The following is a 252500-nucleotide window of genomic DNA, read 5'->3' on the forward strand; positions in this document are numbered from 1 at the left end:
CACGTATTTTTTTCTGACGATACTAATTGCAGATCATTGATGATCCATACTGTTGTTTGGATTACAGCAGCTGGTCTACTGGTGGTTTCTTTCTTCATAAAAACAAACAAAGAAGAAAATAAAAGATTGTATTGTTATGGATTAAAACAAATCTAGTCATTAGTGGTGTTAATGATGTATAATAAGCTGCTCAGAGTTAGTGTCAACAGCTCATAATTCATCTCTAACATTGATTTACGTTGTTGCAAAAACATCTTTAAACAACTATAATGAATCAAGTTGTTTCTCACCAACACTACATTTCACGAGTGTTACATAAGAACACATCATAACAACAGATTTAGTGTTCACAATTTCTACACGTCTGTGCAACGTGAATGTAATCGTCTGTGAGATGTCTTTGTAGACGAGCGCGTTACATGTTGGTTCATCAGTGACGGGGAATTGAACCTCTAACCCCGACAGTGTTAGTGCCTCGTTGACCAGAATGAAGAATATTTGTCTCTTTTTATCAGAAGAGGCTGAACATATTGAGAAGAACTGGAGGAGGTATACAACGATACACACCGTCTGTGCAGCCCAGATATGTTTCTGGCCACACAAATCATCCGTCTTATCTCCCCCCCCCCCCGGGTAGAGAACACAGATCTAACAAACAAAAGAAAAAGAGGATATCTCCATGCAGACTGGAGGAGCTTCCTCTGCAGTAGTAATCCTCCCCGAGGGCAGCGAGGGATGAACCAAACTCCACAGCAGTCAGCTGTTCATTTCAGCCACAGATGTGCGTGAACGACACCACGACCGGGGCAGCGGCTCGGGCCGTAATCAAAAGTTTTCGTTGTACGCCGTTAGCGCGAAATGTGCCGAGGTCACGCTGTGGAGGGTGAGGACGAAACGGCTGGAAGAACAAGCCTTCAACTTCCTGATTAGCCACAAAACGCAACAGAGAGAGAGAGAGAAACAAGGACGCCGTATCACCGTTGAAACACATCCAACATGCAGCAGCGTCGCCCAGATGTGTCGGTCACCAGGATGAGGGAAGAAGCCACCCAATGGGTGTTTTTACAGCGCGAAAGCCTTTACACACCTTTTATTGTGAAAGGTGAGAGCGGAAGGACTGGATCTGGTCTGTGCTACTAGGAGTCATACAGTTTACACAGAGTAGAATCAATGAGGTCTGGAGTCAGCGGTTCTGCCGTCGGTACTTTCTTAGTTCTGGAGTGAGACGTCCTCTCTCTGTCTCCCTGTCTCTGTGTCTCTTTGTCCCTTTGTCTCTGTGTCTCTTTGTCCCTTTGTCTCTGTGTGTCTCTTTGTATCTTTGTCTCTTTGTCTCAGTACAGCGTGAGACTCGCATCACGACCCTTTATCGTTGCTCCATGAAGCTGAGCCAATATGTTCAGCAGCTCTGCCAGTTTTTAGGAGACCACAAAGACACAGTCCAGGTCCTCCTGCCACAGATGCTGTTACTACGAGTCTCATGATGTCTGATTAGTGATTTTAGTTCAAACTAACTTCATCACGAGGATTTGTTTATCGTAAATGGCATGTTTTATTCACCAAATGACCACATTTCGTGGTCGTCCGATTGGATTTTTTATTATCAATGTGGATAAAAGTAACAAAAGTAATAAAAGTATTCTTGCTGTGCAGTTATTTTATTCTTCAATACACCTTATGATAAATCCATCATTCAGGTCCTAGTTACAGGAGAGTCCAGATGTTTTAACGAAGAGAAGAAACTAAATGATGTCGTACGTTTGTGTGCCGATAGCAGCAGATAGTTTTTGGGGAGGTGAAGCTCTGCCATACTGACACAGTGAGGTTTGTGACTGCAGGCCCCACGGCGAGCCATCAGATGATTAGACGACAGAATCAACAGCTCTGTAATTACTGCGTCAGAGGAGATGACAACTTAATAATGTTATGTAAATGCACAAAAAGGTATTCTGGTATTAAAAACGTACCTCACAGCGACGAAGAACACTTCAGATAAAATGAAAGGAGAAGTCCGCGGAGCAGAGAGGGAGAGGCGACCCGACCCTGGTCGGAGCTGGCCGAGGCCACGCTGCGATTGGCCGGTCCGTGTTTGAGGGGCGGGACTTAGCAAAGGGTCAGTTGCTTTGCTTCCATATGAAGTATTTTAAGTCGCAGTCATCAAATACCGACTACGGTTCTTTATTCTGACTTTTTCCAGCAACGTCAAGACCTCAGGAACAACAACGCCTGGATATATATAGAGTGACAGGTCGCTAACGGAGTCGACAACAACAACAACAACAAAGGTGCAAATATGGTCGCAAAGCAAAAAAACTAAATACCAAAACTAGAGGCCGAAACGCAGACAAGAGAGAGACAGACGCTGCCTCTCGGTAAACACAAACTCAACATCTGCATACGCTTTTGTCTTTCCCTCGATGCGTTGGGAAGCAGAAAGAAAACACCTCCACCACAACCACTTCCTGTTCTACACCACACCCACTTCCTGTTCTACGCCACAGCCACTTCCTGTTCTACACCACACCACAGCCACTTCCTGTTCTACGCCACAGCCACTTCCTGTTCTACACCACACCACAGCCACTTCCTGTTCCACACCACAGCCACTTCCTGTTCCACACCACAGCCACTTCCTGTTCCACACCACGGCCACTTCCTGTTCCACACCACAGCCACTTCCTGTTCCACGCCACAGCCACTTCCTATTCTACGCCACAGCAACTTCCTGTTCTACGCCACAGCCACTTCCTGTACTACACCACAGCCACTTCCTGTTCTACGCCACAGCCACTTCCTGTTCCACACCACAGCCACTTCTTGTTCTACGCCACAGCCACTTCCTGTTCTGCTCAAAGTGTGATACGGTCCTACACTATCTAACTCCAGGTGCACGTTGTCTGCACACGAAGCATCGTTCACGTTTCTACATGAATGTATAATCCGTCAGCCAGGTGAGTTTTCAGTAAAAAATAAAACCCTGATTGTGCATCGAGCAGCCAGCGTGGCGGAGAGGAGGAATAACCAGGTGGCTCAATGCCCGCCCCCCCACCCCCACCTTCATAAAACCATCCAGCAGGAGGTGGCCGGGTCAGGCATTGAGTGATCGGTCCCGCAGAGAGCAGGAGGCAGCGCTGGACTTTTTAACTCTCAGGAGAGAGGAGGCAGGAGGGAGGAGAGATGAGGAAGGAGGGAGGAGGCTAGAGGAGTGAGCTCACCTTTACAGTCTGGATCCTTGTAGACCAGCTGCTCTAATCAAACAAAGTGATCTGTATCTGTTAATAAGGATCATCAATGATCGGCATTTAGTATCAGCAGCAAAAACACGTGATCATTGATCTCTAAAAGTTATAGTCGCTCCTTTTTTTCTTTTGTTCTGATCCGACCTGTGAGTTTTATGATCCGTTGCATGTCTAGTTATCACTCAGCGTATACACGTGTGTGTGTGTGTGTGTGTGTGTGTGTGTGTGTGTGTGTGTGTGTGTAGCCTTCAGTCAGTCGACTACAAGACGACTTTCCTTCTACTTCTATGAGATCACGCTGATCACACGGCACGGCTGTCACCATCGACCTTTATTACGTCGATGAACGTCACAACCATAAAGCAACCATATGGTCAGCTGAGCTATCCGTCTGTCTGTCTGTCTGTCTGTCTCTCAGTCCGTCTGTCTCTCTCTCTGTGTGAGTCCGTCTCTCCGTCTCTCTGTCTGTCTGTCTCTCTGTCCGTTCGCCTCTCTGTCTCCGTCTGTCTCTCTGTCCGTCTTTCCATCTCTCTGTCTGTCTCTCTGTCTGTCCGTCCGTCTCTCCGTCTGTCTGCCTGTCTGTCTGTCTCTCTGTCCGTCCGGTCCGTCTCACTCCTCGCCACGTGTTCACTGTGATGAGTTTCGTTGTTTGCCAACTAAAAATGGGTAGAAGAAGAAGAAGAAGAAGAAGAAGAAGAGATTTCACGTTGCTCAGGCGTTGCTGGACGCAAATCATTGTCAAAAAGCAGTAAAACATTAGATTAAAATCGTGACTCTTAACAGTGATTCATTCTATCGCCTCACTGCCCTTCAGCAGCAGTCCCCCTCAAGATATGAAGTAGTGCGTGACCCGGCGCTGATCGATTAGTGCAGCGTGGACGCACGATGTCGCCGATCAATCACCTGCTGAGCTGTAATCCGGTGCCGACGCACACGCTCCGACGAGTGTTGGGTGAGTCACCTCGTGCTGTAAATGCGTGTCCTTTTACCGCGCGGCGTAGCGCTACTGCTCACACTCACCGAGGCTTAATAATAAAACTTTTTATTACACTTCATGAAAATGCTGTCATTCACCCTCATTGTTCTCTTCTTCTGGAGGCGCTCCTGTTATAAAGTAAGAGCTTTTATAAAGGATCATTGGGCCGCTTTAAAGACACAGATGGAGCTCATTTCAGTTAAGTACACAAATAAATGTCTCGCAGTATTAGTACACGTCAGCACTGACTGCGTCTTTAAGACTTCTACTTGTTAAGGATTTCATTCGTCCAAAGACCCCCCCCCCCCCCCCCCCCCCGAGTCTCATCTTTCATAATTTTGGCCTTATAATACAACAACAGAGCCATTTCGGCAATCGCCATCTTGGTTTTAAAATGCAACCAGTGAACAGGAAGTGACCACATTTAGTGTCCGGATAGAAAACACGGCACTCGGTGGAGAAACCTAGTGTGTGACGTTTCACCGGAGAGACGCTACGAGCTACAAGTCATGAGGTGATTCCAGTTCTCCGTGTTCAGAACACCAGTGACCACGGTAACCGGCGACTCTCTCGGCCGAACGCGTCGGCGGTTGCTCGTGGTGACGACGGCTGTTGAAAACACCAACAGAACATGTAGGAGTCTTCGGAATCTATTATAAAAACAGACTCGTCTGTGTTCATTATCTTAACCGGCCATTGACGCAAGAAACCACTGAATGTCACCAGTTAACACGGTCACTGGTTAAACTGAAACACCCGCTGCGTCTGAATTCTGTGGAACCGGAGTCCGCTGCTGGAATAAGAAACATGCAAACAACCAGACATTTTGATGCCGTTAACGGTGTGAATTCAATGTTTAAAAAGGGGCTCACTCGTCTGCAAGGCTGGGCAAGGCTGGGCAACACACACACACACACACACACACACACACACACACACACACACACACACACACACACACACACACACACACACACACACACACACACACACATTTGTGTTGACGTTGCACTGACGATATCACACCATATAAAATTTTTGGTGCAATTACAAATTACCTTGGCGGATGTGAGGCGTTCTTGTATGAGATAGTTTCAAGTCGCATAAATTATAGTGATGTTTAACAAGTCGTAAACTCAGAATTACGGTAAGTTACCGTAAAAAAAAAAAAAAAATCCACTTTTGCTGCTGGTCTAGACTAACTCATGCTATTAAGAACATACGAGTCGTTTTCTTTATACTGTAACAGGTAGACATCCTGACCCACACTCCAGACCAGCTGGTGGCGGTGATGCACCAATTCAACCCCCAACAAACCTCCAAGAAGAAGAAGAAGAAGAAGAAGAAAATGAAGAAGAAGAAAACTGCAGCGAGTCCAAAATGAACTCTTTTACAAAATCGGTCAACTTTGGTTTAAAGTTGCATTGCTTCTCTGCAGTGGTACACAGGATATATATAACATAATTATATACTTTCTATATAGAATAGGCTCCATTGGTACATTGGTAACGTGCAGGGCGTTATTTCATCATATTTAAACTTACCCTCGGACCTCTGGTGGCGTGTTTTGGGTTCAAAGTGGAGCAACTAAACGCAACGAATAAAGCAACGTCGGTGTGTTATTGCGTGTGAGCCGAACGTCAAAAGGGAAAGTAGAGATGTGTAAAATGTATAAAAACATACTCTGCATGTACGCATGCGTGTGGCAATACGTGCATACATCTAAAACGCGGAGTTTTTAGATCGAGTCTGGGCCTTAAGTTGACACTAAACTCAGCTCCTACAAACTCATTAACTAACGTTCAGTAAAACGAACCACTGTGCCGTCTGGTTGTGTGGACGTAAACACGACGTTACGTGCAAGAAACGAGACAGAAACACTCACTGCTGCTGCTGCTGCTGCTTCCTTTTCCCTCGCTCCGGTTTCAAATTGACAAGGGTTGCTGCGGATACTGCGCATGCGTGTTGCGAACCGGATATCACGGCTTCTATTTATAGCAACACTCAACAATAAACACAGATAATAATAATAATAATAATAATAATAATAATAATAATAATAATAATAATAATAGAAAACACAATGTAGCCGGGGAAAATAAGATAAGTACATGAAAATAAAAATATAAAATTAAAGTTGTATAAATAATTACATTAAATCCTTATGATATAGCCCACATTTAAAACATGTTTTAATTAAAGTTATGTTTAATGAGTGAAACAACTTAAACATTGTTTCTTTTAATAATAAAATGATGAATCTCAAGTTTCCACGGTTTATTCACAATTTATTCCAACATGCTTCTAGTGTTCACTCTTCAACTAATTCTTCTAACAATCATTTTCAATCTACCTGAGAATTATGCACCATTACTCCTCTCAGGAGCTCCGCTTTAACCCGACTCGTCAAGCTCCATGTGTCCCTTAAAGATACGCAACATGTTGGGGGATTAATTGGCAGCCATGGAATAAAATATTCATAACTATGTTTTCAACAGTGGATCATTTCTACAGCATGTATTTAGTATTTAGTTGGTTGCAATCTGGAAAACACCACAAGATGCCACTCAATCTCACACACTGGGCCTTTAGACATCAAATAACTTTGTAATTCCTTTCTGCTCTTTGACTTAATGTTTAAACTTCCGATGCGGAAGTGTCTTAAAAGTTAATGTTCAGAGTTTATGCAGGGGATGCTTTAGGGGGCGGGGGCTACACAGTGATTGACAGGTCTCTACCAGAGACGTATACGGCGTCTCTACGTCACTCCTCCTCAGTCCAGATATAGTCGCTTCCTGTTCATCCCGGCCATCTTGGATTACGGTTGTAATCCAAGATGGCCGAACTCAAGGCGTCAAAGCAGCCGTCCACCAACCAATGGGTGACGTCACCATGACTACGTCCGCTTCTCAGCGGTTTAAAGCTTGCTAACTTGTCCGGATGATCGGGGCAAAAAAAACGTAACATCTGTTGCCAACAAGCGCTCGCGTATTTTTGATGAGGTCGGCTGTAAAAAGCGTCTTTAGTCGTACCAGAGGTGGCGCTTAAAAAAAACCCACCAGATTTTAGTAGATGACACGTCAGATGAGCGGCGAAATGAATCGTCCTCTGCTGAGCGTCGATATCCAGAGTGAGTCTGTCAAATTATTATTGAGATAAATCTCCGTGGAAACATCTGTATCAATCAGAATCATCGCGCTCCGGGGCAGAAACAACAACTTCCCTCTCATCAAAAGCGGGCCGCCCGTCATATCCATGTTATGTTATACAGATGGAAACCTCAGACGCGTTTACAACCAGATTACTTGACTGTTTAATTAAATTGAATAATGCCAAACGCTCACCGAGCCCCGTGATGGAGAGGCATAATTCTGCCGCTGCATTAGCAGGAGGCTCATTACTCAGCGCTAATGACTTTTCTCCAGCGGAGAGACACGCGAGCGGGCCCGAGGTTCTGTTCCTGCTTTATGTTTTCTAATCAACCGTCCCGCTCCGTGAAGAATATCACCGATAAACCACATGCGTGAAGCCGTCTTTCACGATGGAAAACAACAACTTCCATATTGTTCTATTTGGCCCCGGTTGCTGCGTGGGGAAGAGGAGGAGGAAGAGGAGGAGGAGGAGGAGGAAGGGGAGGTCATCAGCTGGATCGTGCGGCTGCATTCAGGTAGGAGGTGTGATCCCAAATGTGCACCAGACAAAAGCTGCACATCCGCCACAGATTCGAGATCCACTGGAAGTGTTTTGCGGTGTGTGTTGTCGCTGAGTTTTTAGGGTTGTGCATGTTACATTATGTGTGAGTTGCTCTCGCATCAATTTCAAACGTAAGCTTTGCTTTCCCGTCTGACCCAGAACACGTACATACATTTACACACCAATATATATACACTTGAAACTTTAATAACAGACTTGTTTTTAAACATACTCTTAATTCTTTCGTTTGTTTATCACATTGTGTTGTACCACACAGCAAAATGTATTTTACTTTGACATTGTATTTGTTATTTTCGTTAAATTACGACTGCTATTTGCGGCCCTTTGCCGTCATTCTACACACACGTCATGTACAGCGAATCTTAAGGCATGAAAACACACACGCTTCATTTAAATAAAACCACCAACGACAAACCGTGAAAGAACATCAAGTGAAGCACATGACCACACGAATCAAGTTGTCACCATGACATCATGCGATTTAATGTCGGCATGAAAAAAATCTCCACCGGCTCCACCTAAAGTTACTTTTCGTATGTTTTGATTTGAACCAGGCGGCAACCTCCGGTTCTGCCGAGAGAAGCCGATGCTTCACGTGTTCAACGTCTCCTCCAAAGTTACTGTCAGACTGATATCTGCAGCTGTTGCGTTCCAGAAGTTAAACTTTGTTTAAACTTTGTTTATCACACCCGGAACAATTGGCCTTGGGAACGCTGACTCGCCGCAATGCTCTCACTTTTGAGTGTTCCTTAAACTTAGTCTACATTGACAACAATGGATTTGAGGGGGAAAACAATAAGGGATGAGTATGGCCCCTAATGTTGAATTACATTTCATCTAATCTAATCTAGTGGAGTCTATTCTTTAGTCTAATCTGATCTAGTCTATTCTACTATAATATAATCTAGTCTAATATGATCTAATCCAGTCTATTCTATTATTTAGTCTAATCTACTTTAATTATACTTGTCTAGTATAATGTTAGTCTATTATATTCTTTAATCTACTCTACTTCTAATCTAGTCTATTCAAACTTTTTGTCTAATCTAATCTAGCCCTATCTAATCTTTAGTCCAACCAAATCTAATCTATTCAAATCATTAGTCCAATATAATCTAGTCTAATCTTAAATTTAATCTAATATATAGTCTAATCTAGTCTGTTCGAATTTTTCATCTAATTTATTGTAGTCTATTCTATTGTTTAGTCTAATCTAATCTAGTCTATTCAAATCTTTAGCCTAATATAATCTAGTCTAGTCTAATCTTAAATCTAATCTAATATATAGTCTTTTCTAATCTTTAGTCTAATCTAGACTGTTTTGATTTTTAATGTAATTCACTGTAGTGTAATCTATTCTTTAGTCTAATCTAATCTAGTCTACTCTAATCTTTAGTATAATATAGTCAATTCAAGCTTTTAATCTAATCTAATGTAGTCTTTCCCATTCTTTATTCTACTTGAATCGAGTCACTTCTCTTCTACTCTCTTGCCTGAACTAAACTACAGCATACAGAGCCTCTACTGCCAACTCCCATAAATAATCCCATGAAAACTACCAGGAGGATGTGTCGGCGTCGCCCAGCAGCAACACAAACGACACAGAAATATGCCCAGAAATCCCGACGCCAACCTCCCAGCAGCCTCTGTGGCCATGAGGAAGAGGAGGAGGAAGAGGAGGAGGAGGAGGAGGAGGATGAGCTCCATCCTCCCTGCCAGGCCGAGGCCAGTTCCCCGAGGTGTGGCGGTGTTATACGACCTGTGATCCAGACAACCTGAGCCCCTCTGCGCTCACAGCTGTTCGTTAAGCTGTTCATTAAACCGACAGCAGCTCGTCTGCTCCGGGTTCACGGACCGGAGGATTCATCCTGTGTTCCTCTTCTTCTCTTGTTTATATTTGCAGGATACATACAGAGTCTTAAATCACATTGTTATATATTAGCGTGATCATTTAAGATGGCAACTCGTGGGACAAAGTCCTTCTGATCCCGATGATGTCAAACAAGAGACTACAGCAATACTTCCAGTTTCTGCATGAGTCATTTGTCGAAAACTTTTGGCAATTTATTGACGTCTGTAAACTTTTCAGCGTGAACATTCCTGCGTCGATGTCTCGGTCCTGACCTTCGTTCTTCGTTGTTGTGCCGTGATCGGGCTCCTTCACATCATCGTTGATCAAGGAAATGATCCACGGACGAACCGCCTCTCTCTTATCCGCCCGGGGCAATTAACTCCGTAAAAAATGGGGATTTAAAATTTTTACTGTTAACTCGTTTATTAATTCTGCTATCAATCACCTCCAAGCTGCAGCTTCTCCGGATCCATCCCGCTGATGGATGGCAGTCGTGACTGAGGACTAAACTCTTTGAGGAAAGTTTAGAACCAGGTTTCTTTTTGTTTTTTTTTGTTAAAATGGGGCGAAAAGTTTTACCTCGACTGTCACTGGGGCTGATTTTAGGCAAAGGTAACTAAGAATACTTACTGAAGTACTGTTATTTTGAGGAACTAGTACATAACTTGAATATTTCCATTTGTTAAAAGTACTAAATATATATATATATATATATATATATATATATATATATATATTTAAACATTAAAGAAATAAACAGTACACCAATAAATATAGTCCTATAGTGTAACATAGACTATTCTGAAATGGACCATTCTGCATAATAAATACTTTTACTTCTGTTACTGTAAGTATATTTTGATGTCAATACAGCACTTTTACTTGAACAATATTTAGAATGGACTTTACAAGTACTCCTTCCTTCACTGGTGCTCGACAATATGTGTTTTAATTCTCAAAAGTCTCTTCTTGAGCTTGAAGCTGGTCCTCATAGTGTATTTATTAAGTTTATGTGTTTGTTGTTTTGTTGTCTGGAGACCTCAGGGAAGAGTTCTGCAGAGTGAAGCCAAAGCTTCATGTGTTAAAGCTGCATTCTCTCTAGTGTCCACCAGGGGGCGACTCCTCTGGTTGTATAGAAGTCTAGTCTAAAATGACTCTACTTCTCTCTTGATTTATTCCCTCAGTAAACATTGTAAACATGAGTTTATGGTCTCAATCTCTAGTTTACAGTCTTCTTCAATACAGCATGATGTTCATTTAGTACATTATGCTCCATTTAGAGTCAAACAGACCATAAAGAGGGGATGATTTAGGGGCGGGGCTACACGCTGATTGACAGGTCTCTACGTCACTCCTCCTCAGTCCAGATATGGTCACTTCCTGTTCACTGGTTGCAAAAAAGTCAAGATGGTGACGGCCCAAATCTACTTCAAAACATCAGTCCACAAACCAACGGGTGATGTTCCAGCGACCGCGTCCACTTGTTGTCCACAGTCTGTGGTTGTAAGTCAAGAATCTGGTTTCTAGAGTTCTATCTATTCAAGGCAGAGGAAGAGAAGAGTTGTACTGCTGCCTACTGCCTGGTTTTGGGTGAAGGAAGGTGCCCAAGACTTCTGTCACGCTGCCATCTAATGCATTTCACCACTGCACGAAATCGAGCACATATAGCGCGCTACTCTTTGATGCTACCGGACAGACTCCGAGCTCAGCAGAGCTTCTCGAGGTAATAACGTTTTACAGCTCGCCGGTGACCATTAACACTCCCAGCCGGTTCTCCTGTGGCTTCTCGCTCGGTGTCGACACCTCGTCCTCAGAGAGTCATTATTCTGAGCGACGGGCCGGCTGAAGTGCCTCGGGACGAAAAAAAACGAGCGCCCTCTTTCACGAGCCGAGACGCCGGACCAGAGGCACGGATATAACTAGACGGCGGAGACGGGTACATTACGGAGCCGGTTCTGGAGTGTGAGTGGGTGGGTGTGTGACGGCGGCGGAGTGTCGTGTCGAGGCCTCCCGACAGACAGAGACGGTGAGTTAAAAGTCTCTGAGTCTCCAGAGTGTCCGCCAATTGGACGCCGCGGTCTTCAGTTCTAACGCTCCGTTAAACAGAGTTCACGCTGCTGCTCGAATACAAATGACTTCACCGAGTCGAGACATTTTGTTCGGTTCGTTGTCACTCTTTGTCTCAAGGTTAGTGAACGCATCACGTCAGCTCAGAGTATAAATGCTTTGTGGTGTACTGTTATCATCGATGCAGTCGACCAGGAAGTAGTCTTTGTTTATTCCACTTCTTCTTTGTCGTCATTTCCCACAATGCAACTCAACCGCTGGCAGTTCAGTTGTACATTTGGGGTAGTTTCAGGACATCAACAGGTAAATGGACTTATGTAGCAGAAATGTTGAAATAACTCTCTATTGTTGACTCTACTGTTTCAATAGCAACAACAAACAAGTGTTGTGGACGGTGTGTGTGTTGGCTAACAGCTAACAGAACTACCAGTACACACACACACACACACACACACACACACACTGCTGAGTACACCGCTGCTATGAGGGCCGACAGCTTGGTGAGTCTAATTTTTGTTTTTGGTCAACATTGTATGACGTGTTTGAGTAAATATCATTCATTCATTCATTGCTGCGTGTTTGTGAGTTTGAAGGAAGTGTGTTTTATGACGCCTTACTGCCAATTGGTGTCTAGAGGGGGGGGGGGTTAGTTAGTATGTACTCAATCAAACTCTACAGACATGGTCGTTGCAGACACACCTTGCAGAGATCCACACATTTCTAGTTACAGGATTGTTTCTGTGGCGTTCGTTGTCCTTTAATACGCTTTAAGAAGCAGGAAGTAAACAACTGTCCCGATGGGTCAATTCTCTAAAAAACACCTGCTGCCTCTACCAGAACCCAGAGCTGGGTTCTGGTAACGAAGAGATGCTGAGGTCGCGATTCAAAATCCCTCATAGTCACTGACCGTTGTTTTAATGTAGGAAAAAAGTTGCGTGTTACATCTTAAATGCACGAAATAGCAGTTAACTAATAAGCTCTCAGTTTATTCGGGAGCTGCAGCTGAGTTTAGTGTTTCTCATATGTGGAGACAGACGGGGTGGGGGGTGGGGGGGGTTTGTTTGGGCAGCTCCATCATCAGCACCATTACAAAAAGCTGCAATATTTGTTTAGCTGTTAATTAAAGTTGTGTGTGTGTGTGTGTGTGTGTGTGTGTGTGTGTGTGTGTGAGACAGGGTCGCTCCTCTCCGTCTGATAACGCTCTGATGAGATGCGTTGTTTGTTCCAACGCTCTTATTGGGTTTCATGTGAAAGATGAAAGCCGTTCACCTCGTGTATGGATCTCGGTTATCAGACTCGGAGCAGCGGGGCTCCGCTACCAGAGAAGAACGGCTCGTTATTGGAATTGTTCTGGTGCGAACATTTGATTAAAGATGCCGCGCGTTCTGCTCTGCTGCCCACTAACTTACATTTACAAAGTGGTTGAGTTTAATGGATCCTGAAGGACGGCGTCGCACCAGTTAGATTTAAATAACCTCAGATGCTCATTAGTCAATAACTGGAATTCAACAAATTTGTCATCGTGAAATATTCTGCAATTACGGCAGTGCTGCTGCACGCGCAAAAGTTCCACCGGAGTGAGAGAAGCTGATCTTCTTCTCCTGAGATGTTTACGCGCTTTGACATCTATGGACGGAGATGGAAAACGTTCCACGAAACACACCAGTCAGTGTTTTAAGACGCTTCCGCACAGGCTCCACTTTACAGAACCAGAGGTCGCCGCTTGTTCCCAATTCGTACGGCCTTCGTCTTCTGAACATTATTACGTTGTTTTTGAACATTTTCTAAAATGACTGAAGCTGTTGTTTATTTTTGAAGGAAAGTCTCACATTCATGTTGTAAATCTGGGGGACCAACAAACACAACGTTGCCCACAGTCACGGTGCAGAAAGAGCTCCTGAATGTCCCCACAACCTCAGATTAGAGCTCCTGAATGTTCCCACAACCTCAGATTAGAGCTCCTGAATGTCCCCACAACCTCAGATTAGAGCTCCTGAATGTCTCCACAACCTCAGATTAGAGCTCCTGAATGTCCCCACAACCTCAGATGAGTATCTACAAACACAAATAGAACCTGATGTGGGTCATGCCAATTCACGCCACATCCAGAATAAAATCTCTATAATAATTCAGATCCCCAAAATCCTTGAAAATGTTCCCTCAATTGATTTAGTGGTTTTCACCTCAGTTGAAGGTTTCAGGGCTCCTCTGTGGATTCAGAGAACATCTGTCGAGCTTCGATTTGCTGTTTTACCTCCTTGCGGAACTAAACCACATTCCAGTTAAATATTAGTTCGTTGTAAAAACAAACTTACTAAAGGTAAGATGTCCTCGAGCCTGCAGAGGTAATCTTCAGGAGACATTTTATCAGCTCCGTGCAGACGTTGGTGTTTGTTTTGATGCCTTTTTACGTGCTCATTTACCCTTTTACTCTACGCTCCACGAGTCCACCGTAAACTCACATTCTCTGCGATGACCCGGTCTCGTCTGCATTAATATTTCACGTCGCCTAAAAACTTAAAATGGGAGCGAGGCGTGCTGATCGTGAATTGCGAGTTAAATAATTGATGCTGTTGGAATCTGATGCGCCGCAGAGCTTCAGTGGAGCTTCTCCACTGGAGGACATTTACATCCGCTTACCCGGTGATCTACATTTCCCATCAGGACTGGAACGCCTGCCAAACCCTTCCCCAAACAGAGAGAGAGAGAACCTTATTGTTCAAGTGCTGCAGATACGTGTCTGACTGTTGTTTTCTGTTTGTGCAGCAGTGAAAGATGATTTCAGTAATCTGTGGATGGATAGAGCCAGGCTAACTGTTTCCCTCCGCTTTCAGTCTTTATGCTAAGCTAGGCTAACCACGTCCAGCTCGGAACTTCAGGAGAAACTCAAGAAATGAATAATCCAAAGGGAGCTGCATTACATAGCCTCTTATCAACAAACCTTGAACTATTCCACATTTTTTATACATTATGGGTATTATTCAACTTTTTAATAAATACTAATTAGACGCTATCCCACTTTTCAACATCCAGCATTCACACAATAGCGTTCTCTCAATTGATTCAGTTCTTCATATAGATCTGGTATGAAGATTGTGATCAATGCTGTTCTATGTGTTTTCAAAGATTTGGGCTTAATGGCAGAAAATAAACAGAATAAGGTCAGAGTTTAACCACTGTTGAAGCTTCTGAACGGCGTCTCACCATCAGGCCTTTTTGATATAACGCTATAGAAGCTACACAAGCTAAAACCTCCCAGTTAACCCTGTTCATCTTGTTCTAACATGGATTTAGGCGACTCAGGTTCCATGCTTTGCTCTCTGCACTCGCATGTTTTCCGTCTGTAAAGTCACCGGTGAAGCTCCAGAGGTGGGCTTTTCTTTAACGTATCGGCGGGAAGCTGCTGTTTTACCTCCAGCGGGGCAGAAAATGTGAAACGCTTCGGGGAGTTTCAACAGGCTCTACACACGAGATTCAAAACTCCTAAAGTGCTTTCATCACTCCGGGGGCAAACAGGATTTCACAGCTTTCTGCAGAGAATCCTGACGCCCGGGACTGAAAATGGCTTTCTGCTACGAAACATAGGGACGATAATGGTGCACCTACTTTACTACTAATGACAGTCCTGATTTAAAACGGTCGGCTGATATAGAAGCTCTGTGTATGAAGTTAATAATTGACTGATTTGACTGGATTCAGAGTACATTTTCCAATCATGTTGATCCTCCAAAGTTGCAGCCGGTTTACTATTTAGAAGTGCATTTAAATGATATATTATATACTACATGTCAGCCCAGTATCACGGCAGCTCGTGAAATAGACACCAAATGCAATCTATTGGCTTCCTGTACAGAGACAAACATTGTCTGTTTTATTTGTGTCGCTCAGGATGAAAATAATGCAAATGGAAAGTCAAGTAGGACTGTTTGTGGTTAAGCTGCCTAAACCTAACTAGTTATTTTAATTCCAACCATGATGTTTTTCCTTTACCTAACTAAGTGGTTAAGTTGCCTTAACCTGTTAAAACTGTAGGTTTAGTTGCCTAAACCTAACTGTTGGTGGTTTAGCTGCCTAAACCTAACTGTTGGTGGTTTAGTTGTCTAAAACTAACTGTTGGTGGTTTAGTTGTCTAAACCTAACTGTTGGTGGTTCAGCTGCCTAAACCTAACTGTTGGTAATGTTTTGTTATTTTAAGCTCAACCATGATTTTTTTATCTTAACCTAAGTAGTTTAGTTGCCTAAACATGACATTCGTTTTTAACGTAATGCCATCCCCCCAAGAGAAAAACAAAGAGACAATTCGTGTCCCCGTAGGAAACCAATAGATTGCCTGTTGTGACTATTTCACGAACTGCCGTGAGACGGTGTTGAATATTTAATGGAGAAGCTGGACTTAACTACCTGAGGTTGAATGTAACAAAGTACTTTTACTCCCAGCACTTATAGGCTACTTTACTTGAGCATTTCTTTTCCCTTTACTCTCCTCTACATGTCAGCCTCATCCTCCATCGGGTCACACCAACAAGCACAGATTTTAATTAGTACACTAATTTCTGACAGAAATCTGTTCTCCATCTGACCTAGTTACATTTTTGGTTTGCAAGAACTTTGATATGAATACGACTGCCTGGGGTTGTCTTTACTTGGCCTGTTATTATATTAAATATTGCTACATGGAGACCTCCAGCAGCTGGTGCTTCTTCCAGCAGGGCCTCAATATTTCTCAACAGCTCCCAGAGCCAGAGCAACGTCACGGCCACGAGGGCAAATCAGGTTCATGTACTCAGCAGTCAGTCCTTTTTTATTCCCGTCACCAGTCTGACAAGAACAAGCAACTGAGACGAACGGAAGAAGATCGACTGACAGACCAAAAGCGACACTCACTTACAAAATGAGATCCTCTTGTTCTCCGTCTCTCGGCTGACTGGCAGTTCCTCGAGTACCAAAACAGGGAGAAGCTTCTTTACGCGGATAAAAAGACTCAAATATGTCCCGTTTTTTGCCACGTTTAAATCTGATTTAGGAACTCTGCTGTTGTTTCCATTCATCCACTGGTGCTCTTTTGTTCCTAACTGAAATTTGGAGCAATTATAAACTCATGACTGTGTTGCAAATGCATCTGAATTTCTCTTCTAATTATTGGTTTTAATTTAATTCTGTAATTTTTAGACCGTTTCCCACTTATTTTAAAAACATATTCATAGACATTCAACTGTCATTGAAATATTTCACATCTTTCATACATCATTGCTCTTATTGAACTTTTAAGCTTTTTTTCCAGCATATTCACGCCACAATTTTTTTCAGCAGCTGTTCTTTGAGAATATCTCCCTAATTTTTGCTTTTTATTGTATTTAAAAAAAAAATGTTGTTTGAAAGCTGCTCCACAAACAGATCTGCCTTGTCTTACCTTCCACTACCTCGACGAGGATCTGCACCGCTGGTGTCATTTGCTTCTGCAAACATACTGTATATCCACACAGCTACACGCTACACGAGGCGCTCACTCACGCGTACGGAATGAGACGGCGGGTCATCGCGATGCACGACGTGTTCAGCATATTAACGTGGGTTTTCTTCTGAACCGGACTGAAGAACACTAGAGGAGGTGGACTTAGTTTGCACCTCTGAACAGAAACACGAACAGACACACTGATGAGTACACATCTTTGACACTCGTGCACCACATAAACACACATAAACACACACACACACACACACACACACACACACACACACACACACGCCTACACACTCTGAGCCACCCACAGACAATTACAGTATAATTACAGAGCTCATTATTCGTCTCTGCAGGAGATTCAGATGGTTTCTTTGTTCGAGGAACGTTTTTAAATCAGCAGCTGGAACGGAAGAAAGAAAAACAACCCTATTTTCATCACTGATTAAAATAAGCTGCATGTACATCAGAAGCAAACGAAATCCACGAGGTGGAAGGGCAGATATGAGATAAATGTTAGATCTTCTTTTTCTTCTTCTTACGTCAGGCGTTAAGAAACCCGGTCAGGTTTCTGACCACCTGGCGAGCCATGTTTTTATGAGTGGGTCCCTGTTCTGTGTCGAGAGGACACGTGCGCTCGCACAAAACATGCTGTCGGTGTGACATTCATGCTGTCACGACTCGGGCGTCGCAGGATTGGACCCAACTGAAGAGGAAGCAGCAGGATACGACGTTGACGTAAATAATGATGATTATGGAGCAAGGAGAGGAGGTACACTAAGAGAGAGAAAACAAGGTTTGAGATTTAAGGTTAAGGAACACACATTGGCTTCACCTTGTAAGGTTAAATCAGCCGAAAAACATCCGATACTGTACCGGACTCTCCATCCATCCATCCATCTATTATCTTATCCGGGGGCGAGTCGCAGCAGCAGCAGCAGCCTCTGCAGGGTTCTCCAGACGTCCTCGTCCCAGCAGGACATAATTCACTGTAATCTGTGGTTCAACACAAGCAGTTATGTCCCGCTTTCTCTTCACAGCGACAGTTGGGCACAGTCAGAGTGTTTCTAGTGTTAGAAGTAGTTTGTCTCCATTTTCCTGTGACTTCTACAATCTTTTTATGTATTTATCTTCATAAAAAAACCACAGAAATGTGTGCATCTTTCAGGACTTCCATATAATAACAACATTACTTTAGGAGCAATGAAATTCATTATATATTATGCACTTCATTTTTTTTGTGTGCATAATATATAATTTTGCAATTATTTTGCGCTTTTTTCTTGTAAATTTACAACTTTAATCTCGTTTTTATCCCCGCTCCATAATTATTATTAGTTTCTTTTTAATATATAGACTGGCCATAACGCAGCGTTGTATCAAGACGAGTTGAATGATTTATAGTAGATATTAAGTTACAGTCCAAATGAAGCGGTCGGTCATTCAGGCGGCCGACGGGTAAATCCAAAGACTGGTAACTGGGAAAGAAGCCAGCAGAAACACGGCACGTTGTAAAAAGTAGACAACAGAAACACGGGCTGGAAACGCTTGATAACAAAAGAACAAATGAGGAACCCGGGAGAAGAGAGCACAAAGAGTAATCACACGAGGGGGGAGATAACGAGCGACAGGTGAAAACAATCGGGGCGGGGCAGACGACCACACAGGTGGGAACACACACGAAGGCAGGAAGTGACTAGACTGCAGTGACAATAAAGGTGAGTGCCGAAATAAAACAGGAAACGTGAATGAATGAATGATATATCAACAAAAATATATATATACACAGCATATATACATATATATATATATATATATATATATACATACACATATACACATATATATATATATATATATATATATATTTAAATTTGTGCACTTGAATTTTGCTACATCATAGCAATTTAAATCCTCAAATTCATCATTTCGTTGCAGAATCAATGTGCAATGAAATTAATGGCACTTTTATTTTAATAAAAAAAACTCTTCTGTCCCTTTAATAAACTTTTATTCAGCTCCTAAAAAAAAACAAATGACAGAAATAGAATTGTAATGTTATGAATTGTTAAATGGCGAGGAATAAACCAGACTTTGGAACCTCCTCACGTCGCTCGTTCTGTGGATGTTATTAACTTGTTTGCATTAAGTTCAGCAGCAATGAAGTGGAAGTCCTCGTCCTGTTTGTCCATTTAGAGCCTCGGTGTCCTTGAGCAGCTTCCACCGTCCTCTCTTCTCTGTGAAACACAACAATTTCCTTCTTGTCAGTCGCAGGCGGCATAACTATTTTGACACTCCAAATTGAATTTCCAGCTTTTGTCTGGCTCTGAGGGTTTTTGTTTTTTTTCTTCAACTGAAGACTTATTGAAGTGTCACTGAGCGGCGCCGCTGCCCATTTATTTTTCCATTATTCCTGCTGATAAATATTTTGATGTCTTTGTTTTGTTGTGGCAGTTTGAAAGTCATCGAAAGAGAAGCAAACGCTCGGCCGAACACTTCACATCTTGTTTTAGCAACTGCAGTTTAAATCAGAGTTGACCAATTACAGCACAGATGACACTCATAGCTCACAGCTAAGCTAATGATCACTTCTAGTCAATTTACACATACATCCTCTTAATGTGTTAGTTCCTCTGATCTCCACTAAATGCTGCTACAGAAAACACGACATGTAATTGAAATGAAGGGGAAATCCCCAAACTTCTCCGGATGAAATATGTTTGCAGGAGTTCAGCAGTAAATTAATTCTCCTCTTTTGATGTGAGTTTGAGAGGAGAGTTTCTGAATAAATAAATAAATGTTTAAAGAACCTGAAAAGACATGAACACACCTTTAACTCACCTTAATTTTGTCATGAGTTGTCTTCCATTACATTTTGTTGACTGGTTTGTTCGATTGTTGGCCGGCTGGTTGGTTGGTTGGTTGATTGGTTCTTTGGTTTATTGGATGGTTGATTGATGGGTTGGTTGGTTAGTTGGTTGGAATGTTTGTTGATTTGTTGGTTGGGCTGTTGATTGGTTCTTTGGTTTGTTAGTTGGCTCGCTGGTTAGCCAGAGGGCGGAGCTGCGAAAAAGTAAAATTATTACCAATAATAAGTGCATAATAAAGTATGTATTAATCTTAATAGAACAACCAAAAAGCTTGGTTAAGGTTTAACGATGACAAAATAGGTAAGCTAGTAATGTTTTTAAACAATTACAATAAATCATAAGGCTTTTATTAACATGTTTAAGCAATCTGTAAACTGATAACAAGTTTCTTACAAGTGCTTATAACGATCTGATAATCTATCAATAAACATGTTTATGAAGCTATCGTTAAAACTTATACAGTCTTATTAGAACATAATAATGTTAATATGTATCTTATGAGGATTTAAAATGGATTGCCGTATATTACAAGGACCTTAATGTAACGTGTTAATGTTAGATAACGCGTTACATTAAGGTGGTCAGACGTTTGGTCAGACGTTTACCAAACCACCTGCATGAAATCAGAAACATGTTCCTGAATGTGCAGCTGGATAAACCTTCAAACTTATAACTTTCGAATCCTAAATCATCAACAGTTGTGTGTAATTCCCTCCGGTGAGCGTTCAGCGTTGTGATTTGCGGTTCCGTTACAGCCGCTGACGGTTGTCAGGAGATCAGATGAAGGCCGAGAGCTTCAAGAGGAGGATTTCCTCCCGAGCTGCCGCTGCATGTGAAACAACTGTATTTACAAAAAGGTGGTGCATTTGATGTTCTATGTGCACAGACAAGACGATGGGGTTCAGCCGCTCCGTCTCAGCGTGAAGCGACGTCTGAAGACAACATGTCGGATGACAGCGGGAGACGACTGATGAGTAACAGCCGAGCTAAAGGCTCCCGCGCCGCTCCGCGCTTCATCTGCGGCGACAGATTCAGGGCGGCGACATCGCAGCGCATTCGCAATCTGCAACAGCGAGACACAACAACAATAACCGCACGTGTTGTAGCGGGATTGAAGAGTTCAGGTTGCCAGCTGGAATACGTGTACAGGAGGTCACGCCGGTGACGCTGAGCAAAGACGGCAATGACTTTAAAGTTGCTGTGTTGTGGAAAAGACTTTGCACGATCGTGTCTTTGCTCTTCGTTCTTGAGGATTCATTTTACATTTTTCTTTGCCCTCTTTGATAGTAAACTGAGTTTTTTAAGATTTCTGAGAGAACGTTTCGGGACTCAGGAGTTCTTGGGGGGGGTGAGAAACATACACAACATACGCCAAAAAATGGTGTATGTTGAGAGGGAGCATCAGTTCCTTAGATGAAGGACTATTACGTTCTTCTTGAAGTCTCCTGCGACGGCAGAATTACAACTCCTGATGTCAAAGTGAAGCACAGGAGCCAGACATCCAACATTGTTACAGAACAACAACGATGGAGGAGGGCGGGCTGGACCTGAGAGCGCTGTTCATTTCCTGTTTCCTTCCGACAGACAACGATGGCATGCACAGTCGTTCCCTTACCTTATGACCTTAATATACTCTATTGTTTTCTTATATTAAATAGGTTTATGTATGGTACATCGACACAGAGCCATCGTAGTTAACTTGACACTTGTTTTCATTTTCACTTCCCTAAAATAAAGACGGTTAAAGTTTGTACGCGGACGTCCTTCACACCGTTTGTCCTTTTATCTCCTTTTGTGGAACGCTTTGAAACAATACCTTCTCGCTTCTTCTCACTGTTCTCCTGCTCTCAGCTCTCTATTTGCATCTCAAGTCATTGACTTTTCAGAGTTGCAAATTGAGTATATTTAGCAGCTCAAACCCAATACAGGCCCGCGTACCGAGCAACCCATTGAGGCGGCAGCGAGTCGTCTCAATGGGACTCCCGTGATCCTCTGCTGGATTCCTGCACAATCACAACAGCATTTCTTTTGTTGAATCCGTTTAGGTGTTTTGTCATCACAGTTATCTGTCCACAGCATGTGCTCCCGTCTCCTTCTGAATGCCATTACGCCGAAAAAACATTCATCCGCCGTCAAACGGTACACCTGTAGGCCCCCCCCCGACGCACTCCACTGACTCTCTCCTATTCCCGCTGTGCCCATTTACATTTCCTCTTCTGCATCAGCTGTTGCTGCGGAGGGAAAAACAAGCTGCTGGAAGGCCTGCAGCCCGGAGTTATTCGAATGTTTCTTCTGGCGGAAAAAATCAAAAACACGCAGGATCACTGCGGAGGAATGCTGAACGGTGAAACAAGCGGCACGCCGTGACATCCTCGCTGCGGCCGTCAAGCAGTCGAGTTGATCCATCGCTGAGCCTGAGGAGCGTATCCAAAGTATTTCAGTCATCCTGTCGTCCTTTCTCTTTATTTACTGAATAACAGCCTCGTAACACTAACCTGGATCTGTAAGTTACATATCATGAAGTTTAAATATATGTAATTATCATCACTGTCAAATACAAATTCATAGACCTTAACTTAAAGCAACCTGTTACATTAAATTATCAGTAGGATAACTAAATGATATGCTTATTATACATATTCCAAGCAAAAACACTTTAAAAACAAAAATAAAATAATTCAAATTAATAATTTTTTTTTTGCTTTTTTTTGGTATTTTGGTCAGACGCATATGCAACGCTGAGTACTGTGTAATATGTGTGGTATTAGTTATAAATGTATGTTGGTACATAGAGGGGATAAGAAGCGCTACATGGAGGTACTTAGGACCCAGGGGAATGTAGGTGAGGGAAACAGGAAGAGACGGAAGAGACTCTACACAAACAGCTGTTCACCGCTTGCTGCCCAGTGTTACGGTTTAACCAATGTGTCTGTTGTTGTCATAGTTACGGCAACTGTTGCAAATTGTTGCATTCGGCTGCAGGTCTCCAGTTAACAGGGTCCCTGGTTAAACCGTAACACCGGTTCTTGTGTTAAAAATGTCCGCTTAATAATAAAAAAAGAAAACTGCGTTAACGCGCGATAAGATAATTGTCGCCGTTAATTAATGAATGTGTTAACGCAAAAATAACGCATTCATTTGCACAGCACGAGTAAAAACACAACACCCCATTTTAGCTTGAACATGGCCCTTTAAGAAAACTGCAGTTCCTGTAACGACCACTTGAGGCAATCCCCATAGACCTCCATGTTAAAATGCCAAGTTTACGGCCTGGTACCAAAAAAAAACAACGGTTTATTTAGTCTATGCTTAATAACATGTGTCAGATTTCTGATGATGTGTAACGACCCAGAAACCGAGAGAATGAAGATGAAGGGTTGTCTTTAACTTATAAGACATGTTGTTAAACAAACGAGCAGAAGACGAGACACAAAGAAAGGCAGACGTAACCAGACAGGATGTGACAAGAAACAGATGGAAATGGGCTGGTCTATATATATATATATATATATAGCAGTATATATATATATATATATATATATATATATATAGCAGTATATATATATATATATATATATATATATACTGCTAGTTTAATGAGGGAAGTGGTAACAGGTGAGCAGGTGTGTGGGGCAGACGGGTGACGGGGAATGACGTGAACAGGGGCTCCTGCAGGTCAGCAGTGAGTGGCAGGGCCTGAAATGACAGCAGTGTGAGGTTTGCAGTGAAACGAGCAGACTGGGAGAAAATAACGACGTGAATCAAGCTGCTGTTTTGACAGTTATGCAAATATTAGGATTTCAGCACATCGAGACGATCGCTCTAATCCTCCAGTCCGGAGTCATGAAACCACGACGCAACAAATCAAAAGTAGAAAACACGATTGACATGTTTGTTTCATGTATTGAGAGCGTAGACTGTATATGAGAAGTGGACGTTAGTCATCGGACCGTTTTCAAGCCCTTTGAGTTTGACGATTTTGCCGTCGTCATCTTGGCTTTTTTTAAATAGATGAACAGGAAGTGACCGTATCTGGACTGAGGAGGAGCGATGTAGAGACCTGTCAATCACCGTGCAGCCCCGCCCCTAAAACATCCCCTATATACAACCAGAGGAGTCGCCCCCTGATGGACACTAGAGAGAATGCAGCTTTAAAACACGACTTCTATACAATCGGACTTCTTTTTGCAATCGCGTTGGCTTCACTCGGCAGATCCGAAGGGTTGCCGCCTGATTGACAGGAAGGTTCCCGTTTCATTTTCGCCAAAAATATCTTACTATTTCAAATTGGGTGACGTGGCCCTTTAAATAGACTAGGCGGCTGTGAAGTATTCAAAACTAAAATAACTGTGACGTCCCAAAAACTACAAATATTAATATCCATCCATCCTCCGTTTATCTCTGTTAGAAGCCCGGCAGTGAGGGAACTATCTATGGAGATTGCATAACGGCGTGCAGCGCAGCACAAGACTCAATCTAAATTCACCTCTTCTTTTTTTTTTTCAAGTTTCAGGAAGAGTTTGACCTCAGAGGAACAAATTACCTCCATTTTTTTTTATTTTTTTTTATCTGCAGGATCTCTGGAAGACTCGGAGAAAAGCCTCGGCTCGGCTCCCTCAGAGTCCAAATCAATAACGGCAATGATGTGGAAAAGAAATGAAGGCGCCTTGTCCTTGTTCTGTTACGAGGAAGGTTATCTTAATCAGAGACTGACCGGAGCCTAGGCGTCCGTGGCGAGGCTGAGTTCAGATAAACGTGAGGCGTGATCTCTTGTCATGTTCATCTTCCTCTTCCTCTTCATCCTCTTCTGTCATTATCAGTGGGGAGAAAAACTAAACTTTTGTCATCTGATCTCGCCAGAACGCATCAACCGTCAAGTCTGTACGCTCTGAGATCGGCTCTCGCTCCCATCGGGATCCGATCGGCCGGACCGCATGCCGAGGCAACCCGGCTCACGTTGGGTTCAGATCTCAGTGAGATGAGGACAGCATGTGGACACAATCAGGACACAGTATCTAAACGTAGGTCTCCATCATCCTCCTATATGGGAGTTCCTCTACGGAGAATTGCGAAAAGTTAATAGGAAATTAAATGTGTTCATCACCATTCTGCAGACGATCTTTTGATCTTTTTTTAAATATGTCCGATCCCTATCTGCTCAGGCGATCTGACACACACACCAGCAGACGCAGCAGATCCGATGCACCCGATCGCAAAAGTCAAACTGAAAAAATGAGTAGTCTGACCACGTAAAAAAAGCAAGAATAGCATATTGTGATAAGATATCAGGGAAATAAACTTTTAGTTTGACATCTTGCGATGGGATCACACAAGCCGCGGCACCAGATTGGATCCCTTCCCCACTTCCTTCCCCCCCCGGCGCCCTCGCACGAACCACGGCCATCTTCAAACTCGGCCTTCACTTTATTCACAACTAAACACCTGCAAAGTTTCGTGACTGCATCTTGCAGGGTTGTGACAGACAGACAGACAGACAGACAGACATACACATGTGGTCATCAAAACCTGCCGCTATGGTAGTTCTCGCTGCAGGGCTGTTAGAATAGTATTGTTTTCACCTTGTCAATCTGTGTGTGTATGTGTGTATGTGTGTGTATGTGTATGTGTGTGTGTGTGTGTGTGTAATGGCAAAATATGGTCCAGGAGATACCTGTCAACCAAGTTACCAGAATTTTTTTTGTCATTGTATGTTTTTGCAAACAAAGGGATAAGTTGGATGCCGATGTGTCTGAACCAAAAATAAATTTCATAAATATGTTTTGTGTTAGAATTGTATTACGCTTGCAGAAACGCACGACACAAGGTTAAAGTTGTGAAATGATTGGGATAACAGCGCAACGTGAACATTGCAACGTAACTGTGCATTGTAACTGCACAACTTAACAGGGCAACATAAGAGCTCAACGTAACGGCACAAATTAACAGGGCAACGCAACAGTACAATGTAACAGGGCAACATAACAGGGCAATGTAACAGCGCAACGCAACAGTGCAAAGTAGCGCAATGTAACAGCGCAACGTAACAGGGAAACGCAACAGTGCAATGTAACAGTGCAATGTAACAGCGCAACGTGACAGTGCAACGTGACAGTGCAACATGACCGCGCAACGTGACAAGCGCAACATGACAGCGCAACATAACAGTGTAACATGACAATGTAACGTGACAGCGCAACATAACAGTGCAACGTGACAACGCAACGCAACAGCGCAACATGACAGCGCAATGCGACAGCGCAACGCAACAGCGCAACATAACAGCGCAACGTGACAACGCAACAGCGCAACATGACAGCGCAACATGACTTAATAAATAACTAATGCCCTTTCATGGACTTTCTTACGTAACCTATTTCACACAGGACATGAACAACAGTCGCCTGGGTGAAAGTCCTGTGTTTGTTCGTTAGTCTTAGGACAGAGAAACAAAAAGGAGGGAACCCTCTCCCAGAATGCAACAGCGGAAAAAAAACAACAAATGGAAATGACAGAATAGACAATCCGGATGAATTATAGATTGTAAATATTTGTGAAGTATGGATCCAGTGATCACAAAAAGCCAAGGTGCATTGTTTTCCTGTGAAGTCACATTCATTCCGTCCCGTTGGTAACTGGTTTCTCGACAGTTTGAGCCTCATTTGCTGAAATGACTTCGTACCCTGAGCTCAGACTCTGCAGCGTCTGCAGCAGCGAGCTCCTGATAATCACATCTGCAGACAGATGGCCGGGTGGCAAGGAAGATAAATAAATGAATGAATGAAAAAAAAACACTAAACCCACAGCTATTAGCGCTGACGTCGTCCTTGGTTCCTGAGCCGGTTTCCGACTCCCACAATCCTCGGGGTGTCTTTCTGAATAAACACGACGCCTCTGAGCAACGCCTTAATGAAGAAAAAAGTCTGCGCTTTCTTTCGCTGCCAAAGTTAACAGTAAATAATGCACCGCGTGCGTGACAGGGCGACATGTGGATCGTTAATTTCAGAGCATCCAGGATGGGTCATCTGCGCCTGCAGGGGCCCCCGGGGGGGCCACCACTAATTATAGCCTCTGCCCAGGAGGGGGATGATGAAGAGGAGACTGCTGGAGGGAGGGAGGGAGGGAGAGAGAGAGAGAGAGAGAGAGAGAGAGAGAGAGAGAAAGAGAGAGAGTGTTTATGTGTGTCGGGCTGATTGTGTCTCTGTGTTTGTGTGTGTTCAGCACCTGTGTGTATTTTTAGTTCCACTTTATTTGAGGTGTGAAGCAAATATGAATCAAAGTCCCAACTCATTCCACACAGACTCATAAAGGACGTGGACGTTGTCAACGTGACGCCACCCGTTGGTTTGTGGATTAGTTTTCTGAATCCTTGACTTTGTAATTTTGCGAGTATCCTAAAACTTGCATTCTCTCTAGTGTCCACCAGGGGGCGACTCCTCTGGTTGTATAGAAGTCTAGTCTAAAATGACTCTACTTCTCTCTTGATGTATTCCCTCAGTAAACATTGTAAACTCTGTATTTGTAAGGTCGCTGCAGTTACCAGAGCTTTATACGGCGTCTCTACGTCACTTCTGTTCATTGGTTGCAAAAAACCAAGATGGCGACGGCCGTAATCCAAGATGGCGACGGTGAAATCGCCAAACTCAAGTCTTCAAAACATCAGTCCACCGTAACCACGTTTACGTCTATGATTTGAATATCACTGTGGAATTGTAAACAAATTATCGGAAATTGTTACGCTAAACAACAATAAGTTATTTGACGGAAAATAAACATTTATACGTTAAACAACATGGCACCAAAAGGTTACTCTATTTTAGAGCTCCTAAATTTCTGAACTGAGTGCTTCTAGGGAACTCATGAGCTCTCGTGAATTTCGAACCCTGGATGCCCATTGTTACGTTTTCTCGTTCTGCCGCCCCCCCAAACGGCCAAAAGCAATCAGATAATTCAGCTTTAAAAGACAGTTCTAACAACTGTAATCCAGAGAACGAGTTCCGCTGATGCTCTCCATGTCGTCCTGGACCTTCGTGCTTAATATCTGCTGCTGATGAAAAGCTCTGCTGCACCGAGACTTAAAGCCAGTCCATTTAATCCAACAGACTCCTCAGGGGAACGGCCTGATGTGTTTCTGCTGTCGAACAGTAAACACCCGTCTGCAGAAACACTGTACCGCCTGCGGGGCTAATGTATGAGTTTGCAATTTTCCGAAAAGTCAATTTGTTAAAACCGTCTTTCATTGTACGGTTTATAAATAGTCATCGCGGACGTCTGTGAGACGCAAACAGCAGATTTCGTTATGCTAATCGTCCATCTGATTTACATGTTAATACCGCACAAGAATCACGGCGAACGATCTGAGACCGGCCCATCTGAATATGAATACAGTCAATCTGCAAAAGTCAAACACCTGGAATGCCGTGAGCGAGCGCACACACGCCTCTTTGTGTACGGAGGCATTGTGCTCAGATAATGTCAGGCACAATGTGTTTCATGAAGAAAGGGGGGGGGGGGGGGGAATAAAATGGTTTCATTTGGGGAAGCTGATGGCGATAAACAGAAGAGTGTAGTTTGGGAGCATTTGTATAGTTCCTGGACACTTACATACTCGCGCAGTTTCATCACAGATGGCATTTTGAGTTCACGTTAAAAAAAAAAAAAAATGGTGTTTTCGGTCCACAGTTGGCTCAGCTCATAAATCAAGAGGGTGGAAATGAAAACTCAGCTCTTTGGGATTCACCTTTCAGACTTTATACCTCTGAAATCCTCAGTCCAGGCCGATTAAGTTAAAGGGACAATAGATAGAACCACAAAAACCTGATAATGAACACCTGTAAGGTCATGATGCCGCGTATACAGCCAACGGTCACTTGTCAAAGAAAGAAATGAAGACCGTTAGTTTATATTTTCATGTGTTTTGCAAAAATTTTCACAAGCCATTTCTTCCGTTTTACTGGTAACACTGAGGGTTTGCTAATACCTGGAACAATCATCACCATCAAGAGTAATCCACAATGGAAACATCGTCCACTGCTCCAGTAAATAGGACGGACCATGAACACGACTCGGCAATCGGAGATATTTGTAGTCCGCTGAGCTCATAGAATATTTTAATCTCTAGTTTCAGTTGTTGCATTCTCTCTAGTGTCCACCAGGGGGCGACTCCTCTGGTTGTATAGAAGTCTAGTCTAAAATGACTCTACTTCTCTCTTGATGTATTACCTCAGTAAACATTGCAAACTCTGTATTTGTAAGGTCGCTGCAGTTACCAGAGCGTCTACACGGCGTCTCTACGTCACTTCTGTTCATTGGTTGCAAAAAACCAAGATGGCGACGGCCGTAATCCAAGATGGCGACGGTCTCAATCTCTAGTTTCAAGTCTTCTTCAATACAGCATGATGTTCATTTAGTACATTATGCTCCATTTAGAGTCAAACAGACCATAAAGCAAACCAAAAGGGTGACGTCACGATGACCTCGTCCACCTCTTCGATGCGGTCGATGGTCTGGACCGACATGTTCTGATGTATATTTGTCTCACTTTAGAGGTGTTTCTGTATCATCTTGTCTCAGGTGTTCTCTGATTGGTCGTTACAGTCCGTGGATGAAGCTCACAGATGTGACGCCCGACGATGACGAAGGTCCTTTGACCTGAAACGTTGTGTCTCTCACAAACTCCTCTTCCTCCCACACACACACACACACACACACACACACACACACACACACACACACACACACACACACACACACACACACACACACACACACACACACACACACACTCGTCCCTTGCATGAGCATCAGACACAACACATTTATGATGTGCATAAAAAAAACCCTCTCTCTCTCTCTCTCTCGCTCTCTCACTTTTTATATACCGCATCTATAAATACTACATGAATACAAAATGCATGAGCTGTACATCGGTTCAGCCTCCTCTGAACCCCGACCGCTAAATGTGTCGCCGCTGCACAGAGAACACCTGGGACCCAAACCCACCTGCAGCCAATTAAAAAAAGAAGCTGTGACTCCCCTCCAACACACACACACACACACACACACACACACACACACACACACACACACACACACACACACACACACACAATAATCGTTCTGTTGGTGCGTCAGAATCCATCATGGCTGCCCCGTCGGCTGTGGAATCAGCTGACGATGTGACGGGAATTCGGCTACTGTTGAAAAAAAAAGAAAGAAGCAGAATCGATATTTATATTCTTAAATATGAAAAGATGATGAAGCAGCAGAACGTGCGTTACAATAAATATTGATTACTTAAGACGACCTGCTTCCATCAGCAGTCCTGGAAACCCTTCCGCTGGTTTCCGAAGCCCATGTTCTCCAACCAGGGTCTTCATGTTCACTCAAGTACTGCAGTGAAAGAGGTCCAGACAACATGCTGTTGTAATGATGATTACACTCTACACAGCCAACAGCTACGCTAACACCAGAGCAGATTGCAGGTGGCTGGAGTCCTGCTGTCCGTGGTGACTCATATATATATATATAAATAAATACATATATTAATATATATATATATTTATATATATATATATATATATATATATATATATGGGGCCAGTACTGTCCTTCCATTCTTTCAGCTGTGAATAAAAGATAAGCGGCAGATTTTTGTGTTGCTCCTTCCCCTAGTAAGATTCAAACTAAACCAGTTCACATCATTTCAGGCCATTGATATTATCATTAATATTAATATAAAAAAAGCCCCAAAAGGCTAAACCTGCTATAGTTACTATAGTTGAATAATTATTGAATAATTAATTTTAAATTCTTCTGAAAAATGTTTGTTCTGTAGAAATCAAAAGAGATGATTTTAAACACTTTTGAATCATGTTTTATTATTTGTTCACACATAACAAACGGTTAAGGTTGAACAGTTCACTGATTATCTAACAAGTAGGACTTGAACATCGTTAACTCATATTTCATGATGCGTCGCCGTCATATCTACTCGTTGACAGATGTGTTCACACACACACACACACACACACACACACACACACACACACACACACACACACACACACAGAGAAGGGAACAGGACGTGTTCTACTGATGTTCTTTCTTTTAACACTTTGAATCCAGCAGACAGAACAAATCCAAAGAAAGAAAATACGTCCCTGCTCTCCAGAGTGTCGAGCTGCAAACAGACGTCATTAAATATTGATGTTAATTTGACTGAAGGGCAGATTCATGCGGTGCAGCTCTGAACTCTGTGACTAACTCCTAACGTTTCAGTGTTAAACCAACAAGCACTTCTTTGGTGATTCCTAACTGTCTGAAGCCCGTTTGAATCGATCCTCGCCCTCCTCTTCCTCCTCCTCTTCCTCCTCCTCCTCCTCCTCCTCCTCCACACATGCAGATTCGTTAAAACAATGTAAACTCTCGGGGAGTAATTGGCCCCGGGGCCACCTGCAGCGGCCGGATGAAAGCGCTTAGTAATGAGAAAAAGGCCGACAGAGCGTCTGTCAAAGAACCAATTAAGCTGACGGTGCAGGATTTCCTGCCGGTGTCAGAGCGGTTTGCCGGAGATGAGATGCAGAGAGGAGGAGGAGGAAGAAGAAGAAGAAGCTGAAACCTGCCGGAGTCATCGTCATCCGTCAGGGAGGAGACGCCGACTGCACTGTTCTTATTAAGTTCTCTTTGTGAAGGAAGTATTAACATGTTTTACTTCAGTAGAAATACTCCAGTAGAGTGTTCTTTAAACCACCAGTAAAACTACACCGATGACCACAGCCAGAAGCCGTAAAGACTCCCATCATTGTTAGATTCTCATCTTTCCAACAGTCCTTGAAGATGTTATGTGGGACAAACTCTTCTATAAGCAAAAGCAATCGAAACGAAGCTTAACATTGTGATATTTCATCACAAATGTGATTCTACACGTCTCATTTGAAATTTTGCCCCAAAACTAAAACCCATTTGCTTTAATCCAATTCTGTCAAAAACATAAAATTCTGGGCTTCTCAACGCAACTCTGAAGCCATGATTGACTTGGCTGAGACCAACAGTCGTGGGATAATAATTCTGTGAAACTTGGACTTAACTGCAAGCTGCTGAACACAGCAGAGAGTGGTAGTTAACATGTAAATAGTAGCGTGTCGTATACGTAGCGTGGAGCCTCCTTCCACCTGTAAACATGTTGTATGTCGTTGGTTTGCTGAACACGTAACTTCAGTCCTTCAGTAACGACACTCCTGCGGTTATCTCAACCCAGAGGACGGTCGATTCCTAAAACCAACGCAGTCGTTCTGTCGCCTGAACTTCTTTAAGCTGTTTCCTGTGAAGACGTAAGTTTATTTTGAAAAGATCGTATTTATTCGGCGAGCGGGAAATTTTGGACTTTCGTAGGAGAACGCAGGAGAAATGATGTCGTAGGAGCCTTTACATGAGGTCGATCAGCTACGTCAGAACCGGAGAGTAGTTCTGCAAGAAGAGCAAAGAACCACACAGAAGGATGGTTCATCCAATGTCCTTTTTTTTTTTAAAGTGCACGCTCTTTTCCAAACCGTTGTCATGCGAGTGAAGCGACAGAAACATGGAAGTCACTTCCTCCGCATTAAACTGACAAATTGAATCTCAAAATGTCAGCCTCTAAACCCCCGAGATGTGTAATTATGAAGCATAAACTCTCCCATGGTTTCAGTAAAAGAACACAATATAAATCTGTTTTAGTGCTCTCCATGGTCCCAGATGATGTGTTCTATCACTAAACTATTACCAAACTAAGCGTTGCACGCGTGCAAACATTTCTCTACGAGGTTTTAATAAAGTGACAAACCCTCGCGACTTCACGACAGCTCTGATCTGTAAATCCTTAAACCAGCCGATCGAACAACTCCGTTTGTGTTCTTGAAAACACATTAAACGCGTTAACTACTTTATAAATCAATTCAGACGCAGTTTGCAGGACATCTCGTTCTTTTCATTTCAGCTCATCAACCAAACAAACAGAACGGACGCTGAGCTCTCATATTGCAATTCCCAAAAATATGCTTTGTTTACTTTAAGTTGTGTCTTAGAACCTTTTTTTTTTGCCGTCTTTCGTTCGGCTTTGCACTGATGAGCGTTGAGGGTGGACAGTGTGCCACATACACTTCATATTGTTTTTCACAGAAACAAAGGAAAAGACCTCCGCGTGTGCATTGACAATAACAACAACAGTCTTTAAAAGTGATCACATGTTTACCGGGTTAGAATTGCCGTCTTGTTTCCCGCCTCTTCAGATCAGTAATGTTTCCATCCTTCTTTATTCAAATTGGTATTTTTTTGGACACCTCAGTGAGCTGAATTTAATTTTCTGTTTGTTGATTGTTTTGGCAGCGTCCACCCTTTGGAGCCGATCACTTCCTGGCAGTCACTTCATAAACACGGCCGGTGTCTCCTGCCAACCTGCTCGGCTGATTCCTTCCTCTGCGGGAACAGACTCGGACCCGTCTGTCCCTTTTCTGTCTCAGCCCTCGCTGTGGACGGGAAGAGCTCACGGTCATTGCTACTGGACGCGTCGCTAAGGCCTTCTGACACACTCATTTCTTTTTTAATATGAAACCAGCTGCTGAAGGAAGCATCGGCTCGTGCGTTTTTGTGTATGATTTGGGTGTTATCTGACTCCTGCAGAAGGAAACAGATCATCTGCAGGTGAGTGTGAGAGTCAGTTTGTGGTTTAATACGTTTATGGAAAATTGTTGTAAACCAGGCGGCAACCTCCGGTTCTGAAAAGTCTAATTGTGGAGGTTGGTTTATGTCTTTTTGACACCTTCAGTCTGTGGGCATGTCTCTGGGTTACACTCGTCGTCTTTTTGATTCCTCACAGCTCATTTAGTTTGCTCGCCCTCTGGTGTTTCACAGAATAATGCAGCTCTTGGATTATAAACGCCTCCGTTCGTACTCGTCTGCGGCGGCTACGGCAAGCGCAGGTATAAACGAAGCTCAAAGCGGCTGATCACACCCTGAGACAAAAGGAAAATGGATGATACGCTCGCTCGTTGGCTAAAGCCGTAGCCGACATCAAACCATCGCGACATGAGATATGACTCCGCCCCCCTTCCCTCTCACTCCGTAGCTCTCTTACAGCTCAAAACGCTAACTAGCTAGCTAGCTAGCTAGCTAGCTGAACCACATGTACCGGCATCAAAACAGGAAGTCAGAGGTAAAGCAGTAAAGCCCACCTGTTGCCTGATTTGATTGGCTGCCTGGGCCAAATGTGACATAGATGTGTCTTAAAGCTGCATTCTCTCTAGTGTCCACCAGGGGGCGACTCCTCTGGTTGTATAGAAGTCTAGTCTAAAATGACTCTACTTCTCTCTTGATTTATTCCCTCAGTAAACATTGTAAACATGAGTTTATGGTCTCAATCTCTAGTTTACAGTCTTCTTCAATACAGCATAATGTTCATTTAGTACATTATGGTCCATTTAGAGTCAAACAGACCATAAAGCAGGGGATGCTTTAGGGGGCGGGGCTACACAGTGATTGACAGGTCGCTGCCACGGTCTGGGAGTTGCTTTGAGTCAGTTTGGGCCTTCAGGGGTCACCACCACGTTAGTTCCATTTCACTGAACAAACCCATTACGTGACCTGAACAAACCTCAAAACCACTTTTTAAAAGACGAAAAGTTTGTGCTCCACGTCTTGTGTTCCAGTTTTCAAACTCTTGCCATTAAACAACGTTTTTTTTGTCAGCAGCATGTCGGTCACAAAGTAATACAATGGGGGTAAATCAGTAAATGTAGTTCTGTTACGTACCTTAGCAGAAGACACACGGCGTGCACACCATCACAAAACCCCCAGACACACCGAACAGTTGTCGGATAAACAGAAGTATAAGTACACAGGCTGAGATATATAAATACAAACTCTTACCCCAAGGCTGTTAAAGCGTTAAACAGCTGAAGCCCGAGGACAGCAAACACCTGATCAAACAGAAAGAAACAAAAACAAAAAAATCAAAAACCGGTGGAGGAATTCAGATGAAGTCGTTTCATCTTCGGCGTGTATTTCAGTGTGAAGATGAAGCTTCTTTTCTGTCGGGGTTGGCTGCGAGAGCGAGAAATTGAGAGTGCCGTCGGGGGAAATAAAAGCAGGATGCCCGCAAGGCTTCACCACTCAGACTCTACCTGTCCTCCTCCTCCTCCTCTTCTTCTTCTCCACCAGGAGATGCAGATATATTCATTACATGCATGGGGAGTTCTCTCTGGCATCTCGTATCGATCCGGTCGCTCCTGTTCCACGGCACGTATTGATCCCATCGACTGGCTTTTTTCCTCCTTCTTTTTCTTTTGGTTGAAGACGATGTAACGAGGCACACGCTGAGTTTCCTGCCTAGACTCAGGTTTGTATCGTGTTAAAAAGGACAAATGTAGTCCGGATGGAGTTCATGATCATTTCTCTGCAGCTTCATCACAATGGGATGTGCAGTATTTACAAGTTAAGCGGTGGAAGGAGGTACTCGGATCTTCGATTGGCTCATTGTCATTCCCCTTGCTGCGCTTATTTGTGTATTTACTTTCATGTCACGATGCCGGACGAATCACGGTGGAGCGGGCGAATTCAAAAGGTCTGCCACGCTTTAATGAAGCATCTGGTAAAGGTGGCGCTGATTTTAAAACCTTTATATACCTGCTGGGTGGCTTCACCTATAATGATGTGTCATTATTAGAGGATTTGTATTTGTTAGTTGCAGGTAACGAGGATCTCATGGATATCTAGAACCACACATACCTGGTGTCAAGTCACTCTGAAGAATCAACAGCAAACCACTTCCTGTTTTCACCGAGACTGGAAAATCAAGAAGTCACCGAAATCCCCAACCGCTCATCACAAAACAACAGCGACGTACATCTTTGTTCTTATGTTCTCTCATCCAAGCTGTTCCCCCGTCAAACAGAACCAAGCATGGCGCCGGCTTCAGAAACATTCCTTTATTATAAATAGATCATTTGTATAAAAAAAAAAAAACGGGCATGCTTCAATTCAACCATGGGCATTTAGACATTTCACAACCAAAAGCTACCGTTCAGTTAGCCGACAAACAGCGACGGACTCGTCTCGTGATGCAGGTCGACGGACGGACGACATGAGACAAGATTCAGAAATTTTCACGACCACAATTTTTTTTTTTTTTTTTTTTTTTTTCAAACGCACAATTAGAACAACAACAAGTAAGGTTGGTCCCCAAAATTACATTTTTTTTCCCGGCTTATTTTCATAATTTTTTTTTTTTAATCTTTCAGGTTACCATTCTCCGGCTTTCTCGCGGACTCTCTGATTGTTCAGCTGTGATCCTTTCGGGTTTCTGGCGCCGTTCAGGCCCGTTCCCTGCTGTCTGTAAACATAAAAACACCACAGATGCGTTGGTTCAGTTCGTTCAGATCCGCCGGATTGTTCAGAGCACCTCGCGGTGACGTCCGACAAGAAATCTGCTCCTTTAAATGTCTCGGGATGTCCTCGTGTTCGAAGGAGTCGTTTCTTCACATGGCGTGGTTGGTGTAGCTGACGTAGGTGGTTTTTGTTGGCGGCACTGAGGAGAGAAAAGGAAACAGCAGGTTGGTAAAGTGACACCTTACTTTCGTTAACAACACTCATCTCAGGGCAGCTCCTGAAATAGTCACAAAATGCAATCTATTGGTTTCATGCACAGCGACACAAATTGTCTTTTTTTCATGCCATTCAGGGACGACATTACGTTACAAAACGAAGGTTTACTTAGTTAGGTCTCGGAAAAACATCATAGTTGGGCTAAAAGTAACTATTAAACTAAGGTTTAAGCAACGAAACCACGTTGTTAGGTTTGGAAAAATTGTCACAAACATTGGGTTTAGAACAATTGCCTCAAATGTTAGGTTTTGGCAACAAAATCACGTTGTTAGGTTTCGAAAAATTGCCACGAAAATTGGGTATAGTAGATATATATATATATATATATATATAGATATATATATATATATCTATATATATATATATAGATATATATTACTAAAACTGTAAAGTTTGGAGGATGGAGGTCAAGGAAACGTCAGAAAGAGTTTGATGTATATTCTGGCAATCATGAATATTCCCACTAAATGTACAGGTAATCTAACCAGCAAATAAGCCTCACAAGAGTTTTCGTCTCATGTAGTTTGACTAGTCTTCCTCCTTGACTTCCTCGCCTCACGCTGCAGGATGAAAGAGGTTCATCTCTTGTGTGAGGTTGAGCTGCCGCTTGTTAGATTAAGCAGATCAGCTCAGTCGGCGCGTCTCTGATGAGTAAACAATCCGACGTCTCCCACTTTTTCTGCTGATGGACCGAAAAAAGGCGGCTTTGAAGTGTAACTCCGAGCTGTAAACAATTTCATCAGATCTGGTCTCAGGTGACGTCTAAACAAACTCCGAGTCAACTTCCTGTTAAATCCTCATTAGAGAGGCTGCACTCTGACTTCACCTCCTCGTGGTCGACTTCACTGAGAAGTCGACAGACTTCTTCTTACGGCACCTTTAATCATTAACGGTATTCACCCTAAACTTTTCCTTGTTCATCAGTATGTGCCGCCTGATTGCAAATAGCTTCCCACATGAAGGTAAATCCACTTGTTCGCCATAGTCAGATAGGAGGAACCATGTGCATCCAGTACAGAAATGCATTATATGACCAAAGCTACACCACCGTTTTAAAACTTAATCTCCTGACACAACCGCTTGATGTCTGGGAAGACAACTCTATATGTTTGAATGGTCTCTCATGCTTTTAGATCGTACGAAGTCATGCATCGCCACCTTAACGCGGTGGAGAGGTTCGTGGGGAAGTCCCCCAATGAGCCGTGGTACCAGGGGCCAAAGCTCCTGGTAGGGTCTCCCACGGCAAAGTGGTCCCAGGGAAGGTGCCAGACCAATGACCCTAAATGAACCCGGTACGAGTTGAATAGCACCTCGCCGAGAAAAGGGAAACAGGGGCCCCCCCTAACGGAGCCAGACCTGGGAGAGGAGCTCGCCGGCGAACGTCTGGCGGCCGGGCCTGGACGCAGCCCGAAGAATCTACATAGAGCCGTTGCCCTTAGCGCCCACCACTTGCAGTGATTGGCGTTTGGGTTGGGGGCATTGGTAGCCATGCAGCAGACAAAATGAAAAACGCACGATATTAAATTTTTAAGAAGCCCTTCGGCCCACTCACCGCTGGCCTCCACGCCCTCGCACAGCTCCGTCTTCACCTCGCCGTTGGGCCGCTCGGCCGCCAGATGCGACAGCTTGCTGGTCATGGTGGCGGCGGTGACGATGGCCTTGAAGCTGCGCTTGCGTTTGGGCACGTTCTGCTCGGGGTGGAGGATGATGATGTAGACCTTCGGCATGTAGAGCATGCCCAGAGAGACGGAGGCGCTGAGGCTGAGGGACACGGTCAGCGTGGCCGTCTGGATGTACATCTGAGGAGGAAACGCAGAGGAGGTGGTTACCAAGAGACGCCGATGAGCAGGAAGCCGTCCTGAGAAAGCTACTGTTTACTTCCTGTTCACGGTGATGTCGGAGAAACCACCAAACTCCACCTATTTCATGTGTTCACTTAACAAATACAACATCTGAACACACAGACTAAATCTTCTCTTAAATAACTTCAAATAACAAATTATGTTCCTGAAACAAAAATTGCTTAAAGCTTCTCTTGTGGACCTTTTGTCTGTTTTTTTTGGCGATAGTTTCACACTTTTCTGCGGAGCAACAGTTGGTGGTGGAAGCAATGCGTCAACAAATGCAAGACAGAAGAAGACTGCAAGCGTTCAGACTGGGAGAAAAAAGAACAAGTTGTCTTTGCTGATGATTTCTGAGGAAGGAGATGCATTCAAGACATTTGTTGGACAGGATGCACGGAACGTTAACAGAACTGTTCGTAAGAAAACTAAAAAACACCCCAAAGTACAAATATCGGCCTCCATAAATTGCTAAAAACCTAAAGATTTCAAAAACACATTGTTCACTAAAACATTCTCCTGACTTAATAAGTGATGAGGAAGAACGTGAGATGCAGATGAAAGCTCTGGAAAGAGCCAATAAGTAGGCCATGAGTTAAAGTCTGACACCTGAGCTGCAAACAAATATATTTGCTCCACTAAAATAAAGTTTGTTTATTTCACTGCCTCTAAATATGAAAATGCGTTTTTCATATTTTTAAAGCATTAAATACAAATATATCACGTTGAGATGAGATCCAGTGATGGAGGAAGTACTCAGATCTTTGACTTAAGTATTATTACCAAAGTGCAAAAATACTCAAGTAAAAAAGTTTGGCATTTAAAATATTACTTAAAGAAGCAAAAATAAAGATACTCGTGCCGCAGAATGGCCCATTTTAGAGTCATACAGATGTTTAGTTGATCATAATTATGTGTGAAACACTTTGACGTTGCAGCTGGTGAAGGCGGAGCTCATTTAAATGACTTCATAAACTGCTACGGAGCTTAAATATGGAAATATTTATTAGCGGATTTATAATTTGTCTTTGCAAAGTAACTAGTAACTAAAAGACAGTGGAGTAAACCTCTGAGATGTATTGGGGTAGAAGTAGAAAGTAGCAAAAAAGTTGAGTACAAGTACCTCAAGATAGTACTTGAGTAAGTGTTCCTGAGTACAGACTAGCTGACGGCCTGAACTCAGCATAACTCCATAAGTTTCCATTAAAACGAACAGATGGTCGACTGCCCGGTTCATTTAATGGAGTCAATCCAGTGACTCGTGTTTGCGGCTGATAATTTCTCGCCTCCTCTCGCAGATACTTTGGCGACACGACCGGCCGACGTGTACAGCGGGGGAAGTCAGAGTGGTTAATGTGTCGGTAGGTGGGTGGGGGGGGGGGGCTGCAGCTTTCACTTCGCTGTTCGGGAGAGATTACGCACTTTGAGCAATTGCAAGACTTATTAATATGAAACGTCTGCAGGAAGTGATAAGTTTCTCTGACGGGAGCTTCACGGCGAGTCACAAAAATTGCAAAGTGGAAATAATGAGTGATTAAAAAAAAACTGTCTCAGGTTTAAAGAAGTGTTTTCAGCAGAGCGGAGAGATGAAACGTACTTCTTATAAACAAGGACAACAGGAGAACACGGTCTGCCTCTGGGCCTGGTTTAAAGGTCACATATGCTCATTTTCAGGTTCAGACTACTCGGACATGTTTGCATGCTTTACAAGTTAAAAAAAACACGTTATTTTTCTCATACTTTCTGTTTGAATATACCTGTAATAAAAAAAAACGCTCAGTTTTTAGCGCCTGTCTCTTTAAGGACCGCTCTCGTAAAAAGCCCAGTCTGCTCTGATTGGTCATTGTTTTTTCCGGTCCTTCCAAGAACCCAGGAAGAGCAAACTTTACATAGTGGACAAACGGTGGAATTACAATTTCCGGGTCCGTCAAGTGACGCCATGGGGCCCAAAAAAAACGTTTTCCCTGAATTGGGAGGTGGATCTTTCAGACAGGAGACTTTAATTCATTTGTCACCTAACTTGCATACTTCAGTAACAGCACTAACGAAGTTATTTTAACCCAAACGACAATCTTTTCCTCAACCTAACTAAGTAGTTTAGTTGCCTAAACCTAACTAAGTTGTGTCCTGTGAAGACGGAACTTTATTTTGAAGAGACTCTACGCGTGTAACAAGCTGGAATTGACACCTGTTGCAGGACTTCTGAAGAAAAACGAGAAGCTTTTAAAGCATTCAAACAGTGATAATGAAGGCGTTTCACCTCCTCTCGCCCCGTTAACTGGGCTCTGTGTGATGGTTCTCAGTGGTGGACCGGTTCACCGGTGGAGCTCCATCACGTTGGAGCAGCTGGACCATCATTAACTCCTAATAGTCTTCGTCTTCAGACAGCAGCGACGACAACAACAGAGTAGAGAAGCGCCAGGACGCTCTCTCTCTCTCTTCCCCATCTCAGCTTGACAGATGACCCTGAACGCATCATTAGGCTCGGCGCTGCGTTCATGAGCCAGTGCGAGACTATTGATCCTCCGTGTTGTTGTTCTTTGCCTTCAGTGTAACGATGAGTATTTACCGGCAGAAGCAGGTATTTAGAGACCCGGTACACAGTCAGAACTATTTACTTTATGTACATGTACTCAAGTACTGTACTTAAAGACTTGTACTTTACATTTTATGTTACATAATACCTTAACTACACTTCATTTTGGTACTTTTTTTGCTGAGAACGTAAAAATATGAAAGCTCGGCTGAAAGCCAGTAGTTTGGTTTGTCCGTTCTGGGCTCCCGTAGAAACATGGCGGACTGAAGAGGACCTGTTCACTGTGTAGATCTGAAGGGTTCATTCTGAGCTCATGAAAACCAGTTTCAGCTGATTGTACCCCAATGAATACATAGTTATGAATCGATCCAACACGCTGGCCCTTTAAGAGAGCATTTCTACTCTGTGGTCTTGCTACTTTTACTGCAGTAAACCTTCTGTAGTATGTGGTTATTATTAATTACATTATTTAAATTCTCTCATTTAACGTGAGAAGGTATCCCACAAAATAAATAATCACAAAAATAAATATATTATACTATATTATTGATGTTTGTATGGAAACACAAAGTCAATAATTAATAAATATGAATTTCACGTCAGTAATATTCAATAAAATGATCCAAAATCGTGACATAGCTGCATCAGACACACACACACACACACACACACACACACACACACACACAAGCACCTACACACACACGCCTACACACACACACACACACACATACACACACACACCTACACACACACGCCTACAAACACACAAGCACCTACACACACACACACACACACACACACACACACACACACACACCATGCCGAGCTCAACCAGGCAGCATAAACCTGTTTCCAGCATCTCTCACACACACACACCTGTGCACACCGCTCCCAACACACAACAACAGCAACGCCGGTGCTGTTGATGCTGCTCAAGAGAATCGCCTGCGTCGCTACGGCAACCACCTCACAATTATTTTATTTTTAAATAATAAAAAATGTGGAGGTCCGGGTTAATGACCCCGGTGTCAAACTGTCAGCGGGGAATCCTCGGTGGGGCTCTGCTCGACTCACCAGGAAGGAAAGGGAAACGTTAGGCGACAGATGGCGAGTCTTGCTCCCCCCCCCCCCCCCCCACCCCCCCCCCCGAGAGCCCAAAACAACGATTCCAGCGATGCATCAAGGATTCATTATAAAAATGTATGACAGACAGCGAAGCATGAACCCATTTGTGGGCCTGAGAGAGGGAGAAAAAACTAGCTGTGAAATGATTTATGTGGCCTCTCCGACACAAGCTGTTGTCACAAAACCAACCGACACGAAACAGCAAGAAGGTCACAGCAGGCTGATGAACAAGAGCTGGGGGGGGGGGCGGCTCACGGACAACCGGCCCGTATCACAGAGGCACATGTAGGGACGTCCCTCGACCGGCTGCTTTTGCCCCTCCCCCGATCCCGATCCTTTTATATCACCAGGGTGTCCTCTTCAGCACCCCTGACGTAGATTCCTGGGAGCCGGTCGAACCTGCGAGCTTTAATTGCTGTGGACAGAGATCCAGTCTCTCGAGATCTGACCAATCACAGCCGTGTATCTAATGTGGCGACGTGTTTGAGACGATGACCGGTAAGAGGAGGACCGTCAAAGATAATAAAAGCCGATCAAAGAAGGTTTTCCCTTTCCTATATCTCCGTAGAGAGAAAGTAAAATCAACCTCATCTCCGTCGTCTGTTTATTTGTCCGTTTGCTCACAAGCGGCAATCTCCGGTTCTGCCGAATTCTGTCGATGCGGAACTGTCTTAAAGCTGCATTCTCTCTAGTGTCCACCAGGGGGCGACTCCTCTGGTCGTATAGAAGTCTAGTCTAAAATGACTCTACTTCTCTCTTGATTTATTCCCTCAGTAAACATTGTAAACATGAGTTTATGGTCTCAATTTCTAGTTTACAGTCTTCTTCAATACAGCATGATGTTCATTTAGTACATTATGGAACATTTAGAGTCAAACAGACCATAAAGCAGGGGATGATTTAGGGGGCGGGGCTACACGCTGATTGACAGGTCTCTACCAGAGACGTATACGGCGTCTCTACTATTGGATCATTTGCCGTGAACTTTGATAATAACTTTGGTGACGAGCAATACGTTGGTTTTACGACCAAATACCTGCAAAACGTCCCCATCAGCCTCAGCTGTCTGTGTTTACGGTGCTCCACATGTTTATTTAGCTCGTATAATATTTAAAGTCTTTGCTGTGGTGTTAGTGGTGGATTCTTTTTGGGCAAAAAATCTGCATGGAATAATAATAATGAGTATGCAGGGTGTGTAGTAAAGTAAACACTGCATATGTATGTTGATACTTCACCGTCGGGAATCAGTAAGCGGAACCGAAATGCATTTTAATAAATTTCCCCAAACAGCAAAGATAGTTCCAAGAAAGTTATTTCTCAATTTTCAAAGTTTGTTTCAAACCTACTGAGCAAACATGGGCAACAAAGAGCTGCATTATTATTATTATGTCATTTTAGAGGGAATGTTTTCTAAAATGATGAACACAGCAGCTAGAATATTTCCTTTCTGATGCAATAGTGCAGCTTTAGAAAGAAAAAGTCTGAGTCATCAAACTTTAAATCTCCTTAACGTGGACGTTTAAGGTGGGAATGAAGGCTCTGCAGGTTAATGGGAGGACTGAATCCTGCGGCTGTGTCTGTGACCTGGACGAATGACTTCCTGCCCGATCAAAGCGGAGCCGGTTTAAAGCTCAGGACTGTGGAAGTCTGATCTGAGAGCAGCTGAGGTCTGAGAGAAACCGCAGCAGCAGATCTTTAAACTGAGCGTCAGCAGCAGCAGGACGAAAGAGACGCGACAGGGTCATAAAACACGAGCGTATTCAGCAGAATTAGTTTGTTTTCTACCAGTTTGGAAGAAATCCACTGATAAACTAACCAAAACCAACGCACAAGCGGAGATAACTTTCTGCATTGGCATTTCTGAAATCCAACACACAGAACGTGCTGTACTTCAGCGAAACCTCCAGTGCCGACAAATCCAATTAAATATAAGAAAAGGAATCTGGATGTTTCTGCAGCTTGAATGTCACTCGTCTGTCATTTGCCGGAGTGAAGCTTAAAAAGTGCAAAAATGACTTTTATCAGGGGAAGAAATGGACATTCGTTGGAAAACAAAAGCATGAATCGCTCTATTCAAATGTGTTTCAGATATTTACCAGTGCAGAATGTTTTTTCTGTCTCACAATAATAACCCGATGCTTCGTTGGCTTCCCACTCTCAAACACGGAAAATTGCTTTAGAGTGGAAACGTCGAAAAAGTGTTGGTGCTGCCGGATTGCTTTCTGCATTTAGTTTTCCATATTTCCTCCATTTGTTCCCCCCATGGACTGTGTATTAGAAGTGGACATAGTCGCCGTGATGTCACCCATTGGTTTTTTTGTACATCGCCATCTTGGCTTTTAGCCCCGCCCCCTAAAGCATCCCCTGCTTTCTGGTCTGTTTGACTCTAAATGGAGCATAATGTACTAAATGAACATCATGCTGTATTGAAGAAGACTGTAAACTAGAGATTGAGACCATAAACTCATGTTTACAATGTTTACTGAGGGAATAAATCAAGAGAGAAGTAGAGTCATTTTAGACTAGACTTCTATACAACCAGAGGAGTCGCCCCCTGGTGGACACTAGAGAGAATGCAGCTTTAACACATGAAGCTTTGGCTTTTGCAGTAACGGAGGTTGACGCCTGGTTCCACCCTCCGTCATTTACACTACTGGGGATAATAACTGCAAATAACTCACATTGAGACTCTTTGGTACCGATAGCTACCGGCGGGAAAACAAAAGCATTATTTTCTTTCAGTTGGTGGAGCAATGGTTAACGGACTTCCTGCGCGCCTTCATTTCTACCGGCCGATCGTTCCCTCTGGAGTCATTATTCCAGCCTTTACACTCTGCAATTAACATTTACTTCAGAATGATAAGTTAAAGCACAAAAGCCCGTCTATTGCCACTTTAATTGCGATGCACGACCAAGCTGGAGGTGCTGCTACTAGACACTGTCACGTATACGCTAACACACGCTATACACTATGGAAACATCACTTTATATTCATTCATACAACATCATGCTACTAATACTGCTCATACACATGCTATTACTATGTACGCTCTCACATACCAATGCATATTTATAATTTTTCTTTACGAGCGTTACTTACAGCTGCACTATATAAAAAAAATTAAAAAAAATGACTGTAATGTAATATTCTATGCTTCTGTAACTTCTGCATACGTTCATGCTGCAGTGTATTCATTACGCACTACTGTCTTTTATCCGATAGTACTTACTGTCTACAATATGTATTATCCATATTACCACAAGACATGTGTGTACATTACTCTGCACTTTACTGCTTTTTACTTTTGCAAAAATATGAAAAAGTGTAGAATATGTTTGTTTTTTTTCAAATGTTGCAATGCACGTTGCCTAAATGAATGGAATGAAACTTAATGTTAACCTTAATGTTGATATGACACACTGATTGACGAGTCAATTTAAAAATGGCAATTCATATTTAAAAGGTTGCTTAGCCCAAATAAATGAGAATAAATGTGTTTTAAGACTTTAATTTTATGTAAAACAGCTGTAATCGAGTTCAAATGATTGATTCTACATGATGATGATGATGATAAGAAGATGGTTAAATACAGCAACTCTTCATTGACCACGGTAGGAATTCAACTCACAACCCTGGTAGCGTTTGGCCCAGAGAGATTGTATGATTTATATTTCCTGCTAAATATCAGAACTGCAGAAGTTTCCATTTTTGGGGACATTAGGATTCATATCTCTCTGTCTCTCTCTCTCTCTCTGCTGTAAACTAGTAACAACTTCCCTTCATTTGGCCCGGAGCGATCTTTTCCCCCTCACACACACACACACACACACACACACACACACACACACACACACACACACACACACACACACAACAACAACAAAAACACATCCCTTAAACGACAGCAATGGATGGCGGGTAATAACACTGTGGTTGGTATTGACTTTCTCTCCACAAGTCTGAGGCTCATGAGGAAGATAAGCAGCGGAGCAAAGCTAATCGCTGCCAACACACTGTTTTTTTGGTGTTGCTGTAGGAGAAGCAGAATACATTAGTGAGGCGTCAACAGCAGGTTATCACGGTGTCGGGTGTCAGGGTCGACCGCTGTTTAGGGTTGAGACCTGTGGAGGTAAACAGTCATTACAGCTGCTTGTTTCTGTTACTTTGAAGGAAATGTTGCTTGTTTCGTTAGTCGACATTTGAGAGACGCTTATGGAAGCGGATATCTCGAAAACAGATGAAGACTTGAGCCTTCGCTAATCCCCACGCCCCCTGCTGCTACTCCGTGGAGCCCACACTGTCACTAACTGCACTCCTTGAAGAAATATCCGATTTTTGAAAAAAACTAAACGAAAAGTGGATTTCAGAAATAAGCCAACAGAAGGGTCTACAGTCTACAGGAGTTTAAAGGATAAATCCAGGACGTCAAACTGATTCATCAGTGCAAACAGGTTAAAAAGATAAAGTATCACCGATACACGACGAGCTCCAAATCCACTAAACTGGCCTGAACGTGAAGAACATCTGGAACCACTGATACGGATAGTGGTCGGACCCCTGGACGGGGGCTGGCTGATGCTACGCTATGATTGGTCAGTCTGCGTTCGAGGGGCGGGACTTAGTGAAGGGTCAGTTAGCTACGCGAGTAGTTTCCCACTGCTCCTGCAGTCTGCGTGCTAAGCTAGGCTAACCATGACCCTCAAGGATCAAACTGATATCCTCCTGAAACATTCGAGCCAAGAGGGTTTACCAAAATGCTGGAAATGTTCCTTTGAAGGTAAATCTAAAGTTTCTATTCAACTTGGGAAGGGTCTCCATAAATACGTTGCTATGAAATGGCTTTTGGTGGCTTTTCCTCTCGTGCCACCATGAAGTTGATGTGTGTGGTTTAGAGAGAAATAACTTGACCACTATTGGATGGATTGCTATGGAATTTGGTACCAACATTTACTGTTTACTGTTTCTGGGACCATTGAGAGCCGAGGGAGAAGAGTACTATAGACAAGTTATATTGTCTTTGGGTCAACTATTCCTTTCACTAACAAGGCCCACGCCAATAACAGTATGAGTTTCAAGGTTTATTGCATGATGGAATAAATTTGATTTCGGAAGATGAAGGGGTAGAGGGATGAAGGGATGTAGGGTAGGGGTAGAGGGTTAATGGATGTAGGGTAGGGGTCGAGGAATGAGGGGTAGGAGTCGAGGGATGAAGGGATGGGATAGAAGGACGAAGGGATGCAGGGTAGGGGTCAAGGGACGAAGGGTAGGAGTCGAGGGATGTAGGGTAGGGGTCGAGGAATGAAGGGATGTAGGGTAGAGGTCGAGGGATCAGGGGATGTAGGGTAGAGGAAGTGAACGGGTTCATTGGGCTTAAATACTTGCGCACAAGAAATGAGCCGTGTTCTGGGCGTGGTCCTTGTTCCTGAACTAAGTTTGTGAAACAAAATTTAAAACCATTTTAGAGTCCAGACCAGCACAGATGTTATGTTTCAAATTAATCAAAGTGATGAACTGCACAAAAATAGTCCATTTGTTTTATTTTGGGCGGATCACCTCCAAAATTGGAGTGATCGGGGCTTCACTGAGATGGTGCATTGAGTTTCCAGATTAAGTTTTGAGTCAGCACTCTGATCCACATTCACTACAGGACTCCAATTCCTCGGACAATTCCCCTTAAAGGAACAGTTCAACATTTTGGGTCAGATGTTTCCTGTCAGAGGTCCACAACACTGTTGGCCTAGCTTAGCACAAAGACTGGAAGCAGGGGGAAACAGCTAGCAATAGCTCCATCAAATGATAAAACAAATATACTTTCTAACTCCAAATCAGTTTAATTGACATCTCTGTGGTCTCTACACGTCATCTAGTGTGGTTTGTAAAATATGGAGATGTAAATCAAAGAGGAGAGAATCGTATTTTTTTTGTTCTGGCATCGTGAAGTAGCTGTAGATGCTGATAATGACACTAATAATAGCAGCATTAGCATATTGATATGATAAAGTAGCTCATCAGCTGAGGTCAGAGGAGTCGGATTCCCGGGAGGAGCCGATGTGGGTGGAAGCTGCATGCTAATCGTCTCTGGGATCCTCCGGCTGAATATCAAAGCCTGGTTCATTATGTATGGAGGGAGCGCGAGTCTCTCCCAGCGGACCCTGACTCTTCTCCGTCTACCTTCCCCGTGCATGCAAACGCCTCCCCGGGCAGCCGGTGCTGCGTTCAGGAACCCAGCCCCCTCTTGAAGTGCTTATTAGTGATTCTGTGGCTTCTCCATGTCGGTCCCAGCTGTGGCCGGCACACAGCCGGCGTGCTGCTGCTACTGTAAATGTCAGCCAGTGAGCCTCCTGCTCCAGATCCACAGGCTGACCTTAAAAGATCAGCTGATCAGTTTCAGGTCCACCACATTTGCGATGGAGTCTAATTATAACCATTTATTTTCGTAAGGGGCATGGCTTTTTTTTTTCAGATCTACTTTAATTTATTCAATTCATTTCTGATGAAAAAGCCCAATATCACAAATCACAAATGTGCCTCAGAGGGAAATCTGAGCAGTCGACATCCTCTGACCCAGGACCCTCGAAAATCCCCCCCCCTCCCCCAAGAAGTTCAGTAGAAGTCATGTGTACAACATGAACAACATAATACAATTACAACATAGTCAATCAATATGACAGAAATGATGCATATAATGAGAGTAGCACCAATCCGTTCCATATGTGGAGATCATATATATATATATATATATATATATATATATATATCTGTAGATATATATATATATATATATATATATATATATATATATATATCTGGCTGCGTGTTGACTGACCATTAGCTGTATCTGAATTTGCATAATCATGACTCAACCTCAACTTCATGCAAATGAGGTCTGTCCATCACAAGCATAGCCTGTATATCTATGTAGTTGTTGGGACGTCACACATTGGTTTGTGGACTGCCGTTATAAAACCTCAAGTTCAACAATTTGGCCGTCGCCATCTTGGATTTTTTCATCCAGTGAACAGGAAGTGACCCTATTCGGAATGTTGAGGAGTGACGTAGAGACGCCGTATACGTCTACCTGTCACTCACCGTGTAGCCCCGCCCCTAAAGCATCCCCTGCTTTATGGTCTGTTTGACTCTAAATGGACCATAATGTACTAAATGAACATCATGCTGTATTGAAGAAGACTGTAAACTAGAGATTGAGACCATAAACTCATGTTTACAATGTTTACTGAGGGAATAAATCAAGAGAGAAGTAGAGTCATTTTAGACTAGACTTCTATACAACCAGAGGAGTCGCCCCCTGGTGGACACTAGAGAGAATGCAGCTTTAACACATGAAGCTGTGGCTTCACTTGGCAGAACTGGAGGTTGCCGTTTGTTCACTGTCGCGGCAGCAGGCTCTTGAAATTCAGATAAACAATGGAACGAGGCACCACTGATGAAATACGCATCACTATTCCGTCACTGCGCTGGCTATTTCTCGCCTAAAATGTTTTCAGAAACATATTTTACTGAAAGCGTTGAGCTGCTGAAAACAGTCGAGCCAAAACCAAAGCACGTCCGCTCGAGCTGCCGCACTTTTGTCGGCCAAATTTGGTGCACCTCCGCTTTTAGTTTTCCACAGCCCAGTTCTGGATTCGATCCAAAATGCGCAGACCTCTATTTTATGGTCAGAGACGAATTGTGTATTTAACCGCCACGTGGAAAAAGACAATAAAACAACGTCGGCATTCAGTGTGTTGCCGATGTAATTTGTGTGCTCTGGTGATTTCAGACCGCACAGTGAATATCTGACCGCACACTGAATTTCTCACTTCACAAATAAGACGGTCAGCTTGATGAATAACGTGGTGAGAGTCTGACAGCGTGCGACAGACGAGTGCGCGATGAGTTAATTATGCCGTCATCTTCATCAACCCCCGAAAGGCCCCGCGGTCACCCAAGTACAGGCGCCAGAAAACTTCAAGTACAAATGAGGATCTGCGGCGGGGGGATCAATACACGCTCTGTTTCAGAGAGTATTAATAAGACGTTTTAAAGGAGACATTCATTAAGTCACCACTCGACGTGACAAAGAGGCTTACAGCAGTAATGGGACGCTTACATATATTAACAGACGCCTCACCACAAAACACGTCATGGAAACGGTTGCAGATGCATCCGTCGCAATGCAACGAATGTTAAAATTACTCCTCGTTTTGTACAAAAAACAGCAACATTTGTCAATTTATACTCATACGCATAACGCCTTTTCAAAATAAACTTCCGTCTTCACAGGAAACTAGTAAGGTTTTAGGCAACAACACTACTTACTTAGGTTTAGGAAAAGATTGTGGAATAATGATAATAAAACAATATTAATAATAATAATAACAATAATAACTTAACTTTTTTATACAAGAGATGAAGCTCAAAGTGCTTTACTATATTAAAAATAAAAATGCAACAGATGAAAGCAAAGGCAAACAGACAATAACAAAAGACAGAAAATAAATACTTTAATGATAAGCCAAATTAAATAGATAGTTTTTAAGATGTTAAAATGTTAACCTATGTCTCTTATATGTCTTGGTAGGGTATTACATAATTTTGGAGCAAAAAATAAGATGCATTTTGTCAAATCTGGGCACAGAGCAAGAGAAACGATGACGACAATGATGATGATGATGATGATGATGATGATGAAACTCCGGGAAAATATTTTTCCCACACAAGTGAATATTTATGTAGTTAAACTCTGTTGATGTTTGAATAAATCTGGAGTCTGGCAGAGAGACGAAGAGTTCTGGACGCTGAGAAGAAGAATGTTTCTGAATAAATCAACGGAGTCTAAACAATTTGGAACTACTCAGAGAGTTTGTTTCCCAAGAGGCAGAACAAGAAGATGGACATGTAGCCAAGGACAGGACATGTCCTCAAGTACAAATCTGGGCTATTTGTACTTTACTTGAGTATTTTCCTTTCCTTTAGAATAAGCAAACTATTTTGATAATCGTCTGTAATGACTAGGATATTTTGTTCCACCTTCTCAAATGTGTAATAAAAGATTCTCGTAAAAATTTCAAATATTTTTGTATGTTTCTGCATTGAGTACATTTACGTTTTTTTTATAGTGTGGTATTAGTACTTTTACTTCAGTAAAACATTTGAGTACTTCCTCCACCACTTTAGAAACGACTTACCCGTTTACCACCTCGCATTCATATTTGATTTCACCCGGATTCTACAAAAAAAAGAAGCAAAAGAACTGCCAGCGTGTTTCAATTATTGTGTGTTTCTTCTTTACTCTTTTGGTTCTGAGCTTTGAAGATGACGAACTGAACCTGGCTGAGACTCTGAGCAGCTCCAGAGTTACAGCGACTGATAAAGGCCAAACTGGAGAGTCGATCAACAGCGCTGATCCCTCACCAAACAAACACTCTGACCTCTGACCTCCTGAACGCAGTCTTGTTTCCTGACTGTTGACATTCGGCTTTGAGACTTCAAGTCTTACGTTTGATTTCTACTTCACGAGGACATCCAGACCTCAACAACTCTGTTTGTGATAAAGAACCGGGTCATGTGCTGCTGAAGTCCATACAGGAGACAGATTGAGACCCAGATCAGATAGAGGAGGTTTACCAGGTGGGTAAACATGGAGATGCACCACAGACCCCCACTGACACTTCAACTCCTTTTAGTGTAGAATCGTTGCTCCATTCACAACTTCCAATTCAACTTCCTACTTCAGCTCTTTACTTCCATTTGAACCGCCATTTACAGACGTTCTTTTATTCTTCTATTAAAACACAGATGTGTTCAGAAGGTGATGAAGGTGCATACCAAAATAAAATAAAGAAATGCGGGTTCTTACGCTTCATTCAAGACAGTGAAAGACTGACATTTCAGCTCTTTAACCTTCGAGTGTAAACTCATGCAGCTCTTACTCTTTAACTACAACATCAACTTCAGTCAGCAAACGCACTCCAACACTCTTCAACTTTGCTTTAAGCTCTTTTTAAGCTCTTCGAGTTTTCTGATATGTTCCTCTTCAGCGATCAAGGTGTTTTAAAATCATCTCGTATCCAAACAAAAATAAAGAGTTTCTGGTTAATTTCACCAAATCAATCAACTCAGACGTAAATGGAAGCACAGACTTGGATTTCAACTTGAAGTGTTTACCAGACGTGCAGGTGTTTTATCGATTTACCTGTTGTGATTATATGAAACCCGTCACATTATTCATGTGTTTCTCCAGCAGACGGGACGCTTTGAGCTGCTGCAGCAGGCTGATAAAGAGCCCGAACAGCAAGACGACAACAGTGTTCATTGAATAATGAATAAGAAGGCCTGAGGTGTTGTGTTTATTTCAAACAGTCTGTCTCTTGAGTGATTAGAGAAAAAAGAAAGTTTTATTTTGGCTGCAGCTTTTCCTACAGAAGAAGAGGATTCTGTCTGCAGACTTTTCTGCACTCTGAAGCTAAGATGTGACACCTCGTCTCTGTTCGGGGGGGACGGTGATGTAATCTTCATGCGAGCGTGTCTGAACATTCAGTCTGAACCTGCTGCGTCAGCCATTTCTGTGGGTAAAAATAACCCAAGGTAGAACTGAAACCTAAGGTCTTATCAGATCAGGGGTATCAGAAGGAACCTGGACACTGTAGTTACTCAGTTGTTCTTAAGACTGTGTGACAAAATAACAGAAAGCTCAAGCTCAAAGTCCCCTTACTGGCTTTTTTTTTGGGGGGGGGGGGTTCAACACCCACCTGCTTCCTCTTTATCAGCGAATGTAAGTGGCTCAGGGGTCTCATGGGACCAAAGTACGGGACTGCAGTCACACGTTAACGGGATGTGGGTTGGCGATTGTTAACAGAAGGCGTGTGTGGTGTCAGATCTTGCTTTCTTTCATCTTTAACGAGGGTCATTTGTGCTGAACGCAAAGTAATGGTCCTGCTGGACTCAAAGTGATTGGATTGAGATCATTTTTTTTTGGTCGAAAATGAAATTTCAAGCACTACTTTTAAGTCTGTATGGACAAGAAGTCCTATAGCTGCTCACAATCATGACAAGTTTGAACATTTGTATGTCTCGACATGCGACAGAACCGACTCCATCTCGTCTGTGCAACATTTCAATTTCACTACATCTAATAGATATGTCACAAAAAGACAAAAATGTTAACCGCATGTTGATTCCACACTGTCAAATATCTGACTGTTCGTTTACAGCAAATTACTGTGTTATTATTTTATTGACTATTGTAAATTATAGTCAAATGACAGTTATATACTGTGACTTCACAGTCAGTTATGGCATCAAATTACTGTGATATAGCATTATGTTGCCGCAGTATTACGGCATTGAACTGTGATTTTACAGTAAAATACCTATCAGATTATTACAGCAGTGTACTGTGGTAGAGTTATATATATATATATATACACTATATATAGTACAGTATTGTGAATTATCACAGTTAAAGCCTGTGAAGATGATCGTGCAATTAATTGCGAAACATTACGGTTAAATCTCGTGAAATTCCAGGGAATCATTTACAGTGCATAAAAGGAAAAGTCAGGGGATCACCAAAGTGAGTACAATGCTTCCTCTGAGCTCCACAAACGTCGTTCAATTTCCTATCAATCTATTGAATGAGTGTTAATAAATATTTCAGTCTGGAGCAAAAGGTGGAGCTCCCAACTGACTGACCTGCACACGGCCTTTGGCTTTCATATTTCAACAGTTAATTTGTCACTTTTTTAAGGATTTTTAAGGGATGACTTTGTGTAACTTTGGGTAGACTTTTGAAGATCTGTCCAAAACACTTCAGGTGAGCTTCAAAGTGCCATGTTGCTTCTTTACTGATTGAAAATCAGATGTGATTAGGGTCACTCGTGTCCTGGTTTATGTCTACAACAACAAATCATTAGCAACTGAACTGTAGCAGCGAGGAAAAAAAGGCCGATAAACTCGGTTTAGAGGAAATGACAGTGAATCGCTCCACCTGTCCTCCTGATCTCCCCACAGACGCGATAATGAGCAAAATCCTCCATCTGGCATCTCGCTCACAGCACACTCAACCCAAAAAAACCCTCAACCCACAGTCGTCTGACGGTGCTAAATTTAATTCTGCTCTAATTAGTTTTGTGCGCCGAGGCTGCGGAGCAGACTGGACTGTGCCTGTGGTGATCAGAAACTAATCAATGATCAATCAGCCAGTCAGAACGGAGCACTAGCTCCGGTTTGTGACGACACCAAACAAACCTCTTTATTTAAAATGTGCAGAGAGAGAGAGTTTATGATGAGCAGACAATATTCAGCCACTTCTTAGTGACGTTAGTTTCCATATTTGGAATGCGGAGGAGTGACGTAGTGATATGCTTCTGGTAGCGGCAGCGACCTGTCAATTACAGTAAGCCCCGCCCCTAAAGCATCCAGCATGGGTCATTTTCTCATAGACTTCTATACAACTACACTTCTTTTTGAAACCGAAATGGTAAAAGTGGTTTTCTGACGAGTGAACCTATCACTCCTAATAATCACTTGATTGTAGTGGATAGAAACAAGCAGTCATTCACATTTAGCGAGCAAATTTTCCCAAAATCTTGGTTAAAACGTGCATTACTGGAAACCTATTAACTAGCTCTACCCTGCAATGAAAGACCAATCTTCATTTCTTTTTTGTGTCTTCTACAAAGATCACGGTGCTTACGTTTTAAGACCTTTATACCTTAGCTTCCAGTCTGTTATAGCGTGATATAGTAGCCATCAAGTGCATGTTTTAAAGTGATATGGTCTTAAAATGAGTCAGCTAAAGTTTAGGACCAACTCGTGAAACTAATGTTAATGTTCTCGCTAGCTCGAGCTGAATAACTCTGCCAGAAACACTTCAAAATCAACGGCCCCCTGGAGACAAAGAGAAGCTGCTTTTGTCTTCTTATATCTGAAATAAGACAGGTTTTGTCTGCTCAAAAAAATTCTCAAGTTTGATGCCTTTAGCCCAATTAGTAACAGTAATGCCCCAGTGTTTTCTGTTACTTCTGCATGTCAGGATTAATCGCTTGTCGTGTGATATTTGAAAAACACATTGGGAGTTAAAGTTTTCACAAAAATTCACCCCCTCAAAAAACCCTGTGTCAGACAGAGAACATACAGTATGTGAGTGAGTACATGTTGGTGCTGCTGACGGCGTGTTTTTCCATTTATAATCTCTGCTGAAGGGCTCGAACATTACATAAAACATGACATGTACATCATTTATCAGAGAAGCACACTCACCCGCTCAGCCGACTGCGCCGTGCCGAAGAAGATGGGGATGAAGGCGAGCCAGATGATGCAGGTCGTGTACATAGTAAATCCAATGGGTTTGGCCTCGTTGAAGGTCTCTGGCACGCCACGCGTCTTGATGGCATAAACAGTGCATGTGACCATCAAGAGGATGCTGTATCCCAGCGAGCAGATGAGCGACAGGTCGGAGATGTCACACTTGAGGACGCCGCGCGCGTTCCCGGGATCCTGCGTGCGCTGCTCGCCGTAGTCCACGAAGGTGTGCGGCGGGTCGGCGGCGAACCACACGAGGACGCCCAGCAGCTGGACCGAGATGAGCGAGAAGGTGATAACCAGCTGGGAGGCCGGTGAGATGAAGCGCGGCGCCGTCACCGCCGTCTTGCCCTGCTCGAAGATGCGGTGGATGCGGTTGGTCTTGGTGAGCAGCGCGGCGTAGCTGAAGCACATGCCGAGGCCCAGGAATATTCGGCGGAAGGAGCAGACGACCACGTCGGGAGCTGCGATCATGGGGAAGGTGATGATGTAGCACAGGAAGATGCCCGTCAACAGCACGTAGCTCATTTCCCGCCCTGAGGCACGAACGATGGGGGTGTCGTTGTAGCGCACGAAGGTGACAATGACAAAGGTGGTGGCGATGATTCCCAGGATGGAGATGAAGACGGGCAACAGCGCCCACGGCGAGTGCCACTCCAGCTTGATGATGGGGATGGCCTGGCAGCTGGTGCGGTTCTGGTCGGGTCTCTTCTCGTAGGAGCAGAGCTCGCAGGTGAACTCGCTGGCCTGGAAGTGGTATCCCTCGCAGCGCTCGCAGTGCCAGCAGCACGGGACGCCCTTCACCACCTTCTTCCTCTCGCCGGTCCGGCAGGGCAGGCTGCACACCGAGGCCGGCAGCGAGGAGTTGCCGGTGGTCCACTGCAGGGTCTCCATCTGAAGGGGGAGGGAGGAGGAACCAGGATGGTCAACATTTATCTTCTAACAGATAAGCTGACCAAACGGCTCAGCAACATCAGAATTAATCACATCTTAGTTGAACCCATAGACACTAGAGAGAATGCAGGTTTAAGATTATTTTTGCCGCCTGGATTAACCACTTTTCTAAATCAAGCTAGATCCAACTGCAAGTAAAAATGGCAACAATGCTGAAACTTAACTCAACAAATGGTTAAAAAGACTGCAAAGACTTTCAAACACGGAGGAGGATTGAAACGCTGTTAATCTGGTCAGTGGACAGACTGTGCACCCAGGTGTCCACATGAAGACAATAATGGACTCCCACACAGACCCAATGTGGATTCATAATGTGAAAAATATTGCAGAAGTTAACAAAGTTAAAGAAAGCCGGTTCAGCAAACGTCTTTCATTGCGACCCTCTCAACAAAAACTCCACTTCGCAACATCCAGAGAAAAGTCATCATGTTTTGTAACAAAGCATCTTTAGGTTATCTAATTAATAGGAGGATATTCGCATCAATCAGAAGATAAGTCAAGTCCGACTTATAAACACTTTGATTGGCGGTTCAATCCCCGGATCCTTCAGTCCATGTCGATGTGTCCTTGTGCAAGACATTGAACCCCAAATTGCTCCCACAGGCAGCACCTATGGTGTGATTGGTTAGTCAGTCCTGATGGTCAAGCTGGCAACCGTGCATGGTAGCCCCTGCTGTCAGTGTATGAATGGATGTGAATGGCATGTAGTGTTAAAGCGCTTTGAGTGGTCCGAAGACTAGAAAGGCGCTTTATTAGTAATCCATTTACTATTTACCATATTCATCTTGCATAGAATTGGCATTACGACCATCTACATTAACAGGCTGCTAAAATCAAGCCTCATGTGCCAGACGGTTTGTTACAAAGAACCATCTGAGAAGCCGTCGTTGGAAGCTCTTTCAATTCATACTTCAAACTCTTAACAAAATCAGTCAGGGGAAGATCAAAAACACCTTTTCCATCAAGAAAAGCCTTTAATACTCCCCAGTTCTGATACATCTGATGGTATCGGCAGGATCTATGGCAACGTCGTTGATTGGTACGACCGCATCACTTGACAAAGATGGATTTCGTGAGAATCCGGCTGCCGTGCAAGGTTCGTTAAAAATGATCACCACTTCAATGACGACTTGTGCACCTCTGGTTGACAGATCGAATAGAGCATTGAGATCATTTGGTCCTTACATCCAGATGCAGCTGATTGGTCCAGTGTCCGATGACTTTGTACTCTGCCGTCGACCTGTTGTTGATCTGATACTGGAAGATGTCGTAGCGTCCGGGAGCGTCGCCGTTCTCGTTGAAGGTGACGGGAGTCCCTGCACTTCCTGTAGAAACACAAAGACAAGAACAGAGTCCTGGCTCAGACGTAGTTGACAGACAAGTTATTTCGGCGTCTCTGTTCGCTGGGACGGCAATGTCACACAATGTTGTTGTAATCGTGTGATCAGGCTCGTGAGCATTAGTTTCTTGATGCTAGACTGCTCGTCATCTGCTCTTACATTTGTCTGAGATCACTCGTTGACAAATGTAAGTTACTGATTGGCTCTTGGTCATGTCACTCAAAGTGCTCCTTCTACAGTTTCAGGAAAACGTGAGATGCAAGACAAACAGGTATCCTATACCAATGGAGGTTGGGGATGAAATGTGCCAATGTGTGGCGATTGTTTGGACATTCTGAAGTAGAATTCATTCCAGTCCTGAATTAACCTGAAGATTAATTTGAGATGCAGCATTGTGCGTCAAGTTTTGGAGTAAAAAAAAATGGAAAAAATGAATGAATGAACATTACGTTAAGAACATTATGATGGAAGTATATGATGCTCATTCTCATGCTGCCAACCCTTCTATTGTCAAACAACCTAAGAAAGCCAGACACCCTATGAATGCCGTCAACATGAGGACAGGTGAAGAATCAAACCTCCAACTCTTGAGATTAATAGCCGACCTGCTCTGCCATGTAATTAACCCTTGCTTGATTTTTCTCATCATGAATCTGTTCTTATAACCATTAATCCAAACTGACCACAGTCACCGCTCAGGACTCTAAGAGATGAGGCCGGTGTTGGTTCTGTTGTCGTCTGTTTTGTCTTTTTAAAGCAGTCAGCTGTTATTTTTCTGCAGGTTTGAGTCATCTCATCACCTCGTCACCAGAGCAACCGCACAAACGTCTTGTTGCAATATTGTCTAAATCATCCCTGCCAAGTTAAAGTCTCATGTTGTCTAACACTGTTCACACTACGCCTGCAGATTATTACTATTTTAATCATCTGAAACTTCAGACCGACTCAAAGGTTCTGCTTTCCATTGTAATTTCTCCTGAGCAGTGATGTAAACACATACTGTGTTCAATAATAATATTCTGAGCTTTTATACAATTATATTATCCTGTGAAGTGATTTTATCACGTCTTCATTGCTTTTAATGATGCATTACGCTTTTAAATTGTTTAATTCATGAGTCTACAAGTGATAACAAACATTTTAATTCTTTACAGATTTTGATCGATGCATGCATGCATGCATGGATTTTGAAGATTGTTGACATGAATTCACATGGACTTTGTGTGATCATTTTAGTTTAATGTATGAATTGATGAGCTCAGCTCAGAATATGAGAGGAAAATTAACTCCCCTCTTAGTATTTGATAAAAGAATCTGTAATGGTTAAACTACTTTGGGGCAAATTCACAAAAGAAATGATTGTGGATGATTACGTTCTCTTATTTCAAGTGTTTTTAAGAAACTTTATATATGTGTTTGGATTATTTAATACCTGCCACGATCCCACGGCAGCAGAAACTATAAGCGTTTCTCCCCTTAAGGAGAACCACAGCAGCGTAACTTCATTGATTCGATCAATCTCTCGTGTATTTTTTCTCATGTATTTTCAAAAAACTGACGTGTAGAGGAGCTTAATTCATTTATTTTTCATGGCGCAGCTGTCATCGCGTCCCAAAATAGTCGACACCCTTTACTAATGTGCTACAGTTTCCACCGACTCTCAGAATACGCTCATCATCTCACTGATACTGCATCTGGCGTTTAGCGCTGATCTTTGTGATTTGGATTTTCACACAGAAAGGGTCCAATTTAATGTCTGCATATTATTTTATTTATACGTACAAGTAGCACAGGAGCACCACGACACCGTTTGCTTTGCAAGATTTTTTTTTTGCAACGTAAATATTTATGTTTTTCTTTTCATTTTTTGTATTATTCATAACAGAAATAAATGAATTCAGGTTTTCTTTTAAATAAAAGATGAAAATAATGAGCCTCAGTGAGACTGAGAGTCTAAAATGTACGTTTCATGCCAATCTAGATCTGATTTTTCTTTAGACAAGTTTTAGAAAACACAAAAACATCAAAAAATATAAAATTTTGCAAAAACCTGTTTTCATATTAAATCAGATTGAAGCTGCAGAAACCCTGTAACTCACCTGAACCAAACTGTTTAAATAACTTTTGCAGAGACACATACGTGCTCTGAACATTTCACACATACATCAAAAACCTTAAAGAGGTCTAAGATCGCAAATTTGGTGAGCTCAAAGAAGCAAAGTAACAAAAGCGTAGTACAGTACATCCAAGAAGCATTTACAACGGCTTGAAATCCGATTGTTTGAGCCCTCATTCTTCTTCAGAGGGAACCTGAAGATTAGAGATTGTGATTGATGGAGAAGATTGAGATGCAGCTCAGCGGCGTGCGTCAAGTCGTTCAAGTCATAAATCAGATATAATAATTGATTAATTAGGGCTTAGAACCTCGTGATGGATGTTTACGATGGTCTTTCTCACGCTCCGTTAAGTCTCATAAGCCGTTGCAGCAATTTTTGGGTCGATGCCATTTGTATCACAGATACGGTGCTAAATTTAACCGGTTTTTTTTACCACGAGAGAATTGACAAAAATTAATATGAAATACCTCCAAATCACCACAAAAAGACACGAGGACCTTGGGGAAGACTATAGAAAAAACTAAAAAAACTATAGAAAACTTTTGACATTTTGAGATTGATGCCAAAGTTAAACAATCGGTCTCACTGTGAGAAATGGCTGAGATGGGGACTGCACACTAGTGGACTCAGTGGATCCACGAGAGTCTCAGCTTTCCAAGTTATGCAACTCCAAGACCGTTTAGGGACCCTAGTGTGCAGGAATTTTTAAATATACCATTTTAAGAAGAGGCAAATATAACAGTATGCAAAAAAAACCTGCATGGGATTAACATAAAGTGAAAGTGAAGAGTCTGCTGCAGCATTTTAAAGACGGATCCTGCAGGTCTCAGGGTTTTGGAGCTGGTTTGAAACGCATTATATGATCCGTGTGTTGTCTGTTTCTTCATTCAGACGTGTTTTCACTTGTTTCACACTGCAAAGAACACAGATGTTCAACTTAATCCTCCTAAACTTGATGTTTTGTTTTCAGATTCAGCCTTGTGTTTTTCATTTTTCTTCCAGCTGCTGTTGTTTCACGGTATTGTGTTGCTCTTGCACAGTAGCGCTGCGCTCCTCCCCTGCGGGGCGAATTCAAACACCGAGGACGGCAGAGTCTCAAACTGCAAGCGGATTAGTTATTGGGAGTCGTTGAAGCCGAGAGGAAGAGAAGCAGATTGAAGCTAAAGAGCCGAACAACAACAACTAAAAGGAAACTGATTTATAATGAAGTGAGTGGGCGCCGGTTTGATTCCTTCCTGCCCTGATTTAGTTCTTTAACACGAATGAAAGCATCACAAATCACGTAAGCGTGGCGATGAGTCACCAAAACTCGCCTCAGGATGGTGAACTGCCCCCCCCCCCCCCCCCCATCCATCCATCCTCAACACCACCTCGTCCTCTCAATTCCCCCCACTTCACTTCCCTTCATTTCACTCCAGAGAATCTGTGTTGATGCAAAATGAACGTCCTCGCTCGACATCATTTCCACACACGGTGATCATGCAGTGACACAAACAAACAAGTCTGTTGTGTAGCATAAACTAGAACTAAAGCTGGTTGTCTACAGTTTACATTAATGTCGGTCCAAAATGTCATCATTTCATCTTATTAGTTATTTGTGTGAAATTGTCATATTTGGCTTATCAATTCTTGAGTTATTTTGAAAAATGTGTTTTGTGAGGTCAAAGTGACCGGTTCACCTCGACCTCCTTCTTAAGCGCAGTCTGCCGCTCTTTACACTTCCTGGTTTACCATTAGGTAGATTTCATACGAATTGATTTTGTGGGACACAGCGTTTTTGTAGAGCTACTAACCAGGCGGCAATCTACTGTTCTGAAGAGTGAAGCCGATGCTTCATGGTTAAAGCTGCATTCTCTCTAGTGTCCACCAGGGGGCGACTCCTCTGGTTGTATAGAAGTCTAGTCTAAAATGACTCTACTTCTCTCTTGATTTATTCCCTCAGTAAACATTGTAAACATGAGTTTATGGTCTCAATCTCTAGTTTACAGTCTTCTTCAATACAGCATGATGTTCATTTAGTACATTATGCTCCATTTAGAGTCAAACAGACCATAAAGAGGGGATGATTTAGGGGCGGGGCTACACGCTGATTGACAGGTCTCTACCAGAGACGTATACGGCGTCTCTACGTCACTCCTCCTCGGTCCAGATATGGTCACTTCCTGTTCGCTGGTTGCAAAAAGCAAAGATGGTGCCCGTAATCCAAGATGACAAAACACCGAACTTGAGGCTTCGAAACTTCAGTCCACAAACCGTGGGTGACGTCACGATGACTACGTCCACTTCTTACATACGGTTTATGGTGGAACAGTGATTGAGAACAGCCTGGGTAGAGACAGCCGATAGGTCTGTTCCAAGTTCACAAAGAATCCAAAATAAATGTCATCCTCTGTTACAGACAAATACTTGTTTTCGACCGTCCCTTGAGATTTAAACCACAAATACTGCTTCAAGGCGTTGAGGGAAGTTCTGACTGGCGGTGAACTTTATTTTCCAGACTGTCGATACATGCTTTGTCACAGCTGCAGTCTGTCATGAAGTCAGTGCAGAAAGAGACGTGACGCTCCATTAATCCACCTATTTCGACCCGAATGGATCCGACAGCAGCAGCAGCAGCAGCAGCAGCAGCTCTTCCTCACCGCGCTGACAGGAAGTGTGTGTCGCCCAGAAACACAGCGAAGCGAGAGCCTCAGAGTTTTATTGAACCGATCCTTTCGGCATCGATTGTTTCCGGGAGACCTTGGCGGGCGGCGTGGGCGGTCAGAGCTGCAGCTCGTCCATTCATCCGTGTGATAATACGCTCTCGCTCTCACCTCTGCATCCTCAGCTCATTCAGGTTCCTTTGCTCCTCGCTCGGCTGTTTTGTTTGATTTCAGCCCCACTAAATACGTTTTGATCACTTTTGATTCAACACCTTGATGTTGTTACGTCCTGGATCTCTCACATGAATGAAAGAAAGAAAGATTCATATTCATTCGAGCTCTGAAGAAATATCTGCTCTTCACCAAGTTGTTGCCATGGCAGAATTCTAATCATGTCGCAACACAGTAGGTGGCTGCTGATTCTGTGAAAGCCAATACCCTGAAATCATGTTTCAGCTCTTCAGAAAGAGTGATGAAATGAACCCTCCTGAAGAAAACACACAGAGAACTGAAGGCTTTGCAAACAGACGGTAACCTGGAGGAGGTTTTGTGTCATGTAATGATTTGCATATATATATATATATATATATATATATATATATACAAAAAAAGATCTTTAAGCTTAGAGATCTTTTTTTGCACGATTAATTCGCTCGTCAATATATTTTTTGGAACAGTTTTACAATTTTACGCAGTGAAAAAGCAAAGTCATTCCTTTTTGGAACGAGGTCGATCTTCCTGAGGTTTTGATATCAACCGATCACGTTTTGTTGAACGGACATTTTGCGAAACTATGACGTACGGCAACACCAAGGCTCCGTAGTCTGAACCGGAAAAGGCAGCGCAGATGGCATCCACTGCTTGCATCCTCACCTTTCACAATAAACAGCGCTGGACATGATAGCTGAGGCTGTACAACAGTTTACCTCATAATGTTCTAATGTAAGGCCCGAGAAACCGAACCACACTTGTAAACTCTAAGCAGCAGTCTTTAGAAAGCAGGATATTTCATTTAGCAGGAGAGGCAGAACTACTCCTTTAATCTTCGAGGTGCGGAAACAAAACCGCTGAGCTCTTCCTGCTCGTTTCCTCTTCCTGCTTTGTTCAGCAGTTTATGAAAAAAAGCTGCATATTTGAAGTGAAGTCGTAGCGGGGAGATGAGCTCTTCACATATTCATCACACTCACCTACAGTATCTCCCCCCCCTCCTCCCCCCCACCACTGATCCGACTGTAAAGGGTTTCTCCTCCTGCAGCTCCGCAGGGTCAGTCACGCTGCATCCCTGTTAAAAACGGCAACAACAAGCTTTTATCGCCTCTTAGTAAGCATCTGCTGTCCAAATGAATCAGGGGGGAATCTCTCCGACGTCCCCCATCCTCCCCCCCCCCACCTCCCCCATGCCTCGCTCTGTCGATGGTGTTTAACCAGGACATTACAATGGGGGCCGGCTTTAGCGCAGCGAGCGCTAACATTAGCACGAGCGTCTCGATTGGCCTCCCGACGCTCCTCTAAAAATAAGCACACGGGGCGAAGGAGAGCACGGGCGAGTTGGCGATCAGCCCCCGGGCCCACGGCCGCCGCCGCCGACGCCGCTTTCGTCCTGGATTTCGCTGCATTTCATACATGGAATTATGGGTAACCCCGCTGCCCCCCCCCTATGCTCAGAGAAGTGAAGCATAAAAAAGACAGAGAAGCAAGCTCGAGTTTGATTTATGTCAGCGTTTGATGTATGTGAAGGTTCAACCGAGCATGCTGTTCACAGATTCATGCAGGAGAAAGCCCCAAAAGCAGCGTGACGCATGAGTGTGTGTGTGTGTGTGTGTGTGTGTGTGTGTGTGTGTGTGTGTTGGGGGGGGCTAATAGGCTCAATCAGGCACAAACCACATGAGCCACATGCTGCTGAGCCAGGATTCGGTCGTGTTGCACGTGTGCTCCTGCAGAAGCTGCAACCCGGAGCTTCACAGGAGGAGATGTTCTCCGAGGCTGCAGATCGACTCGCTAACACCGTCTTCAGTTCGGTCCTTCGAGTCCTTAGAATTCATTTTAAAAAACGAAGCCGATCTTTGGTACCCAGAGTGAAGATGAGAACTCTTGGCACCTTTTATGGAGTAGTAATTCCTCAAAGAAACCGATAATAGGAAGGTTTATGTACTTAATAAATTGATGTTTCAGCAATACGCTCTTGCTCCTCCCTCATTACCACCACTGAGGTGCCCTTGAGCAAGGCACTTAACCCCGATCTGCTCCAGTGGAGGTAAGACTTGCCGTTGTTATTTCTACTATCGTTTATTAGTCCTACGGCGGGGACATGTACAGGATTACAGCAGCAAAGTGGAAAACAACTCAAAAAAACAAGTTCAATAAATAATCAAATATAAATGTATTATAAATAAGTAAATCGCAAAAACTAAAAATGCAATATTATCATATTGAGTGGTTGGATGCACATTATTATAAAGTGTTTGTATTGCACATACATTGATATTGATACTGATATTGCACATGCATGAATGAATGAATGAGCAATTTGCCCGGTTTTTATACGGTTCGGTAAGTTTAAGTTTTTATAATTTCCTCATCTAGAACGATTTATTCCTGTGATTTGCACATTGGGATAATAGATGTAGGTTTATAATTATGTAGGCTATAATAGAGAGTGATATTGCTTCATTGTCAGTTACTTATGTCAATTTTGAAAATAGGTTGGCGGCATGGATAGATTAGTGAACGGGCCAATAGGGGGCGCACACACACCCAAGGGCCAAAAGTGTGAGGGGCCTTCACCTGCAAGATGTCACTGAAAGAGAAACATGACTTAATAAGAAACTACAGCGATACAACGCTCCAAAAGAACTACAGAGATCACAAAGAGACTTGGAAAGACTGCGAAAAGGTCCGAAACAATCACGAAGAGACACAAACGACGACGGAGAGATCCAAAACAACTAAAAAGAGACACAAAACAATAACAAAAAGATGCAAAATGACTAGAAAAAGACACAAAACCACTGCAAAGAAATGCAAAATAACCACAATTAGACACAAAACAATGACAAAGAGGTGCAAACTGACTACCAAACGTATGTAAACCAACTAAAACACAACTACAAAAGACTAAAACAGCCAGGAAAAGACCCTAAACAACAACAAAAAAGTGGCTAAACAACTATGAAGTGTTTTTCAAACAAGCAACACGTCGCGTAGCCCGTTCGCTAACGTACGGAGCAGGTGAGGACACTTTCAGTTTGCTCGTTCGCATCGTGAGAGGCCTTCCAGGTAAGAGGTGTGTAATTAAAGTCACTATATTTACAACATATACACATCACGTACTTGTTTACAGTTTGATTTGTGTTTCCATTTTCCCCTACAGTTTCCTGGAAGCCGTTGATTTCCATCAACTTCTGTGAGTTTTGCCAAAGCAACAGCGATGCAACTTTGAACACAGAGGCCGCATTAGTTCGGTCAACGTGATATATTACACAACTAAAGCAGGTTCTGTGTCTAAAACTGGTAGAAGACAACTGGGAGACAATAAACCAGGAAGATACCACTGGTCCTCACAATGACACAAGAACAGGAACATACACACACACACACACACACACACACACACACACACACACACACACACACACATATTTCCTGAATGTGCTTTATTGTCCTGAATTCGTCCTTAATAAGATTCCTCCTCTGGGCTTTAATCTGAAAGATGACTGACTAATCTTCCTCTCTGCGACAGGTTTCCTGTCTCTGCCTCCGTTTGCCTTTAATTCACCGAACGAGGCGACTAACTGTTTAATGTTTAAAAAAACCACGGCGTGCGGCGCCTCAACGCCTCAGCGCCGACTTTAACTGTGCACAGATTTACAGTTTCAGCCCTGTGGGTGAAACCCACCGCGGATTCAATGTTTAATGCGTCTCTTCCTCCTCCTGCAGAAATAACATCCAAGCAGCTCCTCACATCCATCAGAGAGACGAGTCCCCGAGAGCTCAACGCCTCAGCCGCAGAATCGGCTCGATCTCCTCCTCTTTCTCCGCTTTGTCTGCGTCCTGTATCTCTCTGTGCTGAGCAGGTGGAAAGAAAAAATATTCAAATTTTTCAATTTATCCCCCGTGTGCAGGTAGGAGGCTGGGAGGGAGGGAGGGAGGAAGAGGAGGAGGAGGAGGAGGAGACATACGGGGCTACAAGGAGGAGAAGATCTCCAATCTCAAGTATTATAATGTGTGCGGTTATTCACGGTGGAGTGGAAGCTACCGGAAGAGATTTCACCAGAACTGACGCGTGCAGACAAGCAGTGACGACGTCTTCAAACGTCTCGTTTTGTTCGGCCAAATTAATGAATTTAAAGACTCACATATAAGAAGCTGCAAATGTTTGAAAAGTATTAACTAAGTACCTTATATAAACTGAAGGTACTTTATTTGAGTTTATACACTTACTGTATGCTACTTTATACTTCTCCTCCACTACATCTCCGAGGTAAATATTGTACTTATTACTCTACTACGTCTCAGAGGTACATATTGTACTTTTTACTCTACTACATCTCAGAGGTACATATTGTACTTTTTACTCTACTACATCTCAGAGGTACATATTGTACTTTTTACTCTACTACATCCCAGAGGTAAATATTGTACTTTTACGTTATATCTCAGAGGTAAATATTGTACTTTTTACTTCACTACATAACAGAGGTACATATTGTACTTTTTACTTCACTACATAACAGAGGTACATGTTGTGCTTTTTACTGCATTTGTCTGACAGCTTCATCCTCTTCCTGTTCAGGTAAAACCACGTATCTCCAGATGTGTTGATGTGGAATGTTTGTGATGAGCTACTTTTCATACATTTTGCCGATAATACTTAAATACGTGTCTCTTGTTGTCATTTGCTATGACGTGTTCACTGACTTTATGTTCTTTTGTGAGGAAGTCAAGGGTGATATTATGCGATCGTGTGGATAAATGAAAGGGTATTAACGAAGACGCTCACCTTGAAAAAGAAAAGAAAAAAGTCACATTTCATCTTCGTCTTAAGTGTCTGAAACGTGTGGTTTTTGTTTTCTTTATCTCTTTAAATGAGAGAAATTCTGCGACCAACGTCGTGAAAGGAACGGCGTCCTTGGCGATGAATGCCACCGTTCAGAAGCCAGAGTGGGAAAATGAGCTCCGTCAAAGCTTCAGTTCAACCAGAAAGAGAAGGTTCACCTCACACGTTCCAACATAGACGAAACAAATGAATCATGAATTATCCTTTTCATTTTATATTCCAATTAGTCCAACGTATCCTCGTACAACAGGTCGTATGATATGTTCTGTTAGGTTTAGGCAAAAAAACGACTTTTATGCTACCTTGTCATTTGCAAGTGCCTTCATCATTTCAATTCTTGTTTGCAAAAATAAAAGTTATTTCTGTTTTGATAATGTAAATACTTAGTAGTGGGAAAGAAATGTGTCGCTACAACAGAGGCTTCAACGTTTTAAAGATCAGGACAGGCTGGTCTCATCCAGCATTCGTAGCTATACCGACTGAAGATATCCCACAAAATGATTTAGTATTTTAGCCACGTGATCATGAAAGAGGAAGCATAAAGACTGCAAAAAGGACACACAAGGCGGACAGCTGGGGGACGTGGATGAGTCCAACAAACAGCTGTTCGTTCCTCGTGTGAAACGAGTCGTCAACGTAGTGTAGTTACGGCGACACACGGCGGCTATTTCAAACCGAACAGCAATCTTTTTGCGAAACATATACGAGTAGTTTTGTTGCCCATAGTCCTAACTGAGTGGTTTCTCTTTGAAGACGGAAGTTTATTTTGAAAAGGGCCGTACACACGAGCTGAAATTGTTTCGTAGGAAATGGCAGGAGTAAGATATCAAACTGACTGTAAACCAAAGAGGCTTGCGGGCTTGTTGATTACTAGCGGTAAGTGACAAGTTGTGATTATTAAAGTTGTGTGAAAGCAACGGATCATCAGACAGCAGCAGAGAATAATTGGGGAAAAAAAACCCAGGAGGACATAAAAACCCGGCGACCATATTTGGTGTTTATTAACGAGCGGGAGGATTCCCTGATGAGGGCGTCAGCATTCACACTTCCTGTTGACGAGAGCCTTCAACCCGCAAGGAGGTCGGCCCGCGATGATGAGGAAGAAAGTAGCGAGGAATGAAGGAAATTAGGCCAGAAGGAGGGAAGTCTTCCCGACTTTTTGACTCGGCTCACGAAAATACGAAAGTGTCGAGACGCAGAGAACTTGTTTGAGGTGTCGACTGTGGAGGCGGTGATGTTTCAAACTCACAGCAAACCAAATGGCTCCATCACAAGTTACACAGACTCGCTTTTAGAAATGTACCAACATCAAAAATGTTCTGAATTCAAACTCTGATTTGCCAATTTAGGTGATGCATCACATATTTGTGTGGTTGGGTGGGATTGTATATAAATATACGTTTTGTTCATCCGGGGAGACTTCACTGAGAGCACTGTTGGTGTTTTTTCCCGAAAGTGTTGATCACACTTGAAGCTGTCTGGTACAAACGGTTGATCTGTTGGCCACTGAGCTGCTCCACATGTAGTCTGGTGGTTATCTCTAAAGATGTTGTTTGTTTGTGAAAATAGCCAACGTTCTCGATGCATTTTACACCCGACCTATAAGTGGGGACGTGTTGCTGTGAGGAACTTTTAACTGGTTATGAAACAATTTAATGCTGATGCCTCTATATGACTTTCAGAAGTAAATAAGACCATCAGAGAGATTTTGCATGAAATACAGACTCCAGCAGAGACCGGTCCACCGTGGACAGACCCAGATTACATTACATTACGGTCATTGACGCTTTTATCCAAAGCGACTTACAATTCAGTATCTATCTACACACCGTAGACGCAGCTACGGGAGCAATTTTGGGCTTAAGTCTCTTGCTCAAGGACACATTGACATGAGACTAGTAGAGCAGGAGCCGGGGATTGAACTGCCAATCCTCTGATTGAAAGGCGGCCCTGCTCTCCACTCAGCCACGATCACCCAGCAGAGACCGGTCCACCGTGGACAGACACAGATCCTCCAACAGAGACCGGTCCACCGTGGACAGACCCAGATCTGGCTTCTCCTGCAGCCTTGGACCTGCAGTCGGAGCTCCGGAGGGAGGAGGAGAAGCTCAGCTCCCGGCAGCAGAGCTCCTCCTCCTCCTAGAGCAGAGCTTCTCCTCTCTTGGAGCTAACACCGACACCACGCTGCTGGAGAACCAGGATGTATTGTTGTTGGCCCGCTGGAGGGAAGGGAGGCAACGGGAGAGAACCAGAACCAGGACTGAGAGGGTCAGACTGTCAGACCCCTGCTGCAGTAAAATGAGAGGTTTACTAAAGGGACTCTGGTGCTCAGAGACACTACCACTTTAGTCCACAGGGGGCGCCAGACATAACTTGAGGTCCTTGTAGTAGCTTTAAGGTGGGCCATATTTTCCTTGCAAGCTAATCAAAGCAGATTGGGCGTTTTGGGGAGGGGGGAGCTTAAAGAGACAGACGCTAAAGCATAGCGTTAAAGTTTGTAGACGTTAAAAAATTTGAGACATGAAAGGAAACTGTGATTATGAAGTCTGTTGTGTTCATTGTTAACTTTGGAGAAGCGCTCTGGCCCAACGGTCGCATTAAAAGAAATGTGAATGAGTTGAGAAACACGACACACGGTGAATGAATAATGACTCAGCTCCTACCGTTGAAGCCGACGGCGCGGATGTGGGCCAGCAGCTCCTTGCCGTCGATGTTGGCCATGCGGGGGCAGAGGCCCGGGTATCCGGCGCAGAGCTCGCGGTGCATGTGGTGCAGAGCGTGAGCCATGGCGTACACGGCGTCCATCACGAACTGAACCTTCCCCTCCTGCTCGTAGGTGGAGTCACGGCCGACCTTCTCCAACCCTGGAACAGAGATGGAGAGGAAATGATCGAACACAATGAAAACACACGCGAAGGGTCGTCGAGAGATGCGATGGCAAGCTCAAATGGCAAAATAAAAATGTTAGCCTCAAATACAATTTGTTCATCCAACGACAACTGGGCAAATGATGAAGATCATCTGATACCTGTAAGGTCTTTAGAAAAACAAAGGTTCAGTTTATAGATGAATGCATTTATTCCGTTTCAGATACTCCAATTAAAATCTGGGAAAAAAATTGAATTGGTAGCGAGAAATTGGTATCAAAAATCGATACTCATCTAATTTCCTTATAGATACTTTTAGCCCCGTCCCATTCCTGTTTGTTTACTTTCATCCAACCCAAACCTCGTCATCGTCATCATCATCATCATCATCATCATGTGCTACCCTCCGCTCTAGGTTCCTTGGCAGGACACCTCCATCCATTAGCAATCCCCATTGGACCCTCCATTCCTAGAAACTCATTTGTAGTCTAAAAATAAGTGGCGTCGTTAGCGAGGTGCTGAAGAACACTGATGTTATTTTGTGGGGATACACGAGACTATCAGCTGCTCAACAACAAATCAAACACTTTGCTATGGAGCTGTACAGATCTTGTAATTAAAAAAAATATATATTTTTTTATGTTGAAATTATATATATTTTTTAATTACTATTCCCCCCCCCCCCTTGGTGAGTTCAATGAGCTTCTATATAACATGCTTCTGTAAGTTTTCTCCTCTGGGGACCAAAGACATCACGGTGGATTTCAGGACAATATGCGTTGACATTTAAGTGATCGACAGACTCATTAATCATCGTCGTTAGGCTCTGCTTCTAATGAGGCGCAAATATGACAGAAAACATCAAACACCGAGAAGGTAAAGCAGAGAGAAACAGCGAGGCAAGTTAACAAACTAAACTAAATTCCGTGTAAGCTCTTCATTTTATTTTTTAATCAAAGGTTTCTGAGTTCGTCCTTGCCGCCAGGCAGAGAGTAACTCACAAAGGATTATGGGAAGGTGAAATCACACACGTTTCTTATAACTAACCCATTCACACAAAAAAAAAGAAAAAATACATTTGGCTCCATCTCATTAGCCGTGATTGAATAACAGAGTGGAGAAGGACGTCGTCGTCTTTTATTTGAAAAGTCCGTCCAAAGATCTTCACGGACTAATTAGCGTTATTAGAGCCGTGGAGCTCTGCGATCACGCCGCCGACTGGAAAGCAACAGAAGGATGTGAAAGAGAGGAGGAGGAAGCCCAACTGCTGGACTGGACCCTCCATCAACAGACATGACTTCTCTGAATTAATAGGAGCTTAGAAATGAAATCCAATTTAATTTTAATAGCAGAAAGGCGGCGGGGGATCTGTCCGAGGGGAGACATTTGCTCCGGCAGTAAAGACTGATTACACGTCTGTACGGCGGCAATAAATGAGCCTCGAACGGCGAGCGGAGAGAGCCGAGGATGTCAACCGGCCGAGGCTGAGAAGAGACGTACGGCCAAGATGCAGATGATCGCCGCTCCCTGCAGAGTCTCTTCAATATTTAAAGAATACACATGTTTGATCATGGAAATTCTAATGGAGCCTGAATGCATCGTTTTGAATTTACAAGAAGCTCTGTGTCTCCCAGTCTGACTCTGGCTCTGAACAGTTTACCAGGAGTTATGTTGGAGAAGCTTCTCTGTGCTGGAGAACAAACAAGCAGGTGTTCAGCGCGTCTTCATCTTAAATTTAGTTTTAAATCCAATCTGACTTGTTTACATCATGGATTAATTTAGCATTTCAATCAAGTACAACAAGTCGTGAGTCATGACCAACAAGTCTTCAGTGAAGACGAACACGTTACAAGTCAAGACTAATAAGTCCTACACCAAGACCAACAAGTCCTACGTCAAGACCAACATGTTCTAAGTCAAGACTAACAAATCTTAAGTCAAGACCAACAAGTCCTACGTCAAGACCAACATGTTCTAAGTCAAGACTAACAAACCTTAAGTCAAGACCAACAAGTCCTACGTCAAGACCAACATGTCCTAAGTCATGTACAATAAGTCCTGAGTCAAGACCAACAAGATCCAATTCAAGACCAATAAGTCCTAAGTCAAGTACATTGAGTCCTAAATAAAGACCAATTAGTCCCAAGTCAAGACCAACAAGTCCTAAGTCAAGACCAGTTAGTCCTAAGTCAAGTACAAATCCATAGTCAAGACCAACAAGTCTTAATTAAAGACTAACAAGTCAAGACAGATAAGTCCCAAGTCAAGTCCTGAGGTAGGCGCTAGAGGAGACATTAGGTTGTCATTCAAATCAAAAGAGTTCATCCTCTCACAAACGGGAGTGTTTCCCGTAGAGTTCATGGAAATGTGGCCGACAGCTATGGAGACTCTTTGGCCCTGAAACAAACTGTTGTTGATCGACTGACATTATAAATGCAGGAGTAGAAGGAAACATTTTCTTTTTTAAGAAAATGCAGAAACTGTCTCACACAGCAGCTACATTTGCACAAAACACAAGTTACGTAACAGCTTCTCACTCTGAAGACGGTGCTAACTAAAGCCTTATGAATTATCCACCAACCTCCGGAGCGTTAACGAACGAGCATGCTTTCTGACAGAAGTGAGCAGCATGTTTGGCCATGTGGCGACCCGAATGTCGTTGCTAATGATGATGATGATGAAGATGATGGAGAAACGATAACACTGACTGAGGTGAGACGGACAGCTTCATCATGGCTGCTGGCATTTCAATTACACATCAGTTACAGGGTAAATGCAATTCCTTCGACGTGTTTCTGTTTTCACGTCTCTCTCGTTCTCTCTCACGGGCATCCGTCGGTTTCAATTAGATTTGTAAATTAGATAAACAGCAAACTAATTACAGAGGTTAGCGGCGATGGGATGAGTTCAGGGGGAACCCGGCGTAGCCGTGTCGTCCCACGCGCCTGAATATATTTACATTAATAGAGTTCTTGCATTTGTTTCGGTTGTTTATCAGTAACGTTAGTCTGTGTCATGTTTCCTCACAACACTGATTCTGACTGAGTAATACAAACATGACAGACCAGCTGAGAGCTGCGCAAACATTCCTGAGTTCATCCTGCGTCCGCGAAGACTATTTTTAATTTAATATTAAAACACAGATTTCTGCTTATCTCATTAACCCAAGCGACAATCCTTTCCTCATCTTCTGTTGACACGCTATTGGTGAGAAGGGCAGCAATGAGTCCTGAGTCAAGAACAACAAGACTTGTAGGTCCAAAGTCAAGACCAACAAGTCAAGAGAGGTGAGTCCTGAATCAAGACCAACAAGTCAAGAGAGGCGAGTCCTGAGTCAAGACCAACAAGTCAAGACCTGTAAGTCTCACGTAAAGACCAATAAGATCCAAGTAAAGACTAACGAGTCCCAAGCCAAGACTAAATAGTCTCTATAAATACATTTACAAAAAAATGACTCAAAAGACCCAAGTGAAGAATAACAAGTGAACATCGGTAAATCCCGAGTCAAGAACAACGAATCTCAAGTCAACACCAGTGAAGCACAAATCAAGAATAAGTCCCAAGTCAAGACCAATATGTCAAAACAGGTAAGTCCTGAGTAAAGTCCCACATGTCTCAAGTCAAGACCAACGAGTCATGACAGGTAAGTCCCAAGTCAAGGCTAACCAGACTAAACTGATGACTAACAAGTCCCAAGTCAACATTGGTAAATACGGGTATAATTTGATAAAACAAACCAAAAACTGCTAGATAGTCCTTTAAAGCTCAGTGTTTCAGACGACCGGCCACATCTCATGAGTGTGACGTGTGGTTTCCAGGGGGTTATAGGTCAGCAGCTCCACAACTGAGACGTGCATACGAAAGGTATCACTAAGAAGCAAATAGAAAGCTACAGCCTCTTTCTCCTTTTCAAAGTGCTGACAAAAAAAACAACACACTTTGCAAAACGTTCCTGAGTGCTTCCGAGCTCTAAAACAGCTGCTCGATCTCTGATACGGGAGAAGCGTTCCTCCCCCAGAGATCACTGCTGCTCTCACAGAAGAAAGGATGACTCCCGGCTTCTGTCGACACCACTTCTTCATCCGTTTTCTAACCGAACAAACAGCAGCACAAAAGTAAAAAAAAAAAAGAAAAGAAACAAGCACAAGAAAGCACAAAGAGGCGTTTAAATGCAAATCTGGCTTTTATATCCGCTCAGTGTATTTCAAGGGAATCTGGAAAAAAAAAACAACCAGAGGAATACAAAAGGGAAAGGAACGCTGTTGTAAAAAAAAAAAGAGGTGAGAAAAACAATGAGGCTCTTAACACAGCAAACATATTGCTCAACAGAGCAGAAGAAGAGAATCAAATATTCATGTTCTCTGGTGGAGCTGTGTTTGTGGAGTCGCCGGGCGGAAAGAAGCGAGTAAAAGATACTCGGTGTCATCCAGAACTCCATCCCCGCTACACAAGAGGAAGTGAAGGCAACACAACAACTTCCTGTTGATTTGTTTAGGTATTGTTAGAGCTTTTCCAAAAATCACACGGCTGCTCGGAGTCCTAACTCAACACAAAGGCATGGTTTTGCTTAGGCTTGACTTACACTTCTGAGGATTATCACCATCTATGATTGTACATAAATCTGTTTCGAGATCATAGAAGAAGAAAAAGAAACATGTATACAACTAGCCCAACAACGCCCCCGTTAATAAACCCATCAAGTGTAGGTCTAGTCCTGGTCCGGCGCTGGAAGAAAGACTTGAGGGTCGCCAGAAGCGTCGGTAGATTTGATGTAAATCTGTGCAGCAGTTTAAAAGGATGTTTTGCTCTGAAAGTGGTGAACCCGCATCCTCAGACTTGAAACAATCATCCATGAAGGTTGGATGTGACAATAAACAATGGTTTCTGTTTTTTTTTGTTTTTTACGCTGCAGCCGATCAAGCGAGAACGACACGCTGTCACCGGGATCTCAAACGCCTGGATCAGGTGTTCAAAAGACAAACGTGTCTCCATTATCCAAACAAGCTTCTCTATCTGCTGCTGCTGCTGCTGCTCCTCGCACACAAACAAACACAACACTAATTATAGATCCCAATCAATGGAAGGCTGACAGACGGCTGGAGGCTGCGGGGAGCGAGGGCGCTCAGAGCCACGGAGGTTCTTGACCTTCAGACGGGGGGGAAGGGGGGGGGGGGGGGGAGCTCCGCCGTGAAAAGGTTTTCAGATTGATGCAGATTTATTCGGCTGTGTCATTATTTTTGCAGCTGAAATCATTTCAGCAGCATTAACGTGAACCAACCTCCCGACCTTAATTGATTACTACAATATTTTAATAGTGCCAATTAAGCATTGAACCCTTCAAAATCTACATAAGTTGTTAATTAGGGGCTTAACAAATTCGGGTGATTTTCTTTTAAATGAATGACTGAATGTCAGGACACCTTAATTACAGGGGTCGATTATGGGGATTTTTATGCTTTGCAGTGAAAGTCTTCATTGTGAGGAGATTATGACATTAACGTGGTAAAGATGGAGGACAGCGAGCAAGAAAGAAATTGATTTTCTAATGGTGATGGGGTGTAATTACAGTATTGGATTGCGTTTTAAAAGCACACTCTATCTGGCAGGAAATGAGGCGCTCGGCGGTGGCGGTGAGCGACGGGGGGGGGGGGCATCAACATTATCCCTGAGCGCAGGGGTGATGGATCGCCGCCCTTTAGACCTCAGGCCACCGTGTCTCATGGATATTTAATTATGTTAATTAATAACAATCAAGCAGTGGGCCTCCCCCCCCCCCGCGTGCCGTCTGGAGGGATCGCACCGAGCGAGCTCTAATCTGAGCCGCTGAGGCTTCTCCTCCTCCTCCTCCTCCTCCTCCTCTGCTGGAGGGCTTTGAAGCTGCAGGGTTACAGGACCGCTATGAAGAGGCCGAAAGGGTTTCGAGAGTCAGACACTGACATCCCACAATTCATAGGAAACGATGAGGCCACACTTCATTCGAGGCCCAATATTATTTCGTTGGTGATAAAAAAACATACAGAAAGTGTTGTGATTATGGGCTGATATTGAGTAACTTATGGTCCATTTAGAGTCAAACAGACCATGAAGCAGGGGATGCTTTAGGGGGTGGGGCTAATTGTCACATTTTTAGTTACCTCAAAATGTGTATCTTAGTTGTACTTGGCTTCACGCTCTTGTGTTGCAAAAAAAAAACAAGATGGCGACGGCCAAAATGCTGCTAACTCAAGGCTTTGAAAAGGTAGTCCACAAACCAAACAAACAGTCCACTTCTTATATACAGTCTATGTGCATAACCTGATATATATATACACACATATATATATATACATATATATACATACACACATATATAGTAAATATTCTGAAATATTTACTCAAAAGCACAAATAATTCTGACGGTCTCATCATTATTCAGTTTGCATTTTGCTGACAATTCTTTTACTTGAGTAACATCATGAATTCAGAACTTTCACTTTGTAATGGAGTATTTTTAGACTGTGGTATTTCTACTTTGACTCAAGGTAAAGGAATCAGATTACTTCTTCCACCACTGCCGGGCTTACATCGCTCTTCACAGCTCTGAACAAAAGCTGCAACGACTTAGTCAACACACACACACACACACACACACACACACACACACACACACAGGTGAACGCTGACCTGCTGCGTCAGCTGTTTGTCTGTTTGTGTGATGACTCTGCTGCAGATCTGGAGGCTCTAACAGAATCGGTGGCGAGCTGCGTCCCGACAGCGGCGGACCACATCAAAGCCGCTCGGCATGCTGGGACGGAGCAGCTACACTCTTCGGAGCGCTGACGCCGTCGTTCTGCTCTTTCACTTCCTGTATTTACCCGACAAACTTCCTGCACAATCCCCTTTTCGCGTGTCGGACATGTTCGTAGAGGATCCTGGCCCTCGTTGGCACCCTTTGTTCCGCAAAATATAAAGTCCTCCTGAATCGGGGAGGATTACATGCTGCCGCAGGGTGCCTGCAGTCAGCAGCGAGGGACTCAGCAGGCGAACGGCTGGATGTGGTGGGAGAGGAAGAACTCAGGAGAAAGTCAGCAGATTCTGCTTCCACAGTAGAGGAGCCCCAGTGTATACACGTAAGGTATTCTCATTACATGTGAGTCACAGAGTTCTGAAATATTTACTCAAAAACACTCAGATAATTCTGAAGGTCTCATCATTATTCAGTCCGCTGCATGAAAAAGGGTTCTTTTCATCTGCCTCCAAAGTTGCATGTATCCTATAATTTTGATGTAATTCGCTTCCATCTCTCCACACGCCGGGACACGGAGCAGAACGTTCTGATCTTTGTTGACGAGAAATAGAGGAAACATGAGACGGATAATTGGGATAATCAAACATTTTTGGATTCGACACATTAAAATGATGGATAAAAGTGTGAGGCTTTGAAATGCAACTGCCTTACAGCAAAGTTACCGCGATGACAAACCTGAAGCACAATGTGCTTTATAATTAAAATAATTTCGGCAACTTACACAAGTGTTTTCATTTGTTCTGGTCTCGGCGAAAGGAACCGAGTTGTTCTACGAGGGCGTGTTTAGAAACAACCGCGCAGTAAAAGGAAGTCAGACACGATCCGCCGATCCAGGAAAGTCCAGTTTAAAAATTCAACAGAATAACAGAGGCGGTGTTTTGTTTTTTTTGCGTTTGGGTGTTTCTTCACTCAAGCTGAAACATTTAGAACTTTTGCGGACGTGTGTCTGCGTCACTCTGGGGTTCATTTATGTATCTAATCTGTGGTCTTTCCATTGACTTTGCACGCGATAAACGTCATTCTGCCCCCTAGTGGTACAAATATGAATACAGTTTTAAGAGTGGTTACATTTCTAGGATTCCCTCCAATGTTCCTGTTCGTTTGCTGTTATTAGATCACGTGGATACATCACTATAACATCCCGGCTTTTAAAATCGCCAGAGTGTGGGATTTGGCGGCATCTAGCGGTGATGCTGCAGATCGCAACCAACTGAAACTTCCCTCACGCGCACAGTGCATGGGAGAGCTACAGCGGGCAACATGAATGTTTCTCAAGAGCCAAATTGATTTTGTCCGGTCTGGGCTACCATAGCGACATTGGGGACTCCGTACGCAGGTGTGAACGGCTCATTCTATGTTAAAACGCAAGCACAGCTACTCTTATTTTCAGGTGTTAGTTTATTCCATTTCTGCCGATAGATCCCCCCCCCCAAATGCTCCACGCTGTACCTTGAAGTATCTTCTTGTACTTCCAACCGGATGACTCCAGAGCTCTCCGTCAGAAGGTTCAAGCTAAGAAAGCACCGCCAGCTGATTGCATTTTAACTCACAGCTCTCCTCTGACACTCCAAACGTAACCTCCTGTATCTTCCGGGGATGACGAACCCTTCTTGATATTCATCGTTACGCTCGGCTGGATCGAGTGAATGCCGGCGAGACGCTCCGTGTTGCCGGGTCGAGAGCTCCGGCCCCCCACCCCCCAAAAAAAATGATTATCCAGCGTGTTAATTGGTATTCAGCGACGGTCAGAAATCCAGCTCATGAATATAAATGGCGGCGAAGGTTGAGCGATGGAGTGGCCCGAAAGACACAACAGACCCTGTTAACCCTGAATAACTTCTCATTACATCATCTTAACATGTAATCCCTCTGATTACCCTGGGCTCAGTACATGTAGGTGAACAAAGACGATGACTTATTCATATGCTTCCTGTTTTTTGTCAACGGTGGGACGCCCGGTCGTCGTCCTGTACGACTCTGGTAGCGGCGGAGACCTGGCAATGACAACGTAGCACCGCCCTAAAGCACACCCTGCTTCATGGTCTATTTCATGTGATTCTCTGCAGTGACAGCAATCAAAACGAAACGACGACGTAGACTGGACATAAGGAACACACTTCGGGTGTCATTGTCTCCCATTTACCCCCAGATGGGACCTTCTCGTTGCAGAGAAACAAGCTCGGGGCTCCGGCTGATTCAGCGTTATTGTGAGTTGTGTTTTGTATGCGTTTTATATTTGTTTTTCACGGCCGGTCGTATCGTTTTATTTTCGTCGTGTTTATCCGACACACCTTTGAAGGCCGGTCCGTGAAAATATTGTCTTACGTGAAACCGGTCCGTGGCGCAAAAAAGGTTGTGGACCGCTGGTCTGTTTGACTCTAAATGGACCATAATGTACTAAATGAACATCATGCTGTATTGAAGAAGACTGTAAACTAGAGATTGAGACCATAAACTCATGTTTACAATGTTTACTGAGGGAATAAATCAAGAGAGAAGTAGAGTCATTTTAGACTAGACTTCTATACAACCAGAGGAGTCGCCCCCTGGTGGACTGTGAAGAATTTAAAGTTAAAAAGCAATGTTAATGTGTTTAATAAGCACACCTAGTGGTGGATATAATGTTATAACATGTTTATTTGAAGAAGTGTTAAATCATAAAAGTATAATCGTTCTATGTATCAAACTATAAAATACAGTTACTGAATGTTTTGAGGGAAAGAGAGAGACCTTTGAGAGAAGCTTTTCAGATCCGAAAACGACTGTATGGTAATGAGATGAGTTTGGTGAGCCGACTTCAGGAATGTGAGGTGTGGACAGTGGGGGAAGGAGATGTATTGATCAAACAGAGATGTTGATGAAGACAGCCCTAAGGAAGCGTGGGGGTCGGGTACATGCTGTTTTACGAGGAGGAGGACAGGTCGGACCAGCGGACACTATTCAGACATTATGCGGATCACTTAGACCAATGGAGAGCATTGTCAGAGGACAGGAGGAGACAATCGGATTTCAGCCAATCACAAAGCTGATAATGGACTTTTGAAAGTAAACTACTGACTTTTGGGTATAAAAACATTGTTCAGAGAGACGTAATTCAGTTCTTGGCGATCTTCTTTTACTGTAAACTGGCGTTTGTCGGTCGGTGGGGGGGGAGTGTTTGAACTCGGTTTCGCGATTCCTTACTGTCGACAGTATAATTCAGTTTGTAACTGTCTTTTAGCATTTGTGAATTATTAAATACTTTTTTGTTGTAAGCCGGATCCAGCTGATTTTTCTTGGCGTGACTTCGTTGCTCAAACAACAACGAAAGAGCGAGAGGTCCGCGGCCTCCTGCAAGCAGAGGTCTCACTGCAGCACAGGACACTAGAGAGAATGCAGCTTTAACACGTGAAGCTTTGACTTCACTTTTCAGAACAGGAGGTTGCCGACTATCCAACTGAAACAAAGCTCTGGTGTGAGTTCACGTTTACATGCTCAGGCCTGTTTATTTCTCATACATGTACCATCCTCTCATGCATGCTCACTCATGATGTCCTTGCTGAGCACAGCGACACGCCTACATCGTCAGCCTATCAGCTTGCTGCTGTCTTCTTCTTCTTCTTTTTTTAAAGATGTGACCGTCTCTCTGCCTTCAGTATGCTCATGCTGCTGCTGCTACACACGCCCCTCCACCTCCCCATCACCGTCCAGTCTTCGCAGATTCATCGTTTCATCAGCAACCACCAGTGTCTGGACTCCATGGGGGGGGGGGGGGGGGGGGGGGGATTTATCTTGCTGCTGCACAGGGCAGACGCCCCTGGATTACAAATCTCTCTGTCGAGTCCAAGCTCCAAAGATTCTGCCAAAGACTTTATCATCACAAATCATCTGTTATAACAGTTATCTTACTTGCGTGTGTCTCCTGATTGAAATGTATTATTAAACTCACGATGTAGATTCAGTCTCACGAGATGAAACCGCCTGTATGATGGAGAATTGAGGAGGTCTAAATTTGAGGTAGAGCGATTAACTGTTATTATGTCAAAACAACGATTTGAGAGAGTGCAAAGTCTCAACCCATAAAGAGAGCCGCCAGCATGCTTGGCCAACGCACACTAATTATCTTTAATCTTCTTCTGCTGCTCTCGGCACGTCAGGAGGATGAAACGCAGAGAGACGCCTCACTCTGAAACATTTTGTGAGGGCTGATTTAATAAACAGACGCAAGTCAAGATGATGCAAAAGATGGTAAAAACTAGTGATATGAGCAGCGGTGGGATTTAACTTCTACTGAAACAACAACGTATTAAATGCAATGATTTATTAAAGATTGAACCATTTAACATTTTGGTACCTTTATTATCAAAATAGTCTATTGGGGCGTTTGTTTGTTACGTTTCAGATATGTATGAGTTGTTAGCAAGTTTCCTGAGACTTTAAATTGCCTTTTAGAAATATGAATGATCTAATATTTTATAAAAGAAATGCAGATTAGTGAAGCAGAACATAGTTTTTTCTTTCGTCTCACATTAATCATCTCACAACCCTTTGGAGGGCCCCGAACCCCAGGTTGGGAACCACTGGACTAAACTAACAAACTGTATATATTTAAAACTAGCTCCACCTCAAGCAGCTACAGCTGAAACATGCTGCCCTGACATTAATACTTCAGTATTAATCTATTAATGTCAGGATGCAGGACGTTTACTCTTTAACTTCTTTACTTTTACTTCAGTAAAGGATCTGAAACTGCAGCGCGGAAAGAAACGGTGTTTACTTCCTGTTTCTGCCCTGAAGTGTCTCTTGGCCTCAGAACAGCTGAGTCAGGAACAAAGGATTTAACCCGATCATGGTTCTGTGGTTTTTGAGGCTTTTGACTGCAGGCTGAGAGCAGACGAACACATCTGACTCCACTGATGTGATTCTGGTCGTCGCTTCAGGGAGAGGATCAGAGGGTGTGTGTGTGTGTGTGTGTGTGTGTGTGTGTGTGTGTGTGTGTGTGTGTGTGTGTGTGTGTGTGTGTGAGTGAGAGAGTGCTGCAGCAGAGAGTAAATACTTAACTTTCTTAGTTGAGTGAGTTTTATTTTGTAGCCTGAGATCACAAATCTGCCTCAAAGGGCTTTAAAAGGCCAAACACACTTAGACTGTTGAAGGAGAGAGAGAGAGGAGTAGATAGAGGAAGGCGGGAGGAGGTAGAGAAGGAAAGGATGAAGTAGAGGAAAGAAGGAGGATATGGAGAAAAGAGGGAAGAGGAAGGAAGGAGGAGATAGAGGAAGAAAGGAGAATGTAGTTAAGTAAAGGCGGATGCAAAGAAGGGAAGAGGAGGTAGAGGAAGGACGGAGGATATGGAGGAAGGAGGGAGACAAGGAAAGAAGGAAGCAGAGTAAGACAGGAGGAGGTTGAGAAGAGATGGTGGAGGTTAAGGAGGAAAGGAGGAGGAGATGGAAGAAGGAACGTAAAGTAGAGAATGAAAGGAGGAGATATAGAGTAAGGAAGGATGGAGGAGGTAGAAAAGAGAAGGAGGAGGTTAAGGAGGAAATGGGGAGGAGATGGAGAAAGGAATGCAAAGCAGAGAAAGATAGGTGTAGGTAAGGATGGGAAAATGTAGTGAAGGAAAGAAGGAGGTGCAGAAGCAAAGCGAGAAAGAGATAAGGAGATAGAGGACAGAACGAATAGTTGAAGGTAGCGAGAAGGAGGAAGTAGAGAAGTGTTTGCTTCTGTGTAGCTTAACTCTGGGATAATGACGTCGCCCTTGTCTCCTACCTGTCCACCTGTGTCTCCTCCCTGTCCACCTGTGTCTCCTCCCTGTACACCTGTGTCTCCTACCTATCCACATGTGTCTCCTATACCTGTCCACCTGTGTCTCCTCCCTGTCCACTTGTGTCTCCTCCCTGTCCACTTGTGTCTCCTCCCTGTCCACCTGTGTCTCCTACCTGTCCACCTGTGTCTCCTACCTGTCTACATGTGTCTCCTACCAGTACACCTGTGTCTCCTACCTGTCCTCATGTGTCTCCTCCCTGTCCACCTGTGTCTCCTCCCTGTCCACCTGTGTCTCCTCCCTGTCCACCTGTGTCTCCTACCTGTACACTTCTTGGGGCTGCCGGGCCTCTTGCCATGCATCCCCAGCTTGCAGACGAAGTTCTCCTCCCAGAACTCAGCAAACCAGACGTTCCTGCGGTTGTTGGAGAGCGAGCGGCTCTTGAAGTAGCGGTCGAACGCTGCGGACAGAAGACAATAAACAAAATGTGTATCACTACGACGAGGTCACTACGAGGTCTCCTCGGCTCTCTCGTTTCCTTCCTCACCGTCCACCGACGCCCTCTTGGGGAGGATGGTGACGGCGCCCTCGGCCACCCGCTCCTGCTGGACCACCGGAGAGATCTTGGACCCCCAGCTGTCGGAGCCCACCCACAGGAAGTGACCTGTCAAGTTGTTGCGTTTCGCAGCGTCCAGGATTCGCCTGTCGGGGATCACGAGGAAGACAGTCTCGTTACTTCCTTTTTCAATATAAACTACATTAAACATGTTCTGTTCATCTTCATAACGCCTCTAGTCTACAGTCACGCCAGAGGATGCAACGAAAAACTAGCATTTTGAGCTAAATGCTAACATGCTAATGATTAGCAGGTATAGAAGGAGGGAGAGAAGGAGATAGAGGAAGGAATGAGGAGATAAACAAAGGAAAAGGGAGATAGAAAAGGGAAGGAAGAGAAAGGAAAGAGGAGATACACAAGGCAAGAAAGAGACAGAGAAGGGAAGGAGACAAGGTAAGAAAGAGATGGAGAAGGAAGGAGCAGATAAACAAGAGAGGAAGGAGATAGAGAAAGAAAGGAGGGGGTGGACAATGGAAGAAGGGGATAGAGCAAGGAAGGAGGAGACACACAAGGCAAGCACGAGGTAAAGATAGGAAGGGGGGACAAGGGAGGAAAGAAATAGAGAAAGGAAGGAGAAGATAAATAAGGGAAGGATCAGGGGAGAAGAAAAAGATGAGACAGAAAAAGGAAAGTGAAGAAGGGAAAGGGGGTAAAGGAAGGAAGGAGTAGGTAGGGTGGGGAAGAGGAAGGTAGAAAAAGGAAGGAGGCGATCGAAAAAAGCAAGAAGGGGCAGAGAAGGGAAGAGGGAGATAAAGGAAGGAAGACGAAGGAACGGGAGGCAAGAGGGAGGTACAAAAAGGATGGAGGAGGTAGATAAGGAATGGAGGAGGTAGAGAGAGGACGGCGGAGATAGAGAGGGGAGGAGGAAATAAAGCAAGTAAGGAGGAGACAAGGTAAGAAAGACATGGAGGAGATAAAGGAAGGAGGCGAGAGAGAAAAGAAGGTGGAGAAGGGAAGGGGGAGATAAAGGAAGGAAGGAGAAGGCCGGGAAGGGAAGGTGGAGGCAGAGAGAGAAGAAAGAGAAAAAGGAAGGAAAGAGGAGGAAGAGAAGGGAATAAGAAGAACATCTGAGGGTGATGAATGTTGTTGCAGGTGTGAAATGATGACAATGTTTGACGGCAGTCGACTCAACGTGAACCTCGTCCACCGTGTTCTTATCCACCGACGACATTACGTCATCAGACTGGTTCTTCACTCCTTCACTCATCCACAGAGAAGACGAGGAGACGGATGATTTCTCTCTCTGTGTGTGTGTGTGTGTGTGTGTGTGTGTGTGTTCAGAGCTTCAGATTAACATCAGCTGTTACTGTGATATCGTGTGTGTGTGTGTGTGTGTGTGTGTGTGTGTGTGTGTGTGTGTGTGTGTGTGTGTGTGTGTGTGTGTGTGTGCGTGTGTGAGGCTCTCTGCTCAGATAATTGGAAGCTTGTTATCTTAATCTGTTTTTATACTGAAGTGTGAACTGAGTGTGTGTGTGTGTGTAATATTTAGAGACTCGCTGCAGATGAACTGGAGGGAAGTGGGTGTCAGTCGCTTGTTTCTACAGCAGTGTGACACGAGGAATTAGGGATAAGCAACAGATTAATTCTAATTCTATCTAGAAGAAATAAAATAAAATGGAGATAAATAAATTGGCCCAAATGGTAAAAATCTGCAGCCAACGCCAGTGAGTCTTTGAGGCTTTATTTTGAAAATCTGCATATAAGAAGGCTCTTTTTTTGGGGGGGGGGGAGAATTGTCTCTGGATCTTATCTACGCGTAAACAGACATTTTTCTTTGTCTTTTGGCCTTTCGTCCACAAAAAGGAGTTCCGTGTCAACGAAATGGATTGTTTTTGAGAACGCCCACTAACAAAGATGGCGGACTCCCGCATTGTTGATGTTTTGTCTAATTACCATTATCTGGTCACCTTCAGCTGTTGCTTTACTATCGTTTACCAAGGAAAGGAAGGAGGAAATAGAGAGGGAAGGTGGACGTAGAGAAGGAGGGACTAAACCTAATGCTACTAATCTAAAACTAATCAGTGTCTTCCTGTGTCGAGACCTTAAAAAACAACCGAGTGCGTTCTTTTACCGGATGTCGTCCTCGTTGGCAAACATGATGACGGCGCGGGCGTTGGGCGTCTCCAGCAGACGCAGGATGATCTTGTCGAACTCGCCGGGTCTCGGCTCCCGGAGAACCTTCAGGGACTGAGCGATGCAAACCCCACCTGAGAGAAAGAAGACGGTGGACACTGAGTATTCATGGGGGTCATGAATCACGTTGGACCTCAACCAATCGGAGCACGTGTTGGAAAAAAAACCAGGAGCTCAGGTTGGGTCCGTCAATGAAGTCTATGCTACTGCTCCGACACTTAGTCTATTAGAGTCCCAAGAAATGTTCAAAGAAATCGCTGGAACCGGTCAGAGTTCGATGTTCAAATAAACCCGATTCAGACCCCGGAGTCCAACTGACTCCCCTGCTGTGAACACTGTCTTATATAGTGCCTTCGTCTGGGGCCAAAGCTCCACCTTGTATTTTAAACTCCTCCTTTCATAGGCGTGTGCTTAAAACATTGAATGTATTTGATCGTGCTGACTGACGCGTTCTGTTTTTCAGGACCTACAAAGGTCCCAATACTTCCATATTTGGACTGAGGAGGATCAGCGTGTAGCCCCGCCCCTAAAGCATCCCCTGCTTTATGGTGTGTTTGACTCTAAATGGAGCATAATGTACTAAATGAACATCATGCTGTATTGAAGAAGACTGTAAACTAGAGATTGAGACCATAAACTCATGTTTACAATGTTTACTGAGGGAATAAATCAAGAGAGAAGTAGAGTCATTTTAGACTAGACTTCTATACAACCAGAGGAGTCGCCCCCTGGTGGACACTAGAGAAAATGCAGGTCATTGGCTTCACCTTTCAGACCAACTTTTCCAATTCACCCCCTAGGTTAACACTGTAAGCTCTGTCAGCGTTGTTGCCGTTTTTTTTGCACTGTCAGCACTGTTAGCTGCAAGCAGTCGGCTCAGCCTCCGCCATGTTGAGAGCTGTGCGGAGGCAATAGTGTTGTAATTTCATATTGTGTACCTTCAATAAAAATCAGGTATAGGTGATGGAATGAGCAAGAAGAGTATTTACTGACAACGTCGTTGTTGTCTCTGTTTTTATGTGTTTTAATATTGTTAAATTATGTTTATTGTTTATTGTTCTGGACCACACATTCCCCCTTTGGGGACGTTAAAGTCGTCTCAGTCTAAGGAGTGAAGCTGAGAATGAAGAGCAGCATCAAAGTGAGAAACTACTTGTCCACCTGTCGCAGTTTACGACACTGCTGTGACTCCAGTTTGCTTTGTGACTCAGTCCGGCCAGCTTCTCTCTTAACAAACGTAACGATCACATCTATAAAGAGACCAATCTGACAACGGAGGCTGTGTTTGTTCACGAGACGAAATGTGGAACGGTGAAGCCATTGGAGAAGACTTAACGGACAATATTAAAAAGGTTTAAATGCGGGTTTCTTTATCTATCACTATGTTTTAAGAGACGTTTCAGCTCCTGAGGAAGCGGGCACAAACAAAAGGTGGATGTGGTTTTAATCTCACGGTCTTCTTCTTTATCGCAGTTTTCATTCATTTTCCTTTAATGAAATGACTTCCTGTTCTGTGGTTTCCCCTTCAAGGTTCGGTAACAAAAGTTGATGTTCTCTCCATCGTCACGTCATTAAACTCCAACTGAAGACTCGTTCCTGCAGCGTTGCCCCCCACCCCCCCAGATAAACGAGGGCGGTGGCGTTTTTTTTTTAAAAAAGGTGAGCTTTGCGCCTCGAAGTAAAGCACAGGAGTGGCTGCAGAAGAGCCAAACCTCCGACTGTGAAGCTGCTCCAACTTAATTGGCTCCGGAGTGGATTTTTTTGTTGTTTTTGTTGGAAGGCACGGGCGACTCGCCGGGCCGGTTGTCGCAAGGAAATCTCGGGAGGGAAGCTGAAAATAATCACGTCTGTTTGGTCTGACCTCGATTGTTTAAACAGCGGAGCCGTCTGAGAGGTTCTTTAAAGGAGGTGGAACTGGAGCGGGAGAGTTTAAAGATCACTGCAGCAAAGACTGAAGAAATCTATGTGAGAAACATTCACACGGAAACCAAAGCAAGCAGTTAAATGTTGTCTTTCTGTTGAGTCTTGCAATCCAAAAGATGGAACTTCAGTTCAACTTATATGGAGCACAGTCTCCAATAATAAGTAAGTGATCAGTGAATATTTACTGAGGCTTGAATGAAGCATTTCATTTCTTGGAAATTACTTCTTTCCAGGAAACTTAGGAGGAAATTATCAAAGACATTCCTGGACTGTAAAATAAAGCGAATTGGTCACTTCACTGTTGAAGCATTGTGGTGAAGGAAGCATTAAAAAGTACTAATACAGGACTCAATATTATTTTTATAAGTTGCTGGGAGTCTGGCAACCAAGCATCAGATTTAAGCTGCCGAAACCGAAAACATGGTTGCCATTTTTAGCCACCTTATATTTTGAGAAACTAAAATACGAGTCAGCTTAACAATGTATACGTGACATGTATGTTGTTGTATGATTTATACTGCTGTAGTTGGGGCGAAGCTCATTTCTAAGTATTTCATTTACGACTAGAACTAATTATATATATATACAGATTTTTTTCAAGTGATCAATTTAATTGATTGGTTTGTAAAGTTTCTGAAAATAGTGACACTTTTTGTCAACCAATCAATCAATCAGATACTTGTTTATCTATGTGTCTATATGTTCATAACAAACCATATTTTACAAGTTCTTCATGTATTTTGTTGAAATCTTTTCTGTCTTTTCTGACAAAAATGCAGCACAAAAAGCGCGTACTAAAGGAAAGTAAAAGTATCTCAAATTTAAGTGCAGTACTGTAAATGTACCGAGTTCCGTTCCACCACTGAATACCGTATAATGAGACAGAAGTCACGGCGTTAGGTCTGTTTAACAAGAAAGATCTGTGCGAGTCCAGATCGGTTCAGGCTGTTCTCGGGGGGAGGGGGGTTAGATGGAGATAAAAACATTTAAGACTCGGCCGCCTTCATCACCGTCACTCTGAGTCTCTCTCTCTCTCTCTCTCTCTCTCTCTCTCTCTCTCTCTCTCTCTCTCTCTCTCTCTCTCTCTCTCTCTCGCTCCCACGCGACATGGCTTCATTCAGACGCCGTCAGAGTGAAATTGATTCCAATCTGAACTCATCACACGGGTCCATCAGGCCGTCAGATTGGAGCAGCTGCAGGTTCTTAAACGAGCGTTTGAAGGATTACATATTTGAAGGTTTGGAGGTCGGGCCGCTGAGAGGCAGCAGCATCGCCTCACACAGAGAGAGAGAGAGAGAGAGAGAGAGAGAGAGAGAGAGAGAGAGAGAGAGAGAGAGAGAGAGAGAGAGAGAGAGCTGCGAAGGAACTTTAAGACCAGGATTCATCTGGAAGCCATGACGGCTCAGTGTTCCGCACGTTCATCTAAAGATAAGTTGGTATAATTCACAACGCGCCATTGGGCCATTAGATCACTTATCACAGACACAGCGGCCTGGACACAAATCTGACTTTGAGCTACCATTATGACAGTCCAGTGAGCTCCCCAAAGCCCTCTTCAGCTCCGCATCTCTTATCTTTGCCTCCATGCCGGGCCTTCAGCTAGCATCTCGTGCCGTCGGGTTAAAATGGGTTCATAATTGACGCTTTCGCTTAAGCCCCTCCCTCCCCGCTGACAGCCCACACTGTCACTAATGGCACTCAAGGAAGCTGACAGAAGGGTTTGAAGGATGTATCCAAGGAGCTACAGACAGAAGACGATGAAATTAAGGAACACTGTTCCTGCAAAGCCGGGTAGGTCTTTATTAAACGTTACGATCATTAAAAAGCGTCATCCTTCCAACCTCGTTGGTGATGCTCCTTATCCTTCCGGGTAACGAGCATCACCGCTACACAACTCTTAACCACGACGAGCTCCAAATCCACCAAAGCAGCCGGAGCATGAAGAACATCTGAAAGCACTGGCATTGGCCAGCCTGCGTCCGAGGGGCGGGACTTAGCGAAGGGTCGATTATCAGGTAAAAGGGAGAACACAGACAGAATTGATATTGATATCCAGACGAGTCGGCAAATTACTGCACAATTATATTTCATTAGCGAAATGTCTCCGACGATAAACACATTAATCTGTATGAATGTACGAGAGGCTCTCTGGAGCCTCCTGAGGGAACCACTGCAGATAAATGTGGAAATAATAAAGATGGACACACTGCGGCATGATTTTAATGAGGGACTTAGGCTTCTCCGATTCGACAAAAAAAAGCCAAAGTGGAAAATCAGCGACTGAGGCTTCTCCTGCTGCGCTGAGAGCCACTAAATTAACTTTGGGCGACAAAGTGGGAAATAATCAGTTAACAGACCCTGCATGAGATGTTGTCATGTGCAATTTACAGTCGAACGTGCAGCGCGGTAACACACACACACACACACACACACACACACACACACACACACACACACAGATGTGGGAATGTGCTCCCATTCCCTTGGAAACAGATAAGGAAATCCCTGCAGCTTCTAACAGGCTGAGGATTTACTTTAAGCTCTTCAGGGAACATCTCTGCTGTAAGCTGCTGCATTCAACTTCAATTCCTACAGATATACTTTTTCTTTATGAAAAAAAAAAAAGAAAACGATCACCAGCATACCTTATTAAAAGAAAAAAGCGAATGAAAAGATAATTGAAGTGTTGGACGTGTTTGACGTTATTAATGGACGTCTTTGTTGAAGTTTCTTTTGGCAGCTTATATTTTCTTTGTGTTGAGAGTTTCGACTCAGAGCGAGTCTGAATACAAGGAAACGGAGCAAAGACGTTTTAGTCTCCTGCAGCTGGTTTTTTGTTTAACCTACGTCAGCCTGTTAAATACACAGAGAACAGGACTTATCGGGCATTTTCACAACATCGATTTCACGCAGGTGGATTTCATCAAAGTCAGACGGTGATAATCGATTCCATTGATTGTAACATTTCAGAAATAGCAACACCATCACGATGTTTGTTTTGTCCAACCGAGATTCTAAACCTCAAAAATAAAAATTACAAGGAAAAGCAGTAGATCCTCACATTTCACCATAAAGTTGCGGTAAGTAGACGGTTCAGCTCTACTTGTATAAATTACAATTTTCGCAAAGCATCTTAATTCATAAGCACTTAGTATATTTTGTATGTAAAAGTCTCAATCTGTCAAGGAAGATCAAATAAGATAACCTTTGAATAAAGACAAAGAAAAACCTTTATTGATCCCCAGAGGAGAAAATGTTGTTGTTGCAGCAGCACAACGAAATAAATACTAGAGATAAATGGAGAAAGTAAAAGAAATATTAAGCGATAAATAACTAGAATTAATGCCTTGCGGTCGTAAGCCTCCACCAACCAGTCAAGTTACAGTTTACGTCCATGTCGGTTCTTAAATTGTGGCCAAAAATGTGTTATTTTGAGATCACAGTCACTTTTGACCACCAAATTCTACTCAGTTCAAGTTGCATGATTATGAATTATTCTTGGTAAGACCTGCCCTGAGTAGCTGGTTGAGGACGAGACGATTGGTGAAGGTTTGGCAATAACCTCGAGAAGTTGGGGTCAGGATAGCCGAACAAATGAGGTTACCAGAACCTTCGTGGGAGCATTGACGCTCGGTCAATCCTTATAGCGCTTGAATGCAACGCAGGGCGGGTTTTTGCCAAGAAGAGCAGTGGGATTCATAAAAACGCGTTCAAGTGGATGTTTGTGCCTTATTTGAGGAAGTTCCCTTGAGGCGTTCCTGAGATATCGCGGTCACAAGAAGCACAAAGTATAAAGTAGCACAGAAACAACGTAGACTACTCAGGTAAAGTACAAGTACCTCAAATTTAAACTCAAGTCCGGTACTAAAGTAAATGTAGGAAGTGATATTTCACCCCTTCATTGCAAACCCTGGATTTTTTCCTCTGAGTTATGGCAGCAGAGATTAAATTTGTACATATATAAACCACACAATACGTCCAAATTGTAAACATGGGCTTGTAAACCGCGGTCCAAGCTGCAGCCTTTGTCTGTCACACACAAACACGAGCGCTAATGCAGCACAGATTTAATGAATCGGCATCAAATGAAGCGCGTCGGAGGGACACGGGACCAAAGGGAGGGAATAATGCAATTTCACTTTCGCTTTTCAACTCGGCCGAGGAAAGTCTCACAGCGGGAGCGGCTGAACTCGCATGCGGACCAAATGAGCGCGGACGGAAACATTCAAAGGCACGCCGTCTAATTGAATTATGGGTAATAACAGATATCGTTAAAGCTGTAGCCTCTGGCAAAGCCTTTCACGCCGACCTTTAAATGAACAGTTCACCGTGGCAACGAGTGTTTATCGGTGTGTAACCCCCCCCCCACCCCCCACCCCTTTACCCTTCATCCAAATACTGAGTCGGAGTGACGGACAGAAACGGGACATATATGTGGCCGCTCGCCTCTTTCATTCCTCGCCTTTGAGCCGCCGAACGCCCGGCCATGAAAGGTTTCCCGGGTAACACACACACACACACGAACACACACACACACACACACACACACACACACACACACACACACACACAGCCTCGACTTGAAAGTCAGATGAAACGAGCAAAGCGGTGCGTCAACAAAGCTCTCGGTCCACATTAAAGCTCTATACCTCCAACCTTGACCTCGTGCTCCCCATCTTTCTGTGCCTAATTAATGGGGACAAAATGTCTTTGTAATGGGATCAGCATCGAGTTAAAAACTAATTCTTGGGTCCTCAGCAAAGCACAGCTTCACAAACACCAAAGTTTGTACAAAGAAATACATCCTGGTGAACACCAGGGGAAGACTTTACCCAACAATTTGACTATTAGTAGTTAATAATTTTACTTCAGAAAAAAACATTGAGCAGATCTACTCCCTCTATCGCAGCCAACACCAACATTCCCTGGTAGTGAAACTTTGGATATTGCGGAGGTAATATCCAAATAGGTGTATTAGTCGCTTGTTATATAAGTAGAGTGTGATTTAATTAGCAGAGGTATTTTCCTGATGGTAAAATAATTAGTGCTAGAAGTTGATATTGAGTCTTACGTCGGGGAATATCATTGAGAGGGAAGAACATACCTACAGCCCAGCATCATGGCAGGTTGTAAAATAGTCAGTTGTCCTAAAGACGTCACATTTTGGGGGTAGATCAGAGACTCAAGCGCAGACACAGACACTGGAGACCACATGGGGAAGACACAATGCCAGAACACTCGGGGAAGCAGGGGAGTATATATGTGTGGGGTTGACAGAGGAGTATATATGTGTGGGGTTGACAGGGGAGTATATATGTGTGGGTTGACAGGGGAGTATATATGTGTGGGTTGACAGGGGAGTATATATGTGTGGGGTTGACAGGGGAGTATATATATGTGGGGTTGACAGGAGAGTATATATGTGTGGGGTTGACAGGGGAGTATATATATGTGGGGTTGACAGGAGAGTATATATGTGTGGGGTTGAAATGGGAGTATATATGTGTGGGGTTGAAATGGGCGTATATATGTGTGGGGTTGACGGAATATATATGTGTGGGGTTGACAGGGAAGTATATAGGTGTGGGGTTGACAGGGGAGTATATATGTGTGGGGTTGAAAGGGGAGTATATATGTGTGGGGTTGACGGAGTATATATGTGTGGGGTTGACAGGGAAGTATATAGGTGTGGGGTTGACAGGGGAGTATATATGTGTGGGGTTGAAATGGGCGTATATATGTGTGGGGTTGACGGAATATATATGTGTGGGGTTGACAGGGAGGTATATAGGTGTGGGGTTGACAGGGGAGTATATATGTGTGGGGTTGAAAGGGGAGTATATATGTGTGGGGTTGAAAGGGGAGTATATATGTGTGGGGTTGACGGAATATATATGTGTGGGGTTGACAGGGAAGTATATAGGTGTGGGGTTGACAGGGGAGTATATATGTGTGGGGTTGACGGAGTATATATGTGTGGGGTTGACAGGGGAGTATATATGTGTGGGGTTGACGGAGTATATATGTGTGGGGTTGACAGGGGAGTATATATGTGTGGGGTTGAAAGGGGAGTATATATGTGTGGGGTTGACAGGGGAGTATATATGTGTGGGGTTGACAGGGGAGTATATATGTGTGGGGTTGAAAGGGGAGTATATATGTGTGGGGTTGACAGGGGAGTATATATGTGTGGGGTTGAAAGGGGAGTATATATGTGTGGGGTTGACAGGGGAGTATATATGTGTGGGGTTGACAGGGGAGTATATATGTGTGGGGTTGAAAGGGGAGTATATATGTTTCGGGTTGGCAGGGGAGTATATATGTGTGAAAAGCTGTGTTTTTGCAATAATTTGAAACGTGTAAGATCTCAAAGATCTTGCAAACTTACCATCTCTTATGAAAAAAAAAAAACATTAATCAGATAAAGTGAGGCAGCAAAAGTTTTTCTTTCCCCATTAAAATTCACTTCCCTTCAGGTTTTTTCCCCCCCCGACAAACTCTAACGAGCTCATTTACAGCATCATTTCACGAGTAGTGAAGCAAATGAGGAGGTGAGGAGGATGGTAACGGGCCATATTTCTACCCGGCTCTGTCTCACAGCCGGCCTCAACATCTGTCCAACCCGCTGACAAACAGGAGGAAATGGGACGAAAGAAACCGATCACACCCAGGGCCGGTATCGGAAAGCAGACGTATCGGTGGCCAGGGTGCTGTACGACATGAAAGGTGAAACAAGCAAACACACGGGAATGTAGTTTGCAGAGGGAGAAGCGTCCTGTGTTTACAATGGATTGTGTTCTTAGGATTTCTATCTGCTCAGACAGATTCGGACCACAACAACAAACATTTTTTTTTTTTTACCAAGAGCAGAGTTAAACACACATCAAAACACTTTGATTTCTGCTGCTTGTTAAGGCAAGTAAGAGGAGAACGTTGTCTTTCTCGGATCATCAAACAAGCAAGTGAAACAACGCAATACAGTCCTCACTATCAGATCTCTACAACCAGGCAGTTACACAACAGAAACCAGGAACCCTCATATACAGTGTATACTTAGGTCCACCCTTCCCCTTCACTCTCTCCGTCACTTTTGGTTCCAAAAAACCAAGATGGCGATGTCCAAAAGTGCCAAACTCAAGGCTTCAATCCACCAATGGGTGACGTCCCCCGTGACTACGTCCACCTCTTATATACGGTCTATGGAATTATCAGAGCATTAAATGGTAAAGGGATGTTGAAGACAAAACAACTTTGCTCTAGATATGTTACATGTAGGAGCCAATCGAGGTGGTTTCGGGCATCAGGTAAGGATGCAACCTGGGCCGCCTCCCTAGGGAGGTGTTCCAGGCACGACCGGCTGGGAGGAGACCCCCAAGGGAGGCCCGGGACCAGGTGGAGGGACTATATCTCCAAACTGGTCCTGGGAGCGCCTCGGGATCCCCCCCAGTCAGAGATGGCTGATGTGGCACCGGGAAAGGGAAGTTTGGGGTCCACCTGCTGGAGCTGTTGCCCCCCGCGACCCGATCCACGGATAAGAGGTTGAAGATGAGATGAGATGTTGCATGTTAGGTGACACACCTTTACACAAATAAAAACTGTATTATATCCACGAATCTCTGAGAAACTGATTGCACCTGATAAATACAGATATGCCTTTTGTATATAACCATCACAACACTCTTGAATGCTACGTTCTGATAATTGGTGTGTGGTTCTTTCATTGTAAGGTTGGGGGGGTCAGGTTCAGGTCCTCCTTCATGCGAGATCAAAACGAAACATGCTCTGATTTCAATTTCTGTCATTCATTGTTTCCGGAGGCTTGATGCTTTTGTTTGAAGCCTTTCGAGCGCCCTGCAGCGCCACATCCGTTATCCTCGTTACCCTCCCCTCGCACTTCCAAATGCTGCTGGCGGGCGAAGCGTGAGGTTCGGAGCGGGGCCGGGTCTGTCCTCTTTAACAGTGGGAGCAGGTGATGAAATCCGCCGCAACAGCTCATCGCCGTGACTCAGTCAGGACCTGCGTGATACCGCTCAAGGTTGTTCTGTGCGTCCGTCACAGTAAGAAAAATACATAAATCATTACGCCGTTCTGTTGAAACACGAGGACAAACTGTGCTGAAATCTTTTCTTTTGATTCGAATGTTCATGAGACACAATGTCTACCGTATTTCATGCTGTCACAACTTCTTTTTTAAAGACAGTTGATGCTGGGAAAAGGTCCAGGGGCATCAAACCCTTGACATCACACAGCACAGTGACAATAGAGCTCTGGCAGATTAAAACAGGTTTTTAATCATAAACTGTAAATAATATGCGAATCCATTGCTTTGTGGACTGCCATTTTTAAGCCTCGAGTTCGGCGATTTCGGCCTTCTGTAAAATCGGACTTCTTTTTGCAACCAGAAGAGTCGCCCCCTGCTGGTCAGGAGAGATAATGCAAGTTCTAAGACACTTACGCTTCGGCTTCGCTCGGCAGAACCGGAGGTTGCCGTCTGGTCGCGTCCCCACTTCCTCTCATTATGGATACGTGTACGGGATCCCGGCACTTTTGGTTGAAAAAAAATGCTACAAAAACTACTTTGTTGGGTTAATGTAACTTGGTTCGTTAAACAAAAAGTCTTCGGTCAAGGCAATCAGATCAACCAGCTCGACCCTCCCCTAATGCTGCGGACTCATTTGAAATGTATTAGTGACACATGGAAAGAAAACGTAATCCGCACCAAATTCACAGTGGCGTAGGTTGATAGGTTACTCATGCTAATGTTTTGGGTGTATTCGTAGTAAATGTTGGCTGATAAGTGTGGTCAATTTCTGAACTTCAAGCTCCAAATCACAAGTTTCTCTCTCGATCTTTGCCGTTATCCAAAACATACAATCCATCATGTTAACACCCAATTCAAAAATGAATTAGAATAATAAGAAAAGTATATCTCAAGCTATCACGATATTTTAGTTGGCTATCTTTATCTGTAAGATGTACCCAATATGTGCAAGTTGTGTTCTTATGAAAGCAATTTTAGTTGAATCCACCAAATTCCTTTCACAGAATGTTGAAACATTCGTTTGCTATAAAGCTAACATCATCTAGCTGCTAGCTAACAAGCAACTGGCTCAGATGTTGACAGATGGATATCCTTTTTATTACTGTATACCCAGTGCAGAGCTAGATCCAGGATGTGTTTATCATAGCTTAGCACAAAGACTGGCAGCAGGTGGAGACTGCTAGCCTAGCTCCCAAAAAAAGGCAAAAACGACACCAAGTCTGTTTGATTTACACGTTACAGTTCAGCTCAAACCTGACGTAACACTGAACCTGTTTTGTATTCCGCGTACCGTTTTGTTGATAAGTGATGTGGCTACCAGTCATTGTCATTATGATGTATTTTTAAACCAATAAAAAGCACATTGTCTCTGCATTTCCGAACAGAAGTGTTGACAGAGGCGGAGAAAAAGAAACCTTTGTTCCAATTTGTCTCTCTGTGCGTCCTCGTCTTTGTTAAAAACAGCTCCGGATAATTGGAGCACTCTGGGTTTCCTGCTGCTGCTGATGTATTCAGAGAAAGCTGCCTCCTCCCTCCGCTCCGAGGACTCGGATAAAAAAAAAAAGAAAGAAAGAAAGAAAGACAAACGGCTCCACGATGTGATCCTTGTTTCACATTCGTCACTTTAACTGCACGCCACAAACGGAGGCTGCAGATTATTCTGAATTATAATTCTCTGTCATTGAAATACCACAGAGGCGTCACTGGGGAGCGGCTGTGGGGGATTTTAGCTTCCCTGTAGAATTCTAAAAACTAATAATCCGATAACTGACTTGAAGTTTTAATTTGAGGGTGGTGATGAACACTTTTGTTTTGAAGCAACCGCTGGAAATAATGGGTTTACATCAGCTATAATTCAACCAGGCGGCAAACTCAGGTTCTGAAACGTGAAACCAAAGATGAAGTCCCTTAAAGCTGCATTCTCTCTAGTGTCCAGCAGGGGGCGACTCCTCTGGTTGTATAGAAGTCTAGTCTAAAATGACTCTACTTCTCTCTTGATTTATTCCCTCAGTAAACATTGTAAACATGAGTTTATGGTCTCAATCTCTAGTTTACGGTCTTCTTCAATACAGCATGACGTTCATTTAGTACATTATGGTCCATTTAGAGTCAAACAGACCAACAAAGCTTTGGGTTTAGCCAACGCAAGGAGGTTGAATTTTAGCGGTCGGTTGTGTGCTTGACGTCGGATCCTAATGGTTATAAATCTGTTTTGTGTTTGAATGAAAAGAAGACCGGCTCCCTTCCTGTTCTCGTCACTTGTCTTCATCAAGGCCGTCTTGGCGGCTTTTGTTGTCGCAGAGACGTCAGCCTCTGCTGATGCCTCAGATCACTCACAGAGTAGGATGTGGAGGAGGACGATGGAGAACTGGTGCTACCTTCATGCACTCAGGTCTCGTAATGATGAACAGACACAGAAACTTCAGAACAGTACAATGTTCCCCGTTTCATGGAATCTGTTGTTTGCCAAAGAAACATAATTTAACATCCTGCTTGGTTTTGTATGAATACCTCTCGCATAAATTCTTTAATCCAGTTCACCTTAAATTCAAATTTTCCACCTTTTTTTCCTGATTTTTTCTCTTGGAGCAGTTTGTTCTTGAACTTCTGAGACAAAGCTCCCAAATGTGAGGTTTGTTTCCCTCCGGCTGCTGGCGTCGCTTCGATTGGCCGCCGCCAACGGACGGGGACTGTTTCCTTTGTTCGAGTATAAAAAGGTGAGCTGCTTTCTGCGGATGATTAATTCTTTGCTCTGGTATCTTGTTCTCGGGGGGGAGGGGGTGAGGAAAGGTGGAGGGGATCCCTCGCCATGAAATATTCATCCACTCCACAGGCTGAATGCAGAGCAGGAGGACAGGAACCACGCGACTGAACAAAATGCTGCTCTCCAGAAAAAAATAAGAGATTTGGAAAAAGAGCGGGACTAATGGACGACCAGGACGAGGCTTGAAAGGACCAAAAGGAAACCACCACCAACTTAACCGAGGCAGGTGAGGCGAGACCGAAACTACCGACGTCTCATACGAGAGGAAGAAAGAAATAGTTTGACGGATGAAGACGTACGGGAGGAAACAGATGGAAGAGGATGAGGAGTGGAGAGAAAGAAGAGAAAGTAAAGCAGATTATCTCCTGCAGGCTTTCACACTTCTTCTGAGGAAGGGAAAATACAACGCCATCACATCCTCCATTTAATCTGCTGCACACACACACATATAAGAGTATTCCACTGAAAAGTGTTTGAATGAGGAGTATCTGCTGCCGAGAAGAGAAGAAGAGAAACTCTCTCCTGTGACACGTTGTCTTCATTAAAACATCAAAGGTTCAGTCGGAGGAGGAAGCAGATAAACGGCGGCGGTCAGCTGTTCTCTGTTTACCCAAAGATGACTGAAGTTATCACTTCTATATATTTAGCGTTCGTTCCCTGAAAGTAGCGGAAGAACGATAAGGATAAAGAACATTTCTGGACAGTTCTTACCGCTGCAGCGTCACCTTAAAATAATTTAACTTGTCTTCTGTTACGAAGGAGTCACAGGGAAAGGCAATGCGTTTATTAGCTTGACATTTACGGCCGTCAACACGTTACGGACCAAAAACAACACATGTCACTCGCTACCAGATAAGTAAATACTGCCGGATCGCCACTGCACATGTGCAAACTAGTACTGCACACCTGTGGTTAAACACTTTTGTGCACCCTATTATTTTTACCCTGATTCAGACACATTGACAAGAGGAGATGAGCTAGTTAGCTGTTAGCATCCGGTGGGGCAGCTACAGTTAACAGAAGTTGCACTGAGTAACATTATGATGCGTTCAAGCTCTATTGGGGTCGAAGGTAAATTATAACGTTATCATGATGTGTGCAAATTCTTGTACAATTTTTGTTATGTCAACAAACTTGATTAAATCCAGTTGTTTGAACAAAGTTTGAACATTACAGATATTAGAGATGAATTATGAGCTTGGATTGAAGCCTTTTTTATGACTTTCTATGCACACATTTTTTGTCTTTAACACTGCATTGACTGCCATTCCCCAACATGCATTGCGTCACTTTTTAAGCATGAACTCAGCTCTAAGTCTGACATAGCTTTTTCTCCATTTAACATAATATATATATATATATATATATATATATATATATATATATACATATATATATCTCTGCAAGGATCCAAAAACCCTTAAATATTCTTAAACAGTACTGTTCAGGTTTGTAAAAATGTGTTGTTTCAATATTTATACACACAAATAATGCAGATAAATCTATGGAATAAAATGTTTTTTGTGCCTTTTAGATTTAAAGTCAAATTACAAATAATTCACAGCTTAAAAACATGAATTCAGACATCGACCCGTTGACCTGGTTTTCTCAGCTTGTGTCTTCATGATATCTAAATAAATACATTCATCATCAGACGGATTCCAGAGGGCAACAACTAAATATTAAAAACTACAAACTCCCTCATTGTTTGGGGGTTTCTCCGTCTCCAGGCCTTAAACTCTTGAACTCCTCACAGAGCTCCTCTCGTCACAAAGCTGTGATTATCGTGAATTGTTCAGCCTCAAGACGACAACAAATGACACTCAAATGAGACGAACTAACAAACAAAAGAGCAGCTCTCCGAAACCCTCTGACGGAGCCGCGCTATTGGCTGACAGACGCCGCCGCCGTCGCAGCTTTTCAAACCAACATCTGCTCACATTGCTTTTGAAGATGAGCGCATGATTAACAGCTGCGGAGCTGAATTTAGCTTTCGGAGGCAGCAGGGCGGCGCCTCAGTCGGATAGGAGTTCAAACAGGAGTCAGCCGGCTGTCGGGGCCCGGAGTTCCCGCTGAGAGAGCAGGAGGATCCCGGTTCTCCTGGCGGGGAAGCTCTCGGTTCGGCGACAATGTTCAGAAAGACTTTTTTTAAATTTTTTTTTATCTCAGATATCAAAACAGTGAGTCCCGCCGTTCCTCCCCCAAGCTGCACACTCTGGTGGCATCTTCAGCTGAACTCAGGTTGACAATTTGCTTTACTTCTTTTATGCTGTGTTGCCAGCATTTGCATTTTCACCGCGGATTACCGTAACATCTCAAAAAGTGGGCAACAAAATTGGAAGCGAAATTTCAACAAATATACAATGCAGCTTATAAAGATTATGAGAGTGGACCTTATATATTATTACTGTGAACAAATAAGACTTCCTGTCTGTGACTCTCCACTCAAAACTTACATTTTTTAGAAAAAGGCTTTACTATTTCCCAAAACAGCACCTGTGATCATTCATGACATTGTTAGATTGTAAATAATAACTCACCAATGTTTAAGTAGTATGTCAGTGTTGTAGCTGCTCTATTTGGAGATACTTTTAAATACCTACAGTCAGCTAGTTTAGTCAAGCGGTTCCCAACCTAAGGGTCGGGCCCAAGCCTGACCCTTAGGTTTGACTTACATACAAGTCAAACGGTTCCAGGTCCGTCCCGTGAGGCCATGGGGCCCAAAAATACTTTTTCCCATAGACATACATTGGGAAAGAAGACATCTGTAACTGAGCGGATAGTTACAACTTCCCAGTACGAACACTTGAATAGACATTATTTAAATTAGGTCCTACAAGTTTTAAAATGCATTGATTGCAGAATCCAGAGTTATTTTCCTTCCTCTGTTTATGTGAATGAGATCGAGGCTGGACAGAGGGCTGGGGGTGGACGTTCAAGGAAAGTTTTGGGCCCCATGATACGGATTATTTGGGTATTGTCAACTGAAGTCTGTCTTTCTTTTTTGGCTTCATGCGCCACTGAGTAACTTTCGTAGGAACGAACAGGGGTGCAGTATTCAGTTCTCTTTGTACATCCATAGTTGAGCACTTTCAAAGGGTCAGCAGATAAATCGAAGGGGTCGTGAGTTGAGTAATGGGAGAGGAAATAAGTAAAAACAATCTTCTGTGAAACTAATTTGTTTTCAGTTTTTGGACATTTTGTCTTTAATCTTTTACCTCTTTGGGCCTCAAACTGTTATGGAAATGAAACAACCAGATAAGTTCAGAGGAGAAATGTCTCTTTGATGGAACAGTGAACAATTTACAGTCTAGACATCTGAGATGTGACAAGGAGCCCCAACTAGAAACAGTTTTTTTGTAAGGAATCAAAAAAAAAGGCTGGAAACGTCCTGCTTTCTTGTTTTCTCCGCTAAGGACGTTCTCTGTTCGGATTGATGGTTTGTTTTGTCTGTTTGTCATTTGTGATTTTCATGAAACTTGGTGGAAGGGTATACCATGGCCCAAGAAAGAACCCATTCAATTCGGCAGCAGATCCGAATGACGAGGCGGATACAAGCATCATTTATCACGAAACAACCTCAGCGGAGTTCTCCGAGATCTCCGAGTGCCCTTCTAACAATATATTGTATTTTATAAAGGTATCATTTGTGTTTTTAATGTAAAAAAGGTAGTTTTGATGTAAATTACAGAAAGCCTGAAGCCTGTCCAAGCCTGTAATAAAATAAACTGAAAGCTAATTTATCTATTTCATGTGTTTGTGTCATCTTGTAGCAGGTGTGGTGACATTTTCCTTCTGTATCACATAAAGCAAATGAATGCTGGTCCAGCAGAGCCACTCTCGAGCATTGTATGAATAATAACCCAAATAATGATGGAGATAATTAACAAATAGCAATGGTCCAACAGACCGTAACTCAGCACAGAGTGCAAAGTCATTTATCAAATCCATCAATCTTCTTTCCAACAACTTGTTCACCTCACAGACGTTTCTCTACCTCTTGATTCAGATGAGAAAACCCGTGAGATGAGTCGACACAGCGTGATCCAGCCATAGACAGAAAAAGACATCAGTGAAAGTCGTTTTTTTTTTTTAGCTGACAGCGGGTCCCTGAACGTGTCCTGGAGCCATTTTTCTTTCCCCACCACTAGCAGTTCCTGGTGTTCTCATCAAAATGTTTCCTGACTTTACAAAGTGAAAAAGGTGAAAACTAAAAATTTCCAGAGACGGAACAAGAGAATTAACTTCTTGAATTCCAAACTGATGCTCCGACCGGTTTGAGCTTGGAGTTCTAAACTGAGTCGACGGTGAAGACATATGATGATCTTTCTTGTTTATAACCTCCATCTTAAGGCAGTTACCACAGCCTGTATATAAGAAGTGGACGTAGTCGCCGCGACGTCAACCATTGGTTTATGGACTGATGTTTTGAAGGCCCGAGTTCGGCTTCGATTTGGTTTGTTCTGGTCATCGCCATCTTGGATTACGGCCGTCACCACCCTGTTTTTTGCAACCATTGAACAGAAGTGACCATATTTGTACTGTGGAGGAGTGACATAGAGACCCTTGAGACGTCATATACGTCTCTGGTAGAGACCTGTCAATCACTGTGTAGCCCCGCCCCCTAAAGCATCCCCTGCCTTATGGTCTGTTTGACTCTAAATGGACCATAATGTACTAAATGAACATCATGCTGTATTGAAGAAGACTGTAAACTAGAGATTGAGACCATAAACTCATGTTTACAATGTTTACTGAGGGAATAAATCAAGAGAGAAGTAGAGTCATTTTAGACTAGACTTCTATACAACCAGAGGAGTCGCCCCCTGGTGGACACTAGAGAGAATGCAACTTCTAAGACACTTGCACATTGGCTTCACGTTTCAGAAGCGGAGGTTGCCGCCAGTCAATGTTACTCTCAATGGACAATGGACTTGAAACATATCCACAAATATAAAAATAGATCAACAGATTTAGCAACAAACGTCAACGTGAAAGCAGTTCTCTGTCCACAGCACATACAAGAAGTGGGTTTTCACCCATGAGGGTCACTCCTGTGGGCCTGCATTGCCCTACATAGAGTAAATGGGTCCCAGGAGTGCCAACATGGACATGGACATGGTTTCCAGGGTCATCTTTCTCCATTCCCTGCCCGTAAAACCAGGTGAGAATATCAGTTTCACCTGAGCGTAGAGGAGGTCGAGGCTTTCTGGAGTTCAGGTTCCCAAAAGAATATAAATAAAAACCCCTTCAGCAGCTGATGGCAGAGAGTTCAAAGACTTCAAAGGCAAATGGACAAGAAAAGATATTTAATCTGTGGTTAATAGGATTACCAAGCCGAGGAAATGATTACTTAAAGACATTTTGATGGTGCTAGTGAAGTGTGATCGAGGGACGACTGAGACGAGGAAGTTCCAGGAAAAAAAAAAAATCTTTTTGCAGTGATATTATGTAAATGGACCTTTAATCTGTGACAGATTCTGCCTGCCAATGAGGTCACTGACTATTCATCTGCCAGCTGGCTCGGCACAGAACGGCTCGGCTCGGCCTGGTGGAGACAGCCACCGACAAGTCGGCCCACCTGGGTTCATTACAGAGACGAACCAAGAGGGTAAAAAAAATAAGGTTGTAGCTCTGAGACTTTGTTTTTCTGAGTTTTTTTCCCAGAGTTTTGGTCCAGGTGTCGCAGATGGATTATAAACCGGGAGGATCGGCTGATCCTCATCTGGGAGCGATGACGAGAAGGTGAGCGGTGACTAAACGTCGCTCTGCTGCCGGAGCGTCGTCCACGGATGAAGAAGAGTTTAGAAAAAGGCTGCGTTCAGATGGAAACGGCTGTGATTAACGTCGCGAGGGGAGAATATGTGACGTCGCTCCTTCTCAGTGGCTTCAGTCGTTTCGGCAAATCAGATACAACTGTGTGAATAAATGAGTTACCTAAGATCTGAGCCTTTAGTTGCATCTCTTTTGTTTCCACAGGTTGACCAGCAACTGATGAGACATCTCGTCCTAACATGTTAAATCAGTAAAATCTCCCTTTGAAATGTCACCACATAAGCACTCTCCCCCTTTCCTCCTTTCTTCCTCTACTTACTCCTTTCCTTCTATATCTCCTCCTTTCCTCCAATATAGTTCCTCCAGCCCCACCCCCCTTCCCCCTCTCTAACCTCCTGAAATCCTCCAATACCTCCCCCTTTCCTGTACATTCTCCTCTCCTCCTCCTTCCCTCTTTTACCTCCTCCATACCTTCTCCTCTCCTCCTCCTTCCCTCTTTTACCTCCTCCAATCCTCCTCTACCTGCCCCTTTCCTCCTCTACCTCCTCTTTTCCTCCTCTACCTCCTCTTTTCCTCCTCTACCTCCCCCTTCTCTCCTCTATATGTTCTTCTCTACCTCATATTTTCTTCCACCTCATCTTTTCGCTTCTATACCTCCCTCTTTCCTTCTCTAGCTCCTCTATACCTCCTTCTTTACATCTTTATCTCTTCCACTACCTCCTGTTTTCCTCCTCTAACTCCCCCTTTCCTTCCCTAGCTCCCTACCTCCTCCTTTCTTTGACATGTTCTCCTCCACCTCCTCTTTTCCATTCATTACCTCCCTCTTTCCCTCTCTATCTTGGTTTGTTAAATCAGTGGAATGTCCCTTTAAAGCCAAGAGTGTTTCATAACACACACACACACACACACACACACACACACACACACCATTAGTTGGAGGTGGAACAAAACTCCCAGAGGAACAGCTTGTGACATCACAGATGGTCAGGAGGCTCGCTCCCCACCTGTCGGCTGTCTCGTAGCTCCGCCCCCTGCAGGTTAACGCACTAACCCACACCTGATGTCCTGGTCCACTCCTCTCGGGGGGGGGGGGGTGCTCAGATCTGCAGCTGTTGTCATGGAGATGCAGAGTGATCCTGTGTCGTGATGCAGCCGTTATTATCTGTCTCAGCAGCTGGATGACGTCGTCCACATCAGTGGACGTCAGATGAGCTTCCCCCCTTTCACCCAATGTCTGCTCCTTTTCTCCTCCTCTATCTCCTTCTTTCCTTCAATATCTCCTCTTTTCCTCCTCTATATGCTGTCCTTTCCCCGCTCTACCTCCTCCATTTCTTTACCACCTCCTCCTTTTCTTTTCAAGTTCAACCTCCACTCTCTAGCTCCTCCTTTCCCATCGCTGTACCTCCTCTTTTTATGCTTCAATCTTTCCCTCTTCTACCTTTCTTCTTTCGATCTCTACTAAATTGTTTCGTACACCACCTTCTCCTTTCCTCCATCCTCTCCATACCTCCTTCTTTACTTCACTACCTCCTCCTTTATTTCTTGACTTCAACCTTTCCGTCTCTATCTCCTCCTTTCCTCCATACCTCCATCCTCACCCTCTTTACTTCACCACCACCTCCTTCATTTCTTGACTTCAACCTTTGTCTCTATCTCCTCCATACCTCCATCCTCACCCTCTTTACTTCACCACCTCCTCCTTTTCGTCTTGACTTTGGGTATTTAGTTGGATGCAATCTGCAACCTCACCACTAGATGCCACTAAATCCTACACGCTGCTCCTTCAAATAAAAGTATTACCAGCTAAATCTTTGCAACTCTCAAAAGTAGAAGTACTCACTATCGTGGAACCCCTGAACGAATCCTCAAACAACGGTTTGCATGATACTTGCGTAGTTATTTTAACTCAAACGATCTTTTCCTCAAACTAACCAAGTAGTTTTGTTGCCTGTGAAGACGGACATTTATGTATGCATGCAACGAGTGGAAATCGACACGTGTTGCTGGACTTTCGTAGAAAAAAAGATGCACAACAAAGGAAGAACAACTTGTCGTAAGATATCACACGAATCATCGTCTCGTTTCTCTTCTGAGCAGAGAGCAGTTTTACTTTGCACTTCTACAACATAGACTCACAATGGGCAGTTAAAACTAATCTAATCAACGCATGCAGCAGAACCACTCATTCTTCTTCCTTGTTCCTACATTACCCACAATGCAACTCAACCGCTAACTTGCTAGATTGCCGTGCGTTGTGCTAGATTGCGGAGGCTCCGGCCCTCAGACTTTCTAAGACTCAAAAGGATACAGTATATATAGATATACAGTATATATAGATATACAGTATCTATATATACTGTATATATGCAGTAGAACTCCCAACACCTGTTACCAGACTTAGCTGTGAAAAATGAAAATAGAGTTCCTCTTTCAGGGAACAAAGCTGCCTTTGAACAGCTGTGATGAAAAAACCCAGTTAGGAGGCTAATTATCACCGTGACACGACGAGGCTTTTCACACCAGGAGCTTAAATACATGTTGTTTCTTTTTAATGAGTCATCTCCTGTCGAATGAGAAGATAATTTAATAAAGACAACTGGATATTTGGAGAAATAAGCGCTTTCCCACAATCTACCCATTAGAAGCTAATCAGATCCAATCAGTGTAAACCTCTGATCACAGAGATGACTTCCTTCCTGCAGGAGACTTCATACCATCACGCCTCACTCCTGTTGATATATAAATACATGTTCGGGGCTGCTAATGAAGCCGTGTGCAGCAGCAGCAGCGCGTACGTGTGTGTGTGTGTGTGTGTGTGTGTGTGTGTGTGTGTGTGTGTGTGTGTGTGTGTGTGTGGACAGAGAGGAAAGCTCGTTGATCCCTCAGAGGAGCCACAGCTGCTCTCTGCACAGCGTCTCGTTATTAATCTAAAGCTTTTTTTTTTTTTTTTAAAACGCCTCGATCGCAGCCATTCGTCACGATTACGGCGGCTGCTGCCATTTACACTCGGATTACAGCAGCGTCGCAGGTAAACATGTGTAGCGGCGAGGAACCGGAGAGCGTGGAGGGCAAGGGGAGGAAAAAAAAAAAAATCTGCTTTGACGGTACATTTTGTTTCTGGTTCTTTTTCTGTCTGAACATAAAAGGTAACTGCAGAGAAACTGGTGTTTTTCTGTCATAGTGAACTCAAAGTTTGGAAAAGGAAACGAGCTGAAACATGGGATTCATTGGAGCTCAGACATGAAGGAAAAGGCTTTTACTGAAGCAGAGCTCCAGACATCTCAACTGATGTTGTTTTCTTTAAAAAAAAACAACCTGTAAATTCATAATTTGCCCCCCCGAAAAAGTCACAATGGAATTTATTTTTCCAACCCCCACTTCCCATCAAACACTCTTTTTACGACCATCGATGGGTTCGGATGGGGCACTGACCAAGCGTTGGTGTTTAAGAGGGGTGTCTGGGTTCTCCAACTCCGCTATTCCATTTGAACTCCAAAACCCGTCGCTGGGATTGAAAAAGCCCGTTTTATTTTAAACAGTCAGAAGATGTAAAAACCACGATCATCGTCCCATTTTTCGTCTTTTTCCGACAGTCCTTGAACTCATCGCGTGAGGACGAACGCTTCGGTCAAAGAACATCGAAGCCGCAGACAGAAAAATGTGACTATGGCCACCCTAAAAACTGCCTCGGACTCCGCCATTGTTAGACTACGGAGTCTTGATTCGCAAAGATTCAACAGACACTAACGCCCCTCCTTTTTTCGCCTAAACGGAAGCGATCTCAGGTCGTAAAAGACAACGTCCACAAAGCCGAAGAATGTCCCGAGCTCTGTTGAAGATGAGGGTGTGCAGGTGCCTGGAGTAGAAAGCCAGGGTGTAGTCGTGGTCGAAGCCGTAGAAGTTTCCCGTCAGACGAACCGCAAACTTTAGCTTTTGCTCTCTGCTTAAAGGCGTCGTCATACAAGTGGTCTACGAGAAGAGTTCTCACACACACACACACACACACACACACTGCTGATCTCCAACATGCGTGTTACAGCTGATGAATCTTAAACACACCCTTTACAATCCAATTAATGTCGGTGCTCCTGGGTGCGATAACGTTTTAATCAGCGAGAGCGGAGTCTGATTACCTCGCGGTGACCCCGCCGAGAAGACCTCTGCTGTAATTACATCACGAGTCAATTACACGACCTCCCGTCCGCTCATCAGCGCACGGCGAGCTGGAAACCCACAGTGGCTGTTCATGCCGCATGTCCTCCATCACTCACTCACTCACTCATTTAATTAATCTCCAGGCGAAACAAACTCTTTAAAAAACGTCACCGCTCCGGTACCTGACTCTCTGGAGATCTGGACGAAGGCCTCGACGCCGCTCTCGCCGTAGTTCCCCTCGGAGGCGAGCGTGGACACGTAGTTCCAGCCCATCGCCGTGACGATGTCCAGCATGGCCTGCGCCTGGTAGGAGTCCGGAGGAACCACGCGGGAGAAGAAGTCGTAGCGGGTGTTGTCGCTGAGCTCCGGGGCCGTCGAGGCGTAGCTGACCTGAGGGATCTGCGGAGAGACGAGCGGGGAAAGAAAAGGTCAACCGTTAGCTTCAGGAGGCGGGAAAACAGCAGCCATGCTGGACGTGCTTTAAAGACATCTTGAAGTCTGATCCAAGGAACCTTTCAACAGCATCTGAACGCACTAGATGAAATGAAATGTTGATAATACACATCTGATAATATTGTGTAAATAATCCAGCGCTTCTCTTTATATCATTTCCGTTTCTTTCCGTTCCCACTTCGTCTCCCTCCGACCAATCGATGCCTTTCCAACGGCGGACTCAAGTTCTACAGAATACGACGGGATCGCGACTGTTTCTGAGTAACTGGTGTAGCGGTTTAACGAGTGGCCGTGTTAACTGGTGACTTTCAGCCCAATGCGTCCGCGGTTTCACGTATAGTCGTTTACGTAAATTGTTGGTTAAGATAAGTGTTCCTTTAATGTGAAAATACTTGATTGAAATTGGCGAATGATCTATTCCTTTATTCTCATTGTTCAAACAACTACAACGATCATCATGATTCAGTCACGAAAAGAAGATATTGTAGGAAAACAAACAACGTGTGCGTTTCTCACGAAGAAAAATTTTTTTTACAATTATTAAAGTCTCGGCGCGTTATGAGGACACTGATGGCGGCGGCACCGTAAACGTCTCGCCTTACTGCAACACCTTATAAAATTGTTATTTACCGAACTACATTATACTACATGTTGAACATTAAACATGTCTTGTTGAATATGTGACACCACCAAAGAAGTCCTAATATGTGATGAAGTGATAAAAACCCGTTCATCCATCAAACTACAAACTGTAGACAGGAAGTTAGACCTCATCACCAGAGTCTTCAGACTTTAGAATGTTAAAACACTCAGGAGGATCTCGATCTTTAAGTGTCTTTATTTCACCATCAAGCCTTCTTCAGACAGATCTTTACAGTGGAATCTTCCTGCAGCGTATTTGTTGAGATTTGAACCTCACATGCTGACCTTCCTCAGGCTGTTGTTCAGTTCCTTGTCAGGGTCGAGTTAGCGAGCTCTGCCGTTCTGAATTAGGGAGGCGGATCAGGTCGTAGATCCTGCGGCAGACAGGCCCCGGCGGGGCTGGATAATGGTCCTTTAGAGAAAGATTGAAGGGCCGATTGATTTCACTTCAGGCGGAGGCCGAGCGCCGCCCGGACGGCCTCATCAGGATTCACGGAGGAGGGAAGGAAGACGGACGGCCGAGGGGCCCGACAGCAATACAAATGTTGGCGGGCTCGACTCGCTCGGCCGAAGAGGCGGCAAATTAAAAAAAAAAAAAAAGGCCTCTACTGTAAATAGAAACCTGTCTGAGAGGCGACGCTATCAGAGCGCTGCAGGTTTGTCCATCAGAGAGTGAAGTTTACTTAACGACACAAAGAACAACGTCGGTTCTGGAGACCTCAGATGCTTCCCAGTTTGTCCGACGGCAGCGTTTACAGGTTTATTTCGGGGATTAAAGTCCAGACGGACACATGAAAGCGCTTTCTGATCGGACACATCGAGACGCTGCAGGAATGAGCCCTGAAACCCAGGAATGAGTCCGCTTTTGTTTTTGCTTTTTACGGTTCCCTAGTTGATAGCTTTTTTTTTTCTGAATGGGTTTTTGGTCAGATGCCTGAAATAAGGTCCGCGGTTACCAACAAGCTGAAGAGATTTTAACATTACTTTCTTCAGTTAATACCGCTATGGTGGATTCTTTTTTAAATGGCGATTGGTAACAAGTGTCTGAATGAGACGACTAAACTTCATAGAACGCCAGACACGAACCAAATAAATTAAAATATCCAAAAATGTCAACTACACAGAGAAAAACAGCTTTGCTTCAAAAACTTAAAGACATTTTGAGATAATTTATTTTTGTCATGTAATTCATTGGAGGAGGAGATTGGAAATAATGCGAATGTAGAGTAAAAAACAAACACTTATCGATATCCATAGATTTCTGAGACAGATGGACCAAAGTATGGATGCACAATGTCTAAAATGAACCAAATCAATGAAATGAAATACTAAGGATTCGCTCTTTTTTTTCCCATCTATTTATGACAAATAAAGCAGACGTACAGCATATCAGGGTGTGTATTGTATTTCGTTTTGGACCGAACTACCTTCTGAAAACCTCTCCTGACCGTGTCAACAGCAAGCACAAAGTCAAACACCTGATGAGGAGACAGACTGAGCGACAGCAGCGACGGATTACATCAGAAATCATTGAGATTCATGGAGGTGAACTCTCTCTCTCTCTCTCTCTCACACTCACACACACACACACACACACACACACACACACACACACACACACACACACCGTATACAGTAAAGGCTAAAAGAACTGCAGCTGCATGAGAATATAATGGGGATCTCCATTAGCATTAATGATGCATCGGGGGCTGAATGAACAGCAGCACCGGTTAGTCAGCTGCTGCTCCATTAAAACACATCAGCGCCTCTAATATATATACGTGTTTAATGTAACCCGCCTGTGATTTAAAAAGCAGCATTATGACCGAAGCTTTGTGGGAAAGAAGACTGACGTCACCAAACGATGGAATCATACAAATGAATAAGATCTGTGAGGGCTTCAGTCATACATGTGTTCCTCGTGTTGTTGAACAAATTGAAATCTGACGTCCCGCTACGACTGGAGGAGTGCCATTTTAATTAGCTGCCTAATTAGACAGCCGGGAAAATAAGCTTGTCGCACGTTCACGTCTCCATCCTCACAACAGCGGCTGAAAAACAACCGATGTGAGGCGACAAAGAGGGTCTTTTACTTTGGAGGGGAACAAAGAAACAACAACAACAACAAACAATTAAACAACTAAATATTCTCAAAGTTTATGGAGATGGATTTTTTTTTTTTGGGGGGGGGGGGGGGACCTGCAGATATAACAAATTTATTAACCTCTTTAGGAAAAAAGGAACAGGGAGAAGTCTGTTTTCATTTTATCATCACTCAACAACACCAAAAACACAAAGCAGATCTGTGTTGAGAATATGACCTCACATATGGAGAGTTTTCTAAAAATATGCGCACACTTATAGAAGAGGCGTAAGTGGCCAGACACCTATTTCATTGCACAAAATCTGAGCGAAAAGGAACCAAAGATTTACACCTAAACATCCACGTCTGTCCAAAAAGTCCCCATTTCATATGAAATTATTAGGATTGTGAACTCTTGAGTTTTGGCCAAATATGTGTTTTTTTATGAGAGGTCCCAATGACTTTTGACCGATGTAAAAAAATGTAATTAGTTCATCCAAGAGACTGTGTATGAAGAAGTGGCCGCCACCATCTTGGCCATCGGAAGTGACCATATTTGGACTATGGAGAAGTGACGTAGAGACGCCTTATACGTCTCTGTCAATCACCGTGTAGCCCCGCCCCTAAATCATCCGACTTGATCATTTCAGACTGGAAACTAGAGATTGAGACCATAAACTCATGTTTACAATGTTTACTGAGGGAATAAATCAAGAGAGAAGTAGAGTCATTTTAGACTAGACGTCTATACAACCTGAGGAGTCGCCCCCTGATGGACACTAGAGAGAATGCAGCTTTTAAGGCCCTTCAGCAGCGGCTTCACTTTTCAGAACTTGGAGGTTGCGGTCTGGTACTTAATTGAAACAAAATGCACATTTGAGCTTTACTATAGACAAATGAGATGTAAAGATGGAGACATTTTGCAGTGTGGAAGTTTCTGAAGAGTAAAAGCTCTTCAGAAACGAGATGGACGGCGAGATGGACGGCGTCCTGATGACAGCGCTCAACATCGGACCTTTGCTTCGGCCCGCTGAGCCCCGGTGAGGCCCGGGGATTTGGGATCCACGGTCTCACACTGAGAACAGTCATCTGTGTGTTTTACATCAGAGGACACGAACCCCGTGTTTTCTGCCGTCTCAGGGTGTTTTCTTGCGACAGTGATTGATGCTCGTCATTCCCCCCCCCCCCCCCGACAGCCTGGAGCTTTCGAGCGACGACAGAAGAAATCCATCTGAGGTGACAGCACACGTCCCGTCAGCGCTCGCTCTGCGCTCTGATTGTCTTATTTAAAGTAAAGCTCAGTTTACTGTCATCTGTCTCTTTCCTGGACAATGAACAGCTTCGCCCTCCAGGTAAAATCCTATCAGACTCCTGCTGTCGCTGCTCCGGTTCCCTCTCTCGGGATGAAGCCAGAATGACTCGCTGCCACGCTGAGAGAGGAAATAACTCAACAACCGGACAACTCAGGCTTTAAACACACGTTTAAATACCTCAAAGTAAAGAAGAGGGACAACATTTATGATTTCTGGGTCGTCTAATATATTTTACAGCATCCATCATGTAAAACTACATCACTCTACGAGACATCGCTTGTATTAATCAAGCATAAAATTATTATTATTAATTAATTTATACGTTGTCGTCTAACTTTCGGTTCTGTAAAGTGAAGTCAATGTGTTAAAGCTGCATTCTCTCTAGTGTCCACCAGGGGGCGACTCCTCTGGTTGTATAGAAGTCTAGCCTAAAATGACTCTACTTCTCTCTTGATTTATTCCCTCAGTAAACATTGTAAACATGAGTTTATGGTCTCAATCTCTAGTTTACAGTCTTCTTCAATACAGCATGATGTTCATTTAGTACATTATGCTCCATTTAGAGTCAAACACACCATAAAGCAGGGGATGATTTAGGGGCGGGGCTACACGCTGATTGACAGGTCTCTACCAGAGACGTATACGGCGTCTCTACGTCACTCCTCCTCAGTCCAGATATGGTCACTTCCTGTTCACTGGCTGCCAAAAAACAAGATGGCGACGGCCAAAATGGCCAAACTTTAAAACTATAGTCCACAAACCAATGGGTGACAACTACTACGTCCACTTATTGTGTACAGTTTTTGGAAACAATGCGTATTAGCTTACAATTATAAACTCAACAGTAAAACCATTACAGCACCTGAAGAATATAAAACCATTTTGATAAATAATGACACAAATAAACAGCCATAAAATTGTATAGCGAGGCCGAAAAAACTGTCTGCTGCTCCAACATCAATACAAAGCTTTTACATGAACGACGCTTTCCACATCCAACACTGAACAGCTGAGCTCAAACAGTATTTAATTTGGACAAAAGGAAAGTCGAAAGCGCTTTAAAAAAAAAAAAAGGAAATCAGATCCTTGGAGGCGAACAGGAAGTGAAAAACACGGCCCTGAAATCCACCCCAGGTCACGACCTCGGGTCCTTTTGAAGCTCAGCGCCTGATTAGAAAGAATCCAAAATAAGAACCGATCCTTGGCCGAGAGACCGCGGACTACACGTTGGTCCTCGGCCAATCGGAGCCTGTCGTCTTCCACGTGATGTCATCGGGGGAGGAGGAGCTACAGGAGCAGATCTCCAGCAAACAAGAATAACAAGCAAAGGCGCCGCGCGTTCGACGCTCGCCGTCGACCGTGACTTTTCACCGTTCCTCCGTTTTCACACCATCTTCCCTCTTTTGCTTTAATGTATTTCATTTGTTAGCAACTAAAGCACGTTGAACATGCTTTTGTCCTGAACTTTTTGTTACGTCAAACCTTCCACCTCTGACCTCTGACCCCCCCTGTGGCGCAATAATCCAGGAAGCCGGAACGTTTTCCCCCTCAAAATGCATTAGTAGTACGAACACAACGGTTCCTCGAAGAGCAGCTCGGAGCATCAGCTGAGCCGAATATTAATCGGAATCGTAGCGACGGAGAGACATTCGACATGCTGCCTGCATCATTTAGAGACGCGTTTCCCTCAAATGCATCCTGACAGATGTGGGATCTTTACCAGAATGCAAAACAGAGTCGACCAAAAGTTTGGACAAACAACACGATGTTGAACAGCATGATGAGGATTCTCTCACGTTTGCCTCCACTGCTGCTCTCCACCTGATTGAAATGCAGGTTTTCATCTTTTTTTGTGTTTTTTGCTTAATTCCCAGAGTCTGAAATAAATATCAGAGCCAATGCGCCAATGCGTCCTAATTTTAGCATCATTATTCATCGGAGAGACATAAAAACCAGCAGACAGCCAGAAATCGATTTGACTGAACCCCTGCTGCCGCTTTCAGCTCGGCCAGACCGGTCTGAGGCCGAGGACACCGTCTCGTGTGTCCGTCCTGCTGCTGCTGCTGGCTCTGCGTCACAGCCAGCTGGTCCTGATGTGGCCGGCTGGCTTTTTGGCCTCGTGAATAAATAAATAGATAAATAAAGAAAAAACGTCAGCTGCCAAGAACCTCGTTTGGTGTCGACAGCGCAGAGCGGAGCTGGAATCCGCCGCAAACAAACACACGACGCCTCGCCTCAGCTGGCCCGGCTGCCCGCTGAGTCGGCAAACAAACGCACCAAGGCGTCAAAGATTTAAAGGAATAGTTCACCCGAGAATAACAATAGGAAATGTATAAGCACGTTCTCGCGTCAACTACTCAGCGCTCCTGAGCTTCAAACGTTTGCCGCTCTAGCGTCACTTTTGGACGCCTCAATATGCACACGTTACGTCGTGTCTTTTCAAAATAAACCTCCATCTTCACAGGAAGTTGGGTTAATGCAGCAAAACCACTTTGTACGGTTTTGGGAAAAGAGAGTGATTGACGCCTAACGTGACTAACGACACCAACGTGACCGAACGTCAATAAAACACATATGCAATAGTATAAAGACACAATTAAGAATAAAACAAATAAAGAAAAAGTTAATATGACAAAACAAACTGCAGTATTTGCCCGCATTGGGAGTGAAAATGGGTTGTATTTAGCACTCACCTCTCTTGGCTCTCTATGGTCCCATAGTATTGTTTTTGGGTGAACCGTCCCTTTAACGTGTAGATTCTATCCCCACTGGGCTGAAGACGCAGAGCGATCGGCTCATCGCCGCCCGGAGGGGATTATGCAAAGCGCTCGGCTCTTAGGACGGCCCTTCAGTTCAGGAACATTGTCTCCACTCGTGTTCACCAGCTCACTGGAGTGTGGAGAGGAGCTGCTGCATTATGGATGCACAGCCGGATACCGAGGTACGCATGTGGGTGTTTCTCCTTTATTGTTTGAGGAGGATGTGTACTGTGTGTGTTTGACGTGTGAACGTCTGCTTTAGGTTGTCATTTTACAAAGGAGACGTTCTGAAGATGTTCAAAAATACAGGTGTCTTTAATCTGCAACCTGGTCTCACTCCCAAAGTGTTGCATACAGATGCTTGGCGTCTTCGTACCGACACACACGACACCGGGAACATCACACGCTCATAGCGACGAATGTAACACAAGAATAAACGAAGAGAGAAATCAAAAGTTTAGTTGCTTTCACTGAGTCACAGTGTGTTACGTCTGTAGCTTGAATTAGGTAGGGTAGAGGATGAGATCACGTAATCCGTGATAGACCGAACACAACGCGAAGAAGACCAGATCAGAAAGAGACCAGAAGACACTCAGAACCGGAACTTAAGTAGAGCAAAGGCTGAGGATAACTAGACCAAAGACTGTATGTAAGAAGTGGACATTGGCTGTTTTTGAAGCCTCGTGTTCGACATTATAGTCGTCGCCATCTTGTTATTTTGCAACCGGAAGAGACACAACATTTGTAAGACAAAAACAAGTACATTGAAGAAGACCTGAAACTAGAGATCGAGACCATGAACTCATGTTTACGATGTTTACTGAGGTAGTAAATATGAATTGTAATAAAACAATGCACGTTTTAGGCTCTTCTGCATTGGCTTCAATGTCAGATTCGGGCCAATCTAAAAGTGCAGGATCCAAGAGGGACCACGAAGACCCATGAAGACCCGCGAACCAAAACCAAACGAGACAGAAACTGCAGGATTCCACGGGACCACATCGCCGTTCTGATTCCACACCTATTTGGCAAGACTTTAGGCGGATGGTAGGATTGAACATTTGGGGCGAAAATGGCTCATTTTGTTTCTTGCATTCCTGCTGTTGAAGTCTTCTCTCCTGTCATGTTTTAATACCTAAATAAAAAACATTATGATACTAATAAACGATACTCTTTGTGTCAAAGTCTTTAGAAAGTCTTCAGTCTGAATTATCTGATTAGAGGATTAAACAGTAGATTAATTTAATGCGTGAAGGAGAGATGGTTTTTCTCTCACGGCGGGTTGAGTCGACGGGGAATAACCGGCCCTGGCAGCCTCTCTGTCAGCAGCCGACAGCCGAGAGAAGCTCCAGCAGCCTTTTCTGCATTGTAAGTACATTCTTTTTTACATATTATTTATATGGGCTGTCCCACTTTAACACATCCAGGCCTCAAACACTGACTGACCCACTTGCTGCTTTTGAAGCCTGTGTAGCCCTAAACACAAAGTATAGCTGAGCCGGGTTGCTCGTTAGTTCTGCAGGTGTTTGACCCCGAAAAAAAACAAAGTATTGGACGACTTGAAATGTCGACTTGATGAAATGTCATAGGATCACCAAATTCATTACGATTCATCCTCAGGGGAACATGAACGCTTACCATAAATACAGGTAATCTATCTATAAGCTGTGGGGACATTTCACTCAAACAGTCAACCTCATGGTGGCGCTAGAGGATAAGTCAGAAGATCACCAAAGTCAGAGGGATTCATCCTCTGGGGAACACAAATGCGCCAAATTCACAGCAATAGTATAGAATAAAATAAATATATAATAAGACAGACTACTGAAGCTTGTTGTTATATTCAATAATGTACATTTTTAAAAAGCAAGTTGGTTGTTTGTGTGATTCTGAGCGCCCAAACAAAGTCACAAAACAGCTACTTAAATACATGTGGATCATCAGTTCACTGTTAATTATTAAATACATGTGGATCATCAAACAGCAGCAAAAGCAATTCAACTGCTACAAATTAGCTTTTTTAAATACATTTTGTATTGCTCTGGAGAGGCTGAATCTTATCATATATTTTATTTTTAAAAAAGAAGCAAAACAAGCAATTTATTTGGACTTTCCCACACCCTTGACTACAATATCCTCCATTCAATATCTCAACATATTGTTTCATAATTACCTTATGGATGCTGAATGTGGGAAACTGGCACAGACTCATAAACGTGCCTATTTAATAAAACATAAATATATCTGCGAGTTGTATTCATCTTTTGCATTGCAGACAGAAGAGCGATGACAGAGCAATAAAGCAGCTGTCTCACAGTTTAAAGAGCAAAACTAAAGCTGTGAATTTGATGCTCAATGTTAATTTTTGACTCATGAAGGCATGGGTTGATACCGGGGACCCCAAAGTGTCAGGGGCCCCCTGGCCTTCATCTACAGAATGTCACTCAAAGAGACACGTACCAACCAGGAAGAGTTTAAAATGTCCACAAATAGACATAAAACCACTACAAAGAGATGTAAAACAGCTGCAAAGAGACATCAAAGAGAGACACAACGCCACTACAGAGGCTCAAAGAAACTACAAAGAGACCAAAACACTGACTAAGAGATGCAAAACAGTTTGAAAGAGACTCACAACGACTATGAAAAAGGGACAAAACTACCACAATGAGACACCAATCAACTACAAAGAGGCTTCATGTAACTACAAAGATATGCAAAACAGCTGCAACGACACATCAAAGACACTCACAACAACTATGAAAAGGGGCAAAAGCAACGACAAGAAGACACAAGTTAACTACAAAGATATGCAAAACAACTACAAAGAGATGCAAAACAACTACAAAGATGCAAAACAGCTGCAAAGAAACTACAAGGACACTCAGAACGACTATGTAAATGAGGCAAAACAACCATAAAAAGACAATTCATCTACGAAGAGACTGAAAACAAACACAAAAAGACGCAAAACAATGATAAAAAGATGCAAAATAACTACAAAGAAACAAACAAACTACAAAGAGATGCAAAATAACTACAAAGAGACACAAGAAAAACTGCAAAGAGACACAAAGAAACTCCCAACGACTCTGGGAATGGGGCAAAACTACCACAAAGAGACCGAAAACAACTACAAAGAGACTCACAACTATAATTGAAAGTGGCAAAACAACCACAAAGAGACACAAGCAAGAGCTAAACAACCATAAAGTCTGTGTGTCTTGCTCCTATGTTGGAGAGGTGATGAGGCCCTACTTATACTACATACTTGTATTTTACTTGAGTACATCTCTTTGAGTACAGATTTGTCGATTGACGGAAAATTAATTGGAAACAAAAAAATGTGTATGCATTAGTCGTAATGTCGAGGTTTGGACAAATCAAACGTCACTTTGAGTACTTTCCCAGTGTGGTATTAGTACTGTTATTGAAGCAAAGGATCTGAATATGTCCTCCACCACTAGCTGTATCACCTCGTCAGAGAGACGGGTCTTAAATGGAGCTGCAGGTTTCTGATTTTCTGGCTTCTTTTGTCAGACCAACCTTCAGCAGGTCTAATTTGAAAACGTGCTGCGGCTCAAAAACATTAGCATATGAAAAAGACCCGGCTGTCAGCGGTGAGGTGAAAAACACCATGAAAACACAGTTTAACGGTTTCATCACACAGATCCTGCACTGATCCCAAATGAGATGCGGGGTTTTTTTTGGGGAGGGTTTTCTCCGTCAGTTCACCAGCCGGGAATGTTTACGACATTCATCTTCATGGCTGCCGCTCATTAGCTCCAGCGTTAGCTTCACCCCGACAATTTTAATTTACGGCCGAGCGAAGCAGCTGCTCGCCTCATTCTGTCTTCTTCCTCTTTACATCCCTCCATCCCGCTGATGGAAACCTTACTCTGTCGGGTCGGATCATTTCTCTGCTGTAATGATTATCTGGAGCTCATTTAACAACTTTTCCTCCTCGAGGGGAATGTGAGCAAAAAAAAAAAAAAAAAATAGACGTGCTCCTATTTAACCGAGCGTTACAGCAGTTTTACATGTTTAACCTCATTAACTATAAAGTTATAGCCTCATCAAATACTTGATCTCAACTACACAGAAGAATAAAAAAGTGTTTCTTCTTTTTGTCCTTTAAAAGGAGTTTTCAAAGTCTGACAATATTATTAATACTGGGGTTTTGTCAATCCTTTTTTTCCTTTGTATTACTTCTATTTGACGGATGCTCAAGGCCTACAATTTGGAACTACGGTTCCCACAATGCCTTGGGAGACATACAGGAAAACAGTAGGAAAAGAGCAAAGATAATGTAGTACAGTAAAAAGTACAATATCTACCTGTGAGATGTGGGGGAGAAGTAGAAAGTTGCATAAAATGGAAAAAAAAAACTCAATTTAAGAAAGAGTACCTCAGAATGGTACTGAAGTACAGTACTTGAAATGTACTGAGTTACATTTATTGGACTTGATCACGAAGCAAAAATTAAACCTAACCCTAAAAAAATAATAATAATTTAAATGCCTAAAAATCTGTGTTAAATAGTAACCTTAGATAATCAGTATTGGTCATATTATAATTTGGACACTTAAATGTGACAATTTAGATACATAAAAGAAATAAATTGCGGTCGTCATCACCATCATCATCCTCCCTTCTTCCTCCTCATTAACGGCTGAGTGGAGTTTAGTCTTTCCGTTTATCGCTAGCGTTGAGGTACAACTCTGTCTGCAGAGCAAACGCACTCGGCTCAATGCAGCTAATTACTGACCATTCTTTAGACGACAAAAGGCTCCAGCAGCACAGATTTAATTGTTGGGTTTTTTAGGGGGGGGGGGGGGGGGGGGCTGTGCAGCGTGAGCAGGGTTCTCATTATGCGCGTGGGCGAGCGCTGGATTTCTGCAGGTTGTATAGATTTTCCAACAGACGGGGGAAGAAGAGGGAAGAAAATTAGCACCTTTTAGAGAGGAACCAGGAAATGTGAAGAGTGTTTTACATGTTAAAGGAAAAAGCTGTTTGTGACACCGATCTACACCACAAAGTGTCGGAGGCTACGTTTACCGTCTGTATGAGACGTTCCATAAACATTCAACACATAAAGAAACACTTCATCCTTCAGTTTATCACAAACATTCAACACATAAAGGAACACTTCATCCTTCAGTTTATCACAAACATTCAACACATAAAGGAACACTTCATCCTTCAGTTTATCACAAACATTCAACACATAAAGGAACACTTCATCCTTCAGTTTATCACAAACATTCAACATCAACACATAAAGAAACACTTCATCCTTCAGTTTATCACCAACATTCAACGTCAACACATAAATGAACACTTCATCCTTCAGTTTATCACAAACACTCAACATCAACACATAAATGAACACTTCATCCTTCAGTTTATCACAAACACTCAACATCAACACATAAAGGAACACTTCATCCTTCAGTTTATCACAAACATTCAACGTCAACACATAAATGAACACTTCATCCTTCAGTTTATCACCAACATTCAACGTCAACACATAAATGAACACTTCATCCTTCAGTTTATCACCAACATTCAACGTCAACACATAAATGAACACTTCATCCTTCAGTTTATCACAAACACTCAACATCAACACATAAAGGAACACTTCATCCTTCAGTTTATCACAAACATTCAACGTCAACACATAAATGAACACTTCATCCTTCAGTTTATCACAAACATTCAACATCAACACATAAAGGAACACTTCATCCTTCAGTTTATCACAAACATTCAACATCAACACATAAAGGAACACTTCATCCTTCAGTTTATCACAAACATTCAACGTCAACACATAAATGAACACTTCATCCTTCAGTTTATCACAAACATTCAACATCAACACATAAAGGAACACTTCATCCTTCAGTTTATCACAAACATTCAACATCAACACATAAAGGAACACTTCATCCTGCAGTTTATCACAAACATTCAACGTCAACACATCTGGAGATACGTGATTTTACCTGGACAGGAAGTGGATGAAAAACTGTCATCTGAGAAGAAACTCAAGCGGTCTGAGAAATGTAAAAAGTACAACATTTACCTCTGAGATGTAGTACAGTAAAAAGTACAATATTTACGTAGTCGACTGAGGAGTGGAGAAGTAGAAAGTAGAATAAAATGGAAATACTCAAGTAATATACTTAAAGACACATTTTAAGGTACTTGAATGACTGTTGACTTTTTTGTTTTCATCTCCATCTTTCCTGAACCTCAACCAATAAGTCTCTAAACAGAACCACAAAAACGTGTTCATTATGATAAAACAGTCATGCAAACATTAAGTTAATGCATTATATATATTATACATAAATGTAATATTCTAGGAGACAGAGTTTTGTGTTTCGTCTGTTTATCGGTTGTTGTTTGTTGCCTCTCTAAAAACAAAGAGCGTGGTAAAAACCACCTGAAACAAATTAAAATTAAATCAAAACCTCTCCAACTCCCTGAGTGAAACGACCTCCAGTTTAAAAAGAACTCAATCACTCGTGTGTTCGGCCACGTAATGCACACATTGTCTGTTCCTTCCTGTTCCGTGAGCGGACTCTTTTCTGCAGCGTCTGCCTACAGCTCATATGTCACAGGAATGAAGACGTTAATGTCTCCGATGAATAAACCTGATATGAGTCAGTCTGCGGGATTTGCTGAAGGTATAAAAGTGTTGCGTTTTGTTGTTTTTTTTATCCCAGAGAACAAACTGAAATGCCACTGAAATGCCACCGCTCTGCTCTCTCTATATTTGGATCTTAATTTAGCACGTCGAGGGAAAAGCGGCGGCGGCTCGACCCTCGTCTCCGTCTCTTAATGATGTGTTTTAAATGAGCGCAGGGTCAGAGGTCGGTTGAGAGGAAAAGGCCACGTAGAGCTGCTTGATCTCCTGCAGACTGTTATTGTGACTCATAGGAGGAAGTGACATCGTGTGCAGGTAAAGTGCCCTTTAGCGACACACGGATGTGACCGATCGGTGCGTCAGGTAGACGGATTAAAAAGGTCCTTTCTCTCTTTTAAAATGTGCCAAAAAAACAATCAGACCAACCTAACAATTTATATTTTCTTGATTATCTCCAGTTACGCCACGGTCACAGAAAATCCTGCTCTCCGACCGGCTGCTGAAAAGCACATGTGCAGCAGTACTGGTGCACCAGGCCCTGTTTAACTAACCGGTGAAACTAAACTAACCGCAGGTCAAAACTCGGTCAAATCTGAGGACAAAGACACGACACATATATGTTTAGATTCAGTGCAACTTTAACTTCCACAATATATAATAATATTCAGTGTTCATTGCAAATATACTTCCACAAATCTGCTCTGGAATCGTAGGAAAAAAAAAGATGCTTCTTATACAGGTTTCTGTACATCCATGGGTACTTTGTTTAAACTTAGGTTACCCATGGTAACATTATGCTTCCTGTTGACATCAAGGCATTATGGGAGCCTCAGTTTCAAAGCGTATAGAGCCGTCACAGATGCCCGCAGTCAGGCGTTTATGCGTGAATTATACTCCAAAAACACCAAAAAGAGCCGTCAAAACTAAATGTTGTGAAGAAGCAAGAGCAACGACCGGCATAAATCATTGCTCCACAATGCAGAGGAGGGATTGTAATCATCTGCAGACTCACGTCTCGTATTCATGGACGACTTTATTGCCTTTGTACAAGCCCTGTAAAGAAACGAGGTAAGTATTAAACGCATTATACGGTTGAACATCCTGGAAACGACTTGATCTGGCTGTAAAATATTGAAGCAATAGCACCAAGCAACCTTCAGAGGCGTACGACCGAGCGCTGCAGCCACTTGCGGAGCTTTTACGCACGACTGGCAAGTTTTGTCATTTGCGCCGGCTTCACTACGGTGAGTTTAACTACCGTTAAGTAAGTAAGACGCAAGGAGATAAATATCAGGATGCAACGTGTTAAGCTTCTAGAGGTGAGCTTCTAGCCGTTTCCAGTCTTTATGCTAAGCTAGGCTAACCACGGTCCTGACTGCAGCTCCGTACTCAACGCAGACGTGATATAGATTCCCGCCTGAACATCTCAAATATTACCCCGAATCCCGCAGTGCTAACAAAAGTGAAAAATAACAGGTGTGTCCGCGCCGCGGGTCGTTGCGGCTCATGCTACGCTCCTTTCCACCGAGTCTCATGAACACATGTAGTTTTCACGTAATCCTGCAGACAAACGGACAACAAACCAAAAACAGGAAGTAATTAGAGCATTTGTCAAAACGTGGGAATCGTCCTCGTTAAATGAAAATCGTGATTCAGAAAAAAAATAGCATCGACTGCATGTGAACTGCTGGTGAGTTCAGTGTCTCTGTGTGTGTGTGTGTGTGTGTGTGTGTGTGTGTGTGTGTGACAGCGACAGTGTGATGACAGGCAGCAGGTTTACAGCTGATCTGCAGTCAGGCGGGAGGATAGCCCCAGGAACGGTGGATGGGGTGGGGTGTGTGTGTGTGTGGGGGGGGGGGTTAGTAGACCAATCAGCAGCAGGGAGCTGTCAGGACCAATGAGCGTCAGCGCCGAGGGAGCGCTGCAGAGGATGACGGGACAGAGAGCAGATCTGACCCGGGATCAGCAGCGAGTCCTCGTCACCGAGACGCGTCTGAAATCTAAATCTCGGCTTCAGAGTCGGCTCGAGTCTTTAAATGTCAAATCAAAATTAGAAAAGCAAAGAATAATTATTTTAATATCAGACACTCAGCCTGAAGACAAACTTCAATATTTCTCTCATTGTGTTCGTAAGATTATGTTCCAATAGAAGAGCATCACTCTGTTTAAGTTTGAATATATAAATGATTAACAATCTCAAGTTGGGACCAACAGAGGGTGAAGAAATCTTCAACTGCAAAGATTGAGGGTAAAATATAACGTTTTGTTGGTCCAAAATAACAGAAATGTTGTTCTCTATTACCATCAAGTCCACAATAACGTCTGCAAAGTCCATAATAAACGTCTTAGCTAATCCTGAATAGTCTGCAGGAGCCATAAAAAGTCCAAAATAACTCTTGAGAAGATCTTAATGACAATGAAAATGTAACCTTTGAAACGTCAACGAAGGTCTGGGGTCAAGAAATCCAGAATAGTCCTGAAATTAGTTCGTTGAAATTGAAAGTAAATGTAAGATTGAGGAGTAAAAAGTCAGGGATAAGCCTGGAAATACCAATTTGACAAATAAATGTCCAGAGTAATCCTAAATAAATATGGACTGTCAGAAATAGGCTTATGAATTAAGAGAAAATCCTGAATAAAAACCATAAAAAGTCTCAGATCAAAATGAAGAATACTGAAGAGTAGGCGTTGAAAGTCTGGCGGGACCTTTAAATCTAAAAGGAATAAATCCACCACGTTGACATTATCTACGGTTTAAAGGGCTGAGTACAAGATTTTTTTGCAGACTCAGTAAAAACATCCAAAACTCGTAATCTCAAACCCCCCCCCCCCCCCCCCCCACCCCCCACACTCCAGCGGTCCACTTTACAAGCTGAACGCGAGGTGACAGCTGAACGACGGCTCGGTGTCGCCGGGACGGCTGTCAGCGAGCATCACGTCCCGCGAGCCAAGCGGGGGAGCACCCCCCCCCCCCAACACACATCCCACCCACTCCCATTCCCTCCACAGCTTAACCCCAAAATGTCACGACGGCGCTCGGCTGCCGCGGAGAGACGTGAAGAGACGATCTGAGGGAGCCGGTTGACGATGATCTGGAGGAACAACGTCAGCGACGACATGCTGCGACACCGACGTACCCGGGGGGGGGGGGGGCAACACGTTTTTTCCGTTTTGTCCCTGCGTCCTGCGGCCTGAAGCTGGAAAACATCAGGACTCGTGTGTGACTGGTGCTGTGTTCAAGACTGAATGGAATCCAGATTTTTTAAATCTGCAAAACTACAACTTCTGTTCAAATGGGACTCGTGGGAAAGACTAAAAACAAGTACTTGCAGACTTGTCGACTGATGTGGAAGCAGAAATAAGATTCAGAGGTGTTTTCTCATCAAGTCACAAAAAGTAACAACTCAGAAAACAGTTGATCTGACAGAGTCACTGCAGGTGAATGAACACGTCTGGATGGATTAGGTTTGTTCATGGATTCAGTTCATTCTGAAGACAACAGTTCGTGTTTGTGTGTCACAATGTTTCTTTGTTAAAGTCACAGATCATCACAGTGCGTTTGTGTTTGTCCTCGGAGGTGAAGGAAGCCGTCGGATAACCAATTTATGCTTCATCTCGTCAAGAGTCCTACAGGATTCGTCCCGTGGTTCCGGTGCAACGGACAAATAATTCAATAGCAAGATTGGATTATGGATCAAAAACACCCTGAATCCTCTGTACCGAATCCTAAAAACTCAGCAACGGGCCGTGAAATGTGAGCGATAAACCTTAAAAAGCTCAAAATAAACCACACAAAGGCAGAAAGAAGCTGAAAAGTCAAAAAGGCAACCTGGATTTTCAGGAATAAACCTAAACGGTCTCAAAAGTGTTTCGAGAAAACCTGTGAAAAGGATTTGAAACAACCCTGAAAATATGGAGAAAATCCCCAAATCCTCCAGAATAAAAGTCTCAGTGTGTGAAATAATTCTCTATTTCCAGGAAAACCATGAAATGTCCAGAATAAACTAAATAACATCCACAGAAATCAGAAATGTCCCTTTAATTGACAGAAGGAGAGCATGAATATAAACCGTGGACTAGTTGTGCTTTGATGTTTCATTAATAGGAAACAAACTGAAGACAATAGAATCACAAGCAGGAGTTTGACGAGTGAGATTAAACCGACACTGAAGGACTCGTCCAGGTAGAAGAAGAACCGTTTAGACTTTGTCTCCGTTGTGGAACTCACTTTAATCGGTTTAATCTGTTGCCGTCATTGGTTAGGTGCTTCAGTTTTCTAAAGTCACAAACGACGACAGGAAGGAGTCCGATTCTTCTTCCTAAAACAAAACAGAAAGGACCCGAACCTCAAACCAGCCAACGGGTTCGTACGATATCTGAAGAAAAGTTACGCCTCATTTTGCGACCCTTTTTTCCGGCGACACGTGTCAATTTCCCGCTCGTTATGGATTCAGTCATTTCAAAATGAACTCAGTTAGGTTTAGACAACAAAGCGACTTTAGGAAAAGATTGTCTTTTGGGTTAGAATAACTCGTGGAAGTGGCGTAATCACAAGTTCGGCGTTTTGGTTGTCGCCATCTTGGATTTAAGGAACCAGTTATCGGAAGTGATCGTATTTGGACTGAGGAAGAGTGGCGTTCTTGTTTTGTGTCCTCTCTCCTCACCTTATTTCCTTTACTCAACTTGTTTCCTTTCACATCTTCTCAAAGTGTGTCCTTTCCTCTCTCTCTCCTCGTCTCATTTATTTTCCTTTCTTCTGCTTGTTTCCTTTCCTCTCCTTGTCGTCTGAATCTTTTAGCCAGATGAACAGATAATAAAAAAATCGGCAGCCGTGCACGCCGATTCAAAAGCTGCTGACACTCTCACTCAGAGGCGTGACGGCGAGCGGCAGAGAGGAAGCGACGAGTGTGGGAGTGCAGAGGAAACACAAAATGAAGCATGAAGGGCGTCCAGAGACAGAAGAAGAAGAAGCAGAAGAAGAAGCAGAAGAAGAAGACTCCTCCGACCGACTCATTGAGGCAGAAAACGATTCACATCTGCAGCCCAATAAATGTCAGGTTACCCGTCTGCGCTCGTCAGCGTCGCTTCACGCGGTGACTCATCAGCGACGCCCCTCACAACATGTCAGAGAGGAGGAGAGCCGGGGCCCTAAGGCTGACCTGGAAAAACCAGGGAGCAGAGAGGATGGCAAACACTCCACCACGTGTATATATAGAAGCCGCTGAGCAAGGCACCTCACTGCAGGAGAATCACATGTTTCCAACTGTAGAAATGTTTTCATCCTCAGATTGATGCTTTCTCATCAATATTTCTTCATTCCTTGTCTGAGTTTATCAGAAACATCTGCTGCAGGTTGTTCAGGTCAAACACTGAGTCATATTCAAATAATCAGTGTGACTCAAAGTGTTCCTGTTGTTGTTGTTGTTTTCTTTGAGTAAATCTGAATATTTCACTCCGGACCAACCAACACGTCAACATCCCTAGAGACATGCTGCTAGCGTGGCTAAATATAAATAAATAAACAATCACAGTTGTTTTTTTTGGGGGGGGGGGCACATAAAGTTAAATTTCCTGCATTTATAAAAGTACATATTTACAAACCTTATAACAGATTGTTCTGTAATTAAGTCTAATCCTTACAAAACATATTTTAATAATTCATCAACTCCCCAGTTGCTTGGTTTCAAAACTTTGTCTTTTATGCAAAATATTTCCCAAAGCACAGGTTTTTCATTTAGGAGTGATTTGCACTAAGGCTATCAAAGCACATGTGCACTGTTGCCACGGTAACACTTCACTCTCATCATCATCATCATCATCATCCTCCTCATCATCTCTGACAACATTACTCTCAGTGTTAGCGAGCAACAAAAGAGAACACTAGAGGGAAAAAGAAAGTCCAAACCGGAGAGAAAATCACAACGTTGTTCTCCTTGAAAAAAATGAAAAGTGCACATTAATCTAAAGTGAATTCTCTCTCTCTCTCTCTCTCTCTCTCTCTCATTCTCTCTCTCTCTCTCCATTCCCGCCATCCATCAGACGCCAACGGTCCCCCATCGCTCGTCCAACCTTCGTTCTTACATCTCTTCATCCCTCTACCCCTATCCCTACCTCCCCCTTCATCCCACTACCTCAACCCTTTCATCCCTCTACCCCTATCCCTACCCTTCATCCCACTACCTCGACCCTTTCATCCCTCTACCCCTATCCCTACCCTTCATCCCTCTACCCCTATCCCTACCCTTCATCCCTCTACCCCATCCCTACCTCCCCCTTCATCCCACTACCTTGACCCTTTCATCCCTCTACCCCTACATCTACCCCAACGCTACATCTACCCCAACGCTGAAGAGCATTAAAGAGCGAGGAGAAGCTCTGCTCCACTCTCAAATACACGTGGCTTTAAAGACGCTTTACTCTCGTTATGTAAGTAGATGCCTTTGGGGCGCTGCTGTCCATCAATCCACCAATCAGGAGCTGAGTCAGTTATCGCAGCAAGGCGAGACCTCTGTTTGAAACCAAAACAAGCTGCGACTGCTGCGGTCGAGATCAGACGATGAAACTTTATTTGAGGTGTGTTTACAGCCGAGGAGAGAGAGAGAGAGAGAGAGAGAGAGAGAGAGAGAGAGAGAGAGAGAGAGAGAGAGAAGATGTGATACCTCCTCATCTGCACTCAGCCAGGGAGGGACTCTCCCTCTTTGAATCTCCACACCTGGAGCAACAGTGATTTTTAACATAATATATTTATAACTGAAAAACAATTTCCAGCCTAATTTGTTTGTTCAAAACTGCAGGTACTGCTGTCCTTTTCAAGATAAATAAATAACACAACCATAAGAAAAGAGTCATGAATGATGTTTACAGTTGTTTTAGGTACGAGCACTTGTTGTGTTTGGACCAGGCTTCATATATGAAGCATCTGGCAGCCAATCAGAGTGGAGTATTTTTCCATTAATAAAATCCTGCAGTCCCGTGATCAAATTTCTGCTGTGTCAGTGGTTTTGGAAACAGACTCTACATGCTGAGTTCAGGAACGACAGGAAACCGTATAACAAGTGAAAAAGATTTGTTTTGGGGTGTCTTTTATTTTGTCCATTTCCCTCCGTCTGTTGGTAACAAAACCAGCGGACGTCTTCCTCCCTGCTCAGCTGATGATGATCTCCAGCGGTCACGCTGACTCCACAGCGGTGTGAAATTTCAGAATATTATGCGAGCTCCACTCTGAGCTTTTTCTTATGGGTCAGATATCTTCACCTTGTGGCACGACAATGACCTTTTTTTATCCGCAACACAGAAATAAATCAAACGGACAGCATAGGCCCGGGAGCCGAAACCTCTCACTGTGAGACTGTAAAGGTCTGAATATATTACGGCTACAAGATCCGTCCACCATGAGTCCAAAAGTCAAAGATACCGAGTTATAAATCAGACCATCAAACCAAAGTTATGGATCTACTTTCAGTTGATGAACTGGTCAATTTGCCCACTGTGATTTCAGTTCTAATTAGTTCGGTTAAAGTCTGTTTGGACAAGTCCAGCTCAAAACCAAGTTTAAGACAAGTCTGTTGTTTGGTATAAGTCAAACTCATGTCTCATGTCACTGGGGACAAGTTTGCGTCACGTTTTACATCATCTAGTCCAAGTCAAGCCTGAAGTCACTTCAAAAACAGGTGAAAGTCCAGTTTCAGGTCATTGGAGACAAGCGAGTCTCAAGTCATTTTGAGAGTCTGAGTCGAGTCTCAACTCACTGACAAGAAGTCTTGAGTCATGTTTCTAAAGTATTTCATTCTATTGTTTTATTTTTTATGTTTTTAGACTCTGTGCTTACATCATGTTCTTATAGCAACCTGGTTAAATTGTGTTAATGAGATTTTCTTTTTTAAGTATTTGTACAATACAATAATATACAGTACAATAAAATATTACTGGAGTGTACTCTCCAGATTACTACAGTTTTGTAGGTAACACACACACATCTGTCTGGTTATGGTCTGACAGTTTTTAAAAAAAGAGAGTAGGTTATTGAAAACTGGATGAATTACAAATTGAGGCCATCAAAATGAGCATAAAGCACAAAAAGCTTTATTAACACTGACAAAAAAAACCCAATGAGGACGATGGCTTCAGACAGCTTAACGAGGTTGTTATTATCAGGCGCACTAATGAATTGCCGCTACAATGAGCAAATTCCCCTTGATTAAAAACCATTATCCACCCCGTCCTCCATCTTCTCAGAGCGATCAGGTAATCGAGACAGATCAGCCGGCGGACGCCTCCAGCTTACAATCACAGAATGAAGGCGGAGCGGTTTCACCCACACATTCATTTAGGATGTGATATGAGGTTGCCGATTGGATGCGATGCTGCCGCTCAGACCGAGATGTTCAGGTCACACTGTCGGTTAATGAGACATGCAGGTCAGACTGGCTCTCTGTGGGACCCGCAGTGACATCACCTGCCACTGGTTGACAGGTAGGATCAGACGCAAGAGTTTTTTGCAAGTCTTGCCTCTCTTCAGCTCCCTTACAGCACCGACGTTAGATCAGAAATGGAGTCCGTTCACGTCAACAAAACGATCGGAAATCACCAGAACGTGGTCCAACAAAAAGTCCAAGTAAGAAATTTGAGGTGCGTCCATGGTTTGGATGTTCCACATGTTATTGTAAGTCTGTCACGCAGTGTGGGACTTGCACTGGTCTGGTTCATGACTTGGTTTCAACCCCTCAAAATCTTGGTCTTGTCTCGGTTGCAGCACACTCTGGTCTTTGTCATGACTTTGGTCTCTGTTTACTTGGTCTTGACTACAACACAGACCTTCAGTATTTGCATAACGAGTCCAAGTCAAGTAAAATGTATTTAAAGCTAGTGTCATGTCAACGGAGTCAAGCGTCCATCATTTTGAGGCGGGTCAAGTCTTGAGTAACATAGACCCGGCTCAAGCAATCAGAGAAGTGTCCAAATCAAGTCTTGGGTCATTCGAGACAGTTTTCGAGTCACTGGAGTCTCAACTCGGCGTCTGAGGCTACAAGGCTTTTTGGAAAGCGATTTCAGAGAGTTGAAAACCCGCCTCAACGTTCACACATCTTCGGACTGCGCGGAGATCAGCTGCCTGGAAACTAGGTGGAACATTTCTGGAGAGCTTTCTCTCAGACTCACACCACAGGACTCGCATATGGGAGCATTTCTCAACCTGGAAAACGTTTTTTTACCATCATCAGGCATGAAATATAATGTCAGTTTGAGGGGGGACGGGGGGTGGGTTCTGATCCTCATCAACCCCATTCTGTCAAATCAGAGGGAATCAGAGAAAGAAACACAGGGAAACAAAGAGAATCAGTGACTGGGATGATGCAGAGCCGCAGGAGGTAACAAATGCTTCACGTCATCTTTTTGGGAATCCAGGAATCGCTGAGCCGTCGTCTGCATCTGATCGGGTTTCAGTGGCGTGGACCTGCTCACACAGCTATGGACTACTATAGATCTACTCTCCACTGCCAGTTTATTATTAGGTACGCCTGGCTAAAAACACGCAACCAGTACATACATGTTGTTTGTTGTTGCTTTGGGTAGCGGAATGTAACTAAGTATTCAATTCAAGTACAAATTCAAGGTACCTGAAAACAGGCTGTTTGTTCTTTTTAGAGATACGAGGTTCTCACAGGACAGAGACGCTGCAAACGCATGATGATCTTATAGAATATGATGTAGATTAAACTAACCAACAGGAGGAGGAGTTAAAATACCACATACACATTAATGCAGCAGGAATATTAATCCAGAAACATATCACATTACACTGACGGGGAACATTTTACTGCACTATCAATATTTGAAGTACATTTTGTTGATACTACTTTAATACTTTTACTTCAGTGAGGTTTGACTCTTACTTGTAGTGGAGTAATTTGTCATAGTATTTCCACCACCGGAAACACCTCCGATTCTGGCCGACAGCGATACTTGTCTTCTTCTACGCTTTGAGGCAGCGCGAGAGTTCTCATCCTCCCTCTGACAGTTTATGTGGAACGATGTGGGAAGAAGGTTCCCTCTGTTTTCATTCCTCCCTCTGTTATTCTCTCACCTCTCTCTCTCTCTCTCTTTCTTTTTTTAATTCTTTTTTTGGGGCCGAGCCTGCAGCGAGCTCACAAACAGAGACTCTGTGGTCTCTCTCTCTCTCTCTCTCTCTCTCTCTCTCTCTCTCTCTCTCTCTCTCTCTCTCTCTCTCTCTCTCTCTCTCTCTCTCTCTCTCTCCCACGCAGAGATGGAAATATACAAACGCAGTGGCGCCAGCGACCGTCGCAGCGGAGCGTCCTCCTCCTGGAGACCGAGGCCGGCCTGCGTGATGCTGTGTGAAATGGATGTGCAAATATTATGCAAAATACACGGAGAGTGTCTCACAGCTTCGGATGGAGGATCTCACCTCTGACACCTGCAGAGAACGAGTTTCATCAACTGCAAAAAAAAAAAAAAAAAAAAAAAAACCTCCTCTGAATCAACACAGGACAGAAAACTGAGGATTCATCTATTCTTATAGCCGGGACTTTGTATATATGTTGAATATTGTTTATTGAGTAAAATCTCACAAAAAAAAAGACCTGCATCATTGTATGGGATTACAGTAACTACATGCAAGTACATTTATTCAAGTGGTGGGCGGCGCCATTATTATTTATTTTAAGGGTTTTACATCATTCAGTGGTGTTACTAATGTATTTTGACTCAGAGCATATTCACATTTTGGTGGAAGTACGTATGATTTAGCGTCAAAATACAATTTTCCCAACTCTTCTGAAAATGTTTTGACCCGATGTAGGTTTCTGCACGATGACATTGCTAGATATATGTATTTATATGCATATATTCTTATATATAGTCAGTGTATTGCCTGCAGTAGATGGCGTTTGTGATGCTCACAGTTTAGAGAAGCTAAGCTAACGTACTGCTGTGGCTAACTAACCGACGGAGGCATCAGTAGACCCGCAACTCCCGTGTTCTGCTCGGCAATGTTACTACTTTTGTCAATGGAGTCATGTGTCTTTAAAGAGAGTGAAATAATACAGGGTGACCGTGGATAAGTGGAGAGCAGGGCTGCCTTTCAATCAGAGGGTCGGCGGTTCGATCCCCGGCTCCTGCTCTACATTGCTCATGTCAAGCAAGACACTTAACCCCAAAATGTCTCCCGTAGCTGCGTCTACGGTGTGTAGATATTGAATTGTAAGACAAAAGCGTCTGCTAAATGACTGTAATGTAACAACAGAGAGTGCGGTAAAGCAGTTCTAATATTCTAAACATGGTGCACAGTTAAACTGATATAGATTTTTTTTTTTTTTTTTTTTAAGAGGCTACAATATGTTTTTCCACAACGCTTTCCGACGGGGAACTGAAGCTGTTATATCGCTCTCTTCAAAGCCACAAGACTCCATTAATGGAAATAGTCATTTTTACCTCGCAGAAACACGGGAGTGGGCGTTTCTGTTTTTCCGGAAAAAAGAACGCAGATGGAACCGCCTTTTAAGTTCAATTTTGAAATACTCGTACTTTACTCTAGACTTCTATTCTACTACCTCTCAGAGGTAAATATTGTACTTTATACTCCAGTACTTTTGCTTTTCAGGTTAAGATTCCTATGATTCCGTGTTATTGATTTAACTCCCTGAATGTATGCAAAGTGTTTAGCTTTAGCTTCACCTAAAAGGAATATTGCCATAAAGCACAAGTTAACAACCCTAAAACTCTTGATCTTGCTGACCTCCGGCGGGTAAACGTCTCGCCTCGCTGCAGTGATGTACAGGTGTACTCCAGGACCCTGTGACGTCACTGATGGGTGTGGCTACAGGTGCAACGACGCCCACTGACCACACACACACACACACACACACACACACACACACACACACACACACACTAAATGTTAGCGACTACAACCCAGACTCCAGTGATCCGTCAGGCTGCAGCCTGAAAGGTTGTGGCGGCGCTGGTGAGCGGCAGCAGGGTGAGGAAACCTGTGCATCAGCAAAATCCGGCTCAATCTCCCCCTCCTCCCCCTTCCTCCCCCTTCCTCCCCGAGGCATCTCCAGCTAATTTTAGCTAAGTGATGTTGTTGGGCCTGTTCTGTTCTCATTAAGCCGACCGGGCTCCAACACACACACACACACACACACACACACACACACACACACACACACACACACACACACACACACACACACATACATGAATCACACAGCTCATCGCTAATTTAACGCAGTGGAATTTGTTTTCTGCCGCGGCAACAGCTGCGATCTTTATAACATACGTCTGAAAACGTTATCCGCGCTGCATACAGCTCCGAGGGAGGATGACGCCGATGAAGAGCTGGAGAACATGTTTCCTCCACGACGGAGAAACATTTATTAAAGTTTAATGTCTGCCAGTCAGGTCTCCCTGACTCTTCTTAAACAATATGGAGGAAGAACAAGTTATCAAATATCTTCCTTCACTGACTGGTTGCACTGTGTTTAAAAAGCAGAGGATCCTCTGATTTTTCTTACTGTAATTGTAACCTCGGTGACAAGTCTGTTAACCAAAACTCCACCCGGCACCAAATTATATTCAGTCTCATTGGGTTTTGGCGGGAAAACTAGTTCATGGAGGACCCAGCAATAAAAGACGTTTTTTTTCCTATAACAGCAACATCTGTTTAGAGAGCGCTAAGAGGGGAAAAAAAGCTCAGAATTTCCCCAGAGACAGAATTCTTAAATAGTAATAATAATAAAAATCCACTGAAAATGAAAATAAATAATATTAACACTGTCGTTTTCGCTGGTTAAAATGACAACAAAAAAAAGTCGTCGGCCGTGGGTCTCATCATCTGTCAGTACCATTTGTGACTTAAAGGCCGGTTTGTGCCTCTCCTCAAAGATGTCCCTTCTGGGGCTCCGTACATTTCAGGTGAGTGATGACTTTAGTTTCACTTTGGAGTTTGTTTGTTTTTAAATCACATAATAACTGATATTTTTTTTCCCTCACAGCTTGCAGAATGCGATTGATCAGCTGTATCGATACGAAAGGTAAAAAAGATCAATCAGAGTTACCCAGACTGCACCTGGCTCAGCCACAGGCAACTTTGGTTGAACGGACCTTTAATAATGAGGCAGGTGAGGTCGGACTGTTTATGGAATTTTGTTTTAAAAGAAAATCCCAAGGGACATGTTTGACTCTTATTAAATCTGCTTCTTCTACCTCAGTAACAAAATCCTGAATCTAGAATCAATTTTAACTCCTGGACACAAGATTTAAGAAGAACTTGATGTTCTCAGGTAGACGTGACCTGGAAGCGTAAAGTCTCCACATCAAAATTCTGCAAGTTTCATACCGGACAAACGATCGGCTTCCAAAAACAAAATCCAGTTTGAGAACACAGAAACTCTCCCTCGTCACCAGATGAATGTGAAAACAAACTCCGCACGTTCATCATTCTGTGCACCGAAGCTCGTTTTTCTGAGCTACAAGTTAACCGGCAAAAAAAAAAAAAGGTCACGGCGCCTTTTTCTACGGATGACAGCAGACGGGCGGTTTGTTCACGTCGCCTCAAAAGAAATAACACGCTGTCTGGGTTAGAACTCGTTTCTTCTCCACTTGCTGCAGCAGAAGTAACAAGAGGTTGTCACGTGGAGACAGTAGAAAGTGTTTTTTAAAAAAAAGCACAGTCCCAGAGTGAGGATTCTCTCCCTCTACCTTTGCATCTTAAAGAGACAGTTCACCCTCTGACCTGCAGAGCTGTTTATCAATCTAGATTGTTTTGGTTTGAGTTGCCGAGTGTCGGAGATAGACTGTGGAGACGTCTGCCTTTTTTAGGGTGAACTGTCCCTTTGAAAGACAAACTTCCTGTGTGACAATTTGATCTTGAGACGGACTAGACGGTCCTGATTGGGTGCAACGTCATTTGCAAGAGACGCGACACATTCTGGACTCATTGGATCCAACAAGCATAGAAAAAGAGAGATTTGTTTGCTGCATTCAACCGTCACCCGGCGGCGTTCTCTTACCTTGAACAGTCGCAGGATGTTGGCCACCATGATCGACACGGAGCTGGCCGACGCCCCGATGACGCCCACCACTTTGTCCGGCTTGGCGAAGATGGGCGGGTCTCCGTTGGCGCAGCGGACGTCGGAGCCGTCCCTCTCGATGAGCGCCTGCACGAAGGTGAGCGACTGCTCCAGGGCGTAGGTGTCGCGCGAACACGTGTCCAGGATGCGCGCGCCGAGCGTCACGTTGGGCAGCAGCTCCGGGTCCTTGTTGATGAGGTCGATGGCGAACAGCATGGCCTCCAGCCGGTGGATGCCCTTCTCTTTCTTCAGCTCGCCGCAAGGGACGCCCCTCTCGCCGCGAGCGTGCACGGGGAACAAGCCGCCAAGGATGACGTCGCCATCCAACCGGATGGAGTGGCCGAACTCCGGCAGGGTCTGCTGGGAGTCCGCCGGCACGCCGGGCTTCTGGGCGGCAGCAGCGGCGGTGCCGAGCAGCCAGCAGCTTTTCAGCATCAGCAGGGAGAGGACACAGTGGCCCGCGACGCGCGGGGGCTTCGGGCCCCTCGCCATTTTCCTGCAAGTCGAGCTGCGTGGGAGAGGGTGCGGTGGTGTGATCGCACAATCAGCAGGTAGGTGGCGGCGGTTGCCGGGGCGGTGTGGAAGAACGGGACAAGCCAGACCATGGGGGTCCCCCCCCCGTCACCCCAGGGCAGGGTCAACCACGGCGGGCGGTCCCACCTACGAACGCTGACCGAGGGGTTCTCCTGCAGTACAGGTTCCTGTGTCGGACATGGCGGTCTGCAGACGAGGAGACGGAGCTTGGCGGTCTGAGCGGCTCCAGTTTCACATTCTTCCTAAAACCTGTTGGGAGATTCAGACCGCAGAGGAAACAATCAATATGTGATCAATAAACCGGAGGATATAAGCATTTCAGGGTCTCCAGCATTCTGGTTTACACGCTTCCATTTAAACATCGCATGTATGGATCGATTTAATGTTGACTGTGAGGTCATTTTCTTCTACCCAAACTTTGATTAATTTCCGTTGAAACATTTCTCACAAAGTCACACGTTTCATCTTCTAATTTAACTTGAACACAAACAAAAGTCGAATCAAAAGTTTGTGGTGGAACCACCGTCTTTTTCTCTTTTTACCTGGTTGTTTCTGACTTAATGTTCGAGCTCTCAATCAAGACACATGATCAGCTAAAATGGCCTCTTATACTCCATAAGCAGGAAGTGGAACAGACCAACTGTCTCTGATCGGGGGGGGGGGGGGGGGGGGGTTGTTCCACTACCTGGAATAAATCGGATGGTTTAGCACCTCTTGTATCGATCATGGAGACAGGTGTTAAAAACGTTGTGCTCTTTTTCTCTGTATTGAGTATCATTTTTTTGCAACTGAATGTGGTGTAAACGAATGTGTTACATATTTACACCACATTTGGTGCAGATATTCATGGTTCCCAGATGATAAATTCTATTAACTTTGGTGATCCTTTGACCTTTTTTCCCTTGACCAAGTTTCCCCTTGTCTTATGAAATATCTCAACATCTACTTGATGGACTGGCACCATCTTTGGTGGAGACATTCATGTTCTCCAGAGGATGATTTCTATTCAATTTGGTGATCTCTTGAATTTCCCTCTAGCGCCACCAGCAGGTGAACATTTCCCCTTTTCTTGTGAAATATCTCAACATCTACTTGATGGACTGGCACCACATTTGGTAGATACATTCATGTTCCCCAGAGGATGAATCATATTAACCTTAGTGATCCTAGGACCTTTCTTCTAGCGCCACCAGCAGGTCAAAATGTTCCCTTGTCATGTGAAATATCTCAACATCTACTTGAAGGATTGGCACCACATTTGGTGGAGACATTCATGTTCTCCAGAGGATAAATTCTATTAAATTTGGTGATCCTTTGAATTTCCCTCTAGCGCCACCAGCAGGTGAACATTCCCCCCTTTCTTGTGAAATATCTGAACATCTACTTGAAGGATTGGCACCACATTTGGTGGAGATATTCATGTTCCCCAGAGGGGTGAATTATATTAAATCCGGGGAATTACAACTTACTTGTCCATCGCATGATGCCAACAGAAAAAAAGAATGTCCCCCATAGCCTTACATCGTGAAAGAGACGTCTGTAAATGTTTAGGTTAATCAACTTCCCAGTACGCGCACTTAAATAGTCGTTATTTAAAACATTATGTCCTAAAAGTTGTAAAATGCACTAATAGCCGAATCTAGAGTCATAATGAACTCCCATTTGTGTGAATGAGCCCGAGACAGAGCGTCTGGGAGGCGGGGTTAAAGGAAACGATAGAGCGCTGACTCTATGGACCCATCGATGTGGAAGATTCGTACAAGACAAGCTTTTTTTTTGGCTTCATGCACCACTGAGTGACATTCACAGGAATGCTGTTTCCTCCAGAGGCCAATCAGCGGTCCCCTGCAGGAAGTAATCCCATCAGACTTAACCTCTTGACAACTTTAATAAATCTCACCCACTTATGCACTTAGACATGCACCATATTAGAGTTTAAAGGTGTATTCAATTAAAGTATTGAAATTAAAAGCAGCATATAGCAGAAATGAGGGCACACCGATCAACTGGTTAGTGGTGCTGCGTAGATGAAAACTACATTTCTAGTGTTTGTGCACGTAGAAGGGATTTGGATCTGTCGCATTGTAAAAATAGAGCACTGAAGAAAAAAATTTGTAAACAAAAAGAAAATGCGCTTTTGGTCATTACGGCGCCACCACGTGGCAGATGGGAGTCCTGTTTCTTGGGAAGCTCTGGCACATCATTTCCAGTTATTTGACCAAGTTTCATATTTTATTATTATTATAACAAGATTACAAGGTGATGGAACAAACCTTGGTGCTGTTTATTTTTTTAATTTTATTTTTGAAGTTGTTGTCCCTGACTCCTGTAACTCTCTGGAGCCAGAAGAAACATCAACAATCATCAGTCTGGTGTCCACATACTTTTGGCCATGCAGTCTATTTAAACAGAAGGTTGCACTGTGGGTTTCTTTCTTATCTCATCACACACACACACACACACACACACACACACACCCACACACACACACACACACACACACACACACACACACACACACACACACACACACACACACACACACACACAGGCAAGCACAGCTGTATAATATACACCTCGTGCGCACACTCCACGTTTACACACGCGCTGAATAAAATAAAATGCGTAGCCTACACTACGATCTCCAAGCACAGCTGCGTGCGCACACGGGCACGAACACATCCCACCCTCGTTGAGTGCGCGCGAACACAAGCGCTCCGTTCAGTTTCTTAAACACACGCGCGCGCGCGCGCACGAGCGTAACAGCGCGAGCTCAAGTTGCATTCCAGCAGAATCAACTGAATTAGTCTGATCTGAAAGCAGCCGAAACACACGAGACACGTACCGCAGTCTGAGTGCCTCGTGATTGATTTACATCGATGATCGATTAACTAATTGATTGATTGATTTTACTGGTTGATTGACACAATAATAGTCTGGACCATGTCACAGTGAGAGCTTCTATCGCCGACATAGTCCCTCCCATCCCAATAAACCAAGAAAAACGCAGATGCATATACTGTTTTAATAATCTGCAGTCAGCTCTTTAATTGATCATTGATTGTTTGATTGATCCCGTGAATTGTGAATGCTGCGTGATGTGTTCAGGTACCTTTTTGTTGTTGTTGTGTTCCTCTCCGCAGAAGAAGCAGGTGTTTCCTCCCTCGGTGTCACAGGTCAGATAGATGTGTTCTGTCTCCAGCTGTTTGTCACATCACACAAACATTTCCCTCTGAATTCCTCCGCCGGGAACTCGATCCGGCTCCGCGTCAGCACCCATCAACCAAAGAAATAGATTTAAAACAAAATTACAAATGTATTTAAAAATCCACTTTTCTGTCCCCGTAGCTGGAGATCACAGCTGGTCCCGATCCGGAATGAGAAGCGGTAAATTCCTCTGAACTGCAGGATTTTTTCTGACGCTCCGGATTCACCTGCAGGTGTCGGTTCGACTCCGCCCGCCGCCCAGCCGGAGGGGGGGGGGGGGGTGACGCTCCGGATCCCGGGTTCCTCTCCTCGCACAGACCGCACTGGTTCGCACTCAGATCAGTGCGTCAGACCGGTCGCTGCACAGCAGAGACATCTTCACACCGGGGCCGGGATGCTACAGAGGACCGAAGTCGCGGACGCGCTTCTTTTCTTTTTCTCCGCTTCTCGCAGCTTCGCGGTGCGGTGCGGTGCGGCGCGGCGCGGCTGTCCTGCGTCACAGGAAACACGGGAGGCTCTCGCGCTCATCACACCACCAGAGTCCAGGCTGATGGGGAGTCTGAGGGTCGCATCCAAGTTCCCCTCTCGGGCACAGAGCCGGTCTCGGGGTCTTAGGGTGGGATGATCCAGGTCCTGATGGAGAGGAAAGTGCGTCCTATAGGAGAAAAGCGCGCGCGTCTGTGTTTTCGTGTGTGTGTGTGTGTGTGTGTGTGTGTGTGTGTGTGTGTGTGTGTGTGTGTGTGTGTGTGTGTGTGAAGTTAATGAGCTTGATCACGCAGTCTGTCAGAGAGAGAGAGAGAGGCTGCATGCTGAGAGGTGAAGCAGCGCAGAATGATGGAGGCAGGTCGCCCCCCAGCGGACGAACTGCGCAACTACATGAAAACCGCCGCTTCAGCAAAGACCTCCGTCTACTGACGTTCATTGATGGAATTTAAAGAGTCACTAACAGAACACTGAAGATTAACTGAAGTGGTCTTAAGCATGTCTTAAAATAATACTCATAAAACTCACAACACTCAAATTAAAATAACACTCATATGCCAAATGTATTGAATTATCATTATTATTATTGTTAAATTTATTATTTATTATTATTGATTATCATATTAATACAGAAAAAAACCTAAGGATCATTATTTGTTCATATTATATGTACGACACAAACTCTATTTATTATTTTCTATATATTCTATTTTAAATTCTATTTTGTTTTGCATAGTGTGCCTCTTATGGTTGTATATATATATATATATATATATATATATATATATATATATATATATATATATATATATTGTATATTTATATTTATCAATACAGGCTCATCTTCATCTTATTGTTAAACGTTTTTGAACCTTAAAACAACGGTTTTGTCGTATTTTGATCACAATTAACATGCCATGGTGTGAGATGTTTTGTCCGCTGGTGAAACGTGACACACTAGATTTCTCCACCAGTTGTTTTTTTATCCGGACACTAAATCCTGGACCGACTGATCGCACAGAGCTGGTTTGTTTAGCCCTGTGTAGCTCGACGTGATGCACTTTGGTTGCCAAACTGTAAAAGTGGTCAACAAACAAACAAACACATGGTGGAGGTCTATAAATAAACAGCACAGTAATATAAATATAAGTCCTGTTTGCACACAAAAAGGAGGGAAGAGCAAATCATGCCAACATGCGTGTTGACTCAGCAGAGATCACATTAAATGTTGATCTGCAGGAGGAGGAATATTTGAAACCAATACAGAATGCCTGAGAGACCGACAGCACTACATCACATTATAATTCCTATATGTTGAATTGTCTCCATGGCGCCTGAACAGAAATACATTTACGCCATGAATTGATGCATAAAAACAATCCACCAGAATGCTGGAAATGAAGCGTCTGACGCTCCTCTGGGGCAGAAGAGAGAAAAAACATCATTTTTAATGGAGAAATAATCTCCAGTTCTGATGTAACTGATGCTAATGCAGCAGCTACGCTAAGAACCATAGACTGTATAAGAGGTGGGCGGAGCTGTGGACTGCCATGTTGTATTTTTTTTGCAACCAATGAACGTAAGTGACCATATATGGACTGAGGAGGCGTGGCCTGTCAATCAGCATGTAGCCCCGCCCCTAAATCATCCCCTGCTTTATGGTGTGTTTGACTCTAAATGGAGCATAATGTACTAAATGAACATCATGCTGTATTGAAGAAGACTGTAAACTAGAGATTGAGACCATAAACTCATGTTTACAATGTTTACTGAGGGAATAAATCAAGAGAGAAGTAGAGTCATTTTAGACTAGACTTCTATACAACCAGAGGAGCCGCCCCCTGGTGGTCACTAGAGAGAATGCAGCTTTAACACATGAAGCTTTGACTTCACTCTGCAGAACCGGAGGTTGTCGTCGTGTCACACACACACCTAAGCCACGCCCCAAAACCGCTTCACTTCGTGTCCACCAGCTTCAGAAAATATACAAAACAAACGATTACATTTTGAAGATTTAAGTTTATGCGAGTTCAACGCTGTCAAGCGCAACAATTTTCACACTTTCTCTGATGCACATAACAAATAACAGCCATCGTGTTTTGATTATTACGTGGTGTAATATTTCAAGCGGAGGACCAGACACTATTTGATCCACTGTTAAAATAATTCCTAATTTCCTCAATGTACAGGCGGTGGTGGTACAGCACCACAGCCCAGACTTGGTGTTACAGGTGCGACGATGCGGCCGCTGCAGGGTTTGAGCCGCCGTACAGATTCTCCCTCAGGAAGACCAGCGTCTTCCTCCAGGCGTCTTCCTGAGCGCGAGAATGTGCCACCGTCTCTCCGCCCCACAGAACCATCACTGCAAAGACAACAGGTAACCGACACAGTTAATGCTCGGTGAACGGTAAATGTGTGTTTTTATGGTCAATTACTGTGTGGGAGACAAGATGCTTTCCACTGAAAAGCCTATAGTCTAGCACAATAGTTTATTTGCAAGACATTTCCTGAATGAGGTTTTGTATTAAAATTGTGTTTTACTTGCTGGATTCAAAATTGTGTTCATTTATTTGTTATTTAGAGTTGTTTGGAGAGTCATTTAGGCCCATGAAGGATGCTCACTCTCTCGTCTGATCTCTCAGCAGTGAGAGCTTGAAGCACCATCTAGAGGGTTGTTTATGGAATTGCTTGCTATGGAGTTGCATAAAGAGAGAGAGGCATGACCGCGTACTACAACCGAATGGACTGATGTATCTGTTGTGTCTTGTATGATACGTTTACTGGTGAAAAACTAGTCCAAACGAGACCATGAACGATGCACTGGTGAGAAGTATTTTTCACATATTGCCCGTTCAGACAGAAAAAGACATAATCCAGATTCTTAATATAAAATAACAGAGGACTTTGTGTTCTTGTCTGAACCCCAACTGTCTCTAGCTTAGCATTATCTGTCCTCTTTTGTGTACTTTATGTGCAGGTGGCCTGTTGAGAACCAGGCATCACCTAAGATTTCAAACCATAACTACAAATAACACTTTAAGGAGCAGCAGGATCCCCGTGAAGGTGTACCTACCTGTTTTAGATGTGGTGCTGACTTTTTTTTTGCTGGCTCGGGCGAACGGCGTGAACGGAGGTTCGATGAGGTGACCGGTGTTCGGGTACGACAGGACGGTCAGCAGGTGTCCGTTCCCCGCCCGCTGCATCACCTCCTTCATCTGGACCACAGGAAGCAAAAAAACTAAATCATCTCATAATTCTCAGATGATTTCATGACGTCTTCCTCTTTTAAAACACTTGTTTTAATAACAAGCACACATGTTATTAAAACAGGATGCTGTCATGTCAGTAAACTCACGTCCATTGCAGACTCGTAGGCGGGCCAGTTCTGATCGTCCTCACCCACAACCAGCAGCAGAGGACACTGGAGACGTCCCACCTGCTCAGACACAAACAGCAGCAGCGTTTCAGCTTTTACAGATAAACCTCCAGTTTGGACTTTTACACATTATTTATACTCACTGTTTTGCGTCTATGCATTGACTTTGTACATAATCTACCTGCGCGTAAAAATTTGCGTTCACCATGTTGAGAGCGGCGTGGAGGCAATAGATATGTTCAGAATTTCGTATTGACCAACGTTCATGGTTTAGTTCTCGCTGGGAAATATTGTACGGTTAAATACAGGCAAAACTCCCACAATAAAATAAATAATATTTCAGACTGAAAACACAGATAAAGACAATGAAAACATGAACTGTTAGAGGAGTATGCAGAAAAGGTTCTGTCTGGTGGTACTCACGTCCACTTTGAGTGAGGGGTCGGTGGGGATGGGCAGCAGCAGATCTCGCCAGATCTGATGGTGTTCCTCGTTGAATCGAATCTTATCACCATTTCTGATAGGACAAAAAAAATTAAAAAAAGATAAATGCTTCATAGAAAGCTCACTTTGTCCTGAGGGCGGCGCTAGAGGAAAGATCACGGAATCTAAGGTTCATTCTCTGGGGAGCAGGAGAGTCATCAGCACATTTAACGACAATCTGCAGTAGTTGAGTTGTTGAACCAAAAACTTCTGAAAGTAACTGAAGTCAGATCAACTTACTCGTCAATTAAAGCCATTATTTGTTCAACAGATCCGTCGATCGGCTGCACATGACTCCCACTAATACACACTGCACACCTGAGCTGGGAGACCACACACACACACACACACACACACACACACACACAGGTTTACACATGATCAGCTGAGACTGAAGCCTGATATCTGAACTCAGATATCATGTTATTGGACAAGAGCGAGCAGGACGATAAAATTAGATGAGGCTGTCAGAGGGAGCTGCCCAAAGTTTAAATATTTTAAACTTTTCTCCGTCCATCGCAAAAAGGAGAAAGTTGTTTAAGTTTGCCACACAACGTTAAGAGAAACCTCCATTTTATACATAGAAACAACTTTGCTTTTTAAGAAACCCTAGGTCATAGTCTTAACTTCGCTGGACGAATAGACTATGACCTTACTACTATACTATACTATAGAGTAAGAGAATGGATAACTTCTATGCCCTGTTCGCTCCCTGTTAATGTCAACATTTTGCCGGTCATAAGGAAGAAGAATTCCCTTGATTACCTTTATTAGTCTGCGACACAGAGGTTTATTGCCGTGTAGGTTGAAGATCCTGATCCCGAGTTTTAACCAAGGAACTCGAAGGACCAAATCAACCACGACGAAGTCATCTCACAGTAAGAGGCTTCGTGTCTGGGCATAGTTAGGTCATCGTGTGTTTATTACCTTGCTTTGTTTTGTTTAGGTTTACTGTATTGTTATAACAGATTATTGTGTATGCTCATGGACCGCAGAGTTCCGTTAGCGCTGTGAAGAAACTATTTTTGTATTTCATACACCAGTCACCGCGACTGACGTTGGTAGAGGATCTGCATTGTTTTGAGTCACCCCCCATTTTCTTTTTCTTTCTGATCAACCTTATTAGAATTTAATAAACTTTATAATTTTATTTAAAAAACTAATAAACTGTTATACTTTAAAAAGAGCAACTTTCTGTGATTACTTTGTGCATGTGTATTGTGATAATAGCTGGATACGTGGTTCTCAGCTGCCCCATTATTAATAATTGTTATTGACATTAATAATTCTACTGTATTGATAACCAAACACGCTCCTATCATTCTGTCGGACTGTTTGTCTGTTTGTTTTTGTGCTGTCCAGAACGTGTTGTCCATATGTCATCTATCTGATTCCATGTGAACGCAGCATCGGGCAAGATGGAGACGGTCGTAGCCGCCCACTTTGAGCTTCACAGCCGATCTTAAAAAACCTGTGTGTGACGCCACAGAGACTACATCCGTATTGTATGCAGTCTATGGCTTCAGCTAGGGGAGAGACATTAAACTGCGTCAAGATGCTGACAGTAACTCTGTTATATCCGTCATACCTTAACAACTTGGGAGTAAACCGCCATTCTGAGGGTGATACAGGTGCCGAAGGAAAGGCCCAACATGCCGATCCTGCTGCTGAGGATCTGAGGATGCTGCTCCAGGACTCTGTAGGCCGTCTGCAGCGGGGGAAACATGTCAGAAAAAGGTGTCACACATTGTTGGTAGATTCATTTTAAAAAGTTAATTGTGGAGGTGGACGCCATGGTTCTTTTTCAACGGTCGGCTGAAGACCAAAAGGTTCACCCATGTGCCTTCTTGTCCCGGAAGCTGTCCCCCGTGGAGAGGAATTATGACATTGGGAACCGGGAGTTGTTGGCGGTAAAACTTGGACTGGAGGAATGGAGACACTGGTTGGAGGGAGCGGAGCAGCCGTTTGTGGTCTTGACAGAACACAAAAATCTGGATTACATACGTTCGGCCAAGCGACTGACCTCGTCAAGCTAGGTGGGCCCTGTTTTTTAACCGTTTTGAGTTTTGACTCTCATACAGACCAGGCTCCAAGAATGTCAAACCCGCTGCCTTGTCTCGTCAGTTCCAGCCTGAGAGCTCTCCTTCCCATCCTGAAGGTATCCTCTCTCCTGAGTGCGATATTGGTGCGGTAACCTGGGAGGTGGAAGACAAGGTAAAGCACTCCCATGCTGAACATGTTACAAGATGTTTTCCAACTGCATGATCTGTCCAATAATGTGGTGGTCCGAGTTTTGCAGGTTGCTGGGAGCCCTAGTCAGTCTGTCATCGGGGTTCCATCCTCAATCTAATGGGCAAGCTGAGAGAATGAATCAGGAGATGGAGACAGCTTTACGCTGTCTCTCCTCCCCGCAACCCCTCCTCCTGGTCTAAGCAGCTCTTGTGGGTCGAGTATGCCCACAACACCCTTACCAGTTCAGCAACCGGCCTCTCACCTTTCCAGTGTGCTCGGGGATACCAGCCACCACTCTTCAGTCTTCAGTCCAGGCATTCATCCAGTGGTGCCGACACACATGGAGGCAGGCTCCTCGTTTTGTGGGCCCATTCCCTGCTTCTCGAGTCATCAATCCTGCAGCCATCCATCCTCGTCTGCCATCGTCCATGAGAATTCATCCCACCTTCAATGTCTCCAGGATTAAACCTGTCAAGGAGAGTCCGCTTCAGCCCTCCCCAGACCCCCGCCAACCCCCCAGCTCATCGATGGGGCACCTGCCTACACGGTCCGTCGCCTGCTCAAATCTCGCCGATGGGGTAGGGGAGTGCAGTACCGAGTGGACTGGGAGGGTTATGGTCCTGAAGAGCGCTCATGGGTCCCGGCTCGCAGTATACCGGATCCCTTCCTGATCACAAAATAACACCAGACTCATCCGGACAAACCCAGTGGGATGTCAAGAGCCGTCCCTAGAGGGGGAGGTTCTGTCACAAAGTCAACTTCATCTTAGATTGTTTTCATGAATGAATGTGTTTTAGATTTTAGTTTTACCTCGAAATACTCAATGTCCACTATCTTCCCAGTTTCCCTGGTGATTTTAGGTGTCAGGTAGTCGAGGACCAGGGTGGCGACGCCATGGGAGGCCAGCAGCGCTGCGCGATACTCCATCAACTTCCCTCCACGCCCCCACAGGTCCAAGAGGCCGGGGAACAGACCCGGACCTTCAGACGAGACAAAACACCAAAAACAGTTCACAGTTTAAAAGACGATGATATTGTTTATTTATTTATTGTTTATGTTCTCTCTGATGGAAACATTATTCATATCTTTCCTACCTTCATTTCTCACAATTTAATTTAACAGACTCAACTATCTCAAGCTGAACTTGGTTAACTTTCATGATTAATGTTCATCCCCGTCACACCAGAGCTCCACCCAGAGAACACCTCCCTCCAGACTCTGTTCTGGTCCTACCTGAGGGGAGGAAGAGGGTCGCTGTGAGTCCGCCCTCTGTAATCGGGATCCTGCGGACGCCGGGCGCCATGTACCAGCGCTCCACCACCACACCGGCCAACGGCACCTGGTCCACGAAGCCCTCAGTCAGGTAACCCTGGTACACTGAGACTGTGACCTCCATGGGAGTCTGGACATTTATCTTCCTCATCCTGAGGGATGGTGGTAAAGAGTTGACTCTGATACTGATTCAGTATTGATTGGTTTCATCTGAACATCTCTATCTTTGTTGGCTTACCTGAGCCCAGGTTTGCTGCCTGGAACTGGTCTGAGGCTCCACATTAGACCCATCGGTTCAACCCCAGAATATGTCCCGCCCAGACTGGGATCCTCGGAAACTGAAGTAAAAGGCATGAAGAAATATTTCTCATTTCGATGTTCATTCTTTCCAAATTGTTGCATAGTTCTAAAACAAAATACGTTCAGGTCGAGGTATTGAACCGCATACCGTTCACAGTCCCAGTGGCGTTGGCGGTGTAGTGAGCGAACGCCTCCCAGCTGTGTCCGTCTTCACACTGGTAGAGGGCGTAGACGGTCAGCAGGGAACCAGGGAGGACGTTCTGGACCAGGACGATGAACTTCTCGTCCATGAGCCCTCTGGACGGCTGGACGGACAGCTTCACACAGCACTGCTTCCTGTCCATCCTGAACTGAGACACAAAACAACCAGAGACAGATATGATAAAATAATCAAACTAATCGGACTGGACTGATACCACGAGAGAGAAGAGAGGAAACTGTATTTCCTGATAATGGAAGATGGTGAATTCAGTTAACCGGAAAGTTATGTTAATTAAATTCATCTGTTATTTACCTTTTTGTCCAAATGTCCAGACTTACAGTAGATCTATACATTTTATAGAAAGAGAACCCTTTCCGTCACAAATTCCCCTTCAGATTAGATTGTTTTCACCTGTTTCTAACTCTCCTTGTCATTTCAGGTCCTGCCATTCACACCCTATCATCACTCTGGTCAAATCACAAATAGTCCAGTAGGTCCAGATAGAAACTTTATTGCCGAGTTTGACTTGACAGGGTGTACAGAAATACCTTTGTAATTTGTACTTGGAAGTAGGTATTTGCGTGGTTTCTGAACTCGGAAAAATAAACAAAGGAAAACCATTAAAGCATTGTGAAGAACGGCATGGCACGATATGCTCAGCACGGCCACAAGGTGGAACCATGAGGCCACAATGGTGACCACTACCCACACTCAATCACCCCATTAAATAGGAATAGCAGCAATTTACCATCAAGGCATTTAGTTATATCACCCACAGGTAGGACACCAAGACTACAGACTGGGAATATAACAAACACTAACCTGTGGACATTAGTACCTGACTAAACTCACAGAGGGAAGACCAGCGTCTTCCTCCAGGCGTCTTCCTGAGCGCGAGAATGTGCCACCGTCTCTCCGCCCCACAGAACCATCACTGCAAAGACAACAGGTAACCGACACAGTTAATGCTCGGTGAACGGTAAATGTGTGTTTTTATGGTCAATTACTGTGTGGGAGACAAGATGCTTTCCACTGAAAAGCCTATAGTCTAGCACAATAGTTTATTTGCAAGACATTTCCTGAATGAGGTTTTGTATTAAAATTGTGTTTTACTTGCTGGATTCAAAATTGTGTTCATTTATTTGTTATTTAGAGTTGTTTGGAGAGTCATTTAGGCCCATGAAGGATGCTCACTCTCTCGTCTGATCTCTCAGCAGTGAGAGCTTGAAGCACCATCTAGAGGGTTGTTTATGGAATTGCTTGCTATGGAGTTGCATAAAGAGAGAGAGGCATGACCGCGTACTACAACCGAATGGACTGATGTATCTGTTGTGTCTTGTATGATACGTTTACTGGTGAAAAACTAGTCCAAACGAGACCATGAACGATGCACTGGTGAGAAGTATTTTTCACATATTGCCCGTTCAGACAGAAAAAGACATAATCCAGATTCTTAATATAAAATAACAGAGGACTTTGTGTTCTTGTCTGAACCCCAACTGTCTCTAGCTTAGCATTATCTGTCCTCTTTTGTGTACTTTATGTGCAGGTGGCCTGTTGAGAACCAGGCATCACCTAAGATTTCAAACCATAACTACAAATAACACTTTAAGGAGCAGCAGGATCCCCGTGAAGGTGTACCTACCTGTTTTAGATGTGGTGCTGACTTTTTTTTTGCTGGCTCGGGCGAACGGCGTGAACGGAGGTTCGATGAGGTGACCGGTGTTCGGGTACGACAGGACGGTCAGCAGGTGTCCGTTCCCCGCCCGCTGCATCACCTCCTTCATCTGGACCACAGGAAGCAAAAAAACTAAATCATCTCATAATTCTCAGATGATTTCATGACGTCTTCCTCTTTTAAAACACTTGTTTTAATAACAAGCACACATGTTATTAAAACAGGATGCTGTCATGTCAGTAAACTCACGTCCATTGCAGACTCGTAGGCGGGCCAGTTCTGATCGTCCTCACCCACAACCAGCAGCAGAGGACACTGGAGACGTCCCACCTGCTCAGACACAAACAGCAGCAGCGTTTCAGCTTTTACAGATAAACCTCCAGTTTGGACTTTTACACATTATTTATACTCACTGTTTTGCGTCTATGCATTGACTTTGTACATAATCTACCTGCGCGTAAAAATTTGCGTTCACCATGTTGAGAGCGGCGTGGAGGCAATAGATATGTTCAGAATTTCGTATTGACCAACGTTCATGGTTTAGTTCTCGCTGGGAAATATTGTACGGTTAAATACAGGCAAAACTCCCACAATAAAATAAATAATATTTCAGACTGAAAACACAGATAAAGACAATGAAAACATGAACTGTTAGAGGAGTATGCAGAAAAGGTTCTGTCTGGTGGTACTCACGTCCACTTTGAGTGAGGGGTCGGTGGGGATGGGCAGCAGCAGATCTCGCCAGATCTGATGGTGTTCCTCGTTGAATCGAATCTTATCACCATTTCTGATAGGACAAAAAAAATTAAAAAAAGATAAATGCTTCATAGAAAGCTCACTTTGTCCTGAGGGCGGCGCTAGAGGAAAGATCACGGAATCTAAGGTTCATTCTCTGGGGAGCAGGAGAGTCATCAGCACATTTAACGACAATCTGCAGTAGTTGAGTTGTTGAACCAAAAACTTCTGAAAGTAACTGAAGTCAGATCAACTTACTCGTCAATTAAAGCCATTATTTGTTCAACAGATCCGTCGATCGGCTGCACATGACTCCCACTAATACACACTGCACACCTGAGCTGGGAGACCACACACACACACACACACACACACACACACACACAGGTTTACACATGATCAGCTGAGACTGAAGCCTGATATCTGAACTCAGATATCATGTTATTGGACAAGAGCGAGCAGGACGATAAAATTAGATGAGGCTGTCAGAGGGAGCTGCCCAAAGTTTAAATATTTTAAACTTTTCTCCGTCCATCGCAAAAAGGAGAAAGTTGTTTAAGTTTGCCACACAACGTTAAGAGAAACCTCCATTTTATACATAGAAACAACTTTGCTTTTTAAGAAACCCTAGGTCATAGTCTTAACTTCGCTGGACGAATAGACTATGACCTTACTACTATACTATACTATAGAGTAAGAGAATGGATAACTTCTATGCCCTGTTCGCTCCCTGTTAATGTCAACATTTTGCCGGTCATAAGGAAGAAGAATTCCCTTGATTACCTTTATTAGTCTGCGACACAGAGGTTTATTGCCGTGTAGGTTGAAGATCCTGATCCCGAGTTTTAACCAAGGAACTCGAAGGACCAAATCAACCACGACGAAGTCATCTCACAGTAAGAGGCTTCGTGTCTGGGCATAGTTAGGTCATCGTGTGTTTATTACCTTGCTTTGTTTTGTTTAGGTTTACTGTATTGTTATAACAGATTATTGTGTATGCTCATGGACCGCAGAGTTCCGTTAGCGCTGTGAAGAAACTATTTTTGTATTTCATACACCAGTCACCGCGACTGACGTTGGTAGAGGATCTGCATTGTTTTGAGTCACCCCCCATTTTCTTTTTCTTTCTGATCAACCTTATTAGAATTTAATAAACTTTATAATTTTATTTAAAAAACTAATAAACTGTTATACTTTAAAAAGAGCAACTTTCTGTGATTACTTTGTGCATGTGTATTGTGATAATAGCTGGATACGTGGTTCTCAGCTGCCCCATTATTAATAATTGTTATTGACATTAATAATTCTACTGTATTGATAACCAAACACGCTCCTATCATTCTGTCGGACTGTTTGTCTGTTTGTTTTTGTGCTGTCCAGAACGTGTTGTCCATATGTCATCTATCTGATTCCATGTGAACGCAGCATCGGGCAAGATGGAGACGGTTGTAGCCGCCCACTTTGAGCTTCACAGCCGATCTTAAAAAACCTGTGTGTGACGCCACAGAGACTACATCCGTATTGTATGCAGTCTATGGCTTCAGCTAGGGGAGAGACATTAAACTGCGTCAAGATGCTGACAGTAACTCTGTTATATCCGTCATACCTTAACAACTTGGGAGTAAACCGCCATTCTGAGGGTGATACAGGTGCCGAAGGAAAGGCCCAACATGCCGATCCTGCTGCTGAGGATCTGAGGATGCTGCTCCAGGACTCTGTAGGCCGTCTGCAGCGGGGGAAACATGTCAGAAAAAGGTGTCACACATTGTTGGTAGATTCATTTTAAAAAGTTAATTGTGGAGGTGGACGCCATGGTTCTTTTTCAACGGTCGGCTGAAGACCAAAAGGTTCACCCATGTGCCTTCTTGTCCCGGAAGCTGTCCCCCGTGGAGAGGAATTATGACATTGGGAACCGGGAGTTGTTGGCGGTAAAACTTGGACTGGAGGAATGGAGACACTGGTTGGAGGGAGCGGAGCAGCCGTTTGTGGTCTTGACAGAACACAAAAATCTGGATTACATACGTTCGGCCAAGCGACTGACCTCGTCAAGCTAGGTGGGCCCTGTTTTTTAACCGTTTTGAGTTTTGACTCTCATACAGACCAGGCTCCAAGAATGTCAAACCCGCTGCCTTGTCTCGTCAGTTCCAGCCTGAGAGCTCTCCTTCCCATCCTGAAGGTATCCTCTCTCCTGAGTGCGATATTGGTGCGGTAACCTGGGAGGTGGAAGACAAGGTAAAGCACTCCCATGCTGAACATGTTACAAGATGTTTTCCAACTGCATGATCTGTCCAATAATGTGGTGGTCCGAGTTTTGCAGGTTGCTGGGAGCCCTAGTCAGTCTGTCATCGGGGTTCCATCCTCAATCTAATGGGCAAGCTGAGAGAATGAATCAGGAGATGGAGACAGCTTTACGCTGTCTCTCCTCCCCGCAACCCCTCCTCCTGGTCTAAGCAGCTCTTGTGGGTCGAGTATGCCCACAACACCCTTACCAGTTCAGCAACCGGCCTCTCACCTTTCCAGTGTGCTCGGGGATACCAGCCACCACTCTTCAGTCTTCAGTCCAGGCATTCATCCAGTGGTGCCGACACACATGGAGGCAGGCTCCTCGTTTTGTGGGCCCATTCCCTGCTTCTCGAGTCATCAATCCTGCAGCCATCCATCCTCGTCTGCCATCGTCCATGAGAATTCATCCCACCTTCAATGTCTCCAGGATTAAACCTGTCAAGGAGAGTCCGCTTCAGCCCTCCCCAGACCCCCGCCAACCCCCCAGCTCATCGATGGGGCACCTGCCTACACGGTCCGTCGCCTGCTCAAATCTCGCCGATGGGGTAGGGGAGTGCAGTACCGAGTGGACTGGGAGGGTTATGGTCCTGAAGAGCGCTCATGGGTCCCGGCTCGCAGTATACCGGATCCCTTCCTGATCACAAAATAACACCAGACTCATCCGGACAAACCCAGTGGGATGTCAAGAGCCGTCCCTAGAGGGGGAGGTTCTGTCACAAAGTCAACTTCATCTTAGATTGTTTTCATGAATGAATGTGTTTTAGATTTTAGTTTTACCTCGAAATACTCAATGTCCACTATCTTCCCAGTTTCCCTGGTGATTTTAGGTGTCAGGTAGTCGAGGACCAGGGTGGCGACGCCATGGGAGGCCAGCAGCGCTGCGCGATACTCCATCAACTTCCCTCCACGCCCCCACAGGTCCAAGAGGCCGGGGAACAGACCCGGACCTTCAGACGAGACAAAACACCAAAAACAGTTCACAGTTTAAAAGACGATGATATTGTTTATTTATTTATTGTTTATGTTCTCTCTGATGGAAACATTATTCATATCTTTCCTACCTTCATTTCTCACAATTTAATTTAACAGACTCAACTATCTCAAGCTGAACTTGGTTAACTTTCATGATTAATGTTCATCCCCGTCACACCAGAGCTCCACCCAGAGAACACCTCCCTCCAGACTCTGTTCTGGTCCTACCTGAGGGGAGGAAGAGGGTCGCTGTGAGTCCGCCCTCTGTAATCGGGATCCTGCGGACGCCGGGCGCCATGTACCAGCGCTCCACCACCACACCGGCCAACGGCACCTGGTCCACGAAGCCCTCAGTCAGGTAACCCTGGTACACTGAGACTGTGACCTCCATGGGAGTCTGGACATTTATCTTCCTCATCCTGAGGGATGGTGGTAAAGAGTTGACTCTGATACTGATTCAGTATTGATTGGTTTCATCTGAACATCTCTATCTTTGTTGGCTTACCTGAGCCCAGGTTTGCTGCCTGGAACTGGTCTGAGGCTCCACATTAGACCCATCGGTTCAACCCCAGAATATGTCCCGCCCAGACTGGGATCCTCGGAAACTGAAGTAAAAGGCATGAAGAAATATTTCTCATTTCGATGTTCATTCTTTCCAAATTGTTGCATAGTTCTAAAACAAAATACGTTCAGGTCGAGGTATTGAACCGCATACCGTTCACAGTCCCAGTGGCGTTGGCGGTGTAGTGAGCGAACGCCTCCCAGCTGTGTCCGTCTTCACACTGGTAGAGGGCGTAGACGGTCAGCAGGGAACCAGGGAGGACGTTCTGGACCAGGACGATGAACTTCTCGTCCATGAGCCCTCTGGACGGCTGGACGGACAGCTTCACACAGCACTGCTTCCTGTCCATCCTGAACTGAGACACAAAACAACCAGAGACAGATATGATAAAATAATCAAACTAATCGGACTGGACTGATACCACGAGAGAGAAGAGAGGAAACTGTATTTCCTGATAATGGAAGATGGTGAATTCAGTTAACCGGAAAGTTATGTTAATTAAATTCATCTGTTATTTACCTTTTTGTCCAAATGTCCAGACTTACAGTAGATCTATACATTTTATAGAAAGAGAACCCTTTCCGTCACAAATTCCCCTTCAGATTAGATTGTTTTCACCTGTTTCTAACTCTCCTTGTCATTTCAGGTCCTGCCATTCACACCCTATCATCACTCTGGTCAAATCACAAATAGTCCAGTAGGTCCAGATAGAAACTTTATTGCCGAGTTTGACTTGACAGGGTGTACAGAAATACCTTTGTAATTTGTACTTGGAAGTAGGTATTTGCGTGGTTTCTGAACTCGGAAAAATAAACAAAGGAAAACCATTAAAGCATTGTGAAGAACGGCATGGCACGATATGCTCAGCACGGCCACAAGGTGGAACCATGAGGCCACAATGGTGACCACTACCCACACTCAATCACCCCATTAAATAGGAATAGCAGCAATTTACCATCAAGGCATTTAGTTATATCACCCACAGGTAGGACACCAAGACTACAGACTGGGAATATAACAAATACTAACCTGTGGACATTAGTACCTGACTAAACTCACAGACTTAATATGAATTCAGCAATACAATGAGTTTACAAACGAGTAAGGACCAAACGGAGGCGCATTGAATTAGAATGACCAGCAGTCACAGAAATGAAACTGAGCAGGAATCACCCAAACTGTACATACACCATAGACATATGCCTTTAAAGTGCCATATAAATGAAGTTATTATTATTATAGAGGCGGAGCATACCATTCTAAGAGGGGAGGTGGAACAGTCCAAGTGGTGTGAACTTTGTAACAGGTGGAATGTAAATTCACTCATGTATGCTGTGCAAAAGAACTAATTTGAGGTTCTTGTACTTCAGTTAAATCTTTTCTATTCATGACCCAACAGTGTGGTATTAATACTTAACGTAACGTTACTTTCAGTCCGAGTTCAACAGGTCAAAGTCTCATTTCATGAACCCTCAAAATGCTTCGTTATGGTGAATGAACCACTTACTGACCTCGGATCTGTTGTCTTCAGGGTTTTGTCGTCAGCGTCTGGAGACAAATCTGTGACTGAATCCGTGTGAATCAAACTCTAAATCAAACTTTTACTTCTGGTCTGGAGTTTAGCCTCAGTTTAGAGCTCTTATCTCCTCCCACAGAAACATCACCGCGTCCCGGACCATAGACTCTGGCTCAATCCCAAACCTCCGCACCCAGGGGACATTTCTGTCCCACTGTCAAATGGTGGAGTGTTTGAGGGCTCTCTCGCAGACAATTTGAGCCCTTTATGAAAACTTTCCATAAGTCAGCATTAGATGCAGACTTTGCTCAAAGCAATCACCCACAATTCATTGCAATGGGACGTCAAACACGGGGCAACCAGTGGAACCTTGGAGACGTAAAAACGACACCTGTGTGTGACGCCTGTATTAACATTTATACAGTAACATTAAGGATTAAAGATGGAACAACAAAACCACATTATCAGAGGATATTTATTAATTTATTTAGTCACACAAGATGCCACCTTTAAGTCACCAAAACTCCAGATTTAATCAAAAACACACAAAAGTACAGGCGTACTCATCTCTTTATGTTGAACGTTTACGTATCATGTGTCATATACTTGTAAAGTGCAAGTGGGATTATTAATTATTAATAAAGTAATTCTTCATCATCTTCTTCAAGAGTTGGAGAAGTTACTATTCATAAGCTCTGAAAAGCTATTTAGGCAAGACTTTATTTTACAGGTCCAACAATATCATAATCTTTTTAAGCAGATATCCAGGACTGAACGTTGGGGATTTTTTAAATGTATTTTTAAGTTAGTCTTTTAAACTAAAATATGTCAAAGAAGTATCAAACTCCTTCAAGGAAAAACTCGCAGGTTTAGCGTAGTTAGTGTGCGTAACGTTAGCGAGCGTCTGGTCATGTATGTAGCAATAAAACATATCATCGTTCAACGATTCGTATGATATCTGACGAAAAGTGAAAATTTGTAACTGTAGACAAGTGATTCGCAGAAACATGTTTATTCATTTTGTATGTTATTAATGTAATGATGGTACATTTATATTATTACAGAATGCAGGATAAAAAAATAAAAAAACAGATCTCTGTCTTTATGAATCGATCCACAGAAAATGTAAATACGGTTCGATAATGTATTAATCAAAAACAATCCTCTGCTGTCGGCTTCTCCAGTATGAGGTTTTGATGGTTTTCTCTGTTTTCTATCATAGTAAACTAAATATCTTTGGATGCTTTTGACCGAACCAATAAAACAGTAAGTACATGTAATCTCAAAAGGAACAACAGCTAGATGTCATCAAAAAAAATTGCAACCTTGAACATAAGCTGAAGAGTGTGATGATGAAAGCACTTTGTAAATTTGATGAGTAAATAAATAATTAAACTTTAATATTATTACCAGTTATTCATCTTTTGTACTGATTCAACCAGGAACTTCTCATGTCAATCAAAGCATGAAACGTGAGTTACGTAATATTATCTACGAGGACACATGAACAAGACTTTTACTTGCTGAACCAGAGGCTCCTGAAGTAGCTCTTCCCAGTTAGAGACTTCATAATTAACAGGCGTTGACTTGGTTACAGGTTGGAAAGTGAAGTTGCACCAGGGTTTGAGCCGCCGTACAGATTCTCCCTCAGAAAGACCAGCGTCTTCCTCCAGGCGTCTTCCTGAGCGCGAGAATGTGCCACCGTCTCCCCGCCCCACAGAACCATTACTGCAAAGACAACAGGCAACTGAAACAGCCGTCCAACCTCCAAACTCAAGTCATCTCGCAGAGTCGGTATTAATTCATGCTCCACATTAAGTACTTTTTGTGCAGGTGGCCTGTTGAGAACCAATCAAAATCCAGGCATCACCTAAGATTTCAAACCATAACTATGAATAAGATCTTTTAGGACACTTTAAGGAGCAGCAGGAACCCCGTGAAGGTGTACCTACCTGTGTGAGGTGGGGTGGTGACTGTTTTAAAGGTGCTGAATCGGGCGAACGGCGTGAACGGAGGTTCGATGAGGTGACCGGCGTTCGGGTACGACAGGACAGTCAGCAGGTGTTCGTTCCCCGCCCGCTGCATCATCTCCTTCATCTGGACCACAGGAAGCAAAAAAAAAAACAAATCATCTCATAATTCTTTGATGATTTCACTCCCTGGCCGTTGCCATATGTATATGTTGCAGGTACCAGGACTGGTACCAAATAGCCAGATAATAGTTTCTGCAAACAGGACGAATAAATTTTGCCTCGCTCTGCAGAATCACATTTATTTACCATATTCAAATCATATCTATAATGTCTGTTATACCATGTCATGTGAAAATACCTCCAAAAATACTGTCAATACAATCATACAAGTTGTCCACTTTCACATTTTAACACTTACTTAGCTTACTTACTGAGTTGTAAGTCCTGTTAACCAAAATAAAATAGCAATATCTGCTACACCTCTAGGTTTCATTTAACTCGATTACTTCCTCACCCTCACGTTAGCCTGCCCCCTGCTGGCTACAGGATGGAATGTACATTCTATACAAAGTGAAGTCACTTATAGAACTTTTAAAAGTCACTTCTAAAACTATTGCCAGAATATACTTCACTGTAAAAACATGTTGGGTGTACATGAAAACAAAATAACTTAACACACAATGTGACAACACATTGGTGGGCGTACTAGGGGTGTAACGATTAAAAAAATTCCCGGTTCGGTTCAATACGATACAGTGCTGCCACGGTTCGATACGTTTTGGCACTTTTTCAATACAGCAAAAAAGCATAAATGCCAAATCCTCACTGGTGAGACTCTCAAGGGGGCGTGTCTGAAGAACATGGCTCTTCATCTCTCATTCAGTAGTGAGCTAATGTGTCGTTATGTGAGGAATTTAAAGTTTAAAAGCATTCCTAGTATGTTTAATAGCACCCCTAGTGGTGGCTATTTTATGTCAATGTTTACTTATAAGTTTTAAACCAAAGGTATAATTGTTATATAATATGTCATAACATGTTTGCTTGTAGAAGTTTAAACCAGGGAGTGTGGTCATTGAATGTGTATTGAGTGTCTGTGGTGAGGGGGGGGGGGGTTTGAGGGATGTGCCAGGAGCGGGGGGAGGATAGGTGCTGGCTGGGGCGAGGTGTCTGCCCAGAACAATGGGTCATAGGCCAAGAGGGGAGCTTACTGGATTTCAGCCAATCGTTGAGCTGATCGACGGTTGTGAGGTGAGAACTTTTTAGAGACTTTGGAGGGACAAGAGGACTGTGAATCCTGGGCCATCTTCAGACCAGACAGGGCCTCACTTTCATGAAATTGACATGTCTGTTTTGTTATTAATAGTGTATTCGGTTTGTAACTGTTTTGCTTCTGTAGTTATTAAATATCTTTTGATTTGATTTGAGTTTGTAGCATGTGTGCTGTTGTTGGTTTTCCCGCTAAGCTAGTTTAGCGTAGCGTGCCTCACAGAACAAACGTGCCTCACCAGAGTACAATGTTTTCTTTCCGTGGTGGGCGTGTCAGACAGCACGTTGTCTGTTACGTCGGGTGGGTTGCCATCTTGAGCGCAGTGGCTCCACCGAGAACATTTAAGTTTTTCCAAATGCAATGGTATTATTCAAACGCATTGTTCGGTTCATAATGCGTACTGAACTGTGAGCCTCGTACCAAATGGTTCAATATGAATATGTGTATTGTTAAACACCAAATATACGTATATACATCTTTGTAGTATATACGTATATACATATAAGTATATACATATATATAATATGTCGTCATGTCAGTAAACTCACGTCCATTGCAGACTCGTAGGCGGGCCAGTTCTGATCGTCCTCACCCACAACCAGCAGCAGAGGACACTGGAGACGTCCCACCTGCTCAGACACAAACAGCAGCAGCGTTTCAGCTTTTATACATAAACCTCCAGTTTGGACTTTTACACATAAACCTCCAGTTTGGACTTTTACACATAAACCTCCAGTTTGGACTTTTACACATAAACCTCCAGTTTGGACTTTTATACATAAACCTCCAGTTTGGACTTTTATACATAAACCTCCAGTTTGGACTTTCATTAACTACGACAACTGTCACACATCTATTATTCAAAGGAGCAAAAAGTTGTCAAATAACTCCTTTTAATCTTGCACAATAAAATCCACAAATGTTTTCTGTATCGCCTGCCAACACATGTGGAAATAGTTTAATTTATCTGTAGATTTTGGAGATGTTCCTCATTTTTGTAAACTTGACAATCAAAATACTACCCAGAAAGCACAGAGAGAGGTAACATGAAACAGTTGTCCATGTGATATGCTTTAAGAAACAACAAAAAGATATTATGGGGTGCCATGGTAGTTAAGTGATTAAGTGGTAGTGATAACGTTCATGGTTTAGTTTTTGCTCAGAAATATTGTGCGATTAAATGAAGCCAAAACTCAAACTAAAAAATTTAAATAAAAAAATCAAGAAAAACAACTGTTAGAGGAGTATGCAGAAAAGGTTCTGTCTGGTGGTACTCACGTCCACTTTGAGTGAGGGGTCGGTGGGGATGGGCAGCAGCAGATCTTGCGAGATCACATGGTTTTCCTCGTTGAATCGAGTCTTATCACCATTTCTGATAGGACAAAAAAAAGATAAATGCTTCATAGAAAGCTCATTTGTCGTAAGGGTGACACTAGAGGAAAGATCACAGCGTCATTAGAATCTAAGGTTCATTCTCTGGAGAGCAGGAGAGTCATCAGCACATTTAACAACAATCTGACCGTTAGTAGTTGAGTTGTTGAACTTCTGAAAGTAACTGAAGTCAGATCAACTTACCCGTCAATGAAAGCCAATATTTGTTCCACAGATCCGTCGATCGGCTGCACGTGACTCCCACTAATACACACTGCACACCTGAGCTGGGAGACCACACACACACACACACACACACACACACACACACACACACACACAGGTTTACACTTGATCCGCTAAGACTGAAACCTGATATCTGAACTCATGACAATGGACAGAAAAATATCCAATAAGTGACACAGAACAGAAAAACTACAAAGGTCAAATGGTCACTTGAGGCTCCTAAAGCGAGTTGATCTTTATAGACCTCCAAGTTAAAATGCCAAACTTTACAGCAGAAATAAACATGTTTATCACCTGGTATAAGAAACGGGTCTGGTCTCTAAAGGTAATAACCCCCAAAACTGTACTAGGGCTCAATTTTTAAAACAACTCACCCATTTTAATTATATTAAGACTTAATATAAGCAGCGTGGCTGCTTTGAGTGACAGGTGGGTGTCATCTCAGGCCGCTAGCTGCTAGCTGTCTGCTCTGCTGCATCTTCCGCCTCAACTCCACGACGATCCAGCTCACATTTTTTAATTGATCAGTTATGCTGCATTCACATGGAATCAGGCAGACGGCAAACCAGACATCATGTTTGTGGAGCGAACAGGACAATAACATTAGGTGAGGCTGTCAGAGAGAGCAGGCCAAAGTTTAAATATTTGTATCTCTTCTCTGTCCACCGCGACAGAATTTATAACCGGGTGTTACGAAGCTCCCTCACACAAGGAGAAAGTTGTTTAAGTTTGCCACAGAATGTTAAGATAAACCTTTATTTTAGAGCTACATGCATTACCAGAATAACTACATAAAATAGACCTGAAATAATTTTGTTGAGATTTCACCATGTGCTCTGAACAAATGGGCTTGCAGGGCCTGCAAGGCCTGCAGAGGTGTCAAAAGCCTGATTTGAGTTTAAGATAACACCAAACTTCAGGAGACGCTAAGTCACACCTAAGTGTGACTTTTCATTCAAACTAAACACTGGGGTGTCATTGGACGAGAGCCACAGACACCCCAGGACTTCCTGTGCTGCAGCCCTGCCTGTCCCTGAAGATATAAAACTCTGAGTCACCCCTAGCTCTTTGCCATTCCACGCAATTCGATTCATAGGCAAGGAGGCACAGAAACAACTTTGCTTTTTAAGAAACCCTAGGTCATAGTCTTAACTTCGCTGGATGAATAGACTTTTTTTTTTGGATCCCGAGGAAGAGAATGGATAACTTCTATGCCCCGTTCTCTCCCCGTTAACGTCAACATTTTGCTGGTCATAAGGAAGAAGAATTCCCTTAATTTCTGAGGAAAACTCTTTGCCACACAGAGGTTTATCGGCGTGCAGCTTGAAGCTCCGGATCACGAGTTTTAACCAAGGAACTCGAAGGTCCAAGTCGACCACGGCGACTCTCGCAGTAAGAGGCTTAGTGTCTGGGCATAGTTAGGTCAGAGTGTGTTTATTACCTTGCTTTGTTTTGTTTGAGTTTACTGTATTGTTATAACAGATTCTTGTGTATGCTCACGGACCGCCGAGTGCCGTTAGCGCTGTGAAGAAACTACTGTTGTATTTCATACTGCTGCAACCGTGGTGTGTTAGATAAGTCATCGTGAGTGAAGTTGGCAATCAGTTCAAAGAGCAGAACAGTGGCTGGTTGAATTCAAGTTCGCCAGTTGTGTTTTTGTGTGATAGAATAGCAATCTCCATGTTTTGCCGTGTTGGTGAGGAGCTGCCTTGTTTTGAGTGTCCCCCCTCCTTTTTCTTTTTCCCTCCTCTTTTACTAAAACCCTGTCACGGTTTTGGGTTTTTGTTTAGTTGTTTCTTCCGTTTTATTTTGACTTTCCCTGCCTCTTGTGTCCTGTGTTAATTTAATTTCCTGTCCTTGTCAGTTTCCCGCCTCTGTGATTGTCTGCCCCGCCCTTAATTGAACCCTGCTGTGTCTAATCACCTGCACCTTCCCTGTGCTCATAATTGTATAGTAGTTGTTGTTAGGTTTAGATACTATTTGATTTTGATCCACGTTATTAGAATTTAATAAACTCTGTTACACTTTAAAGAGAAGCTTTCTGCGATTACTTTGTGCATTTGTATTGTGATAGTAGCTGGATACGTGGTCTGTGCTCGAATTCAAACCTTCACCGTTCACTCTGGATGTGAAATAGTACTTTGCTTATTGACATTGTGAGTGAACACTAATTATGAGACTTAATTTATAGTTTGGTTATTGGTCCCTGTTCTCAGGGTGGTGCCCCGTTATTATTAATAATTGTTAATAATCTTATTGACATTAATAATTTTATTGATGTCAATAATTTAGTTTTTCATATTTGCTAATAACCAAACACGCTCGTGATAGATCCCAACAATTTAGTTTGATATATTTAATTTCATATTCATCATGCGTAGGTTTTTTTTGTTTGTTTTTTTGCCGTCCTATCATTCTGTCCGACTGGTTTTTTTGGGGGTTTTTTTGGGGGGGGGGCGCGTTTCCTGTGCTGTCCAGAAGGTGTCCGTATAACGTCTGATTCCATGTGAAAGCAGCATCGGGCAAGATGGAGACGGTCGTAGCCGCCCACTTTGAGCTTCACAGCGGGTCTTAAAAAACCTGTATGTGATGTCACGGAGACTACGTCCCTATTTTATGCAGTCTATGGCTTCAGCTAGGGAAGAGACATTAAACTGTGTCAAGATGATGACAGTAACTCTGTTATAGCTTTCTTACCTTCACAACTTGGGAGTAAACCGCCATTCTGAGAGTGATACTGGTGCCGAAGGAAAGGCCCAACATGCCGATCCTGCTGCCGAGGATCTGAGGATGCTGCTCCAGGACTCTGTAGGCCGTCTGCAGCAGGGGAAACATGTCAGAAAAAGGTGTCACACATTGTTGGTAGATTCATTTTAAAAACATTATTAGTATCATCGTATACACGTACATGAAATGTGACCTCTCCGTTTAAAGGGATAGTTCAGTGGCAGAAAAGTTTCATCGGGTCTCTTCACTTGCTCCGACATGTTCTCAGTATTTCTAAAATCCTGTGTGTGACTCTGAGGTTCATGAATGGGCGGACACTATTTGCACTATTAGTAGACGTGTGTGCAATCGGTGAGGACGATAGAAACAATATATGTACGTTTCTGAATGAACGTGTTTTAGATCAGTCTTACCTCAAAATACTCGTTGTCCACCATCTTCCCAGTTTCCCTGGTGATTTTAGGCGTCAGGTAGTCGAGGGCCAGGGAGGCGATGCCATGGGAGGCCAGCAGCGCTGCGCGATACTCCACCAACTTCCCTCCACCCCCCCACAGGTCCAGGAGGCCGGGGAACGGACCCGGACCTTCAGACGAGACAAAACAGAAATAAACAAACATCATCGTCATGTAAACTGTTTTTAGTGATGTTTTTCTCTGATGGAATCATTCCTACCTTCATTTCTCACGGTTTAATCCAACAGACTCAACTAACTCAAGCTGAACTTGGTTAACTTTCATGGTTAATGTTCATCCCCGTCACACCGGCGCTCCAGCCAGAGAACACCTCCCTCCAGACTCTGTTCTGGTCCTACCTGAGGGGAGGAAGAGGGTCGCTGTGAGTCCGCCCTCTGTAATCGGGATCCTGCGGACGCCGGGCGCCATGTACCAGCGCTCCACCACCACACCGGCCAACGGCACCTGGTCCACAAAGCCCTCAGTCAGGTAACCCTGGTACACTGAGACCATGACCTCCATGGGAGTCTGGACGTTCATCTTCCTCATCCTGAGGGATGATGGTAAAGAGTTGACTCTGATACTGATTCAGTATTGATTGGTTTCATCTGAACATCTCTATCTTTGTTGGCCTACCTGAGTCCAGGTTTGCTGCCTGGAACTGGTCTGAGGCTCCACATCAGACCCATCGGTTCAACCCCAGAATATGTCCCGCCCAGACTGGGATCCTCTGAAACTGTAGGGTAAAAGGGTATAAACAAATTAAAATGTTTCAGAATTTCAACTTATATGACCAGTTTTAATCAATTTTACTTTTATCAAGACTGCTGAATCTTTTAAATTAGAAAAATCTTTCTCCAAACTTTCAGTTTTTAATGTCAGTGAATTTGTTGATTTGGGTTCTAAAAGCTGCACATTATTTGTAAAACTGCGTAAATTTAAAAACGTTTAATTTCTATCCTTAAGACAAAATTGTAATAGTTATACTTCAAACAGTAAAACCTGTAAATTATTCAAACAAATGTACCATTCTAGTAACGCAATTACCAAATGTAACAAAAATTTAGTAAAATTGTTTTTTAAAATGTCTTCATACTTATCCTGTAAACTTCTCACACAATCAATGAAATTAATTCCCTGTTTTTTCCCGGTCTAGGTATTGAACCGCATACCGTTAACAGTCCCAGTGGCGTTGGCGGTGTAGTGAGCGAACGCCTCCCAGCTGTGTCCGTCTTCACACTGGTGGAGGGTGTAGACGGTCAGCTGGGAATCAGGGAGGACATTCTGGACCAGGACGATGAACTTCTCATCCATGAGCCCTCTGGACGGCTGGACGGACAGCTTCACGCAGCACTGCTTCCTGTCCATCCTGAACTGAGACCCAAAACAATTGTCCAAATGCATTAAAACCAATGCTTTTTGCACAGACATACAGTATTTTACAGAACGAGAGCCCTTTCTGAGGCACTGTCTACCATTGTAGAGAGGTGAAGTCTGGGCAACTGTGGCTAAGTGGAGAACAGGGCTGTCCTTCAATCATCGGCGGTTCGATCCCCGGCTCCGGCTCCACTAGTTGCATGACGGTGTGTCCTTGAGCGAGACACTTAACCCCAAAACTGCTCCCGTAGCTGTACGGTATGATAGAATCTGAATTGTAAGTCGCTTTGGATAAAAGCGTCTGCTAAATGACTGTAATTTAATACAAAGTCTCCTAACCCGCCCTTTCGGTGGACATTTTTTTGTACTTCTGTTTAAAAAAGAACCTTCAAAGGAAAACCATTAAAGCATTGTGAACAACGGCATGGCACGCACCGATATAGCTCAGCACGGCCACAAGGTGGAACCATGAGGCCACAATGGTGACCGCTATCTACACTCAATCGTCCCATTAAATGGGAATAGCTAACAGTTAGCAGCAATTAACTATCAAGGCATTTAGTTATATCACCCACAGGTAGGACACCAAGACTACAGACTGGGAATATAACAAATACTAACCTGTGGACATTAGTACCTGACTAAACTTACAGACTTAATATGAATTCAGCAATACAGCAATACATATATATATATGTATATATATATATACATACACATATATATATATATACATATATATATATGTATATATATATATATATATACACACATATATATATATATATATATACATATATATATACACACGTATATATATACGTATATATATATATATATACGTATATATTTTATTTGTTGATTTTACTAAATTATTTTACTAAGTAAAATAATTTAGTATTTATTCTGTTTTATAAAAATAAAACAGAAATAAAACAGAAAAGCAACAACATCACCTAACAGTGTGTTCTAAGAAGTGATTTAATAGAGGTTACTGATTCTGAGAGCCTTATCTCCTCTGGCAGGTCGTTCCAAAGCCGGGGGCCCTGATGTCAAGAACCCGGTCACCTTTAGCTTGAGCCTCGACTTTGGAACAGACAGAAGACCCCCCGACCCCCCCCCGAGGATCTGAGGCTGCCAGCTGGATCATAGGGAGTCAATATTTCCTCTATATATGTTGGGGCCAGACGTGCTTTAAAAGTGATCAGTAACATCTTATAATCAATTCTAAAACCAACAGGGAGCCATGAAGAGAAGTCAGGATTGGGGTGATGTGATGTCATCTGTTAAAACCAGTGAGAAGCAGAGCTGCTGCCTTCTGAACTAGTTGGAGGCGAGAGAGTGACTTTTGGTTGATGCCAGAGCGATAATACAGTATTATTATTACAGTAGTCGAGTCTTCAAAAGATGAACGCATGAATTACTTTTTCCAGGTCAGGGTGAGAGAGGAGTGGTTTGATTTTGGAGATGGTTCTTATTTGAAGAAAACAGGACTCAACAACTTTTGTGATTCGTGGTTTGAAGCTTAAATCTGAATCAAAAACTACTCCTAAGTTTCTGGCAGTGGACTTGATGTTAACAGACAGGGGACCAAGGGCCCTTTTAATGGGAGTGATAGGGTTTGGAGGACTAAATGTTATGATTTCTAATTTTGAGTTTTTGAGTTGAAGAAAATGTTGTGCCATCCAACAGTTGATCTTATTAAGACAATCTAAAAAAGCAGCTAAGCTTCTGGGGTCATCAGGTGTCAAGGAAAGGTATATCTGTGTGTCGTCTGCGAAGCAATGAAAAGAGACATTGTGACGTTGGATGATTTGACCAAGTGGGAGCATGTATATGGAGAATAATATGTGACCTGAGATTGAACCTTGGGGTACACCACAGGTAATAATTTGTTGCCTGATGTCCTTGACTCACACATCTCTTGTGAGGCATCAGTAAAATGACAGGGGGAGAGGGAGACCACAGAGTCGAGTATCTTAAATAGAATTCTTGGATTTGAGTGATTTGCTAAAAATTAAGTTGGAGAAGAAGGAAGTTCTTGCACCTTTAACTGCCGTTTGATAAGTCTTCATTACATCTTTCCAACTCTCTAGAATACATGTAGACCTGTTTTTTCTCTCCATTTTCCTTCCTTTCTCCTACAGTCTCTCTTTACATCATGGGTGGTTTCATTTAGCCAGGGCTGGGGTGTTATAATTTACCTTTTGTCTTTCAGGGGGGCAACAGAGTCCAGGCCCAAACAGAGGGGCATTGAATGTACATTAAGCACCGGCTCTACACAGGTGGAAGCTAACACAGAGGACACTCAATTGTTCTTAAGTGAGCCTATCATTAGAATGACCAGAAGTAGCAGAAATTAAACTGAACACGAGTCACCAAAACAGGGATGAATACTGTACAAACTTAATGTACTTAACTGTTCTAACAACTGGATCATGAATGAACCACTTACTGTCCGCGCAGAGTGAGAGCAGACCTCGGAGCTGTTGTCTTCTGGGTTGTTTGTCGTCTTGTCAGTTGACGTTCAACTCGTCTCAGAGTCTGGAGACAAAGCTGTTACTGAATCTGTGTGAATCAAACTCAAAATCAAACAGAGCTTTAGTTCTCATCTGGAGTTTGGCCTCACCGTGTGGAACTCTTATCTCCTCCCACATCTTCATGTATAGACCCTGGATCAATCCCAACCAACTCTGGCTCAATCCCAACCAACTCTGGCTCAATCCCCCCGCGACACCTGTGTGTTCAGCCTTTATTTAAATTTATACAGTAACATTAAGGATTAAAGATGGAACAAAAAAAAACACATTATCAGAGGATATTTATTCATTTATTGAATATTTAATTTTGTCATTGAAGCATTTGACAAAAACGAGTAAAGAGATTATGTGAAATGACCTCTCATCTTGTGAGGAAAGAGCCTGGAAGACGTTCAAATCAGGCAGCAAAAAGTTTAAAATACCCACAATTGCACATTTCAAGCCCTGACAGTCTCTCAGACTCAACCATTTAACAGGTGACGTCAGAAAGTCCCTGAGGGTCCAGGGTTTGAAGCTTTAGGAGGGACATTGGGATTGGGCCTCTGTTATAGCTGTCTTACCTTAAAAACTTGGGAGTAAACCGTCATTTTAAAGGTGATACTGGTGCCGAAGGAAAGGCCCAACATGCCGATCCTGCTGCCGAGGATCTGAGGATGCTGCTCCAGGACTCTGTAGGCCGTCTGCAGCGGGGGAAACATGTCAGAAAAAGGTGTCACACATTGTTGGTAGATTCATTTTTAAAAACATTATTAGTATCATCGTATACACATACATGAAATGTGACCTCTCCGTTTAAAGGGATAGTTCAGTGGCAGGAGCACTGTCCACTGCCCCCTGTCCACAGCAGTATATTGCTTTGCTCTCGAGCCGGTACTCCTTCCTGTTTCTACAAACCGGGGGCGTGTTGGCCGCCATCTACAGTCGGTAATACACTGCCTATGGATAAGTAGCTCATTACAACACCATTTCAAAACACCACAACTATCCCTTTAAGCGGGCCTCAGCATTTAAGGAGCAGTGGGCTGCCGTGAGCTTTGTACATGTCTCTGCATTTTATATGCAGCCTATATCCTTTTATCTGACACTAAGCATTAGATGTAAAAACAACAATCCTGTGACAGCTTTAGAAAGTAAACCTGAAATATTGTTAATTGGCAACACGTTGATTTGTCTGTCTTGTCTTTTCAAACAGATGTTGTGACGTCCTTCAAATTCATGGGTGATGTAAGTAAAATATTCGGTGGGACAGATAATAAAGCTCAGAGTAGTCCTGAAATGATTAACTGCTCCTCCATTCATTTACCGGAGACTGTTATTGGTTTCATCTGAACAGCTCTATCCTTGTTGGCCTACCAGAGCCCAGGTTGGCTGTCTGGAACTGGTCTGAGGCGCCACATTAGACCCATCGGTTCAACCCCAGAATATGTCCCGCCCAGACTGGGATTCTCTGAAACTGTAGGGTAAAAGGGGATAAACAACTATTTGATCTTTCTACATTTGAACTGAAATGACCAGTTGTAATCTCTTTTACTTTTATCAAGATTTCTGATTGTTTTGAAGAAAATAACTGTTTGGGTTCAATCTGAAGCTTCACATTCTTTTAAATAACAGCTTAAATTTAAAAAAAATATTTTTCCATTCTCACTCCATGATTATAATTTGTATACTTCAAACAATGAAATGTGTAAATCACTCAAAGAAGTTTACCATTCTTGTAACGTAATTACCAGAATTTTACAAAACAATGAACATTTGAAAATAGATTTTTGTTTAATGTCTTCAAACTAATCCTGCAAACATTTCAGACTGTTAAGTGCTTTGAGGCAAATTGAACTATATGAGTAACAATGTACTTGTCTTGAACTCGTTTAGAAAATCATTTTAGGTTCCATATTTGAAGACAAACATATCTAAATAGGAAGCTTCAACTATTCATGAATATTTGCACAAAGGCCTGAATATGAACTCAAGGCCGCTAAAATTTTTGATTTCATGCCACAGCTTCCCTTAAATTCCGTATTTATTACTTAAACTGCTGACAGACGCAGACCTTTTGTCTTTCTTCTTCAGGTTTGGTGTGTATTAAACAAACAGCTGCATTGTATTTAAGCATCTGAAGGTCGGCCTCACAGTCTGGAGCTTCAGCCTCTGTTTGGAAACAAGATGCCACCTTTAAGTCACCAAAACTCCAGATTTAGTCAAAAACACTTGGATCTTGGGTTGAACTTCTCTAACATCACAGCTGGATGTGGCCAGGTGTGGAGTGTCACACGTGTAAAGTGCATATCGTCATTCAACGATTCGTACAATATCTTCCGAAAAATTACTCCTCATTTTTTGTGCGTCAGAAACACATTTCCTGTCGTTTCATGTATACAGCCTTTTCAAAATTAACTTCAAATTAGGTTTAGGAAAAAAATCATTGTTTGGGTTAAAATAACTACAGAAGCGTCGTTACGGAAGTACAAAAGTGACAAATAAATAAATGATAAATTTAATAAATGTGACAAATAAATCAATGGCTGAAAGCTGAGCAGAGAACCACGAGAGGTCAGTAGCCGGGATTCAAAATATGATGTTATTAGTGGACAGACACAGAGGTGCAAACTCAGTCACTCACTCACAGACACACCACATTATCACATCCACATGGCGGAGATAATAATATGAAATGTGATGATATAAATAATATGCTTCAGCAAATTCTTGCAGAAATTATATTTTATTGAGTTTGAACTGCAGCAAAATTCTGCAGATGAATTTGATGTTTTAAAATCTGTAACTGTAGACACACTCACAGAAACATGTTTATTCATTATTAATGTGATGATGGTACATTTACATTATGACAGAACGCAGGATAAAAAAACAAAACAGATCTCTGTCTTTATGAATCGATCCACAGAAAATGTAAATATGTTTTGATAATTTATTAATCAAAAACTCAACAATCCTCTGCTGTCGGCTTCTCCAGTGTGAGGATTTGATGGTTTTCTGTTTTCCATCATAGTAAACTATAGAAAACATAGTAATGTATTTTTGGACGCTTTTGACCAAAACAATAATGAATGAAGTGATGATGATGAAAGCACTTTGTAACGTTGATGAGTAAATACATAATTAAACTTTAATATTATTACCAGTTATTCATCTTTTGTACTGATTCAACCAGGAACTTCTCATGTCAATCAAAGCATGAAACGTGAGTCATGTAATATTATCTACGAGGACACATGAACAAGACTTTTACTTGCTGAACCAGAGGCTCCTGAAGTAGCTCTTCCCAGTTAGAGACTTCATAATTAACAGGCGTTGACTTGGTTACAGGTTGGAAAGTGAAGTTGCACCAGGGTTTGAGCCGCCGTACAGATTCTCCCTCAGAAAGACCAGCGTCTTCCTCCAGGCGTCTTCCTGAGCGCGAGAATGTGCCACCGTCTCCCCGCCCCACAGAGCCATTACTGCAAAGACAACAGGCAACTGAAACAGCCGTCCAACCTCCAAACTCAAGTCATCTCGCAGAGTCGGTATTAATTCATGCTCCACATTAAGACATATATACGCTACTGTGAGTCTACCGGTCATCCTCTTTACCGGTCCATTAAATATACAGCTGAGCAGTCTCTAAACTAAAAGTCAGCTCCTCTCCTTCATGTCGCATATTGACCGTTGTGGCTCCGCACAAAAAACACACTATCCAGATTCTTAATATAAAATAACAGAGGACTTTGTGTTCTTCTCTGAACCCCAACTGTCTTTAGCTTAGCATTATCTGTCCTCTTTTGTGTACTTCTTTAATCATGTTACCTTCGTGAGAGCAGGTGGCCTGTTGAGAACCAATCAAAATCCAGGCGTCACCTAAGATTTCAAACCATAACTACAAATAACATCTTTTAGGACACCTCTTGATCCCTAACCCTATTTTTAGGCATCTGCTCGAAAATTGCATACCCATACTAAAAAGAGTATATCTCGGCAACCACAAGGTGTATTTGAATACTTTGGGTGTTATAATAAAGGGAACACTTGTGAGATTTGTTCTGATGTGTAAACATCAGTGTATATGTTACTGGTTAAGAGTAAATGAAGATGGCACACAGCACAAATTGAACATTTTCAGGTTCGCCTAAAAGAAAAAAGGCACATTCAGGATATTTATTTCTTTGGAATGATGCAGCTGCAGGTCTAACCCTCTTCCAAATCATAGCACAATATGTGAACAGTCTCTCTGCAAAGTTTGACTTTGATAAAGTGAAGCACAACAAAATTAGAGAGGTTTTAGTAAAGAAAGTTCAGACGAGGTCTCCAAAATGGTCATTTTGGCACAATGTGTGCCATTTTAATTCTCTCATGTACCAAACTATATATTTCACTTGTATATCACTAATGGTGTTCAATACATCCAAATACAGCAGTTTGGGCTTTATTTGAAGGCCAGAAACCTCTCTGCACCCTCTCTCTAGCTCTCTGTTCACTCGATTTTTTCAGATTTCAGCCCTCCCCCTTACGCAGAGCCCTGTCTCATTGGTCGATTTCAGTGATTGAGCGATGTGTGTTGCTGGTGTTCGTTGGCTCATATCTCGCTGATGCTTTGTTCTAGCTGGACTCCATGCATATGTCCAGAATCTGTGGACTGTCTGCTTTCTTTTGAGATATCGTGTGTGCGTATTGAATAAAATACCACAGCGGTAGAGCCAGAAATGTGGCGAGTGGGTTGCCTAGGTGGCGCTATATGGATTTTGATATTTGGTAATAACTTTAGTTAGCTTTTGAGTTGTGTTTGGAGTGTATCCTTGAGAGTCCTCCTTGTAGCCCAGGCTCTGCTGTTTAATCTGGTATGTGACATCATTATATTCGTTCTGATGAGTGCATTTTTGCATGAACCAGACAGCCCCCCCCCCCCCCCCCCCCGCCCCCAGTTTAAAGAGCATCAGGAACCCCGTGAAGGTGTACCTACGTGTCTTAAGTGGGCCGGAGACTGTTTTGAAGTTGCTGAATCGGGCGAACGGCGTGAACGGAGGTTCGATGAGGTGACCGGCGTTCGGGTACGACAGGACGGTCAGCAGGTGTTCGTTCCCCGCCCGCTGCATCATCTCCTTCATCTGGACAACAGGAAGCAAAAAACTAAATCATTTCATAATTCTCAGATGATTTCATGACGTCTTCCTCTTTTGTATGTATGTATGTATATATATATATAATATGTCGTCATGTCAGTAAACTCACGTCCATTGCAGACTCGTAGGCGGGCCAGTTCTGATCGTCCTCACCCACAACCAGCAGCAGAGGACACTGGAGACGTCCCACCTGCTCAGACACAAACAGCAGCAGCGTTTCAGCTTTTATTCATAAACCTCCAGTTTGGTCTTTCATACATCCCTTGCAGTCAGCTGTGGAATCATTTATCTGTGGATGTTTGAGACGTTAAAATATTAAAAATATTGTACGATTAAATGAAGCCAAAACTCAAACTAAAAAAAATAAGTAATACAAAATTTCAGACTGAAAACACAGTTAAAGAAACTGAAAAATGAACTGTTAGAGGAGTATGCAGAAAAGGTTCTGTCTGGTACTCACGTCCACTTTGAGTGAGGGGTCGGTGGGGATGGGCAGCAGCAGATCTCGCCAGATCACATGGTTTTCCTCGTTGAATCGAGTCTTATCACCATTTCTGATAGGACAAAAGGGATAGATAGTTTGTCCTGAGGGCGGCGCTAGAGGAAAGATCACGGAATCTAAGGTTCATTCTCTGGGGAACAGGAGAGTCATCAGCACATTTAACGACAATCTGCAGTAGTTGAGTTGTTGAAACAAAAAATTTCTGAAAGTAACTGAAGTCAGATCAACTTACTCGTTCATGTAAGCCAATATTTGTTCCATAGATCCGTCGATCGGCTGCACATGACTCCCACTAATACACACTGCACACCTGAGCTGGGAGACCACACACACACACACACACACACAAGGTTAATGAACGTCAGACATGGTCAGTGAGCGTCCGCTCAGGTTAACTGATATTGTGGGTGGGTCTTAATCAGGGGCATGATGTTGTCAGCCTCGATAAAGGGCTGAATGGGGATACAATCGGTGGACCATTCAGTGGTTAACCATTCAATGGTTGACCAATGAGAGGTCACTGTTGTCCAGATGTTCTAGTGATGAACTCCTCCTACCCCACCATGTGCTCAAGGCCTTTATGAGTTGTACACAACCAACACTCTGGGTTCTTCGTCCTTCAGACCGCATTGCATTCTGTACGACGGCTGAACCTTCCCTGCGCAGAGAATAACTACTTTAAAGACAAACTTCTTAATTTCAGTATCATAGGACTCACTCGGTACTATTGACGAGTCTTTTCCACCACAAACCTGCCGTCACGAACATGACCGACTGCCTCCTGGACTGATCATCCAGGAGGCTTCTACTTCTGCCTCTGTATCTCCAGACAAAATTCTGGAGAGGACCGATCCGGTTCCTGATCATCTACACTGGGATCCTAAAGGACCTGATTGAGTCCAAGATACCTGTCACGGAGACTACGTCCCTATTGTATGCAGTCTATGGCTTCAACCAGGGGAGAGACATTAAACTGGGTCAAGATGCTGGCAGTAAGTCTGTCATAGCCGTCTTACCTTCACGACTTGGGAATAAACCGCCATTCTGAGAGTGATACTGGTGCCGAAGGAAAGGCCCAACATGCCGATCCTGCTGCTGAGGATCTGAGGATGCTGCTCCAGGACTCTGTAGGCCGTCTGCAGCGGGGGAAACATGTCAGAAAAAGGTGTCACACATTGTTGGTGGATTCATTTTAAAAACATTATTAGTATCATCGTATACACATACATGAAATGTGACCTCTCCGTTTAAAGGGATAGTTCAGTGGCAGGAGTATCAGTTCAAGGGTAAGCTGTATTTATAGTATTTTCCCACATGGAACCGAACAGAAAGTGTAACGTATCTATGCTGTTTTTGTCAACGGAGTCTGGTGGCTTTAAAGGGAGCACAGATAAGTGTCACTGTCAGTTCAGTTCCCCGTGGGAAAGGGCTGTCCGACCTCAAGACAAAGCGGTGAAAATGTTCTAAATATAGCGTACACTTAAACTCATATTGATTTATGTACATGAACTTTGTACTCGTTTCTGCAAAGAGCTCGTTTTTTTTCCATAAACACAACATTATGTCTCGGTTCTTTACAGGCTGCTGTAAACTGGGACTGATCTTTGACTCCCAGCTTACCTCTCGGTTGTGAAATCCTGTTTGAAGAAAACTGTCAGTTGGCTTATCTTTGTCTCATTTACGTCTTGAAAACAGTATTCGCACATCTGTTCATCTCAAATCTCAAAATCTCAATGTATACATCTCAAATGTATCAGTTTTTTCTATGAAACGTTTTTTTGCGTATCTGAACTGAGGGTCTAAGGATAGAAGGTGTCGAACTGTCTGAGACGAATTCATAATTTGTGATTTTTGTTTTGGCTTTTACTTCTATGTCACTGCTGGACAAAAGGTTAAAGATTAATCAAAAACCTTTCCTGCCTCCAGCCAACGAAACCTGGTGCCAAAGTGTCAACCTAGTGAACGTTTATTAATATATCACACCACATGAGGTTCATCTTTGATGTGGAGAGTTCATTAAGTCTTCGAGGGTCAGGCCCTGTGTTTAGTGGACATGTTGTAATAATAATAATAATAACAGTATTTCTAAAATCCTGCGGTCCATGAAGGCACAAACATTACGACTTCCTCCAGTTATCTTTAATTGCAACACTAGTGTCTGATCTGTAAGAGGTGAATGAACCGTTGCTTTGTTTTTTCGGGGATTACTGACACATTAACACAAAGATAACAGACACACATCCTGGTGTCTGCAGAAAAGACTTCTAAACATAGCTCAACACGTGGAGATTGTTGCAAGTGAAGATTGAAGATATCAGCTTATGTTCAGGTTTTATTTTTTGAATCGATTAAGCCCTTTTTAAAGCAAAATGTCAAACTGTATCTTGGTTAGAGCTTCTGAGTTATGAGGATTTGCTGCTTTGTCTTGAGCCAAGTTGCCGTCTTGTAGTGCTGCACGATTCCTGATGAACACTGACACATCTGTACGCCAACCTTCGTTAATACAGAAGCAGATTTTCGAGAGGCGGAATCTGCTTCTGTATTAACGAAGGTTGGCGTACAGATGTCCCAGTGTTGAAGGAATCATGCAGCCCTCGCTTAGAATCACTTTTCATAGACTTCAAACCATTTTATTCACCGCGGGAGGACTCCTCAGGGCTAAAGTGTGAACCAGGAATCATGTGATGGTTGGTTTTGGATTGTTAGATATGTAAAAGATGTCACCTTTGCACTATTAGGAGACGTGTGTGTGTGTGTGTGTGTGTGTGTGCAATCGGTGAGGACGATAGAAGCAATATATGTACGTTCTGAATGTTTTAGGTCAGTCTTACCTCAAAATACTCGTTGTCCACCATCTTCCCAGTTTCCCTGGTGATTTTAGGTGTCAGGTAGTCGAGGGCCAGGGAGGCGATGCCGTGGGAGGCCAGCAGCGCTGAGCGATACTCCACCAACTTCCCCCCACCCCCCCACAGGTCCAGGAGGCCGGGGAACGGACCCGGACCTTCAGACGAGACAAAACAAATAAACAAACATCATCGTCGTGCAAACGATCCAACAGACTCAACTAACTCAACCACATCCAGCGAACATCCAGAGAACACCTCCCTCCAGACTCTGCTCTGGTCCTACCTGAGGGGAGGAAGAGGGTCGCTGTGAGTCCGCCCTCTGTAATCGGGATCCTGCGGACGCCGGGCGCCATGTACCAGCGCTCCACCACCACACCGGCCAACGGCACCTGGTCCACGAAGCCCTCAGTCAGGTAACCCTGGTACACTGAGACTGTGACCTCCATGGGAGTCTGGACATTTATCTTCCTCATCCTGAGGGATGGTGGTAAAGAGTTGACTCTGATACTGATTCAGTATTGATTGGTTTCATCTGAACATCTCTATCTTTGTTGGCTTACCTGAGCCCAGGTTTGCTGCCTGGAACTGGTCTGAGGCTCCACATTAGACCCATCGGTTCAACCCCAGAATATGTCCCGCCCAGACTGGGATCCTCGGAAACTGAAGTAAAAGGCATGAAGAAATATTTCTCATTTCAATGTTCATTCTTTCCGAACCCTTGCGTAGTTCTAAAACAAAATACGTTCAGGTCGAGGTATTGAACCGCATACCGTTCACAGTCCCAGTGGCGTTGGCGGTGTAGTGAGCGAACGCCTCCCAGCTGTGTCCGTCTTCACACTGGTAGAGGGCGTAGACGGTCAGCAGGGAACCAGGGAGGACGTTCTGGACCAGGACGATGAACTTCTCGTCCATGAGCCCTCTGGACGGCTGGACGGACAGCTTCACGCAGTACTGCTTCCTGTCCATCCTGAACTGAGACACAAAACAACCAGAGACAGATATGATAAAATAATCAAACTAATCGGACTGGACTGATACCACGAGAGAGAAGAGAGGAAACTGTATTTCCTGATAATGGAAGATGGTGAATTCAGTTAACTGGAAAGTTATGTTAATTAAATTCATCTGTTATTTACCTTTTTGTCCAAATGTCCAGACTTACAGTAGATCTATACATTTTATAGAAAGAGAACCCTTTCCGTCACAAATTCCCCTTCAGATTAGATTGTTTTCACCTGTTTCTAACTCTCCTTGTCATTTCAGGTCCTGCCATTCACACCCTATCATCACTCTGGTCAAATCACAAATAGTCCAGTAGGTCCAGATAGAAACTTTATTGCCGAGTTTGACTTGACAGGGTGTACAGAAATACCTTTGTAATTTGTACTTGGAAGTAGGTATTTGCATGGTTTCTGAACTCGGAAAAATAAACAAAGGAAAACCATTAAAGCATTGTGAAGAACGGCATGGCACGATATGCTCAGCACGGCCACAAGGTGGAACCATGAGGCCACAATGGTGACCGCTACCTACACTCAATCACCCCATTAAATGGGAATAGCTAACAGTTAGCAGCAATTTACCATCAAGGCATTTAGTTATATCACCCACAGGTAGGACACCAAGACTACAGACTGGGAATATAACAAATACTAACCTGTGGACATTAGTACCTGACTAAACTTACAGACTTAATATGAATTCAGCAAAACAATGAGTTTACAAACAAGTAAGGACCAAACGGAGGCGCATTGAATTAGAATGACCAGCAGTCACAGAAATGAAACTGAGCAGGAATCACCCAAACTGTACATACACCATAGACATATGCCTTTAAAGTGCCATATAAATGAAGTTATTATTATTATAGAGGCGGAGCATACCATTCTAAGAGGGGAGGTGGAACAGTCCAAGTGGTGTGAACTTTGTAACAGGTGGAATGTAAATTCACTCATGTATGCTGTGCAAAAGAACTAATTTGAGGTTCTTGTACTTCAGTTAAATCTTTTCTATTCATGACCCAACAGTGTGGTATTAATACTTAACGTAACGTTACTTTCAGTCCGAGTTCAACAGGTCAAAGTCTCATTTCATGAACCCTCAAAATGCTTCGTTATGGTGAATGAACCACTTACTGACCTCGGATCTGTTGTCTTCAGGGTTTTGTCGTCAGCGTCTGGAGACAAATCTGTGACTGAATCCGTGTGAATCAAACTCTAAATCAAACTTTTACTTCTGGTCTGGAGTTTAGCCTCAGTTTAGAGCTCTTATCTCCTCCCACAGAAACATCACCGCGTCCCGGACCATAGACTCTGGCTCAATCCCAAACCTCCGCACCCAGGGGACATTTCTGTCCCACTGTCAAATGGTGGAGTGTTTGAGGGCTCTCTCGCAGACAATTTGAGCCCTTTATGAAAACTTTCCATAAGTCAGCATTAGATGCAGACTTTGCTCAAAGCAATCACCCACAATTCATTGCAATGGGACGTCAAACACGGGGCAACCAGTGGAACCTTGGAGACGTAAAAACGACACCTGTGTGTGACGCCTGTATTAACATTTATACAGTAACATTAAGGATTAAAGATGGAACAACAAAACCACATTATCAGAGGATATTTATTAATTTATTTAGTCACACAAGATGCCACCTTTAAGTCACCAAAACTCCAGATTTAATCAAAAACACACAAAAGTACAGGCGTACTCATCTCTTTATGTTGAACGTTTACGTATCATGTGTCATATACTTGTAAAGTGCAAGTGGGATTATTAATTATTAATAAAGTAATTCTTCATCATCTTCTTCAAGAGTTGGAGAAGTTACTATTCATAAGCTCTGAAAAGCTATTTAGGCAAGACTTTATTTTACAGGTCCAACAATATCATAATCTTTTTAAGCAGATATCCAGGACTGAACGTTGGGGATTTCAAGGAAAAACTCGCAGGTTTAGCGTAGTTAGTGTGCGTAACGTTAGCGAGCGTCTGGTCGTGTATGTAGCAATAAAACATATCATCGTTCAACGATTCGTATGATATCTGACGAAAAGTGAAAATTTGTAACTGTAGACAAGTGATTCGCAGAAACATGTTTATTCATTTTGTATGTTATTAATGTAATGATGGTACATTTATATTATGACAGAATGCAGGATAAAAAAATAAAAAAACAGATCTCTGTCTTTATGAATCGATCCACAGAAAATGTAAATACGGTTCGATAATGTATTAATCAAAAACAATCCTCTGCTGTCGGCTTCTCCAGTGTGAGGTTTTGATGGTTTTCTCTGTTTTCTATCATAGTAAACTAAATATCTTTGGATGCTTTTGACCGAACCAATAAAACAGTAAGTACATGTAATCTCAAAAGGAACAACAGCTAGATGTCATCAAAAAAAATTGCAACCTTGAACATAAGCTGAAGAGTGTGATGATGAAAGCACTTTGTAACGTTGATGAGTAAATAAATAATTAAACTTTAATATTATTACCAGTTATTCATCTTTTGTACTGATTCAACCAGGAACTTCTCATGTCAATCAAAGCATGAAACGTGAGTTACGTAATATTATCTACGAGGACACATGAACAAGACTTTTACTTGCTGAACCAGAGGCTCCTGAAGTAGCTCTTCCCAGTTAGAGACTTCATAATTAACAGGCGTTGACTTGGTTACAGGTTGGAAAGTGAAGTTGCACCAGGGTTTGAGCCGCCGTACAGATTCTCCCTCAGAAAGACCAGCGTCTTCCTCCAGGCGTCTTCCTGAGCGCGAGAATGTGCCACCGTCTCCCCGCCCCACAGAACCATTACTGCAAAGACAACAGGCAACTGAAACAGCCGTCCAACCTCCAAACTCGAGTCGTCTCGCAGAGTCGGTATTAATTCATGCTCCACATTAAGACATATATACGCTACTGTGAGTCTACCGGTCATCCTCTTTACCGGTCCATTAAATATACAGCTGAGCAGTCTCTAAACTAAAAGTCAGCTCCTCTCCTTCATGTCGCATATTGACCGTTGTGGCTCCGCACAAAAAACACACTATCCAGATTCTTAATATAAAATAACAGAGGACTTTGTGTTCTTCTCTGAACCCCAACTGTCTTTAGCTTAGCATTATCTGTCCTCTTTTGTGTACTTCTTTAATCATGTTACCTTCGTGAGAGCAGGTGGCCTGTTGAGAACCAATCAAAATCCAGGCGTCACCTAAGATTTCAAACCATAACTACAAATAACATCTTTTAGGACACCTCTTGATCCCTAACCCTATTTTTAGGCATCTGCTCGAAAATTGCATACCCATACTAAAAAGAGTATATCTCGGCAACCACAAGGTGTATTTGAATACTTTGGGTGTTATAATAAAGGGAACACTTGTGAGATTTGTTCTGATGTGTAAACATCAGTGTATATGTTACTGGTTAAGAGTAAATGAAGATGGCACACAGCACAAATTGAACATTTTCAGGTTCGCCTAAAAGAAAAAAGGCACATTCAGGATATTTATTTCTTTGGAATGATGCAGCTGCAGGTCTAACCCTCTTCCAAATCATAGCACAATATGTGAACAGTCTCTCTGCAAAGTTTGACTTTGATAAAGTGAAGCACAACAAAATTAGAGAGGTTTTACTACAGAGAGTTCAGACGAGGTCTCCAAAATGGTCATTTTGGCACAATGTGTGCCATTTTAATTCTCTCATGTACCAAACTATATATTTCACTTGTATATCACTAATGGTGTTCAATTCATCCAAATACAGCAGTTTGGGCTTTATTTGAAGGCCAGAAACCTCTCTGCACCCTCTCTCTAGCTCTCTGTTCACTCGATTTTTTTCAGATTTCAGCCCTCCCCCTTACGCAGAGCCCTGTCTCATTGGTCGATTTCAGTGATTGACACCTCTTTCGACGCGTTAGAGCCAATAGAATTGAGCTATACACACGTGGAAATGATTGACAGCACTGTTAGCCAATCAGAATCAGCAAAGTGCCGTTCTGTGACACGTACTGGTTGTGAGTCATGAAAATTTCATCCCGCCTCTCATTCTCCTCCAATCACCTAGGGACGCCCGGACTCATTTAAATGTAACACAGGATGTAGCTGTAATGTATCCGGTGAAAAAAATACCAGCAAAATTATTTTATCACGGATAAACGACTACGGTAAGAGAAATTTTACAACAATCGTTTGATGAAGCGATGTGTGTTGCTGGTGTTCGTTGGCTCATATCTCGCTGATGCTTTGTTCTAGCTGGACTCCATGCATATGTCCAGAATCTGTGGACTGTCTGCTTTCTTTTGAGATATCGTGTGTGCGTATTGAATAAAATACCACAGCGGTAGAGCCAGAAATGTGGCGAGTGGGTTGCCTAGGTGGCGCTATATGGATTTTGATATTTGGTAATAACTTTAGTTAGCTTTTGAGTTGTGTTTGGAGTGTATCCTTGAGAGTCCTCCTTGTAGCCCAGGCTCTGCTGTTTAATCTGGTATGTGACATCATTATATTCGTTCTGATGAGTGCATTTTTGCATGAACCAGACAGCCCGCCCCCAGTTTAAAGAGCATCAGGAACCCCGTGAAGGTGTACCTACGTGTCTTAAGTGGGCCGGAGACTGTTTTGAAGTTGCTGAATCGGGCGAACGGCGTGAACGGAGGTTCGATGAGGTGACCGGCGTTCGGGTACGACAGGACGGTCAGCAGGTGTTCGTTCCCCGCCCGCTGCATCATCTCCTTCATCTGGACAACAGGAAGCAAAAAACTAAATCATTTCATAATTCTCAGATGATTTCATGACGCCTTCCTCTTTTGTATATATATATACACATATATATAATATGCCGTCATGTCAGTAAACTCACGTCCATTGCAGACTCGTAGGCGGGCCAGTTCTGATCGTCCTCCCCCACAACCAGCAGCAGAGGACACTGGAGACGTCCCACCTGCTCAGACACAAACAGCAGCAGCGTTTCAGCTTTTATTCATAAACCTCCAGTTTGGTCTTTCATACATCCCTTGCAGTCAGCTGTGGAATCATTTATCTGTGGATGTTTGAGACGTTAAAATATTAAAAATATTGTACGATTAAATGAAGCCAAAACTCAAACTAAAAAAAATAAGTAATACAAAATTTCAGACTGAAAACACAGTTAAAGAAACTGAAAAATGAACTGTTCGAGGAGTATGCAGAAAAGGTTCTGTCTGGTACTCACGTCCACTTTGAGTGAGGGGTCGGTGGGGATGGGCAGCACCAGATCTCGCCAGATCACATGGTTTTCCTCGTTGAATCGAGTCTTATCACCATTTCTGATAGGACAAAAGGGATAGATAGTTTGTCCTGAGGGCGGCGCTAGAGGAAAGATCACGGAATCTAAGGTTCATTCTCTGGGGAGCAGGAGAGTCATCAGCACATTTAACGACAATCTGCAGTAGTTGAGTTGTTGAAACAAAAAAATTCTGAAAGTAACTGAAGTCAGATCAACTTACTCGTTCATGTAAGCCAATATTTGTTCCACAGATCCGTCGATCGGCTGCACATGACTCCCACTAATACACACTGCACACCTGAGCTGGGAGACCACACACACACACACACACACACACACACACACACACAGGTTTACACTTGATCTGCTGAGACTGAAACCTGATATCTGAACTCATGATAAAGGACAAGAAAGATCCAATAAGTGTGATGGCAAATTTCCACTATGACTTGTCTATCTGTTTTTAATATCAGTGTTTTGTCCCTTTTTGTTTTTGTAAGGTTAATGAACGTCAGACATGGTCAGTGAGCGTCCGCTCAGGTTAACTGATATTGTGGGTGGGTCTTAATCAGGGGCATGATGTTGTCAGCCTCGATAAAGGGCTGAATGGGGATACAATCGGTGGACCATTCAGTGGTTAACCATTCAATGGTTGACCAATGAGAGGTCACTGTTGTCCAGATGTTCTAGTGATGAACTCCTCCTACCCCACCATGTGCTCAAGGCCTTTATGAGTCGTACACAACCAACACTCTGGGTTCTTCGTCCTTCAGACCGCATTGCATTCTGTACGACGGCTGAACCTTCCCTGCGCAGAGAATAACTACTTTAAAGACAAACTTCTTAATTTCAGTATCATAGGACTCACTCGGTACTATTGACGAGTCTTTTCCACCACAAACCTGCCGTCACGAACATGACCGACTGCCTCCTGGACTGATCATCCAGGAGGCTTCTACTTCTGCCTCTGTATCTCCAGACAAAATTCTGGAGAGGACCGATCCGGTTCCTGATCATCTACACTGGGATCCTAAAGGACCTGATTGAGTCCAAGATACCTGTCACGGAGACTACGTCCCTATTGTATGCAGTCTATGGCTTCAACCAGGGGAGAGACATTAAACTGGGTCAAGATGCTGGCAGTAAGTCTGTCATAGCCGTCTTACCTTCACGACTTGGGAATAAACCGCCATTCTGAGAGTGATACTGGTGCCGAAGGAAAGGCCCAACATGCCGATCCTGCTGCCGAGGATCTGAGGATGCTGCTCCAGGACTCTGTAGGCCGTCTGCAGCGGGGGAAACATGTCAGAAAAAGGTGTCACACATTGTTGGTAGATTCATTTCAAAAACATTATTAGTATCATCGTATACACATACATGAAATGTGACCTCTCCGTTTAAAGGGATAGTTCAGTGGCAGGAGTATCAGTTCAAGGGTAAGCTGTATTTATAGTGTTGGAACCGAACAGAAAGTGTAACGTATCTATGCTGTTTTTGTCAACGGAGTCTGATGGCTTTAAAGGGAGCACAGATAAGTGTCACTGTCAGTTCAGTTCCCCGTGGGAAAGGGCTGTCCGACCTCAAGACAAAGCGGTGAAAATGTTCTAAATATAGCGTACACTTAAACTCATATTGATTTATGTACATGAACTTTGTACTCGTTTCTGCAAAGAGCTCGTTTTTTTTCCATAAACACAACATTATGTCTCGGTTCTTTACAGGCTGCTGTAAACTGGGACTGATCTTTGACTCCCAGCTTACCTCTCGGTTGTGAAATCCTGTTTGAAGAAAACTGTCAGTTGGCTTATCTTTGTCTCATTTACGTCTTGAAAACTGTATTCGCACATCTGTTCTTGAAGCGAAAGAATTTCTATCTCAAATGTATCTGTTTTTTCTATTAAATGTTTTTTTGCGTATCTGAACTGAGGGTCTAAGGATAGAAGGTGTCAAACTGTCTGAGACGAATTCATAATTTGTGATTTTTTTTTTGGGCTTTTACTTCTATGTCACTGCTGGACAAAAGGTTAAAGATTAATCAAAAACCTTTCCTGCCTCCAGCCAACGAAACCTGGTGCCAAAGTGTCAACCTAGTGAACGTTTATTAATATATCACACCACATGAGGTTCATCTTTGATGTGGAGAGTTCATTAAGTCTTCGAGGGTCAGGCCCTGTGTTTAGTGGACATGTTGTAATAATAATAATAATAACAGTATTTCTAAAATCCTGCGGTCCATGAAGGCACAAACATTACGACTTCCTCCAGTTATCTTTAATTGCAACACTAGTGTCTGATCTGTAAGAGGTGAATGAACCGTTGCTTTGTTTTTTCGGGGATTACTGACACATTAACACAAAGATAACAGACACACATCCTGGTGTCTGCAGAAAAGACTTCTAAACATAGCTCAACACGTGGAGATTGTTGCAAGTGAAGATTGAAGATATCAGCTTATGTTCAGGTTTTATTTTTTGAATCGATTAAGCCCTTTTTAAAGCAAAATGTCAAACTGTATCTTGGTTAGAGCTTCTGAGTTATGAGGATTTGCTGCTTTGTCTTGAGCCAAGTTGCCGTCTTGTAGTGCTGCACGATTCCTGATGAACACTGACACATCTGTACGCCAACCTTCGTTAATACAGAAGCAGATTTTCGAGAGGCGGAATCTGCTTCTGTATTAACGAAGGCTGGCGTACAGATGTCCCAGTGTTGAAGGAATCATGCAGCCCTCGCTTAGAATCACTTTTCATAGACTTCAAACCATTTTATTCACCGCGGGAGGACTCCTCAGGGCTAAAGTGTGAACCAGGAATCATGTGATGGTTGGTTTTGGATTGTTAGATATGTAAAAGATGTCACCTTTGCACTATTAGGAGACGTGTGTGTGTGTGTGTGTGTGTGTGTGCAATCGGTGAGGACGATAGAAGCAATATATGTACGTTCTGAATGTTTTAGGTCAGTCTTACCTCAAAATACTCGTTGTCCACCATCTTCCCAGTTTCCCTGGTGATTTTAGGTGTCAGGTAGTCGAGGGCCAGGGAGGCGATGCCGTGGGAGGCCAGCAGCGCTGAGCGATACTCCACCAACTTCCCCCCACCCCCCCACAGGTCCAGGAGGCCGGGGAACGGACCCGGACCTTCAGACGAGACAAAACAGAAATAAACAAACATCATCGTCGTGCAAACGATCCAACAGACTCAACTAACTCAACCACATCCAGCGAACATCCAGAGAACACCTCCCTCCAGACTCTGTTCTGGTCCTACCTGAGGGGAGGAAGAGGGTCGCTGTGAGTCCGCCCTCTGTAATCGGGATCCTGCAGACGCCGGGCGCCATGTACCAGCGCTCCACCACCACACCGGCCAACGGCACCTGGTCCACGAAGCCCTCAGTCAGGTAACCCTGGTACACTGAGACTGTGACCTCCATGGGAGTCTGGACATTTATCTTCCTCATCCTGAGGGATGGTGGTAAAGAGTTGACTCTGATACTGATTCAGTATTGATTGGTTTCATCTCAACATCTCTATCTTTGTTGGCTTACCTGAGCCCAGGTTTGCTGCCTGGAACTGGTCTGAGGCTCCACATTAGACCCATCGGTTCAACCCCAGAATATGTCCCGCCCAGACTGGGATCCTCTGACACTGAAGTAAAAGGCATGAAGAAATATTTCTCATTTCAATGTTCATTCTTTCCGAACCCTTGCGTAGTTCTAAAACAAAATACGTTCAGGTCGAGGTATTGAGCCGCATACCGTTCACAGTCCCAGTGGCGTTGGCGGTGTGGTGAGCGAACGCCTCCCAGCTGTGTCCGTCCTCGCACTGGTGGAGGGCGTAGACGGTCAGCAGGGAACCAGGGAGGACGTTCTGGACCAGGACGATGAACTTCTCGTCCATGAGCCCTCTGGACGGCTGGACGGACAGCTTCACGCAGCATTGCTTCCTGTCCATCCTGAACTGAGACACAAAACAACCAGAGACAGATATGATAAAATAATCAAACTCAAACTCTGATTGAAAGGCGGCCCTGCTCTCCACTTAGCCACGGTCACCCTGTACCCATGTAGACTGTATAGACTGTATACTGTATATACTGTATATATACTGTATATAGACTGTGTATATATACTGTATATACTGTATATAGACTGTATATACTGTATATACTGTATATAGACTGTACATAGACTGTATATAGACTATATGTACTGTATATACTGTATATATACAGTATATAGACTGTGTCTATATACTGTATATACTGTATATAGACTGTATAAAGTGTATATATACTGTATATAGACTGTATATAGATTGTATAGACTGTATATATACTGTATGTAGACTGTATGTAGACTGTATATATACTGTATATAGACTGTATATATACTGTATATATACTGTATAGAGACTGTATATAGACTGTATATAGACTGTATATACTGTATATAGACTGTATAGACTGTATATATACTGTATATATACAGTGTCCCTGAGATTTCTGTTATTAAATATTATAGTCTTGTTTTAGATGCTTGGTCTGTCAAAGCACTTTGTAAACTCAGTTTTTAAAGGTACTCTATAAACAAAGTTATTATTATTATTATTATTATTATTATTATTATTATTATTATTATAAGTTACATTCCGCCGCTAGCATTAAAGTTAACACTTCCAACGAGTCCTTCAACAGAGAGACAGAGAAGTCTCTTCTACTGGAATTCAACCGGTCAAAGTCCCGCAAACGTCTCATTTCATGAACCCTCAGCTGTTCCTCGTTGTCGTGAATGAACCGCTGACTGACCTCGGATCTGTTGTCTTCGGGGCTTTGTCGTCAGAGTCTGGAGACAAAGCTGTGACTGAATCCGTGTGAATCAAACTCCAAATCAAAACACAGCTTGTACTTCTGGTCTCGAGTTAAGCCTCGCCGTGTGGAGCTTTTTTCTCCTCCCACATCACCACGTCCCGGACCATAAACTAGATTATATAACAAGACAGGACACAAGATGGCGCCTTCGAGCCACCGAAAGACCCAGTCCCAAAGTCCCCCTAAAGCCTCAAACCCTGAACCATTGACGTACAATCGTGGGTGTTTATGTTGTACTTTGTACTCCCTGACTAGAACGTCTTCCAGGCTCTTTCCTCACAAGATGAGAGGTCATTTCACATAATCTATTTACTCGGGGGGGGGGGGGGGGTTTGGTTAAAACAGCTTCAATAACAAAATCAAATATTGGATGAATAAATAAATAAATATCCTTTGATAAATTGTTTTTCGCTGTTCCATCTTTAATCCTTAATGTTACTGTATAAATGTAAATACAGGCTGAACACACGTGTCCTCCTCTTTGTTTACCTTTTTTTTTTTTAAACCCTGGTTACACCGTGTTTAAACGTCACGTTGCAATGCATTGTGGGTAAAGTCTGCGTCTAACGTTGACTTAAAGGGTTTAAAATGTCACTCTCGGTGATTTGACAGTGAAACAGGAATAAACTCGTGAGGGTGGAAATCTGGGATTAAGTTCATAGGTTTAAAAATAGTAAAATAATGAAGAAGTTTATCTTTTTATTCTTCTTTTTTCACTTAAGCTAAAGGCTAGTCGGCACTAGCAGCTACGCGGACCGGAAGCTCCCTCCTTCCCAACTGTCGAGCGGTCGAGTTGCATCATGGGTAACGTATTGTGTAGAAGGCACGAGATTAAGGAGGGTGTGTCTCTGGTTCTGCTGTTCCGCTCCGTTTCTTCTTAAGACCGGAAATGTCATAGAAGTGAGACGTTAATAAATATAAATCAAACCGACTTATACAAACAAAAACAATTCTGAATCTTGACGATATTGTGATTTATTTGATAAATGTAGTTTATCATAGAGGGGGAATTATTGTGTGTTTTCCTGTTTTTAATATCAAAACTCAGTTTTGAGGATTTCTTTTAACAAAGTGACATTTTTATGATTTCTGAGGAGGATTACATGTGTTTGACTGATATCAACCAATGTGTGTTATGAAACCAGGAACATCCTGGATTATAGACTACAGTGGGTTTACAACTAATACAAGCTTTTATTAGTTGTAAACCCACTGTAGTCTATACTTCAGTGAATCTAGTGAATCAACAACAGATGAACTGAGGAAAGATCAGCTCCACTGCTTGTTTGACAATCACACTACAAGGAAAAGAAAACGTTCTTATTTATGACTATGTCTTATTGGATCTTACTATAACATCTGTTATATTTGATATACTATTTATGAATAGTTATTATCAGAGGATCAGCTCCTCTTACACAAGACACAAACAAGTGGAAAGGAATAAATAAGAATACTCAATATTATACGCCCGTGATTAACAGAAAACAAAAGAATGAAATGCTAAATCTGAACAGAGGACAATACGTTTGACTTCATGCTGCTGGTGGAACCAGAAGACCCTGCACACCCTCTGACCTCTGACCTCTGAAGAGAAAGAGGAGGTGAGGGAGATGGGGGGGGGTGCTGTTAACCAACTGAGTGCACAACAACAAAGTGTCGTCGGCTGGTTGTCTTCCATCTGTCCCTCGGGGGCCCCTCTGACTTCATGAGGAGCTGAAAACATGTAACCTGTACCGGCCAGGGTTCCTCTGGTTCCTCTGGTTCTCGTCATTCATGTGGAACCTCTGCGTTTCAGTTCCTTAATAAAGGAACACTCACACATTTTGGGAAATCCAATCTGCCATTTCAAGGCCTTTCTACACACCTTTATTACTATTACTGAGTTGTAACTGAGTTAAAATTAGAAGTTTTTTTGTATGAAAACACCAGATGTAAATAAGCCTGGCGGTCTGATTTTCATGTGGTTCTTCTAATTAAGATCTGATGCTGTTTTTATACACAGAACGACGAGCGCTGCTCAACTTTCAATATTGGACGAAGAGAAATAAACATTTAAAACTACAGTCGGGTCAAATCGTCCGTCAAAGAAAAATGAATTATGTTTTGATATCACACAGTCGTGTTTTCGAGACCAGATCTGCAGCAAGAACCTCAAAGTGACGCTCACTGATGTCAGAGATCAGCGTCTGTAGATCAGAGCAGCTCTTCTTCAAAACAGCAGCGGCCTCCTGGATGCTACGACGCTAATCGTGCTAATAACGCATAAAATGTGAAAAAACATATGGAGACGAGTTAAGAGGTCAAAGGTCGGCTGGTGAGCGACGCCTCCTCGCCGCCTCCCCGGCTGTCTCACACACACACACACACACACACACACATTAAATCACTGTGACTGGTTAAGGGGAAGCGGACTGAAACGCTCAGCTGCTTTAAAATGTATTCGTACATTTAATATTCATGGTGTCACACATCATTGTCTTCTTATTCTGACGGGGGGGGAGGGTGGGGGTGAAAGGGGGAGCTGGTGGAGGTTAGGGGTGGAGGAGGGGGAAGGGGGGGGGGGGGGGGGGGGCGCTCATTCACAACAAAGAGACACAAAGGAGGGAGACACATGTTTCCATCAGGACTGAGGCCGCCTTGTGTGGTTTGACGGAAATCTGAGTAATCTGAGGAAACATTTTAATAAAGTGTGAAATGGTAAAACATTTTATTACAACTGTGCACGTTTTAGAAGCGTTCCTTTGTACGTTCCTCAATTTTCCAACATTATCCGTTTGTTGGTTGAACACTGAAGCGACAACAACCTTTATCTTATGAAAGTACTTTAATAGAATTGGTCACAAAGTGCTTCAGGCTAACTGTTTCCCCCTGCTTTTGTGCTAAACTAAGCTAAGCTAAGCATCTGCTCGCTGTAGCTTCTTATTTCAACAGATGTGAGAGTGACATTGATCTATTGATCCAATTTTCTCCACCAAAAAAGAAAAAGAAAATAATTCCCCAAAGCAATAAGATCAACAACCAATAAGATCAACAACCAATAAGATCAACAACCCGTCAGCACCTCTCCTACACGGGCAGAACCAAAAGAAACTGTTCCATTCATGAACTCCCACTGTTTTTCTGCTGTGAAAGGTTTAACAACCAGTTTAAGACGGGTGTGAACATGGTAATTCCCAACACACACACACACACACACACACACACAGACATTGGTACTTTAACTTAAAGTGTAAACTTAAAATCTGGACTTTGACTGAATTGCCTCTCTCCTGGAAATTCAAAAATAAAAGTACAAACACTCGGTTCATTGTCTGCTCTTCGCAGGCACCTCCTGTCACCAATATCACTGCTGAGACGGGTACCAATGATGTTCTGGGTTAATAATAATTGGATAATATGGTACAAGAAACAATTGCTTTTTACTTTTGATACATTTAGTGCTTTTTATTGCTGATGTGTTGTTGTTTTCTTTCCACTAAAGTTGAATTTTGAATGCAGGAATTTAACTTGTACGTGCTCCTTTTTAAAAGGTCTGAATACTGTTTTCCACCAGTTCACGCACCATCGGGGCTCCTTAATGCACCATTTGTTTAAAGAAGACTAACTTGCTTCACTTCACTATAAATAGGCTCTTTTTTCCTCCACTGAGAGAGACGGCCATTTAAAGTCTGAACTCTGGTGGTGAGGGGACAACGCTCGTCTTTGTGATGGAGGCTTGATGAGCTGACAAAACCACCTCTAATTATATGAAAACTCTTTTCAACCTTCAGTTATGACTTCATGACTTCCTGCGCACACTTTACCCCGGCCCTTTCCTTCAGTCGGAGTTAAAGAGACATTTCATTGTATTTCCTAACACAGAATCCCTTCATTTTAAAATCTGAAAATTCAAAATAATGCACTGATTAATAAAAAGAATGAATCATAATGAGATGTTAGGGGGCTGATACATAAATACATTAATGTACAGTAAGAAATGACTGTATTATTAATGTTTTATCTGGACATTTAAGAGGATTTTATAAATATAGAAATTAAATTCCGGCATGGCTTTCATGTTTAACTTTACGGTTATTTTAACCCCTTTAATCACACAGATAATCTCATCAAAAATAAAACCTGAATATATATTATTACAATCGGTTTATACCTTAATAAATGGGTTGAACTGGTGCTGCTGCAGATTCTAGGACACAACGAACAAAAAGTCATGTAACATATCGACTTTGAAAGGGTTTGAACCGCTTGCATATCTTAACTTAAAGTGTTCATAATTGGAATTTGTAGAATACAAATTAAGGGGAAAGTCATTTTACTTTAAGGGACTTTTTCGAGTGCAGACGTTGTTAAAGGGTTAGTTTTGTGTCTCGTGAAATGAAAGGACACACGAAGGGATGTTTTAGCGGTAAATGAAGATTGAATAATGTTTTGAATGGATTCTTGTTTCACGGTGACGTGAGGTCACGGTCGAGGGGAATGCCTGAGATATCATGAGGACGGCGCCACGGCAACAATGACATCACCACTTCAAACCCTGAGTGTGTGTGTGTGTGTGTGTGTGTGTGTGTGTGTGTGTGTGTGTGTGTGTGTGTGTGTGTGTGTGTGTGTGTGTGTGAAGGCTGTTTTTAGACTGACCTAGTTCCGCGTGTAAACACGGAGATCATAGAGCGCGTGTCACCTCACCATCTACTCTCTCTGTGTGCCCGTTCGTCAGCCAATCAGAATGTGTTATCTGTCAGCCAGGAAAGGTAAAGGAAGAAGAGTAACACATCACCCTCACTTCCTGTTTTGAGGCTGGACACTCTCTGTTCTTTTTCAAGGTGTGCGTACCCTCACGCACATGGTCTCCTCACAACATTATCAAGACCGACAGCCTGTCCATGTGACGTTGATTTAACGGTGTTTAGTGGGATTAATTGTTCATTCAGAGGGGGAGGAATCTGACAGCAGTTTGAACACACTGGAGGCAAAATGTCTCCAATAATAACACCAGTGGTAGAAAGTTACTCCGCTAAAGTAACTAGTTACTAAAGCTGTCAGATCAATGTAGTCAATTCAAAAGTATATTTACCTCTGAGATGTCTTGGAGTAGAGTACAAGTACTACAAAACTGTACTTAAGTGCAGTACTGGACTAAATGTACTTGTACATATTGTGGAATATGGAGCCAATACAAACAACAAGAACACAAATAAGAATAATCACAATAATAATAAACTTTATTTACAAAACAAAGTGGGTGAACAGGGATTAAAACACAGGAGTGCAATTTGGCAAATGAAACAATATAAAAACAATAAAAGGGAATAAAATACACAACAATAATAATACGTATTACTATAAATAATAACAATAGTATTTTTAATATTATTATTACAAAACAGATAAGATATGCTGGACATAAAACAATGTGGTAGCATTATTAAGAATCTGTTTTCTTAAGATAGGTTTTGATTATAAAAATGATTCTGCAGCCTCAGATCTTCAGAGACCTTTTATTTGAGGACAAACACAGATCATCTAAAGTGAGTTTTAACTGTGAAAGGCAGCGAAGCGGACGGCTCCCATCATGCGGTCGGACCGATAACCTGATTAATGTCCACAGAGAGAAGCTCATCCGTCACTGATTTGGAGCTCTGCTTCCTGGCTTCGGTCCCAGACTCAAGCTCGCGGGTTGCGGAGGGCACCGTCGTGTCCCGGCCCGACCTCGGCCACTCGCCGCCAGCTGCCCCGCCCCGGCCGCCCGCGGTGCCTGGCTCTGCCTGTCGTTAGCCCCCATCATCGTTGTCGCCCGGTGCCAACAGGAAACCGAGGCTGCTGCAGGAAACAGAAGCTCTGTGTGAGGACAAACACTGCAGTTCACATGGAGCCAGCGGCACTGAGAGACTGTGTGAGACGATCAGATTGACGTTTAAACAGATCCTGATGATGATGGAGGACTTAAAGTCATACAAATACTCTCATAGAGTCCGTTGTATCTCTTCAAACCCCTTTTAAATTACTTCTTTTATATAAATCACAGCTTTACACATTACATTTTATGTTTTAGATGGTAAAAATATAATTTGGCTTTTTAACTGACCGTAATGTAAAATCAACAAAACTACAAAGAGACGCAAAATAGCAACAAAAAGACCAAAACAGTTACAAAGTGATCTAAAACAACAACATAAAGACTCAAAATAACCACAAAAAAGAGACCAGACAACTATAAATGATGTGTGTCTTGGTCTTATATGTAGGAGAGGTGATGGGGCCCTTTGCATGTCTGTGCCCAGGGGCCCATTGTCTCATAATCCACCCATGTATCTTTACTCCTCCCAACTGTAACTACGTCCAATCTATACGTCCAACCACTCACACGATCACTCAGCTCAGAGGTAAGTGGTATCTGGCCAACAGAGACGCATGTATGTGGCTGAGTGTAAACCAAAACGTGTCACAATGCATCTGGCTTTTGACCGGATACGAGTCATTTGAAATAACAAGAGTTGACAGGGTCTCTGTTGTGTCCACGTCTCTTTCCCGATCATTTTCATCGCATCTCATCTTCGACCGCTCATCCTGGATCGGGTCACGGGGGCAACAGCTCCAGCAGGGGACCCCAAACCTCCCTTTCCCGGTGCCACATCATCCAGCTCTGACTGGGGGGATCCCGAGGCGCTCCCAGGCCAGTCCGGAGATATAGTCCCTCCACCTGGTCCTGGGCCTCCCTCGGGGTCTCCTCCCAGCCGGTCGTGCCTGGAACACCTCCCTAGGGAGGCACCCAGGTGACATCCTCACCAGATGCCCGAACCACCTCAACTGGCTCCTTTCCACGCAAAGGAGCAGAGGCTCTACTCCGAGTCCCTCACAGATGACCGAACTTCTCACTCTATCTCTAAGGGAGATGCCCGCCACCCTCCTGAAGAAACCCATTTCGGCCGCTTGTACCCGCGATCTAATTCTTTCGGCCATGACCCAGTTCACATGACCACAGGTGAGGGTAGGAACGAAGATTGCCCGGTAGATAGAGAGCTTTGCCTTGCGGCTCAGCTCTCTTTTCGTCACAACGGTGCGGTAGAGCGACTGCAGTACCGCCCCAGCTGCTCCGATTCTCCGGGCAATCTCACATTCCACTGTTCCCTCACTCGCAAACAAGACCCCGAGGTACTCAAACTCCTTCACTTGGGGTAAGGACTCATTCCCTACCCGGAGTGGGCAATCCACTGGTGAGAACCATGGCCTCAGATTTAGAGGATCATTTTGTATTTCCCTTTACTCTAACTTAAACCCAGCCTTACCCTGAACCCAGACCCTGAAGGGAAGCACTACAAGAAACATTATTTGCAAGAGAACAAAAACTCGTATTTATTTTTGCCACCGTGTTCCCATGATCTCAGAAAACACATTATTACCGCTAAGAGAAATGATGGACATTTAGCACAGAGCTGTAGAAAACACATGTCTTAGCGTAAGAAGATATCGACAGTCCAATAAATCCCAGAGCAAGTGGAGCCGTTACTGCAGCATGAAAGCGTCCGGCAGCCGGAGCAGAAAAGTCCACACGGTTCCACTTCTGGGGAAACCTTTCATCTGCCGTCGGGGCTTCCAGGTTTTACCGTCGACGGCAAACTCCTGAGTCATGCTCCTGTTGAGCGTGAGCACCGAGTCGCCTTTCACCACCGCCGTGAACAGCGAGCCTTTGCTATTGGCGAAGTGTCCGGGCAGAGACGACCACTGGCCCGAGTTCAGATTATAACAGTCCATGAGGCATCTCAGGAAGTCGTCCGACGGCCCGTTTCTCACCACGTACAGGTCGTCCCTGTGGCCGACCATGCAGTGGCCGTAGCTCTGGCGCCTGATCAGCGTGGTAACCAGCCGCCACTCATCCGACCCCGAGACGTATTCGTAGATCTCCGTGGTCTCCATCGGCTTCCATAAGCACACAAATATCCTGCCCATGGCTTTGGTGCACGCCGCTCCCGCCGCCGGTCGAGGTAAGTGAGCGGCAAACCCCCACCTCCTGCTCTCTACGTCGTACGTTTCCACGGATGACATCAACGTCCGCTCGTACTCTCCTCCGATGGCGTAAAGACGTCCGTCTACTCCCACGAGGCTAAGGTTGTATCGCAGCTGTGCCGGACTGGAGATCCGGGTCCAGCTGTTGTTTTCAACATTGTAGCAGAAACAAGAGTCCACGACTCGTTTGTGAAGTGCATGAACTCCCCCGACGATGTAAAGTCTGTTGTCTAAAACGGTCACTCCGGCCATGGAGGTGCTGGCCTCTGGCGGAAGATCTGTCAATACCTTCCAACTGTTACCGGTTTCATCCAGGTAGCAGACCGTCCTGGAGGCGGCGTGCACCGTTTCATCCACGCCGCAGGTCACATGAGCGCCCACAGCCACAAAAACCCTCGGGGTCAAAGACTCCACGTAGGAGATCAGCTCTGGCGTCAAGGATTTCCGAACCTCCGCCTCCAGGTCGGCGTACATGTCTCGGATGAACAGCGCGGCGGCGTGGTACAGATCCATGAGGCCAAACGTCGCAGCGGTGTGATACATCAGCAAACAGTTGTCCGAGTCAATGAGGTCCACGAGATGCTTGGTGAGCTGCGCCACCTGCAAGAACGCGGCGCATTCGATGGCCTCGACGATGTCGTCGCCGTCCAGGTCGGGAATCTCACCTCGCAACACCACCAAGGCAATGAGAAAACCTCGAGCGCGCAGAGACTTGAGGTGGATCTCTTCCTGCCGACACTCCTTCATCCCGGAGCGATACAGAGCTCGGAAATAGCCGCAGCTCTGAACGAGAAACGTCTTGTCTTCGGAGAAGTGAGTGTCTCCGACCACGATGGTCAGCTTAGCCGAGGAGCAACATGGCGGATATCCTTCGTCTTCACCATCACAGCTGCTGCCGTCCTCTGCTGACATTGCAATATTCTCTGACGATGACGCTCGAGAAAACACTCGTCGTGAAAATGAAACCAGAAGCTGAAGCGTTGCCAAAAGTCCTGGAGAGAAGTGACTCGGTACAAAGCTGCTTCACGCTCTGTTCTTTCACAGCGTTCTAAAATAGATGCAGATAAAAATAGAGGAGAACAAATGACATGAGTCACATTTCACGTCGTGGGCAGCATGTGAACACATGGTCGGTGATATCTGCTGCTGCACACTTGCAGGATCAGTTCAACCAAAACACCAGAGTGCATTTCATCACTTAGATTTAGTGGTATCGACGATCCATACAGTAGCCTATTAGAGCGGAGGACACTGAGGTCTCAGTATTCTGTATTTTATATGTAAAATTTGGGCATTTAGCAATCTACAATTAAAAAATTAACACATGGCAAATTCCCATTTTTTTAAGTGTCCATATATTTAAAGACAATTACCTTCCGACCAGAATTGTATTTCTTGTAGAGAGGGATTTGAAAAGACATTCAGACGTTCATGTTGGGAAGTGAAAACTAAACTCTAACACTAAATACAATTTCAAAAAGTCCAATGCTTTTACATTTGGGGAATATGTACTGAACATTTCTATAAGATGGTACGCAGTTCTCATGGCAAAATGAATGAAGTTGTATCATACCAACATATGTCAGTGTCTTAAAGGAAAAGGTTGGAAATCTATTATTTTTTTACCTTTACACCTAACTCTCAATAGGTAGATGTACAGACAGAGAGTTAGATGAGAGGATTGATTCCAGTTTGGTGTCTTAAATATAAGAGTACATTAGCTTAGCTTAGCAAAAACACTGGAGACAGGGGGAAACAACTAGCCTGGCTCTAGCCAAAGGTATCAAAATCCACAGGCTAGCTGTTCACCCATGTTTCCAGTCTTTATGCTAAGCTATGCTAACTGGCTGTTGGATGTACCTTTACAGTTGTGGTCAAAAGTTTACATACACTTGTAAAGAACATAATGTCATGGCTCTCTTGAGTTTCCAGTTATTTCTACAACTCTGATTTTTCTCTGATAGAGTGATTGGAACAGATACTTCTTTGTCACAAAAAACATTCATGAAGTTTGGTTCTTTCATGACTTTATTATGGGTTAACAGAAAAAGTGACAAAATCTGCTGGGTCAAAAATATACATACAGCAACATGAATTAGCAATTTTGGTGACTTAGAAAGTTGTGTCAATGAAATGAGCTTCATAGCATGGCCTCTTAACTTCTTGTGAGTGATTATGAGTGACTACAGCTGGTGACTTCTCTGAGGCCATTTAAATAGGGCTCATTGGATACAAACGCCCACAAACGCTACAATGGGAAAGTCAAAGGAGCTCAGCATGGATCTGAAAAAGCGAATCATTGACTTGAACAAGTCAGGAAAGTCACTTGGAGCCATTTCAAAGCAGCTGCAGGTCCCAAGAGCAACAGTGCAAACAATTGTTTGTAAGTATAAAGTGCATGGCACTGTTTTGTCACTGCCACAATCAGGAAGAAAACGCAAGCTATCACCTGCTGCTGAGAGAAAATTGGTCAGGAGGGTGAAGAGTCAACCGAGAACCACCAAAAAGCAGATCTGCCAAGAATTAGAAGCTGCTGGAACACAGGTGTCAGTGTCCACAGTCAAACGTGTTTTGCATCTCCATGGACTGAGAGGCTGCCGTGCAAGAAGGAAGCCCTTGCTCCAAAAGCGGCACCTTAAGGCTCGACTGAAGTTTGCTGCTGATCACGTGGACAAAGACAAGACCTTCTGGAGGAAAGTTCTGTGGTCAGACGAAACAAAAATCGAGCTGTTTGGCCACAATGCCCAGCAATATGTTTGGAGGAGAAAAGGTGAGGCCTTTAACCCCAAGAACACCATGCCTACCGTCAAGCACGGTGGTGGTAGTATTATGCTGTGGGGCTGTTTTGCTGCCAATGGAACTGGTGCTTTACAGAGAGTAAATGGGATAATGAAGAAGGAGGATTACCTTCAAATTCTTCAAGATAACCTAAAATCATCAGCCCGAAGGTTGGGTCTTGGGCGCAGTTGGGTGTTCCAACAGGACAATGACCCCAAACACACATCAAAAGTGGTAATGGAATGGCTAAATCAGGCTAGAATTAGGGTTTTAGAATGGCCTTCCCAAAGTCCTGACTTAAAATCCCATTGAGAACATGTGGACAATGCTGAAGAAACAAGTCCATGTCAGAAAGCCATCAAATTTAACTGAACTGCACCAATTCTGTCAAGAGGAGTGGTCAAAGATTCAACGAGAAGCTTGCCAGAAGCTTGTGGATGGCTACCAAAAGCGCCTAATTGAAGTGAAAATGGCCAAGGGACATGTAACCAAATATTAGCACTGTTGTATGTATATTTTTGACCCAGCAGATTTGATCACTTTTTCTGTTAACCCATAATAAAGTCATGAAAGAACCAAACTTCATGAATGTTTTTTGTGACAAAGAAGTATTTGTTCCAATCACTCTATCAGAGAAAAATCAGAGTTGTAGAAATAACGGGGAAACTCAAGAGAGCCATGACATTATGTTCTTTACAAGTGTATGTAAACTTTTGACCACAACTGTATATTTATCGTACAGACACAAGAGTGATATTGTATGGTTTGGTAAACTTTAGAGGTTCTGGTTGGTGGATTTCGTTACCTTAGTTTGGACAGAGCAAGGCTAGCTGTTTTCCCTTGTTTCCAGTGTTTATGCTAAGCTAACTGGCTGTTGCATGTACCCTTATTTACTGTACAGCCAAGAGAGTGGTAATGGTATGGTTTGGTAACAGTTCAAATATTTTCAGCAAGTTTTATTCCTCGTCACGAACATCTGAACTATGGAGCTTGACCTAGCAGCTGAAGGGTACATTAGCTTAGCTTAGCATAAACACTGGAGACAGGGGGAAACAGCTAGCCTGGCTCTGACAAAGGTAACACAATCCACCTACCAGCATTTTAGAGGTGGATTTCGTGACCGCAGTTTTGAACAGAGCAAGGCTAGCTGTTTCCCCTTGCTTCCATTCTTTATGCTAAGCTACGCTAACAGGCTGTTGGACCTTTATATTTATCGTACAGACACCACTCAGACAAGAGTGGTATCAATAATCTTGTCTAATTCTCTGCTAGAAGGCAAATTCACTGGAATTGATCATAACTTCATGATGATTATTGACATTTTTATTCACTATCTTGTGTATCTTAAAGTCCTTGAATATATGTGAGAGGGGTATCGATCGTCTCCTCTGACTCTCCGCCAGAAAGCAAATTTCCTAAAAATGTCTACTAACTACTATTTCTTTAAGGTGCAGCACTTAAATGAGTTGACGGGTCAGCAAGTCGTGACAAATTCAATGTACAAACACCAGATTAGAACAAATAAAACGATACAATGTAGTGTGTAAAGTCGTAAAAAATCCCTCTGTGATAATAAACAAAAAAATTAGACTTTCACAGCGATGTGATTAAAAAGGATGTGTAACTCTGTGAGAGGCTTTGAGCTCAGATCAGTGTGAGAAAAAAACAACAGCGTCTCTTTGTTTGCGTCTTCACATCTGTTTTCTGTCCGTGAGTATCTTTACATTCACTTACAGTGAAGTGGAGGAGGGGCTGACCTACATTTGGGTTCTGTTGGCCGCAGTAATACACCAGGTCATGTGACCCGGGCCCCGGCCCTCCTCGGCTCAACACTATCCCACCGGCTCCCCAGCAGTGTGTGAGCAGGCAAGAGGGGATTGTGGGAAATGCCAGTGGAGGAAATTAGAAGAGCAAAGACAAATGCGCTGTAATGCTGCAAGGTTTTGTTCACGCCAAGCAGAAATACAATATAGTGTGTGGGGAAAAAAGTGATTGAATTGAATACTCTACGGCACATTTTACCTGTCCTCTATCTCCTCAGCAGCAGACAAACAGACACAGTCAGAGGCGACCTGGTGAACGCAATGGTGGTGGTGGTGGAGACCAAAAAAGGAGCTAAAAGCGAGAAAAATATTGGACTTCCATTTATCAGGCGACACAAAGACTCCAGGTGTTACTCTGTAATTGCTGGATGTGGAAATAAGCAACTGTTTGTCATGTTGTGGTTCGAATTTTTGTTTCCGCTGGGTAAACTTTATGGAGCTTTTAGACTCTGAAGAGACAGATACGTCCATCAGGGGGTGGTGGAGACCAAAAGCAGAGTTACAAGATAGAGAATATTAGACCTAAATTAGTCTTGTGCCACAAACACAAAGACTCCTATTATTACTATGTAATAAGAAACATAAGTGAAGAGTTTGGTTTGTATTTAATGATTTAAATATAATGCATGTTTATGGAATTAGAAAATGATCAACATTTAAATTGAAACAGCACGAGTTAGACACCAAAAGAAAAAAATATATATATTTAGGATTTATGAAAACACAAGAAACTGTATATTCATGTGTAGAAATATGAACAGTATTTGTAGCATAAATCATTTTGAGTCGAAAAAGACACAGAATAATAATAATAAGAGAGAGTATGCAGGAGAACGTGAGTGATGACACAGACAACTACATATTTTACTCTGTCCCATGCGTGTGACCGTGGTGTTTTTGAAAGGCATTCTGGGAAATGTAGGAAACACTCTGCAGACGAGGGCAATGGGTTCACCAGAATGTAAACAATGAGAATGTGTCACATAAACATGTGTGTGTGTCACTAAATTACCTATTTATAATAATTATCACATCTTTATATTATTGACATTATTATTCTTATATATCAAATTGTTTTAAATATTATTTTACATAAGATTTTTTTTTTTTTTTTACGTGATTATTTTGAAGCATGGGCCGCAGCACTGCCGAAGCGGCGACCCTCTCTGAATCCCTGCGCCTCGTTCTACTACGTAAAACTAGTCCGCCTGCTTTATCATTCGCTTATGGTTCAATTTTCGCGTCACCGACTTTTAAATTCTACCACGAGCCGATACCACTCGTTGCATCACTGGATATCAACGTGTTAAGTGTTGGTTGTGAAGCGGAAGGTTCTGTGGGTTTTATTCCAACGTTCCGCCGTGGCGGAAGGATCTGTCTGATCTTTGTAAATAGTGGTGGTGGGCGGCCAGTGGCGCGCTTTCTGTGTGCATGCTAGTTCTAGTCTGACTGGTCTCGACCGGATTACCGATGGATATTCGACGTGTAACCGTCTCATTTTGGCCCTGAAGAAGAAGATACTAATACGCTAATATTTTCATTATTGCTTTTTTGGGAGAAGCCACGAGCAGCATGCTGCTCTCTAAGCTGGGCTCCTTCTCTCACATCTCGTCCAGCATGGATGTGCCGGCGAAGCTGCAGCAAGGTAACGGTCCTAGAACTAACTTTAAAAAAAACATCTTAAATTCAAAATATGTTAAAATTAACTCGGCCGATGTCTTCCGAGCATCACGTGTTCACGTCGTAGAGGTTAAAACAAGCTTAAATGTGGTATTTCTACAGAGTAAATCTAAATTATAATTTAAATTCACACATTTTTAGACCCAGACTGGATGTGTGCTGCAGCGTGACCTTAAAATAAAAACAGTCTGGGGCCATTTTGAAAAGCCAGGTGTTGTGTGCCAATAATGTGTAGTTATTTCGTTATAACAACTGTAACTCGTTATAACACTCTCTGTCCAAATCGGTATGTGTTTGTTTAAACTTAAATCTCACAGTTTACATCGTTTAAATTGGAGATGGTGATGCCGACAGTCCGCCATTTTTAAACGACACAAAACAACGGGGGTCATCTGAGGACGGTTGGCTCTGTGTGTGTGTGTGTGTGTGTGTGTGTGTGTGTGTGTGTGTGTGTGTGTGTGTGTGTGTACACAATTTTATATCTTTATTTTTTTATTTATTCTTTAGTCAAAGCGGAGAAGCAGCCGTTTGAGAAGCTGTACCGACTGGGCTCGGTGCTCGGCAGCGGGGGGTTCGGCACCGTCTACTCGGCCGCGCGCCTCTCCGACGGGCTGCCGGTAAGAAGAGCGCGGAGAGCCGCTTTGTTTTGGTCCCGCAGCACATGGCCGCTGCTGGGCGAGCACGCGTCAAGCTACACACACCGCAGGCGGCTGGGCTTCCGGTTTCTGCCTTCAAAAATAAAAGCAGCACTAAAGCGTTAGAAAATATAAAAGTTATTTTAATTGTAAATTGACTAAAACATCTTCCGATTATCCTAGCTGTTGTAGATAACAGATATATTTCACACATATTAGTTTTTTTCCCATATTCTACTTTCATATTTACCTACATTTCTATTTCGTGATGTTTTTCTTACTTAATCTAATTTATCTTGATCTCTTAATATATTTATTGTTCAGAATCAAAACAACGAGGTAAATTCCCATGTGTGAAAACCAACTGCGCATTATGCTTTGACTTTGTGCTTTTATTTGGAAGGCGTTGACTATTCCACGTTACTTCCGGTTTCCCCTCGTGTCAGCTGTGTAGCTTGACTCACCCCGGGTGTGCCTGGCATGTGGTCTTTGTTTTCACAAAGAAACGTGGTCTGTGACGCTTACACTGCCTCTTATAGTGAAAATCAATCGCGTTACTTCGCTTTATTCTCTTCGAGGAAACGGTAATAGTTACATGATTGATCATATTTTTATGAAATTACCCAAAAACTGGTGGGGAAATGCTTTTTTAATTAAATATGAAAGAAAAACAAAGAGCTTTGTGTGACTGTTAACAGTCAGAGATTCATATTATAGCAGTTTATTATGTGTTTTTTTTTACAGATAACCATCGTCTGCCCTCTTATATAGTGTGTGTTATAACTGTACGGTGTGTTGATGGCGTTTGTTTACATGCAGGTTGCTGTGAAGCACGTGTGCAGAGACAGAGTGACGGAGTGGGGCTCTCTGGTGAGATCATACATGCAGATATATAACTGTTGTATAACAGCTTCCTGTCAGTTTAATCACCACTTCAGCTACTATATTAGTTCATTCATCCTTTTATTAAAAGTGCCCGTGTACAAGATGACAACAATGAACCATTAAAACGCATTATTTACAAGGTCAAAAGACTAATTAGTCCCACATTTAGTAATTGCATGTATTTTAATTCATGCACAGCGAGCTGATGATCCGTTTCTTCCTCAGTGTGGCGCTGTGGTTCCTCTGGAGGTGGTGCTGTTGAAGAAAGTGGGCGGGGCGTTCGGCGGCGTGGTGCGTCTGCTGGACTGGTGGGAGCAGGCGGACGGCTGGCTGATGGTGATGGAGCGTCCCGAGCCGAGCCAGGACCTGTTCGACTACATCACGGAGCGCGGCGCGCTGGACGAGGCGGCGGCGCGCGGCTTCTTCCTGCAGGTGCTGGAGGCGGTGCGTCACTGCTACGGCTGCGGCGTCGTCCACCGAGACATCAAGGACGAGAACCTGCTGGTGGACCTGAGGACCGGGCAGCTCAAACTGATCGACTTCGGCTCGGGGGCCCTCCTCAAAGACGGGGCCTACACCGAGTTCGATGGTGAGTCCGATCAGCTGAGAGAATCTGAAGAGCCGTGGGGATTGTTTCTGAAAATCTCGACGTTTTTAAAATATCAGAAAGGTGTTTCGGGTCAGTGACTACCTTCCCATCATGCGCCGGTTCTGTAATGACACACTGTACCTGTAGTGATGTAACTCTCCTCCCTCCAGGCACGCGGGTGTACGGTCCCCCGGAGTGGATCCGGTTCCGTCGGTACCACGGCCGCTCGGCCACCGTGTGGTCTCTCGGCGTGCTGCTGTACGACATGGTGTGCGGGGACATCCCCTTCGAACAGGACGAGGAGATCCTGAGAGGACGGATCTACTTCAGATGCGACGTCTCCTCGGGTGAGCCGGAGCGTGACGGGGATCTCGCGACCAGGTTTTTACATCGACGTCTGAACAAAACCAGAGATGAGTGTTCTTCATCTCCTCCTTGTTTGTTTTTACTTCAGAGTGCCAGCAGCTGATTGGCTGGTGTCTGAGCCAGCAGCCGTCTGACCGGCCGACCCTGGAGCAGATCCTCCTCCACACGTGGGTGACCGGCAGCGACGGGCAGCGCACGGACGCCAACGACGGCGGCGTCACGCTCCACGCCATCACACCTGACTCCTCCCCCACTCAGCAGAGCCTCTGATTGGTCAGCGTTTGGCTGCTGGGAAGAGGTTTTTTTTTTTGTTTTTTTCCTTTCTTTTTCTAAGTGACTCTGTGCTCCACAGCGCCCCCCCCTGCTGTTCACGGGGGACGGAGCAGCTCCTCGTAGAGACTCGACACCCGTCGGGGTTCGTGTTCAGAGTGCCTTGAGTTTGAAAAGGAGTCGGTCTGTAGGCGTCGAGGGTCCGTCAGAGCTTCAGATAATTCAACTCTAACCTGAAACAAATGTGGTTGAATCCAGTTAGTTTCCAAAGAAAATGTTCTTTTTGTTTGTGCGGTTTAAACGAACGAGATGCGGCGCAGTCATTGGTTTTATAGCTGCAGTCGGGTCTCCAGTCTTTATGCTAAGCTAAGCTAACCGCCTCCAGGCTCGCATGTAGAGAGTGGTGATCTTGTTTCACTCTCCTCAACAAGAAGGGATGAACGGGATTTCCCAAAAATGTCAGAGCGTTTTCCTGTTCTCTGAGGAACTAAACAAGCCCCGCCCACCCGGTGATGTCATCATTGAGATGGGCTAAAACATGACTTTTTGATACTTTTACTGCATTTTCCTTCATCACAAACTGAAGTGTTACATTTAGTTTGATGTACAAATAGGCGAGGACTTTCCCCGATTTAAACTACAGACTGAAATTGATCCCAAAAGATATGTTTTTTTTGTTTTTTTTTTAATATGTCTGCTCCCCTCTTCAGGTAAAGCTTTATTTTTCTACAGTGTCGGTTCATGGAGACGGTTGGTTGGTTGTTTCTGTTGTTAAATGTTCTGTGTTGATAAACTTCTCTCTGCCCTCGGTCTCTGGGTGTAAAATGCACAGTCAATGCAAATATTCAGTATTATATTTTTTAATATACTGTATGCGTTTGTTTACATTTGTGTATATATATTTTTTTATATTTTTTTTATATATATATATATATATTTCTTTAGTAAAGAAACATTCCTCATCATTTGTTTATTTATTTAAGTTGTTGAACTTTTCTAAAATGTTTTTACTTTTTGTAATTTTTTATTTTTTCTCCTGAAAACGGGAATAAAATCAGAATCAGGATTCCTCACATTCTGATTCTGTTAGTTCATGTTAGTTCAAACTATTTTTTCATGGATGTTTTTTGAATAAAACTTGTTTGTATATAAACGGATTTTCTGTGTGATTTGTTTCCTCTTATACCTTTAAAAAAAAAAAAAAAAAAATACATAAATAATTAAGTCTAATAGAGGCGCAAAATACATGAATTTGAACTTTTGTTCATGACCGCCCTGAACAAACACTTAATTTTGAGACTATTTAATTGATAATGAAATGAACAATATAGGAAGACACAACTCTTTATTTCTCATTTCAAGGGTTAAAGAAGTCTCATAGTCTTCCATTAAGGCAATGTATGTTGAAATTGCTGAAAAACTTAATATAAAAATATAATTTATTGATGATTTAATTGCTGAATTGAAGGTAATCCATTTAATAATCATTGAAGCTCCACGAAATGGGCAAACAAACCCCTCAGTGAACACGTGGACACCTACAATGTTATGGTCTTCTAGTTCAAAGTGCGTCAAGATTAAATCGTTTGTGGGGCATTCATGATTTTTTTTTCATCCACATTTTTGTTTGAAATAAAATGTATCTGTATATTTTTATTTTGACACAAAACAAAAGTAATTTTACTTGGATCCAAATACTTAACCAGTGGTATTTCTGTGCGCACACACACACACGTAGTCTGCTTGTAGTTGTATATTAGATGTGTGTTGATTTATATCATTGGTGTTAATCAGTGATGGTAAAGAAGTAAACTCTTATATTTTAAGCAGCACGTTCTGTGATTATTTTGTGCACATGTGTTGTAGGAATAGCTGGTTGTTGTAGTCACTGCTTGAATTCAAACCGTCACTGTTCACTCTGAATGTGGATCGGTACTTTGACTGGCGGACACACATGACACCCAGAAACATCCCGAACAGAGAAAACAGACCCCACCACACACTTCTAGTGGGCCATAAGAGATCATTGAGAGGGATTCTTTTTGTATTTTTGTATTTTATCTTTATGAAATTCTGGCAAATTAAACTTTTTAATACAAAATATAGTTTCTATGCGGACGACGAGTTAAAATGTTGACTAAAAGTAATTATTTATTATCAAAATGATACAATGTAATTAACAGGAAATCACCTTTTTTACCAAAGGAACATTACAGCCATTTAAGGTAAACTCATAACATTGCTAATACTAAACTATCAATTTTGATTAATATTCAAATGAATAAGAACCAAATATCACCATATCAACAGCTAATAAATTGAAGTATTTAGACTTCCTGACTAGTAGTAGTAGTAGTTTGTAGCTGTAACTGCTGATGTTAACACATCTATCGGAAATGATGAGAAAACACCGACAGCATTAATCTGATATACATCTCAGCCTGTCCTGGTTGTCATGGAAACATTCCTATGTCTGCGGTCAGTCAGCAGCTTCTTGTGAAATCAGATATAATCAGTTTCACACAACCGCAGTTCAGAAAGGTGTGAATATGATCTGCAAAACTAAAGACGAGTCTCAGTAAAGCTCCACCTTGTCCTGTACGCAGACATAAACTGAGGACAGCACATGAGACAATCAGAGACAGACGGGCAGAGAGACGGTCCACCTGGACGTCATGGATCACCTGTTGATGATGCTGCTGTTGTTGTTGTGGATCTCAGGTAGGACTCTGAATTAGAGATGATGTGTTTTATTACAATATTTCTGTTGTATCTTTAAATCAGAGAACACACACACACACACACACACACACACACACACACACACACACACACACACATGGGTCAACCACAAATAACTCTTTTCAAATTGGATGAAATGCATATTTGTGAACAATGTGTTTAAACTCACAAAAAAGGTCTAATTTGTTCACTTTTCAAAGTGGTTAAATATATTTTTAACAGTATTTTTTAACTTCAACTAAAAAATGTCAGGTGGCACTACCGCATATTTCTAAATATATATATATATATATATTCATACTATTCATTATCACTAATACTTTGACAAGTATCCCTCAGAGTGTCTAAAGTGCCGAACACATACTTATTTTGTAAATGTGTTTTATATTTATAATAAATTAAGATTATTGCATTCTATTGTCCAGGTTTTTGGTATCTTAAGCATTCGATTTTACGTTTAAACTGAGAAAAATAATGATACAAATGTACAAATGAATACATGGAATATAATAATGATTATAGTTATGAACCATTTGGTCACCTTAACCTATTATTTATTGCTCTAAATTAATGTTTTACCGTGTTCCACCACCTGACATTTAGCAGTCGCACCACCTGCCAACATTAATAATAACAGGATTTATGCTGAATATTTGCATTTTTACTTCAAATACAAAAAAGAGTTTTTGTCAACAGTCTGTATTGAAGTTAAAGTAGTAAATAGTTCTTAGTATCATAGTAATCATGTTCAGTACATATAACTAGAAGAGGCTACAGTGCAATAGATTGATTAGATGGACAGACTGTAATGGATTGTGATTGAGCAACAATAAAGTCTTATTTTGATATTTTCATAAAGTAACACAAAAAAAAGTAATTTAAAAGTATCCAAATGAATTCATCAAACGTATTAACATTACATATAACATTAAATTAAAACGCTCAGCAACTGGAATGCAACACTACTACAGACTAAATACAAATGGATTGTGAACAAATACAGGTTTGAATTAGAAACTTGTGACAAAATATTTCAAAACGTGTTGAACCATGTAAGGTCAACATTTCAGCTACAAACACACGAAAGAAACAGTAAAACTGAAAAACTATTTCATTGAAATTTCACAAAACAGTTCAAGATTATTGCAATCAAATAAAAAACTTCCTACTGAAAAATATAAATCGATGTGTCATTAATTATTGACTGCATGAACTGTACCGGCTCCATGTTTAAATAAAAACACCACGAACGTTTCCTCTTGGTTTATAAATCGTGATGATGTTTCCTGAACTTTGTCAAATCGAACACATTCAAGTTAAAATCCCCAAAAAATTAATCTAATCATAGAGTCATTGATTATAATTGTAGTAAATCAATATTCCTGTAATGAATGTATATTCAGTAATGGTCTCTGTGTGCTGTGTTTTATAGTGTTGGTGGTAGAGTCCTCCATAGATTCACACTCATGACTAACAGACAGGAAACGATGCAGCATGTGATCAGTGAGGCTGTTGTTAACCTCGGGCCTTTCTCAATACCAAGTACGCCAAGTACAGACTTGAGTACTTGGAAGTATGGACTTGTGACACTTAGTTTGGACTATAGTATAATCCAGTACTTCACTTGACAGTATTTTTATGATCAAACCAAACATGACAACCCTGCTTTTTTCGTTTTCATTTAAAATTTAAAAAAATTATACATAATAATATATATAAATATAAATATATATATATATATATATATATATATATATATATATATATATTCATATATAGATGTATATGTATGTGTGTAAATATATATATACATATAATTAAAAAATGATGGCAATAAAGTGACACATATATTTGAATAGATTTTAAGTTTGATAAAAAAATATTGAATAAATTAAAAAAGAGTATATATAGAATAATAATAATAAGTATATCCAAATCAATTTCTAAAGAAAAACTGATTTATATTTACTGAGTATCGGAGCAAAAGTAATTTTGAGTTACTCAATATCTGGGTGAACTTGATTTGGTTTTATTAATCCTCTGAAGGAAATTTTATTATATTTACTGATTATTTTGAGATAAATTGATAAAAGCTTACTAAATATCTGGATAAACGACCAGTCACGCTGCCAATATTTTCAACTACACAGTTAAAGACTGTCAGAGGTGAATTTAATGATGAAATATTATACGAAACTTATAGAAAACTTACATTTCTGGTCTATTTCTCTGCTGCGTTGGTGCTCAGCCCTCTGGTATCTCCGGACCGGGTAGCCTACCTGTGGACTACTGGAACAAAAAAAATGAGCTCACTCTCCCTCCACCTTAGCTAGGCTAACGTTAGCATATAGCAGACACCTGTAACGCCTGGAAGGGTGTAGCCAATCGAAGGCAGAGTAGGGGGCGGGTCTTTCCACAAGGCATTATGGGTAGATGCCCCCTGCATCCTGTCCCCTCCATTTACTGCCTGATAATAATCAATATAATACGTTGTTATCATGAGTAGTAGTGAGCTAATGACTGCTTCTGTCTGAAAGGTTCTCACACTGAAGTACACTCAAACAACACAAAGCTCTGCTCTGTCTTCTGAGGGAACGGGCTAAATAAGAATAAAAAATTAAATAAAAAATAATCACAATTGTTTCTTGTCTTTTACATATTGTCATATCAAATATTACCCTTTAATCTACTCTACTGTGATTGGCTGAATAAGAAGGAGACATCAAAAAACAGTGTTGTTTTTAAATGCAGGTTCAACTGTCTGAATATAAATGTAACAACATCACAATATTTTTTAGATGAACAATGTAAATACATTTACAAACAAATATTTGTGTATTTTTTTCACATTAACTTAAAACAACAAATATGTGTCTATTTCTCCAGGACTCCCAGCTGAAGGAAATCACACATCAACAGGTAAAATGAGAAAGAAAAGAGAAAGAAAGAACCAATGAAGCAGAATCAGCATTAAAGTTTTAGTTTGATATTTTATTAATTAAATTCATCTCTTTACTGACGACTCTCTTGTTTCTGTTCCGAAGCTGTCAGGTTGGTGGGAGGAGCCAGTCGCTGTGCAGGAACACTGGAGATGAAACATGAAGGAAACTGGAGACGAGTATCTGACTCTGACTGGACCCTGAAGACAGCAGCTGTTTTCTGTAGAGAGCTGGACTGTGGCTCTGCTTTTTCCATCAGACAGGGAGAGGAGTCCTCAGTGAGATCTGTGTGGTGGATCGACTCTAACTGTGTTCAGTCTGGATCTGCTCTGAGAGAGTGTTTAACATCACATTCCTCTTCCTCCATCGTGGATCTCACCTGCTCAGGTAAGCTCATCAGTGACATCATCTATCACAGTAATGTATCCAGGTTGACACATTCAGCAGCTAGAATGGCAGCAGACTTGTCTGATGAGCTGCTGCCTCAGTAAATCAGGTGCTGAATGCACCAAGATATCTTTATATTAGCGCTGGGCAAGTTAACTCGTTATTATCGCGTTAACGCATTAATTAATTAACGGCGACAATTATATCATCGCGCATTAACACAGTTTTTTTTAAATGCAATACACACCGTTGACGCCAGCAATTCACCCAAACAAACGGTGGAGGAAGGCTTCAGCAGACTACGTTGGATGCAGCATGTGGGAGAATAAACAAAAGTATGAAAAGCTAACAAACGCCACAGAGAAGTGGATAGATGCAAACTGCAGGTCGATCAGTATTGTGGAAGATGTCGGTCTGAGGATCGTTCTTATGATGAACGAATGACGGCACGAATGAGCCTCCCTCCAGACGCACCATCACAAGAAGAACACACGAGTTGTATGAAAAGGAGAGGACTACAAAAGAGACGGCGTTACAACGTGCACCGACTGTCACTCTCCATGGAGACTACTGGACATCGCTGGGTAACCGTCATCACCTCGGAGTTACAGTGCATTATATTGATGAACAGTGGGAGCTGCGTTCACATGCTCTGACTGTCATGAAAACAGACAGACATTTTGCTGAAACGTGTGCGGAACATTTTATTCATGTTGTACAGCAGTGGAACGTTTAAATAAAGTCACACACTGAGCACAGATAGTGAAGAAATATAACTGATACTGTGTGAAGAATACTGCTGTTAAAAAACACCTGATCTGTTTAAAGTGTTTGCAAACCAAATGTTATTGCACTTTTGTTCATATAGCAGTACTTTTAAAATAAAAGTGCACAATACACTACTTTTGAATTAATTATTGAACTTTGCGCACAACAATGCGATTAATCGCGATTAGAAATGTTAATCGTTGCCCAGCACTACTTTATATATGAAACCTCCATGTGTGCTGCTTCAGAAGTCCTCTGGGCCGACCACCAACCACCCTGAAAGGACTCCTCCTTCAGCTTCACAGCTTTCTTATTCATTGGTTTCCACCAGCAGCTTCTTTGGTTTCCACCATAACAGGCACCAATGACCTACTGGACACAACTTTGAGCAGCTCAGCTCAGCCGGGGGTTCGTCAGTACCTCCACACCGTCCTTCAGCCTGGACACTCCTTCAGGAGAGAGTCCAGCCCCATCTCTTTTACATTTTAGGGATCATTTTATGAACAGATTTATATTCTGGGTCACAGATCTTCTAAGAAAAATAAGACAGAATGTTATTTAATGTCTGGTGTCTTTTATCTCTCTCTCGTTCATCTTCTATTATCTCTCCAGACTCTGTCAGGCTGGTGAATGGGACTAGTGTGTGCTCAGGCAGACTGGAGGTGAAGTCTAACCAGTCTAACCAGTCTAACCAGCGGTGGTCCTCAGTGTGTGAAGATGACTTTGACCAGCAGGATGCAGAGGTGGTCTGTAGGGAGCTTGACTGTGGGGCTCCTTCAGTCCTCCAGGGGGCGCTCTATGGAGAAGTGGAGGCTCCAATGTGGACCAAAGAGTTCCAGTGTGGAGGCAATGAGTCTGCTCTCCTGGACTGTAGAAGCTCAGGCTCAGATAGAAACACCTGCTCACCTGGCAAAGCTGTTGGACTCACCTGCTCAGGTAGAAGAGGAGCTGCAGCTTTGATCTGGTTCATATCTGTTCTACTGAAACTCACTTTGTTCTTTTACTGACGACTCTCTTGTTTCTGTTCAGAACCTGTCAGGTTGGTGAGAGGAGCCAGTCGCTGTGCAGGAACACTGGAGGGGAAACATGAAGGAGACTGGAGACCAGTAGATGACTCTGACTGGACCCTGAAGGAAGCAGCTGTTTTCTGTAGAGAGCTGGACTGTGGCTCTGCTGTTTCTATAGGACAGAGAAAGGAGTCCTCAGTGAGATCTGTGTGGTGGATCGACTCTGACTGTGTTCAGTCTGGAGCTGCTCTGAGAGATTGTTTAATATCAGATTCGTCTTCCTCCATCCTGGATCTCATCTGCTCAGGTAAGCCCATCAGTGACATCATCAATGACATCATCTCTGACAGCAATGTTTCCAGTATGTTCCTTCCTCTGTCACAGTGACAGTCAGTGGGGTGACTGAACTGTAAAGTCATCCAGGACAACGACATCCTGAAGTGTAGAAAGGTGGGCTTGATTCTAGAAGCTTCAAACCCTCCATAGACTGCTGAGCTCCACCTGGCAGGACACACCTGTCTGTCTGTCTGTCTGTCTGTCTTTCAGTCTGTCAGTCAGACCTGTGACATCACATCCTTCTTCAGGGTCCATCTCGTTCAACGGAGGGTAAACGTGAACTTTCATCATCCCTCTGTGTTTACAGACCTGCTGCTTCAGCCAATCATCACTGTGTCCTCCTCAATGTACGGGGTCTCCGGGGCCCAGCAGCAGGAGGCTTGGGCGCTCAGGCGCTCCACCTTCACCATCTCCTGCTCCATCCAGCCACAGTACCCAAATGGCTCCTTCCAGCTCACCTTCACCTCCTCCAACTCAGCACACAACTACACCCAGCCAGCTCTCAATCACTCCGCCCACTTCCTGTTTCCTGCTGCAGAGCCCGCCCACCAAGGAAGCTACAGCTGTGTTTATCACCTCTATGTTTTTAATCATAACTTCTCCTCTGAGAGCCGTCTGCTCTCCCTCACTGTGTTGGGTAAGCTGACTGTTTACATGCAGGTTTGAAGATGATTGGTCCAGACCGACTGAAGATGATCAGCTGACTACAGAATCCATGCATGTTGTTGTTTCTGGAATGACTCTGTGACTCCTGTCATAGTGTTTCACATGTCATATAGTAACCAAACCTAAACACAGTCTATAAAAGGCAACAGCTAACAATATACTCTAGGACAGAGCAGGTTTGGTTACCAGGATAACTCTGGTTCTCTGAGAACTGAAGCACCTTCTGATGTGACCAATCACAAAGCTCCACTGCCACCACATCGGTCATAACACCCCTCAGCCCTCAACTCTTCATTTTCAAGTGTAGTTCCTCCACCTATCAGAAGCAAGAAGGGCGGTGTGCTCCGATACCTCACTCAGAGAACCAGGGTGATCCTGGAAACCAAACGTTGAGACAGTCGTTAACGTGTTAATGTGTGTCAGTGATTGTAGATTTCAGGGTCAATGGAGCTGTTGGACTCATGATGTCATGTGATGCGATGACTGTCCATGTGTTTGTTCAGATCCATTACCTCTGATCATCAAAGCGATCGTCCTGCCGCTGACTCTGCTGGTGGTGAACGTTGCCCTTTACTCCTACTGTAAGGTACTGACACACGTCTGTTGTTTAGACCAGCGACTGAAATGAAGCTCTCGCTCTGTGTTCAGTGAACTGAAGATAAGACTGTGCTGTCATGTCTCTCCAGGCCAACAGGGGGCAGATGCCGTGCAGACAGAAGAACACTGAGCTGGGTCCTTAGAACCTGGGTGTTCCTGCAGCTGAAGAAGAAGGAGCTCAGGGAGCAGAGTAGCTCCTCCAAGGAGCTCATCTCACATCCAGATGATTTCTACCACACAACCACCATCAGCTCCCTTTTATACGCATGTTCCCTTGAAACAAGAAGGCTGAATATTATATCACATTATTATAGACTGTCTTTCTTACTCTCAACAATGTGTTGGTCTCTCCATACCTTCTGACTTCCTGTCTGTGGCTCTCAGCTCCAAGCCCATTGGTTACTGCTGAAGACGTGAATCTTTAAAAACACCTCACAGATATAAAGTTTCATTTGAAAACTAGACTTGAGAGCAGGTTTACCAGAGTCCAAGCAGAAACCAAAGACTATCAGGATCAATGTTAATGTGATATATTAGAATGAACATGAAACATTGACATTTATCTTCTACATTCTGTAGAGCGATACTCAATGTTGACAATCTGTTGTTGTTTGTCTTTTAAAAAATATAATGAACTTTATGACTTATTGTAGTGAGCAACATTTTGGCAGCAGGACAACATTTAGCTAAAAGATAATCATAATAATGCAAATTGGAACAATGTCCCACTGTGATCAGCCCCTAAAAACTCATTTATTTGAGATTCAGAAATGTTACTAGTTTGCTCATAGTTGTACTTTATGATTTTACTTCATTTTGTAATTAAGTTGTTATTAATGATTCTGCTTATTTTTTAGAATTAAGGATTTTGCTTACATCATTAGAAAATTGTAAGTTTTGATTTTGCTTGTTTTTTTTACAATTAGAGGGTTTTACTTATCATATGCATTTTGGTTAATTTTGTTATTAAGGATATTAGTTATTTAGCTAATTTTTGTTCTTCGTAAATTGATTTAATTTTGTAATGAAGGAATTCAAAAAAAATTATAATAAAGGATTTTGCTTAAATCATGAGCGTTTCGCTTGATTTTGTTATTGAAGTGACCTTTTTCATTACAATTTTGCTTATTTTGTACTTCATGAATTTCTAATATTATGTAATTAAGGATTTTTCTTATTAATAAGATTGTTGTAATTATGGGTTTTTCTTATTTCATAAGTTTACCTCATCTCATCTCATCTTCGACCGCTTATCCGGGATCGGGTCGCGGGGGCAACCGCTCCAGCAGGGGACCCCAAACCTCCCTTTCCCGGTGCCACATCAGCCCGCTCTGACTGGGGGATCCCGAGGCGCTCCCAGGCCAGTTTGGAGATATAGTCCCTCCACCTGGTCCTGGGCCTCCCTCGGGGTCTCCTCCCAGCCGGTCGTGCCTGGAACACCTCCCTAGGGAGGCACCCAGGTGGCATCCTTACCAGATGACCGAACCACCTCAACTGGCTCCTTTCCACGCAAAGGAGCAGCGGCTCTACTCCGAGTCCCTCACTGATGACCGAACTTCTCACCCTATCTCTAAGGGAGATGCCAGCCACCCTCCTGAGGAAACCCATTTTGGCTGCTTGTACCTGCGATCTAATTCTTTCGGTCATGACCCAGTTCACATGACCATAGGTGAGGGTAGGAACAAAGATTGCCCGGAAGATAGAGAGCTTTGCCTTGCAGCTCAGCTCTCTTTTCGCCACAACGATGCGGTAGAGCGACTGCAATACCGCCCCAGCTGCTCCCATTGTTCCCTCACTCGCGAACAAGACCCCGAAGTACTTGAACTCCTTCACTTGGGGTAAGGACTCATTCCCTACCCGGAGTGGGCAATCCACCGGTTTTCTGCTGAGAACCATGGCCTCAGATTTAGAGGTGCTGATCCTCATCCCAACCATTTCACACTTGGCTGCGAACCAATCCAGTGAGTGCTGGAGGTCACAGCCCGATGAAGACATCAGGACCACATCATCTGCAAACAGCAGCGTTGCAATCCTCAGCCCACCGAACTGTAAACACTCCTGCCCACGACTACACCTCGATATCCTGTCCATGAATACCACAAACAGGATTGGTGACAAAGCGCAGCCCTGGTGGAGGCCAACCCTCACCGGAAACGAGTCCAACTTACGGCCGAGAACCCGGACACAGCTCTTGCTTTGGGCTTACAGGGATTGGATGGCCCCCAGAAGTGGCCCCCTCATCCCATACTCCCGCAGCACCTCCCACAGTATCTCCCGGGGGACCCGGTCATACGCCTTCTCCAGGTCCACAAAACACATGTAGACCGGATGGGCGTATTCCCAAGCCCCCTCCAGGATCCTTGCGAGAGTGAAGAGCTGGTCCGTTGGTCCACCTCCAGGACGGAATCGGCATTGTTCCTCTTCAATCCGAGGTTCGACTACGGGCCGAACCCTCCTTTCCAGCACCTTGGAGTAGACTTTACCAGGGAGGCTGAGTAGTGTGATACCGCGATAATTGGCACACACCCCTTCTCCTTTCATAAGAACTTTGCTTACTGTTGTTAAGTATTTTGATTACTTTTGTGCTAAAGAGATTTTTATACAAAATATCCTCCTAATCAAACAATCTGAATAAAATATGAACACATACATAAAACTAAACACTCATACTTGTATTGTACAGATACATTTAGTACTAGTACTACTTGTTGAACATGAGTCCAGTCGGATCATCTTTGGCCGTGGTTAGGGACTGTAGAGAATTGGTTATGATAGAACTGGTTCTGGAGGGGTCTGGATCAGGACTCCAACAAGACTTTCTTGTATTTTACCTCTGAAAAGTGAAAGGCAGGTGTGTAAGTTTGACTCTACTGAATATCTTTGGCTTTTGGACTCTTGGTCGGACAAACCAAGACATTTGAAGATGCACGAAACACCACTCGTGTTTTATACACTCAATGATTGATTACTTTAAAAACATAACTGATGGATTCGTCAGCTATTAATATTATGCTTAGTTGCAGCTGTAATGTCTCTCTGCTGATGTTGAAACATGTACCGGAAATAATAAGAAGACGCTGACAACTTTAATCTGATACGAACATCTCAGCCTGGCCTGGTGGTCATGGAAACAGTTGCACAATCTGCAATCAGTCAGCAGCTTCTTGTGAAATTAAAGATCATCAAATGTCACAGAAACACAGTTCAGAAAGGTTTGCCAAAATTCACAGAGTGTAAATATCATCTTAAATGGACCGATTTAACAAAAGGCATGGGCAGTGAGAAAGAAACTCAAAACAACCACAAAAAGTTAAAAAATCAAACCCGAAGAGCCATAATGCAACTACAGAGAGAGTGATGTGAATGTTGTCCTGCTGCCAAAATGTTGCTCACTACAATAAGTGAAGTCATGAAGTTCATTATATTTTTTAAAAGACAAACACCAACAGATTGTCAACATTGAGTATCGCTCTACAGAATGTAGAAGATAAATGTCAATGTTTCATGTTCATTCTAATATATCACATTAACATTGATCCTGATAGTCTTTGGTTTCTGCTTGGACTCTAGTAAACCTGCTCTCAAGTCTAGTTTTCAAATGAAACTTTATATCTGTGAGGTGTTTTTAAAGATTCACGTCTTCAGCAGTAACCAATGGGCTTGGAGCTGAGAGCCACAGACAGGAAGTCAGAAGGTATGGAGAGACCAACACATTGTTGAGAGTAAGAAAGACAGGCTATAATAATGTGATATAATATTCAGCCTTCTTGTTTCAAGGGAACATGCGTATAAAAGGGAGATGATGGTGGTTGTGTGTTAGAGATCCATCTGGATGTGAGATGAGCTCCATGGAGGAGCTACTCTGCTCCCTGAGCTCCTTCTTCTTCAGCTGCAGGAACACCCAGGTTCTAAGGACCCAGCTCAGTGTTCTTCTGTCTGCACGGCATCTGCCCCCTGTTGGCCTGGAGAGACATGACAGCACAGTCTTATCTTCAGTTCACTGAACACAGAGCGAGAGCTTCATTTCAGTCGCTGGTCTAAACAACAGACGTGTGTCAGTACCTTACAGTAGGAGTAAAGGGCAACGTTCACCACCAGCAGAGTCAGCGGCAGGACAATCGCTTTGATGATCAGAGGTAATGGATCTGAACAAACACATGGACAGTCATCGCATCACATGACATCATGAGTCCAACAGCTCCATTGACCCTGAAATCTACAATCACTGACACACATTAACACGTTAACGACTGTCTCAACGTTTGGTTTCCAGGATCACCCTGGTTCCTGGTGGTGGTGTGCTCTGATACCTGAGTGAGGTATCGGAGCACACCACCCTTCTTGCTTCTGATAGGTGGAGGAACTACACTTGAAAATGAAGAGTTGAGGGCTGAGGGGTGTTATGACCGATGTGGTGGCAGTGGAGCTTTGTGATTGGTCACGTCAGAAAGTGCTTCAGTTCTCAGAGAACCAGAGTTATCCTGGTAACCAAACCTGCTCTGTCCTAGAGTATATTGTTAGCTGTTGCCTTTTATAGACTGTGTTTAGGTTTGGTTACTATATGACATGTGAAACACTATGACAGGAGTCACAGAGTCATTCCAGAAACAACAACATGCATGGATTCTGTGGTCAGCTGATCATCTTCAGTCAGTTTGGACCAATCATACATGTAAACAGTCAGCTTACCTAAGACAGTGAGGGAGAGCAGACGGCTCTCAGAGGAGAAGTTATGATTAAAAACATAGAGGTGATAAACACAGCTGTAGCTTCCTTGGTGGGCGGGCTCTGCAGCAGGAAACAGGAAGTGGGCGGAGTGATTGAGAGCTGGCTGGGTGTAGTTGTGTGCTGAGTTGGAGGAGGTGAAGGTGAGCTGGAAGGAGCCATTTGGGTACTGTGGCTGGATGGAGCAGGAGATGGTGAAGGTGGAGCGCCTGAGCGCCCAAGCCTCCTGCTGCTGGGCCCCGGAGACCCCGTACATTGAGGAGGACACAGTGATGATTGGCTGAAGCAGCAGGTCTGTAAACACAGAGGGATGATGAAAGTTCACGTTTACCCTCCGTTGAACGAGATGGACCCTGAAGAAGGATGTGATGTCACAGGTCTGACTGACAGACAGACAGACAGACAGACAGACAGGTGTGTCCTGCCATGTGGAGCTCAGCAGTCTAAGGGGGGTTTGAAGCTTCTAGAATCAAGCCCACCTTTCTACACTTCAGGATGTCGTTGTCCAGGATAACTTTACAGTTCAGTCACCCCACTGACTGTCACTGTGACAGAGGAAGGAACATACTGGAAACATTGCTGTCAGAGATGATGTCATTGATGATGTCACTAATGGGCTTACCTGAGCAGATGAGATCCAGGATGGAGGAAGACGAATCTGATATTAAACAATCTCTCAGAGCAAATCCAGACTGAACACAGTCAGAGTCGATCCACCACACAGATCTCACTGAGGACTCCTTTCTCTGTCCTATAGAAACAGCAGAGCCACAGTCCAGCTCTCTACAGAAAACATCTGCTTCCTTCAGGGTCCAGCCAGAGCCATATACTGGTCTCCAGTCTCCTTGATGTTTCACCTCCAGTGTTCCTGCACAGCGACTGGCTCCTCCCACCAACCTGAGAGGTTCTGAACAGAAACAAGAGAGTCGTCAGTAAAAGAACAAAGTGAGTTTCAGTAGAACAGAAATGAACCAGATCAAAGCTGCAGCTCCTCTTCTACCTGAGCAGGTGAGTCCAACAGCTTTGCCAGGTGAGCAGGTGTTTCTATCTGAGCCTGAGCTTCTGCAGTCCAGGAGAGCAGACTCATTGCCTCCACACTGGAACTCTTTGGTCCACATTGGAGCCTCCACTTCTCCATAGAGCGCCCCCTGGAGGACTGATGTAGCTCCACAGCCAAGCTCCCTACAGACCACCTCTGCATCCTTCTGGTCAAAGTCATCTTCACACACTGAAGACCACCACTGGTTAGACTGGTTAGACTTCACCTCCAGTCTGCCTGAGCACACACTAGTCCCATTCACCAGCCTGACAGAGTCTGGAGAGATAATAGAAGATGAACGAGAGAGAGATAAAAGACACCAGACATTAAATAACATTCTGTCTTATTTTTCTTAGAAGATCTGTGACCCAGAATATAAATCTGTTCATAAAATGATCCCTAAAATGTAAAAGAGATGGGGCTGGACTCTCTCCTGAAGGAGTGTCCAGGCTGAAGGACGGTGTGGAGGTACTGACGAACCCCCGGCTGAGCTGAGCTGCTCAAAGTTGTGTCCAGTAGGTCATTGGTGCCTGTTATGGTGGAAACCAAAGAAGCTGCTGGTGGAAACCAATGAATAAGAAAGCTGTGAAGCTGAAGGAGGAGTCCTTTCAGGGTGGTTGGTGGTTGGCCCAGAGGACTTCTGAAGCAGCACACATGGAGGTTTCATATATAAAGTAGTGCTGGGCAACGATTAACATTTCTAATCGCGATTAATCGCATTGTTGTGCGCAAAGTTCAATAATTAATTCAAAAGTAGTGTATTGTGCACTTTTATTTTAAAAGTACTGCTATATGAACAAAAGTGCAATAACATTTGGTTTGCAAACACTTTAAACAGATCAGGTGTTTTTTAACAGCAGTATTCTTCACACAGTATCAGTTATATTTCTTCACTATCTGTGCTCAGTGTGTGACTTTATTTAAACGTTCCACTGCTGTACAACATGAATAAAATGTTCCGCACACGTTTCAGCAAAATGTCTGTCTGTTTTCATGACAGTCAGAGCATGTGAACGCAGCTCCCACTGTTCATCAATATAATGCACTGTAACTCCGAGGTGATGACGGTTACCCAGCGATGTCCAGTAGTCTCCATGGAGAGTGACAGTCGGTGCACGTTGTAACGCCGTCTCTTTTGTAGTCCTCTCCTTTTCATACAACTCGTGTGTTCTTCTTGTGATGGTGCGTCTGGAGGGAGGCTCATTCGTGCCGTCATTCGTTCATCATAAGAACGATCCTCAGACCGACATCTTCCACAATACTAATCGACCTGCAGTTTGCATCTATCCACTTCTCTGTGGCGTTTGTTAGCTTTTCATACTTTTGTTTATTCTCCCACATGCTGCATCCAACGTAGTCTGCTGAAGCCTTCCTCCACCGTTTGTTTGGGTGAATTGCTGGCGTCAACGGTGTGTATTGCATTTAAAAAAAACTGTGTTAATGCGCGATGATATAATTGTCGCCGTTAATTAATTAATGCGTTAACGCGATAATAACGAGTTAACTTGCCCAGCGCTAATATAAAGATATCTTGGTGCATTCAGCACCTGATTTACTGAGGCAGCAGCTCATCAGACAAGTCTGCTGCCATTCTAGCTGCTGAATGTGTCAACCTGGATACATTACTGCCATAGATGATGTCACTGATGGGCTTACCTGAGCAGGTGAGATCCACGATGGAGAAAGAGGAAGATGATGTTAAACAATCTCTCAGAGCAGATCCAGACTGAACACAGTTAGAGTCGATCCTCCACACAGATCTCTCTGAGGACTCCTCTCCCTGTCTGATGGAAAAAGCAGAGCCACAGTCCAGCTCTCTACAGAAAACAGCTGCTTCCTTCAGGCTCCAGTCAGAGTCAGATACTCGTCTCCAGTTTCCTTCATGTTTCATCTCCAGTGTTCCTGCACAGCGACTGTCTCCTCCCACCAACCTGACAGCTTCTGAACAGAAACAAGAGAGTCGTCAGTAAAGAGATGAATTTAATTAATAAAATATCAAACTAAAACTTGAATGCTGATTCTGCTTCATTGGTTCTTTCTTTCTCTTTTCTTTCTCTTTTTACCTGTTGATTTGTGAGTTCCTTCAGCCTGGAGTCCTGGAGAAATAGACACATATTTGTTGTTTTAAGTAAATTTTAAAAAAATACACAAATATTTGTTTGTAAATGTATTTACAATTTTCATCTAAAACATATTGTGATGTTGTTACATTTATATTCAGACAGTTGAACCTGCATTTAAAAACAACACTGTTTTTTGATGTCTCCTTCTTTTTCAGCCAATCACAGTAGAGTAGATTAAAAGGTAATATTTGATATGACAATATGTAAAAGACAAGAAACAATTGTGATTATTTTTTATTTAATTTTTTATTCTTATTTAGCCCGTTCCCTCAGAAGACAGAGCAGAGCTTTGTGTTGTTTGAGTGTACTTCAGTGTGAGAACCTTTCAGACAGAAGCAGTCATTAGCTCACTACTACTCATGATAACAACGTATTATATTGATTATTATCAGGCAGTAAATGGAGGGGACAGGATGCAGGGGGCATCTACCCATAATGCCTTGTGGAAAGACCCGCCCCCTACTCTGCCTTCGATTGGCTACACCCTTCCAGGCGTTACAGGTGTCTGCTATATGCTAATGTTAGCCTAGCTAAGGTGGAGGGAGAGTGAGCTCATCTTTTTTTGTTCCAGTAGTCCAAAGGTAGGCTACCCGGTCCGGAGATACCAGAGGGCTGAGCACCAACGCAGCAGAGAAACAGACCAGAAATGATAGATAGATAGATAGATAGATAGATAGATAGATAGATAGATAGATAGATAGATAGATAGATAGATAGATAGATAGATAGATAGATAGATAGATAGAAATTATTTCGTTACAAGCAGCAATAGGTTCCAGAGCAGCAATAGGTTACAGGTATAAAAATCTTAATATTATATATAAAGAAAAAAGAAAAAGAAAAATACAAGAAAAATACACATGTCACAATACACAATATATACAATTATAATAGAATAAAGATGTTATATAAAAATACACACTATATACACAGTGAATAGAATAACAAAATAATATTAAATCAACTAAATAAACAGTAGTGCAGAGGTTTAACAATTTGATTTGGCCCGAGGTGATTTATTATAGAGTCTTATAGCAGTAGGCAGGAATGTTCTCCTGTACCTGTCCTTATAAGTTTTTTATAAGTTTCATATAATATTTCATCATTAAATTCACCTCTGACAGTCTTTAACTGTGTAGTTGAGAATATTGGCAGCGTGACTGGTCGTTTATCCAGATATTTAGTCAGTTTTTATCAATTTATCTCAAAATAATCAGTAAATATTATTAAATTTCCTTCAGAGGATTAATAAAACCAAATCAAGTTCACCCAGATATTGAGTAAATCAAAATTACTTTTGCTCTGATACTTAGTAAATATAAATCAGTTTTGCTTTAGAAATTTATTTGGATGTACTTATTATTATATATACTCTTTTCTTAATTTATTCAATATTTTTTTATCAAACTTAAAATCTATTCAAATATATTAAGTGTCATTTAATCATTTTTAAATATATGTATGTATATGTACATGTGTGTGTATGTATATATATATATATATATATATATATATATATATATATATATATATATATATATATATAGTTTTTTATTTTAAATGAAAACAAAAAAGCAGGGTTGTCATATTTGGTTTGATCATAAAAATACTGTCAAGTGAAGAACCGGATTATACTATAGTCCAAACTCACAAGTCCATACTTCCAAGTACACAAGTCCGTACTTGGCGTACTTGGTATTGAGAAAGGCCCGAGGCTAACAACTGGAACGCCTAAAAGGGTTCAGCCAATCAGAGGCAGCGAGTCATGATCTCAGTACCTGGTGATGAATACATTGTGTTTCCTGTGAGTTCTTCACAATAAAAGCCCCCAATGTGATTGTCTTGTTGAGGTGTTTTAATGTGACGCAGCATCAGCAGGAACTGTTGAGTCAGCATTAGCAGTAACTTAACGCTGCTCTGATCCGTCTGTAGGAGAGTGAACAGGAAACAGTGAGGCTGATATCACTGATCACATGCTGCATCGTTTCCTGTCTGTTAGTCATGAGTGTGAATCTATGGAGGACTCTACCACCAACACTATAAAACACAGCACACAGAGGCCATTACTGAATATACATTCATTACAGGAATATTACTACAAACATAATCAATGCCTTATGATTAGATGAATATTTTGGGGATTTTAACTTGAATGTGTTCGATTTGACAAAGTTCAGGAAACATCATCACGATTTATAAACCAAGAGGAAACGTTCGTGGTGTTTTTATTTAAACATGGAGGCGGTACAGTTCATGCAGTCAATAATTAATGACACATCGATTTATATTTTTCAGTAGGACGTTTTTTATTTGATTGTAATAATCTTGAACTGTTTTGTGAAATTTCAATGAAATAGTTTTTCAGTTTTACTGTTTCTTTCGTGTGTTTGTAGCTGAAATGTTGACCTTACATGGTTCAACACGTTTTGAAATATTTTGTCACAAGTTTCTAATTCAAACCTGTATTTGTTCACAATCCATTTGTATTTAGTCTGTAGTAGTGTTGCATTCCAGTTGCTGAGCGTTTTAATTTAATGTTATATGTAATGTTAATACGTTTGATGAATTCATTTGGATACTTTTAAATTACTTTTTTTTGTGTTACTTTATGAAAATATCAAAATAAGACTTTATTGTTGCTCAATCACAATCTATTACAGTCTGTCCATCTAATCAATCTATTGCACTGTAGCCTCTTCTAGTTATATGTACTGTATATGTTCAATCGCCCCAAGTTCTCCCACACAACTTCCTTTCTCCGTTCTCTACACTGGCTACCTGTAAGAGCTCACATCCAGTTTAAGACTCTGGTGCTAGCCTACAGGGCTGTGAAAGGAACAGCTCCTTCCTATCTCCAGGCCACGGTCAAGCCTTACACCCCCGCCCGACCACTTCGCTCTGCTGCCTCGGGGCGATCGGTCGCCCCGTCGCTCAGAGGTCCCGGCGGCCGATTGACCCGGTCACGGCTGTTTTCTGTCCTGGCCCCACAGTGGTGGAATGAACTTCCCACTGACGTCAGGACAGCAGAGTCGCTGCCCATCTTTCATCAGGCTGAAAACCCACCTCTTCAGGAAGTGCTACCCTGAGCCTTCCACTCAGCGCTTATTGTTTTCATACTAGCTTGTTGCACTTATTGTATTCGTACTACTTATAGCACAAACTGTTTTTCTTGTTTCTGCACTGTACTTTGGCTCTGAGTTATGCTCTGCTTCATGCTCTTAGATGCTTGTTTGGAAAAGGAAATGTACTTATGACTTCTGGTGACTAGTAGTTCTTTTGATTACCAATGTTGATGCACTTATTGTAAGTCGCTTTGGATAAAAGCGTCTGCTAAATGACTGTAATGTAATGTAATGTAATGTACTGAACATGATTACTATGATACTAAGAACTATTTACTACTTTAACTTCAATACAGACTGTTGACAAAAACTCCTTTATGTATTTGAAGTAAAAATGCAAATATTCAGCATAAATCCTGTTATTATTAATGTTGGCAGGTGGTGCGACTGCTAAATGTCGCACCACATGGTGGAACACGGTAAAACATTAATTTAGAGCAATAAATAATAGGTTAAGGTGACCAAATGGTTCATAACTATAACGTGAATCATTATTATATTCCATGTATTCATTTGTACATTTGTATCATTATTTTTCTCAGTTTAAAAGTAAAATCGAATGCTTAAGATACCAAAAACCTGGACAATAGAATGCAATAATCTTAATTTATTATAAATATAAAACACATTTACAAAATAAGTATGTGTTCGGCACTTTAGACACTCTGAGGGATACTTGTCAAAGTATTAGTGATAATGAATAGTATGAATATATATATATATATTTAGAAATATGTGGTAGTGCCACCTGACATTTTTTAGTTGAAGTTAAAAAATACTGTTAAAAATATATTTAACCACTTTGAAAAGTGAACAAATTAGACCTTTTTTGTGAGTTTAAACACATTGTTCACAAATATGCATTTCATCCAATTTGAAAAGAGTTATTTGTGGTTGACCCATGTGTGTGTGTGTGTGTGTGTGTGTGTGTGTGTGTGTGTGTGTGTCTGTGTGTGTGTGTGTGTGTGTGTGTGTGTGTGTGTGTGTGTGTGTGTGTGTGTTCTCTGATTTAAAGATACAACAGAAATATTGTAATAAAACACATCATCTCTAATTCAGAGTCCTACCTGAGATCCACAACAACAACAGCAGCATCATCAACAGGTGATCCATGACGTCCAGGTGGACCGTCTCTCTGCCCGTCTGTCTCTGATTGTCTCATGTGCTGTCCTCAGTTTATGTCTGCGTACAGGACAAGGTGGAGCTTTACTGAGACTCGTCTTTAGTTTTGCAGATCATATTCACACCTTTCTGAACTGCGGTTGTGTGAAACTAATTATATCTGATTTCACAAGAAGCTGCTGACTGACCGCAGACATAGGAATGTTTCCATGACAACCAGGACAGGCTGAGATGTATATCAGATTAATGCTGTCGGTGTTTTCTCATCATTTCCGATAGATGTGTTAACATCAGCAGTTACAGCTACAAACTACTACTACTACTAGTCAGGAAGTCTAAATACTTCAATTTATTAGCTGTTGATATGGTGATATTTGGTTCTTATTCATTTGAATATTAATCAAAATTGATAGTTTAGTATTAGCAATGTTATGAGTTTACCTTAAATTGCTGTAATGTTCCTTTGGTAAAAAAGGTGATTTCCTGTTAATTACATTGTATCATTTTGATAATAAATAATTACTTTTAGTCAACATTTTAACTCCCTTTTGAACTACTGAACCAACATCATTATGGTTCCCCATTGTTATTGAAATGTAATGTTTTTAAATATTGAGTTCTATTGATAATATTTATTATATTTGTCATTTCCTAACATCCAGACCAGCTCAAACTTCAACATAATGGTGTCCCGTGTGAGGCGTAGGACTGTTTGTAATCATTCATAATTGTGATTTCATAATTGTGAAATATTCATTGGTCAATGGCAACATTTTAGATTCCACTTCTAAACTTAAAAAAGTGTTTAAATTCATTAGAACTAAACACAACGGTGTCGTCTGCATAGAAACTATATTTTGTATTAAAAAGTTTAATTTGCCAGAATTTTATAAAGATAAAATACAAAAATACAAAAAGAATCCCTCTCAATGATCTCTTATGGCCCACTAGAAGTGTGTGGTGGGGTCTGTTTTCTCTGTTCGGGATGTTTCTGGGTGTCATGTGTGTCCGCCAGTCAAAGTACCGATCCACATTCAGAGTGAACAGTGACGGTTTGAATTCAAGCAGTGACTACAACAACCAGCTATTCCTACAACACATGTGCACAAAATAATCACAGAACGTGCTGCTTAAAATATAAGAGTTTACTTCTTTACCATCACTGATTAACACCAATAATATAAATCAACACACATCTAATATACAACTATGTGTTTCCAATTTAAATTAAAGTTATTCAGCGATTTCGACATTTGTTTCCTTAATGGAAGACTATGAGACTTCTTTAACCCTTGAAATGAGAAATAAAGAGTTGTGTCTTCCTATATTGTTCATTTCATTATCAATTAAATAGTCACAAAATTAAGTGTTTGTTCAGGGCGGTCTTAAAATAACCACAAAGAAACTTTAAAATACTACAAAGAAACATAAACCGACTACAAAAAGACTAAAACAACTACAAACATTTTAAAACAACCACAAAGAGATGTAAAAAAAACACAAAGATACATAAACCTTCTGTAAAGAGACATACAACAACATGTTTTAAAACGACTTCAGAGAGACTCAATTCAACCACGAAAGTAAACAACCACAAAGAGAAGTACAAAAATAATTACAAAGAGGCGTAAACCAACTAAAAAGACACTTAAACAACCACACAAGTTGCAAAACGACTACAAAGAAACGTAAAGCTACTACAAAGAGAAACACACAAGTTTTAAAATGACCACAAAGAGACTCAAAACAACACCAACAGTTAAAAGAAAACCACAAACAGATGTAAAACAACTACATAGAGACGTGAACCAACTACAATGAGACTCAAACAAACACAAATGTTTTAAAATGACTATGAAGAGAATCTAACTCTTCCCTATATTTCTATTTCTCTAGCTCTATAGATCTATAGTTCTATAGTTCTAGACTACTTCCATGACCCCACATGCTGTACAGAGCAATAACTAAACAGATTGATGTCAGACCAAAGTGAGAACCAAGACACCAGAGTGAAGAAGTGTCTGACACTCATACATACTCAAACACACACACACACACACACACACACACACACACACACACACACACACACACATAAACACACACACACATACATACTCAAACACACATACTCACACACGCACTCACTCACTCTCTCTCTCACACACACACTCTCTCTCTCACATAAACACTCACTCACTCACTCTCTCTCTCTCTCACTCTCACTCACTCACTCACTCACTCACTCACTCACACACATTCGCTCTCACTCTCTCTCTCTCTCACTCTCACTCACTCACTCACACACACACACACTCACTCTCTCTCTCTCTCACACTCACTCACTCACTCACTCACTCACACACATTCGCTCTCTCTCTCTCTCTCACACTCACTCACTCACTCACTCACTCTTACACACACTCACTCACTCACTCACTCACTCTTACACACACTCATTCACTCACTCACTCTCTCACTTTCTCTCTCTCTCATTCACTCTCACTCACTTACTCACTCATTTCTTGAGATATAATCCTCATCTCGTCAATTTAAATACTCCTGCTAATAAATAACCAAGCCATAAAATAATTTCCCCTCGCGGGATCAATAAAGTTACTATCTATCTATATATCTATCTATCTATCTATCTATCTATCTATAAGTAGGCCTATACATTAATATATAAATCATTTGGTAACAGCCATTACTGTGCATCTATATACACACACACACACACACACACACACACACACACACATACATATATATACATATATATATATATATATACGTATATATATATATAGTATATATATATATATATATATATATATATATATATATATATATGTTATTATACCTTTCATGGCACGATAACAAGGTTGTCATCAGTTTGAAATCTGTCATCAGTTTGAAAACTGTCTACAGAACGTCATCCTGTTGACCATTTTACAGCCTCGTCGTGTAGTTCGTTCATAGCCTAACATTGGCTTATTTACATACCATTTGCTTTTTTTGTAGAGTAAAGTGGTGCAATGACAACCTCTGGGGTTGACCCAAAGATTAAATACGATAAACTTTCATATATGTATTGGGCCGACACAGAAAAGACGTCACAAAGCTGCAAACGTACCCTTTAAACATCACAGACCATCAGCCAATAGAAATTCAGCAAAGCAGACTTTAAAAGTCGAGCAGCTCATACCAATTATACAATAGGTGGGTACGGTTTCGTTCGTTTTTTTATTTTACCGTGTAAAAACGTAAAACGCCACATTCAAACAGGTTTATCGAAGGAGCGACGATAACAGTAAATAGTATTAAATAAGCCCACTCGCGTCATTTTTCTCAGTTATACTCAGATATACGTTTCTACTCGCACCCCTACGTCTTAGACTTGAGATCGTCCGGTGTCAAAGTTGACCGGCGGAGGCTGTCATGTCTTTGTTGCCTCTGTTGCACCTTCATATGTTGTGAATAGAATAGCGGGATAGATGGGAAAATAACGGTTATACGAACAGAAGATACTCGTTTAGACCTTACCCGCAACAGGTACGTCCTACGTGTTTCAAACACTGGTAAAGTCTGTGCAATTTCTATGCGAGGAATCTCAGTGGACCCGAAACCATTCATCCATGCTAAGTTAGCTGAACAGCTAGCTGTTGGCTAATATTAGCTGCACTTGTGGCACTGCTGCTGAATTGCCTCTTTTTTTTAACAATACAATTAACGTTATCTCCCGGAATGCGAAACGTCTGTGATTTCAACGAGGCAGCAACACACTCGTGTATTTACCTGCTAGCAGTGTAACGTTATTTTAAACCTATTTAAATAAAAGAATGAATAACGTTAACTGGTTTCCACTCGGGTTTTTAGCTCGTTAGCTAGCATAGCCGTGGAAGCAGGCGCAGGTGAAACGTTAGCAGTGTTGTCGCAGAGTTTTGCTGTGAAGAATATCCGCTGTTGTGCTTTTCATGAAGTGAACGGCCTGTAATGGCTATTTTAACTTCGTTGTGTCGTGTTACCGCCATCGTCATCCCCCTTTTTTTGGTCGGTATTGTTTTTATCTCGTGGTTTACCTTTTCTTTTTTTGTGTGTGTGTGTTGCTAACTCCACAGTTTTGTCTCAAATGCCCCTGGCACATGCATTCAGATTCATATACACTGCCAGACTCTTAATATGCTAAAAAAAAAAAAAAAAAAAACACACACATGTGCATCACCTAGCAATTCTTTTCCCCTCAATTTTTGCATATTGATTTATTCGATAAAGTCAAACCACCCAAAAGATGGAAGACAAGCTGAATGGATTCCCTGTTGTCTCCCCGGAGTATCTTCAACAGTGGTGAGTCTTCCTCCACACCACAGTGTCGGCCCTACAGATCATACCTGCTAACCTCCCGAATGGCAAAAGTGTGATGAAAATGAAATATAAAGCATGTGTGCCCCCCTGATTTTGATTTACAGTTTTGTGTCTATTGATTTTCTTTCAGCGCAGGGAAACGTAAAGAAAAAGGAAAGCGTGTCTCTTTTTGGTGGAATGATCTCTTCGCTCAATAGGATGCAACGCATGTTTTTGTTTGTTTTGTTGACTGGTGGAACCTCCAGTGTGGGCTTTCTTACCTGGTGTGCAGAGTGATCTGTATCTTGTCCACCGCGCTGAAGCTAATGCAAACTCATACGACAGACACGCAATCCATTCTGCCCTCGTTAAGGTTTGTTTTAATTGGGCGTCGATTCAGCGTGGATGTAGTTTTTTGGGGGGGAAGTGTTTCCCGTATGTAGTTCACGTTCATTCAAACGGAGCTCCACACACATCTCTCTGAATTCCCTCCAACTGAATAAATGAATCGAATACAAGCGTCGTCCAATAGCCTGGTAAACAATTGGGACCCTAATAATTAAGGGGACCTATCCTTCATGAGGGTCAGCTGACTCTTTGGTCATGTTGCATCAAAACCAGAATCGGGTTTATGAAGTAGGTTTTTCCACATACGAGGGATTTGCTTTGGTGCGTAACGGCAACCGTCGTTAGAGTAAGATCAAAATAGGACATTTATAGAATTACAATAAAAGAACTGAGCGGTTTAAAATGTCGTTTTTGTGTAGAAATAAAACAAAAATATTGTTCAGCGACTGTGCAAAAGTTCACAGTATGACAGAGGGAACGCGCTGGTCTAACTCGGCTCTCACCCTGCAGCACATCCCGCCATGATTCCACTTGTTGTATTAATACCCCCCCCCCCCCCCTGTTTGTTTTTAAAATCACTCTTCCTCACAGGGTTCAGTCTGCACAGCAGTTCCAAGCTCTCCAGGCCCAATATTCAGGCTTCAACCACCACAACCGCCAGTCTCACTACCCAGAGGGGCGGACGGGAGAGACGGCCATGGCACACATGGCTTATCCAGAACCCATGATGGAGGAGCAGGAACCTGCCAACCCGGCAAAACGTACGACCATCCCCCCCCCCTCCTCTTGAACTCCCTCACTGTTTGTAGATCAGCCGGCTCTGGGTTCAGATCCCAGCTTTCTTAATTTAGCGTAAAGCATTGACTCAATTTTTGCACAATTATACCTGCGTGACTAAGTCTGATGTAAGTTTTGTAATACTGCATGACATTAGCATGCTTGCTACTAGTTAGCATGCTTCTGGAATACAGCTGCGTGTGCGTTAGTGGCGGCTTTGTGACGTGGTTTTGACTGGTGTTGTGGTTTGCGTGGAGGTAAAGATGGAGTGTGGCAGGTCTTACTGTTTTTCTTTTTTTTTTGACGTCTCCTCTCTGAACTTTTCCCCTTGTAGCGCCAGCCAAAAAAAGAGGCAGAGCAGCTCAACCCAAGGAACCCAAGGCTCCGAAACCGCCCAAAGTTCCCAAGGCGCCGAAGCCGCCGAAACCGCCCAAAGTCCCCAAGGCGCCGAAGCCGCCTAAGGACCCGAAGGCGCCTAAAGCCAAACCCGGTCCGAAGCCCAAGAAGGCCGCCGAGGCTCAGGCGGACGGCAAGCAAGAGAAGATAGACGAGAGCTTCAAGAAGGTGAAGAGGAAAATCGACCGCTTCAAGGGAATGTCGGAGGAGGAGGTCATGACGAAAACTCTGCCGGACCTGCTGGACTACAACCTAGACTACGTCATCGTAAGACTCCCTGATCAACAAGCGCTGTGCCGTCGGGAATGATTTTTGGGGGGTTTGTAAGCTCTTTTTTTTTTTTTTTTTTTTTTTTTTTTTCAGATTGGTATCAACCCTGGACTGATGGCAGCTTTCATTGGACGGTGGTTTCCAGGTCCCGGAAATCATTTCTGTAAGTTATCCGTCGTGTAATTGTAAAGATGGCTCCTCTGCAGGACTGCAAAAAAAATCTTTATAGAAATTCTTAAGTGTGTGTGTGTGTGTGTGTGTGTGTGTGTGTGTGTGTGTGTGTGTGTGTGTGTGTGCAAGACCCGGTTTGACTTCTGGACCTCAGAAGTGAAGACTTATTTTCTGAAGTGCGGTTCTACAGACTCGCATTAAGAACGTGTGTTGGCTAGAATAGATTGGTTGCTTACATGTCGAAGATGAAGATGAACTAACTGTTGTCGGCCCAGAGAGATAAATGACTAACGCTGACTTTTACGTTTCAGGGAAGTGCCTCTTCCTGTCTGGGTTTACCGAGGAGCTACTCAACCACATGAGTGACACCTCCCTGCCTGGCAAGTACAAAATGGGCTTCACCAACATGGTTGCCAGGGCGACACCAGGGAGCAAAGACCTTTCAACGTAGGTCCAAAGATCTGCCGCTCGCCGCCACGTTAGCTCTCGCAGTGACGCCGTGTCGTAACCGTTTATTTTGCTTTCAATCTCGACAGTAAAGAGTTGCGTGAAGGAGGCAAAATCCTCGTGGAGAAGCTGAAGAAGTTCAAGCCTCTTATTGCTGTTTTTAATGGAAAATGTAAGCACTCTACCACCACAAAGCAACGGCTACAATCTACATTATTCTCCAACGTTGAGTCATATGTTCTTCTTCTTCTTCTTCAGGCATCTATGAAATGTTCTGCAGAGAGATGTTTGGTAAGAAACCAAAGAAACTCGATTTTGGTTTGCAGCCGCACAAGGTCCCCGACTGTGACGTGGTGAGTCCCCGGCAGCCTCTCAAAAGTGGATCTTCTGCCTGGTCGGCTGATCCTAGAGACTAATGGTAGACACTGTTTTCTTTTTTTGACGCAGGCCCTGTATCTGATGCCGTCGTCCAGCGCTCGCTGTGCTCAGTTCCCTCGAGCTCAGGACAAAGTGCACTTCTACATCAAGCTGAGGGAGCTCAGAGATCAGCTGAAGGGGGTCCAGAAGCCCACCGAGGTCGAGGAGGTCGACTACTCGTTTAACCTGTCGTTGGCTAAGGGTAAGCGCCACCGTGGGACGGACGGACGGACGTGTGGTTTGATTAAAGTCATCCGACCTGTGTGTTTCAGGACATCCTGGTTTTATAATCCTGCGTTTGGCGTCTTTTCTGTCTCTTTTTGTTTCGCGTGAACAGAGGACGCCAAGAGGATGGCGATAAAGGAGGAGCAGTACGATCCTGGTTACGAAGACGCCTTCGGCGGTGTGTACGCCGAGAGAGGAGCCGAAGGGGACGCCGCGGCCCCGAGCCAGACCAACGGTCACTGTACGTTCTCCACTGCGGAAAACACAGGTAGCGGTCCGGCGCGTGTTGTCCCACTCCGCGCGCTTTATCGAATCCAAACGTCCAGGTAGATGTTTGGCATGTTCTGTTTAGATTCTTTGATCAAGGGTGGAGAGGTCTTTTGTTTGGTTTCTAACCAGACCAGCCCGTCCTCCCAACAAGTAAGTCCATCTGCAAAGTTTACTGCGCTGCTGCGTGTCTCCACATGTGGATTGATATTCACTAAATTGTCCAATCGTGGTCCTCAGTCCGAGTGTCGTCTTTGTCTTCAGAAGGAGCGCAGGAGGCGACCACGTCTCAGGTACCGGAGGGCCAGCTCCCAGACGGACAGTGGATGACCCAGTCCTTCGCGGACCAGATCCCAGACATCAGCGGGGCTCCAAAGGAGGGCGCCGTATAAAGAAAAGACTTCTTTTTGTTTTTTTTAGATCCTTTTTTTCTTCTTCTTCTTTTTAGTGTCCGAGTGGAATACACACACGTTAGATGGACTTCTTTTTGTAGCGTTTCTGCAGATTATTCTCTCTGCATTTTATTTTGTATTTTTTTTTAAAATATGTGAAATCAGGGACTTGACAATGACGCTCGACCGTCTCTGCAGAAGGTCACGTGTTTAAACGTTCGCACCGCACGACGGTGCAGGAAGCGCAAACGTTCACGTCGTACCGTTTTCGAACGGTATGACGGAGCTCCAGGTGGTTATTTTATACGTTTTTGATTGATCAGTGTGAGCCTTTTTTAACGATCCTCTGTGTGATATATTATTGGGGGATTTTAGTCCATTCACGGTGCTATGAACTGATCACTGGATGAACTCATCGGGCGTGTCAGAGATTCCACGGAGGGGATTCCTGGCAAGCCTTTCATCATCACAGTCGTGATGTCACAGGTTCTGTTTACATCTGGTTTTTTAGTTGGGTTTTTTTGGCTTTAGGAATTTTAGAATTACAGTTTGTATGTTTATGAAAATGTCATTCTGCAAGGACTTTTATGAAACGTGTCCATTAAAATGTCTTGATGATGCCTTTTTTTTTCTATATTATTGGACCGTTCAGTCGCTTCATCGTGAAGACAACCGAGGCGTTTTCTACACATTCTATTAATGAAAGAAAACGACAACATGCAGCGACACACACACACACACACACACACACACACATATACACATACGTTTAAACTAGCTCCAGCAAGTTTCTATTTCACTCACAGTGAAACGAATTTGAAACGTGAGACACTCTGACATGGTAGGAACACCACACAACAATCTAACATGGATGCACGCTTTTGAAAGATGGGGGTGTTTCGCATTTTATGCGGCAATGCAAATGCATACGCAGAAAGCATGCACAGCGTTGGTTTGGTCTTTTTTGGTGAAGCGAGACAGAAAACTATTTTCGGGGGACTGCAATATGTTAAGTGTTTCTTGGAAAGCAAAGCCAGACCTCGAGTAAGCTCTGCCCTCAACCGAGCTGCGTCATCACCGTAAACAGACCATGCAGGCAACTAAGAGAGAGAGAGATTTAGTTTCTGAAGACTTGTCATTTGGTCTTGTAGCTTCCTGGTTTTACGGTCTCTGCGGTTGGACGGTCTAGTTCTGCTGCCGTCTTCCTGTTTTCACGCCCCTCTAATCGACCTTGATTGTTTCCGATTAAGCTCCTGCAGACTGAACACTTCACACACACTACTGGGAGTCTCTTATTGTGACGCAGATATCGTTGTCTTTATTTGGCCCTCATCACAGGATCTCACGCTGAAGTCCAGCACGCTGAAGTCCAGCACACTGAAGTCCAGCACACTGAAGTCCGGCATCTTTATCCCTAAAGCAGCTCGTCAGGGTGACGTTTTAGGTGATTGCGGTGCTGCTGTGAGGCACGGGGGAGAGCTGTGCAGACTTGTTCCCGTTTATAACAAAACACGGGCGCCGACTGACTAGCGAGCAGACGGAACAAGAGGCATGCAGCAGAAGTAAATTCACATAATTTGGTTTTGAATTTACATTTCACAGGATTGAAACGTCCAGTTTTGTAGGATTTATTGGCAGAAATGGAATATGGCGTTAATATGCATGTTTTCTCTTAAGGCGTAACCCCCCCCCCCCCCCCCCTCGTAACTAAGAATCAGAGTATGACCCAAGTGTCGACCCGCTTCTACCGTAGACCAGAACGGACAAATCTCAAATCGAGAATCTGTAGCCTCTGACCCCTAGATGCCACTAAAAACTCTACAAACGAATCGAGATCCTCCAATGAAGTCGGGGTGAAGATCAGCTGCCGGGTGAGGAGTCTCTAGCAGCGTTACACAGGAGCTGGTCAGACTAGACGGTCACAAGTCACATAATAGATGGATGAAGTAACAACAAAAAGGGTTTGTATGATGCCTTCAACTCGCATCATCCTATGAAAACTGTTTCTGTAACAATGAACTAGTGAAACTACAGCTGTGTATCGTACCACTAACAATATGTAGTTAACTGAACCTCGACAAAAGGCTTCTACGGTTACTTTGACGCAATCAAGATGAAAACCAAAATCCAGCAGCAGCTTTGCTTTTGGTTTTCTTGTAAAATCAAGTCTCTGGAATGTTTTTTTGTTTCTTCATGAACTGTGTTTCAAAAACGCCGGTGAGGCATAAGCTCGGTACCTTTTGATTCAGATCAAGGGTTAAAGTCTAGCTTAATCCTAAAAAGGAGCATTTCTTCTACTCCGAAGTGTTTAAGAGATCATGGATAAATATCAGGAGAGCTGCTCTAGTGATGCACATTACATCATCGCTTTGACATTTGCAGTTCTGAGCGGTCTTGTTCTCTTTTCTGCCTGGTTGCCGGCGGATTGAAGTGTCCGTTTCACTCCTGCGGTGTAAAGTCTCCGGTGCCGGGGCTGGGGGAAGTCGGCTGGACCTGAACGGACGGGTGTGAGGGAGGAGAATAAGTCCAGGTTAACGCCGTCATCCCCAAATGAGGAGTTTGAGTCGAGGTCAGCGGTTTCGGTGTCTCTGTCTCCTCCTGTCTGGGCTCTGAGGTCTGAGGAGGACATAAAGACAGATGGAGGGCTCTTTACAATGAGACAGTGTCGTTAATTTGGCAAAATATGTTGCAAAAAACTGATTCATTTGATAAACTCGACACCTGTTGGGGTCTTTGCCTTCGCCGCTCCACGTCTACTGGCGGTGATAACGCTGTCACGATAAAAGACCAACAGAGCACGAGTCCAGCGTTTAGAAGCGATACATTTAAGGGACCGTTGATCCGGTCGCACCGATCGAACCGCTTTACCTTTTGGCGAGTGAAAGGATCAGCTCCACGGGCAGCGCGAGGAGGGTCAGGAGACACATCAGCACCCTCACCGGAAGCAGCCGGGTGACCCGAGACCACCGAGTGTCTCCACGGCAACTGTCCCTGCAGGCCTCACACAGCACTAACACACACACACACACACAAACAAGTTGGCTTCCAACAAACAAAAACCTTCCATTTAATCGCAACTAAAACGTTCTTTGATTTGCAAACCCGTGACCCGCTTGACCCCCTTGTCCTCCTCACCTTTCTTGATGCCCGCCGGGAGGTTCTCGGTGACGTGCAGGCCCGGCCACCAGTGGTCTTCCCGCTGAGGGTTTTGTCCATTCGACACCGTCTTCTCGGACTCCGCCTCCTCGGACTCCGCCTCCTCCACCAAACTGGACGGAAGACGCCGTGTCCCGAGCAGATCTGTAACGGACAGTTAACCGATGACACGCTTCACCGGAGGTCAAGGACTCGGGTTGTGAGGAGGATGACGGTGGAGGAGCTCACCTCTCTCTCTCAGGAAATGGAGAGCGTCCATGTAGCCGTTGTGACAGATCTCAGCCAGCTTCTGTCAAACGCGAGAGTGGAAATCGTGAAGCTTTGTTTTGCTCTTACAACACTAGAGAACTGCCGACGCGCCTCAAGATACATCTGTCTGAACCGAAGTAGAGATCTCTTTGTTTTTAACCCTGACCTCAGGCCTGGGAGGGAGGAAGGAGGTGCAGACCCGGTGCACGTTGCCGGTGTTGACCTGGATGCTCATGTTGCCGTAGTGCGCCTCGAAGAAGTTGAAGGTCCCCTCTCTGGGGCAGATGTCGCTCTCTCCGGAGAACGGGGCCACGGTGATGGTGTTCCTCTGCTCGAACAGAGGCATGTTGTTGCTCAGGGCTCCGTCCATGTAGTGCTGAAGAGAAAGCAGGAGACTGAACAGACCCTGTGTGGCGGTCACGGTAAAGACGTGTGTTCCGTGCATTCAAGGAATTATTTTTACATTTAACTCTCTCTTTTTTTTTTTCATTGTTACCCAGAGGACTCCTGCAGGTCTTGGTGCTCCTCGGGTAAACGTCGCTAGCTCTGTTCGCGCCGTTAGCAACTCATCGTCTGTATATAAGAAGCCGCCGGCTCAGCCGTCACCATGTTGAGAGCCATTTAGAGGCAATCAAAATGTCTCTCAATCTCATATTTAGTGCCTTTTTAAGAGAAAACATGTAGCTAGGACTTCACACGTGATGTCCTCTGGATGCTCTATTGAGACACACTTACAGGGAAGAAAAGCGGTACATCCACTGTTCTATGTTGGTTGTCTCCCTGTATGACTTGTGAACGTGGGTGAAGAATGCGGGTCATATGGAGGTATTAGAATTAAAGTTATTCCATAACAATTAAAGTCATTGTTGTAAAAAAAAAAAAAAAGTTCCTAAAAGTTCACCACAGTTACTTTAAAACCCCTCTTTATAGGATTAATACAAATCTGATTAGAGGGGCTTTGAAGTAAAATCATATTGTATAACGCTCACAAAAACTTCCCTTCAGATTACAGTGTGTACTACTCACCACTCCGTGGTATGAAGGGGGGATGAAACCACAGTAAACGGGGAAAAAGCAGCTGCACATCAGAGCCTGCGAAGTTCAGACGGCGCAGCAGAACAACAAACTTCAGAACGGAACATGTCGGCGCCCCTCCCCTCCTCTCTCCTCCACTCTTACCTGGATGAGCTCCTCTCTGCTGCCGAACTCCGACACCAGAACGTTCTTCCCGTCGGCCAACCTGGTGAGGGACACGCAGAGCTTCCCGGAGGCCCGGAGGTGGGCGTCGGCCGGCAGCTTCTCCAGCAGGGAGTCGCGCACCGTCCGCAGCAGACTGAAGCTCGGGTGGAAGACTCCCAGGGTGTGTTTTCTGGCCTCTTTTGCCACAGTCAAGACATCGGCGCTGAACTGCTCTGAGGGAGGAAGATGGAAACAGCGACGAGTTACAGCTCACGCATGAGTTCAACCTTTAGTAGAAGCAACTGTTGATATTTTCTTCAGCTATTTGGGGTTACTTTTTTTGATCTTGGATATATATATATTTGAAGAAGCAAAAGTTGTGACCCCTATACTCTTCGAGCGGCAAAATGCATTCTGGGTAATGAAGGAAATCTCTTTGTTTGTTTCTTATCTCACTGCTCTTTGCTTGTTATTGCTTTATTGCTTAACACACTCTGCAATAAAAACACAGATTCAATTCAATATCGGCTGTTTCTCCACCATTCATTGTCATTTATAATGTTCATGTTCACCTTCATGCGATGACCAAAATGAATGGTGCTCAGATTCTCCTCTTCTCTCATCTAAGACGCCATTATTTCCTGTTAGTGACATGAAACCGTGCTCTCCTGCTGATTACTGTACCCTAACTTGATTGATGTTTTCCCCCCACGTAGGTGCATGAGAGGACAGTGAGTGACGGGTGTCTCCCCTCGCTGGGCCTCCCTCCTCTTTAAACTCCATGTAGCCTCTGGACCTATTGCATGAACTCTGTGTGTGTGTGTGTGTGTGTGTGTGTGTGTGTGTGTCAGTGAAATCATTACTACAGGCGCAAACAACTGCACTTGCTCTGGAATAACGTGTCCCTGACCTTTTCTGATTGGCCATGCACTTCAACTACTAAAGCAAACAAAAAACATGCAGTAAACACATCAGAAGTACAGTAAGAAAACAAAACATATCATGTTACTTTAAAATGTAAAACACACCGCTTTTACTTGTTCTTTAATGTGATCGTTGCAGAGAGCCATACTGCCGCACTGTCAATGAATAACTTAATGAATAAACAAATGACTTATTGACCTGTTTGGGACAGATTTATTAGGCGTTAGACATTATAACGAGAGGACGAAAAATTGATTTCATTACATTATATAAAACCTCAAAGCATTTTGTTGATCATCACAAGAAACACAAATAGACGGCCAATAAAAGTCGTGCAATGTACAGTAAACTCACCGATGGGAATCCCAACAGTCAAAGCTGCAGCCACGAGACACCCGGATGAAGCTCCGCAGATCTTCGAGGCTCCGTGGACCAGCTGTGGGACCCGCTCCAGGATGCAGCTCAAAGCTCCCAGGTAGTAGATACTCCTGAAGCCACAGCCTGCGAAGGAGATGTTCCACTCCTCGTCCCAGTCAAACATCTTCCCCCGGAGGGGTTTTTCTTCCCCGCACAAACCTCAAAGCCACATCTCCGTCTCTTCAATCATCTCCCGGAGTTCAGCAGGTGCACTTTGGATTCCTGTCAATACTCACTTCAACGCATTGTCTTATCTGCGCCACATCCACATGTGAAATGGGCAGCGCACTTCAGTCGGATATGCTTTGCTATTGCAAAACTCACTCGGCTCAAATGTCACATGTTTCAAAATAGAAAACAGGCTGGAGTCGCTTCACTTACGGAATGTAATTAGGCCAGCAGCATGACATGTGATACTGATTCCATAACCAGCACTGTACTGTGTACACTACAGGAGGGGACGGCAACAACAATCTCACTCGGAGGGATTTCTCCTCTCGTACCGTCCAACTTTCAACTTGTTGCACACCATCACACAGAGAGAAACGGACTTTAAATTCTGTACATGGGTTATTATTTCTAGATCCTGCCGCACCTTTTCTTTTGGAGGATGATATGGAGGACTACATGTGATAACTGATAACATGAGAATGGTACAATACGAGCACATCAGCAGACATTCACGTCATTAAAAATCAATTAATTAAACATATGCATACATTTATAACTTGGTGTCATTTTAGCTTTGTTAATACTCTAAACTTGTTCCTGTTGATTTATGTCTGTACTGTACTCATCAGTAATATTTGAATACTTCAACATTTTAGTTATTTTGCTAGCGTTAAAAAATAAGTCCTTTCATCTCAACCATCGGTATGTTGCCCACGCCAATAACAGTATGAGTTTCAAGGTTTATTGCATGATGGAATGATTCGATTTTGGAAGCTGAAGGGGTAGAGGGATGAAGGGATGCAGGGATAGAGGTAGAGGGATGAAGGGATGTAGGGATGTAGGGATGTAGGGATGTAGGGTAGGGGTTGAGGGATGAAGGGATGTAGGGTAGGGGTCGAGGGATGAAGGGATGTAGGGTAGGGGTTGAGGGATGAAGGGATGTACGGTAGGGGTAGAAGGATGAAGGGGTCGAGGTAGAGGGATTAAGGGATGTAGGGTCGGGGTAAAGGGATGAAGGGATGTAGGGATGTAGGGTAGGGGTCGAGGGATGAAGGGATGTAGGGATGTAGGGTAGGGGTCGAGGGATGAAGGGATGTAGGGTAGGAGTAGAAGGATGAAGAGGTCGAGGTAGAGGGATGAAGGGATGTAGGGTAGGGGTCGAGGGATGAAGGGATGTAGGGATGTAGGGTAGGGTTAGAAGGATGAAGAGGTTGAGGTAGAGGGATGAAGGGATGTAGGGTAGGGGTCGAGGGATGAAGGGATGTAGGGATGTAGGGTAGGGTTAGAAGGATGAAGGGGTCGAGGTAGAGGGATGAAGGGATGTAGGGTAGGGGTCGAGGGATGAAGGGATGTAGGGTCGGGGTAGAGGGGTGAAGGGATGTAGGGTCGAGGTAGAGGGATGAAGGGATGTAGGATCGGGGTAGAGGGATGAAGAGATGTAGGGTCGGGGTAGAGGGATGAAGGGATGTAGGGTCGGGGTAGAGGGATGAAGGGATGTAAGGAAGAAAAAGTGTTGAAGTTCTACTATCCCTCATGTTCACCAGCTGGTCACTAACCTTGTACGTCTGTTTGGTGCTGAGCAGGGATTGTACAGTGGGTTTATTGGCACTTTTTCTTTTTTGCTACAGCTGCCTGCTGCCGGAAACGAGTTTGATGAGTTAAGCTGCCGGCTGGAAGACCAAAACAATGAGCCGAAAGATGCTAAAAAAGGACATAAATAGAAGCTTATTTCAAGAAGAGTTGTGCTGCAGCTAATTGCATCGGATAGAGATTTCATTCACAAAAACTCACTGATATTTTCTTTGACAGCGACGTCACGAAACACAGAATCGTTTTTAATTCATTTATTCAACATTTTCGCTTTCTCCTCTTTCACTGCAACGTTAAACGGAGTTACTTGAATGCTGAAAAGGAAGAATTAAAAAAAACACTGTTTTTCACGGGGTTTGAAGGTTCCTCAGATGCAATATTTCGCATCCATCCCACAGCTCCGCACGAACCCCGCCGCTACCAGCGCTTTTGGGGCGAGTCTGTGGCGTCGTCGCCGAACCCAGAGGCTGTCGGTGGGCGCGGGGGGGGGGCTCCTGGGTGCGCTAGGAGAGTGTTCAGGTCTTCTTTTCTCTGACTGAGGTTGAGGCCCAATGGCAGGCTTGTACATCTGCGCAGCGACGACAAAAAAACAAAGCACACGGTGGAGACAAGGAGTTAAAAGGGAGGAGGTGTTGGTGTGCCACTCCGCCACTTTACCGCTCGGCTTTACCTCCAACAACGCTAACATTCAGCCAAGCGTGACACCGTCTGCTCATTCCTGAAATGATTATGAATGCTATCGTGCTGAATATTAGACTGCACACCTGTCACCGTCCGTCACGTCGTCCTTCCAAGCTTGTTTGTACAAGCCTCCAGCCATGCTGTACAGCCTGCTCACATCCCTCGGTACGTCAAGGATCCAGTCCACAAGTCTAAAAGCAGGAGCAGACAAAGACTACAGTGCTTGTGGCACCAAGACGACAAAAGACGGCGTCTAGATGATTTGACGATGTGGAACACGGGCTAATGCACTTTACCTCTGGGCCAGAGAGAAGGCGGACTTCACTGGCAGAGCGCAGGGGATCTGCAGGTAAGAGGTCACCCTCTTTGGCAGGTACTCGGCCATGCGGGACAACAGACCGCCGGCAGCGTGCGTCTCCCTACAGGCCTCACACAACGCTGACACAAACACAGTTCACAGCATTACATGCACTCGCTCCGGCTCAGCGGTAAACTGTCGTTTCTTTGGTTTGAATCGCCCTTTTACCCTTTTGGATATCAACTGGGAGGTCTTCTGTGAGCCGTGGATCCAGCCAACAGTGCTCTTCCTCGTGCGTTTTCTCTCCATTCTGTTGTCCGCCGTCATCGGACTCTCCATCGGCGGCCGGCTGCTCCGCCTTCGGCTCGCAGCAAGCGGGTTTGGCGGAGTCCGTCTCCGAACTCCTCGGAGGACACTCGCTGCTGATCAGATCTGTGATGGACATTTAAGAATGAGATGATTTCTGCGATAAGAAGCACTGGATTATTGATCATCAGCCAGTGAGGGCCCCCTGCCCCCCTGCTGTTTAACATGAACATTCAACAGTGATCGTGTCCTCACTGTTCTCTTGAAGGAAGCGGAGAGCGTCCGTGTAGCCATTCTGGCAGATTTTAGCCATTGTCTGTAAAATCCAAAAGGGGCTTGGTGAGGATGCATCTAAATATGCTCGGTCTGCATAATATTACAGGCGCGGTATGGTTATCAAAAATAAAAAGAGAGTCGTTGTATATTTGAGGTCGCAGTTACCGATTACAGACCAGAAGAGGGCAGAAAAGAGCCGAGTTGTGGTTCCTGCAGGACTTTGACAAAAACATTTTTTTTTGTAACAACAGGTGGGCCGTATGCGTGGGTATTGGTTAGTGTTGAGAATTTTTTTTTTTGCATATATTAGTGACAGAATAAAACCCATTTTAATTAAACCTTTGTTAAGATTTCAGAACCTTTTTTCTTACAGTAGAGGAATTATGGCTTTTATCCCTCACAAAAAAATAGCTGCACGACAAAAGATGATAAATTCACTTTTTAAAAAGAGAAACAGGAAATGAATATGCATACTCCATAAGGTTGACGCCTCAGAGGGCTGGCAGTAATATGAAATACGTGTGATTTGTGGTCAATTAAAGGATGTTTTCGCTACTTCAAGCGTCTAAGAATAGAGGGTGTCTGATGATGACATCATCAGGGCGTGCATGCTTTAGAAGCAAAAAGTAGTGATCTAGTGATGTCAGATTTTTTTTTTGCTTTTAAATTCAAAAACATCTGAGGCGTTCAAATAAAATGCAACCACAGCAACTTTTCAACAGGATGTCCAAGGGTACAAGGGTACAAGGATACAAGGATACAAGCAAAGTGATGAAGATGAAGCAAATGAATCGGAAATTCAATTACAGTAATTAGGGGACAAAATGAACACAAATGTAGTGTTAGAATTACTCCCCATGGCGTTGACAGTGGGGATTTATCAAATTGCAATGCTGTTTGGTGCATTAGAATAATGCTAGTAATATAATAGATGGAGTCCTTCTTGAATATTGCTTCCTTTAACCCCACACGTTTGCGTATTTACGCAGCGTTAATGGAGTCTGGTCAAGACAAGAAGGGCGCTTCGGCTCCTCACCGAGGGGGATTCCAACAGCCAGAGCAGCGGCTATCAAAGCACCTGCAGACGCTCCGTAGACGTGCGCGAGGCGTCCTGTATGAAGCGAGGGAACCTTTCGAGGACGCAGCTGCAGGCTCCAACATAGTAAATCCCCATAAAGCCGCGTCCTGCGAAGGAGATGCTCCATTCCTTCTTCAGATCGAACATTGTTCCTCTCGGATCCCACCAGAGGAACCCGACCAGCGGCGGCAACAAGCGTTGCGTTAAGATGACGGGGATCACCGTTTGACGTTCACCTGCAGAAAAAAAAAAAACAGCCTCCAAAGGTGACAGAGATAACCGAAGTGATGCGTAATTTCGCCACAATTAGGAGCTCGTCTCCCCTCATTGGCTGAACAAAGTCACATGACAGCAGAACGGCACTCGCGAGCCAGAACGCAAAATCCAAGCAACTCAACACATCAGATCTTGTCAGACACGCGTTAGGTGTTGTGGGGGTTTTGGTACAATGAGCATTCCGGTGGTGGACTTTGGTGCCTTCAGCCTGAGTGAGGCAGATGTTGCTGAGGAGCAGATGCTCGACCTGAGCAAAGAGCTGGAATCAGCTTTCTCTGGAATCGGTTTCGTGTTTCTGCAGAACACTGGGATCACCCAGGAGGAGGTGAGGGAAAAAGAAAATATCGTTGGGTTTGTTGCAATATAACTTAGTAGTAGTAGTAGTAGTAGTAGTAGTAGTAGTAGTAGTAGTAGTAGTAGTACCACACTGTGAAAAATACTCCACTGCAGGCAAAAGTCATGCATTAAAATCCTCCCTGAAGTGAAAGTATGCTGTTATTATGTTAATGTAGCTGTTGCATTTCACTGCTGTGTGTGTTTAACATTGTAGCTCCTTTATATAGTGGTCGGTAGTTTAACAGCCCTGGTTTCAGATGCATTTTCCAGCTGATTGAAGCGTTTATTTATCTGTTAGAAGCAGGAGAGTTCAAAACCGAATGCAATCTGTAAAAAGTAACGAAAGCTGTCAGACAAATGTAGTGGAGCAGAAGTATAACGTTCCATAAAATGGAAAATACTCAAAGCAAATTATACCTCCACTTTGTTCTTAAGCAGCACAATGTCTTTTCTGCTGGCGGGCTCGGATAGGTGGATCGTGTTATGGCCATATTCAAGACGTTCTTCCTGCAGCCGGAAAAAGAGAAGCGACCCTTCAGCAGGAAGAGCTTCGCCGTCAGCCCCAACCACGGCTGGGTGCGTCTGGAGCTCGAGAGGTTCGGGAACCCCCAATGAACCACGAACGCAAAACACACTTTCCTCATCTGCACAAGTTCCAAAAAAATGAAATGACTGTTTTGTTTTGTCCCTCAGGTTGAACCCTCATCGCCCTGAAGACCTCAAGGAGTCGTTCAACGTTACCTCGCTTCATCCCGACATCGTAATGAGTGACTGACTGTTAGAGTTTGACAGAGATTGATCACATTTTATGATATTAATCTGGCGGTCAAAGTACAACTTACTCTATAACCAGTAGAAGTTCTGTGCCATGTGATTGATTTATGTTAATCTACAATGTTCACCAGAGGGCAGAGGTCACTTGTCAAGTGTCCCGCTGAGACACTCCCCCTATCAAAGCTGCAGATAACTAGATGTTTGTTCTTCCCCCTAAAACGGTCAACGGGATCAATATCAGTTCTCCTCTGCTGTAGAAATGGCCATCGGGTGCCGCAAAAGGGTTCCAGGAGATCCAGGCGTCTTTCTTCCAGCGCTGTAAAGAGCTGAGTCTGCGGGTGCTGAGGGTGATGGCCCTCGGTCTGGGTCTGGACCCGGAGGTGTTCCTGAGCGCGCACCGTTTCCTAGGAAGTACGTTCACACTCGACAGTCAAAAGGAGTCTGAATCACAGCTGCGTTCCAAATTGCATACTTTTAGTTCATAATGCAGCTTCCCTTACAAATAGTGTACTGATGCATGCAGTGTGCATTCAATTGGGACATTATTACTTCCTCATAACACCTTCAACTTTGATCCTCTCGCTCATATGTCCGCTGAACAAAGGATCGTGGGTCAGCGATGTCAGAAAAGCACGCTGGGTTGCATATACTGCAAAATGCCAGCAGATGTAAGTAGATCATCCTGGTGTTTTTGGCACCCTTGCATTGGAAAGCACAGCTGCTGACGTGTGGCTCTGTGGTCCTCTGTTTGTCTGCATGGAGTCCATTTAACACGTGTGGACATCTCACACGTTCTGCTGTGCAGGTGAACATAAAGGCATCTGCTCACAGCAACAGTGCTGCAGATGTGGCCAGATGTTCCTAGTGATTCAAGCTTCGCTGATGTAACGCTCGCTAAGTTAACGTTGCCAACACTGTTGTTCTTGTACCAGAGCCACCAATAACTATAGTGTGGATGGATCTGAGGCACACAGGCAGCGTTCGTGACACAGTGTCGTTGTGTTCTCCTCCAGCTGAAGGGAACAGCTCAACGCTGCGGTCCCTGTACTACCCGGCAGTGAACCACGAGAAGGTGAAGGAGGGTCAGCTGCGATGCGGGGAACATTCAGACTACGGCAGCATCACCCTGTTGTTCTGCAGCTCCGCCGGTCTGCAGGTAACGCCCGCGCGAGAATTACCGATCGGGGACGTTTTTGTTTTAATGTTTGTTGCTTTGAGAGAAATCCACCGGACCGTCTGGTTAACCTTCAGGTGCAGAGCCGTTCGGGTGAATTCATCTGCGTTTCCTTCGTCCCCGGAGCGGTCCTCGTCAACGTCGCCGACCTGATGCAGCGCTGGACCAGCGATCACCTCGTCTCCGTGGTGAGTTGAGAGGACTTCTATTAAATCGGTGTTTATCTCATCTGAATGGAAAAGGCTTTGGTTTGTTTAGCGACATGTGAGAATTATAATTCTGGAAACAGATTGAGTCCAAGATACTTTAAGATGAACCTGGTCCACGAGAGGTCAGATGTTACACAGGAATGTTCAGACGTGTTTGCAGCACACCTACAAACTATTAAAGGAGAACGCTCTGCCTCAGGTCCACAGGGTCGTGCTGCCCCCTGCTGGAGACCCCAGCACTCGTCAGTCTCTGGCCTTCTTCGTCCAGCCGGACGACGAGGCTCTGATCACCTGCTGCGACGGCTCCGACAAATACCCTCCGGTCACGGGAGGAGACTACCTGGAGGAGCGCATCAAGGCCTCGTACGGACAGAACTGAGCGTCCACCCGTCGCTCCGGTCACGACTGATGATTACAAACCCGGAAGGTCTTTTTATCAAAATGATAAATCCCACACTGTTTTTACATTTTGAGTTGTTTGATAATCAGTGAGCCAATGTGTACGACTAAAAGAAGAGACACGGAACCTCAGACCTGCAAGCTCATTCATTTTATTGTCCACATTCAAACCTTGTACAGTTTCACGAGTTTGTCTCGCGGGACGTCAGGCGGTGGGACGGACAGAACCGCTCTGTGATGAGGGACAAACCATAACTCCATCTGCTTTATTAATATATAACCCAGTTCAAAAGGTCCCGTTTACAGCGGTGTGGAGAATAAATAAAGTGATTCTATCATGAAAACAAAACAAAAACACACACACACACACACACACACTTTGGAAGTCATACAATTGTCACTCTTAACAGCTGCACAATTATACTACATTAATAGATTTAAACATAATAATTATGTGACTTCATCTGTAAACATGTTATTCAATCATTTGGTCCTAAAGACAGCTGCTTTATGTAAGTATAAACTCTGTAAAAACAAAAAACAAAGGAAATCTTCCTCTAAAGATCGAAAACAAATAAAAGAAGGATGATCAGTGTGGACTCCTCAGAGCTCTGATAACAGCGGAGATGTATTAGAGAACAGGAACATGGTCACATGTGAACAAATGAACAAACATTAACATGGATCCAGAATGTTTGCTCCTCTGATTTCATATGTGGAAGATATTACTCCATAAGTGTCTGACATTCATGTTTATGAAATATTCTGCTCAGTGTAACGGAATAAAGTGTTTCCTCTACGAAACGAGATCAGCGATGATGAACTACAGTGTGCACGACACCCCCCCCCCCACCCACCCCCACCGTTTCACCCCAAATCACTTCCCATGGAGCACAGAGCCCTTTGCTGTGATGACAAAAACAAAAAAAAGGGTTCTATTGTTCAGTAAGAACACTGGACCGGCTCCACGCGGTTCTCTTCCTCTATTTGGTTGCGTTTTGTTTTTTTTCTCAAGTGGGTGTTTTGAAAATCCTGAACTAATTGGAATCATTACAAGGCAAACACTCAATGGCATTCTCTCTCTCACTCTCACACACACACACACACACACACACACACACACACACACACACGGAGCCCCCCCCCCCCCCCCCCCCCCCAGAGGTCCGCTAAGAGTGTCCCGGCACCGGCACGTCTTTCTGCTGGTGACCAGCAGGCAGCGGTTGGCCGTTTCCTGGTACGACTGGCACGGGTTCACCCGCGGCGGCGGCGGCGTCCGGCTCTGCAACACAGAGTCATTGTAGATGTTAGACGAGGACTATTTTCTCAGTGTTTGGAGTCACACGGGACACGTACCTTTGACCGCAGACTTGATCCTTTGGATTTCTTCTACCGCCTGAGGAGACGGAAACAAAAACGGGATTAGTATTATTCTGAGAACACAACTGTGCTCGTTAAGCTACACCAGCTGAGTCTCTCTGTAGCTCACCTGCTGCAGCCCGATCTTCTGAGCGTTGAGTTCCTCCTGCTTCCTCTCCAGCTCCTCCCTCTGCTTCTGCAGCTCCTCCGACTTCTTGTGGATGTCGTTCTCCTCGTTGTCCAGGTGGTTCTCGTACTCTCTCAGCTCCTCCTCGGTGTAGAGGGGTTTCTGATCTAAAGTCTGTGTCGGGGGGGGGAGGGGATCACAGGATGTAATGAGTTCAGTGAACGATCGGGTGAATCAAAGCAGCAGGAAAGTAAGACAGCAAAGTTCAACCAAATCTGGACTGGGCTCAGTCGACGTCTCCTCGAGTAAAGCGTCTCGTTTCTGTCTGCGTCCGTCACGCTCCTCCGTTAAACCCAGGCCTCACCTCCCACTCGTCTTTTTCCAAGAACTCCTCCTTCTGCGTGGCGGCCATGAATTCGCTCAGCGACACCAGTCTGTCTTTGTTGGTGTCCACCTTGAACACAACAACACAAAGCTTCGGTCATCGGCGCGTCGACAGCACCACTAGAGAGTGTCTCCGGGTCCGGTTCTGCGGCGGCTCACCTCATTCATGACGTGCTCCCTCATCCGCAGCCTCTCTTCCTCCATCTCGACCATGTCGTCCTCTTCGTTCTCCGGGGTGTACACCTTCTCCAGCTTTAAAGGACACGTGCAGATGCAAATGTTAAAACTTCACGTTCTTCCCAAAAATGTGCAGAACCAGTTTGGACCCGAAGACTGCGACGGGAATACCTCTTTAGTGAAGAGAGCTTCGAGCTCGCTCTCATCCAGGAAGCCATCTCCGTTGCTGTCTGCGACACAAGACGTTTGTCACAGATTACAGAGTCATACATTCAGAAGGTGCATGACACGAGACCGGGAGCAATGCTAACGACGCTAACGGCGTTAGCTAACGAGCTAACGAGTGTTTCCCCCTCGGGGGGGGGGGGGGAGCAACAGGCCGGGTGAGATGCGAGCGAGTTTTTCCGGTTACCGTGCATTTTGAAGAAGGTCTTGGGATCAAAGTTGTCTGGGTCCAACCCGTCCGACTCCTGCCACACCTCCTTCAGCTGGTCTTTACTGCCCTGCAACGCAAAAACGCAGGAGGTCGTCAGTTCACCTTTAAAGAAGCAGCGCCTCACCCTCCAGTCGCATCGGTGAACTCACGGGGTGGTTCACTTTGGGATGCTCGGCGTGTTTCCTCCTCATCTCCTCGTAGTGCCGCTCCTCCGTCCGGCGCTCCTCCTCGTTCATGCTCCTCAGGCGCTCCTTCCTCTCGTGCTCCTTCGTCATCTCGTAGCGCTTGAACTCGTCGTGGCGGTCCTTGTCGTAGTTCTCCAGGTCTTTGGTCGCCTATAGGAACGAGGCGAGGAGGGGAAATTCACACAAACTTACACGGACTTCACTTTTCTGGAATTGATCCCGACACAAAGTTGTCCGTCAGGTTCATTCTTAGGGGACGTCGCATTTGATGAAGCGATTATACTGTCACAATGTATTGTTTTGGACTGGAAATACTTGCATGTCATTCTTTATTCCACACGAACCCAGAGAGGCCGACTTCCCCTTTGTCTGCTCTCAGTTCACAGGAAACACGTCGCTCTCTCCGACAAAGAACCATGAAGCTGTCATGTGGCCATCCAAGTGTGTGTGTGTGTGTGTGTGTGTGTGTGTGTGTGTGTGTGGGGGGGGGGGGTTATTTGTTCTACTCGAGCAGTCGATGTGCTCTGAGGCAACAGCAGTTATTCCTCTATTTGACAACGCCTGACGCACACATCTCCGTTCGTTCGAAATTTATTCTAAAATTTACCGATTGGATGAGGCGGTCCAGGTCCTCCACCTCGAAAGTGTTGGGATTGAGGTGGTTGAGGTGCTCAAACTGTCTCAGCAGGGCCTGGTGGTCCACCGTCCGGCCTGCAGAAAGGGGGGGGGGGGGGGGGGTTACGAGAATAAGGAAGCCTTTTTGTTATTTCACTGTAGAACAGCTACACACGTGTTGTGCTCCGGTGGGTCTTCGGCATTAGTGACGGAACCTCAGCTGGACAAACGCCGGCTTTGTTTACTTAAGCGTCGGCACCAGAAGACGGTGAAGTAAGAGCAAATGCAAGTCAATGTCACACCGTATTACATCACGCCGTCGTGTTTCAGAGCCCACATCCTACGCTGACGAGTATATATACGTTACAAAACTTCTTGTGCAGCTTGAAGAGGCTCACGTCTCACCGTTCCCCCCCTGCATGTCGTGCTTGGCTCTGATGAGCATCCTCAGCCGGCCCATCTCCTCCCTCTTCAGCTCATCCAGCTTGGTCCGAAAATTGTGGTGGACAAAGTCCAGCTCTTTGGAAAGTTTGCCTTGCTGTGAGCCCCGGGGGGGAAGAATCAACACACCCACACAAAGAGTTTGTGTCAACAAAGACCATTGCACACAAACACAAACAACAGCTCAGTAAGGTGTACTCGTGAGTGTGCAGACGCACCTTGATGTCGTCCATGTTGGCATTTTTGAGCTTTTCTTTGAAGTGGGGGTCTTTCTCCAGGAACTCGATGACTTCCCTGAGGTAGCGGTCGTAGTGCAGCCCGGTCTCCTGAAGCATGGAGCCAAAGCACACATCACTGTTTGTTGACAGAGGACTAAAAAAACACTCTAGCTGGACATAGGGCCATTATGGAAAACCTTTGTGTTACGTAACTCTGTCTGTCTGTCTGTCTGTCTCTCTGTGTGTGTCTCTCTCTCTGTCTCTCTCTCTCTGTCTGTCTCTCTGTGTGTGTCTCTCTCGCTCTCTCTCTCTCTGTTTCTGTCTCTCTCTCTCTGTCTCTGTGTCTCTCTCTCTCTGTCTCTGTGTCTCTCTCTGTGTCTCTCTCTCTGTGTCTCTCTCTGTGTCTCTCTCTCTGTTTCTGTCTCTCTCTCTGTGTCTCTCTCTGTCTTTGTTTCTGTCTCTCTCTCTCTTTCTTTGTTTCTCTCTCTCTCTCTCTCTCTCTCTCTCTCTCT

The 252500-nt window shown here is 43.4% G+C and overlaps 14 protein-coding genes and 1 pseudogene across 19 annotated transcripts in view; 4 read left to right on the forward strand and 11 right to left on the reverse strand.

Annotated features, from left to right (window-relative positions):
• Positions 1-6150, reverse strand: part of pot1 (protection of telomeres 1 homolog) — a 23802-nt gene extending 17652 nt beyond the window's left edge. Inside the window, exon 1 of the mRNA XM_068724127.1 lies at positions 6098-6150. The gene's annotated coding sequence lies outside the window, so the exon portion shown is untranslated. The remainder of the gene's footprint in view (positions 1-6097) is intronic.
• Positions 6151-36012: 29862 nt separating this feature from the next.
• LOC137881553 (metabotropic glutamate receptor 8-like) lies at positions 36013-140480 on the reverse strand. The gene is given in 12 exon segments (XM_068723537.1): positions 36013-36731; positions 38361-38607; positions 55578-56513; positions 57759-57898; positions 70392-70592; positions 83442-83579; positions 83667-83821; positions 85807-85942; positions 108709-108925; positions 136465-137094; positions 137097-137307; positions 140171-140480. Coding segments are annotated over 11 exon segments (2883 nt in total). The 5' UTR covers positions 137130-137307; positions 140171-140480; the 3' UTR covers positions 36013-36681.
• Positions 140481-142747: 2267 nt separating this feature from the next.
• LOC137881078 (peroxisomal succinyl-coenzyme A thioesterase-like) lies at positions 142748-148757 on the reverse strand. The gene is made up of 10 exons (XM_068722809.1): positions 148560-148757; positions 148350-148449; positions 148073-148263; positions 147650-147819; positions 146196-146315; positions 144848-144930; positions 144548-144641; positions 144104-144184; positions 143822-143963; positions 142748-143110 (listed from the first exon to the last, which is right to left on the reverse strand). The coding sequence occupies exons 1-10, from the start codon at positions 148753-148755 to the stop codon at positions 142974-142976; spliced, it is 1314 nt and encodes a 437-aa protein (XP_068578910.1). The 5' UTR covers positions 148756-148757; the 3' UTR covers positions 142748-142973.
• A 704-nt stretch (positions 148758-149461) lies between these two features.
• On the reverse strand, positions 149462-156509 carry LOC137881927 (peroxisomal succinyl-coenzyme A thioesterase-like). The gene is made up of 11 exons (XM_068724129.1): positions 156355-156509; positions 154997-155193; positions 154787-154886; positions 154510-154700; positions 154087-154256; positions 152633-152752; positions 151285-151367; positions 150985-151078; positions 150541-150621; positions 150259-150400; positions 149462-149547 (listed from the first exon to the last, which is right to left on the reverse strand). The coding sequence occupies exons 2-11, from the start codon at positions 155190-155192 to the stop codon at positions 149462-149464; spliced, it is 1263 nt and encodes a 420-aa protein (XP_068580230.1). The 5' UTR covers position 155193; positions 156355-156509.
• Positions 156510-156832: 323 nt separating this feature from the next.
• Positions 156833-187909, reverse strand: LOC137881874 (peroxisomal succinyl-coenzyme A thioesterase-like). The gene is made up of 11 exons (XM_068724055.1): positions 187834-187909; positions 165568-165769; positions 165032-165131; positions 164755-164945; positions 164357-164526; positions 163914-164033; positions 161175-161257; positions 160878-160971; positions 160148-160228; positions 158312-158456; positions 156833-158087 (listed from the first exon to the last, which is right to left on the reverse strand). Exons 2-11 carry the CDS (start codon positions 165761-165763, stop codon positions 157951-157953), a joined length of 1317 nt encoding a protein of 438 aa, XP_068580156.1. The 5' UTR covers positions 165764-165769; positions 187834-187909; the 3' UTR covers positions 156833-157950.
• Positions 171016-187922, reverse strand: LOC137881930 (uncharacterized). Its single transcript, XM_068724137.1, has 21 exons — positions 187834-187922; positions 186785-186986; positions 186575-186674; positions 186298-186488; positions 185998-186167; positions 184201-184320; positions 183255-183337; positions 182981-183074; positions 182630-182710; positions 182363-182507; positions 180450-180583; positions 177545-177746; positions 177335-177434; positions 177058-177248; positions 176760-176929; positions 174945-175064; positions 174161-174243; positions 173887-173980; positions 173536-173616; positions 173267-173411; positions 171016-171770 (listed from the first exon to the last, which is right to left on the reverse strand). Exons 2-21 carry the CDS (start codon positions 186978-186980, stop codon positions 171634-171636), a joined length of 2637 nt encoding a protein of 878 aa, XP_068580238.1. The 5' UTR covers positions 186981-186986; positions 187834-187922; the 3' UTR covers positions 171016-171633.
• A 7013-nt stretch (positions 187923-194935) lies between these two features.
• On the reverse strand, positions 194936-196957 carry kbtbd13b (kelch repeat and BTB domain containing 13b). The gene has a single exon (XM_068724069.1). The coding sequence runs from the start codon at positions 196810-196812 to the stop codon at positions 195400-195402; it is 1413 nt and encodes a 470-aa protein (XP_068580170.1). The 5' UTR covers positions 196813-196957; the 3' UTR covers positions 194936-195399.
• Positions 196958-201812: 4855 nt separating this feature from the next.
• On the forward strand, positions 201813-206083 carry LOC137881775 (serine/threonine-protein kinase pim-3-like). Its single transcript, XM_068723876.1, has 6 exons — positions 201813-202146; positions 202689-202798; positions 203636-203686; positions 203927-204290; positions 204461-204637; positions 204745-206083. The coding sequence occupies exons 1-6, from the start codon at positions 202074-202076 to the stop codon at positions 204924-204926; spliced, it is 957 nt and encodes a 318-aa protein (XP_068579977.1). The 5' UTR covers positions 201813-202073; the 3' UTR covers positions 204927-206083.
• Positions 206084-210759: 4676 nt separating this feature from the next.
• Positions 210760-214164, forward strand: LOC137881931 (CD5 antigen-like). The gene is made up of 5 exons (XM_068724138.1): positions 210760-210994; positions 212375-212698; positions 212792-213076; positions 213413-213742; positions 214079-214164. The coding sequence occupies exons 1-5, from the start codon at positions 210760-210762 to the stop codon at positions 214162-214164; spliced, it is 1260 nt and encodes a 419-aa protein (XP_068580239.1).
• Positions 214165-218276: 4112 nt separating this feature from the next.
• LOC137881932 (scavenger receptor cysteine-rich type 1 protein M130-like) lies at positions 218277-222689 on the reverse strand (annotated as a pseudogene).
• A 7243-nt stretch (positions 222690-229932) lies between these two features.
• On the forward strand, positions 229933-235173 carry tdg.1 (thymine DNA glycosylase, tandem duplicate 1). 3 transcript variants are annotated; one of them, XM_068723689.1, is made up of 11 exons: positions 229933-230054; positions 230775-230846; positions 231783-231952; positions 232303-232631; positions 232728-232797; positions 233117-233252; positions 233342-233424; positions 233511-233605; positions 233700-233871; positions 234007-234162; positions 234426-235173. In XM_068723689.1, the coding sequence occupies exons 2-11, from the start codon at positions 230791-230793 to the stop codon at positions 234551-234553; spliced, it is 1395 nt and encodes a 464-aa protein (XP_068579790.1). In that variant the 5' UTR covers positions 229933-230054; positions 230775-230790; the 3' UTR covers positions 234554-235173. The 3 variants fall into 3 exon arrangements, with proteins under 3 accessions (XP_068579790.1, XP_068579793.1, XP_068579792.1); XM_068723692.1 differs by lacking the exon at positions 230775-230846; XM_068723691.1 differs by lacking the exon at positions 229933-230054 and having other exon boundaries at positions 230080-230846; positions 234007-234135; positions 234426-234517.
• Positions 235174-235882: 709 nt separating this feature from the next.
• Positions 235883-240888, reverse strand: LOC137881713 (patatin-like phospholipase domain-containing protein 2). 2 transcript variants are annotated; one of them, XM_068723779.1, is made up of 9 exons: positions 240416-240887; positions 239138-239370; positions 238985-239050; positions 238125-238334; positions 237938-237998; positions 237689-237853; positions 237422-237563; positions 237275-237324; positions 235883-237169 (listed from the first exon to the last, which is right to left on the reverse strand). In XM_068723779.1, exons 1-9 carry the CDS (start codon positions 240600-240602, stop codon positions 236910-236912), a joined length of 1374 nt encoding a protein of 457 aa, XP_068579880.1. In that variant the 5' UTR covers positions 240603-240887; the 3' UTR covers positions 235883-236909. The 2 variants fall into 2 exon arrangements, with proteins under 2 accessions (XP_068579880.1, XP_068579881.1); XM_068723780.1 differs by lacking the exon at positions 237275-237324 and having other exon boundaries at positions 237032-237169; positions 240416-240888.
• Positions 240889-242478: 1590 nt separating this feature from the next.
• On the reverse strand, positions 242479-245040 carry LOC137881008 (1-acylglycerol-3-phosphate O-acyltransferase Pnpla3-like). 2 transcript variants are annotated; one of them, XM_068722673.1, is made up of 6 exons: positions 244837-244926; positions 243780-243840; positions 243447-243650; positions 243217-243358; positions 243004-243111; positions 242479-242807 (listed from the first exon to the last, which is right to left on the reverse strand). In XM_068722673.1, exons 2-6 carry the CDS (start codon positions 243835-243837, stop codon positions 242657-242659), a joined length of 663 nt encoding a protein of 220 aa, XP_068578774.1. In that variant the 5' UTR covers positions 243838-243840; positions 244837-244926; the 3' UTR covers positions 242479-242656. The 2 variants fall into 2 exon arrangements, with proteins under 2 accessions (XP_068578774.1, XP_068578773.1); XM_068722672.1 differs by lacking the exon at positions 243780-243840 and having other exon boundaries at positions 244837-245040.
• Positions 245041-245323: 283 nt separating this feature from the next.
• On the forward strand, positions 245324-248079 carry si:dkey-10o6.2 (uncharacterized protein LOC100124608 homolog). Of its 2 annotated transcripts, none has more exons than XM_068722669.1 (7): positions 245324-245479; positions 245962-246086; positions 246184-246250; positions 246522-246675; positions 247278-247420; positions 247516-247626; positions 247847-248079. In XM_068722669.1, exons 1-7 carry the CDS (start codon positions 245327-245329, stop codon positions 248024-248026), a joined length of 933 nt encoding a protein of 310 aa, XP_068578770.1. In that variant the 5' UTR covers positions 245324-245326; the 3' UTR covers positions 248027-248079. The 2 variants fall into 2 exon arrangements, with proteins under 2 accessions (XP_068578770.1, XP_068578771.1); XM_068722670.1 differs by having other exon boundaries at positions 245418-245479; positions 245926-246086.
• Positions 248080-248182: 103 nt separating this feature from the next.
• Positions 248183-252500, reverse strand: part of LOC137881005 (nucleobindin-2-like) — a 5364-nt gene continuing 1046 nt past the window's right edge. Inside the window, exons 3-13 of the mRNA XM_068722668.1 lie at positions 251989-252096; positions 251735-251867; positions 251322-251425; positions 250679-250864; positions 250506-250596; positions 250265-250323; positions 250076-250168; positions 249897-249986; positions 249536-249706; positions 249403-249442; positions 248183-249328 (exon numbers count right to left, since the gene is read on the reverse strand). Coding sequence (XP_068578769.1) covers positions 249216-249328; positions 249403-249442; positions 249536-249706; positions 249897-249986; positions 250076-250168; positions 250265-250323; positions 250506-250596; positions 250679-250864; positions 251322-251425; positions 251735-251867; positions 251989-252096 — 1188 coding nt within the window. The 3' untranslated portion in view covers positions 248183-249215. The remainder of the gene's footprint in view (positions 249329-249402; positions 249443-249535; positions 249707-249896; positions 249987-250075; positions 250169-250264; positions 250324-250505; positions 250597-250678; positions 250865-251321; positions 251426-251734; positions 251868-251988; positions 252097-252500) is intronic.

The sequence above is a fragment of the Cebidichthys violaceus genome, unplaced genomic scaffold (assembly GCF_023349555.1).
Source record: "Cebidichthys violaceus isolate CVI_PGR_0920_01 unplaced genomic scaffold, fCebVio1.0.p SCAF_3, whole genome shotgun sequence".
Classification (NCBI taxonomy): Eukaryota; Metazoa; Chordata; class Actinopteri; order Perciformes; family Stichaeidae; genus Cebidichthys; species Cebidichthys violaceus.

Excerpts from the sequence above, each read along its gene's own strand:
- LOC137881713 (XM_068723779.1), bottom strand. The coding sequence starts at position 240,602 with ATGTTTGACTGGGACGAGGAGTGGAACATCTCCTTCGCAGGCTGTGGC. Across the intron at positions 239,371-240,415 it reads GACTGTTGGGATTCCCATCG|AGCAGTTCAGCGCCGATGTC; the intron begins GTGAGTTTACTG and ends TTCCTCCCTCAG. Across the intron at positions 237,999-238,124 it reads TCCTCCCTCCCAGGCCTGAG|AAGCTGGCTGAGATCTGTCA; the intron begins GTCAGGGTTAAA and ends CGCGTTTGACAG.
- LOC137881927 (XM_068724129.1), bottom strand. The coding sequence starts at position 155,192 with ATGGACAGGAAGCAGTGCTGTGTGAAGCTGTCCGTCCAGCCGTCCAGA. Across the intron at positions 154,701-154,786 it reads GGCAGCAAACCTGGGCTCAG|GATGAGGAAGATAAATGTCC; the intron begins GTAAGCCAACAA and ends ACCATCCCTCAG. Across the intron at positions 150,401-150,540 it reads CCTACGAGTCTGCAATGGAC|ATGAAGGAGGTGATGCAGCG; the intron begins GTGAGTTTACTG and ends CCTGTGGTCCAG.
- kbtbd13b (XM_068724069.1), bottom strand. The coding sequence starts at position 196,812 with ATGTCAGCAGAGGACGGCAGCAGCTGTGATGGTGAAGACGAAGGATAT.
- LOC137881775 (XM_068723876.1), top strand. The coding sequence starts at position 202,074 with ATGCTGCTCTCTAAGCTGGGCTCCTTCTCTCACATCTCGTCCAGCATG. Across the intron at positions 203,687-203,926 it reads TGACGGAGTGGGGCTCTCTG|TGTGGCGCTGTGGTTCCTCT; the intron begins GTGAGATCATAC and ends TTTCTTCCTCAG. Across the intron at positions 204,291-204,460 it reads GGCCTACACCGAGTTCGATG|GCACGCGGGTGTACGGTCCC; the intron begins GTGAGTCCGATC and ends TCCTCCCTCCAG.
- tdg.1 (XM_068723689.1), top strand. The coding sequence starts at position 230,791 with ATGGAAGACAAGCTGAATGGATTCCCTGTTGTCTCCCCGGAGTATCTT. Across the intron at positions 231,953-232,302 it reads ACCTGCCAACCCGGCAAAAC|CGCCAGCCAAAAAAAGAGGC; the intron begins GTACGACCATCC and ends TTCCCCTTGTAG. Across the intron at positions 232,798-233,116 it reads AGGTCCCGGAAATCATTTCT|GGAAGTGCCTCTTCCTGTCT; the intron begins GTAAGTTATCCG and ends TTTACGTTTCAG.
- si:dkey-10o6.2 (XM_068722669.1), top strand. The coding sequence starts at position 245,327 with ATGAGCATTCCGGTGGTGGACTTTGGTGCCTTCAGCCTGAGTGAGGCA. Across the intron at positions 246,251-246,521 it reads CCTCGCTTCATCCCGACATC|AAATGGCCATCGGGTGCCGC; the intron begins GTAATGAGTGAC and ends CCTCTGCTGTAG. Across the intron at positions 247,421-247,515 it reads GCAGCTCCGCCGGTCTGCAG|GTGCAGAGCCGTTCGGGTGA; the intron begins GTAACGCCCGCG and ends GTTAACCTTCAG.
- LOC137881078 (XM_068722809.1), bottom strand. The coding sequence starts at position 148,755 with ATGGACAGGAAGCAGTGCTGTGTGAAGCTGTCCGTCCAGCCGTCCAGA. Across the intron at positions 144,931-146,195 it reads TTTACTCCCAAGTTGTTAAG|CTCAGGTGTGCAGTGTGTAT; the intron begins GTATGACGGATA and ends GTGGTCTCCCAG. Across the intron at positions 143,964-144,103 it reads CCTACGAGTCTGCAATGGAC|ATGAAGGAGGTGATGCAGCG; the intron begins GTGAGTTTACTG and ends CCTGTGGTCCAG.
- LOC137881874 (XM_068724055.1), bottom strand. The coding sequence starts at position 165,763 with ATGGACAGGAAGCAGTGCTGCGTGAAGCTGTCCGTCCAGCCGTCCAGA. Across the intron at positions 164,527-164,754 it reads GACCCTCTTCCTCCCCTCAG|GTCCGGGTCCGTTCCCCGGC; the intron begins GTAGGACCAGAA and ends TCTCGTCTGAAG. Across the intron at positions 160,972-161,174 it reads ATATTGGCTTTCATTGACGG|AAATGGTGATAAGACTCGAT; the intron begins GTAAGTTGATCT and ends TTGTCCTATCAG.
- LOC137881008 (XM_068722672.1), bottom strand. The coding sequence starts at position 245,005 with ATGGAGCATCTCCTTCGCAGGACGCGGCTTTATGGGGATTTACTATGT. Across the intron at positions 243,651-244,836 it reads GGCTGTTGGAATCCCCCTCG|ATCTGATCAGCAGCGAGTGT; the intron begins GTGAGGAGCCGA and ends TGTCCATCACAG. Across the intron at positions 242,808-243,003 it reads GACGTGACGGACGGTGACAG|ATGTACAAGCCTGCCATTGG; the intron begins GTGTGCAGTCTA and ends GTCGCTGCGCAG.
- LOC137881930 (XM_068724137.1), bottom strand. The coding sequence starts at position 186,980 with ATGGACAGGAAGCAATGCTGCGTGAAGCTGTCCGTCCAGCCGTCCAGA. Across the intron at positions 177,435-177,544 it reads CGCCACTGGGACTGTGAACG|TTTCCGAGGATCCCAGTCTG; the intron begins GTATGCGGTTCA and ends CTTTTACTTCAG. Across the intron at positions 173,981-174,160 it reads ATATTGGCTTACATGAACGA|AAATGGTGATAAGACTCGAT; the intron begins GTAAGTTGATCT and ends TTGTCCTATCAG.
- LOC137881931 (XM_068724138.1), top strand. The coding sequence starts at position 210,760 with ATGAAACATGAAGGAAACTGGAGACGAGTATCTGACTCTGACTGGACC. Across the intron at positions 212,699-212,791 it reads TGTTGGACTCACCTGCTCAG|AACCTGTCAGGTTGGTGAGA; the intron begins GTAGAAGAGGAG and ends GTTTCTGTTCAG. Across the intron at positions 213,743-214,078 it reads GCTCTCCCTCACTGTGTTGG|TTCCTCCACCTATCAGAAGC; the intron begins GTAAGCTGACTG and ends TTTCAAGTGTAG.